The sequence below is a fragment of the Epinephelus moara genome, chromosome 18 (assembly GCF_006386435.1).
Source record: "Epinephelus moara isolate mb chromosome 18, YSFRI_EMoa_1.0, whole genome shotgun sequence".
NCBI lineage: Eukaryota > Metazoa > Chordata > Actinopteri > Perciformes > Serranidae > Epinephelus > Epinephelus moara.
Window position 1 is genome coordinate 7515475 of NC_065523.1, and position 211878 is coordinate 7727352.

Genomic DNA, 211878 nt, shown 5'->3' on the forward strand with positions numbered 1-211878 from the left:
CACACACACACACACACACACACACACACACACACACACACACAGTCCACAGCAGCTGGACTTTTCTCTCCCCCTCAGACGTGTCTCAGGACATTTCTTGTCGCTGTTCCGAGGCCGTCCCACATCATGATACATCTCTACTTTCCCCTGCTGTCGCGGATAGTCAGTTAATAACTCTCTACAGACTTCATTTACAAAAGCAACTTTACCATCTGAGCTGTAAAGAGGCTCGGGGAGATGCCTGGAGCCTCCTCGAGCTTTTCAGCTGAGAAATATGACGCTGTACGTGATCTACGAGGCCCAGGCACGCGATATTATTAAAATATATAGCTTGTATCAATCAAACAGCTTATCATACTCAATAGCCGTTATTGTTACCTATCTACTGATGCTTTCTCATCAAAATGAAAAGCCTAAATCGTTCATTACACATCAAGTTGCTGGCTATTAAATGTGTAGGCTATCATCCAGATTCCTTTTCTTTTAATTGTTATTAAAGAACAGTTAATGTTTTGGTTAATATGTGGCTACATTACACGGGAATGCATATTCAATTTGGAGACCTGGGAATTGTTTCATGTTCATTAATGAATCATGATCAGATAATATAAGTGTGTATTTTATTAGCTTATAATCTGACGCCCTGTATGCATGGCATACTTTACAGATCGATATGGCTGCATATATTTGTAGGCCTATGTATATAGGCTATACATATATATAAAACGTGTTAAATTGTAGAAACAAACGTGTTTATTATTAATTACTCCAACTATTTGTCTCAACAGACCACACACTATTACTGCAAACTTTTCGACTGCGTTGTGCCATAAATATAGTTTTTATTTTATTGGCCAGGTGAGTTAGTGACCTGACCTCAGTGATATTGTATTAAATTAAATCTGCTACTGTAAAGTATTTTTCCTCCCAGCTTCGGAGCCTGTTCTTCTGCTACCGCTTGTTTTCTGTGTTTGCTTGTTAAAAGCCCCCAAACCACTTATTTTGCAAAATAAATAAATATATAATAATAATAATAATAATATATAGGCCTATATTAAAAAAACTGTGGTGCATTTTTACAATTTACACTTTCTTTTAAAGTTTCACCTGCTATAATGTAATATCTGAAAGCAGCAGCTTAATAAATGATTTTATTTCACCCCAGGCATAACCCACAGTCCTAACGCACTGCGACAATCGAAATTAAAAGCAATACATGGCCAAAATGATTATTTCGGCTGTGTTCTTAAATTATTTGGTCGGTAGGCTAAGTTTTATGTTCGAAGGTAGCGTTTGAAATAAAAGATTTGTACTAATGTAACGGCTACAAAACATTTTATACACTAGTCTGACTTTATGGTAGAATTAAAATATGATTAAATCACTTTCAACAACAATAAAGGGACCTCTGCTCATCAGTGACTGCATATTAAAATTAACAAAAATATCTAAAATAAAAATACAAATATTCATATTTCACTTGACCCACTGTCGGAATTTAATTTAAAAAAGGAAAAAAAAAATCGCTTGAGAGAATTTTGATCCAATAAAGTCTGTTTATTATCCTTCAGTTGTAGGTGCTGGAATATTTAGGGCGCATTTACGCATGTGTTATTTTTACCGTTATATAAAGGGGAAGTCTGCTTCAGACTTTTGTCTCCTGCAACAGCATAGTTTTACAATAACCTGCTAAAAGACATGACCTGAAATCAGATTTCTAAATGACTGTGATTCTCACAGGCATGCATCTGCATCCCGAGACTTCTCCCAGACAACATTTCACTTTCAAAACAAAATACACCGGATGTGCGTAAGGTGTAATTAGAAATATAGTCTAAATTTAAGCCTTCTAAATCCAGATCTGTTGGTGGAAATTAAGGCTTTCGCTCCAGGAAAAGCAAATTACCGCCTGGACATCACATGTCAGTATTTCAAATCTGCAGAGATGATCGCGGCCTCAGTTCAACCCTTCTGACAGGGTTGCCTCGGTTATTTAAAATCTGTTGGGGCGGGGGGCTGTGCAGTCCTGAAATTTAGCTCTTCTCCGAGATGAGTTCAGTTGCGTTTCTTAAGTTTATTAAACTCAGATTTTAATGACTAAGCCGGTTTTATGGTCGTTGAATGACTTGTTTAGGGGGGTGCTAGAAAAGGAATTGGGATGCTATAAAAGCAATTTGCTGTAAATACTTTTATTGGTAGCTTGTAAACCTAAAATGTGCTCGAGTCGATTGATTTGGTCACAGCTTCAGTTAGGCTGAAAATCACTCAGGTTTAATGAAGTTACATGAGGATGTCTCAGTTTCATATCAGTTTGTTGTGAACTCCCAGTTGCTTTAACTGGTTCAGTGTTTATCAACTTGGCATTCTGATGAGATTGAAAACAGAGGTTATTTGTCCAAGTCACTCCTGACACAGCACTTAGGCAACGTGTAGAAAATGAAGGTGGTTTGCAGATAATGTCTTCAAGCTTTTTCCCCGCCGGTGTCTCCAATTAACACGCTGTCTGGTTCGCAGCCCGGCCTGCAGGGCGGAGGCCCTCTGAAAATTAAAATTCCCACAGCCTGCGGTCTGAGGAGAGGCCATTTTGACTGAAAAATATCCCGAGCATCTATGACTGGAAAACAAAGTCGTTTTCTACTCAAAACCTGCCGGGAACACTGCGTAAAGTAGTATTTTGTTGTTCAGTATCCTACTCCTAACCCTGCTTAGGAGTAGGATACTGAACAACAAAATACTTTACTACGATTTGAACTGACACATGCAATATATATTTGTGCTCCTCCGTTAAAGTCAGGCTGCATACTTTTCCAGAAAAAACACTGCAATTACTTATTTCTTCGTTCTGTACTGTCTAAAACTCATTCAAGCCATATCATAAGATACCAGCTGAAACTTTGTGCAGACCTTTGCCTAATAATCAGAGGTCAGGCCTGCGCATTTAACACATCAACCTTTGATAAAGATTATACTTTTCAGTCTGGTCCTTACTGGGTCGCCGTCATCCAACGGAAGCTGTCCAGATGAGCTGGAAATTGGTCCTTCAAGACGGAAGGGCAGAGGAATGTGCTGAATTCAAGCTCAAAGGCCAAAGCTGGGCGCCAGAGTCGCGACTGATGTTTAAAGGATTCTTGGTTTGGGTTTTTGTTGCTGCTCCTGAAATGAAAGTGCACCAGTCGCTCAGTCTGTCTCCGGTCCAACTCATCATTTCTCCTCAGCAGATCTGAAAGCTGCGCTATAGGCTACCTTTATTCTCGTAAATAACGGCGTTACCCCTTTAAGCAATGCTTAGTTCATATTTAATCGTCGTAAATAACGGCGTTAGCTGTATATGAGACGCAGAGATCGGATTTATAGCCCCGAGTAGCAGCCTGCCATCCCCAAAGAGTCCAAGACTCCACGTCTGTGATAATTATAAAGAAATATAAAGACTTACAATCCCGGTGACTTTGATAAAGGTCAGCAGGAAGTCAGATGTCTGGACTCACTGCCAGTCCAGTCTGCTGCTGCTCCTCGGTCTCCTCATTAAAAGCCCAATGACGGATTTCATCCCTCAAATGCAGCTGACTGAGAAGCTTTGAGCACAAGTGGACAACATCAGGAGCTCCAACACAGAGCAACTGAGCCAGGTGACCTACTATTCCCTCACAGGAGAAAGCTGCGTCCAGTCTCAGTCCCCCATACCTCCACCGAGCTCCTGCCCGAGTTGTGTTTACTCATGGCAGCCTGACCGCTGAGTGAGAAGCGCCCTTTACCCGACCGGGAGGAAGGCTGCAGCAGCTTCAGTCGCGTTTACGGTCCGCACCACCACAGGCCATATATCAGCCCTATAAAACCAAAGCAGCCGCCCTGATGTAAGATTTTATTATGGTATTAAACGGACCCCAAAAAAGTAGTTGAAGTAGTTTGCGCTGTAAAGACAAGGGGCATAACCACGCAGGGCCCGATTTAATGGCGCTCGTTAACAAAAATGACTGTTAATCTGCCAATAAAACTGTGTCAGGCGGCTCCGCAGCTCACAGAAAATCCTTCCAAGTATACTCAGACAGTGGGTAAATAATTAAACACACCTAGGTGTGAATTTTACTATCTATCTTGTCTTGGATAGAAAATATCTGCTGTTGACTGGCCTTAAGTGTGGGACTATCGGCGCTTGTACTAATGGTGTTTTAAATGCAGACTCCCTGATGTTGAGATTGATTGAAGTGAGTGCTTGCGCACAATTCAGCAAGAGATGTGGATGGGCTGTCGGTAATGCTCCTCGTGCGCTTCACACTGAAATGCACGCGCGTCTGTTTTGATTAGGTGAAAAATAAATAAATAAATAAATAAATAAATAAATAAATAAATAAATAAATAAAAATAATGGCGCCACTTATTTGTCAGCCATTGTCTCCACTCTGCATTTCATGCATACTGCCCAGACGGAGCATAATTTAATGGTCTGATATAATTCCAGCTTGACAGCAGCCATAGATACACAGACTAGATATACCGACGGACTGTTCATTTTGCATATTGCATATAAACAAGACAATTTATTTAGATGGGGTGCAATCTATTAAAGAGAGAGAGAGAGAGATCGAGAGAGAGAGAGAGAGAGAGAGAGAGAGAGAGAGAGAGAGAGAGGCCCGCGTGCAAGATTGATTTACGCTCCATTGACGCTTTATCAGGCTCGAAGAAAAAGTCCGGCCAATCAGTTTGCGCCTCGCGCACAGACCCGACAAACCCCCGTGCACAGTGCGAGGCTGTAGGCTGTAGCACTTTGTTTCGCCATAGTGAGCAAGTTGTTTGGAAGGAAGGGAGAGAGAGAGAGAGAGAGAGAGAGAAAGAGAGAGAGAGAGAGAGAGAGAGAGGGAGGGGGCGAGCGAGCAAAAGACAGAAGAGAGAAAGAGAAAGAGAGAGGGAAACAGAAAAATCTCCTAATGTCTCTCTTCTTGTTCTCCATTTAGTGAACTCGCGGCGTTTCGCAGATAATGTCCGAGAATGTCCATTTCTGGGACTTTGAGCAACTATTACGTGGACTCCATCATAAGTCACGAGAGCGATGAACTCTCAACCCCGGCTCGCTTTCCCAGCGTCCAGTATTCCGGCTCGAGCTCCGCCGCAGCCGCTGGCGGAAGGCAGCCCGGCGGCGCGGCGCACGCGGAGCATCCCCATCCTGAGTCGTACCCATCCTGCAGCTTCCAACCGAAGCCCCCGGTCTTCTCATCGTCATGGAGCCCGTTCAGTCCGCACCACGGTGCCAGTGGCCTCCCTACTGTCTACCACCCTTACATCCCAGCCCAGCACGTGCCCGCCGCAGACACACGGTACCTACGCTCATGGTTGGACTGCGCGCCGCGCGGCTCCGAGTCTGTCCCGGGGCAGGGCCAGACGGGGCAGGTTAAACTGGAGCCGCAGCTCGGCCATCTCGGCGGGGAAATCCCACCCAAAATCGGCGGACAGCACCAGCACGAGACCACCACGTACATCTTGGAGTCGGCTTCCACGGCGGCGCGCGAGCTAAGCCACCATCCGGCCGCTATCCCGGGAGCAGGGTTCGAGGAAAATAAGGACATTTGTGAAGGGAGTGAGGACAAAGACGGCCTGGATCAAAGTAAGTTATTAAAGCAGGAAATAGCGCGCGGGAGAAGGAGAGAGAGCGGAGAGTGAGAGAGGGAGAGAGAGAGAGAGAGATTGTAAATGCTTTTAATGCCGCCATAAAACAAGAACAAAGAGCCGGAGAGCCAAAGTGCCCCCACCTTCTGCTCTCTAAGTTTACTGTGATATTTAGCCCGTATCATCCCCGAGTAACCACAGTAACGGAGTATATATGTAACAACATAGAAATGTAGTTTTTTTTTTAAACGTGGCACATCCTTCAAATAACCTGCTAAACATAGATGACATGAACAACTTGCAGTCTAAATAAAACTGTACAATAACAAAAATCGCCCTTAAAAGCATGTGGGATCAACACCTAACACAGTCTTGACAAAAACTGAAGATGATATTGCATTAGATTAAGGTATGGCTGTTGTTGCATCTATATGACAGTTTGAGAATAACTTTAAGTGCTTAGGATGGTCAGTTCGAGTTTCTCAGCAATCAAGGACACTTGTATCCTTATAGCTTTACATGCTTGAGCTGAAAAGAATATATATTTTAATTACAGTTGCTTGTGTACGAAAGGATGAATAGAGTGCCTCTGAATATTTAAGACGCTCTGAATGAGGAGACATTCAAAATACAAAGATGAGAAAAAAACTCATAAACCATTAAGTCAGTTTTTTAAACTTTACTTCCCCCCAATCTGCTGCTCTTCTTCCTCGGATCTATTAGTCTGGTAGTAATTGGAGAACGCTGCTGACTTTGGCTAACCTCTACATTGTTTAACGTTAGTAATTACTCAGGGCATGCGCACTGCTGTCCTGTTTGACAAGGACAAAGTGGCTGATGCTTTAGATTTGTCTGTTTTTCTTTTACTGCAGGTGCATTGTAGGTCGTAGGGCTCTCTTCTGTCTCTCTGCCGTTGTTTCACACAAGGGCGCGCGCGCACATGGGCTTGTGTCTGCGCTCCATTACGTTTTAAAGCTCCTGATGTCAGTCAGCTTGTAACAAGCCCAAGTCCTAACTGTAAAAATAGAGAAAACACATATGTATGTAGACCTGCAGGCTTCCTGCTCCCACTGTGTAGAACTTGTATGCTCTAACCAAGGGTTAGTACCGATCTCCAGTATGGCAACATGAGCTCCAGAGCTTTACTGATGCGTCACTGGACACGCTGGAGTATCTTTAATATGTTTAAGTATTTGAGAAAGTCACACTGCATTATCAATATGTCATAGATACAATTCTAGGAAGCTATTCAGACACTGTTTTCTGCTTTGCTTTGACATTAATGCTGCAGTCATCTATTTTCATCATTTCCCGACATGTGTGTGACTTATATTGTCATATTTCTCTTCTAATATCCCCATGTATCGGCACTCCTCTGTGGCAGCGAGTTGTAAACATTATAGAGGATAAAGTATCGTTTCCGCCCCCCTAAACAAATGTTTATCAGTCTTCCTCTAAAAATCCTGCAAAAAAATCCCAAATGGAGTCAATCTGTCCATCACTGACACGAGCCGAAGAGCAGGCTAGATTAGTTCTAAATAGAGCAGAGTCCTCATAACTCAGCCAGCAGCGTGGACTAACTCTGCTGTACGGGATTCAAAACACCGCTCACATGAGGGGGGACAGTGAGGACAAGCTCTCTGGGTTCTTCCAGCATAAATCTACAAATTCACGTGAATCCCACAGCGGTTTGTGATGGTGTTTCAATCTGTAGTTGAGCGTGAACATGAGTGGAAGACAAAATAACTAAACTTCCCTTCATGTGTTTTGCAAAGAAAATAGACTGTACCTGGAAAACTGTGGCGTTTCTTATTATTTCTAACTATTAGGGCTATCAGCCTATTTTAACAAAATGACACTCAAAGACTTTGGATTCATGTATTAATGGATAAACGTATTGCAGCCTTCAAAGTTTAGATACCGCTTGTAAAAGTGCACGACGTCATTTATTGATATTAATATTTTAGACTTCAAAGCAATAATTGGTAATATTTCCCGCCAGGCACAACTGTTTTGATGTTATTATAGTCTGGGCTGCCGGTCATACAGTCGCATGTGAATTGCTGTTTAATTCATCTGCTCGCTCTGTAATAATAATAATATTTTACCTGTCAAGAAATCGCAATCATCTTGATATAAAGCCGTGGAGGGTTTGGCCAGTACAACACGGGTTTGTTCTGTGTTTCTATCATCATTCGCACTAACAACAACATTTAATCCATCATGTGCTGACGGCGTTGGCTCAGTTTGAAGCTTTCCAAAGCGACGTGACTTATTTTGGGTGGGACAGAAAAACGCTCCCTGGAAAGACATTCAGTCGTGTTTTTTTATATTATTTTAATTCTTATATATTTCTTAACTGGCTGATGTGAACGAGCTCTGTTTCCCCTCCTTTTATCCCGCCGGATAAATCTAGTTTCTGCCAGAGATGTCTGATCCATGCGTCTGAGTGAGTGGACGTTTCATAGGAGTACTTGCGTTGTGTGTGTGATCGTGTGCATGAGAGAGAAGAAGGGAGGCCTTCCCCCCCGTATTGGCCTTTTCCGAGGAAGACATACAAATTCTAAATACTACACACTCACATATACATATTTTATTACTACACTGGCACACACACACACACACACACACACACACACACACACACAGACACGCACACACAGCTCTGCCCCTTTCTTTTTCTGTCTTTCACACACACTGATGCACACACACACACACACACACACACACACACACACTCAGCCACCCTATTACAGCATCTGAGCATGCTATCCATCAGAGCAGTGAGCTGGTTAAGGGCTGGAAGGAGCCCAGCAGCCTCCAGTCTGAGTTATTAGACTTTCCACCAGTAACACTGTGTGTCCCATGGCTTGGTGGTAGAGCAGGCTCCTCTGTAATGGATTCAAGTGTTCAAACAGTCAAAACTGACTGAGAGTCTTCCCACTTAGAGAAAGTTTCTCTCTGAGCTGTTACTGAGTGAGTTGTTTTTCTGGTGGTTTGGTTTTTTTTTGATGTGCAGTGGGTCAGTGTGGCAGGTAGTGGGAGCTGCTCCAACCAGCAAGTGAAGGCTGTTTCTATTGTTCACATGGCAGCCATTTTAAACGCTTTGGTGGGGTATTTTTCTATGAAGGCAAAACAGAGCTATCCTTACTTTTATCCAACTTAGCTGTACTGATAAAGTGAGTGGTTTCTAACTTAGGAAGCAGGAATTGTCATGTTCAAGGGAATTTAACTGGAAATATCAACACATTATGCTTTGTTGCTAATGCTGACTTCAGCTGGCTACATTGGGGTGGGTAGCCTAATTTTGGGTTGCAACCGCAGAATAGAACCAGTCTTTTTCCGAAAAGTTAGCTGTTTTGATATTACAAGTGACACCATTATTTTCTCTAAACAAGTGATCTTTGTAGAGTTTTCATTAATATCCCGTCATAGCTGTCTGGTTGACTTTTGTGGCTGTTCTGTTGTAATTAAAAGGTACAGTTGGACATTTGGGGTGGTACACTTGTTCATTTTCTTGCTGGGAATAAGTAAATGTGAAGCTCACCACCAGCAGCCTTTTAGCTGAGTTTAGCACAAAGAGTGGACAAGAAACAGCTGGGCTTACTGTCCAAAAGTTACAAGATTTACCTACCAGTACCTCTAGAGACCACTAATTAACACGTTATATATTGTGTGTTTAATACTTGCAAAAACATATGCGTATATGTGGCATGTTGTGGTATCTAGTGCTCAGCAAGAAAATGGAAGTTTTTACAAAAATGTCCAGCTATTCTTTTAGGGTATGCTAGATACACTTACTTATGGTTTCAATAAGGCTTTGGTCTTGGCTTTGTGAGGACAAAGTGGGTCTACAAGGTAATAATCTGAGTACCATATATCATAGTACAAACTTACTGTGATGTCAGTCATGTGACTAAGATATCTGTCATTTAAAAGCATGACAGTATAAACTGAGATCAAGAACAGAAACACAGAACAACTCTTGTTATTGATATGGAATGGCAAACAATAACTTCTAGTGTACTGAATATTTGAGATGTATCATGTTTCTTGTTTGGGTCATATATTGGCACACTCTCACAGTCATATTTTGTACCCTGTGTCCACTGGACATGTTCACATAAGCGGCCTGACAATGTAGTATTCAACAGTGGCCAAATTCCTTGGAGTACTTTGACTGTATGAGTAGCTAAACGTTACAGGATGGCAGAATTCTTGGAAGTCCTTGTCGATATTGATTACAAGAAGGGATTTAGGACAGATGGTTGGAGTTTCAGAAGTTGTAAAGGCACTTAAGTTGATACTTCTTATGTGTTGCCAAAACAGCAAAGATTCCTAACAGAAAGCAGTTTTTATTCATGATAAAAAAAAATATATAGCCTAATGCTTCCTATAATACTTGATGAGGAAACTGCAAAGGCTGAATTCTATGATTCTAGGATGTGGATGTGTGTCTCCAAATCCAGTCGTTTCTGACGCACTTTTAGCTCAGTTGCCTGATGAAAATGTTTGCATTATTTGCTTCTGCAAACTACAAATACGTTACCTTTACATGTTTCATACGTATCATATCAGTGTCTCGATATAAGCTGACTTTTGTCACTGGGAGGTGGGGGGAATGGTGGATGGCATGTCACCTAAGCTGCAAAGCTGCAGACCACTGTTTAATACCAACAACAGAGGCTGTTTTATGATGACCCTTTGCAGCGTACCAACAGTGTTTGTAGTAGCGAACCTGGGTGTTTTTTACCGACACATCCTTGCATTTCTTAGCATCGCTGCTTTTCCAGCAGTAACCAAATTTGGGTGTTTCAAGCCAAAACAAGATCTTTTCCTAACCATAACCAAGTGATTATCGTGCCTAAACCTAACCACACCTTCACCACATGAAACTTCAAATTTCAATGTAGTGGCCACAAAATAAGGCATAAATGCAATGTATCCTTGGTTTGCAGAAATGTACAATACAAACATTTTTCTCATTGAATGGGTCGGCATTTTTTAGAAGGGAACCTGGGACGTGATTAGTGTCTGCATCTTGGCATATAACAGCAGGACAAATCCAGGCAGAGTTTCCCTTCCCAGGTATTCAAAATGGCCGCTGTGTGAATAACATCAGTGAAATCCTACCGTGCAAAACATCACATCCAGTCAAAGCCAGCACCCAGCTACAGATTCTCTTTGTGTTACTGGTGCTGGGCGGCCATCCAGAATAAACTACAAGATTACACTTCAGTCTTTGTGCTGCTGCTGCTGCTGCGGGGCAGTGCGAGAAAGTTATTACCCCCGAAGTTTATTAAGTTATAACGCCGGGTGAACAACCCCATTAATTGGCGTGTTGCTGTTGGTGGCTGGGTGAGACGGGGTGTAAGGGTTGGGGTGGGTGGGGGAATAAAATACGACTTCTGGAAATGTAATAACGTGCCTTTGGGATATATGAGAGGTCAATTTCTGGAACTATTAGGGTGAAATTGCTAAGGGAGGGAGAAAGAGAGAGAGAGAAAGAGACGGGATGTGATATTAGTCTATAGCCGTTTCGGTCACTGTTTCCATGCAAGCAGCATTTATCATGGTGGACACACACACACACACACACACACACACACACATAGGCAAAGACACACATTGGCCTACAATTGAACACATCGTGCTGCAGGGCCATAGTTTTACGGGAATATCAATCTTTTCATCCATGTGCCTGTCCAAGTGACATCCAAGCCATACATTGCTTCAGCGGATACATGGATGTAGCCTAAAGAGAAAACTTCAAGTTGAGCTACACACACATATCCCCCCACCCATATTCTTTCTTTCTATCTGTCATCATCCTTACTGTTGTCCCACCCCTTGGAGAAAAAAACTCTATACCGTCCCCCATCACCACCAGCACCCCAACGCACCACCCTCCTGCACCGCTGCACACCCACCCACCACTCAACCGGTTTGTCATCCTGGGTGACAGCCACGGTAGCGGCACAGCTCCGAGGGTAATGGATGGTCCTGGAGGTGATTATACACCCGGAGAATGCAAAGCACCCACTTTACAGTGTGACAAAAGCGTGGCACACCCCCCTCACCCAACCCTCCACCCTCTCCTCACCTCTTTACCAGGCATTATTTTGCTCTGAGATGAAATCGATCCTCTACATGCTGGTCATGTTGGAGGAAATTGATTCCAGAGGGTACTAAGGACATATTTACTGATGATGGCTGCTAACTAACTTGGCTGGTGGGAATAATACAAGGAGGCTATGATGATGCCATGTACATCAATGGCGGCCATCTTGGCTTTGCAATCTTGCTCTGAACAAGACTCTAATTTGCTAAATTACACCTTATAAAATGCTTATGAATGAATTCCTGTACTCTCACGTTCACATACCCTGCAAAAAATACCTGATGGAAAGTCAAGGCCCTTTAACTCAATACATTAGTACAATATTGTAGCATTAGCTAATAAGTACAACATATTGGTTTCATGTCTTTATCTCTAATGTTTTGAGCAGGGAAGGCTTTTATCCTGGGTTTGTTCACATTTATGAAGAAAACCTCAGTGACTGAGTCCACACACTGTGCTTGTTTTTGTACATTTTAAATAACAAAGTCATATCTTTTGGAAATTGAAATAAGCTCATGTCCTTATTGATCTTATTTGATTATTTCAAATGGGGCTTTTTGTCTGCAGTCTGTGACAAGCTCTCTGTTAGGAAAAATGAAAATTGTATGTGGAATTCAAGGAGACATATGAGACTGCTGTGTTGGTTCAGACTTGGTGAACAGATTGCTCATTGATCAGTTGATTAGATTTTGGTGATGAATCAGATCTGGAAATTTCACAATAAAAACAGTATTTGTTGTGATCATGATGTGTTCACATGGTCAATCGGACTTGGAAGACATGTGATAGACTGACATGAATGATTGAGGAAGCTGATACTTTTATGAATTCGTCAGGTCTGATGCTGGTCAAATGTATGATAGAAATTAAGGACATAGATTTCTATCCCCATCTGTTGTCCTTGTTGTACTGATTGCTGATGTGGATGTATCAATTTCTTTTGTGTGTCTTTGCTGTTAGGAAATTATGGAGGCCCTGCCAGGAAGTGGTTGAAGTGTTTAATAACTAAACTTGGATCATACCAAGTCAAAAATGTGACATAACAAGACAAGCATGTGTCTAATGAGTTTTCCATTCCAAATTATGACCAAAGTCAAAAAGATGAGAGGTGTGACTTACTTTTCACTTACTATCTCAACAGTATGACTAACTTCTCTTAATAGACTTAAAACATGAAAAAATGATCTGTAGGTCAAAGATTTGACTTCCCATAGTGATCCCATAATTTTAATTAATCACAAGTATTTTTTAATTATTTATTAACTTTATATTTCTTATTATTCCTAATTTTTCATACAATTTTCCTTTTAAAGATGTTGCTTGTCACCCATTTAAATATAGATGTGATAAAGCTAACACTGTTCATGGTTCCACACAAAACAGCCTTTTGTTCACAACTGGGACTTAAAAGAATCATTGTTATGAATGTCATATGCAGTTCTATGAATTGCCCTGGCATTATAGCAAGAAGGATTGTCACAGCAGTAAAATATCACCAGTGAAATTGACAGACGAAGCCTCCGCCCAACTTAAGTGAGGAAAAAGACTGGCTCCTCAGGGGGAGAGACACATATTCTAAATCTCCTCGCCTGATGGAAAAAAAAGGAAAACGCTAAAGCTCAGGCTTTCCCCATGACTTGTGAATGATAAGATCATCCCTTCTGCCATTTTAGGCCAGAGGACTGAGGCTACATTTTACTTAAGAATATAAAATCTCCTTCATAACCCCTAGCCCTGCAGACCTGGTCTGCTCCTGGCTGTAAGGATAAATCTCATATTTTTTGCAGTTTGGCAGCAACAATGAGAAGCCTTTTGGCCCTAATGTTGCCCAAACTGATTTAGATGGATCTACATTCCCACATTCAGCCTGATGGTCAGACTGCACGTGTGCTGTGTTTGATTACCGCCTCTGGAAGGCTATAGTATAACAAAAACAGCCAGTGACGCAAAACAAAGCAAGTTTTTTAACAATAAATCCAGAGCGGAATCCCCTCTTTGAGTCACATTTGGTTTGTGCTCCAGACTTGAAATTGCACTGGAGACTGAGATGGCGTCACTGATAAAATGCAATGAAGAAACAGCAGTATCAAAGACATTAGTGCCAGTGTGTACTTGCTTCCTGCTTTGCATGTTGCCCCTCAATGCTGTTCATCATCACAGATGGTCTAATAGCTTTTATAACACATTTTATTTAGCTTTTAAGACAACATTTAAAGAAATTGCTACACCTATAAGAGGACAGAAATCTTAAGCTTTATGTATGCACTGATTTTCTTTTTGGTTTTACAGCCTCTAGCTACAGTGGAAGACTCTGTTGGTTGGTTTGACTGTTGTGATTGAGTGGAGGAAGAGCCTGACCTAACCACAGGGAATGATTGCTCATGGTTAAAGGTTTTATTTAGAAGATGTAAAAGTGGAATTGAACCAGAACCAGCTCTAGCCTCTCACAATGCTCCTTAGTGTGTTTTGGGATAGTAATAGTTCTTTCAAAACAGAAATGTTTATCTTCTGGGATTGTGAGAAACTTTGCTAAAATTATTTAAACATATTAATATTCGCAGATAAAAACAGTGCAAAATGGGGTCAAGAATGAAATCAGAAAGAGATTTTTTGTTGTTGTTGTGATTGTCATGGTGGAGTTGTATTTTCTACGAGCCTCTGTGCCGTGAGAGTCCCAGCAAGCTGCCTCATATTTGAGATGCCTTGGTGCTTTGCAGAGGGGAAGAGCAGATAGCTTTCAGCCCTAAACCAGACCCATGCGTCCTAAACAAGAAGTCTCTGCTAATTACATCGGTCTGAAAGCTATAAAGAGGGGTGTGGTGGCCTGGAGGGGTGTGGAGGAGTCAGGGTGGCCTGGCAAACAAGACATATGGAAGAAAGAAAGAAATAGACGCAGAGAATAATAACATCAAGGCAATAATTCATAACTTTCTCTCGGCCGAAAATGAAGAACATCCACAAAGAGCATTATGGGTTACAGCGTTGTTATTTACATCTCAAACACAGGTTTCAACAGTCTCAATTGCGTTGGAGCATGTCGCTGTTCTGATGTGGCAAAATGGAGCTGAGCGTCAAAAATCCTTTGTTTTATCACATTTAATTTCGCCGATGTTGAGTGCACAACACTATAGAGAATATGTACTAATGTAAAGACAATCTGCTTTTTATTAGTTGATGTATATATTTAGTTCTGATGAAATGCTGTGCTAACGGGTTCAGTACAATCTGCTGTATGAAAACTGTATCGAACCTTTCTAAGCTTCATGAAAGGAGAAGGTCAGGGTGCACACAAGGAAGATTTGTCCTCTCCTCCCATCAGGGCCATAAATTTCCTGCCTTTAATTAATTTAGGAGCAATCAGAAGTGACGCAGTGACAGTGCGCTGAGCTACAATATGATCATTATTGTCACGCAAACAAAAGCAAACATTATTAGGCCTGCAAAACATATTCCTGCTGTGTTTTTGTGTGTTTGCTGTCATCGCGCAGAGGGAAACTTCGGCTCCTGTTTTTTTGTCACAAACTGTGATTTAGACTCACACACAGTGCTGCCTCCTGTTATCATTAGTTTTTTTTTTTTTACCTCCGCGATGAGAGCATCTTGTAGTTATCCGCTGAAGGTCACCTTCAAACAGGGGCCTCCAGAAACACGTCAGATATCTCCCTGTCTGTCATTACCATATATGTGTGTAATTAACTGCGGCACTGACTGTATCAGCTAACTCACTGGCTAATTTCTAATCATTGCCATTTAATGTTTTTGCTGTAAATGTAAATTAAATTGGTGCATTTTTTTAAACTGATCCGCAAGCAGCTTAAATTTAGAAGAACGCACGGAATCACTCTCTTACAGAGTAAAATAACACACCATTGAGCTATGTTGGGGTTGCACTGTTTCATTAACTTAGTTACGCTACTTTTTTTTTGCTCTACTTTTAAAAAATGTGCATTGAAGGGTGCTGTTTATATTTGTCCGTCGTGCTTTCCTCCTCTTCAGAGGAAGCTGTTGGTTGGATGGAGCAGGCCGTCTGTCTTCCGCTTACGTGGTGTCAAATAAAACAGCCATGGATCTACTTGTGTCAAATGTGCGCCCCTGTTGACACCATAAACCTACTTTACGCACCAAAGTGTCAATTGCAGAGTCAGGTGTTCTCGAGCAAGGCTTTTACGCACAAGGTTCTGCAACTTTTACGCACGAAGTGTTTTGCTGCTTTTTACTTGTAATGTTCTAAAACTCCTGTAAGACAGGGCTGGGGAGAGTACACAGGCATTTATTACTATTAGTTATTCTATTATTTTATCATTAACTGCATTCCCTTCTATTCTCTTTCTCCAGATGACCCCTCGGCCAACTGGCTGCACGCACGCTCCTCCAGGAAGAAGCGATGCCCATACACCAAATATCAGACGCTCGAGCTGGAGAAGGAGTTCCTGTTCAACATGTACCTCACGCGGGACCGGCGGCATGAGGTGGCGCGCGCGCTCAACCTGACGGAGCGGCAAGTGAAGATCTGGTTCCAGAACCGGAGGATGAAAATGAAGAAACAGAGCAAGGACCAACCCAAGGACTAGCGGGACTCTCAGTCACGCACGCACACACACACGTATTCAGACGCACGCTTACACCATGTATCCGACTTAAAGTCCCCTTAACACAAAATGGCCTTCCCAATAACTGCAACACACACACAAACACACACACACACACACTGCTATTTCCAATTTGTTTTAACCTTCAGGCACTACCATCCTATACATCTGATCGATGGCTTTATTGATCGCTAACAGACGCTGAGGACGCCGCCACGTTAACACTGAAGTCTTAAGAAGCTCGGGAACGCCACGTCTGATGTTAGCAGGAGGCAACTTTTGAACTCTGGAATCATTTGAGCTTGCAGTCATGGAGGATGATGGGTCGAAAAAAAAACTCACAGACCAACAGCAATCCCACCTCGACCTGGCGGACTGGACTGTTTGATGAACTGATAGCTCTGGATGTTTGTCTTCATAGTTTTATATCACGCTACTATTTAGGCTTCAATATTAGACTACATTATGAAAGGGAAGAAAACAGCAAACCGCCTGGTGATGCTACAACAGAGGGGGGGTGGGGGGTATTTTTCTCAAGCACTACTCTTCCTTTATTAGTTATTTATTGTTCCGTCGCTGACACCAGAGGCGCGCGGAGGTGCTGAAACCAGGATTTCATATGGCCATTAATAAGTACGAGGAGCGGAGTGACACACACACACACACACACACACACACACACACACACACACACCAGTGTTCATCCCTCTTTTTCTTATTCTCCCCTCTTCCCCGTGTTTCTCTCATTGCTGGCAGAATTTGATTAGAAACCGACTGATGCTCGGCGTTGATACAAGCACCAAGCCGCCGTTTGTTTCCCGGTTGTCGGCCTAAGTAATGAGCAGATACCGGAGGGGGAGGAGGTGAAGGGTGGGAAATGATGGGGTGCCGGCGGTGTGTTAACCCGACTCAGCAACCGGGAATCCGATTAGGCTGCTGTCGATATCGTGGATCCCCTACCTTCAGCTTGCTCTCGGGATGCTTTATGCGCTGCGGCGGCGGCGGCTCATCTAAGGCCTTTATCGGCTATCGATAGTCGTCCCCTGCTCTGTACTTCACTTGAGCTTATCTGAGAGGAGGCACAGCACAAAGCACCAGATATTTTAATCATAGCCATCCTCATTTAAATTAGGATCAGGGCTCAGTTTTGGGTAACTCAAAGTCAGATTTATCCGGGCGAAGTTTGATCACCCGCTGCTCTGACCTGAACTGACTTAAGACATTAAATGTCCTGGATAGTTTTGGTTACTTCCTCTCAAATCCTGATCCTTCATGCCTTCCCACCACACACTCTCAAACACAAACGCGTCTTGATTTGACTGGCCAGTACAAATAACCCACTGCTCCGAATAATTGTAGTTCATCAGCTATTTGCAGTGAAGATGTAAAAATCTTAATTTCAGAGTCTAATACGCACAAAACCCATGTGTGCATGAAGCACTGGTCAAAAATCCTCAATCTCTATCTCCTCGGCCACCGATCTTTACTCAACGTGGCTTTTGCATTGCATTTTAGGAAATAATCTGCTCTATTTTTATACATACAGTAGGCTATATTGTGTATTATCTGCTATGCAAGGCGGGTCTCTCTCTCTCATTACAGGAAATATACGGATGTGTGCGCAATGGCGGCTTCCAAACGCAACCTGGGACTGACGAAAAAGGAAATACCCCGACGCGCTACTGACAATTTTTAAAGTCCTTTCCAGTTTTTATTTTCCTGGAAATATCATTCCTAGAGGTTCTATAACACAGTTACTGTTAATAAACAAGCATCACAGAACACTTAAAGATTTATTCCCGCGCGAAATGCTTTAGCAATAGTGTCTACATTTATTAGCTCGGGGTATTATCCGGTTAGATTTCAGATTATGCAGAATTTTATTGATCTGAAAGTTAAAATATGAAGAGGCCGTGTCGGAAGGCCGGCCTGACTATGGCGTTATTTGAAGTGTCGGCGTAGTTAAATGGCGTCCGATGGCAGTTTTATGGACGGCTCATAAACAACACATTGGCTTTACAACGTCGTATATGTGTGTGTGCGTGCCTGAGCGCAAGAGTGAGTGAGTGTGTGTGTATGTGTGGTGTTGGACGTTACGGCTTGCAGAGCACAAAGGCTGCTTGTGCACCACCACTGTAAAAAACAAACACATATATATATGGTTTACACACACTTGCGTGGAAATCGCCTCCAGTTTATTTTTTATCAGTAGGTCACACGCAGAAATGAACGGGTCTACAAGCAGCCTTTTTTTTTTTTTTTTTGCAAAGTCTTTAACAGAGACAATTCCTCGTTAAGCATCAAATCCTCTATTCACGAGTAAAAATGTTTACATGGTTTGCGCATGCCTCGAGTCACTCGTCATTTGAAGAAGTTATTTCGTCGTTTAGCTCTTTGTGTGTTATATCTGTCAGAGGGGAATGCTTACTGAAAAATTTAAACAAACTAAATAGAAGTTTCTCGATAGGAAATATTTCTAATTTATTGTATATAAGTGAGTAACCTCGTCTTTCTTATTGGAATGAGTTAAATATGCTGAATATTGTTTTGTCTTATTGGGACATGGCATCTGACTGTAATATAGATTTCTTTCTTTCATGTCCGTCATGTTCTTTAGATTCTGTTGGTTTTCCATGTTGTTGTGCCGACTGTCTGAATGATCTGTTCTGATGTCAGTCCGATGAGCTCTTTGTGTCTACGGTTTGTTTCATGGTGAACAGTAATAAGTTGCTGATGTTGCCTCAGTATTGGGACGGAGAGGGCGAAAGGGGGTTGATTAGGGACTGTTCTCTACTTATCAGAGGAGGGGGTTGCTGGATGTTTTTTTCTCAATCTTGACACCCCTGAATCATGTTTATTTCTGGCTATAATAAAATATATGATTTTGGTGATTTTTAAAGACAACATTCCTCTCATACCCATCGGTGGGTATTGGGGTTCAGAGGGTATTTAAAGTTGTATCTCCCTGACCTTAGCAAAAAAAAAAAAAAACTCCCTAGGGCTTAAAAAGTATTTGACATGCCTCCCCCATTTTGCACTACCCCCTCCTCCTCTCATAAATAATGAACAGTACCTTCAAATGAAGCAATGCATCTATATAAATAATGCTTTTGATTTTAATTATTGACTCTGTTACTTTAGCCCTTACTATGACTTTGTCCCACTTCCTGTTCCAGTATTTACTCCCCTGATTGGAGGAACAAAGTTTCTGGAGTGTTTTTTTGCTGCTGATAAATATGGACAGCGCTCCACAAGTCATTTTATTTTCCCTCCGCTTTTTTAAGTAAGGCAAATCTAAGCCATGTGGCCACAGTAAAGACATTATTAACGAGCGGGCAAACTCCAGTCACTCTGATCCTCTCCTCCCTGTGAAATGTTCCAGTCCCTTGTATGTTTTTCCTCTCTTCTGTGTGTTGTTGTCTTCTTTGTGCGATGGCACTGCTGATGCTGGATTCCTATTAAAGAAGAGACTTTACAGTACGACCATGCTTCATGTCATTGCATCGCTGCTTCTCACTGCTGATTAAATAGAAGGTTATCTGGGAGAAATGGTGGGGGATAATCTGTGATTTACGCTCCACAGTTCCCGTTAGAAGAAGGTCTTCTCTTCTGCTGCTCTGTGGTGTGAATTAGGCTGCAGTGGGAAAGTTCAGAGAGGGCAGCCCAGCTTTCCTTTCGGTTTCTTCTTTTCGTACTTCTCCAGATTGAATCTGGTGTCTGTGTGAAAGAGACAGAGGTGAGGGGGGGCTGGGAGAGAAACAGGCGGATGAGCCAGCATGTGTTTAAAATATGTGTCTCTTTCAGTTGTACACTGCAGCTTAAAGGAGAGGGGCGTCTGTTTGGCTGCAACACCAAAAGACTGTCATAAACCCATAAACACCCCCCACCCCCACCCACACAGATGATGAGTGCATTCATTAGGAGCGTCGTCATCCGTCCATTAGGAGCTTGTGAAGCCGCTGCGGTTCCTGTGTTTGTCTCTGCACCAAACGACTGATAGACACAGAGTCTGATGAGGACTGCAGGATCTCTATTTCCTCCCTTGCTTCTCACGTGATGTAGAAACAGCTATAATGAGGCTTGGAGTCGGAGTATAGTGCAAGTAGTAAAAGTTGACATTGTTTGCTGTTCATGCAAAACAAGCAGAGAAAATCTATGCCATAAAATAGCAACGCACAGACAAACCTTCAGCGTCTCTTTCAGCTGCATCTCTGTCAGCACTTGCACCAAAGTGGTGCTAGTAACACTGATAGGACAAATTCTGATAAATGTGCCAATTGTGGTGGTATAATTTACGAAGCAGTGACAGTGTTAGTACCCTATTAGCATAGGTGTGGATTTCGAAGGGATGAGGGACATGTCCCCCTCAGTAATTACAACATGTGCATTTGTCCCCCACCCCAGGAAAAACAGGAAATTAGCAGATAACTTTTATTTTGACAAAATTAAGGACATTTACACCAAACAGATGCATAAAAGGCACAGACTGCAGCAAATTTAATGTTTTACATCTCAAAATCATCTCTTGGAGAACCCCCAAAAACTACCTTAAAGGCGGTCACATTTTCAAGATTATGGAGTCTAGAAAATATGAGAATCATCCTAAAACACTGTAATGTGTAACTGTAGAAACCCTGCTGAGGGCATGACCCTGGCGTCCTCAGTGGTAGCTCCATGCCCTGGTTGCAGGACTATTATAGCATAGTAGTAATGTGGCTTTCATGCACAGACCCACATTTTAAATTTTGCAAAGCCAGTGCAGCACTGACACTGTAAAAATCAAGCGAGCAATATAAGTAGCAGGAGGGGTAGTGCTAATAATAGGGCAGCACTGGCATTAGCAGCTGCATTGGTAACACTTAATTTTAAGCAAGTATAAGCACTATATAAAGAGTAATGCACTGGTTTATAACTCACTTTTACACAGTTAAAACTCCCTTTTAAAGTATTTGTCAACAGTAATAACTCCCCCAGTCAAGCATAGCACAGTTTAACAAACGGTTATGCACTTACAGCACTTATGGTGTGTTATTTGATGAACTGTTTATACTCATGCACAAGTCATTCACAAGTGGATTTAGAGCTGAAGCAGTGTGTTTGACACATAAAGACAAATCATTACAGAGGATTATAACTGTTGAGTTATCAGGCATCTACTGTTTATATAGTTATGAATGCATGATAGGAACAGCTTCTTGACAAACTAATTCATAAACATTACAAATGTCCTTGTATCTGCTTACAACAATATTATAGTGTGTTATGCATTTATTAACTGCTTGTACACTAGTTATGAGTACCCCATACGAGGAAATGTAGCACAGTCACAGGTCAGCTGTTTTAAGAAATACATTGATAAAAACAAACAAAAAATGCTTTACTGTGATTACAACTAGAGAATAATGTTTTATTAACCATCTATTAATGTCCTTATCAATGCAAAATGCGATGTTGAAATAAAGTGTTCCATCTATAGCAGTAACAAACAAACAATGCTGGCAGTGAAAGCAGTGTAAACAGCCCTGGTGTAAAGAGGTACAAAGTCTCAGCACAGCTTCCCTGCTTCACCCTGCGCTGCAGGACCCAACCAATGAGGCCTCAGGATTTAAGCAGATTTAGGCTCGGGCCCCAACAAAGCCATCCCATAAACCATCTGTGGACTCGACGGCGGATGATTGTGATACTTCTCTGAGGTCTAGCGGGGTCGGAGCTTCATTAAATCCAGAAGCCCTGCGCTCCACTGCTGCAGGCCTCCCTCCAGCCTCAGCCCGCTGTCCCAGGGAAGGACATCGAGCTGCTTCACCCAACTGTGTTTGTGTGTGTGTGTTTGTGCGCGAGAGAGGGGGTTTTGCTGTGACACATGGCACAGTAAATCTAAGAGAATGCAGCAAGCAGGAGCCCCACACAACAACACGCATTCAGTCCAGGCTAATACAAGGATGAGTTTCGGTTATGGAGGCAGAGAAACACTAGGGAGACATCACGGTCACATCTGAAGGGCAGAATCAGGAGCAGCAGCACAGTTATTATGTGTAAAGTGAGAAGATGCCATGATTCTACAAGCAGCAGGAGTGTGCTAATCAAAGAACTAGCCGTAGTTATAGTATGGAGGAAACATTTTGTACCAATACAACCATTTTCTTTTATTAAGAATAAGTAACATTGGTGAAAATTGATCATAACCATGCATAGGAATAAGCCAATATGCCTTTACAACAGCAGAAAATCTACATATATAAAATAATGTAATGTTACTGTCTGTGTAAGCACTGTAAAGCGGCGTGGTTGGGACCTGGGCACCAGCAGTAACCTGGAGAGTCTGTTTCTAATAAAATTCCTGCAATGTCCATCTCACTGATCTGGAGTCAGCTGTTGGAGGTCGTTAATTGTCACCCATACACCAAAACAAAAACCCACCGGAGCCCCTATCCCCCAGCTCCCGTCTCCTTCTCTCTGTAACTTATCCAAACTGTGAGGCAATGGAAAAATCCAGATTGGCTCATTGCGCCGTGATTTAGCTGTGCGGCTAAAGTAGGTGCAGGCCTCATCATTTTAGTGACATTTTCAGAAACTAAATGGGCTGCACAAGACAAACCACGTGCTGCTGCTGGCAAAATTCATATTTCAACCCAGGCGAACGTGGCCAATCCAATATGTCTTCACTTTATCCTCTCATATTAAAACAGAGTCTACAGATAATAACCGGCTTCACTGACACACACACACACTCTGGGTGGATGTGAGAGCGCAGCAGCCCCCGAGCAGCTCTCCCCTGTCCCTCACACTGAATGAGCTGTTTTACACAGCACAGCTTCTATAATTCATCAAGCAGCAGAGAATATCATTCATATTCATAAATTTCCTCAAAGAGAGTTATGGTCCCGCTGCTACAAACGGCTGTATGGATCAGATCACATCAGCCATTCTGGACTCATTAACAGTGAGATGGCAAGCCAAATGCTGCTGGCTGCTCCGCACATGTTACAGCTGCCTCTGACTGGGCAGAAACATAATAATAATAACATCAAAAACAGAAATAATAACAGCATGTTCACGTGGTACAGGTGCCTCGGACCTGCGTGGAGATAAAAAAGTGACCTTGAACACAACATTAATAATCTTAACACAAAGTCCACTTAGTAGCTTTTTATGGCACTTTTATCCCATTGTCCTCCCAGGCAAACAGCTTGAGGGAGACTGTTAGACGGGGTTGAAAGCTCTGGAAGATGCCCAAATAACACAGGGAGGTATTTTTTTTATTTTATTTGATCAAATTTCAGTTACATTATTTAAAATATTGTTATATTCCGATAATTTTATAATTTTATGATAAAATATTTGCATATATATGTATATGTATATATATATATGCAATCATTTTATTACATAATACATTCAATAATAGGTTAAGATTTTTCATAATACTGAAAGATAAAAAGAAAAATACAATCGATTTTTCAACGCCTAATTGGATAAAAATACAATAAAAAACGAATAATGACAATAATAATAATAATGATAAGAAGAAGAAGAAGAAGAAGAAGAAGAAGAAGAAGGAGAAGAAGAAGAAGGAGACGTTTTCTTGCGCTGCAAATAATAATTAAAACAAATCAAAGTAAACTAATAACTAACATTATTTCCCCACTAAAGTTTCAAATTAAGAATTCAACTTGTAGCAGACAGCCTCATGTTATTTGTTTGGCATGAAGTTCCCCCCTGTTGGCCCATTACTTTGAAAACGGTAAAGGCAGCGGCACATACACAGTCCATCGCTCCGTTTCTTCCAAATGATTCACATCCATCTGCATTCACAGTAGTTGTGTTTCAAAGCCACAAATCTCAGACCAGTTTGATTTCTTGCAGTGAATCGCCCGGTGGAGCATCACAGGAGAGATGAGGCTTCCTGCATCTATGTCTTCTGTAATTGTAAAACCACAAGTGGACTCCGCCGGTCAGAGCAGACCGTCAGGGTTTGTTTCATTTGTTTTATTTTACTTTGCTTTGAAAAAAAAATCTGATAGTATTTCTCCCTTCGGGCCAATAAAGAGCAGCTTGCTCTCCTCCTCCTCCTGTTCGTCTTCTTCTTTCTCACGTCAGTTGCTTTGCACACTTCCTATTTTCAAACATGGAAACAAACAGCACGAGAGGAGCAGGATGTGCTGCACGCACCGGGGGTCTCGAGCTCACGGGTAACAAAAAAAAAAAAGGAGGAGGGGGTGGGTGGGTGATGAGGGATGCGGGAGCGGATGCGTGCGGGTTGGAAGAAGCCGCCGCCGACTGTCGTAAAAACAGCAAAGAGGAAGACGGAAAAGGAGAGGAGAGGAGAGAAAGAGGATTCAATGCGGTGCGGCGCAATAAAAGAATATGACGGCAATAAAAGTTTATAGCGTATAAATTTCTGAAGGTTAAGAACTAAACGGCTGTAAAGCAAACACGCCGAAAGAAAGAGAAGGGGGGCGAGGAAAGACACACAGAGAGGAAATATTAGAGGAAAAGTTTCAAATCCCCCTGCTTGATAATTTATTTGGTGGTTATGGTGGGATTGATAGGCGGCGAAGACAGAAGAAGAGAGCAAATATTAGTGATGGGCTGCCTCTGGATGGCAGACCTGCTAGACTTGAGAGAGGCAGTGGGCTGGTGGAGAGGCCTGGATATGCAGGAAGAATCCGTTTTCAGATACAGTGGGATCTCATTTGATTTCGTGCTACTGTTGTATTGCAGTAGCGTGGAAGAGTCTCCTTCCTCATCTCCTCCTCTTCTTTTCAGCTTTGGGAGTTTTATGGTTTTGTAGCCTTTTGGCTCTATGGGGGCATTTTTTGCACTGTGTGTGTGTGTGTGTGTGTGTGTGTGTGTGTGTGTGTGTGTGTGTGGTGTGTGTAAGCGTTGTCTCCTGTCCGACCTCCCTTTGTCTCACTCAGATGCATCCTTAAAACGGCGGCTGTAAACCCCTTGAGAAAAAAGACAACACAAAAACACAGCCAGACAGCAGACCCCGACACGCAGGGTGTGCTGTGGCCGGCTCCCATGCTTCTTTTCCGGCGTAGGGGGCACGGCGGGGCCGGGGGGCAGAGAAGTGTTTACGTGATGTTGAACGTTCTGTGGATTTTTGCCTCCACAGCAGCTGTCTGCAGGGTTTTGGTGGATTGGCGCGGGTTATTATTATATTTTTAAAATGTCGCGCTATTTTTTATCTGTGTTTTCACCGTTATGATACCCTAAAAGAGTTCATATTTCCACAGGGGAGAAACTGAGGACCTGAGGCTGCAGTGTCTTCAGATAATGGTAACAACCACTTTTTACAGCCTGTAATTTAGCAACCTGCACACACACACACACACACACACACACACACACACACACACACACACACACACACGGGTCCCACAAACATAAAGGCGATCATAATAAAGGTTGCTGGTTTGTCTGAGTTGTGCTGGAATCGTCAGATAACGCAGTCACACTGTGTCCACGTTCCAAAGCTCCAAATCTTGACCTGTTCACGTGCTCTTTCTTTTCTTAATCGTTTTACAGATTATAACACCAGCGATGCATGTGTCAAATTTTCAGAAACGTCAATGGGTTAGGGTACGGTTTCGTTTTAAAACAGCGTTTTAAAATGAGAACTATCTCCGTACACACGTGCCTTTAGGCACCGTTTTAGTAACAATCTGAATTTACAAAAATAATAACAATAATAATGATAATCTGAATCATGACGTAACCAAAAAAAAAAGAATCATAATTGCAATCAATAAAAAGTCCGAATAAAACATTTACTTTGTTTTTTATTTTTAGCATTTTTTATTTCATTTTTTAATTTTTATTTTATTTATTTATTTATTTATTTTTACATTCCATTTTATTAGTATTTTGTATTTTTTTTAATTTATATGCGACATATGTAAAAATAGGCCTACCCGAAAATAAATAAATAAATAAAAAAAATATTGTAACATTACCGCAACATATATAGAAATATATTTGAGTATTATATTTAAGTCAGTACATAAACGCCACTAACTGACCCACATAACCCCTGGATTAAATGCTAACATTTCTAATAACATATAAATGTGGACAATCTAACTGATTTAGCTTAAAACAAAAACAGTACACTGTGTGTTTATGCTCATATGGCATATAAATTAATTTATTGTGTAGTATGATATAGTGTACACACTGATTTAAATAAAAAGCGAAAACTGGCGTTTTTACGACTACAGCCTACATTAAGCTGATTTTCTGTTGTGTTAGTTTATTTGTGGCCCTGCTTGGGATAAAAATATTTCAAAAATAGTACAGAAGGGGAACAATTCTAATTTAATTTATTTTTTTTATTTTTTTTTTAAATTCAATATCCGTGATCTAATGTTTAGGGCAGAGTTCGACTCTAGATGTTTAACAGCCAGAATGAAATATATAGGCCCGGTTAATTTACTATTACGCCGGTGCTATATTGATCCACACTGTGTCAGTTTTTTAGTGTCAGTTTTTTTTTGTGTTAAATCTAACATGTATGAGCAAGACTAAATTGTGTTTGCATTCTTTCCCTTTACCTTTCCTGTCAGACATCTCCATGAGTCAGTCATGTCTAAATTCCGGAAATCCCAAATCAAACCTCACTCCTGGCCTCCAATTACGACACGCAGTTTTATTTTAAAGCAGCTTATATAGCTTTATGTGTGGACTTAATAGAACTATAAAGCCGAATTAGAGGCAGACTTCCCCCCGTGGCTTTCCTGTAGCTGACCGCTTGATGGCGCTCTTGCTCCACCAATAACACAGACCTCGCCTGAGGCTTTGCTTGCCTTTATGGAAGACTCACACATGTATGGGCTCCTTTAAGGGGGTGAAACTTACCGTATTCCTCTTCTTAATGCATTCTAAGAGGGGCATTTTTAAGAAGAAGTGAGGTGATTATGCCACTTTTTGACTTTGCTTTGGAACATCCTGACATTTGAAGCAGTTTCGGGTCATTTTCACTCCGTACAGGGGATGAAGAGGAAGGGTTGAGGCCTTGGAAAATAATATCCCATAGGCGTGCAGGATACGTATGGGCTGCCAGGAAATGGTTATTTTTCCTGGTGCAAAATTCACACCAAGGACGATCGCACCTTACCCACTCACTGCTTATTATGCAGGCATAGGCGCAGGGATTGTGAAAGGGGTCAAAGTGTTTTGGTGCCAGAAAGATTTTCCTCAGGTAAAAATGGGAGCAATATTTACATCAGCGCATATGGGATACACAGAGGTCTTTATGTAGGCTACACTGCTGCTGTGGCCAAATCCATTCTCTCCAGTGTGAAGATGTTGTAGATAGTGTAGGTCTGACGCAGAGGACGTGACGCAATAAGACGCGAGGGGTGAAATCTAGTTTTTGATTACTCTTCCTTCATATTCATTGCGGTGAGTGTGGGCACGGCTCTGGTGCTCATTTGGCCTCTTATTGTTTTGTCCAAGTGTGTTTACTCTGCAGAAATGACCCGATAACAGGCTTTCACGGTCTGCCTCTGACAGCGGGGATGTGCGGACAGTTCTCAGGGCGCGTGAAAGCTGTTAAGAAAATGTGACTTTTTTTTCTTGAACATCACATTCTCATATCACCATGCAGACAACAGATCTCATAAGAAAACACTTTATTGGAAGTGTAAAACACCGCGCGGTGACGGTGAAGTGAAGTTTCAATAAGATCATATTCCGGGTAATAAATTGGAAAAATACTGCGGCAATTACTCCTCGGAAAGTCGAGCGTGCAATCAGCTGATTTACCACAACTCAGTCTGTAATTCAGGCTGGCAACGTTTGGGCCTCTTGTGTCAGCGCTGTATAATCTAAACAAATTAAATTCGGGTTATGGTATTTTTTATTTGGCTGGTGTGGGCGCGCCATGGACGCAAAACAGTCGATATTGGAAATAAATTGATAGCGCCAAAACAAAATATTCAAAAGAGGAAATTCTGATAAAGGTGTCACATGTGACTGTGTCTGCAGGAACCTGGGTCACCGATTTATTATATTTGATTTTCAAACTTTCAGGCCTGTTGTAGACACAAACTGTAGGCAATTCAGTCTGTATCTAAGTAGAAATAACTGCACAGTTGAGTTGTTTGGACTGCACTTTAGGCCATCTTACTTTTTACGAGCGCCGGCTGTTCTACAAGGCCGAGCTTAACCTGTCCACAACTTATCCCTCGTTAGAAAAGCCCTCCTACAACCTCAGTTTACATTCCAACAGGAAAGACCACAACCGTATGGAAAACACTGGGAAAATGACAATTAAATACCGGGCAAGGATGAGGCGTTTACGGCCCCCGGTCGCGCAAAGGGCGCGTCGTAAAAACCCTCCTTTTTGTTTCTCCGCCGCATGGACGTAAACAAGTAAACACTGCCCCTCCGCTTTATGGAGCTTTATAGTTTGTTAAAGCGTTTACAGCCACTTTCTCCCAGCCTATAACCCTCCCCGGTCCTCCTTACATGTTTATGGAGATCATATTTATAAAAGTATACGATGATCAGAGAGCATGCGTCCAGGAGCTCGTCTGTTTTCTGACCAGCAAGCAGTCAGATTGGAATGGAAGACAAGAAGAGGCTCTGACAACTAGTTTTAAAACCTCAATTACATTTATAGGCCAGTACTTGTTAAAACCAATACCAATTAGGAAGCGCTACCCCGCTACTCTCTCTCTCCTCGGTCTGTGTTAACCTCTCTCGCCCAGGCTCCCTGACATTTTCGGGCCTCATTCACTTCGCTCCCGTGCAGCCAGCCGCGCGCTCTCCTTTAAGGATTCAGGGGGAGAAATGAGAAAGAGCAATTAATGAGGGAGATGCTCTCAAAGATGCAATGCAATACACCCACCCCCAACCCACCACCACCACCACCGCGAGCATCACCACCCAACCTCAATCTCAGCTTTAAAGTAAGAAAAAAAAAATCCATCTCTGCTTCCTTTGGTTGGTTAGATTGGTGTGTGCGTGCTTATGTGTGCGCACTTGATCAGATGCAAAGCGGCAGAATTCTCATTACCACCACCACCCCCCCCTCCCAATCCCCCCACCCCTTGCTTGATGCTGCACCTATTCTCTTTCACCCCCACCCCTCCTCCTCCTCTCTCTTCTTCTTCTTCTTCTTCTTCTTCTCTCTTTCTTTATTCTCTCACTCCCTTTACATTATCACAGGAGCTCGGAGCTCCTCGAGCCGACGCCGGGAGACTATCAAGGCTTACATGCGCGTGCGCGTACAGGCGCAAAAAAGAAAAAAAGTGTAATAGACCCTATATGTGTGTGTTTGTGTGCGCTCGTGCACGTTGGTCTGTGTGCGTGGAAAAGCCAATGGGATGAAGAGCTGATAATAGATGCAAATTATCCCTGAAACCGACACACACACACACACACACGCACACACACACACACACACACACACCGGGGCCAGGAGGAGAGAGAGAAAGAGAGGGAGAGAGCGCGCGCGAGAGAGAGCCAGAGAGAGAGAGAGAGAGAGAGAGAGGGAGAGAGAGAGAGAGAGAGAGAGAGAGAGAGAAAATATGAAACAACTCATTTGCAGAGGAGTAAATCACGGAATACCCGTTTGAGAGCGCGACAGGGCTCCCGCTTACAGCGCTAACACCGGAATTGTGATGCGCACGAGCCCTTCCTCCTCCTCTACTTCTCCCTCTTCTTCTCCTTCCTCTTCTTTTTCTTCTTCTTCGCTGGAGATTTTATGGAATCGGTGTGATTGTTGTTGTTGTTGCGGTGGTTGTGGCTGTTACTGCTCTGGCTGGCTGTCGTTACCGTTACTCACACCGCTCGTCTGTTGTGGCCGTGAAGGGAAACACCACAACAACGGTCACCGACACCGGCGGCAGACCTGCCTCACTCTCTCTCTCTCCCTCCCCTCCGTCTCTCTGTGTGTGTCGGTGTTTCTCTGCCTCAAAACGCACGACAGAAGCAGAAAAAAAGAAAAAAACAATTGAGAGCCGCGGGTCGCTTCCTTCAGTCCCACTCTGACTCTGCCGAGCCCAACACAAACTGAAACAACAATAAACACCAACACAAAAGATGAGTTCATATTTCGTCAACTCGCTCTTCTCCAAATATAAAAGCGGGGACTCGTTACGTCCGAACTACTACGAGTGCGGTTTCGCGCAGGACCTGGCCGGCAGCCGGCCCACCGTGGTGTACGGCCCGGGCTCCGGCGCCACCTTCCAGCACGCTCCGCAGATCCAGGACTTCTACCACCACAGCGCCTCCACGCTGCCCAGCAACCCGTACCAGCAGAGCCCCTGTGCGGTCACATGCCACGGCGAGCCGGGCAACTTCTACGGATACGACGCCCTGCAGCGGCAGACGCTTTTCGGGGCCCAGGACGCGGATCTGGTCCAGTACAGCGACTGTAAACTGGGAAGCGCGCCGGGGCTCGGCGGCGAGGACGCGGAGGGAACCGAGCAGAGCCCCTCACCGACGCAGCTGTTCCCCTGGATGAGGCCGCAAGGTGAGGAAATGGATAAACTGGCTACAGTGGTTGTTTCCGTCTTAGTTTTTTCCCTTGCTCAAAGCGAATCTTCTTTCCCGCAAGGTGAGTGTCCATGTTAGGAGCAAAGCTGCTATTCCTCCAAGAGAGGCAGACAGAGAATGTAGAGTCACAGAGAGGAGGAAAGAGTGGAAGAAAGTTGGAAAAGTGATTTTAAAAGTAACAATGGGAGCAGGGTAATTCGAGCTTCCTGCGTTCAAAGCGCGTTTATGGTTTTATTGGCAGCACCAAAACTTGTGAATGACTTTAGGGTTTAATTGCCCCGGCCATATACTGAGAGAATGGTCGGGAAGAGCCGGGATAGAAGCTCAGAGAGGGAGAAAAGCAGTCAAAAAATAGGCGAGGGATGGTGAGGAGGAGGGGGGACCTATTCGTGAGAACCCCCCTCCAAAATCTGAGAAACCCCTGCTTAGAGCAGATGGGAAAGAGTTGTTGGAGGTAGTTGTTTCCAGCCACACAGACTCATTTTAGACATGCAGCTCTGACCCGGGTTAAACTTTTACTGCCTCTTTTTGCTTTTACGACTTGCCTGTGGTCTCCGGGATTATTTGGCTACACGGTGGCCAGTTCCCCACAGGGTTAAAGCATGGGGAGGGCAGTGCATGTGTGAATGTGTGGGTAGAGAGGATAAGGGGAAAATAAGAGTATTCTTACTCGGATGTAGCACCTTCGCAGCGTGTGTGATGTGGAAACTCGCAGGCCTGTCTGATCCGTTGACTCAAATATCAAAATCATGCCTCAAGTATCGTCCGCTCGCGTCAGTGTGAACATAGCTTGCTTTTTGTGTCCTGTGTGAACACTTAGTGGTCTTTGTGTGTTTGTGGCACGCACAGTTTGTGAATATATGGATCAGGCCCGATTGGCTCAACACGATCAGATTATAAATCTTAAAGAAATCTAAAAATATTTGCATTATAGGAAAGGCGAGTTTATAATTGATGGCCTAAACCAACAGCACAATAAGACTGATTATGCAAGAGGGCATTTTTGTGTTAGAGAGACATAGACTTAAAGGTAGAGAGAGAGAGAGCAGTGAATGGATTGACATGTATAGTAGCCTATTTTGTTTGAGCCCATATTTCTTAGGCAGTGCTGTGTGTGTGTGTGTGTGTGTGTGTGTGTGTGTGTGTGTGTGTGTGTGTGTGTGCGCGCGCGCGCGTGTGTGCATGTGTGTGTGAGTGTGTGAGTTTATTGCTTATGTTCTCGGTTGTATTTTTTAAAGTGGGACAGCAGACGGGTTATAGCCTGTACAGGACTTTTGTGGCTTCATGATTATGACCATAAAATAGAAAAATAATAAATAAAAAACAGCCCAGGTCTGCATTCACCTCGAGCTGCTTTCTCTCCACCCATATACGACATACACCTGCTACAGATAACAGTAATAATAATAGCTAATTCACATTTACGCACGTTTTATAAGACTGAACACTTTTCCTCCCCAGTGCCTCCCAGCAGTGTGTGTGCTGCATCTCCTCTTGTATCTGCATTGAAGATTTTCTGTTTGTGCGGCCTGTAAATTGTCATAATTTACATCTTTAAAGCCTCTGTTATATTTTCCCAAACACTTGTCCCCCCCTTGCTCCCTGACGGCTTTCCAAATCATTCCCAGCTTTAAATACGAGCGGCCACACTCATGCGCGGGGCTGAAACGACTTCTTAAGAGGTTTTGCCCTTATTTACAAACGATGACAGTGATTAGTCTCATGATTAATAGTTTTCCAACAGTGTACTTGGGCTTAACGGCGTGCCGGTCCGGCTGCAGGCAGCTCCGATCATCCTGGTGGCCGAGAAGTCAAAACAGGAAACCAGCCGCTCAAGTCTTCGCCGCTGAAGTCCGAGAATGCTGCACGCACTTACAGCCCGTGCGCGATTTGATGGGATATTATCGTTGCTCAGCGTGAGGATTTATTAGTTATAATAGCAGAAAAAGGCGGACGGTGTTTCGTTGGTAAAACGGGAGGATGGAGCGCAGCGACGGAGGCGGTTATCCTCCCCGTTTACCTCGGAAATCCCCCTTTAACGAGGGGGTACATTTCATAATTTGTACTTTAAAGAGGGATATCGCCTCCTCCACACCTTTTATATTATAACCCCAGCACCGGAGGAGGCTCCTACCCACAGAATATGTCTTGAAATACTCCTGAGCCCCCAAGCTGGAGGTTTAATATCCGAGGATTATTCTAAACTCGTGAATATGAGCCGTTTTACGACTGTTACCGCTGTGGATGGAAATCTTCATAAATCATCTCGACTTTAAAAATGAATATAGAATAAAATCTGATTAGGCCGAAGAATGAATGTAATGGTATTAGTGTCCTTTGCCTCGGATCTCATTGGCATCTGTTGTCGAGTGTAAACCTCGTTTCTCCTTTCTCCAAAATGTCAACTGCCAAGTGCCATGCATTTGTTTAGGGCTTATCTAATTGGCTTTGTAAAGGTTTCATATATAATAGGTCTTAAAAATGTTTCACTATCCCAAGGCTTGTAACATTTTCTCCAACCGTAAAAGACCAAGTAATCCTTTAGCTGACGCTATGCCAAATAAATGTATTCCTCCAAAAGCGCAGTGCACTGACGCAGCCAGGGTTGGGGGTTAAATTCCCCGTGCATGTTGTTCCGTCTAAAACCCCTCCGGATCAAAGCGTCCGTGCTGTCATTTTATCCAGGAAAGTGTTTCACATTTCCCTTAATTCATGGCTGGTGACAGCAGTGAATGTGGCGCCCACTTCCCTTTAGTCCCTATAGCACGAAATCACGGCGCCAGCCCTGTGACAGATAACACATACAAGACATTTACATCACTTACAAGTTCATGCATTTCCATAAAGACTCCGTTGTCTGCGTCTTGTGGCTGTTTTACCATAAAAAGCAGTCCTGTGCCCGTAGACGGGCGCAAGATGTGGAAATGCAATGAGAGCACGAGTCACAACATCCTGCTGGACTTAAGTTGGTAGTAGATATATAATGGATATTGAAGATATTTTTCACCCTGTACCTGCAGGCTTTTATAATGTGATCAGTGGAGATAGACTATAAAAGACTTGTATGTGATTATAGCACTAAATGCGCTTCCATCGAAGTCATTACCCTGTCCCTTAATTTAATCCAGAAACTTTACTGTCCTGGGAGGAGTGTGTGCGTGCGTGCGTGCGTGTGTGTGTGTGTGTGTCTGTGTAGGGGATCAGCTCAGACCAGAAAGCTCCCAAGAGATTGTTACTCTCCAAAGACAGTGTTTTCTTTAATTTCCTTGACATATTTGAATTCCTACAGTTCTGCGCAGGTGCGTTACCCTTAGCCTTTTCTTATTAACACTAAAGTCAAACCTGCCAATCATGACAAATCTCATGTTCTTCTTCTTCTTTTTTTTTTTTTTTTTTTTTTTTTCTTTCTTATTTTACTTCACACCCTGGCTTTTGCCACTGGACTCATTTTATGGTAGAATAATCAAAGAAGACAAACAGTTTTATGGAAATATAATCACAAATGTCCTGTATGTGTGAACTGTCGGGGGTTTGCTGCTCGCGGTTAAATGACTCAGTTTTATTCGCTCCTATATACTGAACTAACGTCTAGTTTATTAGGAGCGTTGGAACATTTTAATGAGGAAGCAAGCATCGCGAACATCTTTTCTTTGTTACAATTTATCTAAAATCTGTCTGTTATCATCCAAATGTAAGGTATAGGAGACATTTAAAACAAAATAGCTTGCAAGGACATCTTGTCTGTCTTCTCTTGCTTTATAAAATGGAGCTGAATGATAGAATTTCACAGATGAATTATTCAAAGAAGTCATGCACCTATGCTTGTCCAGCCTGTGCGCAGAAAACACACAATATCTGACCTTGTGTGTTCATATTAAGTATTTATGAATTTTATATTGCGTCTGTACACTGGGTTCTCTGCCTGCGCTGTTTCCAGATTTCAGTTTTCAGCAGAGTACTGATGACCTGTTGATAATAATAATATGTCTTTATCTTCACTCGGCATCGTTTGCACCATTTCTAATTAAAAGTCTGTGTTCGTCATGAGAGGATGCAGCTCTGTCGTCTCTGCTCTGATCCTTACGGCGCGGGGTCTTTTTCCCTTTTAAGTGTTTACGATGTATTTATAGCATTAAATATTCATGTGCACATCTGTAAGTGCTCAGTGCATTTGTCTGTAGGTTTTCTCTTTTTATGTTAATAACTGCAGTCACTGTGTGCTGTGGGCGAGTTCCTGACAGACTGAAAGAGTTCTTTGACTCATGTCTAAAGAGTAGTAGTAGGCTAGCTATCTTCCTGTCTGTGTGTCTGTGTGTGTGTGTGTGAGAGAGAGAGAGAGAGAGAAAGAGAGAGACATTAAAGTCACATGAGTATCACATCATTTTTCGACACACGCACTGAACACTTAAAAAGTGGTCTTGTTTTTAACATGTCGCATTCCAACATTAACAGCATCTTCGATTTGACTTGAGAAAATCCCTCTAATGTACCCTTCTACGTTTTGGGGATCGCAGTGGCAAACCACAGACAAAGATGACGATGGAAACTTAATGGGATTTGTTGGCATTCTTATATGAAAAATACTTCCTCCTAACACCAATGAAATTAACAAAAGACCATTGTAAATGCAACCCCACTTGTACCGCCACACACTCAAACAAACCATCCTAACAAATCCTAACATTTTCATATTTTCTGATTTTGGAAAACTATCATTACATCACAGGTCATAAACTAATGTGGAAACGATTAGTCAGTAAATCCACTGTTGACTGTCGTCAATCAGATCATTGATTTATTATCGATTGCTTATCATAAAAAAGCCAAAAAATCTTTTTGTTGGTTTGTTTGTTTATATTATTTTAAACCCAAGTATCTCTGGGTTTAGACTCTTGGTTAGACAAAAAGTTGTATGATGACGTCACCGTGAGTCTTTGGGACTATTTCTTCCCATGTCTTCACCTAAAGCATACACTATCAATTGATTATTTATTGTTTTATTATTTTATTTAGCCCACTATACCTGCATAAGCAAAATTCGTGATTTTGTGTGACTGCTGGTGTTGATTTGTTATGTTTTTTCCCTCCCCAGAACACAAGGGTGTAGGTTTTATTTCACTTCTGAGAAGGATACATACAAAGTGCGGTTGCCAGAAAATTTTCAGCGTCAAAACACTTGATATCCCCCATGCTGGAGGAATTTTACGCACCGATTTCTGGCTTTCCTGCACGCATTTATGGTGTGGATGTCTTTAATTTTTCCAAAAGTCTTCTGTTACTTTCTGTTATTGAGGGTGGTTAATCCAAGCGTCCCCCCAACCCAGAACGTCAAAATGTACGTTAAAAATTCAAGCCTTCTTGGAATAAACGGTTTGAATAGCCTTTTTTAATTAACGCAGCCTAATAGGCCTGAAGGTCTGTTTGGTTTTCATGCCATGACCATCAAGATGTTAAGAGTGTAGTCTTGCCTCTAATAATGTCCCCTCCACTCTCCCGTGTCTCCCCTCTCTTCCCCTCACCCCCACCCCCCCAGTAGCTGCGGGTAGGAGGCGGGGCCGGCAGACCTACAGCCGCTACCAGACCCTGGAGCTGGAGAAGGAGTTCCTCTTCAACCCATACTTGACCCGGAAACGCCGCATCGAGGTGTCGCACGCGCTGGCTTTGACGGAGCGGCAGGTGAAAATCTGGTTCCAGAACCGGAGGATGAAGTGGAAGAAGGAGAACAACAAGGACAAGTTCCCCAGCAGCAAGAGCGAACAGGAGGCGGTGGAGAGGGAGAGGAGGGAGAAGGAGCTGCGTGATGGCAGTGGAAGCGGAGGCGGAGAGGGTGGTGGTGGAGGTGCTGAGGGAGGAGGAGGAGGAGGCCCCGTGGCGGTGGCGGGCACGGCGGGGCCACAGGCCACTGTAAATGAGGATTGTTGCGAGAAAACCCACAAGCAAATGTAAGGAGGCAAGCGGTGAAATTAAGGGGAAGAAGTGAAAGAGGTGGAGGGCGAGGAGGGTGTAAGAGTTGGACAAGAGGGAGTGAGGGGGGGTGGGGGTGGGCGAGGGGCTGTTGTTGTCTTAATCGAAGCCATTGGACTGCTCCGTTGTCTCCACAATTCAATTGATGGAAAGGAACTTGAGTCTCCAAAATGGCGACTGGCGGGCCGGACGGACTGGAGGGGCCTCGCGCCTCTGTCTGCTGACTGTAAAAACCGCGGGAATTAAAAAAAAGAAACAATGAAGCAAGAAAGTGAACTAAAAAAATACAATTGATGAGGGCGGGGGTGATCCATCCAAGTCAAATAAACATAGTCTACTCTAGTGTTTAAAACAAACAAAAAATGAAAGAAAAATGATAGCTTCCTTTCTTTGTGGAACAATTATTGTGGAAACATTTCTATATTGTTAGAAGTTTATCATTAACAATTTTATCTTTGGCAGCTGTATAGTTTTTAAGTTAAAAAAATGATGATGGTGCACTTTTTACTGTACTTCTCACTTCTATGTTGTTGTTGTTGTTATGGCAATGATTGATTGATGATGATAATGATGATGATGATGACGTAGCAATTAATGAAATTTCCAACAACATGAAACTGCCTATTTATGCCGTTTTAGTAGGTCGGGTCTCTTTTTTACACACTCTAATTGTCGTTTCTCGTTTTAGTTCGTTTTTTGATCGATGGTGTTTGTTTTATGTTGTCTTCCTTTTTCTCTTTTTTGGGTAAAAAGCATGCGCACAGTGCAGATTAAAAAAGAGAACATTCATAAAAATAAAAAGGAGGAAAAAATGTAATAAAATGTTGCATTCTGCATTTAATGTGAAACAGAGCTCTGCTGGTGAGGGTTGATTTCCTGGATGTAATCTTTCACTCATGTTTCGCTCGATGACGATCAGTTGAGAGTTGGAAGTTAGAAGTCAGAGATAGAAAGAAAGAAAGAAAGAAAGAAAGAAATGTCAGAGGAGTTGCTTCCCCCTTTCGTTTTACCCACACTTAGTCCTCATGCTTTCCCTTATTCTCCCCCTTTTTCCTCACTCGCCTCTTCTCCTTTCACCTCTCTCCTTCCCTCCCCACTTCTCACTGTACACTCTGTCAGCACCCAGACTGATAAAACCGTTCAGTTCACGAGGCCAAACATTTAAGCCTCGACTCGGAAATCTCCTCTTAAAACAACAGACGACCCCCCACCCCCCCACCCCACCATCCTCCTCACACCCATAACCGTCCACCCACTCACACACACAGAACCCACAGCCTATCCAAACATCACTTTATTTATTGCCTTGTTCTCCACCTCCACTTACATTATTACAGGCCTCTATATTCACTATTACGCTGCCTTCCATCATCATCAGGATGACGACTTGAGGTCGGATTGTTTCCATATGGGGAGATCAAACACCGAGCATGCATATTTAGCAGCATCTATCTTAATACGCTGGACTATAGCTTGTTATTCAGACATTATGGAGCGGCATATACCAGTGATATCAAAGCACCAAATATTTATCCGATCAGGTTTCCAGTTATTAATTGGAAAACAGACGCGGGATAAAGGAAGTCAAACACAGCCGGTGGAGTAGTTTGCGTGTGAGCCTCATTCAGGCACAGACAAAGGCCGCAGACTTCACATACAACCGGAGCTGCGTCCACCAAATAATGATAATGACATAAGAGTGCACACTAATGCAATTCGTTTTATTTTAACAGTTGCAGCTTTTCCCGTAGTTTAAAAAAATGTGTCTCTGTTTTTTTGTTTCCACATAGAACAAGTATCTTATACTATACAACAAGAAGGCTGATAATTCTGATAGAATAAGATCATTTTTAGGTGTGCCAACTCTGAAGATACACATCCAAAGAAAGATTGTCAAACAGGCAAAGTGGACAACCAAGAACTAAATCCCCAGGTTCATCTGTGTCAGCCGGCTTTTGCTCATCTGATTTAATGCATATTTGTGTGATTTTTTTTTTTTTTTTTTTTTTTTTACACTACAGCACTGTATAAACAAAGGCAGGTTTTGTTTCATGTTGTAGCCTTGCCTTTCAGAATCTAGTTTGGTCTCGCTTATTATCATATTGTGCTCACATGGTGCAAGCTCAAACTGCATTTAATGAAATGAGTGCAGACGATCTGGGATTAGGTATGGCTGGAACAGAAAATTGTCTTAGGGCTACTTGTGAGACTTTATTCCAGCCATGCGCACATTTGAAGTGTCATTGTCAGACATTTGATGCCTGTCTCCCTCTTGATAAAGATTGTTGGGCCGCAATGAGAAAACGTCTAGGACATTACATCGCAGACAAAATATGATACGTTGTATTATATATATATTAGAATACTGTAAATTATCCAAACCATTAAGGACAATAGATAGAAGGATGATAATAATGATGTCATCAGGGTTATCGGTGGTAAGACTGCAGATCAGAATTCGAAGATATATTGGGATTTTTACTCAAACGCTATTTTTTTAATCAATGTGGTGAGTCCCTCAGCCCATGACAGTACAGTACTACATCGTTGCATTACTCCTTTAACTTGAGCGGCCTGCTCAGTGGGATGTGGACATGATGTTCCAACTGTTTGAGGTAACAACAACAGGGACATGGCACTTGCCCTTTTGAAAAGGTAAATGACTTTGTGGCACCGTGAGGACAAAAGGTTTTATTCGTGACGCGTCACTCGTAAAAAACAAAACACACTTTCGAGGGCATGCATGAGCACAGCAGCAGAACACACACATCGGACAGGCTCAGAGTGTTTTCTGGATTTGACAAACAAATAGCCCCCTTTCTTTCTAATCCTTTAACTGCTCCACAACCTTACCATTAAAAGGAAACATCACTGCATTTTTACGCACGCATAACGTCGGCCTGTTAAGCATTACACTCAGCGAAGAGATTGTATCCTGCTGAACTTGTGCTGCCTGGCGGGGAAAGGTCAACGTCACGGGTACGGATCTGAGCACCAAACCGACCACCTGCACGCCAGGTGAGTCTCCTCTCCCTGCGGGCAGGATTCAGTGCCAAATCAGACTTGAACTCAAAGGCGGAGGTGATTAATATCGAATGCCTTTGAGTGTGGAGACACATCTGCACTTATACCACCAGTTCAGATAAAATGTGCTTCTTGTTGTTCTTCTCCTTCTTCTTTTCTTGCAGGATTATAAAATAGATTGTGTTTCTTCTTTTGTTACATCCAACATCAACCATGCTTGCTTCCAACACCCACTCAGGTTTCTAGTTTTGTGTGCCTAGCTTACAGCTCTAATATTTCAAGAACCATGACACAACGGTAAGAAATATTAACCTGCAATTCTTTATGTTTGGATTATTAGTTAAATTAAATTGGAGTGGGGCCTCTTGTAGCCGCAACAACTGCAATCTTTCATTGTGAGCGTTATTGCAGAATGATTTTCAAAGTGACACGTCTGACTGCTTCCCTAAACGTCCCTCTTTTCTCTAATGCTGTTTATACCGTTTTCATCTATTACTCTGCCTGCAGTCACCAGTCAGCAGCGGCACTCTGTAGGCAACTCTGGAGCAAACAACAGCCTGTTTTGTTCTGCTGTGTGGGACCCTTTCTTCTGCATGTGTGGTCTCTAAAAAGTACGAGTTTGGGATAAGACGACGTTTGTGGAAAACAGAGGAAATCCATCTTCTCTTTTAGGCTCCTCGGCAACTTTACGCACGCGCCTAGAGCCATTCCATTCCGAGTCCAATCAATATCACATCTAGTGTTTTCCGCTTTTCGCTTCCAACCCAGCAAACACACAGTAAAGATTTAAATTTGAGTTGGATGTTTGTCAGCCTCAGCCGTTTTGTTTTCCAGCTCTACATGCGCTTGGTGATTAGTGGACACGTTCCAAGCTGCTGCGTATTGATTGTTTAATATAGATCGTGTTGTTGTGCTGTACTGGCTGTATTGTGTGTGTGCGTGTGTGTGTGGTCACTCCCTCTGTGTTGCAGCTAATTTCTACCATGATAATATTGCATCCCTGAGGGAAACCCCCGTCGGCCATTGGGCATCCTGACATCACATGGACCCGAGGTCACGTGGTCCGCGAAGCAGAGGGAGGGGAAGAGAAGAGTGGGGTGGGGTGAATTTTTGTGTAAATCTAGACAGTAATGCCCTGCCGATAATTCACGGTGCCTCGTAAAAAGTCGGCATTAAAGCGCCCCGGGCCTACAAATCACCGGCGCCAAATTATGAATACGCTGGACTTCACCAACGCGCTGTTTTCCAAATACCAACAAACCGCTGCGAGCCGCTCCGCTCTTATCTTCAGAGATTCTTCAACTTATTCCTTCCCGACTTCCTCTGCTGCTCCTGTCGTGTCTTCTTCGTGCGCACTCGTGTCCAGCGGATATCACCTCCATGTCTCCAGTGAGAGAGGCGGTGAGGAGCTCCCTCTCCCTCCCTCCTCGGTTTCTTCATCTCCTTCCTCCTCCTCTTTTGCCCTCTCCTCTTCTTCCTCAGCGTTCTGTTTGTCTCTTTCGGGACTGAACCGCTGTAGCGGGAGAATTCAGCCCTGTTCGCAACCTTTCAACCCCGCCCAAGTTCGCGCAGGGGGGGCATGTAGCGTGCCGGGAGACGGGTCGCTGAGCTCCTCTCCGCAGGGATGCACCGTGGAGCGGTTCCCCGGTCGGCCTCAGCTGTGCTCACTGACCAGACTCCCTGAGCCGGCCTGCAGGAGGCAGAGTTGGCCAGAGCAGCAGCAGTTGGACGACAAGGAACTACGGATTTACCCCTGGATGAGAAGCTCAGGTGAGGAGAGAGAAGAGGTGATGGGGGTGGGGGTGGAAAAGATATGAGAGGTGATGTGATAATTTGCGGGGCTTCACAGGTGAGTTGGAAGGAGGAGCGGTAGGAGGACGTGACGACAGGGGGTGGTGGTGGTGTGTGTGTGTGTGTGTCGGGGCGGGGGGATTTGTTCGACCCAATAATTACGTTAAACGCTCTTTAAACTGTTGGCCCGGTTGCGCAGCGGCCACTGCCAGTGGCTGAACTATGCCTTTCTGTCTCTTTCTCTCTGTCACTTTTTTACAACCCCTCTCCCTCTCTTTGCAGATCTTTTATGGCTCTGCGACCTCCATAAAACCATAATTTAAGACTTGGTGAATATTCATTAGTATTGTATTTAAGAAAGGGGTAGGAGAGAGCAAGGGTGCCTGGAGTCCCAAATATCCCAAATTGTTTGAAAGTGAAAAAACCTCCAAACAAACTCTTTTTCCTCTCCCGGTGCTCACTGTTATCGCTCATATTCAGTGCTTGGCTCAGCTCAGCTCAGCCTCTCCGCCCTGATAGTCTTGTGTTTCTCTGTCAGTACTATCTGGCCCACTGAAAGCCTATTGTGCTATTGTACTGTCACCACAATCCGCTAATACTATAAACACTATAAATTAGCAGATGGGTTTGATCTTTGAATGCCTGCCCTTTCCCCCGATTGTAAAAGCGGCATTGTGAGACAGCAGCAGGCTGGATGCTGAATAGGTGCGGGGCCTCGGAGTCTCGAACAACAACAAACACACAGCACAAAGAGCATTTGTATGTTTGCGTTAAAATACTGAATGGTAGTGCGTAAAAACCGGGAAATATGGTGAGAGTGTTTGTGCGTAAAACGTGCGTAAAAGTGAGGGAGATGTCCCCAAACACGGCAACGTGGAGACAAAAAGGAGACAAGAAAGCTTGTTAAAACTTGCGCGCGCTTTATAAGTAACTCAGTGAGTGGAGCCTTTGTGTGCGCTCGTATTTTTAATGGCACGTTGGACTTAAAGTATGTGCGTAAATATGGCTCTTGTGGAAATACGATCTATTCACTCAACTTTTACAGATAGTCAGGTAAAATATTTCAGTGTTACAATGTTCGTTGCTTTAACAGAACTACCACACACACACACACACACACACACACACACACACACACACACACAGACTCCAGAGCTCAGCCAAGCTCACTCGGAAATTATGTTCAGAGAAATTTGGTCCCTGCTCATAGAAGCCTCCTGACTGCTGGATAGCTTTTCCTCGTCGCCACAGACTTCCTCATTTACATATTACCATCACCTTACTGTAACATCCTCCTGTCCCTCTGCCGTGTGTGTGTGTGTGTGTGTGTGTGTGTGCGCGCGTGTGTGTGCGTAAAGCCATGTTTATGAGTTCTTTTCAATCTGAATACTGTGTGATAAGGAGAGTGAAAAAGGAAAGTGGCATCATGAAATTAAAAGTATTTAATCTGCTTGCCTTTCAGGCTCATAAAGTCAAACAAATTGGTTTTGGGTCTTTTTTTGTTTTGAAAGGCCAGAGTGGAGACGACAACACCTAATATGCAATATTATATAAATGCAATAAACGACAGTGAAAAAAATATACATCTCCATGACCTATAAGGAAAACCACTTCTGAGTTGAGGTTAAAAAAAGAGAAAACTATATTTGCAATATTTAGATTTATTCCTGGCATCACAATGAAATAGAAAGTTCAGGAGAACAAGTAGTACACGAAAACAGGAAATGCGAGACATAGCCCGTGTGTTTTTTCGTGTGTGTGTGTGTGTGTGTGTGTGTGTGTGTGGTGTGTGTGTGTGTGTGTGTGTGTGTTTGTGTGTGTGTGTGGAGGGAGGGGCTGTGGTGGGGTCAAACAAGCCAGCCTGTGTAATGAATTTATAGATTTTAATTTAGATTCGATTCCCGTCCAGTCCAAGATGATTGGAGGGAGAAGTCCCGGATGTTCCCGTTAACAGCGGCGAAAAAACCGCATGAACGCTTATTAAAGCAGGCGCTCGGGCTGTCAGTGGGACGCGCGTGTGCACGTATATAAACACACTGATTCACCACTCGTTTTCTAAGTGTATTTGTGTGTGTGAGAAATGGAGAGCACAATACAGTTCATTCTAGTTGTTGATTGCAGAGAATTCCAACGCCAGCTAGAGCGCGAACAAATCACCGCCGACAGCACGAGAGCAGAAAATCACACACACACACACACACACACACACACACACACACACACACACTTTAACATATCACCTCGATAGGGAGCAAAATGAGAGTAGCACACAGATAAGCACACACTCGCACACAGACATACTCAATCACACACACTTCCACGCTGTTGACACTCAGTCACCCACACATACTGACCGCTGCCATCGATAAGCTGTGGCGCGCACACAGATACACGCAGACGAACACACGAAGAGGCGTTGCAGACAAAATCACGTGAGCAGGAACACACACGGTAGAGAAACATGACTGTGTGGACAGAAATGTAATTCAAGCTTTTGAAGAACAGCAGGTGATGAGTGCTCTATTTAAATAGGCCTACACTTATTTTAGAGGATCATGGGATTTTTATCGGTACTCTGGCGTTTCCTGTGCCAGACATCTTTAATGCTATGGTAACATAGAGAAGAATACAGTATATGTTTGTAAATATATTATATTGAAAGTATTATTTTTTCTCCGCTACTCTCTTCTCAAATTAGTAGACATAGACAGGGCCAAAAAAAAAGCTCTATGATTGTTTTTTATTTCATTATTTGTACAGACACATATTCATCATATTACATAAATATGCCTAAGAAATAAATAAGATAAACACAAATAAGCACTTGAAATTAAAATAAGTAATATAATGTCATCAAATGGACGAGCCAAAAGGGGAAAATGTAAATGTGTAAATGTCTTGCAAAATAAATAAGAATACAATAAATAAATAGATGGATTTTCCTCTGATATGTATTTTGCTATAATTTGCAACTATCTCCAAAACGATATTGAGGGATTTGGAAAATGAAATTCAGCACGCAACATTTGATCAACTCTGTATGTGTGTGTGTGTGTGTGTGTGTGTGTTTGTAAGGGAGAGAGACAGGGAGAGAGAATGATAGAAAAAAATATGAAGTAAAAAAATTCACATATAAAAGTTATCATCCTCTGACATTGTTCAAAGTGTTTTATCATTCTTAACACGTTACATACACACTGAACTGTTAGCTGTTCAGTACATTAAAGGTCCAAAACAAGCAGAATTTAGAAATACTGCAGTCATGAGGCAAAGTCCCCCCATCCCCAGCCCTCCCCATTTTTGATTTATATATCTGAAGTTATAATATATGCATGATATTTTCTGCACTTCATTTGCTAACATGAGATTATGTTTCAAAGCCATATTTCATAGACTTCTTGTGTGATGTTATCTGTTATGAATCAGAGGTCCTTTATATGGTAAACTTGGTGAAATTTATGATTTTAAAAAGTGTCAAAACATGTCTATTCTCTCCAGAGCCTGTAAAATACCCTCCCTGTGAAAACAGAGTGTAAATTCCCCCTTGGTTGTTTAAACCTCAAAATCCCAGGAAAAAAATACAGAGGACATGACCTCAGTGTCCCCTGTAGCAGCTCCATGCCTGGTCATATAAGAGCAGCAGTCTTGCAGTGAGTGTAATAAAGCTGTTGCCTGCAGTGCCATATTACAGCCCAGCCTGTGTCTGCATGAGAAGCTTGAAAATCAATATCAGAGTAAATCCATTTTCTTTCTTCAACTCATTTACACCCAGAAAACAGACAGTTGGAGGCTGAGACTTTATGTCCAAAAGATTTATACTAGACGCAGGGGAAAGTGTCCGTGCTGCAAAAATGTGGTGAACCATTCCTCTGATAAGAAAAAAAAAAACAAAAAAACATTTTATCTCATAGTTTTAGAGCTCAGCTGATGGGCTGTACTAAATAAAAAAGTAAAAACATTTAGAGTGAAAGTTGTCCATCACATCATCATTCTGTATTTCCTGTGTTTATACCTGTGTTGCTCCTCTCTTCTGCTCACTGTCTGGTCCGGTGAGGATTTCAACAGAAAATCTTCCATCACTCATTTATGAGGCTTCACTAAACACCAGCTAATGCTGTTAAAGCAGGCACAGACAGCCACAAAGCCCAGGCTGAGTTTTTACAGGCTGATCGTTGCATTTTATTGCAGTGTGAGCCAGGGTCTGTTTAGAGATTCCACAGGAGAACAGCAGAAATGTACAAACCAGAAACCAGAAAGGTACCCTTTATCTGTTTTGTAAAGAGTTTGAGGGTTTCTGTTTTTGTTTTTTCTCTCTCAAAAGAAATCAATTTTAAAAACGCTTAAATTTAACAGCTTAACAGTAGCATTCAAAACTCAAACCTTTATCCCCACTGGCATCTCTACACATATTGCACCAACTCATCTGAATCCCAGAGATTCCTCAGAGGAGTTTTCTATTCAGGGAACTCTACAGAGGAAGTGAGTTTGGACATTTATGTGGCCGGCAGCCGACCTCTGAGCTGTGAAAATGTGACCCAGTTTCTCCTTAACCTTCAGGCGTTGCATGACCTCATGAAGAGAGAAGGTCACCATGGTTTCTGTGGTCTTACTCAGCACTGACTCATGCACATTTCACATGGATTTGTTTTCCTGTGAATCAGATTAGTGATGGTCCTACCATGCCTGCTGTAGCAGCCTGACTCTCAGCATGTTCTTATCTCGATTATGGGTCTATTTCTGCTGAACGTATTCACTCAGAGAAACAACTACTGGAAGTCCCTACAGAGCACGATGAAAGTCAGATTTTTACTCTTTTCCCCCTTTAATTCACTTCCTTTAATTATTTAATTGACCCAAACATCTTCTTTAAGTCTAAACACTGAAGTAAATATTGAACACTGGCCCAGACAGACAGCAGCTGAACCAACAGTTAAACCACATCATTGAGTAACTACTCTTCAGTGTTTACAGAGCCACAAGTCAATGTGTTTGTCAGGAAGTAGAGGTGGCAATAAGTGGCTACCAGTGGACACATCCCCCACAATATTTTGAACATGGACATTGCCCCATCCCAGTAAAAACACAAATGTAGCAGATGACTTTTATTTTAATAAAATTAAAGACATTTCCACCATAAATTGATGCAGAAAAGGTCCGTAATGTTGCAAATCTCACCACAATGCAGGAAATTAAGGGTTTGATGCTCAAAATTTCCAGGGAGAGAGTCCCAAAGTTTCACCTTTCATATGTGTCCTCCCCAATGTTGAAACACAACCTAAGACCTTGGACTAGTGGATGCAAAGATACAAGCAGGTTTTAAGAGGTTAAAAGAATTTATTTATTAATTCAATTTGGAAAGTTGTTTCAAAGATGAAAGTTATTGATAGAGACATTATAGAAGCTTCTTTCAAAAAATAATTTCAAAATGTTTGCAAACATGGATGCATTCAAAGCAAATGCTGCCAGGTTTTGATAATGCCAGTGATGAAACTGAGATAAATATATATATATATATATGTATATATATATATATATGTATGTATATATATATTAATGTAATGAAAACTGCCATTAACAACAGAGTCAAAGTAAACCTTTAATGATGGATTGTTTCAATAGTAGCATGTAAGTCAAATAATCCATTAGTGGCAGCAAAGCTTCCCGTAAACAGCTGTAATTTCTATTACTTATTAAACCTTTAAGTTAAAAGTCAAAATGCTATGTCAATATCAAGGAAAAAAAGACACATAAATTCAGTTGTAGCCTTTTATAGTGCAAACTGCAAATTAAATGAATCACTGTGCTCCAGTCCCTTTTTGTCCTGTGCAAGTTTTCTGTCCTGAAGCTGAAAGGCACCTGATTCAGCTGAGTGATGACTGCATTTTGTTATCTTATTATTTTTTACTCAGTGAGTCACACCTTTAAACTTATTATATAAGAAATTTGACTTAAAATTATACTTACCATGGACATTTTTTTGTCATAGCTATCATTTCTTTTATCTTTCGAACAAAAATGAAAGATGTATCTTGAATCAAAATACTGAACTGAATACTGAAGAAGCATAGATAAGTCAAAGCTTAGATATTTGTGAAATTTTCTTTATTTCACCCAAACGAAATTTCTAGTTTCTAGTTAGCCTACAGCATTCATGATTACTCTGTAACACATGACTTTATCTGAGCAGGGAGACAGATGTGTTCTTGTCTGTGCAGGTGCAGACAGGAGGCGCGGGCGGCAGACGTACACGCGTCACCAGACGCTCGAGCTGGAGAAGGAGTTCCACTTCAACCGGTACCTCACGCGGCGGCGGAGGATAGAGGTCGCGCACGCGCTCTGCCTCACGGAGCGGCAGATCAAGATCTGGTTCCAGAACCGGAGGATGAAGTGGAAGAAGGAGAACAAGGAGAGCGGCTCTCCAACAGCTGGTTTACCGACGGCTGAATATGAAGAAGAAGAGGAGGAGGAGGAGGAGGAGGAGGAGGAGGAGTGATGACTCGATTGGACATTTTAAGCATACAGCTGCTTTTTCAACTCTTATTTCTCGAATTACATTTTTACTATAGTGATGTAGAGATAAAAGAAATAAAGAAGTGATTTTTGCCTTGCAGTCAGGTCATCATCCTGCAAAGAAACATTTTAAATTACAGGCATTGCTATGAGCAATCTATGCGCAACTTACACCAATCTCATTATTTCACTGTAGAGTTTACAGTTAGATACATTTAGCTCAGGCTAACGAAAAGTAGATTAGCTCAAGTGGTTAAACCACCAACTTCCACCGTGTAAACAACAGATTTTAGAGCTGCTCATAAAGCTAGTGTTTAGCTCCTTATCAGAACGGGGACAGAAGTCAGGCTTTTGCTTTAAATAAATTTCTTTCAATTTTTTCCATTAATAAAATAGAAATAACTGAAATGTATTGATGCTGATATGAAGTATTAGGCTCCTCTTAAAGACCCCGCTCTATTGCACCACATAACCCTTCCTCTCTTGTTGAAGGCTGGAGGTCCTCATACAGTAGTGTCCGTATGACGTGATAACACCGCACCCATCTGATCTGCAGCAGAGGGGGACAGAATAGAATGAAACAGCAGCACTTCTGGTTCCTGTGGGTACAAAGCTGAACATCAGTGTTAGCCATGCCTACAGTAGCAGTGTGGAATTTGATTTTAGGGTTAAGCCTACTGGAATATTACCACTGTGCTCCACTCAGTATTCAAAGCAATCACAAATTGTCACTTTTTTTTATCATTAATTGAATAATTTTATTGTATTTTCTGTAAATACGATCTCCATTATATTCTGAATGGGTTTTTACATGTTGTGGTGTATAATTTTTGTGAAAAACCCCTCCTCATTTATTTAATTTTATACGTAAAACTGTTCCAAATCACACAAATATCTAAATCAGCCTGAAAATATGACCTCTGTGTGCTCAATAGTCGCTACAGCTCTGACTGTCACCAGGTTGTCTCAGTGTTTTAAGCAAGAATATGGGTTTGATAATGTCTCTGTTTGTTTATATTCAGTGATAACGCTGCTAACCCAAAGGTAAACATTGTGTGCAAGAGAGTACACTGAGTTAAATGGAGGGGAATGTTTGACAATAGTCAGCCAATGACTTCTTGTTTGTTGTGTGTTTGTTTGTACATGAGGTCTAGCTTTTGTATTCTAGCTTTCTCTTGGAATAATTATATGCTTAAATAAGTGCTATTTGTCTTTAGTTTCTTTATTTGCTCCTGTGTTTTCATGTTGCCTTAGACACAGTACATGTTCACATTATAATGCACATGTAAATAATAATTAAAAAAAACTTTAACTGGAATGTGTTTTGTCTGTTCGTATCCCTTTCATGGAATACTTTTAGATAGCAGCTTTTAGGATCTTCATAGTTTTGTTGGAAAATAAAACATAGAAATAATAAGACTACAGCCACTTTCAAAAAAAAAAAAGAAACAGAATATAGACAGTTTAGAACAAGTCATCATTAAATGTCTGAGACAATAACTATGGGAGCACTTAGTTAATCTGGCAATGCTCCACTTACATTTAGTTTCCATCTTTCAGCCAGTGTTGGAAAGAATGAGGCAAAACAGCAAATTCATGTTTGGATTATTGTCAAATTCCTAGAATAGATGTGGCATACATTTTATTCATGACATATCCAACAGATGTGGGATATCTCAGTTTGGATCACCCTCTCTGACCAGAGGACATTTATATAGATATACAAAGAAATCACATGTACAAATACAAATGTGAATACAATTTGTGACAGATGTTTGATTTTTACATGTAAATATGCCTGATAAAAAATGCCAAAGCAACATCCAAAAATGTTGTGTGTTTTACATAAAAATGTTATTTGTGTTGCACATGTTGGAGAAAAAAAACAACAAAAAAAAAACAATGTAATGTCAAACTTAAATTGAAATGCCCACATGTGGACCTTTCTGACAAGTTTGGCACTCTGAACTCCAACGGTTTCTCTTCACAATTTAAAATGTTTTGTTACTTGATATGCCAGATTCTACTGAAATGCTCTCCCATCAGAAAAGAGACTTTTGCACACACACACACACACACACACAGACTGCAGCAGGAGCATTATTAAGTTCTAACCATCCTCACTTTGACTTGAGAGTGTAATCATGAGTTTCACAGATTATAAACCACAGTAATGAGTGCCAATGTGCTCTTGAAACATCCTCACCTTGTTTACAGGTTTGAATATATTAACAGGCTTTTACCCCCCACTGTTACAGATAATGGCAAGATAACATTCAAAGTTTCAGTATTTACACTTGGAGCCTTATTTAGCAGTGATGCACTCAGAGTATGGGCTCCAATCCCCACCTTAAAATAAATAAATAAAAACGAAAAACTACATATATGACCTATAAATTATAAACAAGATCTCATCTGCGAGTTTTGGATTAAATATTCCAGCTGCACTGCAGACTGTTTAACATGTACATCACATGGGTGGGTGACTAAATGTTTAACAGTGAAAAATGAAAATGAAGGTATAATCCTTTAATCATGTTATCTGGTACTCAAATCATAAGAATATGGATATTTATATTATTATTTTTAAATGAAAGCTCACGATGACGACAATGAGATGCGGTTAAACATACCAAAACATATTTTTGTTGGACTGATTACACATTACGTTATTTTTTTATTTTCTCTCATATACGTGTCTGTATTTATTTCGTCAGGTAGCGCGTTGTGAAATAATCGAACGATGAACATGTTGTGACGAAGACTGCGTAAATAAAATGCTATATCTGGGCTTAAGTGTCTGAATAGGTTACACAAAATGGATATAATGCCAAATTTCATAAGTTAGTACACTGGCATATTACCCCACTGCTGTGAACTGTACCAGCACATGACATTTTGTTTTCTATCACCAATTTCATAATCGATACAGAAAAATCTAAATCAGTATAGTCTGAAAATGTTCTCCTGGCCAACCTGGCGGAGATAAGGTAAAGGAACTGATTTCTGTCAGAGAACGAAGTCTCCTTTTATGAAATGTTCCTGTGGAAACTATAAATACATAAATTAAAAAAAAAAAACAGAAGGTTGCCTGACTTCTAGTGAAGGGAATTTTTAACATTTCATTGATTCATTCATTATCTTTGAAGATCCCTCTCTTCTTGTGCTTTAAACCAAGTAGCCTACTGTAGGCTACTATCTCCAGACCGACAGACACCTTCACACCTCCCAGCTCCTTCATTACAAACTCCCGAGCTGCGGGCAGTTTCCCCGCGTTTTACCTGAGGAAGCTCTGCGTGCTGAAAGATCCAGGTCTGCTCCATTTGAGCTGCAAAAGCTCTCACCAAATCCAAACGAAATGTCTCAGGGTTGCCTCTGGAAGTCCTCGGCTGCCTGTAGAAACCAAAAAGACCACATAAACTGGTGGAAGGCGGTGGTGTGTGGGGGGATGTTATAGCAGGTCCTGGTGTCTTTATTACGTCCATGAAAAGGCCGGAAACCCCAATAAAAGCAACAGACATACAAAGAAACCAACAGAAAGTGCCTCCTGTGCTGCTGCTTTGGTTTCTGTTAATTTTTAACTCGGGACATTTAAATATAGGAAGCGATGGATCCGCGTCTACTGCGAACCAGACAACGTGCAGTCCGGAAAGGTCACATGTGGGTCACTGAAAGTTTCATCAAGTTTCCTGGGTTTAAATTTGATGAGTTCTGAATGTGAAGTCTGTCTGCGCTGAACAGTGATTTTGACTGCCTTGCGTTAGTTTAGTCACGAGTGTGCCTGTGTCTTTTCTCTAGCCCTGTCGTGAGCAGTTTGGGTAGATTATTTCAGTAATTTCCAATCTGTAACTGTACATTGCTTTACTGAGAGAAGGAGACAGTGATGCGCGGGGACTGAAGGAACCAGGTAACACAGGAACCAGCTGACCCGGTGCATTGCAGTGGTATGTGGGTCTCCTCGGTGGCGAAACTGGATCTTCTGCAGCATTTTAATTGGCTTATGTTTTGGATTTGGCATCCCAGCGTTTCTGAGAAAAAAAAAACAATATAGCTGTGAAAATATCTCTTTGGACGAGTTCTGAACGACACGCTCTTATTGTAGCATAAACACGAATTGTTTATGGAATTGTGCTGCAAGAAGGCGGTGGCATCTGTAGCTTCTTTAAAATTCAGGAGGCGTTTGGCCTCAGGTTCCTGTGGAAGGACAATAATACAGTTTTATTTTTACGATTGCTAACATGGATTGGTCAAAACTGAATTCACATTGACGAAACTTTTCACACAGTCAGTGAAACAGAAGTCTATGTGGACCAAACTGTGAATTGTTTTTTATTGCGTTCACACAAAATACATTTAATGACCACACATTCCAAAATCCATGAACTCTTTTCTGACGCATAGCAACAAATATTTGCAGCAGATTTTTCAAATGCTTTCACACTGATTTTTGATACTGTTACAAACACATTCAAAACAAAACGATGGCAAATGCCCGTTGCAGTAGCCATGTTGACATACATAGAAATATTAACTAAATATTTAAAAATAATAATAATAATAAAATAATAATAATCATTCCATCACAGGTGGAGACACAAGATGTGATTTAGGTGAGAAATCGTGGCCAAATGCAGGAGAAAGGGAGGACTGGAACCCTCGTAGTACTGCACAGTATGGGTGATTATACTATTGACTATATGTTGTCGATGGGGTTTTATGGGATTCTGGATTTTGATTTTTGTCTCAACTCTTTTGTTTTTCCCTATATGCAAAGATAAATACAGACTGATGACTGTTGCAGCGAATTGCTGCGTTTCTGATTCGTTCTTGTTATATATATATACTTCAGACCATAAAGTGAAAATGTGCTATTTCTAAACACCGCTTTATGTGAAAAATCATTCAAGCTTTGAAGATAAAAGTTGGTCATTTCTGTATAGCTCCCAGTTGATATTTTTTGGTTCAGTGTGTATGCTTTCTGAGTAAAACAGTTTCCAGTGTTGTGGTAGAAATAGCTTATTTTGCGACATGTGTGAATTGTTTTGGTGGTTTAAGTGAGTTTTGGAGGTGAGATAAACCGTCTGACCAAGATGCATGTTGGTTATGCAGACCGAATGAATAGTATTGAAAAAGTGTCTTCAGTCGCCCATTAACCGAGGCTTGTTAGCAATGGGGGACGATGTAATAAACAAATGTATTCAAGTATTTAACTCGTGAGTCGAGCAGAGGAAACCGATCCCCCTTCAAATATTAGTCATTAAAATTTAGCTTCTGGCTATTCAGATGTGTCCTCTCATCTCTCCTTTGAAGCAAATGCGTCCTCTGACCGCATCCGGCTGCTTTTCACAGTTGTAAAACAAGATTTGGGGCAAAAAAGATCACTGCGGTGTGTTTTCGTCTCTGAGCATCCTGCGGCTCCGGGCCTGCAGGCCGTTAAAACTGTGACGCGTTGCCGCATTGCGAAACCGCTTCTACGCACGGCTTTTCAGGGCCACACCACCACTCAGGTGGTGCTGTTGTTGAGCCTGCAAATCGCCATGGGGCCAAAATTCACCTAGCTCACTTACAACGGTGCACAGCTTCACCCCCTGCAGCTTGGTAGATACAAACAGGGAGCATGGGCGCCCACGTCATAAATTTAGCTCCTTCCCTCTGGAGCCTACCAATAATTTATTAAAATAATAAGTCTTCATATAAACATAGGTGGTTAATGAGAATCTCATGTTACCGTAAAAATGATATTTTGCCAGCACAGCAGTGATCGCCGTTGTTTTCGTGCGTTATGGTGCAGCCACCCAGACAGCCAGGCTTCACCATCTTATTTTTGCTGCATCTGTCTGTTGGCTTTGGCCGTCTGATGAGACACTGCTGATGTTTACTCACTCTCACACCGAAATGTTACATAAAGGTGATTAAACAAAAGTGGACATGGTGCAATGTGTATTCTCCATTCGCCCTGCCAAGCTGTGACACCTTTTGTTATAATGTCCTATCTGACTATCTGTCCTTTAAATCACGTGAGTTATTTGTTTAAACTTTGGATTTTACTGTTGATAAAAATGCATTTGAATACAATTTATCATTCTGAACAAATCTCTGATGTGGTTCATTCACATACCCAACATCAGTAGATAAATAAAGCAGTGTATGGCGCACGAACCAACACAGCACAAACACATAGTTTTTAAAGGGATAAAAGGAAGAAAACAGAACCAAATACTCAGTTCCTTCTCAGTGCTGTGAGAGCTGCTTGCTTGTTGTTCTTAAGAGGGGCAGAAGAAGAAGAAAATGGCGGCGGAGAGAATGGTAGAAAGAGAAGGAGCAGCTCCCCTCTAACAGCACTCCATGAAGAAATGCAATAAATTCCTTGTTGTTTTATGAAAATTTACAACTTTGTGATACAAGTTTATGAGTGGCCGCGCGCGGGGATTGGCCGACGGGCTGGTCATGTGGACGCGCTTAACGTGAACATGAACTTTTTATGATTTCCCAAGTGGCTATATTGCTGCTGCACTCCGCTCCGGCCCGAACAGCCGCCTCTCCTCCCTTGCTCTTCCCGGGGCTCGCGAGGCGCCGCGCGGAGCCGGGCAACCGCGAGGAAATTAACGCCCGGCTATAATTAAACGGACTAGTTAATGAGAATACTAGTTGTGACTGAGGAAACCGGCACGTTGACAACAACCCGCCCCCTCCCCCTCCTTCTCCTGCTCTTCCTCCTCCGCTATGGCTCCGCGCTCCGTCTGGTCTCGTGCTGTCTACGCTAAATCGGCGGACCGAGATGGGGACAGTTCCGCTGTGATGAGGCGAGGGGCCGAGCCGCGATCCCAAACCTGGAAAAACCAACCCGGAGATGACCCAGTTATTTTTATTTCTAATTTTAATTTAACATTTTATTCAGTTTCTCACTTGTCACCGCGAGGATGATGATAGCGATGATAGGGGCGGTGATGAAGATGACGGCGATGTTTTGACTACTGGATGACAACGGGGAACGCACCCCCCTCCTCCAGTTCCTCGTCCTCCTCATCCTCACCTCCTCGCGCCTCCACCCCTCCATCCAATTATCATCCATCCATCCGGTCTACACACGGTAGGGCTGCCTCGTGCCATTCCGGGGTGCCTGGCTGCCTGCACGCGGGACGCCGAAGTGATCTGCAGGTGTGTGGGGCTCTCGTGACGGATTATCAACAAACGGTAAGAGCCATTCATGCACGTTCCTCCTCCGGCAGCCCCTGCGCGCGCTGCTGCATGCGCATTGTTAAAGGAGCAAAATAAGTCAAAGTGCAGTGCTTTGCGTGATTCTGCTGCTTCTGGTTTACACATTAACCTTATAAATGAGGTGTTACTTTTCCATCTCAGATTAAAGCGTTTCCTGGCTGGATTAGGCTCCATGATGAACTCTCCAGATGAATTGGCTCTCTAAGTGGTGGGATTAGCTACGGAAGAGCCATCCATCGGTTAAAACTCGGCTGTTTGTGATCCGGAAGATTAGCTCACATCTTTTTGCCCCGAGCCGTTCACTGTGAACGTGGGGAAGGGGCAGATATATACAAAGGTGTGAGGCTGGCTTCCATGTGAGAGCAGGTGTACTGGATTCGTCAGGTCATTATTTTAAATCAAGTATTTTATTTTGAAAGTAAAGAGAGCTTGTTGTGCAGCTTACCGGTTGTTTCTTATGTCACGTCTTCAGCAGGTAAAATGTGGCCCCTCTACCTCTCTGTGTTTCTGAACTGTCTTTTGTTCTCGTGGTGTGTGTGTTTTTTTTTAATTGTTTCACTTCCAGATCTCAGTGGAACAGCTTCCAGGTTTCAGCTGACTGACAGCCTGTGTGTGTGAGTGTGAGTGTGTGTGTGTCTGTGTGAGTGTGTGTGTCTGTGTGAGTGTGTATACAGACACAGGAATGTTTTTTCTGTCTCAGTCCGTCCAGCCCACTTTTATGACTTTGTTTCCCTTCTCATTTCCTCCCTGCGGCGGGCGGGCTGTTTTTTTTTTGTCTACACCTAACCGGCCAGGACACCGCCCAAGACCTCCACCCCTCCACCCAACCAACCCACACACACACACACACACACACATCTGCAGGTCTGTCTGTCTGTCTGTCTGTCTTCTCTTTGGTCTCTCCAATTTGTTGCTGTCTCAAATATCAAACACCTCTAAAAGGGTCTGATATTTGAAGAAAATTCCTTCATCTCACACACACACACACACACACACACACACACACACACACACACACACACACACACAGGACGATTTCATTTCCCGTGGTAAATAGTTCTAAGCTTTTACTATCTCTTACTTTTGAGATATGTAAGTGTGTCAGTTTGTTTTGTAACAAATTAACCTTTGTGTGCTTTCTACGACTGTAGCCTACTGGATCTCCAAAATTCATGGAGGCTAGTTAACTAGTTAAGACTCACAATCACAGGCTAAGCAGCATAACTTGCTGTCTTACAGAAATAAAGTTATTATTATAACTTTAATTGTTATTAGAACTGTGTGTTGCTTGCCGTCAGACTAATTATGACTAATACTGACACTGAAGGGCATGCGTAAATCTGATACAGAAATGATTTCCTATAATCACGAAATTATGTGCGTTTGGTGATATGTCTGAAAAGCGGCACACAATTGTGCATCTCATGCGGTCATAGACGATACACAAGATGAGATTTTCGGTAGATTTATTTATTTTTATTTTTGCAAGCATTCAGAGAACACATTCATCTACAGATTTACAAAATATACATCAAAATTCAACATTTCTTAGCTTTGAATATCCGCTGGCCGCCGCCACTCCTCCCTCAGTCTGTAGGTGAGCACAGAGAAGCGTTGACAGTATATCCACTGAATGTCTGTAACACCTCTGACTGGGGAGACAGCTTCCATTTCTTCTGGAATACGACACAGTGTTGATGGCTGGATAAGAAAGTTTAGTTAACGGAATACATTTAAAAGCAATACACACTTCTCGTCATCTCTGCACCAATACAAAATCAACAACAAAGAGTTATTGTTACCAGATATCAAAAATATAATCAGTAGACAAACACTGTTACAGCAATAGATACTAAGACGCGGTGCCGGGTAATAACAATAGATATGTAGCATCTGAAGCATCAGTAGCCGACTACATTTCCCACAATACATAAGCGCATTATTGGCTGAGTATTTTTGATATTCATTAAGGATTAGGAGCACATTCATACTGCAAACCTGTCACCACACAACAAAGTTAATATTGTACGGTTTGGTAAAACTCAGTGACATTTTCTTTTTACGTCCAGTGTTTATGAAATAACTGCACGTAGCAACTACGGGTGGATGATGCTTTAATATAGGAGACGCTCTAAGAAATCTGGCAAGTCACTGTGTCAGGTATTAACTTTATGGTCATAAACCAGCTCCTTCCTTCATTACAGCACAAACACAAATATTTAACTAATATTTAAAAGGCACATTGTGTGTAAGAGAGAGGGCGAGAAGAGACAAATGCTAAGAAAGACAACATAACGCCTGCTCACCTCAGGCACAGATTCATGCTATTAATATATAGAGATTTTTTGCATAAAATAAAAATGCTTAATTTCTAATTATTAATTTATAAGTATATATGTTGTTTAAAAAGGTCGACCATATAGACCCAGTATGCCATCTAAAGTTTAAATACCATTGTCCTCAGTCTTTACAGTTCAGTTATTTACTTTTGCAGCTGTCAGTGTTTATTGCTGCAGTAGAAGTGGTCATCATTATTTTTAAAATAAATATTAGTTATATAATAACAGATATTGCATAGTAAATCATAATATTCTCATCATTTGCTAGATTTAAATCAGTGTTAATTCTATGTCATTAAGGCTAGCGGGAGCAGCGGTTTGAGTATCATAAGTCACAGAGCTCGAGACCGGTTTATCATTTCATTTATATAAACACATATTTATACAAATATATATATATTATTCATTTACACGCATGTACATTCATATCCTCAGTACGGATCAACACCATGTTTCACCACAAGCAAACTATTTATATATCATATACATGACATATTTGGCACAGAATACTGAGCCTAAAAATATAAATTTAAATTACGATAAAACAGTATCTGATATAAATATTGAAATTTGATGCGTCAAACTACAAAGTATCTGGGACTACTTTTATCATTGGATTGTGATGGAAACCAGGCTCACACATGAAAAACAAAGTGAGAGTGCAGCTCCAGAGGCTGGAGGAGCGGTGGCCACACTGACCCAGCCCGGGGCAGAGCTGCAGCTCGGCGGCTATGCTCAGCACTGAGCCTCCCAGCAGCCTCAGCAGCCTCAGCCCGCTCCTACAAAACGCTCTGGTGCCATCTAGCGTCATGTTGGCGACAGTACTAAACATTCTCAAACACACACAAAAACACGCGCTTCATCCTCTGGGTAATACCCACTCGTCAGAGACTCTTATACACGCACACTATGCTTCCTGGCTTGGAGGCTAAATGTGTCTCTGTCGTCGTTCGAAGGTGTGATGTGCTGCTGGCAACACGTGTGTGAGTGTGTGTGTAAGTGTGGGGTTGCTTCTGTTATAGTGTGTAAGCTGTTGACAAACTGATGATGTGCCCGAGACTTCACTTTGTTGTCCTCTTTGGAATGAAACCAGACCAGACATGACGAGAGCCAGGGAGTATGTGCGTGCACGTGACCGTGTGGAAATGTGTGGGCCGTACATTTATTCTTTTGTCTTGTTGGTTGTGGCTTTTTGTCTTTCTCTGGTGTGAACAAAGAGACTGAGGTAGATTCTGATTACCATACGATAATATTAAAAGTGAATTCCACATAATATTTAAGTGTATATAAACTTCACATGCACCACCATAATCATACAAAGTATTAATGTAGTTACACATAATGTGCAGGCTCATAGGTAATAATTATGCCATTTTGGTATTGACAAAGTTTATAAAAAAACAACCCTCAAAAATGACAACACCAACGACGACAACAACAACAACAACAACAACAATAACAATAATAATAATAATAATAATAGTAACAATAATAATAATCGCCACGACTTAATAAAACAAATGATGAAAATCGAGTCATTGTAATACGTATTGAAAATGTGAATTGCAAGTACAATTTAATGTGGTTTATGTTTTAGAACTTCTTATATCGTATTATGTCCCTGATTACCGGCTATAATAAAATAAATTAGTTACGCGTGCACCAGTGCGCGTGTCCGCTCCGTTTTTTTTTTTTTTCATTTAGCAGAGAGTTGGAGAAAAACAAGCTGCCCCAGCTCCCCGTGATGCTGCATTCATCCGTCCGTTAATCTTTAACTCGTCCCGGGGCCATTATGTGGCCGAGAGCTCGCGCCCACCGGTAACAGTTCGGTGAACTGACCCAAAGCACGAGCTCACGGTGCCGTGAAGGACGCAGCCAGCCAGCTCGTGCAGCCTGGAAACGATTAATACATTAAAACAAAAAAAACACTAGTGAGGCAGTTTCTTTCAGTTTGTCATTAACTCGCGCAGGAGAGGTCGGTCAACGCGCGCGCACAAAAACACGCACGTACACACTGTTTCTTAACCAGGATACTGAGGCTTATACTCTAAAGGTACGGACATTACGTGCACCTCTACACTGTTGTAGTTACGTGAAACAGATATTAATATACAGAGATATTAAAGTCCAATTTTTTCTTCTCCTTACAGGATTAAACAGACAGGTGATAAGTGGTATCTTAAACATGTCACAGACTATTTTTAAAACATTTAAAGTTATTCAACGTTGGAACGGAAACACCTGAGAGGATGTGCCTTTTTTTCCAAATCAAATATTTATCTTCCATCACCTTGATATAAAAATATTTCTGATTATTGTGAGTTTCTTTTTCTTTTAGATGCCGTGTTTTTTTCAAATTCCTCAAATAAAAAGAAAGAAAAAAAGGAGAAAATAAAAACATGAAAAAAATAAAACATTTAGGACTGAAATACATGTCGAAAATACACGTTTTTGAATTTAGAAATCAAGATGCGTTATTTTCCAAATGGTGGCTGCAGTTTCAACACTAGGAATATTTCGGAACATTCCCCAGTGTAGTTATCTCTGTGCAGGGGTTGAAATCAAATTCTGGGCAAAAACAGCAAAAGCAAAAAAGTGTAAGTCAATAAAATAAAGTGCGAATGTTTAATTTCATAGACAGTTAATTATTTCACAATGCTTTTTAATAACACTGAGTGCAATGCCGGCAGTTTGAGCATTGCCGAGGCTGAAATGAACCGCAGATGAACTGCACAGTGCTCGTGTTCGTGTGTGCACGCGCGTTCCTTGTGTGCAGCACAGCACATTTGTTCATCTGCTGTTTGCTGCGGGCCTGTTTTTCAGTTCGTCGCCATTCCTCGGACTTTACAAGGAGTCATAAACGGCCATAAAACCATAAAAGTCCTGAACACTCTCTCTCTCTTTCTTTCTCTCTCTCTGTACCACACACACACACACACACACACACACACACACACACACACAGAGAGCCATAAAGCAATAAAGCAGCAGTCTGACTCCTTCAGCTTTAATTGTCGATAATCTCTGAAGTTTCTCAGATTCCTGGAGTTCCTTCAGCAGCCCTCAACTGTTTACACCGCAGCTCGGTCACACACACACACACACACACACACACACACGCGCGTCTGATTTACTGCACACAGCCGGCTTAAATTATTACACACTATGTATGTTATTATTATTATTGTTATCATCATTGATATTAGAGATGTTGTTATTTTTATAATTTAAATAGGCTAGTTATTTAGATAGGAAACACATCCCCGAATATTTTCACCGACTGCGTACTGTTCCCATGTACGAGTATCATTGTTATGACGGTGTTCGTATTAGTAGTAGCGTTATTGTATGATAGTAGTAGAAAATTAAAACAGTTGCCTTTTTTAAATTTTTATTTTCATATTTCGCTGAAAAAATATTCAATTTATTTGGACAATTTGGCCTCACAAACTCGTTCAAAACGGTGCGCCCTTCTGAATAATTGCAGACTTTAGCTTTAGCTGTGTGACGTAAACAAAAGGGCAAGAAAAGGCCAACTGTACATGAAACATGCTTAAGTCTGGTTAAACCTCAGTGTGTCATCTACAGGAGGAAACAGCAAATAGGGAAGATAACACAGCGCATTGACATTCAGGGCGCGTGAGAGCAGGCTGTGACTGTCTCACTTTAAGGTGCATTATCCATTTATGTTTCTCTCCTTCACACTCTCTTCCTGACATTAACCGCTGCTTCCAACAGGGCAGACTTTCTCATTTAGCAAACACCTCCAGTCTCCGTACCCGAGCCCGAGTCTTCCTCTCTCTGTGCCGTTTGGTGCCGTTTGCCGCCTCGCTTCTCCCAAACTGCAACACACCTGCAAAGACGCATAACAACCCGCTCATTAACCTACAACTGAGCTGCACACGCAGCCAGCATGTATGAATATTTCAAAGCAGTCACATGATATGGTAACAGAAATCAGGTCGCACTGTTGCCTTCAAGTCCTAGTTTACAAACTGCATGTTAACTAAAGCTATTATGTTAAAGTGCGTCATTATGGAGCAGCTTATACGCTTCATTTTTCACTTCCGCCATTGTAGAATTATAAACTAATATGTGAGACTAATTATCATATTAGTTATTCTTGTTTTATGTTACATCAAGGCTTTGGCACAAAAAATGTAAGCCTATAAATGTGTCATGATGGCACATTGGTTGCTTAGTAGGCTATTTTCTCAATGTAGTAAACCAAAAGTGTATCTTTATAAGATATGGTAACACTACACATCGTTAGCTTACATCTGCACCTGTAATAAAGGTAAATTTGTCAGTTTTTAAAAGCTTGGGCTAACACAATATCCAAAACAGTTTAGCCTTCATAGTTAACATACTTATGAAGTGTGATGAAACTCTAAAATGCAGCATTGTGAGAGGCACTTGAATCTCACCTCCTGCGGCTTGTTATTAATTTATGCTACGTTACAGTATAATTCCATACATGTAAACACGTTTTAATCAGTGTCTCTTTGCTTTAAACGCTTAGCTCAGTTGTCCCTGTGTCACACACTAACTGCTACACTGGATAAATATGAATATGTCAGAAAGTCATATTTACCCTCCAGGCTGCTGAACAGGAGGTACCACTAAGTACGCATTATGCCTAAACCACAATCACGTTACAACCGTGCTAATGCATACGGGCTGTGTATGTAATAATGGTATTACCGTCCTGTGTGTGTCCCCGGCTGTAGGCCATGCCTGTCCTGCCCCGACTGTTAGTGCTCATTAATGATTAAACCACAGTCAGCTCCAACACAATGCTGCTGCTTCCCGTTCCCACAAAGCGGAGAGGAAACGCAGCGTCCTGCCAGGGAGAGAGAGAGAGAGAGAGAGAGAGACAGGGAGAGGGAGCGAGGGAGAGGTCAGACTGAAAGTTAAAAAGAGAGATTCCCCAACTGTCTGTGTGATCCTCCACAGAAAGTGAGAGTCGAGGATGAAACTTATTATCTGTCTCCCTGCTCTGAACAGTGTTACTTTAAAAACGAGAGAGGGCATGGAGGAATGGACGGGGGTGGGAGGGTAAAGTAAAAGTAAAAATAGAGTCTTTGTCTCTATTTGTCAGTCGGACTGTCTGCAGTTGGGCCATGCAGACAAGTCAGAGTCTGTAGGGGAAACACAGAGAAAGACAGAGAGAGAGGGAGACTTATTTATGGCTGCGGTTACTTTACGACCTCAGCGACACATATTCCGTTTGTAAGTGTGAATGAAAAGCAGGCCCACTCCTCCAGCTTTGCTTTGCTTTCTTTCCTTCTTTCTTTCTTTCTTTCTTTCTGAAACTATAATCGGAAAAAGAAGAATAATATGGAAGGAGAGCATAACAATATCCATGATGTCTTTCTTCTCATAATTTTGTATGTGTATGTGTGTGTGTGTGTGTGTGTGTGTGTGTGCAGCCTGCTGCATTACGTCTATACATTTTGGTTTTATTCATTACAGTTGAATTCATAATTTAGAAAACTGAAGAACTATCGTGCAAAAAAAAGCCACAATTACGCCGAATATGCTACATATATATATATATATATATATATATATGTACACACATACATACATATATGTAGCCTATATGTATATGTGTGTATATTTATATACATACATACATACATACATACATACATACATACATACATACATTACTTTTGTATAGTAGCCAAAAGTATTTACGTTTTAAAACTTTTTTGAAGAAATGTTTTAATTATTAGCAAATTACAAACTTTTTCCACCACGTTTCAATGACCAACTGATACAAAATAAGACGTTATATATTAATTAATTATTGTGATTGTGATTCTATTTATCTCGTTATAATTATAACACGAACTCATGTAACCTGAGGCCTACTACTGTATAATTAATATTACTAACATCATTTCTTTAATTGCTGGACGTTGGAGTGTTACGCTACAACTATGCAAAGTAAGTTTGTTCCTTCTCAAAGCTATAGTATGCATCCGTATAGGTTTAATGTAGGCTATTTGTATGAATATATTTAACCTGAATAATACATAATGGCCCCATGGAAAGAGTTTCGGGCGCGTGGCTATAATCAGTGTCAAGAATACGAGGAAAAATGGGAAAAGTTGGAGACTGTTTTCTTTCTTCTTCTCGTTTTACATTTCAGCCTAATCAGTGTCAGAGAAGGAGAAAATAATAATTCACTGCACACATTGATCAAACCGAACCTGCGGCTCCACAATACAACTGGTTCTCTACAGACACCACAGCTCAAAACAAGCATATGATTCATACAGCACAACACGGGACAGATCAGCGGCATCCGGGTTATCTTTCAGCAATTACACATTAACCGATTATATTCAGAGAATCCCTTTCAGATTATCATTTAAGCAACTTGTCCGATGGAGAAAACAACCGCGGTGAAAGGCCTGCGGTAGAGAACACACACACACACACACACACACACACACACACTGACCGGCATGGGGGGCATAAATCTACCCACCGACCCAAATGCCTACCAATTACAAATGCACAAACACCTCAATTATAGACGTGGAAATCCCACATTATATTGTAGGCTAACTCACATCCCCGCCGCACACACACACTTGGGACCACACATGCCTCGTGCGCGCTCCCGGCTGTGATTTACACTCGCCAAATTCATTTTAATACGGTCGGTATTATCTGCAAAGCGCCGGGAATATGTTTTATTATTCGGTTGCCTCTGGTTGTGCAGCAGCAACCCTCCCCTAGGGGAGGGCGCGCGTGCGTGTGTGTGAGCTGCTGGTTTTTATGGGTCCAACAACAGACGGAGGAGGACACACAGGGAGAGAAAGAATCAATTTAACGCGCCGAGGATTCCGGTGTGATTGCGCAATCTCACCGGGAACCGGGGGAAGATTAGAAAGAGAAATTGAATGAGAATTAGAAAGAGAGAAAGGGAGTGGGAGATTGAAGAAGGGAAATAGGAAGGGGGAGAGGTGGTGGTGGGGAGGGGGGGTAGTTCCCAGCCCCCCCTCCTCTTCCTCCTCTTCCTCCTCTTCTTCCTCTCTCCAACGAAAGGAAAAGGGGCGAACGAATGCCAGGCACGGAAGCTTCCCATTGGTCAGTCTGAGGTCAGCTGGTCTCTGCCTCCCCCCTCATCCTCCTCCTCACCCCATCCCGTCTTCTCCACACACAAACACCCCCCCTCCTCTCTCTCTCTGTCCCACACTGGCACTCAGCCACCCAGATACCCCCCTTCCCTTCTCCTCCTCTCACCCTCACCCTCCTCACCCCACTCCTCCCAATCTGCGATAAACTAAGTGATAGCAGCAGCCCGTCGGACTGTCGGCTATAAAACACAACAAATCATAAAGTGCAGGCAGGGGAAGGCAGAGGAAGGAGGACGGGAGGGAGAACCGTTAGCCGTTAGCCTCCTTCTACTCCTCCTTCTTCTTCATCGCGTGAACGTTGTTGTTGTGTTTGTTTCGTGCCCTCCTGTCCTCCCCTCTCCTCTTCTCCTCTCCTCTCTTCTCCTCCGTCTCCTCTCCTACTTTCTCCCGATGAGTTCCTATTTTGTCAACTCCTCTTTCCCGGTGACGCTACCGGGAACGGGTGCTGGCGGGCAGGCGGCGGCGGAGTCATTCCTGGGTCAGATCCCGCTCTACTCGTCGGGATACGCCGCCGACCACCCGCTCCGGCACTACTCGGGGGCAGCAGCCGTTACCGCCGCCGCGGCCGTGGCGTATGGCGCGAGCGGCGGCGGCGTGCACCAGGAGAAACCGTACTCGGCGTCCACTTACTACCAACAGGCTGCGAACGGAGCGTACAGCGGGCACCGGGCGGCGCCAGGGGTCGGTGTAGGGGGCGCAACCGGGGCTGGTGCCTGCGATTATGCCACGGCAGCGGCGGCAGCGGCGGCTGCAGCTGCGGCCACGAGCTTCTATCGGGACAAGGAGCACCCGTGCAGTCTGGAAGAGCATCAGCTCGCGCTGAGCCAGGAAGGCATGCACCGTAAAGCGGAGTGCGCGGGGCTGAGTGGGAAAGGGATGTTCGGTGAAACGATGGACGACAAGCTGCCGGCATCAGCCCCCATTTACCCGTGGATGCAGCGGATGAACTCGTGCAACGGTGAGTGTCTTCTTCCCTCTTTCCAGCTCTTTCTTGCATATTTTATGATCCCCGTCATAAAACTGACGTTTGTTTCCTCTGTCAGCCCCTCTGCTGTCTTCCCTTTCTCTTTTTCCTCCTCCGCCTCTCTCAGTAGCTGCTTTATGATCCCCGTTTGTTGGCCTGTCAGTCAGTCATGTGCTTGATATTTTATTGTCCGTCATAAACTGGGTTTGTTTGGGTTGGAGCTCCTGTTACTGTATGTGACCTGCTGACCGAAGCTGCTGCCGAGCAGGGGAAAATAAAGTTAGAGAGGAAAAGCCTGTCAGAGAGTGTTGTGGGTGAAAACAAGGATCAGATAGAAAGATAGATAGAGAGGAAACTAAAAGCATGCAGCCTCTGCGAGTCAGCTATCTATATAACTGTCTCTCTCTTATTCTTTATTTCATTTTTAAACTTTATTCTTCTGTCGGGTCCTCAGTCTGCCTTAAAGCACCAACAAAAAAGTGGAATTAAAATATTTTTTCACCACCTCACATTTAGACATCTTCTTTCTTTTTAAAAACATGTTTTTATCCCGTCACTGAAAAAAGAAGAATGGTATCACAGCTCCTGCTGCTATTTTTGATCCCAGCTTCTCTCCTGTTATCTTTTAAGGAGCCTGGACTGTTGACCTCAGCGCTGCTTATTCATAACCGAGCAGATTAGACATTACACTCATAATCAGGCCTGCAAATGCTGCCAGGGTGAAAATGAGACACGCAGGGACAGATTAAAGAGGGAATAATTTGATTTATTCGGCTGCTCAAAACAATGATGAGTCTGTCCTGTTTTACACTTTTGTGAGGATTAAACCACAAGTATGAAATTATCGTTTTGGGCCACTGTATTGCAAACCGGAGTGTCTTTGTTTAAAAGAGAAAAACGGCCTGTTGAGAGTGTAGTGACTAATGGTGGATGATGCAGGGCTACTGTGGTACAAAGCCCTGCAGGACACTCCGAGTTATGACAGATGAGGTGGAAACAGGCTCCGCTGCAAAGACATATATAAGGAATAAAACGCAACGCGAGCTATAAATGACAGCTGAAGATGTAAATGGCAGCCGGAGAGAGAACAGAGTGGCACAGAAAACCTGAGTGCTCCTCCATAATCCGGTTTGGACTGACTTTTTATTTATGGATATTTAGATTTAGATATGCGCCCTGAGCAGCGTGCGGTTTTTTCCACGCCATGCTCTGCCTTTCAGATCGATACAGAAACTGAAGCTGCTAAACTGACAACATGGCGATTTGTTTACCACCGGGGGCCAAAATACTGTTAGTGGGGATCAGAGGAGACTAAAGCCATGGAAACGGATCCTCACCGGGGGGAATAACCTCTGAAATATTATCGTTATTGTCCTTACTTTTACTACTATTATTATTAATATTATTACACTGAGGGCTTGAGAACTGGAACAAGAGCATCTTTATTCTCTCCTCAATGCTGCTATTCACCAGTTGCGACATTGAAACCTCATTTTCTGAAGTTAAATTGTTTATTTTTATTGGGTAATATTTTGGTTTCACACTACACCAAAAGAACAATTCCAGCCTTCACGAAGGATTAAACAAGTGTCCGTTTCTGTTATCAGGCTGTTGGGAAAAAACACATGTAACCGCAAAGATGCTGTATCATAGTGCTGGGCATATATGCTACTGGTGTTATAAATATTGGTACTTCTGTAAAACAGTTCAAAGCAAGAAAATGCACTTTCACAAGGACACCACGGACAATATGTGACTGGGGGACTGATAAACTGAAGAATTAAATTCTAATTGTATTGATCCCAAACTGGCAAGTTGGGAACAGACTCTACTGTATTAAAAAGGGGCATTAAAGCTACAAAACCAACCAGATTGCACCGCTTTAGATAGAATAGAATAGAATAGAATAGAATAGTAAAAAACAAACCCAGTCCTGAAGGTGACTCTGTGTGTGTTAGCAGGTACAGCCTTGGTTAAAGTGTAACTTTCTGTCTTTTATTCTCCCTCAGGGACCTTCGGCAGCCCCGGGAGGCGCGGGCGGCAGACGTACACGCGCTACCAGACCCTCGAGTTGGAGAAGGAGTTCCACTTCAACCGGTACCTCACGCGGCGGCGGCGGATCGAGATCGCGCACGCGCTCTGCCTCACTGAGCGGCAGATCAAGATCTGGTTCCAGAACCGGAGGATGAAGTGGAAGAAAGAGAACAAGCTGATTAACTCCTCTTCCTCCTCCTCCTCTTCCTCCACGGTGAACGGGACAGAGGAAGAGGAGAAACGGACGGAGTGAAAGAGGATGGGAAAGACTGATAAAAAAGAGGAAGATGGAGGAAAAGACATGCTGGTTAATCCCTTCCCCTTCCCGTCTCAAAGTTCGTCGAGACGTTTGTCTGATGTGAAAACTCTGGGAAAAAGTAGCCTACATTTAATTTAATTTTATTTTTTTACCTGACACATGTAGAGAAGGAAGGGGGAGAGGATTCCTTTTTGGATCCCTCAAGAAATGTATCCAAAAGACTCTTGAGAAGGAACCGTGTGACTGTGGAAAGAACAGATAAAATTCAGAAAATTAAAAAAGAGAAACAAGATCACAGAAAGGGAAATGGATGGTGGCGGAGCAGGTTATGGCATCCGAAATGTATTTAAAAAATACAGTAAATAAATAACCCGCCACCCAACGCTGACAAACTGTTTGAAGACACAATTTCTTGTTGCATTCCAAGAAAACAACCTAACTTCTTATTAGTTTTTATTTTTGTCAAATGTACTTCCTATCTTTCAGGCACTTGTTTCGAAGCTTTAGGACTCGACCCCCCGATTACTATTTTTCCTTATTTTGTAAACGTGTTGTGTGTATTATACCTTCAGTTAAACGCGCACACAACAATGTGAGGAAGAAAAACTATTTGAGAAGTGTATGTATGTCATATGGTGTTCATATTTAAACTGTACAGAAATAAGCAAGGGGGAAACATCACCTTGTACGGTGAAAACAATGTCATTGCGGGTAGGGGTGGGGATAATTTAACCATTCAAGGTGTTTTCCAAAATAGAGGGGGGCGCGTGGGAGAGGGTGTTAATCTACTGATGTTATTCTCCAAACTACCTAAAAACGTTCAGGAAAGTGTACATTTTATGGATTTTTACATTGTTTGTTTATGTTAGTGTTTTTGTCAAGTAATTACGTATACTACCTATGACAAATGTTCAATAAAATGTAAAGTATGTATTGGTAGAAATTTTTCTTGGAATGGGGTGGGGGTTGTTTCCCAAAAAAGGTCTAATAATTTATTAAAACAATAAGGAGCAGTAACACTTAAACTCAGTATCAGAAACTATTTTATTTTATGATTTTGTGGCCTATTTAAAAAGGATCACAAACCTCTTACTTGAAATATACACGCACATATTTACGGCGCGCGAGGCGAGTCCGGGGCCAATTCAGCGCAAGCGGTTGTCCGAAGTGGAAGTGACAAGGGGCGCGAGCTACGTCCTAATGGCGGGCTGAACTAATTGATGACCAGACCGAGGGAGAGAAAGTTGACCTGTCCTCGAGGCCGACCAGCCAGACACGTCATACGTATACACACACACTTCACCCAGACAAAGTGGACAATGTCCTCGTGACCCTTTGAACTCTGCTTGTCCCCTGAGTGACCGGCGCGCGGGTCCCATCTCTCGGGCAGTAGCTCGGCTTGGGTTTCAGTGATGCACGCGCATAAATATCATAACGCCTTTACACCCAAAGTAACAGCATCAACACATTAATACACAGGAAATCATTAGGCCTACTTTGTTACACAACCACACTGCAGTGTATATTTTACTAATACTTAGCTCATATGGAAAATTTGTATAAAAAAAAGTCGAATGATAGAAATTATCATAATGTATCAAATGCTATTCTAACGTTAAAATATTCAGTTACAACATTAATAATCAGTGTATATATTATGCTGGCAGCAGAGGACACAATTACAGCATTACCATGAAGATATTTTATATCAGTTTATCAACAGCAAACTGCCCAGAAGACGCACCGACGTGTGTGTTCTTTGTTTTTCTTTTTAATTATTATTATTATGACATGTGTCTCTTGGAGTAACGCGCATCTGCTGTGAGCTCCCAGCTCACTGAATGCTGCCCCACTTGTTGTTCTGACTATATTGAGTTGGAATAGGCATATTAAGTCTGCTAATAAAAGCCCATTCATTTGCAGAACATGCTGCCAAGGTAATACCTGGCATGGGTTGCCAGTAAATAATTAATATCACACGGAGAAAATAAAATATTTTCATCAGTCTGTGTGAGAGTTTAGACTTAATATGATTTCATTTGAGTTCAGTAAGCTTTGATAATCACTGCTTTGCAGTGATATTCAATTTCAGAATATAAACTTAAAATCCTGTAACAAGCAAAGAACTTGATCAGGCTTGTTGCATGGTAATTGTATAGGCTTCTTATTTGGGTAGGATTGGCGGTTCGATTCTCAAAGTGAGAATGAGTGCTTTTAGGAGAGCTGTATGCTGGCAGATGTTCTATGTTAAACACAGTGGAAATGGGTTCACTGTGACCCAGAGGGCTCGTTTTACACACCAACACATACTAACTGCACACGTGTTTGGTGTTTTTCATATTTTTGGCATTTTCTGGAGTGGCATGGATCTTTATTTGGTCTCTGCGTTCGAGTTTCCACTTTCACAAGTGTGCCTCCAAATATTAAGTTTTCGGTAGTTTGAGCAGGTCGTGCTGTGGATTTTTAGGTTGCAAATTCTGAAAGTATTTCATTAGACTATAAAGTAAAATCTGCACCATTCCAATTCCAGTTAAATTATGTGACTCTTCAAAACGGGAGCGTCTAAACAGCATTATGACATCTGTGGGCAGATTAAAATGAGGATTTAAGTAGTCTATAGATTATAATTAGTTGTGCTCATTTTTCCCCTAGACGAATGAATATAATATAGAATACAATTTAGAATAAATGCTATTTAGTGGATGATTTAATCCAGAAACAAAGTGCGCAGGAGCAGATTTAGAGTGTGTGGCTCCAGCTTGAGCACCTTGTTCTACTAATCTAACCCTGAATCCTGAGCATCTGCAAACATCGAGCAAACTGGAGAGCAAAACTACCAAAAACCGCAGGTGGAATATGAAATAAAATCACACACATATTCTATGTAGCTTTAAAACTGTGCATTCTGTGCTAAAAAAAATCAAAATAAACCATAGCCACTGAACTCTCTTATCGGAAACTGTGGAATTTGTTTGGACCAAAGTGGTCCATGGGTTGTTGGTGCAAATATTTAGTGTGGTGGAAATCTATATATAACGAGGGGAGTGTGTTCAGGAGTGTGTGCCAGCTGGGTCAGTGCCCCCTCCTCAACGTCCCTGCGGCTTATATGCCATTTCTTTTCATCCCTTGGCCATTTCTACAGGCATTTTTTTGGCTTCTGTGCTTTCAGGCCAACAGTCGGCTGATTTAATACCGATATGAAAACTCTAGTGAGTAAAATAATAAAAAAAAGATATCTGTTTTGTGCATTTGAACCTCCTGGTGCTGGATGTTGCAGTTGTTTTATTCTGCCTGGTTACTTTTGGAATATCCAAGATGATTTCCATTCCAACTGCTGGTTTCTTTTGCCGACACTCAGTGTGAGAGCAGCTGAGTGTCTGAAATGTGGCCTGAAAAGTGCACACACATGCATTTATACACGCACGGTGCCCCCACAGAGTGCGGTCATTTCTATCATTTCGCACAAAAACCTGGAATTCTTCATCTGCCCAATGTTCTACCATGTGTGCATGTACGTGTGTGTGTGTGTGTGTGTGTGTGTGTGTGTGTGTGTGTGTGTGTGTGTGTGTGTCAGAGTTACAACGAAACATGTACAGCCGAGTGCACATTGAGGCTTAAAGCAAATACACACACGGTCAGACACACAACCTCAGACACACAGAGGCACCCTGGCTGAAATGCATCCCAACCCGGGAATCAACAAATCATAAATCAGCAGATTTCCATCCAGTGTGGACGTCACAGATCAGGTTTAACATTCCTCCTCTGCAGCTGGGAGGGAGGCTACAGGGAGAAACGGGGCAGAGACAGACAGACAGAGAAAGAACGAAAGAAAGAAAGAAAGAATCTGACTTTCATTTCCAGTAATGACTTGATGGCTTCACATTGTGTCGCACATACACATGGGTGTATCAGTGTTGGAGTTGGGATGTGTGACGTATTTTGGTTGTAGTCGTGGTTACGCTTCGGTTAGTGTAACACTTTATTGCTAACACACTTCCTGGTTGAATAAAGAAAGGCAAAAATTTGAATCCACAGTATTTAATACAACTACATCATGTGTATGCATTGTGCAGTTATGACATCAGCAAAGAGGGGACACTATACAATGTTAACAATAAAGGATGAGGCCCAGTTTTGTGTTCTAAGGTGGACGGTTGGGATATGTGATATTTTTAACAATATTTCAACAGAAGAAGAGAAGTGACCCTCGTTTTCCGGTCTCTCTGTTTTTAAAAAGTTTCAGGCGGCCCTGAATGCATCATTGCATCTTGTCATAGCGGTTTAGGGCTGGTTATGGTGCTACACACGTGCGTGATGACGCAGTAATGTGCCTATGGCGCAGTCAGTATAAGTTCAGAAGTATGTCAGACCCGTCACTGCTGTTACTGTTTCAGTTTGTTTTCATGCATTACTATTATTCTTATTATTCTTATTATTATTATTATTGTTGTTGTTGTTGTTGTATTGATATTGTTTTATTTGTCAATGTAGGCGGGATTGCGGATGGAGAGCTAAACTCCCAGCTGAAGTTGTAAGGCAGTATTGGCAGGCTGAAATTATGGGTTTGTCTGCAGTGTTAAATATTCCATTATTAACGGGTTATGTTATGGTTTATGGTCACTGGCTTCTAATTTCCAGCCTAAGCAAAGGTCAATTAACAGGCCTGAGTGATTAGACTCACACACAATCACACAAAGAGAGAGAGGGGGAGGGAGAGAGGGAGAGAGAGTTTTTTTTGTTTTTTTTTTCTCGAGTGTCTGTCTCTCCCTCTACTTCTATTTCGGGCTTTTTCATCAGTGCAATAAATTATGTCTGCAGTAGGTGGCGCTCTGAGCTCACCCCCGGCACCTCCAGCAGCAGAGCAGAGTAAAGGGTGAGACAGAGAGAGAGAGAGAGAGAGGGAGAGAGCGAGAGCGAGAGAGAGAGAGAGAGAGAGAGAGAGAGAGAGAGAGAGAGAGAGAGAGAGAGAGCTTCCCCCGCCCATCCCTTCATCATTAGAAACCTCAGAGCATGAATTACCTCTCCAAAGTCATCGGCGAGAATTTACGACTGGTCAACAAAAGCACGTGACCACCCCCCCTCCCCCTTCTCTCTGTCTCTCTCTCTCTCCTCCCTCACCTCACCCCTCACCTCCCCCATCACACACACACACATCCCTCAATCCAACACACACACACACACACACACACATACACACCACCCCACCCCCATATTTGGACGGCGCATACATAGCTAAAAACGAAGTACAGTGCAACGCCATAATTCACTAATACATCATAAATCGTTGAAAGTACCCGCGATATAACGACCAAGCTAAATCTAACAAATCAAGCGCCCCTTAGTACTCAGCTGTAAGCCTGCAACTCTCTAAAACAACCTAAATGAGCTCTTACTTTGTAAACTCGTTCTCGGGGCGCTACCCAAATGGCCCCGACTATCAACTGCTAAATTATGGAGCCGGCAGCGGCGCAATGAACGGCGGGACGTACAGGGACTCTTCCTCCGCCAACATGCACCATGCGACGGGCTCTTACGGCTACAGCTACAATGGCATGGACCTGACCGTCACCAACCGGGGAGGGGGGAGCAGCAACGCCGCCAACACCGGAGGACACTTCGGGGGCGGCTCGGTGGTCGGGGACTCCCGGGGCTTCGGCTCCCCTGCCTCGGAGACGGGCTTCAGACAGCAGTCCAGCTGCTCCCTCGCCTCTGCGGCAGACTCCCTCCTGTCAACCGGTAGTGGAGACACCAAACTGGGCGCCCAGAGCTCGTCTCCTCGCTCGGAGCAACCAGGAAGCGGCAATCTCAGCTCTCCTAACCTGTCCTCCGCCTCCACCGGCGGTGGTGGCGGCGGTGGCGGCACGGCGCAGCGCTTCACGGAGCTGGACGACGCGTCGCCAGAGACCGAGGAGTTGCAGCACAACCGGGACGCCGGCCACGGAAGCAACCCACCGCCCAGGACCGGGCACCCACAGCCTGTGCAGAGGCAAGAGGGCGGCCCGGCGGGATCAGCCGCTGGCAACACGACGGGCAGCGAGACTCAGCCACCACAGATATTCCCCTGGATGAGAAAGCTGCACATTAGCCATGGTACATGCTGCTCTTGTGTTTACAGTTTATTAGCTCTGTATCATAGGGCGATAATATTCATAATGCTGCCTCAATAGATTGTAGCCTGTATGTTTGGATACATGGGGTTGGTGACAGTTAAGAGCTTGTAGACTACATGGGGAGCCATGGTGCTCTGTGCCTCTTTGCATACACACTAAAGATTCAGCAGAGTTATTGCTGCTTTGATTTGAGTAGGGCAATCTGGCTGCTTGAGAACAGACACATTTAGCCACGGTTCTTCATTCTTGTCTGCACCCCAGGAAGCTTTTTACACTGCGTCAATTTAATATTTTCTTATGAGTCTCAGAAATCAGTCAGCGAGATGTTTGAAACTCCCAGTAAAGCACAAAGTGTTTGTTTTATGTTGCGCCTAGCAGATTAAAAGCGGAAATTTCAGAATGTATTTTGTACTTATTTGGAAATCATAAACCAACGAAACAGGACAGCTGGCCAGCCTCTGGTTAACCAGCTGAAGTTGTGTATTAGCGTGTTTTCTCAGTGCATCAGGGTGCAATTCGTTTTGCATTTCCCTCCTGTAGAAGCTAAGGACGCCGGATGGTTGCCCCCTCTGCATTTTCTCCCTCTTTTTTTATCTTAGCAAATTCCACAAAAGCGTCATAAATCTGTCAAGGGAGAGGCAAGCCGGGCAGCAAAGCCCAACAGGCTGAAGAGCGCAGACAGAGCCGGGTGGGAAAAGAAAAAAAGGGGGAGAAAAAAGAAAGAGGCCAGGAAGGCTTTGGAGGCTGTTGCTCCTTTGAAAAGTGAAGCTTTATTACGTGTGGGAACTTTATTAGGGAGGTGAGGCAGAGGACGGGGCAATAAAATCCTGAAGGGAGCTAGAGGGAGTCAAAAGGGGGGAATGAAGAGGGTGACGGTGAAGAGGGGTGGTTAAGAAAGAAAACAGTGATGTGACAAATAAAAGCAAATCTTTTAGCACAGGCTGTGGAGTGGAAATTACAGAAATAAAATGTGAAGAAAGACTGCTGTCAGAATAAGGCAGCAGTTTTACGCGCTATTGTTGTGCCTTTACGCACGGTCGTTATGACAAAACTGTTCGTGAAATCAGCCTTCTGTATCGTCTGTATGTGAGAGGGTGCATGAAAGGGATGGACACAATAATGTCAACACCTGTAGCTATAATAAACCAGAATTAAAATGCAGCAAACCTGTAGAAAACATCACCTCTGTGAAGGGTAATGCTCCGTCAGAGATGTGCTGATCCAGTAATATTTTTATACCATAGTTGGTGGTTATTTTAAACTCTGGTGCATTGTAGTGTATCGTTAGGTGTTTATGGTATTCCGTCCACACATTGTTAGTCTGCATTTCAAAATGATTACCCGTTCATGTCACATGTTGGTGCATCCAAACACGCCCCCCTAACTGCCTTTTGTTCACTCCAAACCCTCAGATATGACAGGCCCGGACGGGAAACGGGCTCGGACTGCGTACACCCGCTACCAGACGCTTGAGCTGGAGAAGGAGTTCCACTTCAACCGGTACCTCACGCGGCGGCGACGTATAGAGATCGCGCACGCGCTCTGCCTCACGGAGCGGCAGATCAAGATCTGGTTCCAAAACCGGAGGATGAAGTGGAAGAAAGACAACAAACTGAAAAGCATGAGCCTCGCCACCGCCGGCAGCGCCTTCCAACCCTAGAAATTAAAAAAAGAAAACCCATGCGTCCATCTATGTGGAAAGGTTACTACCATGTACAGGCTTCCCAGGAGGGAAAAGAGAGACAAAACAATAGAAAAAAGGAAAACTTGAAGAAAAACATAGAAAACAACAGAGGAAACCAGCAGAGAGTGGAGCAAAAGAAGACGGTGATGAAGAAACATGTGTACAAACAGATTCCAAATCTAGATTTTAAAAACACTTCCTATTATCAACTGAGTACTGGACAGCAGCGCAGCACTTTTTATTTGTTTGGCATGTTGGTCTTTGGTGTTTTAGGGCAACGTAAAAAAAATAATGACTGTGGTACTTGCTCTTGTAAAAAAAAAACAACATAAACGTAGTGTTCCTGTATGTTGTCGTCGTTTTTAAAAATCTGTCCGGAGCAGAGGAGTCGAGAGATGGAAGGATGGATAATGCTACCTAACTATGTTTCTACTTACGTCCTACCTTACAACCTCGCTACCTATCTGTTGTGTAATGTCTGAATATCGTTTTATGTGTCAAGTGCGATGTTTTATAATTGACAAAGTGCTTTCTAGAAATGTTAGCATGTGAGCTCTTATTGTAAGTTGTTTACAGCCAATAACGTGTGTATAGCCTAATAGTTCGAGTCCCCCCTTGTCAGTTACCTGCTCCCGTGTGTGTGTGTGTGTGTGTGTGTGTGTGTGTGTGTGTGTGTCTAAAAAACAAACCAGCCCTGCTTCCATCTCCGTGTCCATCCATAATGTTGTGTATAGCTCTATTATTCAAAAAAAGTGTAACTGTATATTATTGTTATTATTATTGTAATTATTGGATACATGTTTCAGAAAGGATGTACATAGATATATATTGACATTTTTAAATGTGACCAGTTGGCTATTTGTAGTTGCAGTGTGCGTGTGTGAGTGCGTGTGTGCTCGCGTGTGTGTATGGTGTGTGAGAGACTGTGTGAGTGGGTGTGCGCATGTAAGAGAAACGGCTACCGTCCTGTACGGCCTGTAAGCTTTCCGCCAATGAGCTTTTTGTATTTGTTTGTAACTTGGAGTAAAAAACAACAACAATAAAGTTCCCCATACTCATCAGAATCAGACAGACTGAACCAGCTGCTCGTGCACCAAACTGCCGCACAAATGGCTAAACAGGGGTTGAAAACGGTTAGATTTTACAGGAGCAGCGTGCAAGGGCCGTAAACTGGTTTGGACAAATAAATGGGTAATATTTGCGCTATATGCAGGTATTAAATAATTGTTAATAATATATTCATGTGCTATTCTGTGTCGCGAGATGACAATAGCTGTCGGCTACCAAACTCTGAGGTCGCTGCGTCATATTATATCTGGCTGAGGAACAGGCCAGAATAATGTGGTTAGTCCGGACCATATGTGGGTCTGGACCAACCCGAGTCCAAAACTTAAAGAAAATGTACTTTCTTATACATGTCTGTGAAGCGTTGTCTCCACCTTTACCATACAAACATATTATTGGGAGTCTAGTCTAATGAAAGTAGCTTAAACAACTGTCAGTTTTCACTTATATCAAATGATTAAAGCTGGAAAACTCGAACTGCATCATGCGTGAAGACGCATTCTACCACAAACCAAACACTTGTCCGGAGGCCTGCAGTGTGTTTTCCAGGCCTTATTTCAGCCCTGAACGCCACATTCCCAAGGCGACAACTTCCTCGACTTCAGCGGCATCACAGCGCCGTGCTCCCCAATCACTAAACAAGCTGCACAGAACACACACACACACACACACATACATTCACAGAAAACAGACACACACGGGCCAATTTTCATCTCTGCTGACCAAGTCTGACAAGACAACAAACAACCCGCGGTGGACAAATTGGTCACTTTTCTCTAAACGGCCTCCCTTTCCGTTCTAACGGAGGCCACTCCCGGCCAAATTAGGTTACCATCTCCCAATTTCCAACTGTAAACAGCCAACTGAACTTTTAAACTCACCGACTGATGCTGCTTCAGCTTCCCTGCTCATACACAGCTCTATTTCTCTGCTGATAGAGGGGGGGTTGACGAGGTCCTGCACCGAGCCTCATCTGGACACAGCCGCTATCTCCTGCCTCTTCTGTGTGTGTATGTGTGTTGAGATATTTTTTTTAAAGCTAACCTCCTTCTGCTTTGGGCCAAACTATAAAAAAGAAGGCAGCTTTGACATTTACATGTCAAACGGATGAGGGTTTTTATCTCCAAGTTGGATCGTAAAGATCAGGCCTGGCCTCAGACTGATACCTCTCACTGGCTCTCCTCTGGTCACGTGGGGTCCATAAAGTTAGTTTTATGGTTTTGGGGAGTTGACAATGTACTATATATTTCACATTCTAGAAAGCAAGTGACGGTTTAACGGCTTCGCGGGGATCCTAAAGGGGTCAGTAAAGTAGAGACAGAGCGGGAGGGAGGGTGTGTGTGTAAGAGAGAGAGAGCAGGCCACTACTACCGGCCGCTGCTCCTGCTCCGGTTCACACGCCGAGCCCGGCGAGCTCCGGTCTGTGCAGCTCTGGACGCTGGGAAAATCCGGTGGAGAGATAAAGTCAGGACGCACAGTAAGTAGAGTTTGAAGGCTGTCTGTAAGCGGGGGGTATGTAGAGCGGGGAGGGGATGGGAGGTGGTAATGGGAGCTGTGTAATTACCATGTCACTCACTCACTCTGTAGTGCTGCTGTAATGAAGCTCCGGTGTATTTGAGATATTTGAGATTCGATGTTGTGGCTGGTTCGGACCGCGCGACGTGGTGGCGTCACAGATGGAGTGAAATGCTGCGTGAGTGCACGCGCGCGGTAGAGTGTACTTTTGTGTTGTCCCCAGTATATGCGTTTTACTGCGTAATGGTGGCGCACAGGCACACATGACACTTGCTCAGTTTGGAGAGGTGGCTGGCAGCAAACACAGAGTGGTTTAAATCTGTGCAGTCGTTGTGTATTCGTATGTGTCTACTTGTGCGTGTGAAACATACTAAACTTTTACAAAAGTAAAGTGAATAGGAAAAAGTTGGAGCGGTAAGAATGACACTGTAGACTGCAGAAAGACTACCCTCAGATTTTACCACGAGGTTCCTCCTTTTAAAAAGTTAATAGAGTTTGTTGGAGTGTCTTAATAATGCATTTCATGAAAGGCTGATAATGTAACACAGAACAGCTCATGATGCATTTTAGCTGAAGTTTTTGAGGTGCGTAACTGGTATGTTTGATATGTTCTCTCTCTCCCTCTAGATCAGGATAAATATGGCAATCATTTTGTGAAGTGAATTCACATTTCCTCTCCGATGGCTTTTATTGCAGCATTTCTTTTGGAGAGGAAACGTTTCAGATCACTGTACTCTTGTTTTATCACTTTTACGCACGGCCATTGTGTGCGTAAAAATGGTTTCAATAGAGGATTAAGAGTTGGAAACATGCCCACGTGCTAACATTAACCAAGAGGTAAATGGACAAGGACACGCGCGCGCGCACACACACACACACACACACACACACACACACACACACACACACACACACACACACACGTAGTGATATGCGTCCTTGGGTACAAGAAAATCTTTGTCCGTTCTCCGCCCTTGTATTTTCCAGGCAGGATGGGTGTGAGAAAAAAAGGTCGTGGATACAAACATTCCCAAGGCTCACCATCAGAGTCCTTCCAGGTTATTTTACACCAGAGCCTTGGCCTGACTCTCAGCGACCAGACATCAACACTCTCTACTGAACCAAATGCTAGTGGAAGTGTTTATTAGGGCAGGACACTGATGCATTGAAAATACACTGATGACTATCAAACACTGCATTAATCTGTGAAACTAACGTGAAAACTCTCCCTTAAAACAAGCTAATGGACCTCTATGATGCAACATTTAAACTATGTGACAATTACAGTAACACATATCCGTTTAAAATCATTAGAAATAACATTTCATATGCATGCTAATAACAAGGAAATATTCGTTTATCTAAACTGAAAAAAAAAATCCAACTATGTTGTCCGTTGAAGTCAACAATTCAACACTTCTCTCAGTACATTTTTTTTAAGTTTCTTATAATTTTTTTAAACCGTGTTTAGGTAATTCACCATTACTGGTTAATAACGCCAGAGCTGCCAAGAAACCCACGTGATGTTAGGGAATATGTGCAGACCGTGTTGGGAATCAAAGTGGAGAAGGTGGAGGTGTTAACAGTACAGTGTCTGACTGTTTCCACCGAGCCTCTATATCTTTATTAGTCCTCCACACGCTGCTCCTCTGATGTCTGAAGCTGGACTCGAGCTGTCAAACAGCCCCAGCTACCAGTCACGCGGCGCTGCGCTCTCCTCGCGCACGCTCGCCTCTTATTGCTTAGATCTATCATGTAAACTGTTTAATGTCTCGTGTCACCGTGGACGCTCATATTTCGGTACCGAGAGGAGTTTCAAACTTCTTTAAAACATTCAATCACGGCTGCGTCACCGCTCCCGGTAGATAGTTAACAACCAATGGTAAAACTCTCGGTGAAAAAAGCTACGTCACAGACAATTAAATTAATAGTTCTGCTTTTGTGTTAAGGCCAACTGCATCATGGCGCCCTGAAGAGGCCGACAGATACTAAATATGGAGAGGCGGGTGCTTCCAGCACTGACATATAACACAACATGTGCTATTTGCTCACAAAATCAGACATAGTGGATCTTTGAATCAACTCGTAATGACGTGACAGAAATAATAATAATAATTTCATAACTTACAATACATAATTATATAAACTCCATCAGTTAAGGGCTGAAGAAGACCGTGAGATGCGGTAAAAAGCCCAGTAGTCGTGGACCTTAAATTAAGTGCGTCTTATTGTCTAAATATAGGTTTAGCTTTTGGTGTGTTTCATTGTCCTTTCATTGCACAGACTCTTTTGTGTCATTATGTGCGTATTTTATTTATTTTAAGAACTTTTCTCCAAACATCTGTCCATGTTGTATTTTTTAATATTTGTTATTTTAAGTCTCTAAAATAAAGTAAAAGTGTATATATATTTTTTAAATTTCCCTGACCTTTTTTGCAAAGTATTTCACAGTGTAAGTGACTTAAGCTACAGCTGCTCTTACAGGGTTTACAGAGTACTTCACGTATGAGTGGATTTCTCCTCGCCACGACCACACAGTTAATCCGATGTCCTCCGCACCCCGCTAATAAGAGAGGAGGATTCTGCTCTCGGAAGTCCCTCTCTGCTCTCAAACTCTCATTTATTATGTTCACTTTACACACGAAGCCAGCCTGCCCCAATGCATTTTCAGTCTGGGGATTCCAGGCGCTGCCCTCCGCCTTCACAATGATTTTTCACAAGCTTCACACGAATCTAATCCAGAGTCAGGCTCGGGACGCCATCAATTATTCTAGTGGAGTTAAAACAAATAAGATGTTTGTCTTCTATGTAAAAGTCTTATCTGGTAAATTATGAAAAAATAATGTTAATTTTAAAACAACAGATGCCACCACACATTTGATGCTCTTTTGCATTAAAAATATTTCTTCTGAAAACATAAATAATGACATAACTCGCTACCTATCCAGGCTGTATTTTCTATTAACGTGTATTATCGTGATTACATAATATAATCACATACCTTGCCAATAACATTAGTCAGAAGTGATTTTCAATGACAAAACTACTATAAGGCCTTTACTTTTTTTCTGGGTCTTCATCAAATTTTTTATTCATAATTTTTTTTCATTATGTTACATGTAAATTCCAACAGTTTGACCACTTGTCTTGTGAACTTTAATTATGACCGTTTCCATTCTAAAATAAACCTAATATGATACTACTACTACTACTTCTAATAATAATAATAATAATATTTACTCTTGCACATAGCTGTAGTTCAGTGCATGTTTGTGTGTGTCTGTGTGTACGTTATGTTGTCAGGATGTTTTCCAGTATGACATAAACGAATTTTGTATATCCGATGTGAAATAACGGTTCAGGCCCCCCACCTATATAAGCAGTGTGTGTGTGTGTGTGTGTGTGTGTGTGTGTGGGTGTGTGTGTGTGTGTGTACGTGTATATGTGTGTCGGGAGGGACCCGGGACCTTGAGGAAGTTTCAGTTCAGTAAACAGGAACGTCCAAAAAAAAAAGAAAACCTCCACATTTCATTTTTCATCAACTTCCTCCTTTTAATGATGATACAGGAACACCCCCAGCAGCACCAGCAAACCCCGTCCCCCTGGCCTCTCAACATGCACACACACACACACACACACACACACACAGGGACCGGACATGACACGCGTGACACAAATGTAGCTCCTTTTCTTGTCGGGATAAGTGAGAGAGGCTGTGACATGGGAAGGTGCAGCAGCAGCAGCTCTGTATGGGCTCCTTTGTTTTGCTGTGTGTGTGTGTGTGTGTGTGTGTGATCTGTTTCCCGTTTATGTACACAGGGCAGCTCCAGCCTGCAGTGCCGCTTCTCCTCACCATTATGTGTATTATGTGTATTATGTGTATTATGTGTACGGGCTTGCTGCTCCTTTGAACCTGTCGCGGCTGTCAGAAGGCGCTGAGTTTGGCTTTACAGTCTCTGTGTTGGTGATGATGAGTGGGGTGAGTAACTAATGCGACCGGCCCTTTTTGTTCATTGCATTGCAAAGGTGTGTTTGTCTGTGTGTGAGAGAGTGGCGGGCTTTGTGTGGGAGTAAGTGGGGTGTGTTTTGTTGTGTTTGGTGGGTTTATTGGCAGGGCATGAGAGAGCTGAGAGAGAGAGAGAGAGAGAGAGAGAGAGAGAGAGAGAGAGAGGGTGAGTGACCCGGGCATGGGAAGGTCCTGCGTGTGTTTTTACACAAACCACTGGCGTGTAACACTCGCGGTGCATTCAGCTCAACCTCCATTTGACAATCTGAGGCGATTTCGTTCAATTTCAGCCACTTGCTGCGTATTTATATTCACAGAGAAGCCCATTATGTGAATTGGAGCTATAGATGGTGATGTTGTGAAGCTTAGGCCTAGTCTATTTAAAAAATCAGATAACCTATTCCCTGTCCTGTAATCATATGCACACACACACACACACACACACACACATACGCACACACACGCGCGCGCGCACACTGGCTCTGAACTATTTCCCCTTTTTCTCCGTCGCAGCATCTCCTGTGATTGCTTTACGTTTAAATCGGCATTTGCGAGGCCTTAATGTCTTCTGCATACTGATAGGGGTGAACCGCGCGGCCACGCCTCATGAATAATGCACGAGAAGGAGTCACGGCGAGGTCAGCAGACAGGCTCGAGCCACGCACGGCACGAGGAGAGAGCTGCGCAGGCGCAGGGGGAGTGAAGATGGCATACAGCACCTCAGTACCCCCGATGCGCAGTGTGTGTTTGCGGTTACTTCAACAGCATGGGGGAAAGGAAATAGCAACTGGCTGCTTTTATTTATCTGACAGTGTTCCCCACTTCCGGGTCAGAAGGGTGGGATGTTTACTTCAGACAAACTACAAACTTCCACATTTAAATGAGACAGGCCGGGTAAACACACAGCGGTAACCCCACAGTGCAACCAGACCAACACCCCACACATAAGCAAATGATTACTCATAAAACAACATGCCTTAATTTCATGTGTGAAGAAATAAATAAAATAAACACCACAGACTGGGGTAAAAATGTGTGACACACATGTCTGCATGAGTGAAACCGACCTTCAATGCTAAACCTTCAAAATTAAACCTGGATCAGATCGTTCTTTTAAAAGTGTTTGCTGTCAATACAAACCTCTATCAGTGCCGCTCTGAGCGCACAGCCTGGATAAGAGGAGAATAGGGCTTGTTTGCCTTGGCGATGGTTTATGACAAACCGATAACCTTGCAAATATTTAAAGTGACCCAGGTCATGGGCTTTTCTGTTTATTTTTCAGGTTATACATGTTCAGTGTCCGCCTGGGTAACACACCAAGAGATGAACTATTTAGTGGATGCTGGACTGATTTAAAAATTGCTACTTGTGACAGAAGAGGCACAGTGGCAATATATTTGTGGTCTAAAGTAATATGTCATAAATATATAGGCTATGGGTATAAGTCAAATGCAGCATTAATCCAGTGTTATTGTCAATTTAAACAATTTCTACAAAATCAAGGCCCTCCTACCATATAGGGTGGAGAAAAATAGTCCTATACTAGCCCACTAGTACTACCACTAATAATAAAAATTAGAAAAACAACGAGATAAATAACAAAACAAACAATTGCAACTATTTGATAATAATAATAATAATAATATTAAGAAGAAGAAGAAGAATTGATACTATTATAATTGTTGTTGCTGTCGTTATTATTATTATCAGTGTTATTAATATTACTATATTTCTTCTTCTTCTTCTTCTTCTTCTTATATTGTTGTTGTCATCAATAGCAGTGGCAGTAGCTGTTGTTGCATTAGCTGTATTAGCAGTAGCTGTGTCACAGTACTGTAAGGAATAGAGAGTAGGCTAGTAGCAGCAGCTGAGGCGCAATATGACAGTTAAAATCTATTTTTGCGCCACTTCCTGTGCTCTCTGTAGCTTTTCCGCCTCAAACAAGAGTGGATGAATTTTAGCAGCACCCCCGGTTGTTTTGTTCGCCATTCCATGGTTTCAGTGTGTGTCGGGGGGATTGTATTTTCCCACAGAATGCAGCTCTCTCGTGCAGCCACCAGAGCCCGCTTCAGACCAGTAGGACAGCGAGGAAGCAGCGCTCGAGCCCCCTCGAGCCCTGCTCTGTTTCCTCCCTCCCTCCCTCCCAGCAGCACGCGCCCCGGGTCCTTTTGAATCCTAACCGACGATAACCTGTAAGCACCCCCCCGTCTCTTCCTCGCTGTTAAAATACACAGCTGTCACAACTGTCGCCGTCTTCTGCAGATGATTAATGGTGAGTGTACGGAGACACACGAGTATGTCTGTAGGTGTGAGGTGCGGAGGGAAAGATAAAAATGCCATCTTAAGGAGGCGCTGTCGATTAGTTTCTGCCTCCTTTCGGCTGCCCTTATAGAGAACACCATGATCTGTGATCCTGCAGCAACAGACTCAATCCGGAGCTCAAAACTGGACAATGTTCGGGAGAGCAAGCGAATTAAGACCTGGCTACTGTCGCTGTTTCTTTCTTATTTCCTTCTGTCTTCCTGCCTGAGGCGAGAGAACAGCCTGGCTGGATGTCCGAGCTAATAGTCAGCCTGCAGCAGAAGGTTCACGGAGTTGAAGGGTCAAAAGTTCACCATCGTGCGTGAGTTCCGCCCTCGCCTCTCCTCACTCACTCGACTCCAGACCAATTGCTGTATGTCAAAGGCAAAAAAAAAAGCAGAGAGGGGGGAGTAAGAGGAACAGAGGTAGGGAGAGGGTACAGATGAGAGAAATGATAGCAGGAGGCAAAGGAGAGGTGAAGGCCTGACCTTCCCTTCCCTTCCCCGGTAACAAAAGCAAAGCTCCTCCTGCCGCCGCAATGTACAGAGAGGGAGATGAAGGGAGAAGAAAGAGAGGAAAAATGGAGGGGTTGAAGGTGGTGGTGGGAGGGCGGAAGGTATTCGGTGACATGGAGGTGGGTGGGTGGGTGGGGGGGTGTCTGGGGGGTGCAGGTGTTTGGCTACACATTTTGTTCACACCAGCTAACATTTGTATTTCATATGGAGTCACTTTCTGTTCAAAGATTATCGTTATGCAGTCTGACTTTTGTGAGGTGAAGGAGAGGGCTCAGCAAAATGAAAAAAGGGGGCAGGTAGCGAAATGTGAAGTTATTATTAACCCTTAGCAGATGAAACTGAGACTAGTTCCATTCCGAATAAGATCTGGACTGAAAAAGATACACAACAAGATGGAATAGAATAGTGTTTTTCACACTACATCCGCATTGATTGTATTTTATTTTTACAACAACCATTCATACACAAGTGTAAGAACTGACCTGTCTTATAATCTAATTCATTTACTGTAAGTTAACAATCTCCAATGACAATAATGTTGTTGCAAATAATATTCATTTTATAATATTTATTTAAAAGTAAAAAGACAGTTTATAATGAATTATGTCGATGAAGAAGATGTATTACATCAGTACAGTGTGTGTTGGAGTGCGTGTGTGAGTGCGCGCCCCAGAGATTAGTGGTGGTAAAGTGGTGGTTTTATGCTTGGAGCTAACAGCTATTTATATATCCTCAGCCCATGTCGGAGAGAAGGAGTTTAGCAAAGCAGAGCTCTTCCTCTCCTCAGCCTTATCAGCTCAACCCTGTCAAAAATAAACTCTTATCTCGCGCACCATCCACAAAATATTACTCTTCTTATCTGATTTTTCCACTGCAAGATTAATGTCTGGCCCCGTTTACTTCTCGAGCTGAGACGAATGAGCCTCAAGCCCTTTTGGCTCCTCTGTCCATTCCTCTGGCTGTTTGCTTTTTATTTCTGTCTTGTTAAAGTTGAAGAGCACCACGAGATTGCAATAAAGGATATCGTAAAATATATAAACATTATTAATTATGGCAATTTTATGCTGTTTTAACTGCTAACCATGTTCAGATTGGACTTCTTGTTACTGCTGTTGAACTTTTTGAGGGGGAAAAAGAAAAAGAAAATATGGCAACATGTTTAACCTGTATGTCAGGGAATGTTGAAGCAAAATTAGCCAAATAAGGGAAAATAACAAAAATAAAATTAGTAAACCTAATGCCAGGGTTTATTTTTTTTAACACCGATTGCTACTTGTGGTAGCAATCGTTTGATCTCAGCTCCTGTTGAATAGCAACATTTGGACACATGTTATTAAAGCTATGCTGTATGGTAAAAAAAAAAAAAAAAGACGGTGGGGGGCGGCCGCAGAGGAGCAAAATGATAATTCAATAAATAAATAATCCTCTTATTGACGTAAACACGCTGGCCCAGGCCGGCACGGCTCCGCCTGGCCCCACCGCCCCCCCACACACCAGAAAGGTAATGGCTGAATAACTACGTTACAGATTCCGTCTTTCTCCAGAGGTTCATCCCGAGTTCACCGAATTAATTCTGTCGGTTTGTCAAACGTGAGACTGGCCCTGGGTTTTATCATCTGTACGTTTTCTCCTGCATGGCACGTCTAAAACGTCACATATTAATATGATATATTTGCATGTGTGATATTTATAGCCTATTTATTAAAAAAAAAAAAAAGCTAGCTACATGATATTATTTAGGAAAATGCGCCATGTAGCGTAAAACAAAGTGGAACATAAGAAACAATATTACACATCTGGTTTCTGTTACCGACATGATAAAATGTGGAAATATAAGAAAAGTAATAGTAGTGAAATGAGCAGGGAGAAGTGTGGACATATGGCTGCAGTTAACTCGATAAAAATCCATCGGCGGGTTGCAGAGAGTCGAATAACATCAATATAAATCCACCTGATACTTCTGTGTCTGATCTCGACGCGGCTCGATGCCTGTTAAGCACACTAAAAAGCTTTATAGGAGCTAAGCTGCAATACAACACATTTGTTTCTACCAAATATTCACGTTCAGGGCTATGAAGTGATGGCGCGGTTATACTGCGGGTTCACATGTCAGCGTGCACCGTGGTGTCATTTATATTTATACAACAAAAGGAAAGGGAGAAATGATCCTGAGAGAAAAGAAAAATCTGTGTGTGAGAGAGAGAAAGAAAAAGACCCCCCTCCTTCTCTCACATCTACTGGCCATTTTTCTTCAAAGTAATGACTCCAACTCAATGTAGTATGACGGAGAGGGAGAGAGAGGGACGGGTAAAGAACAAAATGACAGAAAGAGGAGAGAAGGGAGTGAGAGAGAGGTGGAAATGGCTGAAAGGGTGTGGAAAAGGGAGGGAGAGAGAGGGGGGAGGGAAGGGGGAGGCTTGGTTGTGCTCGGGGTGAACGGGAGGTCAGCGCGTCTCACCAATATTAAAATGTGTACCGGGGACGCGGAGTGACACGCCTCGCCCGTTAAACAAAGAGTGTGCCAAACTGGCAGATTAATTTGAAAACTTGAGTCCATGCACACACACACAACACTTAATGCCTTAAAGAGCCCACAGTCTCCACAGCAGCCCTGCTCGGTCACCCTCAGCCCCAAACTGCTCGCTGTAACACCGGGAAACACGGGGAACGGCCACCGGTGAGGGGGTTTTCCTTTATCATTTAACGCTGATTTGCTCGGGCTTTTACGCGCGGAGCTCCCGGTGCTGGTGTCGCATTGTTACGTTGACGTGTTGCCTTTGTTTCCCGCTGGACTATCACTGTTAAAATGCTTCTAACTATACAGTATTATTCCGGTTATTCTAACGCGGATCCTGAGCGATGCGATTCAGATACAGTCATGTTTACACTTTACCGGAGACCGGAGCATGTGAGTCTCTGCGCGTGTGCGTGCCTACATGAGAGCGGGGGTGTCCGCGGAAATGACAGCGACTTTTCTTTTTTTAAGATAGCGCGAAGAATCTCGAAGAGGTCAAAAACCTGTAGCGTCGGAAGAAGAGAGAACCGGCACGGAGGTGTGAATGGCTTCTCTGTGTGGAGAGAAAAGAGGAAAAAGAGTGGAGCACAGCTGTCGATCTGTTGGGATGTAAAGAAGAAAAAAGAAGAGGGAAATGTTCATAATGATAACAAGAGGAAAAATGGTTGAACTTGATGTGACGACGATGCCAGGCACGAGAGGCGGATCCGCGAGCTACAGCGGAGTGAGTACACAAAAAATAGAAATCGGCTTGTAGAAGGGGAAGCTGCCTCATTTGCATATGGTTGTGTGTGTGTGTGTGTGTGTGTGTGTGTGTGTGTGCGCCCGCTTTCTTGCCCATACCGTGTGTGTGTGTGTATGTGTGTGTGGCAGGTGCTTTGCCCACATGCTGGGAGGAAGGGGAGGACCACGTGTTGCAGGAGCTGCCGCAGAACCCCCTCCTCCCCCGTCCTCCTCTTCCTCCTGCTTCCAAGACACTATAGTTCATAATGACTTTATCGATTCATATGTTTGATCGATTATAGGCTGCGCACGTCACGCCGGGTATTTGAACAGTGTTGTAGCCTACGTGTTTCCTCTTTGTTCGCTCCCACGTCCTTCACTGCACCTTCACCATCATGCTGGTTAATTAGCTAGACTAATTAAACCAATTGGGGGCTGAGGGACTTCCGGGAGCACTGTAGAAATTTAAGCAATAATTTAGGTTTTGTTGTACCCTCCTATTGTCAACCAGACACTATCCTACAATTATATGATGCGTTCAAGGACCACTGATCATTATCAGATAGATAGATAGATAGATAGATGCAGCTTTTTCACTAACTTCTTCAGGCCTAGATGCACTCTGCAATCACCACACACACACACACACACACACACACACACACACACCAAGGGTGAAGGCGAGGTCGTGGTCAGTGGAAGGTTAAAGGTCATGCTGGACAACTTTCTCCCTCCAGTCTTACATATTCGAGCCATATTTCTATAGGTTATTTAATTCCAAATAAAAGATAGTTCTAATGTTAAGTATTGTCTGTGTCTTACAAAATTGATTTTGGGAATCAGGAGTTGATTCCTGAGTCTGTGGGAAAGAAACATCCTACAATAGTAACAAAGAAATCCGTTGTTTATGTCCCACATATGGCATGATTATACTCCCGGAAAAAAGTGAAGACAGAATACAATGAATGAAAAAAGATTATTCGCAATGGTTTCCCTGCATGAGCATTGCTGCGGTTTGATCAGTTTGCATCCAGATGTGTGGCTTTTGTTGCACATGCTGTATCGCGCATGTTGGCATTATGAGCCTGCAGAAAGCGGCAGTGGTTTCAGCTGTTTGTTTTCCTCTGCTGATTGCTAATGTGCTGCTTCTTTGATTATAAGACGGCTGTGGAATAAAATGCTTCGAGTCTACAGGGAGCATTTGTTTCTGTTCATCGTTCCTGCTCCTCCATCAATGCAAATGCTGTACACACCCGTCCTGTGTTCACCAACCAGTGGAAACATGCCACTACTTAATTTCTAGGATGTTTATGTGCGTCTTTACGCATCGACGATGGATATACAAAGTCTTTGATTAGAGTTGTTTTTTAATGTGATTTAATTTTATATTTAGTCATGAAAAGACGGGGAGGACACATTTAGCTGGCGTTAAGGAAACAGACTGTGTTTGGTGAGAGGAACAGATTCAGTGCGTCACTCCAAAAACAAAGGAGGACATTTTGGAGATGTCAGCGGCAGCATTTCTCTGCTCGTTTTACAGCCAGCTCTCAGTTTACTCTGTATTCCTTTCCCAGTTTTACCCAACCCGCTGCAGGCTGCTGATCCGGCTGCAGCATTGTGAAATTAATTCCGTCTTATTAAGTCAGAGTCGAGCTTCAACACAATGCATATTTCAGAGAACACCTTTAGATTAATCCTCGCCATACGGAGGGACAGGCCTCTGCAGCACTTCATTTTTCCACTCTGTCCGAGACTTTGCATGACAATAACCAGGAGAATGGAGCTCGGTGTATTTTTCAAACTGAACAAAGGAGTAAAATCACATTTCTCTTCTTCGTCGTTGTCCCTAAAGCTTTTTTTCACTTCGGTAATATTTCAGAACATTGACAAGTGGGTCGCCGCGGACAATGAGGCTGTTTAACCCCTCTATATGTTCATTTTATTTTATTTTTTTCATTGTGGCTTCATAGTGAAGGCCCATCGCCAAAAAAAAGAAAAGAAAAAAAACTGGTATTTTAATATAATGTTTCAGGCTCAGGTTAAAAACAGACTGACGCAAAAGTTACCCTATCGGGATATTATTTTTGGTGCAGCTGATGCATGATTATTCCTTTAGAACAAGCTATTTATGTTTGCTGCAGGAGCTTTTCACTGTTCGCTTACAAATCTCACTATTTAACCCCTAATTATGAAAAGACCCCGGGCTATACAAACGATGAAATCTTACCTTAGATCAAAGTTTAATCCTAGTGTGTTGGAGGCCTAGCAGTAGGAACAGGGAGCGACACGTCTGCACTTTTTTTCAGAAGCTTTGCCAACAACAACTGAGTTTGGGAGCAGCCGATGGGACAAACTTGTTAGAAAGGTCGTAAATTGTGAGGGGGACTTTAAAGTTATTTATTCACCCCGGCTCTCTTCCGCTGCCTGAATATTTTATTGCTTTTTATTTCACACAACCCCCCCCTCGACAAAACCTTTCAACCTCCGGGAAGTTACCGTTTGAGCTTGATGGTGTTTGAGCTGTAAACGGAATTGACCCGCAATAAAAGGCACATGTTTAAATCCAGATCTGCTGACCTTTTCCACTCACTGTATCCCGCCGTATGTCATCCTCTGTGTCTCTCAGACATCTCACTGAAACATGTTCTGATGTTACAGATAAATGTTACAGCACAGGCATAAGATATTTTTATTTCTATATTTTCATTTTTTTTTACTCATGGAGCTGAATCCAGTTCATTCAGTGTGTGTGTGTGTGTGTGTGTGTGTGTGTGTGTGTGTGTGTGTGTGTGCGTGCGTCAAAACAGGACGGTCTGGTTTTTCAGGTGGGATGTCATAGCTAGTAAGGTGGTCCTTAGCTCCCTGACAGGTTAGGATTTATTATATTTCTTGTAATCTTTACATAAACAGAAAAGAGGGAATCTGTTTTACTCATTTTTAACAAACTGGTCGTTTTGTTTCATGGGCTTAAAAAAACACAGCTGCATTTAGTGTCATCAGAGATGTTTTGTTGTTCATATAAATCTCTTTTGGAGAGAAAACCAGTTGTTTTTTTCTCTCTGCATCTAAAATGTAAATATCTCCAAGTGTGCGTGGATCTCTGGTGAGCACATTGACCTCTACCTGTGGCCGGAAACAATGAGCTCCCGTTCAGATGAATGGTTACTGCTGACAAACTTGACAGAGGGAAGGGAAGTGCCGCAGTCAGACTCACACCTTGATCGATACCTGAGATGCCCTGCGGCTAACTGGGAGGTCAAGGTGACAGAAACACGCCCACACCTGCACCGAATAGAATAGAATAGAATAGAATAGAATAGATTAAGGACTACACTTGATTATCTGGAACTGACGTGTAGAGAAGTTCAAACTATACTGAGTATAAATCAGAGTCGATGCAAACGAGAATCAGGCTGTCAGTTCCTCTCCCTCCAGTCAGAAGAGTCTCCGCGCTCTTGGCTTTTGTTGTCCGGTCTGGTGATGTATGAGCAACTTTTTGAGGAAACAGAGAACAGCAATATTGCCTGCAGCAGGCAGGGAGTGTCAGTGTCACAAAATCAATGTGGGAGCTGCTCAGGAGCAGATAGAAATTACATGGAAAATATAGCAGGGGAAACACGTTTATACGTAGGAGCAGCAAGAGCTTCAAAATGCAGAGCTGTTAGTTTATGTTTGCACCTAAATTATCTCTTCCCACAGCCTATCAGTTTGATATGATATGCACTAGAATATAATGTAAAATGGGAACTAGTTAAATTATAATTACAGTTAAATCAAATGTATGTTTTAATCATGATTTTAATTTATTTAATTGTTAAGAAAGAAAGAAAGAAAGATATTATATAGTGCAGGCCCTGGTGTGTGTGTGGGTCAGATTTCTTTTTAATTCAGTTGAATCAGAGTTTTGGAGACAGACTGCAATTCATTTACCATAGTGAAGGGACATTTATTCATTTATTCATTGGTCCATCCATTCTTCAGTCGAATCCTTCAGAAGCATTTCTGATAGGACAGTGTTTCCCCGTGCCAAGCGATTTGTCTTTTCGTCATTTAATTGTGTTCATTCCGTTAAAACGGCGCACGGTTGGAGCTGCCAACTTTTTTTTTCTCTTTTACTTTTCTTTGTCCTTTGGATAATTACAACTGTACTTCTGATTCAATTTTTGCGCAGTTATTTACGTGGATGGAATATTTTGATTTTTAATAAAATATTCGTTTTAAACGGAGCAGTGAGAAACTAAATTGGCCAAGGAGACATTTATAAATTGATTTCTTTTTATAAAAAAAGACATACAAAAAATCTTTCTCACTGACAGAGGCCCAATCTTTCCTTCGCAGTGAAATACTAAAATAAGATTATTTTATAAAAATAAATTATATTTAACAATTCTTGGGGCATGATATAACCTTCACTCGCATTGTGAAATATAAAAACATACCAATTAACAATCAATAATTCAATACACATTCTACCAAAAGAAATAAAGCAGGCCTTTATTTATATTTTAAAGATTTATTTCGCTGTTTTTCATTCAAAGTTGCACATGGAAACATAATTATAACGAGACCATACTGCAGCGTCGAGCCCACCTGTCCTACCTCCTCTCCATCACCTTACATCCGCTGTCTCCAAGAAAAAAAATGCAAACCTTTTACTTTCTTTTTTTCTTTGTAATTTGTATCTCCTTCTTTTATTTGCGCCTTAGCCGCCTAATCGTCGCCCTTGTCTCGCAGGAAGTGTTACAGTATTATAACTTCATTTCCCAGATCCCCACCAGCAGTGAGGAGGTCAGGGGTCAGGAACAGTACAGACGGATGAAAATATTCCAGTGTGGTTATGACAGGGAGTTTATGAAAGCAATAAAAGTCTATCGACGGTGTAACCTTGTGCCTCCAGAGAGCCGCTGTCTTCTATATCTACCCTGTAGATCCGGATTTGTGTAAAAATCATTATAACAATCACAAATTCGCTTCTAGGGGAGTATATAGTGGATTTATACACGACGGCAGCGATGGATCCAACGCAGGGAGGAGAGGCCTTCTTTAGCGGCTATTATTAGGTTGCAACACCTTATGGATTGATGCTTTATATTTGAATCTGTAAAATGGAGCTTTAATAAAATGTCATCCACCAATTTTTATTTCCTATCGGCAAAGACAAACACCGGTGCACTTATTTCAGGGCGTTATTGGTGGTTATGTATTTTGAATCACGTTATTGTGGCTCTGTGCTCCTCCGGAGTGATGAAAACTCAACCCAACTTTTTTTCCCTTTTTTTCGATCCTCAAATCACCTCGGAGTTTTAAAGGCCAACTCCAGGTTGAATTGGACTCCTTTTATTTATTATTTGTCCTGTTGAAAAATGATGCGGTCGACTTTACTGTTCATCTAGGAAGGCGTATTGGGGGGTTGGGTTCGTGTGTGTCTGAATGTGTGTGTGTGTGGGTGAGGGGGGCGTAAGGTTTCGATTTAGAGACAGTCAATTTTCTCGAAACAAAGGACTTGGATATCTCCATCATCTTGCCTGTGTGTATGTGTGATTGTGCGCGCACATTTAGTGCCACTGATAACTCCTCAGAAAGTGCACAACACCTCCGTTTGATTGGGAAAACATCTATTCAGTTCTATCCACCGCAGTGTTGTGTGTTCTGTGGCGCATTTTATGTCTTTGTGTCTTGTCTTTATGCTGTTGAAGGCATGCAGAATGTGTTTCAAGCAGATTTATTAGACTTAGGGGAATTTACCGTAAAACGTGTTTGGGTGAGAATGCTGGAGAATGTATGGTATTCTTTATAATGTCGTCTAGGTTCTTTGCGTCTTTACGCTGCGTAATGCAGGTTGAACTCCTTGTTTTATGGTGTTTGTATTTGTTTTATAGCAGTAAGAAAGTGACAGCAGTTAGACTCTGTTACACCGTAGTGTGTTACAAATGGGGAGAGAAGGCTATGAAAGTCTGTGGCAGCTAGTGTGAGCGGGTCACGGCTGGGGAGATGAATTTCCTTTACGAGGAAAAACAAAGATCTGAGTATCTCTGTTCAGTAATGCACAGCTCAAGGGCAAAAGCAGCCGCGCAGTGTGAATGGGGGTATATGGACTTGCTATGCCAGTGATGTTAATATCGGAAAGTGGAGGGAAATATATCCTGTTTATTCATGCAAGGCAAAAGGCGACCCCGGCTGAGGCTGAATTACCATGCAGGGGGAGTTAAATGTGGAATGGGCGCCTGTTGGAGTAACAAAAAAAAGAGGGAACCGGTGCTGGGTTCTCGTTCCTAATGCAAAGGTCTGCTGGTGATTTAGAAGGCCGTGTAACCTGAATTAGTTGATGAATTTTCTATCGATCCTAAACAAGCCAGATTTATCTCTGACACGGTGGTGCTGCTGCTGCTGCTGCTGCTGCTGCTGCTGGGTGGCGGCGCAGCAGCCGGCCAGGCCACTCTCCCACTCCACGTTATTAGCGATTTAAAAAGACCAGAGAAAAAAAGAAAGAAAAAGCTTTAGCAATCACGTCCTTACACACACACCCAAATATATACACACAGGGTGGTGCAGGCGCCACTTTAAATCCCCCCGAGCACTTTCCTTCTGCTGCTTCTTTTTTCTTTCTTTCTTTCTTCTTTTTGAAGTTGCAGCCAAACGCGTAACAGGGGGAAGGGGTTCGTTTGCAATGAGGGAGGACTTGTCATACTGTACTCTGTTGCTCGTGTGTGTCCTCCTGCAGGAGCGGAATGTATTTTCAGCTTGTCAGACGCGCTTTGTTATTGTTGTGATTCTCTGCCTGCTTAGGACGGCATGCGTGCCGACATGTGGTGGAGAGATATAGAGGGAGAACCGGGCACGGGAAGGGAGAGAGGGGGGAGACGTATTGTAAGACTGTGAATGCCCACAAACTGAGGCCATATGATGATGCGCGTGCGGGGGCCGTGTATATGCTTAATCCCATTTCCTTATCCGGGCTTCGTCCAGGAGGCGCGCCATTGGCCGGCTGCCGTCACGTGGCTTCTTAACTTTGTTCACTTGACAGAAAAGTAGGAGGGTTCAACGGAACAGGAATAACCGAAGAGTAAAGGGATGAGATATAAATTTTAGTTATATATTTTCCGAGTAGGTGCAATTCCACAAAAAGACTGAAATTAATGGCCATGAGCTCCTATTTGATCAACTCCAACTATGTGGACCCGAAGTTCCCACCGTGCGAGGAATACTCACAGAGCGACTATCTGCCCAGCCACTCTCCGGACTATTACAGCTCCCAGAGGCAGGAGCCTGCTGCCTTTCAGCCGGACTCTCTCTACCACCACCATCAACAACACCACCCACAACACCAGAACCACCACCACCAGCGAGCTGAGCCGCCATACACGCAGTGCCAGCGTCCGGGGCAGCCCGCCTCGGTGGTAATGTCCCCTCGAGGTCACGTCCTCCCCCCGGCCGGGCTGCAGACCACCCCCGTCCCGGAGCTGAGCCACCGCTGCGACTCGGTGACACCCAGCCCGCCTCCGCCTGCGTCTTGCGGCCAAACGCCCCACAACCAAAGCACTTCGTCCCCTACGAGCAGTCGGAAGGACCCCGTAGTCTACCCGTGGATGAAGAAAGTCCATGTAAACATCGGTAAGTGCTGCATGCAAACTTCTTCCTCTCTCTCCCCTCTCTCTCTCTCCCTCGCTGCGCCTTTGTGCCTGCAGTTGCCTGCCATGCAGTCAGCTAGGTGTCCACCGTCAAAATCTACGGCTTCCCCTCCCTGTTTTCTGTTAGAAGTAGAAGAGTAGCCCTTGGGTCAAGATTTACGATCGTCTGTTTGCAGGGCCAATATAATTACACCCTCCATAAATTTTTATTACACCTCTCCGCCGAGGTGCCTTTTGAAGTCCGATCTCGGGCTCGTCTGCTCTAATTCCTCGCCTTATGACAACTCAGACCGAGCCCATAAGTTAGCTTTTATGCTTTGGTAATTTGATTTTAAGTGGTGGGGTTGTATAAACGGTGTACTTTACTCTGTCGAGCCTTCCTTCCCCACTCGTTGTTCCAGGGGAGGGAAAGTTTTATGGCAGCTGAAATATTCATGTTTATGGAGCCGGCCGTAAAACACTAATGTAAAACCGAATAGCTCCAGTCTATTATGGCTTCTCTGTAATGTTCTAATAGACTTGCTGCCTATTGCGTGTTGGGATAACCGGGGCGCGTGTTTGCGGGGCGACAAAATGCCACTTCTGTAAAGTCACCGTAAAGCATTCTCTCCGTCGGACTGTTTACTCGGTAAGAAAACTCTTTGTTTCATTTTTACTTTGCACAGTTTTTTAGCAGCCACGTATGATAGGAGAGATCCTCTGCAGCATGTGTGATTGCTGTTGTCCTCTTGAAGGTTTTGGTATCTTGGTCGGCCATTCAGTGCCGTTGTATAGCTGCTGCACCCCCCACCACCACCTTTATTCCCAACCAGTTTACGCAAGGCAGACAATGCCCGCATCCTTGCTATGTATTATAATCGAAAGAAAGAGTGGCTTCCTGACTCACCGCTGCTCTTGTTGTTTCAGTGTATTTACACGTTGGTAGTCGTGCGTGCGCAAACGTGTCAAAACAGCACGGTTTTGCAAGTCTTAGGAAATGCGGCTGTGGCCCCGATTTGCTCTGAAATCACAACATTTGGACACCAGCGTCAGGCTGGCTGTGCTGGGAGGATTCACACAGCCGCAGGGCCTGAAATGACACCTGACAACATGTGTTCACTGAAAATGCAAAGTCTCGACCACAAACTGTGGCGTAAAAACAAATCAAATCCGCTGCAACAGCCACACCTAAAAGCGCAGACGAAAAGATTTGTGATAGGATAAAAGGAGATGCTAATCATTAAAGGGTCTGCCAAGGTTACAGCCATTTTGCATTCTATCAGTAGATACAGCCGTGGTGGCCATGGCTTTATTTCTCTCCGTTCCATGTTCATAATGCACACACATATCTGTTTTCCATGTGGACTGATGCTGTTTTCAGTGTTACAGGATACCATTGGACTACTGCGTAGCGTCCTCTTAATGAGATATGAAACAAATACTCTATGTATGTTTAGTGCAAGCTTATATTGTATTAAAAACGCCTGTGTTTTGTAGTAAAATTACAGCATATTTTGTTTGTAATGTAAGCTATTATTATTATCATTATTATTATTATTATTATTATTATTATTATTATTATTGTTGTTGTTGTTGTTATTATTATCATTATTATCATTATTATTATTATTATACTGAGGTTGTTGTATTTTTTATTTTTTATTGTGTGGTTAATGTGTTGACTGTTTATTCCCACTGCTGTCCCACAGTGACTTCAAACTACACAGGGGGTGAACCGAAGCGCTCGCGGACGGCCTACACGCGCCAGCAGGTCCTGGAGCTCGAGAAGGAGTTCCACTACAACCGGTACCTGACGCGCAGGCGCAGGGTGGAAATCGCGCACACGCTTTGCCTGTCAGAGCGGCAGATCAAGATCTGGTTCCAGAACCGGCGGATGAAATGGAAGAAGGACCACAAGCTCCCCAACACCAAGGTCCGCTCCGGGACAAACAGCAACACAAACTCCCAGGCTCTAACCGGCTCCCAGACCCGCAGCGGGCCCCTATAGCCCGGTCTTTAAGCTCTTTGTGTATATTATTTTTATTTTTTGCCCTCCCTGGTTCCTAAACTGACCGGCAGCCACACGTGTAACCACCGGAGCCTGCACTTTGGACCGGAATAACGTCTTTGCTCTGGAGGGAGGGAGGGATGTCATTGCCGCCCGTTCGGCCCTGATCTGTGCTGATGTTACACACTATAACAGACGTTATGACGTGGGAGGGGTGGACAGGGAGATTTCCCATTCATAAGAATATGAAATGAACAAAAGTAGGCGAAGAAGGAGACTGAACGAACTGAGAAAATGATGCGGCCGCTTCTTTGCTTTTATTTGCTCATTCTCTATCTGCGTCCCTCTCTCCTGCCGTTTATATTTCTGTCTTTTTATACTCCTCTCTCTCTTCCTCTCTATGACAGAGCATAAGGCGGTAGGCTGAGGATAATGTGCCCGCGTGCGTGTTTTTTTTTTTTTTTTTTTTTTTTTTTTTTAGGTGAAGATGGATCCTCGTTTTCATCTTTAATCATGCCAAACTCGGGCCCCATTTGTCATGTTTACTCTGCGGGTACAAAGCAAAGGGGTGAACCGCGGCTCTGCCCATTACCCCTCGCCCCTACCCCCCCCCCCTCCTGCACCCCTCCCCAAACCTCTACTCCTCACCCCCCCGCGCCACTCACACACGCACGTGTAATAAATGGAACTCTCGGTTCGTCAAGAGAAGTATTCTTACACCCCGCCACACGCGCACACACACACACACACACACACACACACACCGCCCTTATAGTATTCTCTAAAATCAAATATAACCTCCGGTATGATCCAAAATAGCACCAGGCAGTTTCCTGTCTTGCTGTTATAACTATAACTGTTGTTATTTCTGTTTTGTTTAATGACAAAGTATAGCTTTTTAAATTTTAATTATAGTTATTTTTGAATTCAGTGTTGATTGTAAAATGCTGTTATTGCTGAGAATGACAAGGAGCGTTTATGTGGTCCGTTGATTGTTCATGTTGTGATGTTGTATACAGGGAAACAGAGTGACAGGGTGATTCAAGTGAAATAAAACTAAGGCATTTGTTCCACTACGAACCAAACAGGGTTTATAAAGCTGCCTAGGAAAAGGACAATAATATTCAAACCAAAATCCTGGTACAGCTCAAGAACACATAATAAACGCAGCACTATACAATGTATTACCTATTACCTCAGTTGTACTTATATATATTTTTATTTTTTGGGGTCGTCTTATTTTCTCTTGCTCGTTCAATGAAGTGACAGCTTTTCGAGCTTTTATATTTTTGAAATTGTCTGGCGACTTATTATAATAATAATTATTATTACCTGCAATACAAAAAGCGCTATTCATTTCTTGTATGTGGAAATTAAAAAAAAAAAAAGTAATTTAATTATAAGCGATTGTTCTAACCAGGGACACTCAGAAAAATAAGGAGCCTTTTTATTGCATGTCTGAATGGTGTTGATTTATTTTTCTTTATCTCCCTCTCTGTCCCTCATTTCTCCGCACATTAAATGCGCGCACACTTTTCCTTTCCTCTCTTTACTTCCCCTCTTCTCTCTTTTCTGTGCCACTTTTTAGATATTTTATTCTGCAAGTGTTTTTTTTTTTTTTTAATTGATGTTATTTTATTTACATTCCAAAGATTAGTTTCTATGATGATGATGATGATGATAGCAATGATGGTATTGTTGAATATGTGTTACCTCCTCCGATATGTAAGTTGCTCCTTTCTCTGCTTATGCCTCCTCAGTGTCGACCTTCTTATTATTTGTAAATAGTTCATAGAAATTTAAATAAATGGCTAAAAAAGAATATTTCTCTATCTTCTTATTTCCTCTGTCAAAATTATGAGTTTCTTCTATAATTGTTGGGGCACAGCCGACCATTAAAGACAAAAAGGTTTGAGTTATGTCACATAAAATCGTCCCGTTTGAATTCAAGTTTTTAAGGTTTTAGTATTTTTTCTTTGTTTGTAAAATTTGTAATAAAAATAATCTCCATTTTGCCTCCGCAGCAGCTCTGACAGAGCAAAAACACTTCCTTCTCTATCCTCTCATCGATGTTTAATGGTGAAGGATGTATTTAAAGCATATAAACACACGCTCCCACATGCACACGAACACACACGCACACAATAAATAATTTCATTTAATTTCAGTGTTGGTTTTGCCTACAAACTGCACAGAGACCTGTCTTGAGAAATCAGCAGCCTGCGATGATTAATCTGTCCCGGCCATGAGTGATCTTGGTACATTACGTCCTGTAATCTCGTTTTAAATCACAAACCGTCCCCCCGTTTCACTCCCGTTCTCCCGTTAATTTAACGGCTGCTCAGACGCGCTTGCACCGGCCCGACACAGAGTATGAGACCCCCCCTCCCTCCTTCCTCCCTTCCTTCCTCTCTTTTTCCCCAGAAAAAAAAACATTAAATAGTTTCTCGCTTCGTGGTCTTTTAATGCTTTAATGAGTGTAATTTTTGCACAACAGTTTTTTTCCCTCCTATCGGTGTTTTCTGCACCGGTTCTGTGCGCGCATGTGTGTTTTATTTTTTATATATTACAAAAAGGGAGCGGGCCGGCGCCATAGCTCAAACCCTGACAACCAAATAGATAATCAACAAGACGAATGGCTTCTTTTGTAAGGCGCGGCTCCCGTATTAATTTTCATTTTCTTTTCTTAGAGCAGGTATCGAAAAATATAGAGCAAGCGAGGGGGGAGAACGAGAAAATAGCATTCCTCCCGATGAACTTTAAACAAAAAAAGTGTGCCCCCCAAATTGGTCCGCTCGTATTCCTCGGCCCAGAGAAGATTCCCTATTACTTGTTGGTTGATTTCTCCCTGGGCCTCTTGCCACAGAGACTCCCTCTGCCCATTTATCTGTTTTCTTCCTGTTTATGAAAGGCTCCTCCAGCGCAAAAAGCCGCCCTCCTATCAAACTGTACACCTAGATGCGCTCAAACACACACATACACTGCGCCAAAATGGCAAAGCCTTATATATAGGGACTCGCGTATAGGCGAACCTGCATTTCTGTGTTCTGTGTGAAAATGTATTTTGCTCTTTTATTTTTACTATTAGCCCCTCTGCTTCAAAGTGACTTTCAACATGTGCATTAATGCCCAGTTGCTCAGAAGGAGCCCTATTTATTTTCTTCTTATATGGCGAATACTATAAGGTTGAATATCCCCTCATCCACATATACAAGGTAACATTTGTGCCCTAATGCTGTCGTTTTTTCTTTACACCAGTAGTCTCATATTAGAGTGTCTTAACAGACCACCTCCCCAATATCTGCACACATGCACACACACATATGTGCCTCCACAATAACCCCTAAAGCCAGTGAGCGCACGCAGTCCGAGTTGAAATAAATGAATTTGCGTGCGGGTTGACACCGCGCACAATAAAATCCACCAAGGAATCCATTCTCTTTTAGCTCCCTTTATCAGCCGGGGCCTTCTGCTGCTTCTGTGAATGGGAGCAGATTTTTTTGTGAGGATGCCCACCCCCAACACCTTTCAGCCCCCCCACCACCACCCCTCTGAAAAAGTTCACCGCCATTATTTTCTGGACAGGACAGAAGGGGACGGCACCTCAAGAAAAATGCGAGAATTATACAAGAAAAAAAAATCATTAATCACTTTGTTCTTCTTTAAACACTTCTTCTCCTTCTCCTTCTTCTCTATTGTTATCCGGCAGCCACACACAAGACCCCTTCTGCCAGGAGAGAGAGGGCAAGGAACAGAGACAGACAGACAGAGAAGAAGAAAAAGAAGACGTCTTGGAAGACACCCCCACCCCCCTCCCTCACACGCACACCCTCCTCACACACACACATAAACAGTCATACATACACCTCCCCTTCCCACCCATCAGCAAGCTATTTTTTACACCCCACAAGTATCCCACCATAAGAAAAAAAACTTTTTTCTTCCTCATTGGAAAGAAGAAAATCCCTCCAAAGAAAGTCCAACAAACCAGTCAGAGATCCCTCACGGCGCAGAAGAAGATGGCACAGAGGTCGCTGAAAGTGGTGGCGTCTAAGGTAAGAGGCCTGGGAACTTCATTTTGTCCCCTTTTCTGTCTTTGGCTCTCTTGTTGCTGTGTGTCTGATGGCTTGGTGGCGTTTTTATGGTTTTATTGCCCCCCTGCGCATTTGGCGAGGTCAGGCGAAGGGGGCATTTATGGCCGCAGGGGCTTTGATTTTAACGCAGGGACTTTTGGAGTTGCGTGTTTGTGTTGGAAGGTGCGTGCTTGAGAGTGTGTGTGTGTGTTTGCACGAGAGCGTATCCAGCTACAAATGACAAACTTGTGATGTGGTGTTTTCTCCTGAGTTTATGCAACTGTTTCCTTCCCCCTTTGCTGCAGCGGTGTCACTTCTGCGTCTGTTTGTCACTCACAAGGCCTGCGTCTCTTGAGCATCTGTTGTTGTGTGTAAATCAAATGTACGTCTTTTACGCACGGGTTTGGGTGGGTCGTTATAAAGAAACGGGTGGGGTTTATTTCAGTTTTTTTTTATTCAGATGAAGGTGTATTTTAAATTATATGGTACAATTGCAATACAAACTCAATGTATTCGCCTTCACAGGCTCATATAACTTCAGGAAAATTCAGAAATGCTCCAGCTAATGTATGACAGAGGGGCCCACGTGAATAATTCCTGGTTCACCCGGAGCTTATTATGCATTTTGTCTTGGCTGTGTTTCTGTGGTTATAAAGTGTTGCAGTGGCCTATAGCTTTTAATGAGATACGGTTGCATGCATGTGTGTGTGAGTGTGTGTGTCGGCCAGGTGCAAAGAGGCTATGGAGACTGCGGTGGGAATATGAATAATACGGCGCTCAATTGGAGAGAGGGAAGCAGGGGGAGGAGGGAGGGTGAAAAAGAAAAATTAAAAGAACAGGGAGAGCGCTGGTTAATGGATACTCTCTCGGTTGCGCTCCAAAACAATTTACCTCGAAAACAAACGATCTGCGAAGCTTTCCAGATGAACTGCGAACGATCGCCGGTCGCCGTACGCGCTCAGGCCCCCGGTATCTGCTGAGCCGAGCAGTAGCGGCCTCAGGAAGCGCACTCACTCCTGTTTGACCCCTTCAGAAATCAATCTGCCTGGGATTAAAAATAAAAGGGCGGCGGTTTTGGTGGAGGGGCTCTGGCCTCTCATGGGGATGCAGGCCGTGGCATGATGCGATGCGTGGAGAAGTAAGAGAAACAAATGAGAGAAATATAAGCGGAAGGAAAGGCAGGGAGAGAGGGGGTGTGGAGGAGGATAAAAATCGATGGTCATGCAGGGCAACGGAATGGCCAAGCTGCGGCCACAGAGGGTTCAACCAGGGGACACGTTTTTCTGACCGATGAGGTCCACTGGCTCTGAAGCCAGAGGCTGACCCGTGGCCCCCCCCCCCCCACACACACACACACCACCACCACCCCTACCCCCACTATCCCAGGTCCCCCTTGACCTCGCAAGGCTGCTGCTCCCTCCGCTCTCTCGGACATTCCCAGACCCCCGAAGCCCCCCGGGCCACTTAGTCACAACAGGCCGAGTTCAGGGCACTGTAACCCAGGGGCACGGCAGCCATATCTCAGCTCCCACACCCAGACAGACAGACAAGTAAACTAACCACCTGGGCAGGGGTCAGTGACAGGCCACTGCTGACTCTCAGTAAAATGGGGTTGTCTTGATGAGACTGGCTGAGATTAACAAACATAATGAACATTTTATATTTTAACAAGATAATACTAATAGTATTTGCCTGAAGGATACTGTTTTCAAAATGTTGCATCAAAGCAGCTGTCTCAAGTTTTGGTCAATCTGTTATTTAGGAGCAGAGCTTTTCAAATGTGGTGTTCTGTCTCAATCTAAAGCTCTGAGCGCTCTAATACAAGGTGCTGTGAGACATTCTAACTGTATGATTTGGTATGAAAGGGTCAGGCAGGCCAGCAAGACAGGCTGAGACAGAGAGAATGTGCAGCCTGATGCTGGACAGTATTTGGACAGACTGGGACCTTAGTGTAAACAGAGGCTGCCCCTCCTGATTGCCTTGCTGAAAAGCTGCTGAGCTTGTTCCAGAGTTGTTCCAGCCATGTTTGCACGCTGTATTCAGAGGTGAATTCTACACTATGTTTGATCAAATTCGAGACATGACACTCATTTTGACATGCTGATTCATGATTGCCAAAAAGCAGAATAAAAAAGAATCGGCTGTTGATAGATTTTCTGTAAAACTGATTGTGAGAAATTCAGTGAGCTGCGGCCACTGTTATTTACCGGCTGGTGGCTGCTGGTCATTTTCCAGCCTGGTAATCTGACCTGCAGCTGGGAGGGGTGCTCTGTGTGTGTGTGTGTGTGTGTGTGTGTGTGTGTGTGTGTGTGTTGGGGATTAATCAAAGGGACAATGGCATATGGGGAAAATGTGTTTGCACCAGATGCAGCTTGGTGTGCAACATATAACAGTATTACTTATGCGGTCTCTAGCACTTTGCAAGGACCAACTGATTGGTCCATGTTTGTGCTAATTTGTGCAGTGAAGCTCTGCACAGATCCATACAGCTTTGTTTTAGTTTCAGTCAGCATCCAAAGATTCCAGACTGATAATGGAGAAAATCTATAAAGTATACATAAATGTAATTTTCAGCTGTAGTGCTTTTCTCCGCAAGCAGGATGTGGTTCAGTGTTGCTTTAGGTCTCTTCAGCCAGACTCATGGCTGTTCTTGGAATCATACCTGTGACTTTTTGTTTACCTGACAATCTTCTTAAACTGCAGTCCCATTATTTCACATATAACTTGGATCATTACTATGCATCTCAAGAACACTCACCTCGGTGCTGTCACAGTTGTCCTGCACTTGTGACTAGGTTGTCAAATGGAGAGCTCACCTGTAAAGCATAAAATGGTGTAGCAATTTTACCATGAGGGGTCCAACTGTAGAACATATAAATTATTTCATATTTAATCTTTGCCCATACACTCTGTATGGTTTTTAAAATACATCCCCCTAATTTGTTTAGTCCGTAAGGGTCTTTAGATCAAAAGAATCAAAAGGGTTTTTTATAAAAAAAAATAATCCAAAATATCACTATTATTTTAACAGGATAAAATGGTGCTGTGTCGGTATGTCAGGTGCCATAATCCTCAAGTGCTGTAACTCTCTCTCTCATATGCTGTCAGAGCTAGATCAAATGAATGATTCATAATTGATATATTATCCGAAACCTAATTTTTAAACAAGTAATAATCATACAGGTTTAAATAACAAATGTGATTGTATTTCCCGATCTTTGCTCAGCAGCAGTTTTGTGTGAAAGGAATTAAAGGCCTGCCCCATATAGACACCACTTTTACAGTGTTATAACATTTCAAAACAGCCATATATAGAGAGAGCTTAAATACATCATAGTATCAGCATCAGTGTTTTATGGTCATCATAATACTAAAAGTCTTAAATAATAAAATAAAAATCCCAGTACCATAAATGTATCCAAAGCTTGTTTCGGTTCAGCCAATATTTGGTCAGGCAATTGGAAGCATAGATATCAGAGGGTACACAGGGGACAAATCCCTATAATATTTAGAACATGTCCCCACCGGTAATGACAGAGGACTGTTATTTTTGATTAATTTAAAGACATTTCCAGCATAGTTGATGCAGAAAGGACACATATTGGTGGACAGACATTTATCAGAGTGCAGGAAATTGAATGGTTGATGTTAAAACATTCAACCCTCAAAGCTCCCATTTCATATGAGCCCCAAATTAAAAGGAAATTGAAATACTGAGAAATTCACCATGCATTTGGTGCCAACTTTTAGTATTCAACAATTTTCAATATCACTGACATGATTCTTCAAGTACTGAAAACCTGCAGGTTCGATAGCCGACTCCATCATAACAGTAGATGGAGTAATTATGCATCAAGAATGATTGTGCATGGGAACCAAACAAACAGCAGGTCTGGTTAAGTCTGGATCCATTAGTTCTTATAATGTGATGTGGTTGTGTTTCCTGCCCTTGTATCAATTTTATACTTATGTTTGTTTTTCTGGTTGTTGGTTGTATGTGAGGTTAGATGCTTCTTTCAGTCAACATCCTCAAAGGCATGGTGACAGAACACACACATGGTACTGGTTGTTTGTTCAACAAGCCTGTTTAGTGGTAAAGTTAGATTTAATGTGGCATCCTGTGTGGTGTGAAGGTCTGGTGGGGATGAATGGGGAATGTTTTCATTAAGTTGTGAGGACACATTTCTGTAAACTGCAGTAAAAACTCATGGCGGCAATGTATCAGAGAAGACGATGGTACAGGCTTCCAAACAGAATAAAAGTAAGACAACTATGTGATAGAAAATGGATTTTGTTTAGAAATGTTGCCTTCAGCTGACATGACATTATAAATATGTGGCATATTTATACCCAGAAAGATGACATTTTAACCCTGGCAGTGTAGACGTTGTATCTCTACTGCTCTTTGTTTTATACAGAAATGCTGTGGATTAGTTTGTGAAGTTTCTCATCATAAAACCTTGAGTGGAGTAAATCTAATTTCTGCCCCGAGCTCATGCAGGTTCATTAAAAAACACGCTTGTTAAATTAAAAGTCCTGCTGCTCTGCTGCTGCATAAATGCCTGCTGAGCTCTTATTTAGTGAAAGTAAACTCTTCTTTTTATCCTTTAAGTCTGATTGTGCCCCTTGTGTTGATACCTGTTGTTTTTTCTGCAGCTTTGTCACTTGTCCTGATGCTTCTCTCCATCTTAAAGGAGATTTCTTTCTGTAATCTCAGTGGGATTAGCAGTTAAATAACTGTGAAGCAAGAAGGAATCAGGCGTGCAGATGTGACCAGTGCTTTTCTGCTTTGCACTCTGCTGTCACTGAGATGTTTGAAGGCTTTGGACCAGCTGATGGAGCTGATGTTTCAACAGCAGCTTTGCACAGGAAGCTGTAGGCTCTCAGGGTTCACAACACATTCCCGCACGCTGTGCCACGCACGTTCACAGTCACCAAATGTCTCCGTTGAGTGTGTGTTTGTGAGCGTGCACGCGCTCACATGACTCAACGATCACCCCAGGCTGGCACACAAACATTCAAGCAAACACCAACTTTTCTCTCTGACCTGGGGAGTCTCGCGGTGGTTTACTAATTGCCAGACAAATCGCCCGCGCGTTTTTCCCCTCTCTCCTTGCGCTCGTTGCAGCCGCGTTGCCCGAGAAATTTATTATTCTGGAGAGCGCGAGGAGAAGGGAGGTCACGGTGCAGGCGCGCAGGCTGCAGGAGGAGGTCGTCACGAGAGATATATGGCTGCCAGGCTTTTACTACTGCACCGGCTGTGTGTGTATGTGTGTGTAAATGTGTGCGAGAGAGGGAGAGCGTGCGAGCCATTTAAAAGTAGACGTGTATTAAGTATTAAAAAGAGAGAGCCAAATAATGGTTGCCAAGTTGCAACACGCGCATACACAATTTCTTTTTATAGGCCAGGCTGCTGGAGCATTATGCTGAGGCTGTGTGGCTGTGTTTAGAGTGTAGCGTGAGTCAATAGGTATTACAAATGATTACCTAATTACTAACGGGAATAAATATAATTAAATCAGCATCCTCAAGTAAGGAATAATTTGAAAAACTGAAAGTGTAACTCTCATGGTGTGTATAGCATTGATACATCATTAGGTAGGGATGAAGCAGAGCCTGGTGGACTCCAGGACTTCCATCTTCCTAGAAAGAGGGGAAACATGATTTTTTTTTCTGTCATAATAGCAGAATGAAGTGCTTATTGAAACGAACAGAACTATTTCTTATCATTGTTTTGGTTTTCTTTGTTTTACATCAAATCTGCAATTGAATCACAACCTGACAACACAAAGGATGTGTGTATCAAATGCTTCTAAGATACTATCACTGATTCAATAATCAATATATGATAATGGTTATTATTGTGTAAGTCTTTGATTTAGTTTCCCTTGTTATAAAGTGCTCCTGTTGTTTGGCAGGGTTACTATCAGTGAATGGAGACAAGCCAGCCTACAGTGTGATGACTCTACCATTGTGTGTTACAGCAGCGCTCATATCCCTTAGATGTGAGTGATAAATAGGCTTGTGTGGCCTGTATGACTAATGGCGGAGCATTAGGCCCGTACTAGCGTATTGATACTTAAGTATTAAACAAACCCTTTACCTTTTACTTATCAATATCCTAATGGCAGAGACGTGCTGACTGCTTGTATATTACATATAACATCCCGGATATCTGGAACCACGTTGTGATGCAGGTAAATTCAGCATCTCAAATTTGTCCACACTTCATTGTGATTGTGTGGCAGGAAACTGGAGCAACAAGGGAAAAAAAACCACTTGCAATAGCAGAATTAATTTGGACTGTGATTTTGCTTTTTTATTCCCTCGTGATCATTTCGATTTATGATAAGCTTTCATTGCAAACCTTCACTTAAGGCGGAAAAAGGAGATGCAAAATTCACTTCAGTTAGTGTGCAACGTTGCTATAATCTGTTATGCTCATCCTGTCATGTATTCATCATTGCTTACATGTAAAATAGATATATCTACAGGCGTTAAATGCGGAGAGGTGTAGCCACCATTGCTTTATAGCAGCATTAAAGATCCCATGCCAATTAACTCTGCAGTTTCTACCATCGGTAATCTAGAAGTGCATATTAAGCCAAAAGCATGTGGCTCACATGTGTTGGGATGTTCTGTTGTTTTACTGTTGGCTGTAAAGTGACACAGAACATCTCTCCGTCCAAACACCAACATGAGAGGAGTCATTCTGAGTGTAAAACATATAATTGATCTGTACTGTAACTCAGCAGGCTCTCTCCCAGGCTTTATGGCGTTAACAATGGTGAGACAGTGAGCATGTTCCAAAGCCATTGATCCTGTCATGTCTGACAACAAAACAGCCACAGCTGCCTATTAAAATGCAATATTTTGTTTTCAAAGTACAGACGGACGGCTTGCAGATAGGATTCCAATATCAATTATGGATCCTGTTTCCTCCATAATAATAAAAAAAAAAAAAACAGAATAGGCGCTTACAAATGCATTAAAATGTTTAATCACTCAGTTTTGGTTATTGGCTTTTTTTCCAATTAACATTTGAATAAATAAAACAGAGCAATAATAAGGAGATGGGTTATGGGATTTTACCAACCAAGCCATGCGGCTCGTGAGACCGGCTCGGGGATGTCTCTGGTGCAGTCCCATAACTGGGGGGAAGACCTCACGTCTCGCGCAGGAGAATATATTTCAAAAAACGGTTGTGCGCGTGCTGCTGTTTCGAGACAGATTTACGAGCCGCAGTAAAAGGCGAGATGTCGGGGCTCGGTAAATCAATCTCTCTCTCTCTGCCTTACTGTCTCTGTCTTACTTGCTCTGTGTCTCATCGGTCTAGCCTTCATAATAATAACAACAACAACAACAACAACAATAATAATAATAATAATAATAATGATAATGATGATAATAGCTATCGCGTCTCTTACGATCTAATGTGCAACCACGTCTAATCACGTTTTGGACAGTTTAATTTTACGGCCATTCAGCACCTTAACAAAGAGACATTTTCAGTTTCTCGCCTTTTAAACCAAGGAGAGAAACTCAAAGCCTTGTTAATCATTAACGAGGAGGAAGAATCTACCTGTCTTAATCCATCACGGACCAAGAGACCCCCAAGATCTCAAAGACCTCCAACATCACTTCAGTTATTGCCTTCTACTATTATTCTATGTCGAACTAATACAAATACAAATAACTGCTTTAATAAAATGTAGGCTATGGTTTTATGCTGGTTTGAATCATGCGTTTGTTTTGCCATTTGCAAATTTGTTGCTTTTAATTTTCTATAATCCGCGGGGCTTAATGCCTATCGTTTAAAAAGATTGATTCCTTTTTTAAAAAAAAAATAAAAATAGCCCAGTCCATCATCTCACAAAGACTTCCCTTTGTGTTTTCTCTTGTCACATGCATGGCGCTAGCCTAGCATCACTAACTGGATGCTTGTTATGGTTTAGGGCTACACCGTTAAAGCCCTACAGTTCAAAGTATCTCCTGGTTGACTCTCCAACCCCCTCACTCATCATAATTCGGATGTTTAGGCTATTGAAATGGTTTTGTGTGCGTAATAGCTTTGCATGCGGCTGTGCCAAGTTTACAGAGCTGATTCGTATTGCTGTTGTCAGGCCGGCCCAGGTCTCTGCTGCTACTTATCTTAGCTGTTGTTTCACACTGTGATTGCTATAATTTATGGCCGTCATTACAGACGCCATCATCACCACCGCAAATGTTTGATTTCAATCTTGTTGAGGGTAAAAATCTCAGGCAATCGCGGCGGCGCTCGGAATACAACTTTAAAGGAGCGCGTCTTTTTTTTTTTTTTTTTTTTTTTTGTGCATCAAAAAGGAGTAATAAATAAATGACCACCCAACTGTTTCTCTAGTAATAGCTTTAGAACTGCATTTATTTCCTTCTTGCTAATTATTTTCATGCCTTTGTCATGTTGTAGATTATATTTTTAGAAACTGGCCAATTGTTTTTGTTGTCACAAGTAGTTCTGGCTAATTGCGTTTGATATTACACGTTTTATTTGCCACTTTTTCTCTGGCCTCCCAGTTGTTTCAGCTGAATAAAATGTAAAACAGAATGGCTTTAAATGTAATGGACACTCCTGTGAAGACAGCAGCACTTTACTTTGTAAAGCTATGCTTTTTATTTTTAGCATCCAGCTACCTGGAGGATGGAGCTGAAGGATACGGTGCTTTTGGAGCTCTGTGAGGAGACGCAGCGTGTCTTGGGGCTGCTGCGGCCCATTGTTTGACCTTGGAGTGTTTCTTGTTGGCTCCTCAGCAGCGAGGTTAGCCCCGTTAGCCTCCCGGCCTCAACATTTTTTTTCTTATAAGAGTCCCGCTTTCCATTGTTCTGCTGGAGGCGGCTCGAGCTCTGGAACCGGGAGACAGAGCGCCGAAAGGATCCCAACGGTCTATTGTTGCTGCCCTGCACGGCCTCACGACGGGGGGTTTGTCTCTCCGTTGTTTCTTCGTCTCTCCCTCACACTCTCTCCTTCTTCTGTCCCCCTGCTTAGCATCTCTCTCTCTCTTTGTCTCCCTCTCCTTTTTTTGTAGTTGCTCTCCTCTCGGCTCGGCTCCGCGTGCTACCTGTCCGTTACTCTCCCTATTAAATAAATGTCTCCTTCTAAATGAATCACAGCGCGCTGTATGGCCACCCCTCGAGGAAAACTTGTTAATGGGATAAAAGAAGGTGCGCGTTTGGAGAATTTAGTCCACAATAATAATAACAATAATAATAATAACAATTCAGATTTATGTGATCAGGCAAAGCTTGGCCTCGTGTGTTTATTTAGGAATGTGTCGTTTTCTCGTAGATTTCCAGCCTCCCCACTCTCACATTTCGATGCGCAACATGAATTTGTAATTATTAAACAAACAGTTGGGCATGATTTGTTTCCACTGACACAGTTGGCTTTCTTTGCTGTTAAATATTTAGGGATGCGTTAACGTGACACCAAACAGGAGAAATAAACTCTGCTGTGATGCACAGTAGTCACATAAAATATGTTCGGGCTGCATGGAATATTTCCAACTGCTGAAAACAGATACATTGAAATATAAGACAGGACAATATAAGGAATTCCCCTTGTTCTGCCGACTAACGGCGAGGCGAGAAAGAGATGACAGTGAGGAATAACGAAGAAAGAGTCTGAGGCGTGCAGTCATTTTTTAAAACGAACATAGTCGGTGACAATCATCTTTTATCGGTCTCTCTGTGCGTCTGTCACAGGCCTAACCCTGCTTTACCTTACAGTTTATAGCACACACACATTAACACTCAGTGCCTCCCACTGGAAAGGCTGAAAGGTGAACAGAACTGGTTTATGTTCATTTTTATTATTATTATTTTAAACTCGGAGTCTTGCACTCCTGCATGTATGCACTGGTCCGGATGGGTCCCACGAACAGAGAGGCGCACGGATACCCCCCGTCACCCCCCACCCACACCCCCGCCCCGACCAGCACGTCACGTGATTCATTAAATAATTAATGCAGAGGTTGCAGAATAGATATGTATTCGTCAGGAATATAACGGTAAGACATGGTGCTGCTCCAGTGTGTGTGTGTCTGACGTCGAAAATTCAACTGTCCTTTCAAAAAAAAAAAAAAATACAAGCCCCCCCTATAGCAGCGGAGAGAGGGGGAGAGAGAGAGGGAAAAAAGGGAGAGAGAGAGGGGGGAGAAGAGGAGACACTGAGAAACGCCAACAGAGAGAGAGAGAGGAAGAGAAAAGAGAGAAGGAGGCTGCAATAAAACAAATTTGGACGGGCGTGCGTCTTGCGGGTCGTTGTGGACACCGTGAGTATTGCGGAAGGAAGGGGACTGCATGGGGGGAAACCACACTTCTTCTTCTTCTTCTTCCTCATCTTCTACGCCGCTGCGCCGCCTTCGCCCGCATCCCTCTCAGTGAATCATAGGCTATTTTAACATCGTGGTAAATATACACCCCAAAAAATACCCATCTTTCGCCGTGTTTTCTCATCGTGCATGTTGCTGTCGTGTTGTTTACACATCACCCCCCACCCATCATCATCAGCCATTGTTTATAGGTTGAAGCGGTGCAGCAAGGCAGCCTGCAAAACCGGAGAGAGAGAGAGAGAGATGGGGAGGGAGAGAGGGAGCATTGCAATGTGAGCCGATGGCTGTTTATATTTTAAGAAGCACTTGGATATTCTTCTCCATCTTTCTCCCATCACCTCCTGTCTGCCTCTACATCTCTCTCTATCTGCCTGACTCTCTGTCCATCCCTCTCTCTCCCTCTCTCCCCTCTCTCTCCCTCTCCCTCTCTCTTCCTTTTTTTCCCAGCCAGCTACTTCTCTTGATTTATAGTGAGGCAGGGTGTCAGCGTGCGGCCGGGGCTGCCATTGTGTGTTTGTGAGGGAGTGCTGTTGTTTATGGTGCTGCCCGCGATAAATCATGTTTTCTCCTCCGCTGTGGGGAAGACGGTGAGGGAAAAAATGACGGTCGATGGACCGATGATACACCGGAACGAGGAAGAAGAAGGAGAGGAGGAAGAGATCTCTGCCACTGCCGCCACGCGCTCCTCTCTCGGTTCTCCTCCTCTTTCTGTTCCGGCTGTTTTCACTGCCTTGCTCTCTTTCTCCTCCTCTACATATGCCTGCTTCTTCTTTAACACACACCCTTCTGTTTTTTTACACTACGGGTGTTTTCTTTTTTCCTGCACAGCGGCTGGCTGTAGCTCCAGGTCGTGAATTACTGCGGCGACCAATTAACGGGAGATTTGTTTAAATTTGGCACACCGGGCACGCCTCGGCCGCCATGAAATCTCATAAAAAAGGACCTGCCGGCCAGGAAAATCTCATCCATCTCGCCAAGAGGTGTGAGTGAATCTGAGTAGCTCAGCCAGGGGAGCCAAGCTGAAGATCTAAATGACGCCGGTTCGAGTTCATGGCTCCTCAAGCACAATTAGCCTAGGCCCTGGTTTAAAGTGAAATACAATCATTAAAATGCTTTCTGCACTGACAGAGGCTATCCAGGGAGAACCAACCTGGCTTTGGAATTTATATCGACTTTATTTATGTTTCTAAAACTACCCCTATAAGATAGTCCACGGCATAATACATCTGCTGCTGGTAATTGTATTTAGAGGAGCCCCGAGGTGTCTTCATGGTGTCCAGACTGTACACTGACTCTCAGTTCATTTTTTAGAAGTTGTCTCCTTCTCTCCTCATGCATTTTTTTTCAGTGTGTTTTCTTTGGATGCCTGCTGGAATGGAGCTGGGCGCCATTATTCATGTCAGCACTCAGTGTCTCTGCCTTTGCTCAAACCCTTCACCGTGAATCAGACCTTCTTCTTCTCTTTAAATGTGGCGAGGGAAATAAGATGCAGGACTAGAGGATTTTTTTCAGACTTTATTCATTTTTGCTCCATATTTATATTCACATACATTTCATATTTCACATCAAATTCTGTTTCTTTTCTTCCCATGGCTGTGGAAAACCAAACGCAATGACTCAATGAGACACTGTGAATTGGTCGTGGTACCATTCTTAGCCCTTCCCATTGCGAGCAGCAAGTGGGGTAGGGGTGAGGAGGGGTGGGATGGAGTAACGTAATTTTCATCGGCTAACCCCATAACTCACTATAGTAGGTGATGCTTGTGTGGTGTTGTTTTGGTGTGAAGCCAGCTAGTAATATATGCAAAGTGCAGTGGACAGTCTATAATAATAAATAATACATAATTTTATTACATGCATATGACATTAGCTTGCAGGAGCATTTCATTGACATTGTAATATTAATCATAAATAATCATAATTATTAATATGTATTACAGAGATCTTAACAAATGTAGTGCTGCATCTCATGCAGGTTAGGATGGATGGATGGATAGAGAGATGGATGGATGGATGGATGGATGGATGGATAGAGAGATGGATGGATGGATGGATGGATGGATGGATGGATGGATGGATGTGCACCCGGAATCACTTTACAATTACATTTCAAAGGCTGAACTCTTCCGCATCCTCTCCTCCCCTCCTCTGTGTCTGTCTCCCTGCTCGGCCATCACTACCAGTGTAAACCTTAGTGTAACCAAATTAGAGCGTCTCCGCGGCTTCCCATCACACAATAATGGCAGTAGCAGCAAGAGGCAGCGTTTTTCAAAATGTGTATTCCTGCTGTCCGCCGCCGTGTCAAAAACAATATCCAGCCTCATTTCGAAGGACGGAAAGAGAGAGAGAGAAAGAGAGAGGGGGGGGGGGTGGGGGGGGGGGGGGGGGGTACATTATTTCTTTCCTCCTTTTTTTCATATATATTTAAATATTTTTGCCGGGTATCTCGACCTCATATATGATTCGGGTGACAGGGAGGCGTTGAAAATAGATTTCCAAACGCCAGTCAAACACACAGGTTGGCCCTGCATAGAGGGAGAAGTTAAGAGGGACGCACGCTTGACGTTAAAAATTAGCCCAAAGCACAAGTTCCTGACACTGCTGCTTTTAAACGCTCCTAAGTCACACAGTGGAGGGAAGGCGACAGCAGAAGCGGCTGGTTTATCTTATCTTATCCCAGGCATGTGTCCACTGTTAAGTGTGTTTTGTCTGGCAAGATATAGTTCCACATCAAACCCAGCTGAAATAGTTCAAATATTTGAAACGGTGTTGAGAAATGATATCACTCCCTGTCTGACATCCATTATAGCTGCTGCTGCTATCCAAGCTGCAGGAGGGGGGATTTCAACTCCTGTGAGGCCTCCCTGCATTCGCAACTCTCTGGCCAAACACAATTCTGCATACGCTGCTGCTGTACTATTCTTCATAATCCACATGTGGAAAAATGCGTTATTATTACATCACTGTAATAAACACAGATAATAGATGGAGTTAATGTGTCACTGCGCTGTGCTTTCTCAAAATCCGTGGTTTATTGCGACGCTACAGACATTTGAGGCTAGAATTAATGTTTACACCGAAACCTGCTGCAGGACAATGGCAGCATTCTGAGCTCACTGTGACACCAGGAGAATAAAGGAGGCAGCTGAAGATGTTACTGGCCTATAATAAGACGGGTAGCTTGTTTTGTGTATGATGAGACATTTTATTTTCTCAGCTGTGTGATTGTGGCATTTTGTGGAAGCTGGAGCGGAATCGTTAAATGGAGGGGACTCGTGTGAACCTTTCCACGAGGGGCTATTTTAAGAATAATGGTGCATTTTCGTTAGATGAATGCCTTATTGTTGTTTTATCTCATCTTTATTTCTTGTGGCTTTGAAGGCGCTCTACATTTAAACGTAACGTTTTACGCATGAAAAAATATGTAAATAGTAAGGTGTGTGTGTCTGTGTGTGTGTGTGTGTGTGTGTGTGTGTGTATGTATGTGTCTGAGATAGTGGCACAGACACTCTTTATCCCAGATGCATGGTTGCTGCTGGTGTACCCGGTCAGTATCAGCTCAGGGGAAAGCTTGTTTTAAAGCGCTGTTTAGTGGAAGAACACTGAGCGGTCACTCTGCTCGGTCTTGCGGTGATTTACTGTTTACGGAGGCCAAAACAGTAAAGAAATGAGGATGATACACTCATATCTGTTTTTATCCACCGTGATCGAAGCATCCTTTTATTATATTTGGTCAAAGACAAGGTCGAAGCAGACCCACGCGTCTCAGAGACACGCATGGAAGCAAGCGAACAAGGATTCACACAAGGCGCATCTTCCCACTCATTGCTGGGACTGGCAGCCATATTGTCTTCTTCCCTGTTCTTTCCCACGCAAAAATGTCTAAATGCGCAGAGTGAACATTCCGGTATATGGGTAATTTGGGAAAATATCTTCGACTAAAAAAACAAAAAAATTCTGGCAAACTCTTTCAATAAGCTATTGTAAAATTCCATCTATCCATAAAACGAAGCCTTATTTTATGTGACCGCTTCACACGTCGCCCAATTTTAAATCTTGCCTTTCAGAAAACATGAGATAAAATCACATTGATAGCCACATTTTTCTAACACGTTAGGCTGCACCATAAAGAGAAAATGAGCAAAAACAGCGCATAAATGCACAAATAATCACGCATGTAAATCCGTGTTGACCTATAGGCCTAATTTACGGAGACAAGGTCAAAGTACGCTATGTAAAATACATTCAAATATTAAATTCTAATGCATATCAAATATTTTGGTTTTGTGCCCTCCCTCTGTAAACATCCCTGTGCATCTTGCAGTCATGCAAAAGAAAAACGAAAACAAAAAATAAAACAAGCCTTTAAACAGTGAGAAGTTCAAATGAATCCACCGCTAGATAGTTGCGGCACTGGAAATATATATTCCATATCCATGAGGCTGGTTTTGCTCGATTCTCCTCTCAACTATAACACGCTGCGGGTTAATTTAGCTTTAAGGTTTTTACACATATAATAGTTGCTTGCAGAAAAAGCCGGTTTCATTTCTCGCTTAATTGGAGTGAAAAGGCAAAAAGCATGGGAGCTACGAAAGCAGTCCGCTTTAAAAATGAACAGTGATTCTTCGAAAACAGTCCAACATAAATCAGAGCAGCGCGCGGCCTCATAAATCTGCAGCCGCTGGACGTTAACGAGCCAAAGATTTAAGTGCGGGGAAAATAATGTTAACAAAACACGTTAACGTGTGTTTAAATCAAAGCGAACAAGGGAGATATTTTAGGAACTTGATTCCATTATTTATTAAGATACATTTTCCCCAACGTAACACTATTAGATCAATAATATTGTAATAATAATTATTAATATTTTCTAAGCTATAGCCTAAATTGCCTTATCTCATAGAGGCTGCAGATATCCAGTGTCGTGCTCCATGCGCAGGGTACTTCCGGGGCTCTTCCTCGCGCAGAGATGATTACCCGTTCGGAAATAAATCAATAAGAAGCCTCGTGCTAATTTATAATCGGCTGCGCGAGGGCAGTGATTCAAAGCGCGTGAAAAATGAGCAGCTTCAACCGTATCCAGAGCCCGCGAGCTGCGCTTTTTCCCCCTTTACACCGGGCCGGAGAGCAGCATGCACGAAAGCGATAAGAGACACCGAGCTGCTGAGCCGGAAATGTTTCCACGAGGAAGGGGCCGTGCACGAGCCTTTCCCCCTCTCCGTTCTCTTGCTTTTATCATGGCGGGTACAAACTAAAAATAACGGTTTTGCCTTCGTGTAATTGAACTTCTTTCTCTCTCGCTCTCTCTCTTTCTTCGTCCTCTTCGTCGCTTTGTCTCTCTCACTCTCTCATTGTGTGTGTCTGTGTGTGTAAGTGGGGCAGTGAAGGCATGTCTATACGCGTGGGCAGATAACAGAAATACACACAGAGAGGAGGGAGAGGCAGAGCGATAGAGAGGAAGAGAAAGAGAGAGAGCAAAGCCAAGATCATCTGTTTGGGATTAATTTAAGGTCTAAATTTTGCCCGTGAATAACGGCCAGAAAAAACTTCACCAACAAATTATTAACAACCTATGAACATGTCCAGAGGGTCTAAAGATGACCCATGATTCTATCTCTGTGAAAGGCTCAAGGGATGGATTTGGCTACTTTAGTTATTTCAGTGGAAACCGCGCATCATATCCAAAATAGAAAGTCTTATTTTCCCAACACTGTGAGTCCTGACAATGTGTATGGGACAAAGTGCCAAATATTAACAGCCGCCGTGACATCTGTATGGTTTTTGGTCATCATGTGGGTTCACAGCAAATGATTTTGGTTGCAGAATTGGTGAGGTCGATCTCATTCATTCAGCAGAAATTCATAATTCATATGAAATTGAAACCTACTTGGTTAAGATTGCCTTCATTTAGATGAAAGTCAGAGTTTTTACCATTTTTTTCTTACTTATATGGATAAATGCTATCAGCCCAAATCGCACAGGCCTACAGCATGTATTCTACCGAAAATGTGAACATGCTAAACACGGCGGAAACAGTTCCCTGAGTGGACGCGCAGGTCAAATCACAGCGGAAAGTCTGCTCTCTCAACCTCCTTCTCCCTCTTCCTCTCCTCTGATCGTTCCCAGTTTGACGCCATGTAATAACCAACATCTGGCCCTCGCACAGGCAGGATGGACAGGCAGGTCACGCTGAACCTCGCTAACCCCCTGGCGCACCTCAACCAGACTCCCCTATTGGACAGGAACAAGAACCAGAACCCCCTCTGCACCCTCCCCCCTCACCGACTCTTCAGGTTCTTGCGGCCTGTCTAGCTGTCAGTCCAAAGCCCGGTTCAGGAGCACCTCATGGTGTCAATCCGCTTTTTTAACCCCGCACCAGCAGAACGACCAAACAAGCCAGAGGTCCGAGCAGGGAGAAACACCGACGGAGAGGTGGAGAGAGAGTGAGGGAGGGAAGTTCCGCAGATTACTATTGAAGCAGTTAAAATGCGTATGAAGGGGACGTTTGGCTATTTTAGAGACAAATCTAGAATTTGGTCCGGAAGGGTGACAGGTCAGCAAGGAGGGCTCACGGCTACTAGGTAGCAAAGCACTGTACCCCAACGTTCTCCCGTGCCGGTGGATAAGGCTTCAGGAAAAGAAAAGCGCGAGCCCTGACCGTGGTGCTGGCCAGGCACGCACCGGCCTGCTATACGGGGAATTTTGCAGCACAGGCAGAGGGTGGGGGGGTTGAGCGCGCGCACGCGGTGTGTTTTTTAGGGTAAAGTAGCACCGCGAGCCCCAGACCGAGCAGTCCCCGACAGCTTGTGTGCTGTAGGTAGGCTTTGATTGTTGGAGATTTATGGCGGAGCCGACTCAAGATTTATGGCTTTTCCCAAACCGGGCATGCAAACGCTTGGCGTCTCTTTTACGCGGTGCTATAGAGGCGTTCTAATGGATACACCAGTACTATAACAGCAAGCAACAGTGTGGGTTAAACGCCGGGTTGAACTCGTATAAATGCTGTTTAGTACCATTTTTTGGGACTAGAATACACGTTAGAAAAAGAGGCCAGACTGTTGGACCGCCCGTAATTACGCACAGTGAAAAGTACGTCCAAGGTTTTCCAGCAAGGATTTTCGGGTCTCCCTTACTCCATCCGGTGTCTCCGTCCGTGTCCAAAACAGGCTGCATCCAGGGGAAAGCATAACACCAGTCAGGAAGAGATCCAGGAGGAGAGACACACCGAGAGAGAGCAGGTAAGGTCTGCCGGGATGCTTCTCGCTCAGTGTCCCGGTGTGTGTTCCCGAGGCGTCCCCATCCCACGCGCTCCACCGCTCGACATGTCATTAATTATCTGTTGTGTGACCGTGGTCTCTCTCCCGAACTCGCAGAGGCATCCGCGGGGTGTGCCCGCGTGCAGGCTCTATTAGTAGCCAAAAGCTTCTTTTCTGTGTGTGTGTGTGTGTGTGTGTGTGTGTGTGTGTGTGTGTGTGTGTGTGTGTGAAGGCAGCTGAAGACAGATGCCTCAGAATAGGTAACAGAAAAGGGCGCCTCGCCATGCTCCCTCTCTATCTCACTCGTCATTTAAAAAGAAGTTACTTGCAGCGTGCAGTGCAGTTTGGACAGAAAGGTGTGTGTCTGGTGAGTGCGTGTGCGCGTGTCACAGTGAGAATGAGTTGTAGTGAACAGGAACCTGACGGCTAGGTGTAAAGAGAGAAGATGCATGTTAGCAACACTGTGATTTATGATAGTGTGAAAAGACTGCCAACCCAACACAAAACAAATCCACAAATGGTCCTATGAAAACAGATTTTTTGTGTCTCTAACCAGATCTGAGCAGAAGCAGGCAAAGTGATTGTAAATACATGCATGATAACAAGTGCAACTATTTCATCTTGAATGATTACAAACTGTTCATTCCATAGTGACCCTAATCTACCCTTATTCTGACTAATGTGTTGGGTTTCTCTTTGTTAAACCAGCCAGATGTGGCATTGGGTCCATTTATTCAGAGAGGGATATGAAACCAATACAAACAAAATAGGAATATAATCAAATAAAAATAAACACAATGATTTTCCAGCTTACTTAATGTAGGAGTCCATAATATAGGTTGGCAGTTGGAAAAGCATCAGAGGTGCTCTAGTAAAAATCCTTCATTAATAAATGGATGATTATGGATGTTTCACTTAAACAGTCATCACTAAGTAAGCTGGACAGCAATCCTTTTTTAATTCTTATTTGTCTACTTGCCCTATCCTTAAGTAGCACCAGATTATTTTTTCCCCTCAGGAATATAATGAAATTATGCACGGGTTGAATGGAGGTATATATACAAACTATACAAACAATATATGCAAAGAAAATATAGTTTTACCAGGTCTTAATTCTCTTGATTAATTTGTTAATAGGACAGGATTTCAGGATTCAAAACAACTTAATTCATTTGTTTAGTCTTTCTTAATGTACTGAGCTGTAAAAAAAAAAAAGAGACTAATTTCTCATTTGTTATGGGCTGACATACATTTTTAAGTTTTATTTGATTTTACTAATCAGTGTGACAAATACAGGACTTTCTATATGCTGCCACCTCCAGGTTAAATGTTTAAAAAGCCTGCTTTGATTCTCAATGTAAAATTCAATTCAGAATCATAGACGTAGATCTTGGTTGGGACACAGGGGACATGCCCCCCTCAGTATTTAGATCATGGGCATTTTGACACCCAAATAAAACCATGAAAGGAGCAGAGTACTTATATTTGGACAAAAGCTAAGGCATTTACACCATAAACCGATGCAGAGAAGGCACAAATTGATGCAAAAAAATACCAGAATGCAGGACATTAAGTATTTGATGTTTACATTTTTCTGGCAAAAGACGCCCCCAAACAAATCCTACACCCTTGCTTGAAACAGTTTTTTTTTTTTTTTAAACTGCTAGAAATAGGTAGAAACTTTAACTTTACCAGTGGTTCTCAACATGGGGATGGGGAAATTCATGATAAATCTAAAGGGTCACAACATGACAGAGGGATGACAAAGAACAACAATGCATATTTTTCTAACGCAAAATTAGTTTTATTTGTTTTGGGTTTTTTTCTTGTGAAGCACTGGATAATTCCATGACTTCAGGGCTTCTGAATATCATTCAAATGAAATAATTTGATCAGGGGATATTGCTCTTTGGACTGTTTGCAGATCATCTCTAAACTACACCTAAGCCATAATGGCCTGACGCATGTGACACGGAGTAACAAGAAGATATGCCTGATTTTTAACTGAAATGATTGGGAAAAACTGCTCTACGTCATATCAAGTAATGGCTGGACAGCTCCTAAGCTTTCTTGACCTTGGCGGTTTTTGCTCACTTCCGGACATAGGGACTTTAAAGTCACAAAAACCCACAGCAACTTCAACACAGCTGTGATTTAATTGATTTTTTCATACATCACTGACAAAGTATGGGCAAAACAGCGATCAGAGTAAAATAGTGGGGGCAAGCACGCCTAACACTGTCGCAGTGTATAAAGGCTGACAGGTCTGGCTGAGATCCATACAGCCGCTTTCTCCTGCTGTAACAGGCTTAATAGCAGGCCTATCTGCTGCTGGGCCAAGTGGCCTGATTATATTACAATCACTGGCTTCTTTTTCTGATCCATGTGTCATAAGAGGAGCATGTTGTTAGGAAATGGATACAGGCCTGTTGTACTGGTGCAGGTTGTTCAACACTCAGCGTAATGAGGCCCCAAAGCTATATAATAACAACTTAGGAAAATCCATTTTTAAGGCAATGCCAAACCACAAATTACTACAGAAACGTATCACTGAGTGCTGGAGTTCCTGGATGGACTGAGACGCCATTGCAGGACGTGATCTTGTTTAACCAATAGGCAGCCACAGTGGCTGTATGTCTTGAAATCCAACATCCAGCTTTGGTCACAAATCTTGATATACAATGACAAAACCCCTGAAAAAGATGCTCAGTCATTGGACAAAGTGACTTCCAGAGGATAAACCAAACCTACAACCATCCTGCTAGAACCCCAAAGACTACACAGACGCTTGTGGAACTGTGCATTGGGCAGTGGTGTACACAGAGGGAGCAGTGGTGTACACAGAGGGAGCAGTGGTGTAGTAGAGGGTATACGCAGCTAAACTGGGTATACCCACCTCTTTTTCTGGCCATTTACAGTAAACTCACCAGCCAAAAATCCATTGGAATATCTAGGAGAGCACACCCATTTCATTGTCTGTGACCTACCCATCTACTAAGTAGTACAATCACTACACCTCATACACTCAAACTAGGTTTAAGCAGTATGTTGATATTATATCAATATTGTGAGACTAGATTTGGCCTTAGATTTTGTATGTCCAAATACTGAATGTGTTGTCTTCTCCTTTTTTTAAGGGCTGCATTACAGTAAAGCGCTGTAATATCCTGAACCTCCCAGACTGTTCTAGCTGTTCTATTATTTGCCTTTACCCATTTCGTCATCATATCCACATTGCTGATGATTAATTATTTCAAAAAATTTCATTGTGTAAATATTTTGTGAAAACACCAACAGTCAGCCCTACAACATGGTATTTGGTAAATATATATATATATATATATATATCGTGATATTTGATTTTTTTTTCCCATATCGCTCAGCCCTAACTTAAACCCCACAAAAAAGTTGTCAGAACAAAATGTGCTGACACTGTCTGAGCTTTGAATGCAATATTTAAAGACACTTCATCAACTTTGTGGTAACCTCAGAGCTCAGACAGAAATGCAGCTTGCACTCTACAAACCTTTCCTTATGTGATTTCTATCTACCACACTGAGCTCACACACACACACACACACACACACACACACACACACACACACCAACAAGCAGTCACATCCATCCCTGTTCTTCCATTGCCTGACAGACTTGGTGAGCTTGGCACTTTTCATGGCCCAGGAGCAGAAAGGGCAATTTGACCCCCACACTCCACCTCCCCCTAACCCCCCAAACACACTCATCCTCTCTTTCTCTCTCTCTCTCTCTCTCTCTCTCTGTCTCTCTCTCTCTCTTCCTCTCTCTCTCTCTCTCTCTCTCTTCCTCTCTCTCTGTCCCTTTCCTGGCGTCAGGGCTTTCTTTGAGTTTGAGGTTAAAGATTAGCATCTCTGATAAAGATTAACTCTCTGTCAAAGGAAGGCGCTGATGGCATGAGTTTCTGGTTCAGGACTGTTAGTGACACAGGGGCAAGCTCTTCAGGGAGATGGGCGACCCCGCCTGCAGCAAGAGAGGGAGGCCAAAATGTTGGCTCAATGCATAAGCTAAGGTATAATATAAAGCATAGAGCAATGCAACATTTTTGTTGCAGGATGTGGCAAAGTGATTTTGTTAACAGTAATGTCAACAAGTTAGGATATTTCCATGTTTTGGTTAATGTGAAAATGGCTTGGTTGACCCCAGTTATGCACACCTTGAATAAGGTTAGACAATAACAAAGATTTGACGAAGAAGCCAAGAGACATTTTCAGCTTCCAAGTCAGTGTCAATCCACTTCCTAGAGCAGTGGTTCTCAACCAGGGGTGCTTGAATGAGTTCCAGGGGGTCACCAGAAAAACGGGGAATAGTTTATCTTCACTATTTAATTCATTATCAAAGCCCAGTGTGAGTAAGAATTATGTGTGACTATTTTGTTCATAGGTTTCACTTTCTCTGTTATTGAAAACTATAGAATTACAGTCTTAATCATATTGAAGAATAAAAAATCTTTTCAGATGGAAGTCCCTCAAGCGAAATCTTATCACATGGGGGACCGTGACCTTCTGTGAATCAATTCAACGGTTCTTGACAGGTCTAGAACCACTGTCCTTCTGTCACTTGTGTAAGTCTAACTTCAACTCTGATTGTGGGTAAATTTGTGCATGATCCCTGCAAACTCTTCTAAGACCATGAATCAGGGAAAACACTCCCTCTCTTCAGCAGAAGCCTGTGGCCTACATGCGATTCAAATAGGTCTTTTTGTGCACAGGATGAGCGTAATGCCTCAGTTATGTGTCTACAGCCAGGAGCAACACAGTTAATAAGTAGACGATTTGTTCGGATTGCATAAGCTGAATGAAAAGAACGTGTTCACCAAAATAAGAGGATGCATATTATAACAACAGGCGATTCCATTTCCTCTAACACGCTTCAGTTCCCACCTTGGTGTACAACTCATGTCAAGCAGTTAGATGTAACTGAGAAATGTCAGTCTTTCGAAACACACCCATGGCAGTTGTGTAATTTAGACTGGTTGTGAAATGAATAGCCTACAATGTGTACTCATGAGTGTTCCTTGTGAGTGCATATATGCTCTCATGTAGGTCTAATAGACTAAAAGCTTAACAATAAAGAGCGACATTCCATGGATGTAAGTGTACAGAAATCTTTTATACCATTTAGAAACTTATCAACCATAACATAGCTTTTGATTCTTAACATGTATTTCGTTGTAAAGGTTTGTGGAATGAACGACATGAGTCAACAATGGACAGACAGGTAGAAGAAACCAGTCTCAGTCTAGTCAGTCAATACATTTACATGACATTAGAGAAAACCAATTTTTTGTGTTAGTCCAACTAAAACCAGACTTTTACAATACATGTTAACATGTTAGTCCGACTGAAATTGTACTAAATCAAATTTCTCAAAGTTTGATGAACACACCCTGTATGTATTAAGTTATTTGGACCCAAACTGGCGTAGGTGCTCTGCGCATGCTCCCCAGTTTCCACCCTGGACTTTGACCCAGAAGGTCAAAACAAAGTTACTGTGTTGACAGTAGAAGTTGTTGGATTTGAGTTTGATTATAAGCTTGAGGTTTATTTCTGCTGCATTGGATTGATTCAAATTGTGCAAGTGCAATAACTGATAACTGGGTATAACTATGAGTGGTAACCTCTCTGAGACCCACATTTTAATTAAACACACTTAGAAGCAGACTAACATGTATGGTGTCTCTCAGTACTGCATATCTGCTCTCTGGAAACAGTGTTGAAACCTGTGTGTCATTTGCCCAGAGCAGGAGGGGAGGAGATGAAATGTGTTGCAGCATAGGTTTGTCGTCGCTTGCCCATTTGGTGTAGCTATGTCAGGGGTGTTGGTGATGGTGGTGCATGGCCGTTCAACCTCATTACACTTCAAGGAAAGCTTCAAATGGACTTGATGAAAAATGTATGGATGGATAGTGACTGATCTTGAAGGAAGCATATGTTGATGGCAGTGGGTGCTCTGGTAACCCAAAAAGGTCAAGATTTGTAGTAGGGGTGGGGGAAAAATTCAATTCACTGAAGTATCAGTTTCTTTATTATTATTTTTTTTTAATTTGATACCTGAATTAATAAAATTCAAACATGGAAGTAATGACATATATGTTAAAAAGAGCAAAGTGAAATACAGACCTTCAGTAGTTGCTGCAGCAGCTAAGATTTAGCCAGAGCAAATTCCCACTCGGATCAGCAAACTTTCTGTTGCTGCCCTTACAGAAGTTAGACCCAGCCTGCTGTGACCCCCAGCACTGGGGCTCTGCTACAACTGCCACTGAAGGTCCATCTCCAAAGATTCCAACTGCTCCTCTATTGGGTAATAGTCTCCTAGCAATGAGGAGTACATCAGAGGGACAGGGGTGCATTAGCCAGCTACTTCTTGGTGCATTTATAGACAGATGAGAGCAGGGACGCACTCAGCTTCTTTTACTGCCTAGAAAATGCAAGGACGGGCACTTGGCTTCTCTTGTGCTTACTTTGTGCCAACTTTGCTAAGCGACCATAACCTGCATCGTATCATAGCCTACTTCCCAGATATCCCAAGTTTGGAACGTCTTTTGGTGTTGTTTTCAAGTGTGTAGGCTATGAAAATGTTGTCCACACGTCACACAGTTCTGGGTAGTCCTGCACTAAAATGAGGAGCTTCTCATCCATAGTTACGTAGACTGCTATTTACATAAGGAAAGAAAAATATCTGTAGGCTGTGATTGGTTGTTATTTGTCCCATGAAGTAAGATAAGATAAGATAAGATAAGATAAGATAAGATAAGAAACACCTTTATCAATCCCACAATTGAGGAATTCCAGTGTTACAGCAGCCAAGGAGAAAGAGTCAGATTAAAAATTTCAAAATTTAAACTTAAAAACTAGGCATGCAAATAATGTGCAAAAATACAAGAAATGGCGATAAATGATAATAATAATGAGCAGTGAATAAAAATAAGCAGTGGATTAAAGAGAGCATATCTAGTGCAAGTGATTGTATGTCCAAAAAACAGCAAACAGCAACAAGGGGGGCAGTATACTTATAATGGTATTAATAAAGTGAGACATGCAAGGTCCTTTGCTGCACTCCAAAAGTTAAACTTTCTTTTTATCTCAGGGAGCAGCCCTTGTGTCCTGAAAAATAGTCGCTTGGGAATGCTTGCTTACCACCACAGCAGCATTCTCACTATTGAGAGTGCCTTCCTCACATATACATTTATAACGATGGATTTGAGGGTGCAAACTGGTGGCATGAGTATTGGTCCTAAAGAGAGAAAGAGAGAGGGGCAAAGAAGGGCCGAGCAAATCAATGCACTGCACGCAGCTCTACAATGAAGTAAGATTTTAAATAAATTATTTATTCATTTTGTTTTTTTAATAGAAAATCAGCAGATCAATGTTGATATTTTGGTAGCCACCAATAGTAAATCAGTGTATGGGAAAGAATGTGGACTAGCTCAATAAGCAGGGGCGGTTAAACAGCAATTTAAGTGTACTTTGAAAAGTATAGACTATATTTTTTATTAATTCTATTCCAACATGGACATTATATTAACTAAGAATGTAATGTTTATTTAATATAGTGCCTTTCACAAAGCAATGTAAGTGCTTCACTGGAAAAAAAATGTTAAAAATAAGACCATATAAAAGTTATAGTTTATTCACCACTTGTCTCTGTATTGTATGATACTGCTGAATTAAAAGCCAGAGACTGACTGACATGTGATGTGCATTGTTTTTGGAAATATGCCTGATATACAGTAATGATACACAGTCTAAAGTGAATGATGCAACTTTGTCCCATACTGTAATGTTAAATTAGTGAACAAAAACTGCAATAAATCAGAATATCGAATAAAATACAATGCAAATCCTTTCACATTTGCACCCAGGTATTTTGATAGTATGAAATGGTGAGATAAGCTTTTTGTCCCAGCCCTAATTTCTAGAGGACAACAATAAGGCAACCCTTGCACACTTATTCAATGCCCAAAAGTTTAATAAAATACAACATCCTACTTAGATTTTCCATAGGTCAGAACATTTGTAGAGAGACAGTGAATAAGAAAAGAAGCTGAGACAGATATGTGCTTCTTACCTGAAGTGAAAACTCTGTAATGTCAGACTATAAAAGGGTGTAAGTTTACAAATGTTCAGTGTTTACTAAGTCAGTGTTTGCATATGTGAACTAACATCTATCCTAAAAGCACATGTGCTCTACATTGACAGCTTTTCCTCTGTGGCTTTTATTTCCATTGATGTGAGACTGAAACAGGGAGTTGAGCTTCTGGGAAAAGAAACATGATAAGTCATCCAAACTTAACGCAATTCTAACCATGGAGATCATTTGAGAAGAACGTAAGTGGCCAGGAGCCCACTGAAGTTACAGTAAATGACATCAAAGCCGGATATTGTATACACATGGGGGATGTGTCCAACAGATACGTTGTTTGAAGCCAGGGCATTATAAAAGTATTATTATTATTATTACTTATTTTTCTGTAATTCTGCAGCCACTGCAACTAGCATGATCTGCAAGTGGATGACATCACTTTCAAACAACAATCCATAAAGTTGTTTGTTATCCAGTTTATGTCTTGATTTAAACATGGGCTATGTTCTCTAACAGACTACATGTACTGTCATTTAAATGTAGACTGATTGAGCTTTGACAGTTGGGAGAAAAAAGCCTGTACACTAACATAAATCATTACATTTAAATGAAACACACAAAAAATGCTTTAAATAATCACAGAAACAAACACATATCTTGGATGATAACTTTCCACTTAGTATAATTAACATGTAAAAATGCTTTTGTGTTGGAGTCAGTAGAGTTTGCTTTAAGGGCCTGTGCTTTTATTTTTTATATCTCGACTGTTGTCAGCCGGCTGCAGTTCCACATTAACAGCAACAAATAGAATCCTAATGGTTTAGATTGAAATGTCTCTTCTGTAAATCCTGTCCAGGCTCAGAGGTTACAGGTTTAATGATTAAAGCATAAAGCAGTGCATGAAAATGGGATTCTGCAGCACTTTGCCAGTGGGTTGATCATTAAAGAACTGAGCTATTGCTCCTCCGGGTCAAAGGTCACTTTTGGAGAGCTGTGCACCAATATATCACTGTGCGAGTGCTTCAGTGGGGGATTGTAGTTCCTGTGTTAATACCACAAGATACTTTTGACCAAGTCTGTAAAGTAACAGCACTTTAACTAATAGGCTGAACTTTTGCAGATGTTTCCGTTGTGTTTAAGGTGGATCTAAGGTCAAAAAGTATAAGGACAAGGAAAAGCTCAGCACAAAAACTTTTAGATCAAGCCAGAAACACCATTGTTTATACATACCCAGCACATAGACTTTGATAAGCATAGTGAGTATGAGTAGAACTGAAAAGGAGCGTGTGCGTGTGCGTGTGCGTGTGCGTGTGCGTGTACGTGTGTGTGTGTGTGTGTGTGTGTGTGTGTGAGGGCCGAAGCAGTCCGGTGACAGCACCACCAGACCAGGCAGAGATAAGAACAGAGAGTAGTGATAAGGTTTGTACAGGTCATGTGAGACTTTAAAATGAAGCTGCAGCAGCGAGTAACAACATAAGTCCATCCATCAACATCATATATGTTTCCCTACGACTTATTAAGTAAAACTATGACATTCTTAAAAAACTGCACACACTCAAGTTCCAGTATCAGAATCTTCCTTTATTTGCGAAAATGTAGCATGATACATTTTTTGTCTCCCATCCATCCCTTCATGCCCCAGGAGTCTAAATCTGCTGTCCACTCACTTAATATGGATTCTGTTCAATTATGCACCGACTGAGCCTTTGTTGGTTCCCTCTATGTTGACGCTGTTTCTGCCGTTGCTTCTAATCTCAAACTTTTAGTCCATCCATCCTGAGAAAAATACACTCATCTACATTATTTTATTTAAATTCGTGATCCTGATCCAGGAGATTCTATCTGAAAGTCCCCCTCTCTCCCTCAGCCTCCCCTTACTCTCAAAATTTGGCTCATCAGCTGTTCTGGGGCTCTGGAGGCGGCCTCCTCCCTTTGTCTCGGCCTATAGGCTAGCTGGCTAAGCTAGTCGGCCCCTGCATTACTTTCTGGGCAACTTTAGACTAGTCCACTCCTGCTCCGTAGCTCCAAATATCCGACTAACCCGCAGGGCTGAGGGGGGAACACAGGGAGGAAACCCCGGCTGCTGCGATGGGGATGGACGGCAGCCAGAGCTGTGCGTGAGTGCATGGACGGAAACAATACATAACTTTATAGTAGTGGTGGTTGAGGTGGTGATGGTGGTGTAGGCTGGTACGGGGAGGTCGGGGAATCCTTGCTTTTGATTTATGTGTTTGGGGGAAGCTGTCAGGAGCAGAAAGAGAGGCAAACGCGCGCCAGAGATTTTATTCCAGCACTTTAATAAAATATATCCGCCGCTATGCAACAACACGGACAGCGCTTTTCATCCTGCGGTGGTGGATGCTATTATACTATTATGCCATTCACCTTTAAACACTGTTTACCGCCGCATGCAGCAGTGGATGGATGGATATCTACCGCGCAAGTGTCTGCCCGACCGAGATGCGTTCTCCTGCTCTGGGTGCCCAAACCCACACGAGGATAACCGGGCAATAACACGAAATGTTTTCTGGGCTGTGTGTTTTCTCTCTGAATGATGCTGAAGTTATTTATGGGCTCCGTGGATGCAGAGCCGCTGGCAAACAGCTGTTCGCCTTATGGGGCCGCTTTTCCTTTCCCTTTGCTTCCTATTTTTCCCCTGCCGGGTCGTTTGGTGTTTGGCAGCGTTTCGGACGTTTTTATCCTTATTGTGATTGTTATGGATTTGTTCAATATCAATGCAAATAGTTTTTATGTGTAAACGTTTAAGTTTTCACATAAGGCTTTGAGTTATATTTCTTACAATTAAAAATCGAAACCAGGAGCTAGACGCATCCCAAACATGTCTTTCCAATGTAATTATTTTCTGTTTCAGATATGACTGTTTTTAATCATGGCTGTTGTGCTGGGTGTATTAATGCACCAGTTTATGTGTTAACGTTTTCACAGCAGGTTGCATCTATTAAACAAATTCTATGAAATAAGGTGTAAACAATTATTTAAATTACTTTTTCTTTTTCTTTTTTAAAATTATTATTTTGGGTTGAACCAACTCAAGCATGTTGTTTAACTGTTACTATTATTACCCCATTAGCTGTTTCCACAATATTGTTTACGATTATTAATGGATAATTTTAGAACATTTTCGATTCTCTCTATGTCTCAGTTCCGAGTTTTACCTCCATTACGGATGGGAATGAGTGCCATTTTTACGCGTAAATGTTAAGTTCTTTCCCAACAGCAGGCAACACAAATCTGAGATTTCAACCGTTTTTAAAAAGCAAGAAAAACGTGGTGAATAGAAGGGAAGTGTAATATGATAACCAGAATCAATAACATGTCAAATCACTCCCACCCAGCCTTCATCCCTCTCTCTGCTCTTATTGCTTTTATTCCGGGATTTCACCGGGAATAATTTAAGGTCAGCGTTACCTGTCAGCGGTTGTTCCTGTCCCAACCGCTCGATTAGACTACAAGAGGTGTGTGCTCTGTATCGGATTTTAGCAAGACCTTTTGATTGCATATCTCTATCTCTTTCTTTCCTTTCCCTCCCTCTATCTCCCCTTCGCTCCTACTTCCCCCCCTTCATCCTGCAGTTCTTAGGAGCTTTCTGGAAGCCGACTCCTTCCATCAAAACATCAGAAAATAAGAGGAAATCTTTCGGTGAGTCCTGTTGTTTTAATATATATTTATTGTGATGTTTTGCAATGTAAGGAAAGAGGTATGAAGTGTGGTGTGGTGGTTATTAGATAGTGGAAAATGTGACTCTCATAATGTACACGCTCATAATTTCTGTGTAAATATGATGAATTCATCAAATTCAGATCATTAATTCTGATCAAAAACAGCATGATAATATGGACAGTGATTTTCATTTATTTAGGCTATTTTTATTTTTTTAATGGAAAAACAAAAATATGTTTGTTTTAGCCGCACCATAATGCGCGTGCTTTTGTAGGCCAATCTATGCCATGTCCTTCACTTTTGTCACATATGTGTTATTAATACTATTAGTGTTATGATGTACTTTTACATTTCGATGCCATGATGGTGTCATTTCACATTGTCGCCGTTTACAAAAACAGTGCAGACAACGTGCAAATATAACGCAGATAAATGAATGTGGAAAGTGAGTGGGAAGATGTTGGTGATTTTGATGCAATATTATTACTTAATATAATTAGTGTCCTTTAAAAGTCGACTGAAATGTGTATAAGGGTGCAGCTGAATGCATGCGACGGGATATGCATGTGTGTATGTGTGTGAGAGAGTGGTGTAATATAATGTGTGACACGTGCTAATGTAATATAATCCAGAGGTGTGAAGGACAGTGTGATGACCGCAGGTTACAGCCGCAGCAGGAGACACACCAGGGTCAGTTCATCATTTGATAAGACAGTTATTAAAACAGCACTCTGTAACTGCAATAATGACCAATGCTACAGCAGCTATAATACTGTGGCTAATGAAACTAGCACCAGCAGAAGCATAAAATAGGTCACTGTTGTAGAAATACTTCAAGGTTCATTTTTGAGATCACATAAAAAGCAAACATTACAAACAGTTCTTTGTCCTCAATTTGTTTAGAATATTTTAGCGTTTGGCATTTACAGTGACACAGTGTTTGAACACAGTTAAACTGCGTAAAATGTGTTTAAATCCTGAAGTCGGAGGAAATTCCTTTGTGTCATCCTCAGTGGCCTACATGTCTGAAGTCCTGGGGGAAAAACGAAAAAAAATGGAAAGAGGATTTCCATGGCTCTGAAAGGCAGAGAGTTTCAGTTGTGAAACCCAATATCCGTGACTCAATCCGAAACACGGAGCCGACGATGCGCGTCTGCCATCCAAGGAAAATAAAGAACTGCCATCCCTTACAAGCACCGGCGTGCTTTTACAAGTCAATACATTCATGTAATCCTCTCTGCTTATTTCTTCACATGCACGTCTCTTCCCACACTGTTGCTCAGTGGAAAAAAGAAAGACAGAGACAAAAAGAAAAAAGCTGATTAGTGGTTTGGTTAATGAGTAATGAGGTTTTTCAGCAGCAGTTAGCAGATCCTTCAGTCCGTACAAAAGATGGTTTCAAGGAAAAAGTTGCAGACAGACACATTTCAGGCTCCCACCTTCCACCTACACGGAGCTCATCCTCTCATTTCAGCAGCCCACAGCGAATGCTATCTGTTTTAAAGTTGGGCTGTTTACACACACACACAAACGCGCGCGCACACACACACACACACACACGCTGCTGGGTGCGAGAAAACTCATAAATCTTACGTAGCCATAAACGACAGGGGTAGCGTCCTGAATAATAAAAATAGAGGGAAGTGGGAGAGAGAGCTCTAGAGACAGAGAGAGAGAGTGTGTTTGTAGGTGTGTGTGTGTGTGTGTGTGGTGGGGGCATGAAAACAAAGTAAGATACCTTCATATTTTCATTTCCATTTTAGTCTCACCTCTCAGCGTCTCTTTCCTTCTGGGTTTTCTTGTCACTCGTGTCTCCTTTTTCGCCTACTTCACCTCTTTCTTCAGATGTTGTTGCACTTCGCTCCTCATGTTTTCTTCCTTTACAAAGACGTGGAAGTGGATAATGTAAAGTTCCCCCTCTAGTTAGCGCTATTATGTCATATTCTTCATACTTTTTTGTTGATTTCTTACATTGTTGCTGTTGTCTGCACCTCTTCTGCCAGTCTCCTCCCTTCCCTTCTTTTTTTATTTAGCATTTTCTGTGCATGAGTAGCAGCAGGGGGAGACAAGGTGTTGAAATGTGAACAATACAGACTGTATATCTAGTTTCCACAGGGAGGAATGGGCTGCAGGAGGGGTTACTGTAAAAATAACAATAATAATAATAATAATAATAACAATAATAATACCTCCTGGAAAAGTAGGGAGAGAGGAGGGAAAGAAAGAAAGCAGCAGTCTTCTCATGCTGCCTGTACAGATGTCACCAAAATATTAACAAATTACCAAATTGCCATTCATGACAGGTGAGTGATAAGTGATACCTCCCAGCAGTAAACATATAATATGCATAACTTCACATGTCATGTCTCTGCCTCTAATGCACTTTCAGATTAATAGTATATTTATATTTGTCAATCTAGGTGTTAGGTCAGCTCAAAATATGACAAAATATCCAATATTAGCTATTAAGAAAATACTTTATTATGAGCCCAAACATTGCCATGTAATAGAGAAATATCAGTATAGGCATTATGAAATAAGAGCTGAATGGTGCGATTATATATTTTATTTAGTTAGCCTCTTTAATTTGGAATGTTCATAATAATGTACAATGAGGTGCACAATATTATTACAGCTTATGTACTTTATGTTGAGGACTGTGTTATTTTATATTTTGTGATAGATTGTGAGCCTAGTTTTGGACTGCAAAGTAGTTTGATGTTAGTACCTATGGTTTTAATTTAGGCCTACATGATCAGTAGCCTAAATAATCCACAGGTAAACTCAGTAAAATGGACTGCTAACCCCTGATTGGAAAATGAAACTCTGATTGCCTACTGCTCGTCCAAGGCTGTTTTAAGATGTCTTTGGCCTGTAGCATGTAGACTACTAATTGGAAATGAAAGAGAAGGGCAAATAAAGATGGACTCTCCCATCAAACAAGAAGCCCATGCTGTTTGTTTTTTCAGCGGAGGCGGGGAGGTTGTTTGTAAACAACATGTTTTTATATTAGCCGACATAAAAGTTACGCCAAAGTTCAGCCATATTTGGGATGCATTTTAACACAACTTCTTGAAGAAAAATCCAGTTTTAAAGACTTAATTCTGAACCAGTGGTGATGCGTTCAAAGTACCCTGTAGTGTCTGTGCCTGGTTGTAGGACTAACACAACTGCCTGCGTGTTTCACTTCAAGCCACTGAAATTAGCATAATTTGTGAGTGACGCCGAGCTGTTTGATGGGGGAATCAACGCGTCCGCAAGTCAAGCCCCGTTATTTCATCCGTTACACCCCCGTGAGCGTTTCTGATACCCGGGCTTGTTGTCAACAACATATTGAGAATACATGGATACTACCACCACAACTACTCCTACTAGCTGCTGCTGCTAGCCGTGTGGAATAAAGCTCCCAGAGCCCGGAGCGAGGTGGCAGCACAGACCCAAGACAGAGGGGAAGACGCGGAGGGAGAGAGGCAGGAGACCCGGGGAGACGGAGAGAGGGGAGAAGGGACAGGGGACATTTAAAAAGAAAAATAGGGGCGACCAACCACCCAAAAAATGCAATGGGGTGACATTTTGTGGAGGACCTGTTCCTCAGAGGCTGTGTGACTGGCCGGCTGGCTGTGTGAGCGACAGAGGCTTAAAAAGAAAGAAATTTGAGGCCATTGTTATCAGCCAGCAGCGGTGCAGCCAGCGCTGGTGCTGGGGCGGAGGGTGGAGGTGGAGGGCGGGTGGGGGGCGGGGGGCGCGAGCAGGCAGCAGGCAGGCTCCCGGTAAGCTCGTTCAGCTCGTGCGCTAGCTTGCCTGCCTGTAGCCTATTAGCCTATACCAAGCCCGTCCGTTAATTCTGCCCGTATTTCGAGCCCCCCTTTGACGCCTCGGCTCCGTCTGGCTCTGTTATCCACTAGCCGTTCATGCCACACGGTGTCCGGTTCGCCGCCCACGCGCAGCCCGGTCCGCCGCCGCTGCCGCCGCTGCTGCTGTTGGCTCCAGGAGGTGTTGTGGTGGTGGTGGTCGCGAGCAGCCGTGCTAGTCTCGAGACAGCACCGGAGGAGCAGCGGGTTTGCGGAGAGAAGAAGAGAGGAGGAGGAGAGCAAAACGAGAGAGAAGGCGAGCGGATTCGTTATTTATTTAATTATTTATTATTGTTATTGATTACCTAGTGAACGTGCGTGAGGACTAATCTGTGATGCGGTGTTGCTGGGTCCGTGCCGGACTGGACCGGGACCGCCGGTGCTAAAGAAGGTAAGGAGCATCACCGGCAGGCAGGAAGGCAGGCAGGCCAGCCGGTAATGCAAGAGCTCAAACAACAAACCAGAAATACAGAGTGTGTTTGTTCGCTGTGCAGTTTGTGAACGGCGGAGTGGCTGGCTCAGTGATTTATGGCCCGTATGACTTCAATCCCGGTTCAAGAAGAGTTCACAATGCTTTAAGCTGCCGTAGCTACCCGCCGCAAGCAGCCCCCCTTCTTCTTTCGGCCTTCCATCTCTGTCCTTTTTCTTTCTCTTCTTTACCCTCTCATTTCTTCCCCTAGTCTGTCCATGCATCTTCCTCACTTAGCCTATAGCTATTTATTTACAAAGCAATGGCCGACCATTTTTCTGTTATGGATTATGGGCTACTTATCCCTGGTGTTACCTATTTTCTCCCCACGGGCCTCCGTTTTATTATTTTGCGAATACCTGACATTTTAATTCACACTAAAATGTTTCGATGCTGTAATTTTATTTACACACTGTGACTTCAGTGTTTGTTGATTTCAGCCCAAATCGAGGCCAACACAGCAACAATAGCTGTGATCTGGCCATTCTTTTATTGTTTTTGGGCTCGGCTCCACATAATTGGCCCCTCTCTCTCCCTCTCTGTGTCTGTTAATGGGATAAGGAATACGTGGATTGTCCAAGTTAATGCATTCTCTCTGTGTCTCCCTGCCTGCATAGCTCTTCTCATGGCAGGCGCCATTTGTAATTTTATATCCCAGGATAAAACACAGACACTGGACACCACTGGCCGACCTCTCTATCCCTCTCTCCCTCTCTCTCTCCATCCCTCCCTCTCCCCCTCTCTCTCTCAGTTGTTTTTGTTTGGGTGGCTGTTTCTCTGTCAGTGTAAGTGGATTATTCAGGGAGGCGTCTAGTAAAGTTGGTGATTGTATTAAGCTGTAGCCCTACAAGCAAGGGGCAGAGACATTACGTGTCCCGTTTAATGGCGATACAGCGATATGATTTAATAACATATTCCTCCTACACTCACTGCCACCATGGCCCCTCTCTCCCTCTCCCTCTCTCCTTGGGACTATTCCTCAGAGTAAATAATTAGGATTCCAGCTTGTCTACTAGAAAGATAAATGGCTGACATATGTGACGTGCTGAGAGCTGGAGAAGGGCTGGACTGTCGAATCACAAAACAAGAATAGTAGTAATATATGAAAAAGCCAATTAGCAAACGAATATTTCCTAATAATCAGTATATATATTAATATATATATATATATATATATACATACACATATATATATATATATATATATATACGATATATGTTTTTTTTATTATTATTTATTTGTTATATAGGCCTGGTTTGATGCTAACGGTTTAAAAATAATTTTACTGCATTTCCCATGAATCACAAAAAAATCGCGTAGCCATACAAATAGATAACATAATTTCAGATTTTTTTCAGCTTCTTTTCGTAGCATGTGTAGCATAGGCCTGATATCTAAGACGTAAGGATGTCATATTATCTTCGCACGCGCTCTAGCTTTTTTTTTTCTATCCACAGTGAAACACCCATACTTTCAATTTTATAACACTATTAGAAATAGACTTGATGGCTTTTAATACCAGTGTGGGCTGGTGCTGCGATAATATCCCAGGGAATGAATTATTGGTAACATTTAGCTGCTGAGCCTCAGTAGTTAGCTGTAGCACTGAGGCTCAGTTTGTGTCAGATGGCAGAGCCAGCAGAGCCGCTTCACCTCTGTTTCTCCCCGTTAAACATTTTATCTCCAGAGGAGAAATGAATGCCAGGTGCTCTCTCGCGCCTGACAAGCCGGCCTCTCGCGGCCACAGGCCCACCCCAGCGGTGAGCTCGAGATAGGGAGTCTATGGGGGCTCACACTGCTGTTTTTTTCCCTTTCTTTCCTTTTTCCCGGGGCCCTAATGAATCACTGACTCGTGAAGCTCCTTCCGGGGTTTCTTTTTCCCATATTTTCTATTGCTGGCCTCTTTTGTCTAAATCCAAGTCCAAGTGTTTTGTTTATTTATTTATGTATTTATTTGTTCTTTCTTTCTTCAAACGTGTAGTCCACCTCATTAAGATATTATTCACCTAAATCTAACCCGGATTTCCCCTGACCAAAAATAATAATAGAAATAATGTTTCGAGAAATATTCCCGAGATCACCTTCTTCACCAGAGAGATTTGATGTATGCATCCCACCGTTGCCAGTTTGATGGCACGAAACGCCATTAATACGTTTTTGTTACTACGTTTAGAAAAACAAACAAAAAACCCCCATATTTCCCCTGACCTGTTAAAAAAATTCTACCGTGATGCAAGAGTAGTAGTAGGCCTAGTAGTTATTCAGCAGCAGTGATGGCTTCCGGAGATAGACTCCTATGAGTGAGGTAACAGCCGAGCAGACGGAATATAGTAAATCATATGTGGAAGGCAGAGGTTGACAGAAATAGGCTACCTACATCAGTCACAAAGGAACACACAGTATATACAGGCCACACTCACTGCCGCCATTACACAACAAAATGTCACGTTCAGCAGAAATAACACCAGACACAGTGGGGTAGTGCTTTATTACAAAACATAATTCTAAATAAAATTTGCATATCGCATAAGTAGGAAAAAACGAAAAATAGTAATGTTTGAAACAAGGAGATTTTGTTTCATTTTATTATGGAATCAAAGGTGCATTGTTAATATCAATGGACTGACTGCTGAAAAATGAAAATAATTACTGAATAAGCTAATAATAGGCTAATTAATTAGACTAATTCTATAACCATTACCATTATGAACAATATGAGTTGATGGCCTACTATGTTACAACTTAACCATAATATCATAAATAATAATAAGTTTCAATTACTATTATGTGAATAAAGGTAACATTTATATGGAAATGTAACAATAAGGTTATGCATATTTTCGTGTGTGTGTGTGTGTGTGTGTGTGTGTGTGTGTGCGCGCGCGCCTGTGTGTGTGTGTGTGTGTGCATAGAGTACACAGTTTGCCCTCCTCGTGCCTCTTCTACTAGAGCATCTGCAGGCTGTGCACTGGGCTCAGAAGGGAGGGGGAGGGTAAGGGGGGTGAGGAAAGAAAAGCAGTGGTTTCTATTCATGTCATGCTGCCTTTCATGGGAGGAAGATGGATTTATCTCTCTTATTTCTTCATTCTGCCTCTCCTAACCTTTTAGGTCAGATTGCAGGAGACCGTTGGAGAGACACCGTCACGTGACCCCCGGTACCAAATGGTCTTCCGGCAGTGGCTCTCAACAAGGACCGGAGCACAAGAAGACGCCGCCACTTCTCTCAGAAATGCAGAAGACAACATACTACGACAACTCCTCTGCGCTTTTCGGTGGCTACTCGTCCTACCAGGTGCAGGGGGCGGCAGCGGCGGCAGCAGCAGCCGCCAACGGCTTTGGGGGCTACGATGCACCGGTCCCAGTGTCCCACCACCAGCCGGCCTTCCAGTCTGCAACCCATCTGGATGTGGATTCGTACCAGCGCTCGGCCTGCTCTTTACAGTCACTGGGCAGTAACAGTGGCCACCAGCAGCAGCAGCTAGCCAAGACCAAGGAGCTGAATGGCAGCTGCATGCGGCCCAGTCTGCCGCCTGAGCACCACCCTGGCTCCCAGGTGTCTCCTCCACTGCCCCCCAATCCCAGCAATGGTAATTCTGGGGCTCAGCAGCCGGGGGGCAGTGCTGGGGCCTCCACGGTCTCTAAATCAGGCCCCAATAAGTCGTCTAATTCTTCCTCCTCTACATCGTCCTCCACATCGTCCTCCTCCTCACTACCCCCCAACCCAACTATGGCCAAGCAGATCTTTCCCTGGATGAAAGAGTGTCGACAGACGACCAAGCAGAAAAACTGTTCGCCCAGCAACAACTCTGGAAATGGTGTGTTAGGCTACACCTGTCTCTGTCTCTCTGTCTGTCTTTGCTTTGATCTCCCCCCTCATAGCACCACAAAAACAACATGGCTTGGCAGAGTACCCTGGTCTCTCTCTTTCTCTCCCTCATTTCCTTTCTTTAGTTCCTTCCGTTCTCCTTCAGTTTCTTTCTTCCTTCATTTTCTTTCCTCATTAGCATCTTTTTTCCTATTATCCTGCCTTCTCCTTCCCATCACCACGTCCCTCTTTCCTCACCTCTCTTATCAACATCCTCTTTCAAGCAACAGATCCCCAGAGGATTTAAAAGGTTTCTCAGTCTATTATGGCAAAACAGGTTTCCACCGGCACTGGTTCAGACAGGCAACTAGTCAAACTGGTAATCTGTAGCTGGTGAAGTCAGTTTCTTCTGGTCCAAGGTAATTATAGGCATCTAATATTGCCTTTGAATAAAGTGGCTGGTTAGCTGGATTCACTGAAGCATTGATACATCTCCCTGAGAAAACATGTTAGCATGTAAAATTAATGGTAAAGCTTTAAGTTATCTAAGTGAGTCTTTTGAATGATTAATCCTATCGGTAGAATGACTTTCAAAACCCTAAATGTGGCAAGCAGTGACCAGTAAAATAAGTCAAAGGTCAGAGGCATAGCAATTTGACAGCTATTCCTGTAAAACAGAGAGGAGTGCTCAAGTTAATAAGTAAAGGGCAGGAAGTATATTTTTGATCACAGAGAAAAACATCTATACTTTTTTTAGGGAAAGGGGAGTTAGTTATTTATATGATGTGAACTAATGAAATATAGATGTTTGGATTCAACAAATCAAGATCTAAACACATTGTGTGCTTTCTTTTAAAGATTTAGATGAATACCACTATAGGCTGTGTGTTAAGTGCAGATCTTAAGTCAGGAGGCAATTAGCTTAGCATAAAGACTGGAAGCATGACAATATAGCTAGCCTATCATTATTTTACCTAAGTAAGTAATATACAGAGAAATACCTCTAAAGCTCACAAATACTAGCTAATTTAATCAGGCATTTCTAATGCACTGTTTGTACTTATATATACAATGTGACCTATGTAATCATAAGCCAGTAATTTGTGTAGAAACTATGTAATCGTGAAGGGTACAATCACACAACCAATGCACTGATGGAGATAAAGAAGGAAGTAGTATTAGAAGCAAATGTCTGTTTAAGGACATAGTTTGGGGTGGTGGATGGGTCAAACAAACACAGGACTCTCTCCAAGGATACTGGTGTTTGTGTCCCATGTGAAATCAGTTGAGTTTTAAGCTATTTTTAGGTATGTTGTCACCATGTTTTTTTTCCTAAACCTAATCTACGTAACTTATATACGTAACTTTATGTTAAGTACATGACAGGATGACGCCCAATCATGTTTCTTTTCCTGAACCTAACTTACGTAATCTTACTTTCCTTAATGTAACCTTTGTAACTTCACGTTAAGTGCATAGATTTGAATTTGGTTCGGGGGGGAACAAATTCATTAGACGGTGTACATACTGTTTTATGAAGATACTTTGAATCAATGTGTTGTATCTTTTTTGTTAAATTAGAACCCAATGTAAAAGCAACTCGTTGTGGTTTTCTATGAGTTACATGTGGGAAACAGCTCTTGGAAAAGACCAGCAAAGTGCAATGTCTTCCTGAAGGCTTGTCATCACAATGAGGTTGCGAGGTTTGGTTCTGTCAGTCCTGTACAGAGATCTTTACTAAAACCTATGATCACAGAACGTAACTGGCAATGGGAGCTATACCTTGAGATGCTGCAATGGATACTGGGCGGATGGACTCAGTGTTGTTAATCAAGAAATTGTTTCAACACATAATTCTCCCTAAAATCACCTGAAATTAAGGGTGAAAGCATAAGGAGATGAATATAAACAGGATTGTTTCAGTGTCACCAGTGGTAGAACAAAGAGAGAGAGATTTGATATTGAGTCAGTATTTAGTCACATTTTCAGTAATAGAACCTAAAAGAAATTCAGCTCAATAAAGAAACAATCAATGGCAACTGAGCAGTCAGGGATTCATTACAGTAACAGCACAGTCAGTTATAGGACAGTCTCGTTAACCAGCTGGCACAAACCTGCAGCCAATAGCCTGTACACCTTTGTTTTATTCATTTACTTTCACCTCCTCCGTCTTTCCTTGCTCTCCACCCTCTTGTAATCACTTGCCTTCTGATTGCTCCCTTCTCGCCTCCTCTCTCTCCTCCTCCTCTCCTTTGGCACCTTCTTGGAAAGCTCCAGCAAGAAGGAAGATATTAACAGGATGAATTTAAATGTCATGTACGATAACAGATGAATAGATTTTCAGAGAGAGGGAGAATGACATGCAGACATTAGAAATGCAAGATATTAGTAAATGGGAAAAAAAATACAACAGGATGATAAATTTGAATATCATCTGCATGTCTGATAACAGGCAAAGAAAACAGTCATTGAGGCAGACAGATACGTTATTAGAATTGGTAGTTATCGATGAGAAAAAATATGTTCCGCCATAATGAATATGAGTCTCATATACGCGTTCAAAAAGCTTTCAGTTGACTGGGCAGAGAGTTAAGAAGAGATTAGACTGTTTATTGATGAGAATTTGAAGCAATCATTTTGAGAATGTCACTGCTCTGTGCGACAGATGAGATGGTTACCTCTCTCAGCTTTCTGTGTCTGTTTATATAAATAAACACCAGAGTAAAGTGTTTATACTGTTGAGAGAGAGAAGGGGTTACGGAGAGATAGGATTTTGGTGCTCGCTTTGAACGCTACTGCATCAGCAGTTATTAGTGTGAATACATTGGAAGCATGCACATAGGAACATACCAACATATTCAGATGGAAGAGGGCCTGTTGTTTAGCACTACTGTATAGTGTGCAATGAGCACCAAGATGGAAACAACACTAGAGCTAGCAATGTATCATCTGTTGGTGTTTAAGCTAGTCTGCTTTAGTGGCCATTTGTTTCAGCAGGAAAACCAACCCTCTTAAAGGAAAACTTCACCCACAGAATGACCATCTGTATATTAATTACACATCGTGTGTGATACCTTAAATTTCTGAAGAAAACTTTGTTTTCCCAAATACCTCCATGGTGAACGAAACTATATCAAACATCTGTCTACAAACTGTCACATGACTTGTACCATATAATCCAAATAGGATTTACCCAGTGATATGCTCAGTATTTCCCAAATATGTATTTTCACTTCACACGTATGTTTGAAGTTTGCTCAAGCAGAGCTCTTATGCATGTGTGTGCTCAGGCACACTCAGGGCACACTAGCAGTTGGCAGAAGAAGAAGTGAGCATTTTTTTACACTGATGTTTTGATATAGTTTTGCTGTTGACCCTGTTTACTTCACTTCATGAAGGATGTTTACCTGTTTTTGGATTCTTCATTCACCATGGAGTCATGTGAGAAAAAACAAAGTTTCTTCATTTATTCAGCAGAACTCACTGAGTAACTGATTTAATGGTCATTTTGTGAGTGAAGTATTCTTTTAAGTCGTTTTAACACATGGAACCCTCTGAATTTCAAGGTTCAAATGATACAGTAACTTTTGACATTTATGCTTATGGTTCATTGTATATCATCTTCAATCATCAAGTCTTTTCACACCATGCATAAACACTCTGGAAAAAATAGAAAAACTAGGTTTTATTTTTATAGCTCTGGCTAATGGCTCTGTCATGATAATAGAACTGATTACACCAAAGTAACTGCCAGGAAGTTGAAACCCTGCAAGAAACCCTGGGGGTCAGACAAACAGACAGGTTGTAAACAAACTCCTGGTTAGTCCAATTTAACTGTACCAGAAAATAAAGGTTCACAATAAATTTTAACCTCACTGAAACAGCCATCCAGGTTTAGGGACCAATTTCCCTCTTCAATTTTGACCCTCTGTGCTTGACGGGTCGTCACATAAGTGACTTGGTTTTACCTACAAATACTCACTCACTTGCCAGCTTATTAGGTGAAACTAGCTAAAACTAATACATCATATTTTTGTGGATGTTATAATGCTAAGTTAATGTTGCATCTGTTTCAGAGATGTGTTTTGGAGGATGTGGTTTGGTTCTGTTTAACTGTATTACGCTATACTGATCATAGCTAGACTTTTATTATTTAGCCTCATTGATATGAATGGATGGGGTATGATAATAGAAAGACCCCTTAGTATGCTGTAGCATGATTCAAAATGGGGCCTTCGTGGAGGACTGTTGCATTGCATTAGTTTCATTTGATTTGATTTCACTTTATAATCAAAAAATGTCTTAAATTTGTCTTGTGTGTCAGGACATCAACTTTTTCACATAAATACTAAAATACAAAACAGCATTTAACCAAACAACAAAACCATACCACAGATGTTGAAAATAAACATCAGACATCACTAAAAATGTTGCAATGCAACAAATTAATCATTCCTATTACATTCAGTGTTCTTTTAGTAACGCAGCTTGAAAATTTGACTCAAACATTTGACCCACAATTGTTTGAGTGTGGTTTATCTAATAAACTGGCAACTCAGTCAACGTATCCCCATACCATGATGCACATGATACCTAATGAATGGTGTTGTCACGTTACTTGCCTTATGTACAGTTACATGGGTTGGTTAAGGCAAGCAACGTTACATAGGTTAAGTTGTGGAAAAGAAACATGGTTGGGCTTTGTCACGTTACGTTAAGTTGCATACCTAACGTAAAATTGCCAGTAATGCTGCATATGTTACGTAGGTTAGGTTTTGGATAACAAACATGTTGTCATGTTACGTACTTAACATAAAGTTACATACTTAGCGTGATGTTACGTGGGTTAGGTTTAGGGGAAAAAGTACTTAGAAATGACTCAGAGTTCACTTGGTTTCACATGGGACACAAACCCATTTCCTGGGGGAAGTCCTGTGTTGTTTGACCCATCCAACACCCAAACCTGGCTCCTTATGTGAATCTTTGCTCTTTAGACTACTTCCTTCTTCACTGCCCATGGTGCATTAGTCACGTGATGGCAGCCTCCTGTATTACTTGGGTTACATGAGTACTGATGCATTTAGAGTGCATGAGAACAACCTCACCCAGAATAGACAATCTGGCTTAACTGTGAGCTTGTTTGCAAACTGTCTGATTATATGATGACTCATGTTTGTTTTCCTGTTGGAGCTATTTTGATGTTGATGTTGCTGCGTAACAAAATCATGGTTGACGACACAGTGTTATCACAACCAATATGACTAAAAGCCAGCACTAAGAACCTTCTTACTATGGTGGAAGCACTGCTGAAGAATGGCAGTGATTTGGAAAATAAGGAAGAAGACCTTTGTATTTTTCATACAGGCTGCCTAAATTCTGAATTTTGAAAATCATAATTTATTTTACTATTGTACTAGTAAGAGGGCGTGTGTGAAAAGGACTTTGTACCCACTTTTCATATGTTTATGTTTCTAAACTGTTAACTGATTTGATGTTTACTAGCTTTTACGGTTTGCAAATAAGTTATGTGAAGCATCCTCCAAACCTTTCTTCTAAGCAATTTTAAGGCAGATCACTTGATTGCAGAACTGATGGAAAGGATGCAGGATAATCATCAAGTGCATGCTAGTTGATTGTGGTTAGTATGTTAGTCTATTTAACCCCTTTTGTGTCAAATAACCAATCATCATCTAGAGGTTTATTCACTTCAACACGTTGTCTAAAGTAGTGACAGCAGCTGGTGGATTTGATGTTTATGGCCTTAAGACAAATTGATTAGCTTCCTGCTGTAGTAACATACACATTTTGAAAACATAAGACACTAAGAGTGACTAACAATACACCATTCACCCAAGGCTCATGTAATTCACTCAACATAAAGAACAGTGGTAACAGTTGAAGTGTCTGCACAAGTCTCTGAATACCCTTCAGATCTGTTAGGAGTTAGTATAACTATCACATAAATGTGGTGAGAAGCCTGACTTTTCTTGGCATGCTGATTGAAGTGAGTGCAGGTCAGCCTCAGTTCCTGCTCGTAGTCCTTGTGCTGCTGCAGCTGCTGTTGCTGTGGGGGGTTTGTCTTTCCAGCCAAGATGCAATTTAGCTGCCCTCGGCCAGCACCGGGCCCTCCGTCTCTTAATAACTGCCACTGTTATGAAGTGTTGACAACTAATATCAAGGGATAATTCAACCAGCATGCTCGGACCCCCCTCTGCTTTATTAAGAACCTGAATGCTTTCAATTTCCTCCAGCAAGCAGCCTGAATGTGTTTTATTCTCTCTTCCTCACAGGCTCTCTCAATTTTTATTTCATCATCCTTTTACCTGTTTCTTACTATATCCTTCTTTTTTTCCATTTCCTCTTCCTTTTTTGTACGTTTCTTCCACTTTCACTCTTCATTTTCTAGGGTTTGTCATGGCCCCTCCTTTTTTTTTTTACCTGTATCCTATCCACTTCATTTTCTCTATTTTTCTCACTTGCCCTCACTTGCCCACTGTGTAATTTTTTTCTCCTCTCTCCTCAGCATCAGGAGGAGCAGAGAGTGGCAGCAGTGGGGAGAAGAGTCCTACTGGTGGGTCTTCAGCGTCATCAAAGCGGGCTCGTACAGCGTACACCAGTGCCCAGCTGGTTGAGCTGGAGAAAGAGTTCCACTTCAACCGGTACCTGTGTCGGCCGCGGCGTGTGGAGATGGCCAACCTGCTCAACCTGTCCGAACGTCAGATCAAGATCTGGTTCCAGAACCGACGCATGAAGTACAAGAAGGACCAGAAGTCTAAGGGCCTGAGCTCCAGTTCTGGAGGGCCCTCCCCTACTGGCTCCCCACCCCTCACCATGCAGTCCTCCGCCAGCTTCCTTAACTCAATGCACCCTATGGGAGGGGGAGGCGGGGGTGGAGGGGCAGGCTACGATGTCCCATCTCCGCCATCCTTTGGCAAGCCCCACCAGGGAGTGTCTTACTCCATGTCCACTGCCTACTCCAATGTCTCCATGAAGGGCTGCCCCCCCCAACAGAAGTATGGTGCCCCAGACCCGGACTATGGCGACCCCCATCCTCACCATGGCCTGGTGCAGGCCAACAACGCTGGCTACGGGACTCCCACCAACATGCAGGCTAGTCCAGTCTATGTGGGGGGTGGCAGCTATGTGGAACCCATGCCTGGCTCGGGGCCCTCCATGTATGGGCTAAACCACCTCGGCCCCACGCCACCCCACCATCAAACCATGGACTACAACGGCGCGGGGCCTATGTCAGCAGCCAACCAGCACCATGTGGGTGGAGGGGGTCCTCAGGGTCCCTGTGACCCGCCCACACACCCGACGTACACCGAGCTGTCGGCGCACCACACCTCGACTCAGGGCAGAATCCAGGAAGCACCCAAGCTCACTCACCTGTAGCAGGTTTGGAACAAAATGACAACGTAGGAAATAGTGAAGACAACACAGAACACGTAACACGACGTGACTCACTAACAGACTAACTAACATGGGGACTCTACTGCTGCAACAGGGTGGCAGGAGACACTAAAGGGGACAGAAGGGAGCCATCCGGTGATTTGTCCTGTGCTCCACAGCCACAATGGGGAGCGATCAGTGTTTGGTGTTGTCCAGCCCCACCCTGTTTCCACTGCCTTCTGATTAGGGCTAGAGCTTCCACTGTTGCCTTTGAAGTGCAGTTCATTTAGTTTAAAAAAGACAAAAGTTATGCCCATTATCAAGTAGCAATGATGCACACAAACCATTTGTGTTGCCAAAAAGTCAATAAGAGGCACATATCTACAGTGTAAAAGCACTGAAATTAATGGAAGTTACCAAAATATGTCCAAGAACTTTTTAAGCTGGGACCAAACGTACTCTCTGCTATGAACACTTGCATGAGGAAAATACATTTTAAAGCATTCGACAGTGCATTATCAGTTTTTAAATTTAACTTACATATTCAAAACTGCTTAAGGGTTTAGAGTATGTTATCAGTGATTTATTTTATATTTTAGTACTCTTGGTTTCACATTTATCATGAACCTTTTTAGAGCAATTTACACTCAGTGAAGCATATTGTAGGCGTGGGAGAAGAAGTGTACAGTCAATTGTCTCCCACGTTCCCCTGGGGACAATAAATGTCAGGAAGCTTGTCTCGTGGCACTGGTGCAGAGACATATCGGCAGCTGTATGGCATAACAGGATCTATGGTGAGCACCATTGTTTCATTAGGCAGATAATCTACTGCACAGTCAATCAGAAAACTGCAATACTGTACTCAAACAAAGCAGATGTCAGTTTTGTATTAAATATATTTCTCAAAAACAAAACAAAAAATCTGAAAGGACAGAAAAATCTTTCTGTATGATGCATGGGTGTAAAAATCAGGGGGACAGAGGGGACACACACCCCTCAATATTTAGAACATTTGCATTTGCAAGAAAAACATAGACATAGCTTTTATTTTGACAAAATTTAGGAATTTCAACAATAAATTGATGCAGAGAAGGCACAAATTGGTGCATATAAAGTCACCAGAATGCAGGAGTTTGCTAAATATTTTATGGTTGAGGACTCCCACACCCCCCTGTATCATAGACCTATGTCTCCCCCGCCTAATGTTGAAATGTAACCTATGCCCTTAGTATAATGTGTTTAAGTTACTCAGCAAAAATAACTGCAAAACAGTTTTGTGTGGGTGGAGCAAATTGCAGCAGTAGCTCAGCTAGCATGTTGTTAGAGGTAGTATGTGGTTTAAAATTGTACTTTGATAATAAAATCTCCCCCCTAAGACACGCACATATACAAACAGCTCTCCCGCCTGGTAAATGAAATAGTTGAGATTTTAATGGGCAGTTAACGAGGTGGTTAGATTTATGACGCTGAGCTCTCTCCCCCTCTAGGCGACACATGTTGTTGTCAGCCGAGCTGAGCTATGTGGAGGGCTCTGCCTCTCCATCAGCCAGAGAGAGAGAACAGAAATATATGGCTGAAGCTGGCAGCACTCGTCTTCCTCCGTTCCCCTCATTCGACAAAGCACGTAAAAGCCACTGGATGGTCCTCCCTTCGCTGTCCCTTTTTGCCTCCTGCTGTACCTGTCTCTGTCCGTCCAGACTGAATCACTACTAACCCACCGTCTCCTGTCTGTGGCAGCAGCACATGGCTTCTGAAGAAGGCAAAAATTTCCCACAATCCGCCACAGACCGCCCCCCCCCCCACACGCACACATCCATCACTACACATGCACTCACCACCCCTCCCATCAATCTAACAGGGTTTAAGAAGCTATGAGCTCAAAGGCTAAACTAGCTCCCATAGACACACATCTGTGCTAAGCTACGCTAGTTAATCACAACTCCATACACACACACAGCAATGCTAAGCTAGCTTCCTTCCGTTGACACACATTCACAGCCAGGTTCGGCCAGCTGTTGACATCTTTAAACAAACAGGAGAGGACATGGAAGAGAAATTTTTAATGTTCTTATTTTAGCACATCATCGACACAGGGTAAATAATAAGAGTGGAGAACACTATTTATTTATGTTTGGGTAAGTCATTGCCCTCTCTCTCTCTCTCTCTCTCTCTCTCTCTCTCTCTCTGTCTATCACTTTGGAAGGGTTCACTTACATTAGCGGACACCAATGCGTAAAAGTCCACATTTTATATTGTTTTGTTTTGTTCTCACATATCTTGACTTTTAACGTGGATACAGGGTATATATTTGAACAAAAATGCATGTCCCAGAAATGTGGGCTGATGTGTATCACATATTTTTAAAACAACTTGATTTATTTGTCTGAACTGTCAGTGAGGGGAGTTTGGGACAACATGCACATCAGACTGTTACAGCTGGGGTTCAAACCAGAACACAAGCTGTGTGTGGTTGACCGCACTTCACTCTCTGCTGTTCTGGAAATAAATCCTCTGATTGTTTTTTAAAAGTGCAGATTTACACAAATGCTTTTCACATCTGGGCATCATTGTTGCACTTAGAGTTTACATTTTGATGGTTAAAGGTAAAAAATAATAATAATAAAATCTTATTTTGAAGACGGAAGGCCCTCCAATCAAAGCGTCTTTCGCCAATGTGTGTTCAAGTGAACATTCATATATAAATATTTATTTGTTATAGCCAGTTTAAAAAGACTTTCTGTTTTGTATTATTATTATTTATCCTTCATGTATTTATATCGAGGAAAAAATACTGTACTTTTTTAGTATTTACCTGTTATGAAAGAAAAAAAAAACATTGTGTTTCTTCTTGTCCATTGTACTGAAGTTACATTTTTTAGTTGTTGTATTTTAGAAGAAAATAAGTAGTTTTTATGTTCCTATAATGACCCTTGTACATACATGTCTTGGCTTGTACAGGGAAAAGGGCAAGGATGGGGATTGGTGACCCGTCCGTGCATAGTCGGAAAATTTAGACAAACTATTAGCTGGAAAAAAGAACGAGTCTTTTTTGGAGAAAAACAACTTCTTTCTTTGTCCTTTGTAGCTCCTTTTCTTTCACTGTTGAGAGAGTTGTCTGTCGAGCAATTCTTTAATAAAATGTTATGTTATTCAGAGTTATTGTCAGTTTGTTCATGATTCTCAGGTGTTTGGGTGAATCGCTATTACAGACATTATCTTGAAAACCCAGACAGTCCCATCTAACACTTTGTTAGGCAGTGTTACTGTCAGGTGAAAACCCGCCAACACCAATTGTATTGACTGCCATGGCAACACACAAACAACCCTTTGCACTGCTGGGCTCCTCCTGTCTGCCAGCTGGGGCAAAAATCACTATCAAAATATGCAAATATTCGCACAGCAGGATGAGAACTCAACAAACTTTTTGCTGATTATTTAATTTAAGGATAACATATTCTTTCAAAAAATATATTTAACCTACTTAAAGGGTAACTTCTATAATTTTCAACCTGTACTCATTTTTGCATGTTTTTGCTTCGAAATGATTAATGGGAAATTTGTCTGGTATTGAGCGAGATTGCTGTCAGTGTATGTCCACTGAAAGAGTTTGTTTTTGCCATTGACAGATTCAGATTGTTATACTAAGTGTTGAACAACATTTTCGAAAGGTTCCCCACAGAGTTCGATCTTTTTGCTAAACAGTTAGATCCTTTTTGTTTAACCAAAAACATGAAATCACAAACTTACCAGACTGCATTGAAATTAACAGTGATTTTAACCTGTTTAGAGCCAGCATATTTTCACATCTGACTGGGTGAATTAAGGGTTCATTTCAACCAAACCAGAGCTGGTGAACATTGGAACAGTGGAGAGATGCCTTTTGTAAGATTTATTTGGTTACTGTTGACTTTCAGATAAGTGTGTTTTATAATGATAAAATAATTGTTAATTTAAATGTAGTCTGGCAGGTTTTGCGATGGTGATTTGGGCTGTTTCTGGTTAAACAAAAAGGATTTTACTATTTAACAAGCAGATCTACCTATGAAGGAACCTTTTCCATATTGTTATCAGACACTTGTAATAACAGTGTAAGTCTGTCAGTGGCAAAAAGAAGAACTATTTGTGAGCGTAAATTGACGGTGCACAAATGCCCCAAGTGGTTACATTGCAACTTGTTTCGCAGCTGCTGGCTGCAGTGGTCTAGCTCAATACTGGACCAATTTTAAAAACAAATAACTAAATAAAAAATTCCCATCAGTCATAGAGTTGAAACTGAAAGGTTAATATCTTTAATAAACGAGACAGCAACATTAGTTTACCTAAATCTTTTTAATGCACATATAACTGTTCAAATCTTGAACAAATCACTTTGCTTACAATTGTTATGTGATGCGTACAACAAGTATTGGCCTGCATTAGTATCATTTATAATATGTTCTAGTGTAGGTGTGACTGCTTTCAAACAGCATATCTCTAGTTCAGGAATGACCTGACACTGATGCCAGTATTGAATATCGGGTCAATACCTCAGGCTAAAGCGTGGCATCACTGTCAGAAAACTTTCTCAATAATTACATCTGGAGCCTAGAGCGATATGTTACATGTGAGAGGGAAAATATCTTTGGCCTTTAAGAAAACTTCAAATGCACTTCCAGTCTCCATTATGACTTACAAAGTGTCTGTTGGTGCAGACAAATGTTCCACTGGTAGCTTCTGCTACTGTTTTGCTGGTGGCTGGTATGCATGTATTATATTGATTACCAGCACCAATGATGCACCATACTGGGCTGCACCCCAGTAAAGGTCTAAGGTCGGGTCCAAGAGTTATTCCTGAACTAAAAAACTTCTACTGCTTGTTTTTTCTTTTCTTTTTTAAGGGTATTCACAATGACTGTAGCTCTGTTGTTTTTGTCTGAAAACTCCAAACTATTAGTCAAAATCGTTGTTCAGTAACAGCAAAAGCTCAAACTCACTCAGAACTCGCCTTAATATTTAATGTCTTGTAGAGTATGGCACCTGACAGATTATATTTAACTCACTAATGCTGGAGAAAACAGTTGAGACTCTACAAAAATAAAATACGCTTTTGCAAAAATGAATGCAGGTCATGATTTGAAATGATAAAAAACAGACTCGTGCTACTGAAGTGTCCTTGAGCAACACACTGAAACCCTATCTGACCCCTAAATCTGGACATTTCACACGAGAACAATCTGTCCCTCTGCGTAAACACTGCTCACTTTATTCCAAGGATCCCAGTTAAATTCAGTGGTGTTGTGGAGCCACTTCTGTACAACTTAAGTGGTTTAACTTGAGAGAGACCTTGAGGTGTGGTTGAAAGCTCTGGAAAAATCTAGTGAGTGGAGCCTCAATTAAGATTTTTTCTTTAGTCTATAGCAGACAGTCCAGCAGATGGTTGGAGTTAAATATAAATATGGGCAATTTCTTTGACAGATGTCTTGTATTGCTTAGTCGTACCATGCAGAAACTCATGGGCATCAGACATTTTACTCTTCAGCTAATCTCCTGGTAAACTATTTAAGAATATATCACCATTTGAATTATCAGCTTATTTTTATAACTATTTTTATAGCTTATTTTACTCTTACTAAGAGAGTTATTTTTCATTCTTTGGGAGCAAAATAATAAGACCTTTTTCAACAGTAGGAGACACAATAAGTCAGCTGTGACCCAAATTTTACTGGACCAGAGTAGAAACTGGGAACCAAAAGCAGAGGGCTTTAAAACAGCGATCAATGCTCAGACATTTCAACTTAAAATTCTCTCCTTTTCAGCTTTTCTTTTTCTGTTGTTTTCTCTCTCTTTACACACACACTGATGATCCTGTCGCCAGCTTTGTGTCCTATGTTGATGTTTATGACTAAAAAAAGCCCCGAGGCCCAGTCACATGGTCTCTAACACCCCAACCCCACCTCCACCTTCTCTCTCTCTCTCTCTCTCTCTCTCTCTCTCTCCTCAGCACGCGCTTGTGCTGAGAGGCCTGAGAGCAGCATAAAACTTGAGACATAAATCAGGCTCCCATAAATAATGGCCGTACTTCCCTTTACATCTCCGTTGGACTAACAGACAATAAAAACACCAATAAGCAGAGATTGGATCTAATTTATTGCCTCATAAAAACAGACGGAGAGCTCGGCTCGGCTTCAGCAACGCACTCACAGCTGAAAACACCACAGCTATTACTGTAGAACACGCTCACAGCAGGTACACAGGCTGATCTGGAGTCAGAAATTACAAGTGCAATTTCATAAGGTTACGATTTTTAGGTGTGCTAAGCAGGAAATGTGTCCAAAAGGTACCAGTCAGATGTGAACACGTCTTGTTTTATCATGCAGTTATATTAATAACAATACTAATGAATGTACTAATAGAACAATTCTGGTCATTTTTACATTTTTACTCTAAAAAGAAAGAGGAACCATAATTCATGAAAGGTTGATTCTAAGGCTTTTTTACTGTCTTACCGGAAAGAGGTCTTGGACCAATTAAAATATTAAATACCAGTAATTAGTATTTATTAAAATGAAATACAAATGAAACGCAGTCAAAGTACAATCAATTGATTTACCCCCAGTTAACCCCAAAAACAAACAAACAAAAAACCTGATAGCAAAATAGAATAAAATAAGTCAGTCGACCAATCCACACGTCCCATGTTATGACGAGCATAAAACAGAAAAAAAAACTCTCCAACAAAACTTCCAAAACTGCTCCGAAATTTACCAAAAAACAAGAATTAAAAAAAAATCCTGACATAATTAAAGCGAGATGGAGAAAATAGGTGTGTTGCTGCAGCTCAGTCAGCAGATTGTATCTGCTGTGTTTGGGCTTGTGTCTTGGTGTGTGTGTCCGTGCAGCCTCGGCCTACTCACTGCCTGCGCTTTCTGCTACGCTCAATGGCCCTCACTCCCACACACATTTCTGCTTTTTTATCTGCCTCTTTTTTTCAGAGTCAGGGAGCGAAGCCAAATGGCATGGGAAAGAGAGAGAGAAGGGGGTGCGAGCTAAATAGCTTATATCCATTTATCCCTTGTATCTGAGTCGTTTTATTATATATGTTTTCCTCAACAGATTAAATATTACTGCGTGACGTTTACACATGGGCGTATTTTCTGTGCGTAAAACCGGTGCAAAAACAATAAAACACGGCGAATAGTGGATCTAACTGAAGAGAGACAGAGAGAGTAAGACTGGAGGGTTTCTTGTTATTTAGGGGCAGAGAGGGGCTGCTGTCAGGCTCTTTGCACGGAGAGAAAGATTGATCACCGCACTTTTTTTCCCACTCGGGGCTCCTCGTGCCCTCCCCAAAATATCCTCTGCTAAACTCTGGAGTTCCTGATCTTTATAAAAATCTACATGTGCGTCCTGTTGAGTCTGCAGGCCACTCAGCACACTCTCACTTACAATTATTGTTTATATTATTGCTGCTGTATTATTATTTTTCCTATTAGGAGGAACAGGAGGCCTGCGCTTTGCCTCCTTTTCGGGGCGACCTCGCTGTGAACTCTCCCTCTCTCTCTCTCTCTCTTTCTCTGCGTAAACACACCGACCATTTTTAACACACATACATCACACTGAGAGGGTGAGAGAGGTAGCAAACAAGAAGACATTTGGAGCCTGTGTGCAGAGGCTATTTTAGTGAGATTATATTTAGATAATATTCAGGTTCCTCTCTGTCTATCTTACAAACACACATGGACAAATGCTCTAACAACTAGTGTACTAATAAACAAACATGAACCCAAATACATGAAACAAAAAGATGTCCACTTACACACCAACAGGCTCCCTCTCTCTTCCCAGTAAAATATAGATTTCTGCCTCTCTGCTCTGTGAGAAGCCAATCTGCTTCATCTTCACTACCTCTGAGTACAAATGTTCATCATCTTCTCCTGAGCTGCTGCGCCATTTAAACCCCTCTACAAGTTTCCTGTGTCTAAACTGGGGATTTTCAGCCTCTGTCACACTTTATAAGATTAATGAGCTGAGTGCTGTAAACAGTAGAAGCAGCCATATTGTAAACGGTGCTGGCCAGCTCCGTTCACCTAATGTTAACCGTCATTACATCACCCAGAGGACCGAAAAAATGTCCGAGGGATGCTCTATTGTTTGTGCGTAACACCGGGCCGGGATGCGCCTGCCCGCCGCCCACACAGCGCACATGGCGACCGTCGTTTTTTCTCCCCACACTTTCCCCCCCGTTAAGACAAAACAATAGCAGCTACTCTGTCATATAGCCCCTCTTTGCCACAGCATTTGGTGGAAAAATAATAATGCTGCTTCCCACAGCCATCGCCGCCGCCAGGCCCGGGCCGTTGATTGGATGATTTGGGTCACATGACCAGGAATTGGCTGCAATTTCGCCCCACAGTTCTTCAGTTTAGCCTACCCAGGTCCCCATACGCTAGTAATATCACCAATATACACAATTATTATATAGCCACCGCATTTACGCCATTGCGGTCGGGAGCCTATATGCTCGTGCGTTTTTTCATTTCGTTTTATTTTTTTAAGAAGCCATATTGTGTCGCGTGCGTGTGCGAGCGTGCGTGTGTGTATGTGTGTTTTTTTATTTTTTTTATTTTGGGGAAGGGATTGTTCGGGGGTCTCGCCGTTTGAGGTTGAAGCCGGTTTGAGGGAGCTATGAATTTTGAATTTGAGAGGGAGATCGGTTTTATAAACAGCCAGCCGTCCCTAGCAGAGTGCCTGACGTCCTTCCCCGCCGTCCTGGAGTCATTTCAAACTTCATCAATCAAGGAGTCGACAGTAATTCCGCCTCCCTTCGAGCACACCATCCCCAGCCTCAGCCCCTGCACAGCCAGCCAGCCGAGACCGGCTGCTAGGAGCCAGCAGAACCGGAGAACCTCCATCACTAATGGCCTCCAGACGCACCACCGAGGCGCCCAGCAGCCCTGCCCGTCCGGCCAGGCCCCTGCCCCGGCCACGGCCACCCCGGCCGGTCCGCTGGCCCACGAGTTCCCCTGGATGAAGGAGAAGAAGTCATCGAAGAAGTGCACTAAGCCTGGGAGCAGCTCCAGTGGTGGCGGATCCATCCTGCCCCCTGCCTCGTCCTCCCCGTCGCCGACCGCCTCCGGGTACGCTTCGGCGGGCATCGAGTCACCCACAGGTCGGTATGCTGGGAAGCGGGAGCCAGTATGCGTGTGTGTGTGGTGGGAGTGTGAGGGGTGTGCAGCCTGAGCTTTAATTTTCTGTCTGCATCTTCATTTCACTTCCACTTCAGAAATTACCTATCATTCATTACACAGAGCATGGATTTGGTTAGATGACATTGTCTTTTTCTTCCTCAGTGAGTGTGTACGTGTGTGTGTGTGCGCGCGCGTGTGTTTGTGTGTATTGTGCAGTGCTGTGATGCTGTGTCAACAGGGAAGCCATATCTGGACCACTGCATTATGCTGCAGTGCTTTGCACTCTCTCATCATGCATTTAAATATGCACCTATTAACATATTACGCACATTTTAAGTCATTTATAGGATCACTGTGTAGAATTAAGTGTAAACCTCCCCTCAGTACCTGTTAGTTCTGTAGCATCTATTGCCCAAATTTCCAAAATGCATTCTGTCCATATATAATTATTTATCGTGCGTAAAGACGCACAGAGGGCTTATTTTTTATTTTATCTGCATCCTGCAGATGATTGCTGCTGCTGCTGCTGCTGCTGCTTGTATCATTCTGTTCATTGGGTGGTGTGATTTGGAATCAGCAGCAGCAGCATCACCCTGGCATTATATATTCATAACACAACTGAGATGGTAGCCATATTGGATGGAGGTAGGATATACGTATAATGGCGAGGCAAAGCACCCGGACAAAATATGTTTGGGTGGGGGTTGGGGGGAGGGGTATAAGCTACATCCACACAGGATACAGACTGCACACAATCAGATTTTCTTGGTTTAGGACATTTCTGTCTTTTATAGTGGCCTTCATAACAATCAATGCATTTTTTTTTAAGTTTTTCTTTCCTCGCTTCTCCAAACACACAAAATCCCACCCCATTCATTTTAATGGTATTTCTTGTTTCCTCGTGTTCCAATTTCCTGCTTTTTCTGATCTCATTCATAAAGCCATTCATGGTGTTAGTTATGTTCCTGACAGATGCCGCCACATTGGTTTCACATCGACATTCCCACATATCCCTGCACATTTCCTCCCTATCCCATGATTTATTTATTTTTCTCTCTTTGCATTTCTCTGATCACACGCCGCAGCCTCTCACAGCAGGCTGCATTGGAAGAGAGAAACACTCTTTGACATTATGATCATCTGTCTTTATCTGCCTTTTCTTTGCTTTATTATTATTATTTTTACCAGCAGCAAATTGGTCCGCTCTTACAGTTATGGCTTTGGCTGCTACTGTAATTGGAAGGAGTATTTTTTACGACACTTTTTGTGTTTTATTACTGTTTTATTACAGACAGAAGAGCCGAGGGGAATTCTGCTCGATGCTGAAGCAGCTTATTTCTTGGCTGGAAATCTTGAACGCAATAAAATTGTAGAGGTTTTACAGGGCTCTTATGAAATAGATTACAATTCCAAGTTTAAACGAAATATAAAATTAAAATAAAAAATGAGAATAGCTTGTGCACAATAAATCAACCACATCATTTTTCTCCCCTTTTATTTGTCTTTGTGTCCCTGCAGACCCGAGCCAGGCGAGTCTTGATAGTGGAGGAGCCGGGTCCCGCCGGCTGCGCACCGCCTACACGAACACACAGCTGCTGGAGCTGGAGAAGGAGTTCCACTTCAACAAGTACCTCTGCCGGCCCAGGAGGGTGGAGATCGCCGCCCTTTTGGATCTGACCGAGCGGCAGGTTAAAGTTTGGTTCCAGAACCGGCGCATGAAACACAAGCGACAGACTACGCACCACCGGGACGGCGGTGGCGGAGGAGGCCACGAATCCGGCGACCCGGGCGGGTTTGAGCCGCTCGAAGGCGCCGATGCCTCATCCCCGTACTCAAGCCAGCCGTTGGAAGCGTCTGGCACAGGGGAGGCTACATCGGACGGCGAGGCGGGGAGCTGCAATCCATCTTCGGCCAACGCCTACGCTAATGACAGTGGGGATAATGCACAACCCACGCCGGAGAAGGGAGGCCGATTGAGCCGTCCCGAACGCCCACCGCTACCAGGAGCATCTGGCTCCTCTGACTCTGCTGCGGCGCACCACTCCCCGCCGGCGTTCCCCGCGACGAACTCCGCTGATAACACGGGCCTGATGCAGCTCAACGAGGCCGGGCCCGCAGCAGCAGCGGCGGCCGATCCGTCATTCTCAGAGCAGCAAGACTCCTCCATCACCTCAGCCTCCTCCTCTGCTCCTCCTGCCGCCTCCTCATCGGCGCTCCCCGATCTGACCTTCTTTGCCGGGGACGCCTGCCTGTCACCCAGCCTGCAGAGTTCCCTGGACAGTCCGGTGGATTTCTCCGAGGAGGACTTCGACCTGTTCACAAGCACACTGTGCACCATAGACCTGCAGCACCTCAACTTCTGAGGCCGGCTGCAGATGTGAAAGAAAAAGACGAATAAAGAAGGAGTGGACGGACAGGCCTGTGTGGATGAACAATCGAGCGGAGGAGACTCGGCGAGGACTCTGTTGTTTCAAAAGCATAAAAGCTTCTTTCAGCAACATTCCTGAAACAATTCTGAAAATTATGTTCGTTTATAAATATATATTTTCCTCTTCTTGCTGGTTTTATTTTGCGGCTATAATGTAGTTTAAGAGAGATGCGTCTAATTTCATTTTATTTTTATTTTTATTTCAAACATCGAAGGGAAATAGTTTTTGCTTTTTCCACGATCGAAACGTTGTGGATTTTTTCTCTCCCCTTGTTCAGGTATTTATTGCCTTTCTTGTTTTTCGGCCGTTTTCGTTAAAATGATTAACCCTTTTCAGTATGTGTGGATTTATTTCCTCTAGTGCATTCTGGTGCAGCTTCATGGATCCTTAATAACTTCTCAGGAACTGTTCACGGAGTCTAGGCGCAGATAGCTGGACTGCTTTTAGAAAATCTCAACTTTCATCATTTTCTCTCTCTGAGCGAGACAAGACGAGAGAGAGAGAGAGAGAGAAGCCCTGCTGATGACCCGAGTTTTAGACCCTAGTTTATTTATTGAGATTCTTTAATAGTGAAAATCCAAATTATTTATTGTACATATATTTTCATAGTGGAATAATAATAATAATAAAAACACACAAACATTTACGATGTGGCCTATGTCGTTTTATTTTAGGCTATATGAATGCAAGGGGACCTGAATATCCACATAGTAATTATGTTGAGACATGGAATGCAGTAAATATAACTAATACATTTACCTCTAATAATACAGTGCAATATTAAAATAATAAATAAAAAAAAAAACAAAAAAAAAAAACGAAAGGAGCATTCAATAGCATTTTAGTAGTAGAACTATTAAAATTCTGACAATAATCTGGTTGCTGTTACTTCTACTAATAAACAATATTTTTGTATTTTTATACTATATATAATTTCCATAATACACATTGCAATTAACCATAAGCACATACTTTTCTGTTTTGTTATTTTTGCCCCTAATTATTAAGTTAGCCCACAGTTTGTCCTTATAATTAAATATGTGTTATTTTATTGTATTCTAATCTTGTAATATATATATTTTAATTTTGGCTCATAATTTGAACTGCTCGCAGATTTCAAGTTTAAATGCATGGCTCTGTCTAGTTCTGCCACGGTATAAAACAAACATATTGTATAGCCTGATATAGCCTGGTATGGCTCAGAATGGTTCAACATGTGTTTACACAGAGATAACCCTGCAGACTGAGATCTTTTCCAGAGCAGATAAAAAGAGGAGAAACAGTCTGAGGCCACAGTAGGGTCATTGTTTTCCCCCATCACACATTAGCTTAGCATGTGTAGCCCTCTGCCTCTGGGCAGAAGCTAATAGCATGGGTCTCCACCAGCAGTCGTTCACCATGTGGGGATAGCAGAGTAACAATGTAGCCTTGTAGCCTACTGACTGTATGTGACCCAGAGCTAACAGTGTAGCACATCACTCTCTATGTATGTAGTTTATTAGTATGGAGGCCAACAGTAGCCCAGCATTGCAAATTCTCTGCCATAGTTAAGCCTGTGGGGTGAGTGTGGACCAAACCCCGAGTTAGCATGGCTAACTCCCTGACATTGGTGTGTGTGTGGATATGATGCTAACTAGCTGCTCCTCCTCCTGCAGAGTCAAAATGGCGCTGAAGACAAAGCAGGATGTGAACAATGAGCAGTGGCAGCCATTACAGGATGACTGGCTCAGTGTGACAGGCATGGTCTCTCTGTGTGTGTGTGTGTGTGTGTGTGTGTGTGTGTGTTTATGAGTGTCAGACTGAGAAAGAGAGAGAGAGAGAGAGAGAGAGGGAGAGAGGGAGAGAGAGAGGGAGATGGAGATAGTGTGTGTATGCATGTTTGTGTGTTTTAGGGTACAGATTCAAGACCGGTTTATGGTTTGTATTTTTTCTTGTAATAATAATAATAATAATAATATCAATGATAATAATAATAATAATAATAATGATAATAATAATAATAATAAGGATTAATATTATTAGGCTATTATTCGACTTTCTGTAACTAAGTCGACTGTATTAAAAAATCTGATATTTGCAATATGCACATTGGCTGATACCGGCAACATAGTAAACATCATCAGTATAATGGCCTATTACATAATGCTGTCTATTGTGAAACAAACCTGAGTAAATACTTTCCTGACCATCATAACAGTGAGCTATAGTTTAATAAACCCTGCTGAATGTCCACCAAGCTCCATTGCTATCTGCCACTCCATCATTGTGGTAGTGAAATGAGAACAAATATATTCAAATTCGATAAATTGTCTCCTTTTCCACCCTTTACCACACATTTATGGTGCATTCATAAATGCATGAGATAGACCTTTTTTTCAAGCTAAATGAGGAACTTTTAAACTGAAAGTAACACATCCTTAAGAGTAAGTCCAAACCCAGACTAAAGAGGCTGAACTTCCATTGGTGCTCTCTGATTGCTTCTTTTGTTTTTTTGTCTTTTTAATTCCACACTTCTTATGGGCCAGCTCAAATATTATATTGCTTAGCACATCCATGGGAATAATTCAGAGACCCACTGACATTCACTGTGTCTCTGACTGATGATTACATACTTATGTTTGATCAATGTAGTAAAGGCAGCCTAATTGTCCACACAGGCAATATGGGTCCCTTTGTGTGGTAATGATAGAACATACAAAACTGCACTGAGGCAAACTCACCTAAGGTCTATGCATGTGAGCACGCATTTTAAACTCTGTAGATTAGTTCCCGTGGCAACCAATAGGCACAAAAAGGAGATAACAACTCCATTTCCTGCCTAAAAGACACATCATTACCACTTTGTTGTCTTAGTGAATTCCATTTTACTGAGCAGCAGGTGTGATATCACTCATTGAAATTATGCAGTCAATATCAAGAATATGCAACAGAGAAGTATATTACTAACTCCACTACTACATCTACAAATACAGCAAATACAATAAAATACATAATAAAAAATATTGATTCAAAACAAAGTAAAACCAATATATTTCACATTTAAAATTATATCTAATGAACAGTCTCTTTACTTATTTATTTTAGTAGATATTAAAGCAAATGTATCTTCAAAAGGGAATCAAAAAGTGGTCAGGCTAACTTAATTTTCTAAGGCACATCTGTTTAGGGGTCCTACATAAAGGCATCATCATCTGAAAAGTAGTCCTTTGGACCACGAAAAGGCTAGAGTCCAAAAGTATTCGGGGCTAGGTCCCTGGCATGTTTTAAAATTGTTTAGTAAAATGTTATGCTGTAACTAAAACTGACATGGTGTTTTGCCTCATTGTAGATCAGTCAGTAGAGGTTTGTGCTGACTCAAGTCTGTTGACAGTTCCGTTTGTCTTAGGCAGCTATGCAGTGAGGCAAATGCACATATAACAGGTTCCTGAAATATTTTATCTTTTATAGTTCAGTTTAGTGAAGATACAAAGGATCTTCAAATTGTGGTAACATGAACTGTCATATTTTCTGGGTCAGGTAGGCGATCAAGTCACAGAATATTAAAACAATCCAAAGAAAACATATGCATAAAAGTTAAATTCAATATTATGTTTGCTTATTATATGCATCAATGGCAACATGTAGACAGAAAACAGCAGTGGCCCCAGTATAGAACCATGGGAAACTCCACTGAGCCAAGGCACCTTTGATGAACTCAAAAAAAGTCCTATTTCAAATATATACATTTAATATCATCCCTAGGATTCTCAACCACTGTTGCAGACTTTCTGTTATAATGAAATGTCCAACAGAGACATCTAAAACCTGAGGACTGACCAGTATCAGCTGTTCACTTCAAAGAAGATCCAGAGTGTGGCTCTTATGTGTGGTTTCTGAAGTGTTTGAGACACACACCATAACATCTGTTTCTAGTCCACTGTTTCCAACTTTAAATATTTTTGGTCTTAAAATTGTATTGACCAAATCTGAAGTTAATCAGATTAATTCTCAAGGGGTTTGTTAAAGCAGAAAACATGTCATTTCCTTTTGCCAGTTGGTGGCGCTATGACCACAACTCAATATTGGCACATACATGTCTTCGGGCACAACCCCTATCAAGGATTAGAAATTTGGGGCAGACTGGACAATGTACACTCAAATTACATCAGCTTCCTGTTTTATGGCAAAACACATAAAATGGCCGCCACACTACAGCATTAACATTTCACAAAAACTCAAAATATTACCAATTTTTCATTATCAAGGTATTGTGATTGTAACATCCAAATCTGATACACCTTCTAGAAGAAGTACAAAAAAGTTTGCTTAAAAGACACGAAAAACACATGAAATACAAGATGGCCAACTTCTGGTGGGCAAATTAAATAATAATGAATTAATAATAAAAAATATTAATGACAAATATGTCAGAAATTTTAAGAAAAACGTGCATTCTAAACTTTGTTAATATTAGGGTAACTTTGTCCCAACTGAGGTCTTCCACACTTTAGGAAGTATTATGGAGCCTGCTAAACACGCGTGAACACAATCGCTGTATATTTTTTGCATTGTCACAAAGGTTGAATATAACTGGAGGCCACTACAGAGTCGAAGTACCAGACTCAAGCCCAATTGGACCAACAGATTGAAATAATTACTAGTTTAAAGATGGGAACAAAGTTTTGTCGGTTTTTGTGCATCCTAAATTCTGAAAACATGTCTGTGAAACAAAATTTAAAGCATGAAATGGCTGATGGCTGACTTCCTGTCAGATGAAAAAAAATCACTATGCTCCAAATGATCCACTCAAATGTCATGAATGTCAAAAGAACATTATCCCAACCCTGATGTGTGTTTTGGGGCAGTTTTGGAGACCACCTGGCCATACCCAAACCCAATCACTGCAGAACTTTGCAATTTTTACCAGTTCTGAAGTGTATGCCAATTTAGTGAATTTCTGAGCATCCCAAGTCTCTAAAAGATGTGATTGCACAGCATAATAATAATCTCTACAAAACCACAAGTTTTCTTGCACTTTAAATGCTCTAAAAACCTTTGAACATCACCTAGGATGAAGATACTCGACTTCATGTTCAGACTGCCAAGGCATTTTATCAGCTTCTGCTCAACTGCAGAATGTATCTTTTTACATAACACAGTCTGTGGATAAATCATATGTTACAGTGTAATCTGGTCAGGAAGGGATCACAGCTAGTATGGAGATGATGTGTGACCACAGAAGCCAGTAACTCTTTATATGGCAGGTGAGAATTGTATTGAAAAAAACATGAAAAAAATCGAAACCATCCTTGAAAAGGTTAAAACCAACAAATATAGAATTAAACAAATATATAAACTAATTATCAAGCTGATATCATATCATTTCAAATATGCTACTGGGTTTACCAGACTGAGGACTGGGACGTACAGCATTCACTGCAATGCACCCTCGCTCCTGTAACCATCCATCTAAGTGTATCTTGTAGACAAAGAGATTACAGCAGAGTACATCTCTATGCTGGGAGACATATCTCACCTTCTGAGTGCCTGTATGTGTGTGCGAGGGAGAGACTGTGTGTGTGTGTGTGTGTGTTTCAGTAATCTCTCTCTCTCCTGGCTGTCACCGCCTGTCGGCCTGCTGCCATGCTGTAATACGCGGACTGCTCCTTTATCTCTTGCATCACCGTCACCATCACTGTTATGATTTCTCCCTCTCCTGTGTGTGTGTGATATTGCATAACTCAGGCGTGATAGATCACCCACTTAGCAACACTAGTGAAATATGTGAGCGGTGGATTTTTATCATCCTGGGCGTCAAGAGGAAACTTTACCCTCAGACACACAGACAGTCGGGCTGCACTGCTGCTGCACTAAGTTAACACACAGACATTTGTTTTTGACACATGTTGTAACCTGCAAGTCAAGTGGTAGGATTAAATAGGAAAAGCCTGCCTCAGCTGTACTGATACTGATACTGTACTAAGTCAGACAAGTTTGATAAAAGGAAACATGGTGATGCCAGTTCCACTTAGAGAGATGCACAACTTTGCCAATCCTAGGACAGCAAAGGAATGACCCTCCTTACTCTGTCTTATTCTGCCTCTGACTGGCTTACCCTGACATTCTTAACCCTAACCCTCACCAATCTCACTCCTCTCGCCTAAACCTAACCAATTCAACCAACAAAGGCAACAAGTGCTTGCCAATCATAGGGAGTGTAGGGTGGGTCATTTCCTTGTTATACTAGAATTTGCAAATTTGCACCAGGTGTAGCAGCTCAAGTTTCTCGGCGTCAGGCAATATAGCTTCACAAAGACAACAGCAAAGATTACATTATGCGGTAGAAGGATACAATTATGATGTTAACTTTTATGAATGAGGCAAAATGACACAAATTGGAGCTCTGGTCTCAATAAAAAAGGGAGAAATGGAGACAGAGAATGACGAGACTATGAGGCAATGTAGCTCGAGCACTGTTGGGTACATGTCTTCTATTCCCCTGCTGGGGATCAGTACAGTAATGTTGCACTTTCTATGTATTTATTACTGACTACAGACCATGGTGCTGACCTAACGATACCCTCTCTTTACTGTGGAAAGTTAGGTTAAGTTAGTTCTTTTTCTTCCTGACACTAACCGCACCTGGTATTATGCCAGTGTGAAAGGATAGCTTTTTCGTCGGTGTCTGACGATGGAAGTCACTGACCAAATGGTGATATTCGATGTCTTTCGAGTGAGAACAGGTTGCTTGAACATCCTCCAAAGATTGTATTTGGTCCAAAAACATATACACGCTTTTGATCAATGCCTTAGCCCCGTTTTAACATCACATTTGCATCCCCATGGTCACTGCAATGCACAGAGGGACATTACCCTTGATCTTTCCTGACAAATGATAATTCATATCATCTTATAAATATGTCAGCAACCAAGTAATCTGGCCTTTAACATTACCACAGGAATAAAGGAGAAGCAAATCTGGTTGAAGTTGCTGATCTGAAATTCGGCTAACTCTTCCTAATGTAGCTAAATGTTAGCTAACTAATTAGCTAGCTTTTTGTTAATATTAGCCACTTTAAGATGTGACTATAAATAGTGTGTGCCATGAAGATTGCTACAATACACTAGCCACATCTTTATTGGTTACCAATAGCCTATTCATAACTGCATTACTTCACAATAGACAGATTTTTCACATCCTGGCAACCCAAAAGTTCCTTCACTGTAATGTTTGAGCTTCACTGTGCTGAACGTCTGTGCAGAAGTTGTGTCACATTCATCATCTGAAAAAGGAAAGTTTGTCTGAGCTCACTGTAAATCTCAGTTTTCACACCTGGGCGTACCTGCAGAATTTATGTAATTTTAAGAATTTAAACGAGTTCATTGAACTAATTGAATTGAATTCAGACACATTATTATTTAACATACTTATTAGTCAAAATAATTGGTATTAGTAAATTAGTAACTTATAAACCTTTTATGAAGGGTGTCTAATTAATTACGACACAGTTATGTTTCATCAATCACAGTGACTTGCCCTCAGGGAGTCTCAGTATGCTTGAAATAAAGTGCTTGTTGTCATCTAAGACCACTTAAAATTGTCTTTCTGATACAGCCCAACATTTTTTGTAACTTTCAAGTAGCAGCAATTAGGTGGTGGCCATGTGCCAGGATAAGAACGTCTCTCTCCACTTCTCTTTATTTATCACCTTTTCTGTGACAGAAAACACCAATGCCTTAGAGGAGAGACTGTCTGAAAGTGTTTGCTTTTATCCCCATTTGAACGATTCATTGCATTGAGAGAGACCACAGAAACACAAAAGATGCAGAGTTCATGGAGAGGCGCTGTGGAGGCAGTCAAAGGAGTCTATAGCTGCAGCATTTACAGCCCACCTCTGATTGTGACATAGTTTGTTTCAGGCATATTGAACGCTTAACTCTACATGCAGACATTTGTACCTGACATTCATTGCAAATTTTTAAGGCAAAATGTTTACGGGTTTCCTTTTTAAATTAAAAAAAAATAAATAAATAACTTTCTTGGTGTCCAGATTTGACATGCCAAGCTGAGCCACTTTGACTTGTGGCTGGAAAGTAGCACTGTGTCCTGCTCCTTTCTTCTGTCTTGTGTTGCAGTGATGTGGCTGGCCAGTCAGTGCTTACCCCAAAACAAAGCAGGGTGCTGTTTTAAAATTCAAGTGAAATTCAGTGACAGTTGAGCACTTGAACTTGTGGTTTTATGTGCATTTCAGCTAACAGTCTCTGCACAAAGGCTGCTGTCACTGCTGTTGTTCCAGCTCCCTCAGCATTGGCATCTTGTTTATAAAGATTTGAATCCATCAGAATTTCAGGTTTCATTTCATAATGTAAAATACAATAAATGTATGGAAATATAATGAAAATGCAATGAAATTCATGCTTAACATGACCAGGTGTTACTATTGGCCTGCATATTAGAAAATATATCTGGAGTCATATTATATTCAAGGATCGGAAATTTGCATATTCACAACATGAATTATTTTTGAATGGGAAGAACACTGGCTCCGGCTATCACTGAGTGCCTCCATGAGGAGCTCAAAAAGACTGAAAAATGCTAACTGCCAGAGAAAATCATTCTGGCCAATTCAAAAAGCCTCACAGTGGAGTATCAGTAATGTGACTTTAAATGTGGGATTTGCATTTAAAGGTCTAGTGTATAAGATATGGGATCCAGTGGCATCCAGTGGTGAGGATGGCAGGTTGCAACCAGCTGACACTTCTCCTGGTTAGAATTCCTCCAGTGTTTATGCAGGAGGTTTTACAGGGAGCCAAATTATCCACAGAGGTCTCTTCCTCTCCAAAACAAACAGGTGATTAAAAAAGCACTGAATAAAGCAGTTTAACATTACAAATGTGTGTGTTTTTTATTTATTTATTTATTTTTATGCTGCTCGTTACAGATAGGTTTCTAACTATGGTGGCCGATGCAAAAACATGAAAATGTGAACGCCCCTATCTGGAAACACACTTTAATTTGTCTGTTCTTGGCTACTCTTGAAACATGGCGGTCTTCAAAAATGAGGACCTGCTCCCTGTGTAGATATAAATGGCTCATTCTAAGGTCACGAAAACACAATGAGTCTTTTTTTCAGGTGATTATACAGTAACTAAAACATACTTATGGTATTATATTGTGTTTCTTCAAATATCCCCCCAAATCCTACATACTAGACCTTTAATGGAAGTATTTCATGTCTCACTCTTACAAGAGAGTGTTTCAAGGATGAGAACTCTCTGTGACTTTCACAGGAAAACATTCCCAAAAAATAAATAAATAAATCAGCCTCTGAAAAACACATCCAAATCATGGCTACATGTGGTCAGATAAAAATGTTAAATGCATTTACAAATTAGTTGTTGCTTTGACACAACCACCGTTATATCATATGATAGGTCCTTTAAGTCGTTCATAAACAGAAAAATAGACCAGATGCCATTAAATACCAACACATTGTCCCACCCCTCGGTGTCTGATAGTAGCAGCACTTAAGTGCATTTACATGATACACAGCTGAAACACACTGTAATACGTGATTAATGTTGTGAAACAGCTGCAGTTAGGTTTTGGCAACAAAACTACTTGGTTATATTTTCGAAAAAAGACCATGTTATGGGTTATACTAAGCATGTTTGTGTGTCAGTGTGCGACAACCATATGTAAATTACATAGCTTTACATTAAGACAGCACTGACTTTTGGTGTCACGTGGGACACAAATTGTGGTCTCCTGGACAGAAGTCTGGTTTTGTTTAACCCATGCACCTCCCACCTTATGTGGACTTTCTGGCTCTTTATGCTATGTCAGTTGCCCTCAGCATCAAAAGTATTGCTACTGACGGATTAACATTGGAGTTAGTTGAAACTCCGGTGCATCTCAAGATGTTAAGGGGTGCCTTTTCTGTCAATATCCCATGCCGAGGGGTGTGACGATGCACTGATATTTGATGCCTTGGAAATGAAAACGGGCTGGTCCTTGGATCCCCAGCGATAAACCAAGTGTTAAATAGATTGGATGAATGCTTCTCAAGATTTGAGAAGGACACACATACAATAAGAGACTTGAGATTCCATGTTTGTCTTGTGTGACCACTCCACCCCCATGTGCAATTATTCAAAGATCACAGGAACACCTGACCTTTGACCAACAAGTTACTATCTATAGGTCTTACTGTAAACCTCCCAAAATAACAACAAGTGCAACTTGTTTCAGTTGTTTTGTGACCTGAACAATTTGTCAAGGTGCCCCCACCCACCCCCTGTCTCTGCGCCATAATGGTAGCCCAGTGTGAGAGGGATCAGGTTTAAAGAGAGGATAATGACAATCAGGGCAGGGTCATGGCTGAAATAACAGTCAACCATAGTTCACACCTGTACATGCTGTGTGTGTCTTTCACATACAGACACACAGAGAGGCAATGATTTTCATACCTCTCTGTTTATTCTATGTGTGTGAACGGTGTGTTTATTCGCATCCACTAAGTGAAGTTACTATCCGTTCTTTAGGTGAGTCAGAGGCAGATGATCAATGCTTTAGCCTCTAAGGGCCCCATCAATTCACAGCTTAGGTGTTTGTGAGGGAGAGAAGGCTAAATGGCTGTCCCACACACACACACACACACACACACACACACACACACACACAACTGTATATTGAGTTGTCAGATAGGGGCCTTCGAGGATACACACCAAACACAAATCACTCAGTGTCTGTGTGTGTTGGTGCATCCACCCTACAGTCTCTCTCTAATAGGTCAATAAAGAGCCATTCCACAGGATTTACTGTTATTTACCAAGGGACCAACACGGACAATTGTCAGTCAATCCAACTGCACCAATTAACAGCCACTAAATAGACTGCAGAGTAGTCCGCTCAGACTGCTAACCAACAGCCATGTTTTTATTTAGGCCTGACATCACAAAAACTGTCCAATCAATGAGTTACAGTACATGTCAATTCAAGTGACTTCATGTTTACTCCACTCATTTTTCTCATTGGTCTGATCCAAATAAACTGAACTACAGGTACGAAAGTGACCCCATAAACACTTGGAAAAAGATTGTGGTTACAGTTGATAAGGAGGCAAACATTACTTCAAGGTCTCGTGCATAAAACAGACATGCTACATACCAATCTACCACACCGTTACAGTCTGTAAAGTATCCTTATACATGGTTCATATATTATCTTAGCACCCTACCAATGACGTAAAATACTCAGTGCAAAGTTGTGTACATCACATGGTTCTGAACACTGGTCTCCTGGGGAAAAGTCCTCTATTGGGGAGTCCGGACTACCTCATTGGTTATGTAATTGCAGCCTTCCCGATTACGTGGGTTGTAGACAAATTACTACAGTAGTTCATGATTACATGGGATAAACGAATTGTGGTGCTTTTTCGTCTGGGTAAAGGTATGAACAGTACATGACAAGAGCCTGCTGTCTGCCTCACTACATGAAGGAAACTCTACATTGTGATTTGTACTGACTGTTGGCACAGCATTGTAAATCATGAGGTGCTGAATCGTCCAATATGATTAATAAAAATTCCTGGGGATACTGGGCTGAATGGTTTCAACTAAAGCAGCAGAAGCAAACAGTGACATTCTGTTGCCAGCATGTATTGGGTAGGGAATAGACAGGGCAGTCTTCACTCAAGCTACCTTTCAAACCTTGTATCACTTTGCAAATGTGATGTAACTGATCGCTCACAAGGATTCATTCCTGGTGTACAATGGCACTGGTTCAACTCTGGCACTTTGAAGATATGACAGGAAGTTGAGGAGATTGTGAGTATATTTAATATATATCAAGACATAATTTTGCCACACTGTAGCCCCCTTCACATGCACTGCAATCCTGAAATTTTCTAGACATTACCCAGAGAAGCTGTATGTGAGAACACAAGTGTCCAAATCAATTGAATTGGACATTACAGACACAACCCTGCCAGCTCCCTGGTACAAAGTCCATGTAATGTCCAATTGAGTCCATGTGTGAATAGAGCAGGTAACTGTCCAGAGAGTCCACAGTGAGCGAGGGGGTGTGTTGATGAAGTTTCTAGCATGCAGCTTGTGTGAAACCAGTAAAACAAAAAAAAAAAAAACAGCTGAGGGTGAAGATAAAGGGTCATTTACACAAAGACAGCAACGAAAATGTCTTATGACAAGATTCTGGAACTTCTGTCAGGAAAGGCCAAAGCCAAAATTGTCAGACAAATTAGAGGAACAGCAAGAGGGTTTGTGGCTTATGACCAAACCAGCTACAACTATACATCAGTGTGAATCGGTGTAATCCGCATCATTTTCTGCCACATGCATGCTCTCAAATGCCAGCCCGTGTCTTAATTCAACCAAACTGAGTATTTCCAGTGGATGAAAATGCATTTGACACAGACAATCTCCTGTTGTATGCTACATGTGTGAAAGTGCAACTCCAAACAATGTCCGGACTGGATTATCTGAATACTGTCTTGAGTTCATATAAGAAAATGGCTTAGCATACTCACTGTCCTCTTGTGTGAGGATTTCATGATATTAACAGTCTGTGAAAGTTCTACATATCATCCAGGCAGTGGGTGGTAAAAGGCTTGTTTGTTTGTTTTTTAACTTATGTGATGTCAGCATCCTGCGCACATAAGATATGTTGGACCATTAAAAAAACATAAAGTATGTAAAGCTTTATAGAGCATGAAGAATTTGGCATTGAAAAAGACTTGTTTTCGCAGGTAAAAATATTATAATACAAGAGTTCAGAGGTCAGCATAGTGTTCAGTGTTTCTGCCACGATGAGCTACGAATGGCATTGATTAAACTGCACCATGTCAGTGGATGTAAGAAATGATTAATCACATTATTTATTTATTTATTTTTTATTAGTATCTCTATCATTTTGTCTTTAAAATATCAGAAAAGTAAAAGAAAAAAGTCTATCACAAATTCCAAGAGCGCATGTTAACATTTTTATATTGCTTGTCCTGAGCCCCAAGATATGCAAAGGCTAGGAAAAGCAGCACACATCCAAATATGAGAAGCTGGAACCAAATGTCATTTGGGATTTTTGTTATAAAATGATTTATTGATGGACTGACTGGTTATTTCAGCTCTAGCAGTCAAAGGTATATCAGTTAATTGCTGACACTGTCAGTGCTACCAACAGTAGTTAGACAGTAGTTCTATCGTAGTACGCACTGGTTTTTAAATTACTGTAAGCAACAGCCATTCTGACTGAGGACTAGTTGGTTAGCTAGTGTGCCCTAAGCTGCAGTTCTTCATACTCACCACTGCATGTCAGCTCCAAGAAACTATACGTGGGTTGAAATAAATGGGAAAACCTTTGCACTACAAACACAAAGTCAATAAATTTTTCCCAGGAAAAAAAAGTATTTCCATTCGTACTGTCCTGAATGATTATTTTTATCTGTTATTCTGATCAAGGCCTTTGACTGAGGGGAAGTAGGTACAAAAAAGTTGGAGTTCTTCTGCATTTTTCTTATTGTCATGAAATCTCATGGAAAAAAATAAATGAAATAAAACCAACAATATGTTTGTCCATCTCCCAATACTTCTTGACTCCCCTACTCTGTCTGTAGCTCATAGCCCCAATCCCATTGTTTCCTATTGAAGATGTGAATCTTTAAAAATAAGTCAAGAATAGAAGCTTTTGTGTGTGTGTGTGTGTGTGTGTGTGTGTGTGTGTGTGTGTGTGTGTGTGTTCTTTTTTAAAGCTGAATAGCTTCTGAAATCAGCTGGTCACTGCAGTCTTTCGCAAATTTTACTCAAACAGGAGTGAATGGTGCATCTATTAGGGACTATTTTCAGAGGCGGATTTATCCACATTTGGTGCTCTAGTGAGTATTTGTGGCAGCACTAAGGTTTAAATGGGATTGAGCAGAAATAAACTAGTGTTTGTGATCATGATAATGAGGGAAAATGTCACCCAGTGCAACAGTGTGGCTCATTAATTTGTTTTTAATAGATTTTGGACAACAGTGAACCTCTGTGGCACATAGGAAGAAGATTTTCTAGGCTTTGATACACAAACAATCCTTATTAGTAGACAATGGTTTGGGTCTTTCGATGGGATAATTTAAAATTAAGAAAAATATGCGCCAGACATAAATTGTTGGTCAGGGAAATTTGACTGGACCCTCTGCCTTACAGAAACACTGAATATCTTACTCCAGTTCTCACAACATTATACATTTATCATGAAATTCATGCAGTTTCATGCACAAACATGAAGGGCTATTGGCTAGGGGCAGTTGTTGTCCTTTGTGGCCCTTCTCCTCTGCCATAGCCTGGGTGTAAATGTGTTGTGTAGATAAGAGCCGCTGAGCTGACAGCGTCTTATCAGACAGCTGATAGCAGCGAGCAAGCTGGAAAATCCCCTCAGGCTCTGAATTCTCTCCTCTGCTCTCCACTGTTCTCTCATATTATCATTCTGTGTATGAATATTACATACCTGCTGTGACTTCCACCTCTTGACCTCTGTTTGAACTTCTATGTCTTACAAGCAGTGACTGCAACAGTTGCATGATGATGCCGATGCTGAAGTCTGGAATTGCAGTTCTTCCAGTGGCCACTAGATGCTACCTTCAAGAAAACTCTATAGGGCGACAAATAAATCTTCCAGTTGGTTCCTTTGTTTTGAATTTCATTTCACTCAGCTTCACTGAAGTCACAAGGTTATCTATAGTAATTTCAGGACTTGTGATCATTTCATATTACATTACATTCAACTTTTAGTTGGAAACATAAAGGCTAGGTTTGGTGAGGCTTCCTGACATTCTTCACCTCCTAACTGACCTGAGGACAACAGCTGCAGCACGTTATGGATAGAGTAGGCAATGTAGATCGGTCCATGGATGTAGATCAAAGCTAATTAATTCAGCACAGTCACCACAAGAAAATGTTGGTATTGTACATTTCTGAAAACCACAGATTTGTTACATTTGCTTGTTTCATATGTATTATATCCACGTTTTTAAAGCGTAGGAGTGCAAGAGCTAATCCTGTCATTGTGATGTGGATGTAAAACACATTCTCACTCTGACCTTGTCACAAATTGATGTTTGGTCATGGACGTTCCACAGTGAGATGTGAGATATGATGTGAAAGGTATCCTGGGTGCGTTGGTTGTTCACGTTCTGGGACACCGAGTCAACTTCAGCCTGTTATATGCTTTGTGTGTTTTCAAAATACACTCTTGTTTTCACAGGACACTTATAGTTTGCATACAGTCTCTTTCAAAATAAATGCACTACATAGGTATAACACTGCAAATTTAATTTTTTTTCCAAACACTTGGTTACATTCAGCCAACACACGCACATGGTTAGGTTTAGACTGCCAAAGCATGTGGTTGTGTTTGGCTTTACAATCTTACTGGAAGCAAAAAACATCCTCCCGGGTGAAAGTAATTGTTGGACCCATCCACCACCTCTCCCACCTGCCCTATTCGGATTTCCGCAGTCTTAACTTACTTAACTGTCATGTGCACCCCTAAACTGAGAATTTTTAGCAAAAATGTTATCTTTTCTTTAACATAACCAAGTGTTTTTTGTGCTAAACCTAACCACATGTTAACCACAGCGCTGTTGAAATGTATTCAATCAGTGTGTCAGGTATATAATTACGTGCAAATGTTACATATCCATGGTTTGCACAAATGCACAATTCCAAGCCGTTATGATAACATTGTAGTTACCAGAATTGATGCTTAAATATCAGGGGTGCCAACGTGGAGAGCTACGACAAAAAACTTTCAACCAGGCTCAACTGGAGCATAATTTGATATCATCAGGCAAAGGCTGTGTTAACCATTCAAATATATACGAGTGCACATTCCTGGTAGATTTCTTTGAATGCTATTTTTTTACTGTGAGTCTTAAAATCATGCCCCTGAGTGTTAGAAACTGCTGGACACTGTTTTTATTTTTCATGTGATAAGCCAAAAAATTGCAGTAATCTCTTACTCCAACTGGACTTCCTAATCAGAACATTGTCTCACTGGTACCTAAAGCAACATGCCTTCACCAATGCAGCCCTTGCATTGTTTCAACACAAGACTGCTTTCAGTCTAAACACCCACTTGGACTGCCAGCTGCTTAAGGAAGTCCTGGATTCACTTCTCAACATCCATATCCTACTACCCACAAGCCCTTGTGCTTTAAGTTTATTTTTTTCTTGAAGACAACGGCATTGACTCTGAGTCAGTTCACATGCCTCATAGTAAGCAAGCATGTCCCTTGACTGAAAAATGCCTCATTTAAAGGTCTGGTGTGTAGAATTTATTGACATCTAGTCATGAGGTGTCAGAACTGAAACCTGTTGTGTGTGCCAAGTGTGTAGGAAAACTACGATGGCCTATGCGAAAATGTGAATAACGCTATTTAGAGCCAGTGTTTGGTTTATGTGGAAAAGAACCTGCTCCATATCAATATATAATGAGTCAGTCAATCAATCAATCAATCAATCAATCATTTATTTATCACATTGAATGACACGAGGTACAACTTCAGTGAAATGTGATCCCATCAGCTCCTTTAACTTGTACACTATAATTTAGTCCTTTGTTGCATCTTCTTACATTGTTGGCTGCTGCTTTATAACAGTCTATGTTGTGGAATGATTTAACTGTCCACACATCACAACCTCGATGGCTGGTTGCTCCACCTGAACAAGGGCCGTGACGCCACTCTGCAGCCACCTCTGCATGGCATATAGCAGTGATCAACAGCAGGAACGGGACAGCATTTCCCATTCTTACCAACACACCAGTCCTAATATACCGTAAAGCACATGCCACCTTTTCCTCTCTCATCAGAGGCCCCTGCTCTGTCAGATCAGCATATAGAAAAAGAGACTCCTGGTTGAATGGCGGATTTAGCCAGGTTTTGGTGAATTGAAAGATTTTACAGTTGCTGATATCCTGTTGGAAACTGATGTGGCACGGATGTTGTTAAGTTTATTATCCAATGTACAATGGCTAGCAGGATGTTTTCAGCTGGCACCCACTCTTCTCCATCTTTCCTCAGTGTTTACTGATGTTTACATTTGAAACATTGACCTGGCTAGCTAACAGCTAGCTAGCTAGAAGTTAGCAGGAGGAGAGTTTACAGACTGGTGAGTTGATTTCCTCATCCTGAAGAGTGACTTGCAGCCACACGCCACCACCGTCCAAAGCCAAACACAAAAATCATCACCAACTCTTGCAAAATAGACATAAGAGCCTAAACGTAGCCTAGATTTAGCACAAATTTAGCATAGCGAGAGGGGACTGGAAGCATCTGTGCCTACGTCATCATATAAATGGCTAATTTTAAGATAACAAAAACACAGCTATTCTTAATCTAATGAAAACATAGTCATGAATATTATTTACTGTTTCTGCCAATAGGTGCCCCTAAATCCCACACACTGGACCTTTAACCCATACTTGATTTGCACCTCTCCCAATACCCAGAACTACATGTATCCAACAATTCATCATCTACTGCTCAGCATCAGTACAGCTGTAGCACCTATAAGCTGATTTAAGGACTGACAGTAATCATTTAACTACATATGGTTGTCATTTTAAGATACAGTAGGTACTTTTCTTAACTGTTAGTATGTATTTTTACATCTTCACTGACCAATGGAAATAAGGTCAAAGAACCCCTGAGGATCATGTTCCGCCAGGACAGCTACAAGTTAGACTAATTTTAGTTGGCCGAAGGCCAAGTTAAATTTGGCAAAGCACTATGTAGGTAACAGCACACATGATAACATCCTAGTATATAAGCTGTGACTCTCTCTCTGTTCATGTATCACACATAGCTTCTGCATGTAATGCATTAAGAAAGAACTCCATGATCGGCCTCATCCTTGCATTCTCCAGATCATCACAGAAACACCTACTCTCATTAACAAATATGCCAAAAAGTTATTTTACACATCTATATAACTGTCACTATATCCTGACAGTATGAAGCAGATAATCCTATAAAAACAATCATGCTCCTCTATATAGAGCTCCTAATAGAGTGCTCTGTGGATGACATTTTTCCGATGGGCCGATGTGGAAGTTAGCTTCACCCTGGTTCCATTATCAAAAAGCCAAAGGGATTTTTTGGGGGGGATTAGAGCAGAAAATAAGCCTTGTGGCCAGCTAATGTTTACAGTACTTACACATTTTGTTTAAGATAATTTTCACATATGAACACCATTTTTATGATTTTTAAATTCCAAATGCAATAGCCAAAAGTAAAAAACTATCATGAGGCTAAAAACAAACTACACTATGGTCACATGACTTAACACCCCTACCACAACAAGGCTGTAAAACCATGGTCAGCATGATGATGTTTTGTAGTTTTATTTAGCCACTTGTCAGCAAATGCTTTTTAAAAGACACATTAAAGCTTCAAAATTCACGAGTGGTGTAATGAGTAATGAGGGAACCAGGACTGCAAAAATGTTAACTCATTTTCAGGTTTAAGGACTCAGTCCTGGAGCACTCATTTGCAAGAATGACAAAAACAACCAATCAGAGCCAAACTAGGCAGCGCTGATCAAATATGAATCAAGACTATGTTACTGTATTGCCCAGTTCTCACTTTGTTTTCAGAAACATATTTTAGTGTACTGTTTAGCTGTAAAATGAGAAAATTGGTCTGGCCAGTGGACGGTATTCAGTTTTTGGTTTGACTGTTTTGACCATGGGGGCTGGGACAAAATCTTTGTCTTTTTACAGCTAAAAAAATACATTACAATATAGCTGACCAATGTGGCTGGATGCAGTTTAATTTAATTATCAGATTTATCAAATTTAAAACTGATGCAGTCAAAACACCATGAAGGTAAAATAAAAAAAAAGTTGAGTCTCCAATGTACTGATACATTCTATCTCTTTCTCCATCAACTGATATGTGTGTGTCTGGGTGTGTGTAAATGTTATTAATAATGGTTAATAAATGTTGTTATGTGTCTGCATCAGTGGTTCAGGTTTCACAGTTAATGCAACAACGTCAGCAGTCTGGATGCACAACTCCTCTCTTTCTTCCACTCAGACATGCCTCCCTCTCACTCCCTCTCCTATATCATCTTTCATGATTTTCAAAAAGCCATTCATGTCTCACACACAAACACATATCATCGCCACTCTTTTCCAGGAATACTGGAGCGTAACTTCCTGGTTCTGGAGTCATTTGACCTGTCTGATAGGACTGTTAGAGAAGACAGACAGAAAGAGAAAGCAGGACAGAAAACTTATTTGTCCAATCAGACTGCTGTATTTCTCTGAAGCAATGTGTAACTTAACAATCACTCTACTTCTAAATTAACCCTGATCCTGGGCTGTGATAAATCCTGGATGGAAAGCCCAAAATATGCAGACCAGAAGTCAGAAACACTAACAGATAATTTGAGGTGTATGTCTTGGCTGATTCTTACATTCCACTCCAGACCTGAGACAAGACAGAAACCAGGCTGAGGCAGCCAGGAGGTCATGACCCCACAGGAGGTATGAAGGTCAGTCTGTCAGGAAGAAGAGTCCCTGGAAACTGGAAGAGAAACATTTCACTAGAAAACCAGAGTCGGAAGCTTCTGGATTAATCTGACACATCAGCCAGTGTGTAACATTTGTCAGTTCTCTTTCCTCTCAAATTATAACATGAGCTTGGCCTTACGGGGTAATTGATGCACATACACAATACATCAGTACTGAAACTACAACTCTGAATCACTCCAGTGGGAGAGTCACCAGCACCATCCTCACTAGCCAACCCATTCTCCTTCCCAGGTCATCAAATGCCAATGCTTACTCACTCCTCTCAGCATCTGATAGCGATGCACAGGGCATCCTTTGTGAGTTGTGTGTATGTAAGTTCTTTAACATTGCATTAAAACAATACTGACTTTTGGTTTTACATGTGACACCAACTGCAGTGTGAAAGTTTGGTTTGACCCAACCCATTGCTCTTTCTACTACATCAGTTAATCTCAGCATCAAGTATTGCCGTGAATGAGTTTACATTGATGTTGGTCGAAGGTTCTGTACCTCTCATTTAGATGCCAAAAGGGTGTCTTTGGCATTGATATCCCATGCATGGAGCATGACAAAGCAATGGGCTGCACTAGCAACAACTTAGCAAGCATCGTCATGACCATGCAACACTCTCTTAAAGCAACATACCATTGCAGCCATCCCTGACATCTACTGTATATCAAGTAAAATGGTATTTTGAGTAGCATTATTATTAGAGTTTTCGGCATGTGGACAAAGGAAGTCTAGAGCAAGTTTAAAATGTTTTGTACCACACACTGTTTGGCTCCCTGTCATGATATAGCTGTTTTAAAAAGATGTGTAGGTCTATCTATCTATCTATCTATCTATCTATCTATCTATCTATCTATCTATCTATCGTTTTAAGTAAAATAAAATAGGTAAATGTATAAAACAACAAGAAAATAGTAGAAAACACATAACATGTATTTTGCATATGTGCATGTGTGTTTGTCATTCACTGCCCTGTGGCATGCTTATATACATATTGGGCAGCAAGAAATGCCCTGTCTGTTTCTCCTGCACTTTGAGATGAATTTCCTACATTGTAGGAGCAGTGCATCTCAACTCAACCTCACCTGTCGAACAGTGACCACATATTTTACTTTCTTTTGGTTGCCATGATTTTTTGTGTCCTTCATTTCCCATTGGCAGTTTGTGCTCACTTAGCCTGTACTTGGTTAGGTTCTCTCTCTCTCTACGTTCTATCTCTGACCCTATAGAGAAGTGTTCTGCCAATTCATAATTTCATTTCAGGGACTTCGGGTTTAAGTTTCTGCTGTCTGATGCTCTAAATAGGTTACTTTACATTGTGGTATAATTTGGTTTACTTTGATTGGTCTTTGGAGAGCAGTGTTGTTGTGAGACTGAGCGTTTCTGAGATGGGCCAGTTAGCCTCGGCACCAACTGACATAGGGGACTCTTTCTGGGTTAAGAGTCCCAGGAAAGAGTCAGCCCCATTGAGGCTGTCTCGGGGGATGGATTTAAGGTGATTAAAAAATCTGAGTGCTCTCTTTTGAATGTTAACTACCAATGGGTATCTGTATAATTCTGCTCTACATGCATTTGTTGGTGTCTTTCTGTGTATGTGTAAAATGTATCTACAGAATTCTTAATGTGAAGATTCTGTTGGATGTTTGTCCCAACAGGTACAGCATAAATGACTAAGTGGACTCTATACTTCACTACTGTAAAGCCTCCTTCAGCCAAAACACCCTGTCTATTAAAGGGAGCGCAGCTTGGAACACACTACCCTCTACCATAAGGAAATGTCCCACCCTGGCCACCTTCAAGAGCCACCTTTTCCACATTTTCTTTTCCTTCTGCTTTCTTTCTTTGTTTTTTAATACTGTATATCTCTTGTTCTTTTGTAATGTAACATCAACCTGCCTAAAAGACTCCAGATGGAAATTAGCCCCCGGGCTACAATCTGGCATATTTACGTGTACTCCTGTACACGTCCTGATTTTCTAGATAAATAAATAAAAAATAAATAAAGTACAGTGCAATGGGCTGGGTAAGCCAGCTTTTAATTGGAATTTGGAAATGAGAAAATTGTCTCTTAGTTGCATTTAAGGCTCTTTGAGATTTTTCTTTTTATGCATTCATTGCCATGTCTTTCTGTATTTTAGAAATGTACTACGATGAGTTCATAAAGTACACCAGGATTGCAACAATATACCAGTGGTGGAAAAAAGTACTTAGATCTTTTACTTACGTAAAGGTAGCATTACCGCAGTATAGAAATATTCTTAGAAGTAAATGTAAAGCATTATACTTAAAGAACAATATTATTAGCATCAAAATATTTAAAGTAACAAAAGTAAAAGTACTTATTATGCAGAATGATCCATTCAGAATCATACATATAGTTGTATTATAATCATTGATGCATTAATGTGTCCATTGCTTTAATGTTGCGGCTGGTAAAGGTGGAGCTAATTCCAACTACTTTATATGCTTCCACCTAGCTTAATCTGTAATAATAAATGATAATCTATTAGTTGATTTCTAGTATGTATTAAGAATCTGAATCTGTAAAGTAACTAGTCATTATTGTTAGCAAATGAATGCAGTGGAGTAGAAGTAAAAAGTAACTGAAAACACTCAAGTAAAGTACCTCCAAATTGTACTAAAGTACAGTAGGCTACTTGAGAAAATGTATGACACCAATACACGCACACAAATAGTACAACAGGAAACTTTTTAGAGAGTATGTTTCATTTTTTTGCTTGAACCCTGAGCTTTCAGTTTTGGAGGTACAGATGCATGCACAATCAACTGAAACATGCACACACTGAATGCACTGAATGCTGTGTAGTTTTAATCATGACGAAGTGAACATGAAACTGTGATGCATCACTGGCCCGTCACCTTTGGAGGCCTACTACTGGCTGTTTCAGTGTTCGTAGTCTGTAGTCCTTATCTTACAACACTGAGGAGTCACTCCAAGCAGAACTGAAGAATGACATTAAGACTAATCTCTACCTTAAGCCTCTTAAAAAAAAGGTCCCTCAAAGTGTTGCAGCATTCTTACCAGCCCAGACCTCAGCCTGGTGGACATGCAATTTGTGCAGTTTAGCTTCTTCAGAAAAATCTGCCCAACCTATTGAAAGGCCACCCAGTGGCCACAACAAATGTTGGCATTGTACATCCCTGCAAACGGACAGATATGTTACATTTGTACATTATTACATCAAGCATACGATGACAATTTTTTTGTGGTAAACAAGTGATTTGGTTAGGAACAAAAAACACTTGGCTATGGTTAGGAAAAGATCATGTTTTAGCTTAAAATACCTGGTTTTGTGGGCACAATCATGGCTGGAGAAGCTGTCAACGTCTTGGTCAAAAAACATCAGCTTTTCATGGCACTACCCCCAGTGGAAAAACAATGACTGCTTTAAAAACACCTATGTTCGGTGGCTAAAAAGCTGCTGGAAAAACAGCCACAGGTGGCTAAAAAAGAACTAGTTTTGTTGTTGGTCTCAAACAGAGGTCTGCAGTTTGGCAAGAGTCTCGTCTATGTGAAACGACATTCACCATCCCCTCCACCTCGTGATGACAAAATCAGCCTATATACTACCTCACTTTAAAAATGGCAATGTGATACATATGTCATGTACAAATGTAATGTGTCCATGGTCTGCAGAACCGTACAATGCCAACATTTTTATCTGGAGACTGGGCTATGAAAGGTCACCTCACTCCCCATCTGATCTGCCCATCAAAAAGCTACAGACAGGCCCTTCTTGTGCATTAAATTGATTAGTTGATAGACAGAAAAATGATCAGCAACTGATGTGATAAATGCATAAGCAATAGTCCATACCCCAGTTCCAGCTTTTGATTTATGTATTTATGCCTCATTAGTTTGTCTTATTTAATAGTAAACTGAACCCTCAATTTTAGCTGTGTTAACAGGGTAAATAAGCACTTCACAACATCACATCACAACATCACCTTTGGCTCTTGATGATTGTGATGGACATATATTTACCTATTTACTGACTTTTTTTGCTGAAAAGATTAATCAACAATGACAATGAACTGGTAATGAAAAGAAATGTTAGTTCAGGTTTTCAAGTACAGCCCATACAACCACTGATACAGCAGCATTACTTGGCCTGACCTGGAAAATACCATGTTTATTGACCAGTCCACCATCTCCTCCCACTGAATTTGCAAATTCAGGTCAGATCTCACAATGCAGGCAAAGTTGAGATGATAAAAATGCTTATTAATACAAGGTTTGAACGTAAAAACCTGCAATCACATGTCACTATCCAGGTAATGTGTCCAGATACAGATCACATGTTCAAAACTTAACAAACACATAAACTACTACAAACAAAAAGTGATTCACTGAAATATCCGAAACCTGAATCACTACATGAATTTAGAAAAAAAAAACTTACATACATTGAGAGTTCTGACCTCTCTCTCTCTCTCCTCTCTCTCTCTCTCTCTCTCCTGTAGTCTCTTCACCACCCAGACAGCTATGTGGGCGTCATTTAATCTCCTCCTTGTCCCGCTCTGTTCCTGCACACTTCCTGCCCACTCTCTCTCCTTTCAGCCCCTCGCTGATCATTAACCTCCCTCCTTGTCGCACGCCCACGCCTCTCGTCCTGATTTCGTCCTGGCGGCGGGATGGCGGTGCGTCTGCTGTCAAGCCCTTCACAGAGGCTCTGGAGGGGAGAAATGGATGAGGGCTTCATTGGAGGCAGTTATAATGGGGGCATAATCGTTGATGGGAAGGTGTGCAGACTGTGAAAGAGACACCTCATGAGCAAATATGGGAGAAAGACATGAAGTGATTTTGCTGTTTGTCCTTAAAGGGTAAGAATAAGACAAGAAAGAAGGAAAGAAACTCATACTGGAACAATTTAGGATAAAAGATAAAGATTCCTTCCAAAGAATACACTGAAACACAAACCCTATGTCAAAAATCCAACCATGTGTAGAGTTGCAGGCCATTGTTCTATACACACGTTCACAGAGAGAACATTGTATTGTCGTCAAAGCTATCCCTGCTTCCTGTCCTGCTGGACCGGCAGGGTTTGGCCGACCAGAAGGCCTCCTGTCTGCCTTAACCTCATTTCTATAACAGATCAGCTCATTCATTCAATTAGCAAACACACACACTCACACACGTGCACTTGCACATGCATATCCAGCCATCAGAAATCTATGGCCTCCCAATCCAATTGTTGAAAAGTAAACTGATTCCCAAACGTCTCTGCGATTGGGCTCTTTGATCAATAGAAACCTTTTGATCCATTAAAAGATTTCCTGTGTCCTGTTAGGAAAATGTGCAAAGGAGAGATATAGCCAAATCATTAATCTCTAAAGTGACGATCTGTGTTATTGATAACTGGGCGGAAGGATGGACGGAGAAAAGGGAAAAGATGATCAAAGCTGATGGGAAACTCACTGCAAAGCATCTTTAAACGGAGAGGAAAAATGAAGCTCCAGCCTGTCAGCGTTGGATGTTCCAGTGGAGGTCAGCGAGTCAGTCAATCAGCCACACACTGACAGATTCAAATGTCAGAGCTGAGCAGCTGGCACTCAGCACAGTGTTACACTCACTGTAGCAACAAGATGTTCACAGCAGATTTACAATCTAAGTTAATAAATCCTTTCTCTCAAAAACTGGCAGAACATAAAGCTTCCACCTTTGTTTTTCCTGTTCTTATGCTATGGTTTACTGTGTGCTGCGGTTTCGAAACACAGCTTAATAACAACTGTGGTCAATAAACAGACTGGTTTGGTTCTTGTTTCACGGTGATGATCCTGTATTTTTACAGAGAAGTTGGGTGTAACCCTGACATGAAGTGGAGTTTAATTCGCCCTGCTGAGCTCCAAGCATGAAACCAAATGTGTAAACCCAGAGCTTTGTTTAATAAGGATGTCCTTTTAAGGGATAATTCTAGTTTATTACAACTTTGGTTTCTTATTTGTGGATTTTTCCATCATTTCTATCCATAGACAGGCAAAGTCCCTCTCCTTCCAGTGAATCAACATGGGACCTCAATTCAGGAAAGATATGTACAGTAGTCAGTAGTCAGACAACTAAATCTTAGATCCTGTTTGAATTGTGCCATGAATTACATGTATGATGTTTTTCATTTTAAAAGATAATTTTGCAAGTCAAAGAAAAGACACAGTTTGTCGTAAAAGTGAAAGTATTGGACTGTGATAATAAGAACAACTGTACAAGTCGCATGCGTGATGTCAACAGGAGCAACAGGTCTTGATTGTACATTTGCTTCCTGGCTGATAAAAAGACCAAGAGTCACTGGATAAAACACATCAGATAAGATAATGTTACATTTGTGCATGGAACATACAAGTTTCCTAGCTAGCTTGCTGGTGTTGGTGACATACATTGTGCAAGATGAGAAATGTAGTTCACTGAACGGTTCCACACTAAACTAAATCCTTCTATGACAACCTGTAACTTTCTTGAAGTATGTTTTACACTGACAAACATCTTATGTGTAACGTGTAATATGGCACACTTCAAACAAGATTTGTCTATACTGTACCACAGACTATATTGTACATATTTTTTCTGGAATAAGGTCCCATGGGAGACACCATGAGGGGAGGGACTTCTCTTTATTATGTTAACATTGTACTCACCAAATTTCTGAGATCTGCAACTTAAGTGACATTAATACAAACACAAGAAACACAAGCAGTCAGATGATTGTATGTCCTCGCCAAACTTGTTGGGAAAAGAAAACAAAGGTGACAGTAAAATTGTTACCCAACTGTCATACTGTCTGTTATTATTAACTCAAGTTTTACTACCAAATAAAGACATAAAGTGGTTTCAGTAATCTAACTAAACTGTTTGGTTCTTTAACTCAGCCTGATATCTGGCTGCTCATGTTTTTCTTTCATCTAACATTTTGATTGTTAAATTAAATAACACTCACAGTTAGATGGTAAAATCTCTAAGTAGATCTGCAGTATAGGTGTGTTGTCAGTAAAATACACCAGGTGCAGTGTTCCTACAGATCCAAGTCCTTTTCCCCCAGATTAGACCCCTCGGGCCAGAAGTCATTCTTTGGGCCTTCTCAGTATCTGTGTGGTCCCAGTTGGGTCACCAGATCTTATAACTGATTTGAGTGATTTCCAGATGGTGTTTTATCTGTGATCCATATTTAAGATATATTTTTATGTGCAGTGTAAGAGAAAATTCATTTAATTTTCTCTGGCCTTATTAAAATCCCTGTGTTTAAAGTATCAAACTCTTTTCTTTGTCATAAACTGGACTTCATTTTGATGGTGACGGATAAAGAAATGACCATAATCATCCACCAAATATATGTTCCTTCAAGTTATTCACAGACCAAGAAATGTACAGTATGTCATCCTGCAGAGTGATGTTACATGTTGACTCCATAGAGGTTGAATTCCTTCTTAGAGCTATGAATAAATGTCTGATAAACAAGAAACACTACGATCGGAGTAGTGCTGCGTAAAAACTGTCAACACCAATCACAGATTAAAACACACGAACAATCATGGTAGCCTATTTATTAAGCAGGTCTACAGCCCAAACTGAAATAATGTGACATACGTGAAATGCCTATGAACCTGCAGACCAGTGTAGACCACTGTTAATGACCAACAGACAACAAACCCAGTCGTGATTTTGCAAGACATTGCTGTGTTCTAAGTGTTTTTTTGGCACCAAATGAGGGTATATTGTAGCGACCTGTTGCTGTTTTTCCAGCAACTATTTGGACCAAAAAAGCAGTTGTTTTTTTAAGCAAGACATTGCTGGTTTTCCTGCTGGGATAGTGCTCCAAAAAGTTTTCTTACTGAGACATCACTGTTTTTCTAGACAGGATAATGGCCCAAAAAGCAGCTGTTCTTTTTTTACTGACACTGCTGCTTTTCCTGGCAGGATAGTGGTCTGAAAAGCAGTTGTTATTACTGAGACAGAGCTGTTTTTCCTGCTGAGATAGTGGCCCAAAAAGTGCTTGTTGTTTTTTTTTACAGAGACATTGCTACATTTCCTGCAAGGAGTTTGTCCCACAAATGGGTTACTTTAATCCAAAATATGATCTTTTCAAGGTGTTATTTTGTGCCTAAACCTAACCACATGTTAACCACGGCATTGTTGAAACATGTAGTTTCAATGTATCTGCTACATACACATATTACATATCCATGGTTTGCAGAAATGTACAATGCCAACATGTTTTTTCTGGCAAGTAGGTTGGGTCATAATCAAGTTATAAATATTTCTCTTTAATCAAGAAGTCATGAAGCAGCACGATAAAATAATGTTAGGTGTGTTTCACAACAACAGTTACACTCCAGTAGTAGTGTCCATACCACCTGCAGCAGTATGGTAAGCATCATGGAAGTCATGGCAACACTAAAACTGTACGATTGTGAGTTATGTTATTAGCTTGCTGGCGGCTGTATGGAGTATAGTATACCAGAGGTTACAATTAGAAGCAGAGCAGCAGTGTAGGTTTGTTTCTGTGTGATTTGGCAGTGAGGAGGTCTGGAAGCAGCAGGCCGGCTCACAGCTCCTCTTTTATTCTCTGCCTCTCTCTTTGCTCTGACAGATCCGTGCTGATATCAGATTGATGGGCCGGTTTGATTGAAGTCTCTTTGTCGTGCTAATGTCACGGCGAGTGATGGATGAGGCGCGTGCGTCAGGGCGAGCGCGCGCGCGCAACTCCACTCCTGAACCGAGAGGCCCCCCCACCCTCCCCTACACACACACACACACACACACACACACACACACAGTGGTCCCCCCGTTTCTGTGACCGGCTGACAAACTTCTGTCCTCCGGTCACCATAGGCGACGTGACGACGAGCCACGTGACCGTCGGCAGAGGTAAGAAAAGAAGTGACCAGGAAAAGAGAGAGAGGAGAGAAAGAGAGTGACGGAAAGAGGGGAAAGCAGAGATTTTAGAGAAATAAACAGAATGGAAGAGGACGGAGTGTAACCTGTGTGGAAGGGGAGAGGTGACATGACTCTTTTCTGTCTTCTCGCGGTGTTTTCTGCTGTCCCCGTGAAGCCTTTGGGAAGGCTGAGTAGAGCTATTGACAGCGTAAGGCCTTCCGTTTACAAACACACACACACACACTGACACACACCACAGCAGAGCACATTATTCATGTGTGTTTCGGCTTTGGGGACGTGCAGATCCCACTTTCTTTCCTCCACCTTGGAAGTTCCTGCTGGTTTTATTTCGTCCAGTTTCGCTGAAAATTTCCTATTCGATGCGTTTCTATCTCTTTTTTTTTTAATATTTTCTTGTAGAGGTTGTTGCTTTTCTTGTGATTTTATTTGCCCATCAGAGGGATTTCACACTCCTGGAAAACATTTATAATGGATTTTTTAGATTTTTGATGTTTTTCAGGACTCATCTCTGTTAACTTTATCTGCGGCCTCCCGTTTCCTCTTGATCATTTAAACTTTGCTCAGCTCTACCGTGCCTCCGGTCTGCGCATGGACAACATGAACTCGTTTGTGGAATACTCCATTTGTAACCGACCGGGGACCAGCGCTTATTCTGCGCCTAAATCTGGATACCACCATCATCATCATCTGCATCCTCATCCCCTGGATCAGCATCAGGTCTATCCAGTGACCTCCGGCTCCTTCCACACGGGACACACCGTCTCTCCAGCCCCCGTTAACGGCACGAGAAGTGACAGCAGCGCCGGGGCAGCGAGTTACTCCGGGGATGGGCGGCTGTACGGGGGCCCTGGAGGTGGAGGAACGCACGGGACCACAGGGGCGACCCAGCATCATCATCATCACGAGCAACAACAGCATCAGCAGACACACAACGGCTACCATCATCATCCTCACCTCCACCAAACCCAGAGCTTACAAAGCGGAACACTGTCTCCCTATAATAACGGGAATAGCGGCAACACCGGGGCCTATGCGGGCCAGGCGTGCGCCACAAACTCGGAGTATGCTAACGCAATAGGTCCTCCCAACACTGTTCACCCGCAATATTTCATGGAGGAATCTGTGGCCTCCACCTACTATCATCAATCAACCTTCCCAAGCTCGGCCCCCACCGTCGGCCCAAGCTACGGGGCCCTGGCCGGGGCCTACTGCGGTCCTCAGGGCGCTCTGGCCGGGTCACAGTACCCGCAGCAGCTTGGCGGGGGTCTGGACGCAGCAGGCTACCTGGGGCTTTCACACGGGGGAGGTTACGGGGAACTACCGGTCTCCCAGGACCGAGAGAGGGGGGATGAGGAGGGCCAGCAGGCAGGGCAGGGGCAGACTTTCGACTGGATGAAGGTGAAGAGGAACCCTCCTAAAACAGGTAGGCCAACCCGGCTGGGCAGGTTCAGGGAAGGTGGGCTTTTTTTCTGGCGATAATTGGTCCGTTTTGTGACTTAAAGTCATATTTAAAGCATTATAGAAGGGTTGGGCCTGCAGTGAGTCAGTTGCTGAGATCATATATTCAGTAGTGATCTGTGGGGTTTCCACAAGAAGAGGTGCAGTGGCCTCTTTTGCATTTATCATAGTGGCTGTCATGGGAAACACTGCAGCCAATAAGAGCTGTAAAGCTGAGATGAGAGGGAAAAGAAAAACAAAAAACGTGGCTTGTAATCAGCAAAACAACGTGAAAAGAAAAACTTAGGGGAAGGCTCTTACAGTTGTTATGATTAGAATTTTTAGTAACAATCCTCACATCTGAAAATAACGGGATTCATATTGGCCTTTAGTGTAAAGTGTTGTTTCCCCCGTAGGCCTCAGTTTCAGATTTCGCTGTGTACACAGATGTCAGGCTTTATGTAAATGTTACTTTCCATCTGCTCTTTCCTTTTCACTCTTTTCACTTGTCTCAGTCACTCAGGTCTCAATTCGTTTTACTGTAAACCAACAGAGGACTGAGAAAAAGAATGAAGTGTTCCATCGATGTATTATTTTATTGTGGTTGTCCAATATAAAGACAGGCCGCAGGCACTACATTCAAAGAGAACGGTTTTATTATGGTTATGAGTATCATGATTTTATTTCACAAATCATTCAACACCAATAAAACTTTTGTTGGCATGGCTTAAACATTTCACTAAAAACAACTGCTACATTTTCAGTGCCATTAAAATTATTAATTTGCTCTATAATAAATAAAGTAAATGTATTATTCTTTTAAAATCATTTAGACGCCAGTTGGCTTCTATTTTTTTCAAGTGAAAAATTGAAGCTTTAATTTAAAATGTTAATATGAAATATCTACTTTTTTATATGTAGGCCTAGCTTATTGTAGGCTATTTATTAGTGTGTGCCTGTGTGGGACATCAGATTTTGAAAAAAGTTTCATTTCCTCACCACGACTTAAAGTTGACTATTCACATTTTGTCGTTAAAAAATCAAATTAAAAGAAAAAAAATGCGTTTATGTGTTTTCAGGAAAGTCAGTTATTCAGTATGCCGTCATTGCAGTCGTATCTCAGGACAGATAGCAGGTCTGCCCCCCGACGTCTGATAGGGTTTTTTTTTTTATTCTCTCTCCCGCTTTCTCTCACGTTAATGGATATAGCAGACGGGTTACCTCACCCTAGGAAGTCTGTCCTGCTCTGTTATCTTTAACCCCCCACCCCCACCCCTCCATCACACCCTCAGCTCCTCCATCCCTCCGTCTGCTCACCAGCCCTTTCCTTCCCACTCCTTTGTATTTCCCTCTTCTCGAACTTGATATTAAGCTTTTTTTCTATTATTTTTTCCAGTAAAATTTAGACTATTTCTATTTTGGTGCATTGGTTTGGAGATGACTTCAGTAGGCCCACAGATAGGCCCAATACAAATACATATTATAAATAATTATAAATATTATAAAAATAACACTGACTTTGCAGAGGCCTGATACAACCGACAGTCTGGATTTAAAAAAGCTTCATTATAGCTAAATTAATTCATATTAACGCAAATAAATATTAATAAATAATATGATGGACGCCAAGTCACACAACAAAAAGCACAGGAAGGTGAAAAGAAAAGAAGGCTTTTAGGCAGGAGGAACTACCTCCTGATTTACAATGATCGTAAAAGGCACGAGGCTACAATGCTCCCAAACAAGAAGACATTTAATTTAAACAGGCTTGCAGGCTTCTTCTTCTTTCTTTTTTTTAAATAAAAAATGACTAAATTAATTAATATATCCAATAAGTTCCTAGAATGCGTTTCTAACAGCTTCTCTCTCCTCCACACAGTCAAAGTGTCGGACTTCGGCCTCGCGGGCGCACACAACAACGCCATGCGCACTAACTTCAGCACGCGGCAGCTGACGGAGCTGGAGAAGGAGTTCCACTTCAGCAAGTACCTGACGAGGGCGCGGCGCGTGGAGATCGCAGCCACGCTCGAGCTCAACGAGACGCAGGTGAAAATCTGGTTCCAGAATAGGCGCATGAAGCAGAAGAAGCGCGAGCGGGAGGGCGCCTCCGCTACGGCGCGCTCATCTTCCTCCGGTACCGACAACGGTTTCAACAAGGACCTGGAGGACACCGATCACTCCTCCGCGTCCACGTCTCCAGGCGCGTCCCCGAGCTCGGAGACGTAGCCAGCGCGAGCAATGTGACTGGTTGTGCAGAGGTGTCAGGGGGCCTGCTGTCTTGTACCGCTCAGTGATGCGCTATGGAATGTATTCAGTCGTCAGTCTACTTCATCCACTTCTGCTTTGGTTACTGACTTCCTACATGTCCCAGAATTCCTCCTGAAAACCCACCAGCACCTGGAATTTAACATTCACTTTGTTTTACATTTCGGTGGAGATCCAGAAAAACTTAATCACACCTGTTTTTGTTCTGGTATATGTGCTGCTTGGTCACTTGTATTTTAATGGGAGTTAAAAAGGGGTTTTCTTCAAGTATGAATATGAACTACAGTGACTTATTAAGACATAAAAAGCACAGCAGCAGGATAAACAATAAGCCTGGCATTGCTGATATTTTGAGGATGCAAGAGCTGCCCTGATGTAATGACAAACAAAAGGGACATGTGAAGCAACCAACTTGAGCAAACATACGGCATATCCAGATGACTGGTGATGAAAGTTGTAGAAATATCAATAATGAAAAACCTCCCATAAATCTCTGACCACTTATCTGGAATGTCAAGTACATTTATTTTCCAGTCAAAGATTTTGCAAATTCTACCAAATCAAACCAAAACACCACTCTTGTGGAAGCATATTTCATGTTTTGGTGCAAAGACCAACCAGTTTGGGGTACCTTAATGTAGCGGATCCCAACCTGGAGTTTGGGACCTGGCACTGGGTCCAAAGATAAATCTGGAGGGTCGCAATAATTCAAAAAGTCTGAAATGTGAAGTTCAGTTTGCTATTTTTAATTTTGAAGTAATAAGTACCATAACCACATTAAATTTGGCTGAATAAACTGATTAAAAGATGAAGCTCTCTGAGGCCCCTCTCACCCTTTAAAGGCGCAACATGGTTTAGTCCTTATGCTGCTGGAGCACCAACATACATTATCATGTCTTTTCCCCAGAAAGGGAAATTGGGGTTCCACAAAAAGAAAAGAAAGAAAGAAAGCAAACTGACTTTGTACAAAAAGAACAAAAAAAAAAAGATCAGTGAGAGAGACATGGACCCAGGGAGAAACTGTTGGGGGCCCCCAGAGACTGCTTATGCATAGGCCCCAGAATTTGGTGCAACGCCTCCATCGAAAAAAGTTGGTAGCCCACCATTGCCTTCACAGACCTCTGGCAGTAACTTTCTGACAGCATGGATCACACAATCAAAACCCAATGCCTTTTGTAGAAAGAATGTCTTCAGGGACAATTTTCTTGAGATAGTAGCCTATGTTTTGGAGAAGCTGCTTGTTGTACTGAAATATCTGCTGAATTATTGTTGGACACAAACCTTTTAGGAGTGCTGGAGTTTAGACAGACACACATATTTGAGATGTTTCTCCTTTAACCAGCACAGCACAGTGAAAATAATGTCTGGTGTACAGGGTGATGATAATGATGATGATGATGATGATGATGATGATGATGATGATGATGATGATGATAGGATGCACTTGGCCATCTTTATATAATGTCTGTTTTACTGGTATTGGGTTATTTAAGGTGGATAATAGGCCCACATAATTTCTGTTGATATTTATGTTCCATGTTTTTTGTTTGTTTGGTTGGTTTTTTTGGCCACAATTTCTGTAGAAACTCAGTCCATGACATAGACTGAAATCATTATGAGACACTAAAACTTGACGGAAAGCCTTCATGATTGATATCAATGAAAAGCAGCTCAGAGATACCAAACTGCATCTACATGACAAATCAACATACAGAATCTGTTAATTAATTTTGTAAATTCTGACAGGCTGCGGTCCATCTGTAACCCATATACCAGCCTGAGCGCAGCCTAACTAAATGAGCCTTATGATCAGGAATACAGGGCGCCTCTGATGGCAAAAATACACTTCTGTCCAGTTTATCTGGGTGTAGCTATTTTTTTTGTTTCACATTTACCTTTATAACATTTAACATTGTTTTATTTGTATGTGTATGTCTCAGCCCATGCAGCTCTGGCCTTTGCACTATGTGACTACAGGGTACGTTTTCAGACAAAGTGCACAAACACAATAAAATGTAATATTTTGTTTCTGTCAGTTTTTATGAATGATGAAAAAAGCTGTAACACTTTTACAGTCTGATTTACAGGATTTTGTCGTGAACATGTTAGTTAGACTCAGGGGATAGTGTGTGTGTGTGTGTGTGTGTGTGTGTGTGTGTGTGTGTGTGTGTGTGCGCGCGCGGTGGGTCATGATTAAAGAAAACTACTGTGAAAAAATGTTGAAGCCTGTTCGGCGCAGATGTCATTCCTGAATGGGAAAAGTGGGGAAATGATATTTTACTGCCTGTTCTTCCCCCTTGAGAATAAATTATTGGATGCATTTTATGTTATTGATTATAGATTATGGGGAACATGTGTATGTGAAGGGGGTGTTTTTCTTGTGAATGTTCTTGTTACTGCTGAAGGTCATGATACTTGTCAAAATTACTATATGTGAATAGTTTTTCTCCTCATCACTCAGGAGTAAATCTCTTCATATGTGTAATATTGTCAGGTTAAAGCTCGGCCTGTGAACTGATGATATTTTTTATAATGATGTCTGTTTTTTTTAATTGAGAGCAGATCGACTGAGTTTTATTAGTTCTGCTGCCTTAGAGATATTCCCAATCATGCTCCTGTCTGTCTTTTTCTACTTTAAGCTACCTCAATTAAAGATTCTTCTGTCAACCCACTGCGTTGTGCTCCTGATTATATACTCTTTACACTGACCATAAACTGTTATGTATGACATAAATTCATCGATTCAAAAATGACAGAGATTTCCCGCAGCATCCAACATTCCCAGCATTTGAAAGCTATGTAAACATCTCTGATCCTTGGCATGTTCCAGGGGCCCTGTCAAACCACAGAAACCATTTTGGTACCCTACCAAGTCCCAACAGAACCACAGCTTTCTGCAATATAACAAATACAACATGTCAGGATACAAAAAACCCTTCCATCAGTTTCTCTGAGGGAAGGGTTAAAGAAAACCCTAACACAAACACCTTGTGGTTATTGGATTAATTTAAAAAAAAAAAAAGAAAAAAGTTTGGGAATAGGCACCACTGAGCACAAAATCCAAACCTATGTTCTACTTTTACATACTTCAAATTTGCAGCAAAAAAAGTTGTAAGGATATGCTGCCTGGTTCATTTTTTCTGTCAACTTAATGATGAAATCTTATTAACATATCCGTCAGGGTGCAGTATGTTCATTCTGAAGAGTAAAATAATTGCTGACAACACGTCTTTTTTTCCTGGGAAAATTTCTACTCTTGCAATATAATATCTGCTCCTAACAACTATAGCAGTATAACTTCTTATGGTTATATTTAGGCTTTCACAACACTTAGATCAGGCTGCTCTAATGAACTGTTCCTACATATACCTCCAATGCACAATAATTGGTCATGCAATCACAAGCCAGTAATTTCTGTACGTGACAGTGAGACTGGGGGAGAAGAGATGATGGAGAATTTGCAGAGTATTTACACTTAAAGGAATAGTTCGCCCATACACAATGTAAATTCTAAACAGTACTCATCTCCCTCAGCTCTCAAAAGTCAGTGATGGTAACATTTTGCAATTTATGTACAGTCATTGTGTGCCGATGTCACTTATATGATGCATTTACGTCAAGGAAAGTTAAGTAACTAATATACGTATTCTAACCAAAAACATGATCTCTTTTTTCTAAACCTAACCAACTACTCTTGTTGCGTGAATCTAACAATATCAACCATTACACAACATCAACCACTTGTTGCAATGTGTTTCAGCTGTGTGTCACATAGATACACTGAAGGGTACTGTACATTGCTATGAGATGCTGAGGGGTGCAATAAAGCGTTGGTATTTGACAACTTGGGAATGAGAACAGGTTGACATTTTAAAACCTTTTGCCTGTCTTTTTTGGGGGGCACTCTGCTCTCCTTAATGCCATACAATTTTTTTTTTTTTTTCCTGGAACCACATGGAGCCTAGGGAGGTGAGCACTATAAGCAATTGATACTGATTTTGGATGAACTATTCCTTTAAGACAGATCCCCAGACAGGAAAGGGAAGTCAAAGTACTTAGAGGCTGATATAAATTCTTTATGTTCTCTGCTACAAAATATGTTTTATGTTCTATAAATGCTTGAGAGGTGACAAACCCCAGTGCATCAGCTCAGCAGAGGAGTGATATATATTGAGTGAGTAAAATGTTTGACCGCCCAGAAGTGTGCACCCTATTCCCTGAAGAGGTTAAAGCAGGAGTAGAGAGTGAAGGAGGGAAAATGGAAATGCTTGAGGAAAAGGATCTGGTTGTGTTCCTCCTCATGGATTAAAGAAACACAGTGTTTGACACAACACAACATCCAGAGAACTTCATGCATTTCAATAGCAGGCAGGCCTCTCACATCCACATAGCTGCATGGCCTCTGGTTGACCCACACATACACACATGCAGGGCTACAGTGAGGAATGTAGCGGGGCTTTCCGGGTGGCTCGGTGACCTGCTGACCTTTGGAGAGCCTCTGGGATATCTAAACATGTAAACACACTCCTCCTCCTCCTCCTCCTCCTCCTCCTCATCTTCATCTTCCTCTCCTCTCTGCTGGTCTAAAGATGCCTGACCTGGAGCCTGGGTGGCAAACTCAGTCATCACCTCATCACACACACACACACTGGACACCACCCTCTCTCAGATCCTCTTCCACACTCACACCTCCATGCAGCACATTACAGCAGTTGTTTTATGCTGGTGTTGTAAGTTACTGTGTTGGTCAACCTACTTTTTTAAGCCTCCTGTGTCTTCTTCTGCTGCCGTTAGTGGTTTTCTACATTTCCACTAGCCAACTACTGAGAACGCGTTTTCAGCTGTGTTTTAGACTCATACTTTCGACCTCTCCACAGGGCATGCTGCTTTGTGAACTGGCACTGGACGTTGGAATTGGATATTAATTGTCAGGTGTGGAATCCCATGAACATAAGTCCTAGGGATACTGGGCTGGAATTTTTAAATATTTCCTAATTCTTGCAACAAAAAAAATGCTAGAAGTTGGTCTCTATGTTCATTCAGTTTCTTTATTCCTCTCTTAGTAATTATTGCAGCCCACTCACCAAAAGAAAATGTTGGCATTGTAGGTTTCTACCAACCAACAAACAAGGTTTTAATTGGCATCCATACCCAGGTCAAATGACTCTGCAGTAGTCATGGGTATTTATTGCCTCAGGCTCTGATTGGCATAGATGGGAACACAACACTTGAGTAATTTTAGCTCTTTTACTGGTAAGATGCAGTAACGAGCCACCTCAAAATACCGTCCATCTCTGCCCAAGCAGCGCTCAAACATCGATCAAATTTAGTCTGCACAGAGTTTGAAAGAGACACTGAATAAATAAGAGATATATATCAAAAAAAGTAACCACCATATTTTTTTTAGGCCTCCATGCTCCTCTGTACTGTTAATGTTACTGCTACTACCTATTCTCCAGCCTGTTAGTGACATTGACCGTGACACAAGCAGCGAGTTTACCCACTGAAAATAGCACGTGCTAATTTTGGTGAAAAGGGGTATTAGTGAGTCAGTGCTGTGTTTACAGAAAAGTGGTTGTTTTTCACTGAGATATCACTGTGTTTCCAGTGGGAATTGTGCCCCCAAAACTGCACACATATTACACATACATATGATATCCCACAAATTAGCGCCCCACTAATAATGTTATGTTCTTAACATAAAGTTACTTAAAGTTATGTAGGCTATAGGTTTAGGCAGGTAAAGTTGCTGTGGTTAGGTTCAGGAAAAGAAACATGGTGACGACGTTCCTTAAAAGGCCTCAAAATTCAATAAAAGTTCAAACAGTTCCAAACTCTGGTCTCCAGGAGAAAGTCCTGAGGAAAAGTCTAGTGCTTTGTGACGTATCTACCACCCCATACCTTTTCGTTTACAGGACTGCTTCCTTCCTCCTTCTTTACTCCATTTAACGCATTGGCCACGTGATCACAATTACCTAAATTCATGGATTATCCACAAATTACAGGCTCATGATTAGTGAGAGAACAGAATGCTGCATAATAACATGCAGAATTAATGTACTGGTTATTTGCAGAAATGTGCAATGCCAACATCTGTAAGTGGCATCCATAAGGCCACTTTGCTGATTGTACACATGAACTTTACTGTACTTGTTACAAAGAGTACAGCATGAGTGAACCTATGAAAACCCCAATGTCTTCTGGAGAGGCTTTGTCAAGTCTGACACAATAACCCTAATTAAGTCATAAAATGATCCCAATCATATACGGTTGTCTCAGACTGGGCTTGTAGACTACAAATATTTGAACGAAACAACTGTTGGTGCACTGCTAAACTGCTAGATATTATCATTATTGGACAATTTCGCACATCAAAATATATGTCCAATGCCAATGTTCAGAAAGTAGTGTGCCCTATATGTAGCAAGACGGAAGGCAGCAGAGGTTAGGGTAGCGGATAGCATCTGCAGTTTTCTTTTCCAGTTACAGACTTGCAATTAGAGGGGCAGTGTGTAAGATTTAGGGAGATATATTGGCAGAAATTGAATATAATATATTAAGTGTGTTTTCTTCAGTGTATAATAACCTTAGAATAAGAACTGTTGTATTCTCCTTACTGTAGACTGAGTCATAGGGGGTGGTTCTTTGTTAGTGGAGATCGCCATGTTACACTTCCATGTTTTGACTGTAGCCCAGAACAGACAAACTAAACAGCGGCTCCAGGTAAGGCCATTGGCATTTTTGCATTTTCGGGTTGGCCACCATAGTAAGAACCCCAACTGCAATGTGCAGTGCCGGAGTTACAATGATTAGTAATGTGAAACTGTTTCATTCAGTGTTTTCATTGGGTTCAATCATCTGGTCCATTTGTTTGGAAAGGAAGAGACCTTTGAGGATAGTCAGCTTCCGGTGAAACTTTCTGAACATCTGGATCTTAAATTATGTTATCTACTGTATATCCAAGTATGTTGGAAATACATAGATTTGTAACATGTAACAGCGTTATTTGGTGTTATACCAGTTTAAATCGCAAGGTCTGTTTATTGAGGAAAGGAAGAGACCTCTGTGGATAATTCAGCAAATGGTAAAAACCTCCTGAAACCTCCTACACAAGTTTTTAGCTGGTTCACCGCTAGACGCCATTAATTCCCCTTAAATCTTATACACTTCACCTTTACAGTTTGTCTTTTTATTAACTGTGACCATGATCTTTCCCTCATATCAATCATGTGTTTTACTTGCTTAACCATAACAATACAGTTGCTGTGCACAAATATTTTAAACTGCACAAAAGGGCATTTAATGTTATCTAGGGTTTTTCAGAAAAACGTCCAACATTTCCAGCATTCTTGTTGTTTGGCTCAATATTAGAAGAGATTGCAGCCCAGTCTACAAATGAAAATGTTGCCATTGTACATTACTGCAAACCATGATTACATCGTATTTGCCTGTTATATATGTATCGTATCAATGTTTCTAAAGTGATTAGTGTTTGAACTGACTTTGTCATCAGGAGGTGGAGGAAATGGTGGATGGCATACCACTGTTTGAGACCAACAAACAACAAAATGGTTCTGATGTAATGGGTCATTGCTATGTTTTCTGTGGCTTCTTAGGCACTAAACGAGAGTGTTTTGTTGCGGCCCGTCACGGTTTTAGAGACATTGCTGCTCTGGGGGGAATTGTGCTTCTAAAACCAAGTATTTTAGGCCAAAACGTTATTTTTCATAACCAAGTAGGTCTTGTGCCTAAACCTAACGTTAACGTTAACTGCAGTGTTGTTAAAACATAAAGTTTTGATGTGTCCGTCACATAATAATTTGCATGATTTGCAGAAACATACAATGCCAACAGTTTTTGACAACTGTGTTCAAGAGGCCGTTTACATGTACACAGTGATTTTGAAAAACGGAGACATCTTCCTTCGTTTGTGCCCTTCGTTTACACGCAAACAGAGATTTCTCCTCTGAAAAGAGTGGAGATTTTGGAAAACTCCGGTTGCGCGTTTGCATGTAAACTGAGATAAACAGAGATAAACAAAGTTATAGGCAGCCCACGTCACAGTATGCACCGGAAGTTGTGCCTGTGTCAAAAGTGCGACCTATGTTGCTATGGTGACAATGGATACATGGAAGGCTTGAGCCTCTCGTTACACTGCCACCTACAGGTTTGGCATGCTCTTGTGTATATATACACGGGTAAGTGTAAACAAAAATCTTTTTGAAAACGGAGACGGTGAAATGTCTGTTTATGAAAATAGCCGGCAACGTGTAAACGGCCTCTCAGATTGAAACCGTCTCCATATTTCCCCGATTGTTGACGCATTTTGTTGGTTTAATATTTGTGTACCCACTGTCCTTCCTGTCATACAATCTTCTCAAGCTCAGTCACCAATTATCTGCTGCTCAGATGACTTTAAAAAAAAAATCATACTAACCACACACTCACACTGACAGAGACAGAGACACTCCACATCATGCTGGAAAATCAATGAGAGAAACAGATTTAGTTTTGATAAGCCAGGATGTAAAAATAAGAAAATGATCTTTACTTTGAAGAGGAGGAGGAAGAAGCAGGGGAGAGAGCACGAAATATTAAAAATGGTTCCATTTGTGAAGCACAAAGAGAGAGAGAGAGAAGGGGTGTGTGTGTGTGTGTGTGAGTGAGAGAGAGACAGAGAGAGAGAGAGAGAGAGAGAGAGGAGATTCTTTCAGGGTGACCTCATACGGTCTGACCCCCAACTTCTGTTTTCCTTTCCATAACTCATCTCAAGTTCAACACAGGGCTGTCTGCCTGTGTGTGTGTGTGTGTGTGTGTGTGTGTGTGTGCGTGTGTGTGTCCATGCCCTCACAATGAGCAGCGGAAGATGAAGTGGTGTGGCTGCAGTTCAAGAGTTCACTCTCCATCAAATAGATGAGCACACAGCCACGCACACGCAGGCCTGGCAACATAATCATGCTAATGTTTAAACTGGTCTGTTTTCATATCAGTGTGTAATTTATTGGTATTAAAGTGAATAAAACAATATCCCCTACTCCTAATAAGTATTATCCTATTTGCCTCTGCTGATTTTATGTGATCATAAAACATTGTGCCTCTAATATAGTAGGCCTGTGTGTTATTACTTGGAGGGTTAGTTTAACTGTGGTTTAAATGTAATCTGTTTGATTTGATTACATTTATTTTTCATTTTTTGCTTAAAAAAGGAGGTTTAATTTGATGCAGTTATTCATCTTTATCTTGCATGCACTGTAACACTACTGTGTGATAGCAATGGGCTTTTTCTAACCTGTTACAGCCTTACCGTAACAATCCCACGTAGTTCTTGTCATTACTGCCATTTTACTGACAAAGCAAAATATATTTTTTACACTGGATTTAGTAGTTTAAAAGCAAAGCTTTGTCAACATGAAAAACCAAGGCTCTCCTGTTCCAGTAGTACTTTTTTTCTGGGCTTGCATCGTAATCCTCCAAACCTCCACATGTTTTGTTGTCCCCTTGCTGCTTCCATGGTGAGTAATGGCTTGTGAGAAAGATATATTGGTTCATGTTATTTTTGATTTTTTTTTTTTTTCATTTTGTTTTTATTTGTTTCAAATTGCTAAAACTGACTGACACACTGAAGTTACTGTATCATTAGTCATGATGAATAAAACGTTAACAGATGTTATATGTATAATTCAAAACAAGTAGTTTGAGCCCAATATATGCATTTTATTTGAAAATGCTATATTATTTTACACCACATTTTCATTTTTTTTAATAAATAAACAAGAATAAAGCTGGCATTGATTTCATTTGCAATCACTTTCCATTTCAATTTCCTTTCTTTTGATTGCCTGCAGTTGTTAATATGGCATGAAATGCCCCCTATATGTTTTCTCTGTATGGTGCATCTACCAGCTGCAAAAATTCTTTCCTGCTCCAGGTGACTTTTCTTTTTCTTTCCATTTCAGCCAGTTTCCTGGTATTTAATCCCTTCGGTATATTATAAGCCATATAGTTGTATATTTTATATGCTACTGAATTGCTGCTGGAGAAATCAAGGATTTTGCATGAATAAAATGCTTTTTATAAAATGAAAATAATTAAATCACACAGCTGTTTGAAGAAAAATATGTGACTTTATTTTAAAAGAATGACCAATGAGGCAAATGTAGGGTAAATCCTTGATTCTGATTGGCTGTTCTTGCTCTGAGATGAAATTAATCATGTGATCATTTAAAGTCTTAAAATTTAAACACTTAAATTCCTGCTGGAGCATTCTGAAGTGTTATTCTCAGAAGTTTGATAAATATGGGCTTAGGAAGCCAACTTTCTCTCAATTAACTCTAAAGAAGGGTCCCTGACTGAAGGTTGTAAAAAGATACAAAATACAAAATTTGAATGTTCTTTGCAATGAAAACAATTGTGAAAACAATGAAAACATATTTTATGTATTTTTATGCATTGTAAATGTAATGTAATGTCTTATAGCACAGATTCCTTATTAAATCAGAAATGAGAAATACTTGTGATACAGTCCCTCTGAAATACAGGATAGAGAATTACAAGAAGAAATGATAAGTAAAAAAAAATATGTGCATTATACATAGCACATAGCACAAACTATAAAACTATGTATAAAACTATGTAAAGTTTAGAAATATCAAAAAGTGATTTTTTTTGTATTTTGGACTAATATAAATTGTACAAATAATAATAATAATAATAATGATAATAATAAAATGTTCCAGTAAGATAGATCTCTGATCACTGAAACATAATAATAATTAATTAAAACAATTCATATTGTATGTTTACAAATGAAAGGTTTGTAGCAGTTGTGAGTGTATACATGCATATATATGAGCAAAGTTGTGTTTTTGTTTCTGTTATGTATTTATATCTTATTGTTACTTTGTTGCATCATTTGACTGATTATTTCAGTCAGTGAGCTGTATTAGCAAATGGAAAGTTTATTTGCAATATGACCCCAAAAACCTTTATACTTTAACTATTACCTTAAAAAATGATGACTGAAAAATGTGCATGTACTTTATGATTCATGACGTGAAACATTATAATATATTCATGTTGATATAAATTGATTCACCGATAACTATTACTAGATTTCCTTTATTAAATGTCATGGAAACATTAAAAATACAAAACATCTTATTTCTATCCCAGTTTACTTTTTTTAATTTTTTTTTATATACTTTATTAATCCCCAAGGGGAAATTCAATTCAATTACAATAATAATAATGATAATGACGAGCTGAGTAATAAAGGGCAATTGCTTGAGTGTATATTTTTTAAATGCATTTAGTTCAGTTTAGTGTGTGTGTGTGTGTGCTGGTTTTTGTCTGCTGGGGTCATCCAGAGTTCAGCAGCTCTGCCCACAGAGGAGCTGTGCAGCCCTGCTGAGCAGCCGCCACGCCCCGCTGACCCAGGCCTGCTGCCCTGCAGAAAATACATCTGCATGGGCCTTGTCTAGGCTGAGATGATCCTAATGAACCTTTTAAAGCTTAAGACGTTCCCCGAAAGCATAGAAACATAAGATTCTTTTAGACATGAGCGTAGATCCACACTTACATTCTACCCACTGGAGGAGGCTCAGAGCATCTAAAGAAGCTCTGAAACAATATGTTTAACACGCTCTTATTGTTTTTGTTCTTTTTTTAGTCTGTACTTTCATGGATACTGTATCGATGTAAAATGAGTGATACTGTTTGAATTAGAAGCTGAGAAAAAAACAAAACTATCACACAAACACACAAAATAATATTTGATTTGTGCAGTTGAGTGCGGAAATGCTAAAACATTCTTAAAGATTGCTTGTTATTGGGAAACTGGCCCTGCTTTAGACCAGAAACAATCTGATTCACATCAGACTGATCAAGAACATTTAAGAAAACACAGATACCCCTTACAGTCCCATGAAACCTTCCGAGGAACCAATGGAACCCCTTCAGTGTCCCTCAGTGATTCCTTTTAACCTTTGTGTTTTGTTGACACTGGCTCTGCTTCCTTATTGTCTTTGGGTCCCACAGACACCACTGCTGTCTATGTAAGAATTATTTTTGAATAATTGCAAATTGCAAACTGTCATAAAACTCAAACAGAAATCCAAATAAACTCATTTTGGATTTGGGAGGGGCAGTGCTGTGTAAAACATACTGCCAATGCAGCCTATTCGCCAGAAGAAATTGTTGACATTGTGTGTTTCTGCAGCAGGAATACATTACACTTGCACATTTCATACAAATCATATCAACGTTTTTCATGTGACAGTATAAAAGCGCTGTAACTACTTCCTGGTCAATCATTGAGTCCACGCTTCATACTGATGTTAATAAAGTGCATTTATTCTTCTGGCATGTTGATGAAACATCTTTATTGAACACCGTGAAAACTAAAAAAATGAGGAAATGAAAATCTCAATGAATATTTGTCCTGACAGACACAAACACATGTAACTCAATTAAGCTACATTACAACAGTTACCTTTAAATTACATTACTTTCTCTTGTTACACAACTTAAAACGATACAATGTAAGTTCTGTAACCTTTAAGTAAATGTTACTCTTTTACACCATTCAATACAAACATCATAGTAAGAATTCAAATTGTAAACATAAACACTGTTAGCTTACTGAATCAATTGTAGTGCATTATAAACAAAAACGAAACTTCTCAAGTAGTGCATAACTAGCATTCAAAGTGAAGCATGTGCTAATGTGTCAATAGCCTAGTGCAAGCTAGCTAGCTCATACACAGTGATGTAATGCAAACGAACTATTGTTATGCAAATTAGCGCTTCACACCACAAACCATTCGGTTGGTTACATCAAAAGAAAAGGTTAGTACAGAACAAAAGAAAGCTATTTACCGTGTGCGCCCTTGACCAGTTGTAGAATGACTGTAAACTTCTCTCCTGCTCTGTTCTCTCTCACTCGTGTCCTTCTACTTTACTTCCTTGTTTTGTGCGCTCTGAACTGTATCCGCCTAGCGGACAACAACATCCGGTTTAGGGGAGGGGATTACTAATAAACAGAAATAAACTCAAAATATATTTATGGCGTCATTTACAAGCGCACTTTGTCATTGGGTGGTGGAGGTGATGGTGGGTGGCGTGAGACCCAGTCGAGACGCCTGCCATGCTGTAGATCCCTGTTAGAGACCAACAAACAACAAAACTGATTTTTTAGTGAGTCATCACTTTGTTTTCAGCATACTTTTAGGCAACAAATGTGGATACTTTTAGCAACCTGTCATTATGTTTCCTGCTGCTTTTAAGTACCCAAATGTGGAATTTTTTTAGTGGGATGTTGCTGTTTTCCAGGGGGGACAGTGCCACAAAAAGTTGTTTTTTTCCCTAAACATTGCTGTGTTTTAAGCCAGGATGGCGCCTTCAAAACCAAGTATTTCAAACCAAAACATGATCTTTACCTAACCATAGCCAAGTGGCTGTTGTGGCTAAACCTAACCACACAATAACCACAGAGTCGATTAAATGTAAAGTTTCCGGCTACACAGTGACAGGCAAATGGCACGTTATCTGCTGTGCAACGTATCCATGGTTTGCAGAAACGTAAAATGCCAACATTTACTCTTGGAACTGGGCTGGTTTTCTCAGCTGGTAAGAGGAGCCTGTGATTTTTAGGATCCCCAAAATCCCCTAGTTCACACCATTCAAACTTTCTGTGATCCCTGCAGGATCATTGGAATCATCTCAACAATCCCTGTGGTTCCTGGAGCCCTACTTTAAGGACTAGTCCACAAAATAAAGCATCATTTGCATATTTTATTGTAAAGGTTGTCAGTATAAAGTCTGGTATTGACAGATGAGAGAGTTCACATATTTTTAAGTTAACAATGTCTAGCAGAGTCAGTTGATGTAGTTCACATGTTAGGTCTTTTACAAGGAGAGGAAGGACAAAAGGTCACAAACCTTAAGTTGACTGCACAGAGACTTAAAATGTTTTTTTGTTTTTTTTTTGTCAACATGCTGAACTGTTGAGGTCAGAGGGAGAGCGGGGAGCAGAAGGTTATCAGGCCAGACATTCCTGTCCATCCAGTGCTGAGAAAGACCAGAGGAAGAAGAAGAAGAGGAGGTATTTTAACATTTATAATTTACAATATATTTTCAGTAATTGGAATTTCCACATTTCTTAGCATTTTTTGGTTAAAGAATTGAATATAGATCTGGACAAAAACATAATAAATGTTTCATGAAGCTTATTTAAAATAAAAAATAATGTTTTACAGTGTGGTAAAATTGTACACATTGTCTATCAAAATAATTATAAGCTTCTTTTTTATAAGATCTTAATGGGGTTTTTCCACAGTATAAACTTTGTATTTTGTGTGTGTGCATGTGCGTTTGTGTGTGTTTATATGGCAGACAGGCCTGAACACCTATGACTGTTTGCCTTAGCTAACGTTGTGTACACCATGACCCTGTGTCCTTAACACACACACACACACACACACTCAACAGAATATGCATGCTGTGTTAGCCTCAGATAAACAAGCTATTGTGCTATGTTCTTTCAGCACCCTCTGTTTGTGTGTGTGTGTGTGTGTGTGTGTGTGTGTGTGTGTGTGTGTGTGTGTGTGTGTGTGTGCATGTGTTTGACAGAGAGACGGGGGAAACAGGAACAGCTAAAGTGCACCAGCTATCCTCATCGCTTAGGCAAAAGCAAGGGCACATCCATCACACAGTGACACCCTCACACAACACTACAAAATGACAATGGGCTAAACAATAATTAATGAACAAATTGTTTGACGTGAGCTCTATCTCTTACTGGATAGGGCTGTAATGGTTTGTGTATTTGTACCAAATCATCACAGTACGGAGGTCACAGTCTGATGCATGCAGTCACATGCAGAATAGACTGACGCACGTTAAAGTTACGCTCCAAAACTTTTAGCTCTAAGTCGTTGGCAACATATGCTGAAGTTAGCACAACAAGCTGACTGGGGTACAAGTCAGTCATGCTACAGCCAGAGCAAGTGAAACACTGCGGGTTCCTGGTCAGCTACCACAGCAACGGATAGAAAGTTGTGTATAAGAGGAGCATGTTGTGTCAATGTCGCACCACTGTTGTAAGGGATGCGAATGAAAACGCATCCCAAGTGCTAACACACATTTGCCGGCATCACCAAGATGTGCTGATCACCAGGATGATAAATGTTTGAGTACTTTGAAAGTTTAAGCACAGCCAAGTTGGAACATAACATAGCATAGCAACAGTTGCTTTTCAGTGTTACAGCCTGTCATGATCTGTTGCCTTTTTGGGGAAAGGGTTTGTTCAGTGTTTGTACAGTGTAATACACAAGTATTGGAAATGATACTTATTTTTATAATGAAAATAGTTTACCAGTGTTGCCAGAGGGCTGGGGACTGAGGTTAGAAGATTATGTCTGTCTCTGACACTTGTACTATAAGTAATATCTTTATGCATTTGCCTTTTTTCCCCCACTGTGCTGAACTGGCATTGAACCGTGACTCCTAAACTATGAACTGAACCGTGACTTCTGTGTACCCTTACGCCTCTATAACTGTAAACTGTCCAAGTCAAACTGCTGTTGACCAAGGCCTCAAGTAGGCAGCATCAAGACCAAACACATACAAAGAGAGAGAGATTAGTTTCTTCAACAGGCTTAATCCTGGGTGGGGCTGAGGCAGAGCAAGCAGGCAGCATTTACCTTGACTGGCTTTGCAAAACGGAGGCACCAGTCAATCAGTGTCCCAAAAGGCTTTACTGTCTTTTTATTCATCAAAAGACACACTAATATTGCGTAAAAAACAACCCAATTGCCAAAAAAAATGTTGGCATTGTACATTTCTGCAAACCATGGATATGTTATGTTTATGTAGCAGATATGTTGAAACTTTACATTTCAGAATACTGGGGTTAACATGTGGTAAGGTTTAGGCACAAAAAAGACTTGGTTACGGTTAGAAAAGATCATGTTTTGGCTTAGAATACCCACTTTGGGGGGCACAATCCGAATATTTGAATCAAAGAGGAACTGACGTAGTAAATTGTCAATGGTGGACAAAGTAGGCTACACAACTTCAAAGTATAGATACTCCTGGTCCAATATTATTCCAATACAAGTGAAAGCTGCTGAGTCAAATTATTACTTTAACTTGAGTTAAAGTACTGGAGTACTTGCTTTATTAAAAAGAAAAAAACTTAAGTATTCAGAGTACTAAAAAATCTCAACACATTGTTGTAAACACACATACAACACTAGGTCCTATGTGAATCTGCAGCTAAACGCTGGGTAAAAATATTACAATTTAACAATGTACGACAACTGTGCAGGCAAATCTATAAACAGTCATTTGACCAAACATAGCACAACAACTGCAACCACTACAAGTACAGACAACTTTGTTTGAAATATTCATCTGGAATTAAGCAAATATTCACATACCTCGACATGCTTTCTCAGGTTGGATGGCGAATTCTTGCTGTGTGTGCAGTAAACATAGTTAACATTTAAAATGATAAAAATCATTCTTCATCTCAGAATCTTAAAACATGGACTTGAGGTATGGCCATGGGTGATCTAGTGGAAAAACTTCATCTCCATCTGCTGCCGTAGCCATAGTAACACCGCATATCCAAATTCAAATGTCTACTGATGACCTTTCCTCTCTACCTGTCTCTGCCGATGAGCTGTTCCAATCTGAGTAGCGAATGCATGAGGTAGAGGTACGGGAACACCACTTTGTCATCTGCTGACCTCAAAGCAAATGTAACGAGTAACGAAAGACCTCATAGACATGTAGTGTATGATGTTTGTCTTGTAAATGTAATGGAGTCAAGTAATATGTTTCCCAAAAAAGTAATACTAAATAAGTAAAGCACAGATTTTAACTTACTTGAATTTACTTTGGTACTGTCCACCATTGTAAATAGTGAGAAAATCTATGTGGGGCAGGAGGGAGGGGAGCTGGATGGTTCAACCAAAACCGAACATTCACTGAGGAAACGACAGTTCATGTCCCATGTAAAACCAAAAGTCAGTGTTGCATAGTGTTACCTCACTTATGTATCTTTGTCCCATGTGAAACCAAAAGTCATCGTTTTAATGTACCATTACGTAATTTAAATATGGTCATCATGTACTGACGTCACTCGTGACGTATATATGTGATGTTACATAATGTATCTATATCTTTTTCTAAACATAACCAAGTAGTTTTGTTGCCTAAACATACCCAGTAATGTTTCACAACATTAACCAGGTGTGACAATGTTTTTTTTTTGTTGCTGTGCATCACATAGAGACACTAAAGGGTGCCCAGTGCATTGCCATGAGGTGCCAGAGGGCGTGACAAAGCATCTGTATTAGATGAGCTGAGAATGACAATGGGCTGGAAACCACCCTACATATACACATAGACCACACATACAATGTGCTGTGCAAGATTAATCTATTATTTGTCTATTCATTGCTGTTGAGAAAAATAATGATTAATATATTTTGTGGGAACTTTATATGCATTATAAAGTCAAACAGTTTCATTAAAAATTCATAAAAAAAAAATTAATCAAAAGAAAATCCCAAGGAAGGCCAATCTGCTAGCAATGTTTATGGTGATTGTTGTTATGTTATTGCTTTGAGAGATCAGTATCAGTGTAGAAATGTTCAGACCACAGACAGATCATGCCTGTATTTAGTGCTGTCTACCTGTGATTGGTTCACTTAAGTTGTATTTAGTGTCTGTATTTTGCCTGTTTGTCTCAACTGTTTCCTGGAGGCCAGACGATGAGGTCATGACCACAAGTTACCATCGATCAGCAACATTTTGACCACACATATACCTCAGAGACTTGCCTGGGGAAACACACACCATTATAAGACCAGAGGTTGCCAGGTGAGAAGACTTTATCCTCCTTTTATGGCTCCAGTGCAGCCATGATTGAGACCTTTCCCTGTGCTTGTTACATTATGGTTGCTGGGTGAGTTGTAGGGCTGCCAGGTTTGGAGCTGTTCCCCCTTTATGGCCCCAACTGACACATGACAGAGGCCTTTTGTCATCTTAGTATGTATCCTTATCGTTGGCAGGTCAGTTTTAAGGTCGCTGGTTCACAATCTCCTGTTTGTGACTCACCACTGAGCTTCTCCTTTTGTCTTCTCATCCTGTCAGCTCCAGCCTTAAAGTTACCAGTTTGGGTGAACCTCACTATTTGTTGCCACTTATTGCACGACTTCCCGTTTGTCTCTCTAGCTGCTGGGTCATCGGTTAATAGCCAGGTTTGCGGTGGTCCATCCTCCTTTTATGGCTCCCTGTGACTTGTGACTGAGCTCTGTCCTTACTTTATTTCTCTGCTTACTGTTATTACGGACATGGGTGACACATCTTTCTTAACGTTTGCTTCAGGAGCATCAGCAGGGTCTTGGTCATTGATTCAGATCTCCTTTTCCTATTTCAGAGCTCTGATGGGAGCAAACAGATGCAAACTTGCACCAGGTGCAATAAATGACACAAATGATGCAAACACAAATGATGCAAACAGGCAAAACTTTCGCACATTTGCATGACATGTCACAAAAGTGTATCAGCACTGAGATCTGGTTGAGATTCTCCTGACGTGTCCTGATGTTGAGTGTTCAATTTCAGTCTGATCATTACGTAAAATGAAAGAGGATGTGTGCAGCCTTGTGGCTATGGCCTCAGGGTGTTTTTAAGCTGACCAAGCTACTGGCATATAACATTACCCTAAAAAATGAGTCTCCTGGTTGAAAGTCTGTGTTTGTTTGACCCATCCACCATCCCCAACACCCCACACGAAGTTTCTCCTCTTAATAATGAAATCGTATGTCCACCATTGCAGAGGATTCTTATTGCCTTTGCATTGGCAGTGCTTTTGTTATGTCAGCACATCATTTTGACACATTTTGTGCCCACCATCACGAATTGCATTTATTGCACTTTGTGTTCATTTCCAATGTATTGGTATGATATCTCATAAAAAAATGCAAGCAGAAATGTTTGTATGATATCGAATACGAATTAGTGCCCCACGAATGACATAACGCCCTTAACATACAGTGATGTAGATATTGTACAGTTAACGGAGGTTAGGTTTAGGCAAGTAAAGTAACTGTGGTTAGGTTTAGGAAAAGAAACATGGCGAGGACATACCTTAAAATGACTCAAAGTTCACATGATTCCGAATACTCGACTCTGGGGAAAGTCCCATCCTCCACCCCAACTTGCCTCCTTACAAGTCCATTCAGGACTGCTTCCTTTTTTATTCCCATCAGCCTACAAGTCACATGATTACAGCCTTTCAAAATACGGGGAATATGTACAAATTTGGGTGCATTACTTTTTGTAGGAAAACATACTAACATTTGTGAGAACAGCCTGCCAGTGACCATGCTGGAGTGTGACAGACTTAGTTTGGGAGATACCAATTTCCTTTGAGTACTGTTATTCAGATTGTATTCTTACACAGAATGAGGACGATGGATTTTGTCCACCATCACTTACACTGAAATCATGTTAGGCAGGGGTGTTTTCATGAACAGTCAAGGAATGGTGACAACAAGCAAAACCTGCTTTAATGCACATATGGGTATGGGAGGACTGTTTTAACACTGACTTTCTGAACTTTTCTTTTCAATGAAGTCATGGAGATTCTGCCACCAATTTAAACTTGTTTAGAAAACAAGAAAACATTAGAGCCATGTGTAAACTACACATTGAAAGAAGTCAACCAAATTAAAAGTCACATTAGATCAAATAACACCTTTTAGAGTTGTCATTATGTGGTAAATATCCTCCCCAACCCATCCTGTAATTGATGAAACTGTAAAGTGTCCCATAGTATAAAATGCTGCATAATACAGGGACCCCAGATGACACTATAAATGTCTGGCTGATTTGTATTGGAGGTGAAACGTCAGCTTGTTTTGCTCTTATGACTTCAGGTTAAAGAAAGATCAACTGTTGTGGCTTAAGAGACAACTTCTGTTTTCGGTCAGAAAATGAATGTTGGGACGTTCAAAAGGACAGCTGAGACACAAAAGCAACTGTAAAAAATGAGATTAACTTGACCTGAAAAAAGGAGACAGGCCAAAAGAGAGGGCAGAGGGTCAAACATCCGCCTCATCATTCATTTTTTCAGCTATTTTTCTTTTTGCTGTTCTTTCACCTTCCTGTCGTCCTTCCATTTTGTTCATCTGTCGTGTCCACTCTGTCTGTGTGTGTCAGAAGAAAAAAGTATGCAACCACTTTGTATGGTAGAATTAAACAATATATCCAACAAAATTGAGAACTCTGGAACACAAACCATGTCAGAAAAAAGACAAAATAACCCAATATTAAAAATTATAATGTTTTTTTATAATAAAAGTTCCAAACATGTGACCCAGGCTTTTCTCAGCCTGTTTGTCCTCTTTCACCGGTTGACTTGACACCCTGTCCTGACAGTATCACCACCACCCTCCGTGTGTGTGTGTGTGTACAGAGATAGCCCAGCTCCTCAGATTCAGGTTTCGTTGACCTCTGTTAACCTTTGTTGGGGTCACAGTGAGGTTGGGCCAAGAGATTCTTGACATTTCTCTCTTCAACACCTGACCCAACACATAAGCAGGAGCGTGTGCGTGTGTGCGTGTGTGTGTGTGTGTGTGTGTGTGTGTGTGTGTCCACAAATCTTTATTTCTGCCCCTCAGTTATGCCTGTTATGCAGGTTATTGGTCTTCCCTGTGTTACAGTGTGCTGACAGCAGAGACAGTTTTATAGGTACAGCTCCACGGAGCTAACATCATGACAGAATAACAAATACACTGCAAGGTCTCATTTAGCTGTTGATCTACAAACACCTGAGACCTTAATAAAATGTATTAATCCTTAAAGGAGCAATAAGCGAAATTCATCATTTCTAGATTGAAGGAATTAAAAAATTGCTATGTGAAGAACTAGAGGTGTAATTTCATCTGGAGTATA

General features: G+C 41.9%; 8 protein-coding genes and 1 long non-coding RNA gene across 26 annotated transcripts; 8 read left to right on the forward strand and 1 right to left on the reverse strand.

Annotated features, from left to right (window-relative positions):
- Window positions 1-4684: 4684 nt before the first annotated feature.
- On the forward strand, window positions 4685-19788 carry hoxb9a (homeobox B9a). Its single transcript, XM_050068243.1, has 2 exons — window positions 4685-5596; window positions 16055-19788. Exons 1-2 carry the CDS (start codon window positions 4984-4986, stop codon window positions 16288-16290), a joined length of 849 nt encoding a protein of 282 aa, XP_049924200.1. The 5' UTR covers window positions 4685-4983; the 3' UTR covers window positions 16291-19788.
- Window positions 19789-29521: 9733 nt separating this feature from the next.
- On the forward strand, window positions 29522-37817 carry hoxb8a (homeobox B8a). Of its 2 annotated transcripts, none has more exons than XM_050068245.1 (2): window positions 29522-30793; window positions 36350-37817. In XM_050068245.1, the coding sequence occupies exons 1-2, from the start codon at window positions 30361-30363 to the stop codon at window positions 36760-36762; spliced, it is 846 nt and encodes a 281-aa protein (XP_049924202.1). In that variant the 5' UTR covers window positions 29522-30360; the 3' UTR covers window positions 36763-37817. The 2 variants fall into 2 exon arrangements, with proteins under 2 accessions (XP_049924202.1, XP_049924203.1); XM_050068246.1 differs by having other exon boundaries at window positions 29528-30793; window positions 36353-37810.
- Window positions 37818-40914: 3097 nt separating this feature from the next.
- hoxb7a (homeobox B7a) lies at window positions 40915-51502 on the forward strand. Its single transcript, XM_050068247.1, has 2 exons — window positions 40915-41574; window positions 47811-51502. The coding sequence occupies exons 1-2, from the start codon at window positions 41016-41018 to the stop codon at window positions 48086-48088; spliced, it is 837 nt and encodes a 278-aa protein (XP_049924204.1). The 5' UTR covers window positions 40915-41015; the 3' UTR covers window positions 48089-51502.
- Window positions 51503-54566: 3064 nt separating this feature from the next.
- On the forward strand, window positions 54567-167816 carry hoxb3a (homeobox B3a). 16 transcript variants are annotated; one of them, XM_050068227.1, is made up of 6 exons: window positions 78217-78415; window positions 101838-102183; window positions 131536-131602; window positions 139053-139759; window positions 146273-147147; window positions 157827-157962. In XM_050068227.1, exons 4-5 carry the CDS (start codon window positions 139174-139176, stop codon window positions 147142-147144), a joined length of 1458 nt encoding a protein of 485 aa, XP_049924184.1. In that variant the 5' UTR covers window positions 78217-78415; window positions 101838-102183; window positions 131536-131602; window positions 139053-139173; the 3' UTR covers window positions 147145-147147; window positions 157827-157962. The 16 variants fall into 16 exon arrangements, with proteins under 16 accessions (XP_049924180.1, XP_049924184.1, XP_049924179.1 ...); XM_050068222.1 differs by lacking the exon at window positions 157827-157962 and adding an exon at window positions 88262-88514 and having other exon boundaries at window positions 146273-150296; XM_050068223.1 differs by lacking the exons at window positions 78217-78415; window positions 157827-157962 and adding an exon at window positions 54567-55299 and having other exon boundaries at window positions 146273-150296.
- On the reverse strand, window positions 56778-78080 carry LOC126404880 (uncharacterized). 2 transcript variants are annotated; one of them, XR_007571529.1, is made up of 5 exons: window positions 77820-78080; window positions 68229-68319; window positions 62367-62505; window positions 61442-61515; window positions 56778-57024 (listed from the first exon to the last, which is right to left on the reverse strand). It is a non-coding gene; the product is annotated as an uncharacterized LOC126404880 (long non-coding RNA). The 2 variants fall into 2 exon arrangements; XR_007571528.1 differs by lacking the exon at window positions 56778-57024 and having other exon boundaries at window positions 57031-61515.
- On the forward strand, window positions 62525-69006 carry hoxb6a (homeobox B6a). The gene is made up of 2 exons (XM_050068244.1): window positions 62525-65777; window positions 67793-69006. Exons 1-2 carry the CDS (start codon window positions 65210-65212, stop codon window positions 68068-68070), a joined length of 846 nt encoding a protein of 281 aa, XP_049924201.1. The 5' UTR covers window positions 62525-65209; the 3' UTR covers window positions 68071-69006.
- Window positions 73271-76549, forward strand: hoxb5a (homeobox B5a). Its single transcript, XM_050068242.1, has 2 exons — window positions 73271-74169; window positions 75602-76549. Exons 1-2 carry the CDS (start codon window positions 73461-73463, stop codon window positions 75847-75849), a joined length of 957 nt encoding a protein of 318 aa, XP_049924199.1. The 5' UTR covers window positions 73271-73460; the 3' UTR covers window positions 75850-76549.
- hoxb4a (homeobox B4a) lies at window positions 93507-100144 on the forward strand. Its single transcript, XM_050068248.1, has 2 exons — window positions 93507-96124; window positions 97830-100144. The coding sequence occupies exons 1-2, from the start codon at window positions 95650-95652 to the stop codon at window positions 98126-98128; spliced, it is 774 nt and encodes a 257-aa protein (XP_049924205.1). The 5' UTR covers window positions 93507-95649; the 3' UTR covers window positions 98129-100144.
- Window positions 167817-187175: 19359 nt separating the features above from the next.
- hoxb1a (homeobox B1a) lies at window positions 187176-193571 on the forward strand. Its single transcript, XM_050068238.1, has 2 exons — window positions 187176-188629; window positions 190523-193571. Exons 1-2 carry the CDS (start codon window positions 187795-187797, stop codon window positions 190867-190869), a joined length of 1182 nt encoding a protein of 393 aa, XP_049924195.1. The 5' UTR covers window positions 187176-187794; the 3' UTR covers window positions 190870-193571.
- Window positions 193572-211878: the final 18307 nt, after the last annotated feature.

Coding starts and splice junctions, on each gene's coding strand:
- hoxb1a (XM_050068238.1), top strand. CDS start 187,795: ATGGACAACATGAACTCGTTTGTGGAATACTCCATTTGTAACCGACCG. Junction 188,630..190,522: donor GAGGAACCCTCCTAAAACAG/GTAGGCCAACCC, acceptor TCCTCCACACAG/TCAAAGTGTCGGACTTCGGC.
- hoxb7a (XM_050068247.1), top strand. CDS start 41,016: ATGAATACGCTGGACTTCACCAACGCGCTGTTTTCCAAATACCAACAA. Junction 41,575..47,810: donor CCCCTGGATGAGAAGCTCAG/GTGAGGAGAGAG, acceptor TTGTCTGTGCAG/GTGCAGACAGGAGGCGCGGG.
- hoxb8a (XM_050068245.1), top strand. CDS start 30,361: ATGAGTTCATATTTCGTCAACTCGCTCTTCTCCAAATATAAAAGCGGG. Junction 30,794..36,349: donor CCCCTGGATGAGGCCGCAAG/GTGAGGAAATGG, acceptor CCACCCCCCCAG/TAGCTGCGGGTAGGAGGCGG.
- hoxb5a (XM_050068242.1), top strand. CDS start 73,461: ATGAGCTCTTACTTTGTAAACTCGTTCTCGGGGCGCTACCCAAATGGC. Junction 74,170..75,601: donor AAAGCTGCACATTAGCCATG/GTACATGCTGCT, acceptor CCAAACCCTCAG/ATATGACAGGCCCGGACGGG.
- hoxb3a (XM_050068223.1), top strand. CDS start 139,174: ATGCAGAAGACAACATACTACGACAACTCCTCTGCGCTTTTCGGTGGC. Junction 139,760..146,272: donor CAGCAACAACTCTGGAAATG/GTGTGTTAGGCT, acceptor CTCTCTCCTCAG/CATCAGGAGGAGCAGAGAGT.
- hoxb9a (XM_050068243.1), top strand. CDS start 4,984: ATGTCCATTTCTGGGACTTTGAGCAACTATTACGTGGACTCCATCATA. Junction 5,597..16,054: donor CAAAGACGGCCTGGATCAAA/GTAAGTTATTAA, acceptor CTCTTTCTCCAG/ATGACCCCTCGGCCAACTGG.
- hoxb6a (XM_050068244.1), top strand. CDS start 65,210: ATGAGTTCCTATTTTGTCAACTCCTCTTTCCCGGTGACGCTACCGGGA. Junction 65,778..67,792: donor GCGGATGAACTCGTGCAACG/GTGAGTGTCTTC, acceptor ATTCTCCCTCAG/GGACCTTCGGCAGCCCCGGG.
- hoxb4a (XM_050068248.1), top strand. CDS start 95,650: ATGGCCATGAGCTCCTATTTGATCAACTCCAACTATGTGGACCCGAAG. Junction 96,125..97,829: donor GAAAGTCCATGTAAACATCG/GTAAGTGCTGCA, acceptor GCTGTCCCACAG/TGACTTCAAACTACACAGGG.